We start from the raw sequence: 258,810 nt of genomic DNA, 5'->3' as shown, positions 1-258,810 counted from the left end.
CCATTGCGCCACCTGGGAAGTCCCTCCAATACTGTATTATGAATATGACTGTAATACTGTATGCCATAAAAATTTTATAACAACTCATTCATTATTGTATAGGCTGACTACCATGAAGCAATTGTACTGATTACACTAGGCTACCGTAAAGCAATCATATTGCTACTTCTTCGTTATTGATGCATGAATTGTTATAGCTGTATATAAATACGAATTTCTTTTTCACATTATCTTTTTTTTTTTTTTTTTTTTTTTTTTTTTTGGTACGCGGGCCTCTCACTGTTGTGGCCTCTCCCGTTGCGGAGCACAGGCTCCAGACACGCAGGCCCAGCGGCCATGGCTCACAGGCCCAGCCGCTCCGCGGCATGTGGGATCCTCCCGGAGCGGGGCACGAACCCGTGTCCCCTGCATCAGCAGGCGGACTCTCAACCACTACGCCACCAGGGAAGCCCTCACATTATCTTTTCATTTTTGATGCTTAGTGTTAGTAATTTGTATAACATCCACAATGTTTTGTATCATATAAGACAATGTAGGTACAATGATGTAGGTACTGACGATTCATCTTATAAATAGACAACATAAATTTATGGTACTGATAAACACAGTACAGCACTATAAGTGTATTTTCTCTTCCTTCTGATTTTCTTATTTGTTATTGTTGTCAGTTTTGGGGGTTTTTTTTAATTTAACTTTTTTTGGCCACACCACACAGCATGTGGGACCTTAGTTGCCCAATCAGGGATGGAACCTGTGCTCCCTGCAGTGGAAGTGCAGAATCCTAACCACTGGACCACCAGGGAAGTCCCTAGAGCCTACAGTCTTAATCTTTAATTTATGTTGCCTCAACTGAGTTTTTGTGAAGGCGCAGTTGAAACAACTTTTAACCTCAGTTGAGAAAGTTCCACATCATGTTGCTACATCTAGGCTGACCAAGAAACCAGCTATAATAGTGACCACCACAGTTTGGAGATCATTCTTCTGAACTGTACCATTAATAGAGGGCTAAAAAAATGGCTTCAAGGCTGCTGGGTATATAGAGAAACCAAATGTTGGTGATTATAAAACAGCACCCAACTTTTTGGAAACTCCTCCCATTCATTGGTGAAGTCTGTGTCTTTCTCTCCTTGAAACTGGAGCAATGGATTTAAAGGACAGAACATGAAAATGGAAGGCAATTAACTTTAAGCACTGGATCATTGTACTGCTTGGTTGGTAAATCTCTCCCTTATTTATTCAGTCTCATTACAGCCTTATGCCCAATTCTGTCAAGTTACTGTTAGATCTGTTTCTAAAGTTTGGAGATGTTCATTCATGTTGATTTTCTGGCTGGTGAAAAGGTTTTTTGACTTGGAAGACAAAGTACAATGAAATATGAGATTGGATTAACTTTGTTTTGTTTTTGTTTTGTTTTGTTTTGTTTTGTTTTGTTTTGTGACAGTGTCACACAGCTTGTGGGATCCTAGTTCTCCGACCAGGGATTGAACCCAGGCCTTTGGCAGTGAAATCACGGAGTTCTAACCACTGGACCATCAGGGAATTCCCGATTGACTTCTATTTTTAACTTATTGGTTAGAAAGATACATCACTACTGGTAACTGGGAAGACTTGTACTAATGAAGCCAATAAATATACATAGTAGAGCAGTTTGCAAAGAAAGAAAAATGCTTGCCACAAGAAGGTACTGTCAGCTAACCCCGTCAAAGGAGAATCCAAATGTTAATTTTGACTAGGACCCAAAGGTAATACTTATATAACATGTCACATGGTGTTTAACCCAAGTATCCTAAAATGAATGCTACATGCATGATCTGCATTTGGAATTAGATGATATAATAGGGAGTAACTCTCAGAATTAAAATTTTGGCCAGGGCAGTTAAAGTCAAATCAATCATAAATTCATTTTTATATTACATTAAGAACTGTTTTATAAAATAAGATATAGAATTTTCTTATTAACTAAAATGTCTTGCTTTGTGACTTTACCATACTACCAGGCATAAATGAGCAGGAATGAGCAGGGTACTGAAAGACATGAATTAAGGTCTCAGTCATTTGGCACATGGACATAAAATGGGAGAAAACTTTTCAAGGTAGCAATAGAAAACGAAGTAGTGCAATATATGATGCATAATCTTGTTTCTGGATATGGGCACAGCACTAAGCTACATTTATATTTGAAATTAATGATATTCTATAGGTAGTAATCAAATATTATGGTGTTTGGAGTCTCTTATGCCTAATTGGACAGAGAAGGCAAGTATTCAGAGAGGCTGAAAATTCTGTATGTTTTCACAGCCTGTTTCTAGATTGCAAGACTGAAGTCAGTAAAGTGGATTTGGGAGGGATTTGTTGATAATATTGGCATAGCAAAAGTCCTAAAAGAAATCATGAGTAAATATATTAATAAAATTTGAATGAGAGCAATTCAAGCTGCTTCATTTATGCAGAAATTGACAAGCTTATTCTAAGTTTCATATGGAAATGGAAGGGGCCCAGTAAAGCCAAAACAATCTTGAAGAAGAACAAGGTGGTAAGATTCACACTTCTTGATCTCAAAACTTACTACAAAGTGACAGTGAATCAAGACTGTGTGGTACTGGCATAAGCAGAAACATTAACATCAATGGAATAAAATTGAGAATTCAGAAATAAACCCATACATGTAGGATCAATTAATTTTTTTAAAACAATTTATTTATTTATTTGGCTGCTCCGCTTGTAGGATCTCAGTTCCCCACCCAGGGATGAACCCGCATCCCCTACAGTGGAAGTGAGGAGTCTTTTTTTTTTTTGGTATTTTTCATAGATCCCCATGTCCCCTCCCTCTTGAGCCTGCCTCCCACCCTCCCTATCCCACCCCTCTAGGTGGTCACAGAGCATCGAGCTGATCTCCCTGTGCTATGCGGCTGCTTCCCACTAGCTAGCTATTTTACATTTGGTAGTGTATATATGTCAATGCTACTCTCTCACTTCATCCCAGCTGCCCCGTCCCCCTCTCCGTGTCCTCAAGTCCGTTCTCTACATCTGCGTCTTTATTCCTGCCCTGCCACTAGGTTCATCAGTACTGCTTTTTTAGATTCCATATATGTGCATTAGCATACAGTATTTGTTTTACTCTCTCTGACTTACTTCACTCTGTATGCCAGACTCTAAGTCCATCCACCTCATTAAAAATAACTCAACTGGGACTTCCCTGGTGGTGCAGCGGTTAAGAATCCACCTGCCAATGCAAGGGACACGGGTTCAAGCCCTAGTCCGGGAAGATTCCCACATGCCACAGAGCAAATAACCCCGTGTGCCACAGCTACTGAGCCTGCACTCTAGAGCCCACGAGCCACAACTACTGAGCCTGCATGCCACAGCTACTGAAGCCCACACGCCTAGAGCCTGTGCTCTGCACTAAGAGAAGCCATGCAATGAGAAGCCTGTGCACCACAGCAAAGAGTAGCTCCCGCTCACTGCAAGTGGAGAAAGCCTTGGTGCGGCAGCAAAGACCCAACACAGTCATAAATAAATAAATAAATTTATAAAATTTAAAAAACCCCCTCAATTTTGTTCCTTTTTATGGCTGAGTAATATTCCATTGTATATATGTGCCACATCTTCTTTATCCATTCATCTGTTGATGGACCTTTAAGTTGGGAAGTGAGGAGTCTTAACCACTGGACTGCCAGGGAATTTCTAGGATCAACTAATTTTTTTATAATGATGCCAAAACAGCTCAAAGGGAAAAGAATTGTCTTTTCTGGGGACTTCCCTGGCGGTCCAGTGGTTAAGACTCCATACTTCCACTGCATGGGGCATGGGTTCCATCCCTGGTCGGGGAACTAAGATCCTGCATGCTTCGTGGTCAAAAAATTTTTAAAAAGAATCATCTTTTCAACCAGTGGTGCTAGGACCAATGGATTCTCACATGCAAAAGAATGAAGTTGGACCTCTACCTTACACAATACACAAAAATTAACTCAAAATGGGCCAAAGACTTAAAACTAAGAGCTAAAACTGTACAACTCTTAGGAGAAAACATAGGAATAAATATTTATGATCTTGGATGAGATAATAGTTTCATAGATATGACACCAAAAGCATAAACAAAAAAAAGAAAACATAGATAAATTGGATTTTATCAAAATTCAAAAATATTATACTTCAAACGACACTACCAAGAAAGAAAGACAGCCCACATAACGGGAAAAAAAATACTTGCAAAATTATATATCTAATTAGGCTCTAGTATCCAGGACATATAAAGAACGCAATCCAGCAACAACAACAAATCCAATTAACAAATGAGCAAAGGATCTCACTAGACATTTCTCCAAAGAAACTAAATAAATAAGCAAATGAAAAGATACTCAACATTATTATCCTTACAGAAATGTAAATCATAACCACAATGGGAAACGACTTCACACCTACTAGGATGGCTAAAATACAAATAGCAGATAATAACAAGTATTGACGGGAGTTCCCTGGCAGTTCAGTGGTTAGGACTCATTGCTCTCACTGCCGTGGCCCAGGTTCACCCTCTGGTTGGGGAACTAAGATCCCCCAAGCCACGCGACCAAAAAAAGGAAAAAAAAAAAGTATTGACAAGAATGTGGAGAAATTGGGAACATTACTGGTGGGATCGTTAAATGCTACAGTTGCTTAGGAAGACTGGAAGTTCCTCAAAATGTCAAACAGAGTTACCAGATAACCCAGCAGTTCTACTTCTAGGTATCTACCCAAAATCACTGAAAACAGGTGTTCAAACAAAAATGTGTACACTAATGTTTGGGTTTTTTTGGGCTGCTTTGGGTCTTCGTTGCTGCGCATGGGCTTTCTCTAGTTGCGGCTAGCGGGGGCTACTCTTCCTTGCAGTGCGTGGGCTTCTCACTGCGGTGGCTTCTCTTGTTGCAGAGCATGGGCTCTAGGCACGCAGACTTCAGTAGATGTGACGCATGGACTCAGTAGTTGTGGCTCTGGGGCTCTAGAGCGTAGGCTCAGTAGTTCTGGCCCATAGGGCTTAGTTGCTCCGTGGCATGTGGGATCTTCCCTGACCAGGGTTTGAACCCGTGTCCCCTGCATTGGCAGGCAGGTTCTTAAGCACTGCACCACCAGGGAAGTCCCTACACTAATGTTTATAGCAGATTTTTTTTTTTTGCCGTGGAGTTTATGGAGTCTCAGTTCCCTGACCAGAGATCAAACCTGGGCCCTCCTTAGGGGACTTCCCTGTTGACGCAGTGGTTAAGAATCAGCCTGCCAATGCAGGGAACATGGGTTCAAGCCCTGGTCTGGGAAGACCTAACATGCCACGGAGCAACTAAGCCTGTGCACCACAACTACTGAGCTGGAGTGCTGCAACTACTGAAGCTTGTGTGCCTAGAGCCTGTGCTCTGCAATAAGAGAAGCCACTGCAATAAGCCCAGCGCACCACAATGGAGAGTAGCCCCCACTCACTGCAACTAGAGAAAGCCCTCGCAGAGCAACAAAGACCCAATGCAGCCAAAAATAAATAACAAAACAAAACAAAACAAAACAAAACAAACCTGGGCCCTCCTCAGTGAGAGCATGGAGTCCTAACCACTGGACTGCCAGGGAATTCTCACAGCATTATTCATAATAGCCAAAAAGTGGAAACAACTCAAATGTTCATCAATTGTATATCTGTAAACAATATTATTCAGCCATGTAAAGGAATTAAAAACAGATACAATACATGCCACAATGTGAATGAAACTTGAAAACTTTATGCTAAGTGAAGTAAGCCAAGCACAGAAGGCCACATATTGTATGATTCCGTTTATTTGAAATGTCCAGAAAAGGGCAAACTATAGAAGCAGAACTAGGTTAGTCATTGTTAGAGGATGGAAGGAGCGGGCAATGGGGAGTGATTGCTAAGGGGTATGGGTTTCTTTTTGCAGTAATCAAATGTTCTAAATTAGATAGTGGGAATGGTTGCACAACTCAGGATTATACTAAAAACCACTGAACTGTGTACTTTAACAGGATGAATTTTATGGTATATGAATTATATCTCAAGCTGTTACAAAAATTGTTTTGAATGAGAAAGGGCTCTCTGAACATGTAATGCAACCCAGAAGCCATAAAAGAAAAGACTGATGTGTTGGGCTGCATAAAAATAATAGAACTCCAAAAAAATAAGACAAAACAAACCAAAACAAGAAATGAAATTAAAAAAATAAAAACAATGATTGAGGGCTTCCCTGGTGGCGCAGTGGTTAAGAATCCACCTGCCAATGCAGGAGACATGTGTTCAAGCCCTGGTCCAGGAAGATCCCATGTGCCGCAGAGCAACTAAGCCTGTGCGCCACAACTACTGAAGCCGGCGTGCCTAGAGCGTGCTCTGCAACAAGAGAAGCCACCGCAATGAGAAGCCCGTGCACCGCAACTAGAGAAAGCCTGCACTCAGCAACAAAGACCCAACACAGCCAAAAATAAATAAAATAAATAAATTAAGAAAAAAATAAAAACAATGAACAACATCAAAAGACAAAAATGACACAAGACAATCTGGGGAAAAGTATTTTCAAAATATATTTAGAAAAAAGCCTAAGATCCCTAATACACAAAGATGTCATAAAATTTCAGGAAAAAACAATTTAGGAAAATTGCCAAAGAGCAAGAAGAGGCAATTCTCCAAAGAAGTCATACAGAGGGGTGGGATAGGGAGGATGGGAGGAAGACGCAAGAGGGAGGAGATATGGGGATATATGTATGTGTATAGCTGATTCACTTTGTTATAAAGCAGAAACTAACACACCATTGTAAAGCAGTTATACTCCAATAAACATGTTAAATAATAATAATAAAAAAATAAAACCATAAAAAAGAGAAATCATGCAAATGGTTAATAAAGAGGAAGAAATGCCCAACATCATTTCAAGAAATACAAGATGAAATCAAAGCAAAGTATTACTATTATCTATCCAACAGCCAAAGCTTTAAAAAATTCATAATGTTGGGCTTCCCTGGTGGTGCAGTGGTTGAGAATCTGCCTGCCAATGCAGGGGACACGGGTTCGAGCCCTGGTCTGGGAAGGTCCCACATGCCGCGGAGCAACTAGGCCCGTGAGCCACACTACTGAGCCTGCGCATCTGGAGCTTGTGCACCGCAACAAGAGTGGCCGTGACAGTGAGAGGCTCGCGCACCATGATGAAGAGTGGCCCCCGCTCGCCGCAACTAGAGAAAGCCCTCACACAGAAACGAAGACCCAACACAGCCAAAAATAAATAAGTAAATAAATAAAATTTTTAGAAAAAAGAAAAGAAACTTGAAAAAAAATTCATAATGTCCAGTGTTAGTCAGAGTGTTAGGGAACAGGCATATTTGATAAGAGTGTAAATTAGAAACAAATGTCCTTCAAAAGGTGATTTTATAAATGAGTTACGATCTATTTATAAATGGAAGATTATTCAAGCACTGAAAGGACTTTTTTTTTTTGTATTTATTTGTTTATTTGGTTGCACCAGGTCTTACTTGCAGCTTGCCAGCTCCTTAGTTGTGGCTCACCAGCTCCTTAGTTGTGGCATAAGAACTCTTAGTTGTGGCATGCAGGCTCTAGTTCCCTGACTGAGGATCAAACCTGGGCCCCCTGCATTAGGAGTGCAGAGTCTTATCCACTGCACCACCAAGGAAGTCCCTGAAAGGAGTTCTATGTGGAAAGATATTCAAGATAACATAAGCGTGAAAAATAAAAAGCAAGATGCAGGAGGGACTGCGACTAGTTGAGGCAAGACCTAGGCCTGGGCACAATACCTAAGTAGGCACTCACTGTTAGCACAACAGGAGTGCAGGGTTGGTCCCTGAGTCATGCCTCCTTGAATTCTACATTTAAGTCTCTCTCTCTCTCTCTCTCTCTCTCTCTCCCTCTCCCTCTCCCTCTCCCTCTCGCCTCATTCTAGCCTCAGTCCTGCAGTATAGTACACATAATATAATCCTGTATCTTTAAATAATAATGATATATACATATGTATATGTCTGTGTAAATTGGTACAAACTTTTCCTAGGATACACACACACACACACACACACACACACACACAGTTGACTATCGAACAACTGGGAGGGGGTAATTAGTGGCGCCAACTCCCTGTGCAGTTGAAAATCCAAGTACTGTTATCTTGCCTCAAAAACAAAGGGATTGGGCTTCCCTGGTGGCGCAGTGGTTGAGAATCTGCCTGCCAATGCAGGGGATACGGGTTCGAGCCCTGGTCTGGGAAGATCCCACATGCCGCGGAGCAACTAGCCCCGTGAGCCACAATTACTGAGCCTGCGCGTCTGGAGCCTGTGCTCCGCAACAAGAGAGGCCGCGAAAGTGAGAGGCCCGCGCACCGCGATGAGGAGTGGCCCCCACTTGCCACAACTAGAGAAAGCCCTCGCACAGAAACGAAGAGCCAACACAGCCATAAATAAATAAATTAAAAAAAAAAAAAAAAAAAAAAAAAAAAAAAAAAAAAAAAAAAAAAAAAAAAAAAAAAAAACAAAGGGATTGGTAAATGACTCACTCAAGGGCAGGAAGTTGAAACAGTTTGGATAGAATCAGGACTCAAACCCTAGTTGTTTTCGTTCCACATATTGTGATCTCTAATCAAACACAAACTTTTCCCCCACACTTAAATATCTGTAAAACAAAAACACAGGTACCATACCAAAACAACATCCACATGTAAGTGGGCTTTTGCAGTTCAAACGCGTGTTGTTCAAGGGTTAACTGTATATGCAATATATACACATATACCCATTAGTTATATAATGTATATTAGTTATTATGTTTGTGTGTTTGTGTGTGTGTGTGTGTGTGTGTTAGTTAAAGGAAAAAAAAGGGAGGAATATATACCAAACTACTAGCAGTGGTTTTCTGGGGCATGGGATTATGAGGGATTTTTTCAGTCATATACTTCTTTTTTTTAAATTTATTTATTTTATTGAAGTATAGTTGATTTGCAAAGTTGTGTTAATTTCTACTGTACAGCAAAGTGATTCAGTTATACATATATATACATGTTCTTTTTTCATATTCTTTTCCATTGTGGTTTATCACAGGATATTGAATATAGTTCCCTGTGCTATACAGTAGGACCTTGTTGTTAATCCATTATATATATGTAATAGCTTGCATCTACCAATCCCAAACTCCCAATCCATCCCTCCCCACCCCTCCCCTCCCCTAGGCAACCACAAGTTTGTTCTCTCTCTCTCTCTCTTTTTTTGTTTTTGGACGTGATATGTGGCATGCAGGATCTTAGTTCCCGAACCAGGGATCGAACCCGTGTCCCCTGCAATGGAAGCACAGTGTCTTAACCACCGGACTGCCAGGAAAGTCCCCAGAGGTCTGTTCTCTATGTCTGTCAGTCTGCTTCTTTTTTGTAGATAGGTTCATTTGTGGCATACTTTAGATTCCACATATAAGTGATATCGTATGGTATTTGTCTTTCTCTTTCTGACTTACTTCACTTAGTATGATAATCTCTAGGTCCATCCATGTTGCTGCAAATGACATTATTTCATTCTTTTTTATGGTTGAGCAGTATTCCATTGTATATATGTACCACACTTTCTTTATCCATTCATCTGTCGATGGATATGTAGATGGTTTTCATGTCTTGGCTATTGTAAATAGTGCTGCAATGGACATTGCGGTGCATGTATCTTTTCAAATTATAATTTTCTCTGGATATATGCCCAAGAGTGGGATTGCTGGATCACATGGCAACTCTATTTTTAGTTTTTTGAGGAACCTCCAAACTGTTTTCCATAGTGGCTGCACCAATTTTCATTCCCACCAACCGTGTAGGAGGGTTCCCTTTTCTCCACACCCTCTCCAGCACTTGTTATTTGTAGAGTTTTTAATGATGGCCATTCTGACTGGTATGAGGTGATACCTCATTGTAGTTTTGATTTGCATTTCTCTAATAATTAGTGATGTTGAGCATCTTTTCATGTGCCTGTTGGCCATCTGTATGTCTTCTTTGGAGAAATGTCTGTTTAGTTCTTCTGCCCATTTTTTGATTGGGTTGTTTGTTTTCTTGATATTGAGTTGTATGAGCTATCTGTATTGAACATATTTTGGAAATTAAGCCCTTGTCCGTCTCCTCACTTGCTTAGTAATATACTTCTGAAATCTTGTGTTAGAAAACAACAGTTGCATATTTTTGGTTATAGAAAAGACAAGAAGGATTTTTTAAAATAATAGTATAACCACACAAAAGAGTTCTATGTGCTATATACGTCTGAATTGTGAATTGAGCATTTTGTGTATCTGTGGTTGATTATCATATAGCTACTATGTGAATAATGAAATAATGAAAAATGAATGAGTATTATATACTTTTGAGACAGGCATTTAAAAAATTATATGACAGCATCCCTCTGCTAAACTACATTCTTTTTTTTTAAATTTATTAATTTATTTTTGGCTGCGTTGGATCTTCATTGCTGTGCGTGGGCTTTCTTTAATTGTGGTGAGTGGGGACTACTATTTGTTGCGGTGCACGGGCTTCTCATTGTGGTGGCTTCTCTTGTTGCAGAGCATGGGCTCTAGGCGCACAGTCTTCGGTAATTGTGGGTCGTGGGCTCTAGAGTGCAGGCCCAGTAGTTGGGGCACACAGGCTTAGTCACTCCGTGGCATGTGGGATCTTCCTGGACCAGGGCTCGAACCTGTGTCCCCTGCATTGGGATTCTTAACCACTGTGCCACCAGGGAAGCCCTAAATTACATTCTTGCCAAGTAGAAATTCAAGTTATACAAGCAAGAGCCAATTTTTATCTTCTACGTGAATAGTGTCTTCCCATACAGGTCTTACACATCTCTCTTAGATAAAGATCAGATTAGATGTGTTTCATATGGAAATTTCAAAGCAGTTTAAAGACATTAATTAGTTCTCACGACAACACAACTCTGAAGTGGGTGTATTTTATCCTGTCTATTTTCCATATGAGAAGACTGACAGGCTGAATGATTTCCTAGTATTCCATACCTCATTATTGTTAGTGAAAATAAGAATGCCATTACTTCATTGGCCAATTATTTTTTCTTGAAAAGAGACAAAGCAATTTTGGGTGGATAAGCCAAACTAAAATAAATATTTATGCATCATTTTTTAAAAAACACAGGTATTTTTATTATTTTGTACTTTCCTAACAATCTAGAGTATTGGTGTAGTTTACTCTACACCCCAATAGTTGGTTGGGAAAGTGTTTTCAAAATTAAAATTTCTGTTTTAAGATATATATAGATAGATAGATAGAGGTAAAGCTCTGTCGTAGCTTCATCAGAGATCTGCTTTGGGTATTTTGTCAAGTACAAGAAATGTACTTACAGATGAAGTAATGTAGTTTAGTAACAAGGAGTCCTATTTTTACAGATCCTGGCCTGGCACACTGAAAGGATACAATAAATTCTTAGAAAAGGCAGGGTTAAAATACCCTTTCGTGTGCCACTACTACGCTAACCATTTTATATACATTATTTCATTTAATCCGTAACATGATGAGGTAGTTCCTATCATTGTGCTTCATATTTTACAGATAAAGAGAGAGCCCGATAGTGAGACTTATTTAACATTGCATAGTCATGTTACATAAGGTAAAATATCCCTTTTTGCCCATGTTAGAAGAACTCAATGTAGGTCATTTCTTTTTTTTTTTGTAGTTCCCTAATCATATGATATGGATCATCTTTTCATATGCTTATTGGCCATCTGTATATCTTACATTTTTTCTTTTTTTTATAGTTTTTTTTTAAAGATGTTGGGGGTAGGAGTTTATTAATTAATTAATTTATTTTTGCTGTGTTGGGTCTTCGTTTCTGTGCGAGGGCTTTCTCTAGTTGTGGCAAGTGGGGGCCACTCTTCATCGCACTGCATGGGCCTCTCACTATCGTGGCCTCTCTCGTTGTGGAGCACAGGCTCCAGACGCACAGGCTCAGTAGTTGTGGCTCACGGGCCTAGTTGCTCTGTGGCATATGGGATCCTCCCAGACCAGGGCTCGAACCCGTGTCCCCTGCATTAGCAGGCAGATTCTCAACCACTGCGCCACCAGGGAAGCCCTATAGGTCATTTCTTAATGCTAGTGGATGATGAGACAAGTAATACCTGCTCTAGCTACCTCTCTGGAGAGAGGCTTAAATGCAGAAATAGATGTGAAAGTGCTTTGTAATCTGTAAAAGTTAAGTAAATGTCACTTTACTAATCGTTAAAACAAATCATGTAAATCCATCCTCCTGGAACCATTCTAGAAGGCAAGCACCTTCCTCTTCCTGTTGTGATGTTATTTGCAAAAATGATTACAGACTTCCTCTGATTCTAAGTATTTCTTAGAAAGCTAGTGACTTCACTCGCTGTTCTCCTGTCATTTGTTTTCCATTCTGACCTCACTAATTCTTTTTTTCCTCTGGTGCTAATAGTGAAATCCTCTGTGATGTAGGGACCAGCATTGGCACTGTAATGGATTCATACTATTGGTTATCAGTTTCATCATCTTGGTTGCTGTAATTGTTGCATGGGATTGAATGAGAGTATTACTGGTTGGCTGTTCTTTGAGAAAACTTAAAACAAATCTCACCAAATAGATAATATCTCATCAGGGGTGCAGGCGCACTGTTATTATAAGAAATTCTCCTCTTATCACAGCTCTGTTTCTTAATATAACATTTACTTATATAAGAGTTTTGAAGGAAGTAGAAAGGCCACTGGTAACTTAAACAAAGCTTACAAATTCTGATGTTTACTCTAAGGACTAAAGTTTACAGGTTAAGGATTTCTTTCCCCTTTGTATATCCAAAAACAGCTTAAGATTTCAGGCATTGTTTTCAACAAATCAAATTGTTTCTAAATATGCTGATAATATCAGGTAAAGGCCCATGGGGAAGAAGTGATCCAATTTCGTCACCCTGATTTTATCCTGCTCCTAAGGTTTGTATAAAGAATAAGAGATTTTTCCTTTAAGAATCTGCTGCATTTCTCAAATATCTTCGTGTTATTTTAAAATACCCTGCAAAATAAATGAAAGTTTGAGGATTAGCAATGTAATTGTTACTGGCAAAATGCCTTTCAGTTCCTTTTTTTTTTTTTTTTTTTTGCGGTACGCAGGCCTCTCACTGTTGTGGCCTCTCCCGTTGCGGAGCACAGGCTCCGGACGCGCAGGCTCAGCGGCCATGGCTCACGGCCCCAGCTGCTCCGCGGCATGTGGGATCTTACCAGACCGGGGCACGAACCCGTGTCCCCTGCATCAGCAGGCGGACTCTCAACCACTGCACCACCAGGGAAGCCCCCCCCTTTTTTTTTAAACAGCTTTATTGAGATACAATTCACATAGAATACAATCACCCATTTAAAATGGACAATTCAGCAGTTTTTATTGTATTCATAAAGCTGTGCAACCATCACCGCAATCAATTTTATAACATTTCATCATCCTAAAAAGAAACTCCTTACCCAGTACCAGTCACTCCCCATTTATTCCCAACTCCCCTCTTCTTCTAACCCTGGGCAAGCATTAATCTACTTTCTGTTTCTAGATTTGCCTATTCTGGACATTTCATATAATTGGAATCATATACTTTGTGGTCATTTGTGACTGGCTTCTTCAACATATTGTTGAAGAATGTATCTGTACTTCATTCCTTTTTATAGTTAAATAGCATTCCATTGAATGAGTATAACACATGGACATTTGAGTTATTATATTTCTTCTTTATGGTTACTATGAATAGTGCTGCTATGAACATTTGTGTAGACATGTTCTCATTGGGTATATACCTAGGAATGAAATTGCTGTGTTGTATGGTATCTCTGCTTAATTTTTGAAGAATTGTCAAACTGCTTTCCAAAGCAGCTATACGATTTTACATTCCCACCCGTAATGTGTCAGGATACCATTTTCTCCACATCCTTGTCAATACTTTTATCCGTCTTTTTTATTTTAGCCACCTTAGTGAGTGTGAAGTGGTGTCTCTGGTGTTGATTTGCATTTCCCTAATGCTAATGATGTTGACATCTTTTCATGTTTTTTTTTTTTTGGCGGGGGGGCGTGGAATCTTAGTTCCTGGACCAGGGATCAAACCCAGGGCCCCAGCAGTGGGAGTGTGGAGTCCTAACCACTGGACTGCCAGGGAATTCCTGATCTTTTCATGTTTTTAATGGTCATTTGTATATCTTCTTTGGAGAAATATCTATATAGATCCTTTGCCCATTTAAAAATTGGCTCACTTTTAGTTCAGGAAATTCATTTTATATCTTAAACTAATTTGAAAATTTCTCCTGATGTTTCTCTGCTTCTTAAAATGTATACTTTATGTTTGTTCATTTATTTATTCAAAATAAGTGCTGCATTTTTGAGGACCTAATACATGTGAGATTTATGCTAAATCCTGAGGCTAAAATCCCATTCCTTAAGGAATTCATAATCTCCTGGCTTCCTAAGGAGATAATTTGCAATACAATACTGTAAATGCTATTGTGGACCTCACGGTGGGAAATTAAAATGGCTCTACAGTAAAATCCTTGCAGGGGTGTCGACATGGATGTTTGAAATAATGTTACAGAGAAAATATAATGGAGCCAACGTTTTTGCTCAAGGTGGAAAAAGTCAAAATATACAAATCATACCTCTCCTCAGTCAATACAGTTACAGAAAACACTGATCACATCAAGCATGGAAACAGCTGAGTGAGAGACCCTGGCATAAAGCAGAGTTTGCTGGGCAGAGCACTGGCCTAGCCTCCTGGCCAATACAATTCATAGAGTCCCTATGGTCGGGGAACTAAGGTCCTGCATGCCGCATAGCATGGCCAAAAATAAGAGAGAGTCTGGAGAGAGTCTCTGTTTGAAGTGATCATTCAGCAACTACAGGTTAATTGCAGATAATAAAGTCATTGATCTCAGAAGCCATCTTGCATCCCAGCCAGACCTGCATGGTGCAAAAACAGAACACATAGAAGAAAATCAGCATTGGACTACACAAGAAGACAAATTCAAACAGAAAACACAACTCAGCCATTTGCAATGAAGGGTTTTTACCAGTTCTATAATGAAGAGGAGATGGAAATAACCATCAGAATCATCTACATATCATTTATGGCTTGTTGCATATAGACATGCTTGTGCTGACTGTGTACAGGAGCACTTTTTTTAAAAACTAAATTTATTTATTTTTATTTATTTATTTTTGGCTGTGTTGGGTCTTCGTTCCTGCGTGCGGGCTTTCTCTAGTGGTGGAGAGCGGAGGCTACTCTTCATTGCAGTGTGCAGGCTTCTCATTGCGGTGGCTTCTCTTGTTGGGGAGCACGGGCTCTAGGCACTTGGGCTTCAGTAGTTGTGGCATTCGGGCTCAGTATTTGTGGCTCGTGGGCTCTAGAGCTCAGCCTCTGTAGTTGTGGTGCTCGGGCTTAGTTGCTCCACGGCATGTGGGATCTTCCCGGACCAGGGATTGAACCCGTGTCCCCTGCTTTGGCAGGCAGATTCCTAACCACTGCACCACCAGGGAAGCCTGGGAGCACTTTTAAACTATGGATTTTAGCCACGTGGTTAGCTGTTTTGCTGTCTTCATGATGCCTTGCTCTGAAGAAGCATTCCCATTCCACCTAAATATGTGGATCTGGTGGAACCTGCCAGCAACAGTTAAAATTCTAGGTCCCAAATGACTTATTACACCCTTTCTATTCCACCGCGGACTTGGGGAATGACACAATATAATACATGAACGATATAATACAATGAAATAGAAAAAATAAAAATAAAAAGTCACACCTGTAACAGGTAATAAACCAGAGTACTAAACAGAATGTTAACATATCCAGAAGATTTAAATATATATTAGGACATGGTACCGATGATAAAAGTATCATCTGTGAAGTAATTTGTTTTTTGATAAAATGCAGAGAGTTTGCTTAACTTTTTTGCATTTCCTTACCTTGAGTATAATTTTTGTTCTGGATACCAAAAGTTACTTGCTTTTTATTTTCTTTGTCCTGAACTACTATTTTGAGATAATATTTATATTTTTCTAATTAAAAATATAATATATTGTAGGAAGTCAAAATATATAGAAAAGTATAAAGAAGAAAATAAAATTACCCGTAGTCCCCTCCCTTCCCAAATCAAAATCAGGAGCAATAAAAATAGAATAGGAATGTTACACTGCTCCAGAGGGTGAACAAAGCTTTTTGGGAACATGGAAGACAAGACAGATAATGCTGACCCAGGAGGTAACAGTTAGGGCTGGGTTTTGAAAGAGAATAGAAGATTGCCTGGAGAAGGGGTAGCGAACAGCTTCGCAGGTGAAAGAAATAATCTTTTTTTTTTTTTTTTTTAAATTAAAAAAAATTTTTTTTTGAAAGTTAAAAAGAAAGTAAAATTTGGGAAAGGGCCTGGTTTGTTTAGCAAACTGTAAGAGGTTCTGTGTGTCTAGACTTCTGGACTCTAGGGGATAAAAAAGGGGGATAAAACTGGAAATATTGTGAGGACCTTTGTTCACAAAACTACAGAATTGTCCTTAGTTATACTGAGATAAGTGTAGTAATGGACACCCGGAAATGTAATGTTCATCACTAGCCTTTTAACTAGAAAATTGTTACTTAGCTTAATCACCCCATCAGATTTCCCCCTCCTTTCCCATTTTTCTATTACTGAAGCTTTGTGACCAAGAGAAAAAAAGTCCTTATAGGGAGATGTAGGAAGGCAAGACAGTGGCAAATAGATTTCTTACAGATGTTCTACATAAAAACTTGGCAAACAGAATGCTTATGAGTAATCCTTAGCTTTGAAACCATTCTAGTAATAGTTTGTGTTTAGTGCATTTTCCTAAAGGCGTTTATTCCTGGTATATGGGAAGATAATTGTGTAATATTTAGAAGAGAAAAAAAATCCCCAAGTCTGGTGGTTCCATTTTTTAATTCTGTGCTTTAAGAAGAATAAACGTATAGAGCCCATTTCTGTATGGTAGCAGATATATTCTGAAAAAATTGATTAATTTGAGAACTATACATGGGCAAACAATCACCCCAAGAGCAATGAGTTAGCCAGTAGAAGGCAATGATGGTTTTGAAGCAAAAGTATATTAAAGATGCCAGAGATACTGTAAGCCTCATGCTGAGTGAAATAGGGTTGTGCCCTGAGAGCAGCCCATGATTAGCCTTCTTTTATTTTTATTTTTATTTTTTTGCGGTATGCAGGTCTCTCGTTGTGGCCTCTCCCGTTGCGGAGCACAGGCTCCAGACGCGCAGGTTCAGCGGCCATAGCTCACGGGCCCAGCCGCTCCACGGCATGTGGGATCTTCCTGGACCGGGGCACGAACCCGTGTCCCCTGCATCGGCAGGCGGACTCTCAACCACTGCGCCACCAGGGAAGCCCTAGCCTTCTTTTAAATTGCTATTTTTATAACTGAAAATTGGATTTCTCTCCATAAAAAAGAGTAGGTAGTCCCCTTGCTTTTTGAACATTTTTGAGACCAAATTTAAACAAAGATTTTATCCTAAATTTGCTGTAGGACTTGATTTCCTACTGCAAAGGAGGTTTTAAAAATGATCTTTTATATATCTGTAACTTATATAATATTGTACATCAGCTATACATTAATAAAATAATAAACCCCACTGAATTGTACAGTTAAAAAAATAGTCTTTTAGTTGAAGGGAAAAGGAGGAACACATTCAAGTGGAAGAGGTTCAAATTTTAAAGCGTGATTTGTTTTATGTTTGGAAAATAAAAACATCACATTTTAGCTCTAAATATCTAATCAATTTTAACTAGAGAAATTCAAGATTAAGAAAGGAGAAACTGGGCCTCCCTGGTGGCGCAGTGGTTGAGAGTCCGCCTGCCGATGCAGGGGATACGGGTTCGTGTCCCGGTCTGGGAGGATCCCATATGCCGCGGAGCGGCTGGGCCCGTGAGCCATGGCCGCTGAGCCTGCGCATCCGGAGCCTGTGCTCCGCAACGGGAGAGGCCACAACAGTGAGAGGCCCGCGTACCGCAAAAAAAAAAAAAAAAAAAAAAAAAAAAAAAAAAAAAAAGAAAGGAGAAACTAAGTTTTGATGTGGATATTTCTGTGTTTCAGGGACATCTAAAAAGGATGAATATGTACTTGTTTGGCACAGGGTGAAGGTTGTGAGGATGAGTATTACAGTAGCTTCAGCTGCTTTTGAAATTATTTGCGTAATTTCTGCAAGCAGATAATCCAGTGCAGTTTTTTGGAGGTCATTATGAAAGGCCAGATAAATATTTATCAAAAGCCAGAAAAACTAGATTGTAAGGCCACGAAACAGTCTTGTTTTCTAACTTCAGTGCATTTCAAAAGCTTATGCAACAGCCTCAGCATCTAAGTGAGAAACTGTTGACATGCTTAATAACTGGAAAAAGTATAGAAAAAGTATTAAACATTTGAAAATGTGCATTAAGAAATAAATGTTAATTATGATTTTTTTCTAATCCTCAAGATACAAATAAGCCTATTCAGGATCAAATATTTTTGCCTTGTTTTGTGTCCTCAATTGGCTTTTCACTTCAGTTACTATTTATTGAACATTTTCTGGGTATGTAGTGGCATATGATTTAGCCACTACTCTCCAATATTATGTCTTTCTGGGGAAATAAGATTTTCACACATCAAATAATTGTACATGAAATAATTAGAACTATGCTTTTAATGCTTCTTTGACAACATTAACTGTGTTATGCTCATCATACTGAAATAGAGAGCTTTTAAAATTTAGTTGTTATAGCATTTGTGTAAAGTTATACACCCAAAAGGGATTCAACAAATGCTTACTGATAAATAAATAAATAAATAAATAAATAAATTTATTTATTTATTTTGGCCATGCCGTTTGAGGGGTCTTAGTTCCCCGACCAGGGATTGAACCTGTGCCCACTACAATGGTAGCACAGAGCCCTAACCACTGGACTGCCAGGGAATTCCCTAGTCATAGTATTTCTGAATAAGTTGTAAGGTATGATTCAGACCTTTCTGGGCATCATGAAGGGCAAATTGTATACTCTGATCACATATTAGTATGTAAGTGGGTAAATCTCTTGCTTCTAAATTTTGGCTATGAACAGCAGGAATCACGATTTCTTAAGAAGAAAAATGTGAAAACAATGATTTCTTTTCTGTAAAATCATATAACTCAGGACTCAACATTATACAAATAGCTCTAACTAGTTCATGAAATAATTTAAAAAAAAGAATCACTACATTTTTCACTAATATAAAGTAATTGCTGTAGAAAAGCTTTTGCTCAAATATTTCTGTGTTCAGCTTATGTCATTTTGGGTAAAAATGAAACCTGTCATGTATAATTTTCTTAATATAGGAAAGTCAGTGATGTAAATAAATAATAAGTTTAAAGTTGAAGGGAAACAGGGATAGATATTCCAAACTTATTTTACAGCTGAGGAATTGAAGCCTAGAGAAGTGAAATGATTTGCTCAAGGTCACAGAATCAATAGAGCTGTTCCTAAAGCTTTGGTTTAATGTTTTTTCCCCACTACATCCAATTGTTTCCTTTAATTACAAATGGGAGAGATTTAGATAGTTTACTGACATAAGGAGGTACTCTATGGATGCTGAATTTTGCCATTCTGTTTGGTTAAAAAAAAAAAAAGGTACTGCTTGAATTGATCCAGTAACTTGATAACTTGATATGGTTCTTTAACTATGTGAACAACCAAATCCTAAAACTGCAAAACTAGCCCCAAATTCGGTATTCAAATTCTTCCATTGCCCATTGTGACTCTTTTTACCATTATAGTTTCAGATAATTTCCTTCTAACCATCAGTCTGTAATTTGCCTGTGTCTGATGTACCCTTTGTACCCATGACTAAGGTCAGGTGCTCCAGACCCTTATGTTGATCCTCATGTAATCTTTGTATTTTTTAATGAGAATCCAGTAGTTTGTTTCAGTAATTTAAAAATATATTAGCTAGGGCTTCCCTGGTGGTGCAGTGGTTGAGAGTCCGCCTGCCGATGCAGGGGACACGGGTTCGTGCCCGGGTCCGGGAAGATCCCACATGCCACGGAGCAGCTGGGCCCATGAGCCATGGCCGCTGAGCCTGTGCATCTGGAGCCTGTGCTCCGCAACAGGAGAGGCCACAGCAGTGAGAGGCCCGCATACCGCAAAAAAAAAGAAAAAATATATATATTAGCTATTCTCCTTCATAATTCTCATTTGTGAATCACAGCCCAGTTTTGTAAAAATGTGCTGACTTAATAATAGTCTTACACTGATGTTACCTGTCATTTGGTTACTTTATCTGTCTAAGGTAACATATGTCATACTAGAATATGCTCAATAACTATTCTGTAATCTCTGTATCTTAATATAAAAGTATATTTTTCACTCAAGATAAGTGTCCAGTGTAGGTTAATGTGGGGTTCCACTCAGTTATCAGGGACCCAAGCTAATGGAGTCTACACCATCTTGTAGTTGTACTAGCTGGAGTACTTGGTCTCCTTGATTGTTGCGAGAAGGAAATAGCTGGAGTATAACGCCGGCTCTTCTGTGCTTTGGTCGGAAATGACACACATTACTTCTACTACAGCTTCACGAAGGAGCTGGAAAAATTGGGGAGCAGATGATATGTTTATGGAGTACCAGTGTCTCTGCCACTCATGCCAAAGTAGCCACACTTCCCGTAGGACAGCTGCCTGTTGCCCAGACTCTGCATCTTTCTCCGCACAGTTTACCTGAATTCCAGCTACAAGCCTTGTCTCACCTTTTCCCGTGATCACAGACAGGAAGGGATTCTGCAATGATAGTTCTGGGGCTTAGGATTTTAACCTTTGGGTTAAAACTCACCCCGGTTTTAAGTTTCTGTCTCTTTCTGAAAGTATAGCAGCCCACCTTGTGCCCTGTTTCATCGCTATTTTATTCCTTGTACCTGAGTTCCTATTTTTTCTTTAAAGGAAGTAATTTTTAAAAATTGAAGTATAGTTGATTTACAATGTTCTGTTAGTTTCTGGTGTACAGCAAAGTGATTCAGTTATACATATATATATATTCCTTTTCATATTCTTTTTCATTATACGTTATTACAAGATATTGAATATAGTTCCCTGTGCTATACAGTAGTACCTTGTCATTTATCTATTTTATTTTTTTTATTTTTTTTAAATCAATTTATTTATTTATTTTGGCTGTGCTGGGTCTTAGTTGCGGCACGTGGGATCTTTAGTTGCAGCATGCATGCGGGGTCTAGTTCCCTGACCAGGGATTGAACCCAGGTCCCCTGCATTGGGAGCGTGGAGTCTTACCCACTGGACCACCAGGGAATTCCCCTGAGTTCCTATTTTAACTGGTAATTTTGAGATTTGGTAACTTTGAGATTGATGTAAAGAACTAGTCTAGAGTTGAGTTGAAGTATCTCTGAAAATGTGGCTGGTTTTTAATAATTAGCTACGACCATGAACTATTAGTTCCATTATTAACTTCGGGTTACATAGCCCTTTTGGTGTAAAGGATTCTTAACATAAAGGTCTTCTCTCCTGCTGAGCTAGGCAGCCTCCTAAATGAACTCTTGATCCGCTCATTCTAAACCAGTCTCCATCTAGCAGTCAGAATGATTTGTGCAAGATGCATATTTGATTATTCCACTCCTCTGTTTAACACCCTTCAATGGTTGCCCAGCACTGGTAGTATAAAGACCAAATGCTTAACACAGTCCATCACCTATCTCTTTTGCCAGTGTCCTCTAAGCTCTCGAGAACTGGTCACACAGGTTGTTTAGATCTTCCAAAAAAGCCAGTGTCTTCCCATCTTTGCTCAAATTTTACTTTCTCAACAAATCTTACCCTATCATATTTTATACTATTACCTGATTGATCTCTCTACTCCAAATTCAATCACTCTTAACTTGTCTTCATTTTCTTTTTCCACAGTACTTGGCACCTTCTACATACTAGATACTTTACTTATTTTTCATGTCTTTTATTTACTGCCTGCCTCCCTCTGCTAGAATGAAGTGTCAAGAAGACAGAGATCTTTGTGTTTTATTCACTGATGGGCACATAATAGGTGCTTAATACATATTAGTTGAATAAATGAGTAGATAACACTTTTAGTACAGATTTGCAAGTAACAGACCTGTAATTCTGACAATCAGGAGTTGATTAATATGGGACTTCCTTGGTGGTCCAGTGGTTAAGACTCTGTGCTTCCAATGCAAGGGGCGTGGGTTAGACCCCTGGTCGGGGAACAAAGATCCCACATGCCTCGCACTGCAGCGAAAAAAAAGAGTTGATTAATAATAAAGTTGAATAAAAGGAGATAACAAGATTAAGTGTATGGGGACTTCCATGGTGGTCCTGTGGTTGGGACTCCTCGCTCCCAAGGCAGGGCACCCGGGGTCCATCCCTGGTCAGGGAACTGGATCCTGCATGCATGCTGCAACTAAAGATCCCTCATACCGCAACAAAGATCCCACATGCCGCCACTAAGACCCAGCTCAGCCAAATAAATAAATAAATAAATAAATAAATAAATAAATGATGTTTAAAACTAAAGAAAAAAAACAAGATTAAGGGTATGAACCCTGGACTGAGTTGGGAGATAGGAGTTCAGTGTTTGAAGATATGAAGTCCCCTGCTCCTCTTTTGTATATACATTTGAGTAATTGCTTTTTTGGAAGTGTGTGTGAAAATAAAATAAGGATCATGTATAATACCTTAGCCATAGACATGGCCAACCCAGACAAAATTAACGAAGTCATCGTGTCTCTAAGCTTCCTCCCTCTTTCTTTTCAATATCTGCTTTCCTTTTGGACAACTCCCAAACCCAAACAATTAATATCCTCATATTCTTTTTCCTCCCAAAGATGTTTTCTAGATTAACTGTTAGAAAGTATGTTATCAACTAACTCATACCAAAGGTATACATGATTATGAGATTAATGTGGGATAGGTGGAGGTACCTAAAATTTAATAAAGGAAAATGCCTCTATTGAAAAAAACAAAAATTTTGGAATTCAGGCACCATATAGACATCGTTAATAACTGTATTTTTTAATATTTATTTTTATTTATTTATTTGGCTGCGCCAGGTCTTAGTTTCCTAGTTTCCGCACGTGGGATCTTCATTGCAGAGTGCAGGATCTTCACTGTGGTATGTGGACTCTTAGTTGCAGCATGCATATGGGATCTAGTTCCCTGACCAGGGATTGAACCTGGGCCCGCTGCATTGGGAGCGTGGAGTCTTAACCACTGGACCACCAGCAAAGTCCCCATAACAGTTGTTTTAAATATAGCAAACCATTTTTCTGATTTTAAAGGCCTTGCATGTTTATTATTATTCTTATTATTTTAATATTTATTTTTATTTATTTATTTGGCTGCGCCCGGTCTTAGTTGCAGCACTCGGGATATTTGTTGTGGCATGCATGTGGGATCTAGTTCCCTGACCAGGGATCAAACCTGGGCCCCCTGCATTGGGAGCTCAGAGTCTTAACTACTGGACCACAAGGGAAGTCCCTTGCATGTTTATTATTGAAAATATTTGAAAGTATAAAAAAGGAAAAAAAATATTCATACTTCCACCATACAGAGATAACAATTTTGTTTTGATGTCTATTCTTCAATAGATAGTATGTATTTTTTAATAGCTCTTCTGTGTGTGTGTATTTTTTTAAAATTAATTAATTACATTTTGGCTGTGTTGGGTCTTCGTTGCTGCGTGCGGGGCTTTCTCTAGTTGCAGCAAGCAGGGGCTACTCTTCCTGGCAGTGTGCGGGCTTCTCATTGCGGTGGCTTCTCTTGCTGCGGAGCATGGGCTCTAGGGGTGCGGGCTTCAGTAGTTGTGGCACGCAGGCTCAGTAGTTGTGGCTTGTGGGCTTTAGAGCACAGGCTCAGTAGTTGTGGTGCATGGGCTTAGTTGCTCTGCGGCATGTGGGATCTTCCCGGACCAGGGCTCGAACCCGTGTCCCCTGAATTGGCAGGCAGATTCTTAACCACTGCGCCACCGGGGAAGTCCCAATAGTGTGTATTTATACAGAGAATTATACAGAGAATCTTATATACATACGGTTGAGATAATATATTATTTACATTTAACATTCTGATTTCCCAATTTAACACTGTATCATGGTCATGTCCCCATGACATTAATTATTTTCTGTAAGTACCATTTTAATAGCTCTATAGTATTCCATTCTTTTTATGTCATAATTTACCCAACTGTTCCTTTATTGTTGGATATTTGAATTATTTTCAACTTTTTACTACTATATATAACATGACAGGGAATTCCCTGGCCGTCCAGTAGTTAGGACTCCGTGCTCTCACTGCCGAGGGCCAGCATTCCATCCCTGGTCAGGGAACTAAAATCCCACAAGCCATGCGGTATAGCCAAAAAAAAAACAAAACAAATGTGATAGATGTCTTTTTTTTTTTTTTTTTTTGCAGTACGCGGGCCTCTCACTGTTGTGGCCACTCCCGCTGCAGAGCACAGGCTCCGGACGCGCAGGCCCAGCGGCCATGGCTCACGGGCCCAGCTGCTCCGCGGCATGTGGGATCTTCCCAGACCGGGGCACGAACCCGTATCCCCTGCATCGGCAGGCGGACTCTCAACCACTGCGCCACCAGGGAAGCCCGTGATAGATGTCTTTGTCTGCCTTTCTGACTACATCCTTAGGGAAGAGTCCTAGAATTTCATAGCTGTTCTTTTTTTTTCCCAACGATCTTCTTTTTGTTTGTTTTTTTCAACAATCTTTATTGAGAACTTATTCTGTGCTAGTTACTGTACTTATTGCTGGGGATAGAGTGATAAATAAGAGATCATCCCTCTTTTTAAGCTGCTTACAATCTAGTAGGGGAGAAAATGAAAGCAAGAAATCAGAACACAGCCTGACAAGTGCAACATTAGAAGCTTATAAAAGGTATAGAGGTAACACAAAAAGGGAATAATTATTTCTGTTTGGGATTTGGGGTCAGGGGAATCCTCTTAGAGGTAGCACTGTGTGACCTGGATGTTGTATGGTGGACAAAAATTAATTAGACAATCAGAGGGTGAAAGGGCATTCTTGGCAGATATAAGTTCAAGTGTAAAGGCATAAAGGAGTGTTTGAGGAACTGTAAATTCTTTGGTAGCATAGAGCTCCTGAGAGCAGAGGCTTTGACCGCTTTGCTTAAAGTATCCAAAGTAGCACAGTACAGAGCCTGGAGCACAGTAGACAATAAATACTTGCTGAACAAAGGAATGAATGAGAGGAGCTTGGACTTAGTCTTGTACTTCCCATTGGCTGAACCTAACTGGAAGCCAGTAGGCAAGGGAGTCTTGGAAATTTAGTTTGTAGGAGTCAGTCTCTGAACAAAGAGGAGAAGGGAAGGGAATGGAACTGAGAACAAATAGGCAAATTATCTACACCTTTACTATGGCCTATTAACCTTGTATGATGTGGGGCATGCCTACCTCTATAACTACATCTCCTATGCTCCAATAAACAGTCCTCCTTTTCATTCATCAAACATACCAAGATTGTCTTAACTAGTTCAGGGCTTTTGCTTGTTTCCTAAGCCAAAAAGGCTCTTCTACCAGATCTCTGCCTAGCAGAGATCATTCTGATAGAATCCTTTTCATCATTGAAATCCCAGGTCAAGTGACACTTCCTCAAACAAGCCTTCCCTGGTAAGTCCTTTTAAGGTAGAATAGCTCTCCCTCTCATATTGTCTCTCCTTGCTGAAAGGTAATGTGGTGAACATAATCTAAGGTGAGCCCCCAATCATTCACATCCTTGTAAAATCCCTTCCCTTGGAGAGTGATGGAAACTATGACTTGCTTCTAATCAATAGAATAAGGCAAAGGTGATGGGATGCCACTCCCATGATTATGTTATGTTATATACAACTCAATCTTAGCTGATTGGAGTAAGAGAGACTCTCCCTGTTGGCTCAAATGAATACGCTACTATGTTGTGAGAACAGCTATGGAGAAGGCCACGTGGCAAGAAACTGTAGGGGCCACTAGGAGCTGAAAGCAGCCCCTGGCAGACAGTCAACATCTGAATGAGCTTAAAAGGAGATTCTTCCCCAGAGAAGCCTTTGGATGAGAACACAGCTTGGCTGGCACCTTGATTGCAACCTCGAGAGATTCTGAGCAGAGGACCCAGCTAAGTCGTGCCTGGACTCTTGATCCATGGAAACTGTGAGATAATAAATATGTGTGATTTTGAGTTGCTAGGTTTGTGATAACTTTTTAAACAACAATAGAAAACAAACACAGGTAAGTGCCATGAGAACATGAGAGGAAGGAACTTGGCTCCCTTGTTCCTTTCTATATCATTATATCTAGACTAGTGACTGGCACATAGTTCAATAAACAATAAACATTTATTGATTATATAAATGAAAGAATGAAAGGATGGATGGGGGATGAGTGGATGAACTTCAGCTGGATGCAGGGAGAGGACAGGACTGGATCCTAGAAACATGGCTAATGGCTATAGGCTAAGGAATACTTTCAAAGGGAGAAGTGAATCCACTGGGCAGGTATTGATGTGGTTCAAGAACTACAGGGAGCCAGGAGATCTGATGTCCTGTTTTAAGATTTCTTTTATTATGTTAAACTTCTTTTTTAAAAAAATTCTAAGCCTTGGGCTTCCCTGGTGGTGCAGTGGTTGGGAATCTGCCTGCCAATGCCGGGGATGAGGGTTCGTGCCCTGGTCCAGGAAGATCCCACATGCCGCAGAGCGGCTGGGCCCGTGAGCCATGGCCGCTAGGCCTGTGCATCTGGAGCCTGTGCCCCGCAATGGGAGAGGCCACAGCAGTGAGAGGCCCGCGTACCGCAAAAAAAAAAAAAAAAAAAAAAAAATTCTAAGCCTTAGCAAAAATTATAACCATATTTTAGTGTAGCTTAGAGAATAAATGAAGGATCCTGTTGCTACTCTTTGGAGGAAAGCAGAGCTCAGTGTCTGGCATTTGCAAGGAAAAGCTCTTACAAGGTGTCAGTAGAGAAGTCCAGACCAAATCAGGTAAATCTGTGGAAAACGTAAGTCCTCCTCCTCTGGGATTGGGATCTTTCACATGCTTAGGGAAAGGCTGTGTTCTCCTGCTGTGAGTCATTCAGGATGGGAGGTTCAGATGATTCTATTTTGTTCTTAAAGGGAAGGGTTATCCCAGAAGCTAGGCTAACTAAAATTTCAAAAGTTATATAAAAAGAGAAGGAAAGAGATGGGACAAAGATCTGGGTTCCAAAAGCAAAGTTTTTTGTTTGTTTATTTTGTTTTGTTTTTAAAACTTTGCTTCTTTCAGAAAGAGAGAGACTTAAGTTTGCTTTTAGGTCCAGAGGATGAGGGGGGTGGTGTCAGTCTCCAATTTAACTTTCCTTGTACTTCACATCAGGGTTTTCCCCTCTCCCCACAGCTACAACTTAATCTTACAAAAGGAGACAATGCCACGTCCCATAACGCAGTTAAATCCTAAAGGTTAAATCCTAAATTTTCTAAGCAGCTTTTTTTTTTTTTTTTTTTTTTTTTTTTTTTTTTTTTGCGGTACGCGGACCTCTCACTGTTGTGGCCTCTCCCGTTGCGGAGCACAGGCTCCGGACGCGCAGGCTCAGCGGCCATGGCTCACGGGCCCAGCTGCTCTGCGGCATGTGGGATCTTCCCGGACCGGGGCACGAACCCGTGTCCCCTGCATCGGCAGGCGGACTCTCAACCACGGCGCCACCAGGGAAGCCCCTAAGCAGCTTTAAGTTGCCTTCTGTTACTGGACCCTGAAGGGTGTTCCAGTGCTAACTTCTGGGCATCTGTATTGTTTTTATTCTAGAGTTAAGAATTTTGATTTTTCTTTGACACCACTGCTTTATGATGATAAGCTTTGTTCTTAAAAGTATTCATTATCTCTGAGCCCAGGTAACTCCTATTAGTCCTCAGAGGACATAATAGGGTTTCTGACTTGGTCCTTATTCCAATCCTTGTCCTAATAATCTACTTAGTCCTGCCAGTTCCCTCCCTAAAATCAGGGCCTTACTTTGTTTTTGCAAGTCTTCCACCTCAGAGGAAAGATATAATCCATGAGGAGCCATACCACCTAGTGAAGATCCATCAGTCTTAGAGATGCTCTTGGTCTGTTCACCTGGATTTCTGTATTGCTCCCCTCATTTCCCAGTTTCTTACAACAAAGTTTTTCTCGTATGTTAGAAAACCCTCCTATACTACTTGTTGGGCTTTTGGTGATTAGAGTACTGGGGATTAACTTCCCCTTGGGCACCATGGCAGTTATTAAGGTTGTTCACAAATTTTCATGTCCTCCTACTTCTAGTCATGTGGGATAGAATTACATTTCCCTTTTCTCTTGAGGTTAGGTTTAGCCATGTGACTTCTTTGGCCAATAAAGTGTGAGTGGAAGTGAAGCATATTGCTTCTGTGTGGAGCAAGACACTGTAGACTAGCAATTAAAATTTATGATCCCTATTGTGGCAATCTTGAAAGCATGTATCTCAGTGAAGCCTCCAACAGTCTGGGGACTTCAGTGACTACAATGAGCAGACTCCATGTAGTAGATACTGTACTGAGTTCCAAGATCCACCCTTTAGGACTGAAACACCACGTCTCCCAACTGCTGGAAATATTGGTGGCTGACAGCTCTCAACTGGGTCCCTTTCTGGAGGGGTTGCTCTTGGCTAAAGAGAGCCCTCTCACCCAAGGAGCACCTCCCTTCCCTGGGTGCAGCCCACATTCAATGATGGGTTGACGTAAGCGTATAAAGACCTAGCCCCTGACTCAATTTAGGACAATGTTGAAGGGCCATCCTAGTGCCAGAGCTCCCTGCAGAACTGGTTGAAGCCTCAATTTTGTAACTGTGCTGCAGTTCAACTTCTCCCTCTGCTCAATCTTGTGACCCACAGTCTCCAGAGATTGTTCTTGAGAGCACTACCCCAAAACCTCCTATATGCAAATCTGTTTCAGGGTCTGTTTTCCAGTGAACCCCATTTGTGATGGGCTTCCTAATGACTTGTATCAAACATACAATGTGTGAGAACTAAGCCTTTGTTGCAATAAGCAGCTGAGAAGTTTGTTACAACCTAGTTTATCCTAACTAGTACAGATAACAAACTTGCCTGCCCTGCCAATCCTTTGTTCTCACCAGAGTTTGACTTTTATTGTCTGTCTTGTCTTATTGGACAGATTGATTGCAAGTTCTAGTTTTTCTCTGATGTTCTTTCTCATAGTGAGTGAACAGTCATGTCCCAGATGAGCTATTACAAGTGTCAACTACAAATTGGCACTCGCCATTGGCACTTGCCATCTACCTCTGCAAGGATTAAATCAGGTGCTTCTGCAGCTGCTGATTTTCAACACCCCCTGAAAGGAGTTCAGGGTGGAGAGCAGAAGTGAGGTACTCTGTGCTCTGGGAAAAACTGGCAGAACGGGTCTTCAGATTGTTACTTTCAGAAGACGATTTTATGAGCCCAATTCTTTTATCTCATCATATCTAGAAAAACACTAAAATCCTTCATGGTGACGACTGCTCCTTGTGAGTAGCAGAAACCTTCTGTAAAAAAATATGGGCTTGATTATATGTATGCCCCCTTCACCAAAATCACATATATACTGACCTTCCCCCCGCCTCTTTGGAGCAGTTTCTCAGAGCTATCTGGGATGCTATCTCCCGGGCTGCAGTTCTCATTTTGCCCCAAATAAAACTTAACTGGCAACTCTCACGTTGTGCATTTTTTTAAGTTGACACAAGGAACAACAGAAGAGGGAAGAGGGTTGTATATCTAGTTGTCTACTAATTATTCATACCAAGTTGGTGGCACAATTTTTTTCATATGAATTTCCTAGGACCTTTTCTTCTTTTCTATATAACTTATACATTTATAATATGTCTAAGGGTACTTCTTGTTTCTTAGGAAAATTTTTATGCAAATACAAAAAGAGTAATCAAGTACTTAATCCCAATTTGAGAAAGAAAAACACTATACTACCAATTAATAAACTTTCTACACCTCTAACATACTTAAATCCTATTGCTCTGAGTGCTAGCTCTTATTTCTTGAAAGTCAAATGGTAAAACAATACCAGTTCCTTATTTTGGGCCTTTAGGGCAAATAAATAAATAAATAAATAAATAAATAAATAAATAAATACATATATAGTAATAATGCTAGTGAATCAAAGTATATGCTTTTTTTTTTTCTTTTTAAGGGATTTTACTACAAAGAAAAACTTCTCTCTGCCTGAAGGGTAAACAGTATAAAAATATTTCCACTAAAAAGAGTCCGAGAATTCTGAGCTGGTATTACCACAACCCCTATAAGATATTTAGTATGATAACAGCAACTAGTGCAAGGAATGTGACGATTTATTTACATCAAGTTCAGATAAAGAGATAAAAGGGGACTTGAATAAGCAAGCAAAGAGTATGACTTCAGGAGTGTATATTTGAAGGTATCTTTGAACTGCCCTTAGCCACAATGAAAGACCAGCAAAGCCAGTCTTCAGAATAACCCTTCTGCTTAGAAGGAGAAGGGAAAGCTAGACTTCACCTCTAAGATCGCCCTCCCACGCAGATTTTCCACCTCGCAGCTAAGAATTAAACCCAGACTTCCGATCATGGCGCCAAGCACGTCACCTTCTCCCTCTTCCCCCAGCAAAATCCCACCCAAGTCGACCAGATCCCTCAGGAGTGTGTAAGAGCTTCAGGGCGGGGGTGGGGGAGGTGGAAAGGATTCCCTTCCCCAATCCTGGTTGCTTGGGGTTTTGCAATTCAAAAAAAACCCTACTAAATAGATCCTCTCCAGATTCAAAAGAAGCTTCTGTACCAGCAAGACCTGCTCTTTTCCTCGGATGCGTAGACCCAACCCCACTCTTTACCTTGACGCGGCGACTCCTCACCGCAAATTTCCTTTCAAATGCCCTAAAAAGCCCCTAAGGCCCCCCAGCCTTTGTGAATAAAGGCCCACCCTCTAAGTGGAAACAGCGCTGCAGAGACAGATATGCACAGACAGCGGGACAGCGAATACAATTGTAAAAGAATGAGTTCTTTCTGGCTTTGCATCCTTTCAAATGTTCAGTACTCCTGTTAGCTAAGGAGGGTTACGGTAATGGGTGCTTGAGGGAAGCAGGACACCGATTAGAGCAAAATTATCAATATAGGGGTGGTCTTTCCAAATTCCGGCTTTTGTTTGAGTCAGTGAGGGTAGCCCGAGGAGGCCTAGGTCTCCGGTTCTGCGAAAGGTGGGTCCTTCCCAATTCTTTGGGCTACGGACAGGCAGGCGCGGGCCCCAAGAAACAAAGGGGGTTGTTCTGTCCTTCGAGGCTATACTCGAGTCCCAGAGGAGTCAGAGGCTAAATCATCGAGCTCGGAAGAGTTTGCCAAAGGCTGGACAATACATGCGGCCGCCCTCTCTTAAGCACGCAAATCCCAAGCGTGGACGTCTGGAAGGTGTGTGTGTGTGTGAAGGAGAAAGGCCAGTGCTATCCATTGCGGGCTGCCGGCCGCGCCGTGCTCTGCCCTCAGCGGCTGCGCTAGGGCCGCGGAGTCCGCCTGTTAGCCCTGGAGTGAGGGGCGGGGCCGGGCGGGGCCGGGCGGGGCCGCGAGCGCGCAGGCGCAGTGCGGCCTCGTCGCGCCGCTGCAGCCGCCGCCGCCGCCGCTGCGGCTGCCGCCCGCGCTGCACCACGGGCCCGAGACAGACTGGGCCGGGAAGAGCCGGAGACGGAGGAGGAGGCGGAGGCGGCGGCGGAGGCGGGGCGACTCCGGTGACCGGGAGCGCCGCAGACTGGCAGCTGCGGCGACTCCCCCCTTTGTGTCTGGTCTGCCCGGAGCCGCTGGAAGTGCTTCCCGGAGGGGCGCGGGGTGTCTCGCCGCCTTGCTGCCCACCCCCTCCCCAGCCACCTACATCCGCCCTCCCGCCGCCCCCCACCCTCGGCCCGCGACGCCCGAGCTCCGCCCGGAGCCTAGAGCTGCGGGAAAGCTAGGAGGCGGCGGCGGCGGCGGCTTCCTCGGGAGGGGGGGGTTGTGATTCGCTCAGAGGAGCCATTGACGGGAGAAGACAAGGCTTTCACAGTGGAATTTACCTCAGGCAAGATGGAGCGGCAGCAATAAAAAAGAGAAAGAGAGAGGAGCGCACCCGGGAGAGCTAGAAAGGGCCAGCCTCCCGGCACCTCCCCTCCGCCCGCTGTCTCGGGGAGCTCGGGGCCCAGCCTGAGGACCCGTCCCCTCCCCCGCTTCCCACCGCCCCTCAGCCCTCCCGCCGGGACCTGCCGGACCCTCGTAGGATTGTTCCGCGAAGGCGTGAAGGCCGTGGGTTTGTCCATGGAGGCCAGCACCTTTTATGATCCAGTCGAGGAAGAGGATTTGCTTTGCTCGAAATCGGAGTAAGGGAAGCACCGAAGCGAAACTTAAAAGGAATCTTGCCCTCCCGGAGCACAGGCGATGCGCCTCGGGCCGCCGGGCGCCGCCGCCGCCCGCCCGGTTTCGCCCTTCCCGGCAGTCGGGAACTTGTGCTGATCCTCGGCGCCCCTCGAATCCCCGCTCCCCACCCCTCTGCACCCTGGATATGTTTTCTCCCAGACCTGGATATTTTTTTGATATCGTGAAACTACGAGGGAAATAACTGCGGGGCTTTCTTCTTGTCTCCCTGCTTCTCCCCACAGACATGCCTTCACTTTGGGGGGCCGAGGCACCCTGTCCTGGGCGAACCAACACCCGCAGCCGCAAGGGAGAGAAATGAAGGGAATTTCGGCAGCGGAATGAAAGCTCTGCAGCTCGGTCCTCTCATCTGCCATTTGTCCTTTCAAACTGCATTGTAATACGGGCCGGATAAGTCCGACGAGAGCTAGGACTAGCCTCCCGGCCGCGTTTCTCCGCCCTCGTTCACTTTCCGTATTTCTTTTCTCTGCTCTCCTGCTTCTTGGCTGGCCCAGGGATGACTTCGTCGATGCGGCGGCTCCGGCGGGTGCCCTCGCTGCTGTGGACAGTCCTGCTGGTCAGCGCTGCGGCCGGTGAGTAGTCCCGGGTGGCGCGTCCGGGCTACTTCTCCTGCGGTTGGCGGGGGAGGGAGCCTGCAGAGGCCGAGGCCTGCGCTCGCCTGTCGCGACGCGGCCGCTCTTCGCCCGGTACCTGCGCGCCTTTCCCAGTCCTTCCAGGGAACTAACCTTTCACGTTGACGTGTAGTGTCGAATCCCCGCACCTCGTATTCCCCACCACCTCACCCCACCCGCGCCGGGGGGGGAAAAAAAAGACACATTGGGTGTGGTATCTTAACATTTTTAGCTGTGAGGTAATGCAGGGATTAAAAATAACATTTTAATCACCAGTGAACACTGTCTATTATGAGATCTTTGGAAACAGACCTGTCGATTTTTTTTTTCTAATATAAAGAAGCGGATTTGGCTTACAGTAAAAAGAACATCAACTGTAGAACGTATACTTGAACCTTATTTTTAGATGTAGATCACTCTTTGAGAATCCATGTTACTTTCATTATTCCACAATGTTCCCGAATGAATTGAATAAATAAATGTTGAGGAAGGCAGAACTGTGAGATGCTTAATATGCTGTATAATATTGTTAATTGTTATTATCGTTAGTATTACTTTGTTCCGAAGTATGTTAGTAATAATATTTTCATCTTTTCAATCTGGACAGTCGTATTTTATATGCTTTTGGAATTACTGCTGGGCTTAGAAGTATTTTTGGTAGCTTTTCATTTAGGCATCTGGCATCTACTGACTTTCCTGTCATTGAGACAACTTTGACCTCACATCAGACTTCTAGGAGATTTGAGTCCTGAAAGTTCTTTTGACATTTTACTGAAGCTTAAGGGGAAATGGTAGTCATCCTTTCCTTAGAATATTTTGATTTTAGTTCTCAGACACCTTAGGAAAAACCTCGTTTCATTTGCAGTTACTTTTCAAACAGTCTTTTGGTGATTTGCTTTTAGAAATTTTGGGGAGTGAATCATACATATAATTCTTAAATTTGGTTTAGGATGACCAAATAGATTATACATCTAAAAATGAATAAAGGGCAACGTAACACCTTTCCAGTTATTTTTTCTTAATAAGTGTAATATTCACTTTCAGTAAATTTTTCATTGCAATGTTAGACACGGACAGTGTTTATTTCCATTTAAAAAGTCTGCATTGGGAAGATACTGAAACAGTTTTTGAACTTTCTTTTGTGCTTTTGATATTGTTGATTAATGTCTATTATGTTTGTGATAGTTGTGTTAACATAATTTGAACTTCTGAATTGAATGTATTTTGACACTGATATTTTAATATTCTTAATCATCACAATTCCTTTTGGGGTAAAAGTGAATGATTTTTCTCTAGAGTTCTTTATATTCTGTTAGCTATTTAAGTTCTCTAGTAGTAAGCCATGGGGTCCCTGTAAAATATGAAGAGAGTAAAAGGTGTTAAGTTCAAGCAGTCATTCTAAGAGGAGAAATCTCAGAGCGTAGACTTGTTAGTGTTCTTTGTTATTCTTGACCTTTTTAGAACATAGATTCTCATTTATTGTTGACAGGCTTATCATTTTGTGATCAGAACTGATAAATGTAAGAGAAAGAGCAATTGACTTCAAAATAAACTTGATATCTATTCGGTAAATAAAATATTAGAATAATGGCCCTTAAAAGGGATGGATTAAAGTAATCACTGTTTAAAAGTGATTTTAGTCATCTTTTTCTTTACTATTACATAGCACCAGTTGCCAAAATTTGTAAAATTGGATTTCAGAGCTGTAACAATAATAATAATAGTATTTATTGAGTGCTTGGTCTGCGCCAGCAACTGTCCTATTAGCTTTACATGTCTTTTCTCATTTGATTCTCATGACAGTTCTTTACTCCAGGTTCAGTTATGCTCCTTTTATAGAGTGAGTGAAGTATAGAGAATTTAGATAACTCACCACACAGTCAGTAAATTGTGGAGCTAGAATTACAGTCTGTTCCCTTACCTATCACGTTAATGATGACAACAACTTCTCACTCTAATTGGGAACATGAGAGAGTTAGTGTCTTCACCAGATTAGCCTTTGAAAAGAAGCAAGGACCCTTGACAGGATCTTGGTACAGCACTGGTTGCGCAAATGTCATGGTTCTAAATGTGTAAAACTTTGCCTAGTATTGGAGTGGCTAGAGCAGTTTCATTAAGTGCAAGGAGGCTAGAGAGGGCTTGTGTGAATTTGGATTATATAGATGCAGTGATGTAACTAGACATGTGCAAATGGTACAGCTGAACAGGAAAATAATACTGGAAGACTGATATCACATCTCTCTATGGGGTCATGGATAATCCTCTATTTCTTTTGAGTCCCTCTTTCCCACTTTATTTAGTTCTTGGATTTCTTAATTCTAAGAACAGTTAGTATGCAAAAATTAGAATTTATAAAAAATATGTGCTTGTTTGGTTTATAAGTGATTTCTTTTTTTTTTTATGGTCTGGAACAGGGGCATGAAGCTGAACTTGTTCTTTTTTTAAAAATATTTATTTATTTATTTAGGCTGCACCGGGTCTTAGTTGCAGCACGTGAGATCTTCGTTGTGGCATGCGGGATCTAGTTCCCGGACCAGGCATCAAACCCGGGCCCCCTGCATTGGGAGCAGGGAGTCTTACCCACTGGACCACCAGGGAAGTCCCATGAATTCTTAATTTTAATAAAAAGATACAATATAATGTAAAACTTAATTAAAGGTCAGCTTCTGTTTAAAAAAAAATTTTTTTGGAAAAGAAAACGTTGCCAAGCTTTTTATTTAGGTTGTAGTGGTTACAGATAACATATCTAATCCTATATCCTGCCCCACCATATGCCACCCAATGAGCAGACTCAGCTACTCTTTTCCCTCCAGTCTTAGTTCTTGTGTTCATCCTTCTTGTCCTTCTTGGCATCCTTCTTGGCCTGGGAGGCCAGGGAGCCCATGGTATTTCAGATGGTCTCATTGGGATCCCTACCTGGAAGCTTCTCCAGGACACTGAAGGAATTCAGCGTCCTGCGTCATGTCATAAACCTTTTTCTCCTTGGCTGGCTCACATGTGTCCATGGCTCAGTTGTCACCCTTGTCAGCTGATTCTGCCTAGGCAATGTCAGTTGATTCTTCCTGCATTTGAAATAATTCACTTGACTAGATTTCAGTTTTACATACATCTCTTCAGGAACACACACATTGTCTGCAAAAGCTATCGTGGCATATGGGTTGCTGTAGTGGTGGTATTGGTATTAGTGTGTGTGTGAAATGTGGGGAGAGATGTTTATTCTAGCTTTCCTTCATTAAAGGCCAACTTTCTTTAACAGTGAAAGAGAAGAAGTTGAATATTGGTCTCTGATGGGTAAATTCTAACTATAAAAGGTACAGAGTGAAGTCAGTATAAATCAGTTAATTTTATAACTGGCCATATCACTTTTTTTTTTAACTGAAGTATAGTTGATTTACAATGTTGTGTTAGTTTTTGATGTACAGCAAAGTGATTCAGTTATACATATATGCAGTCTTTTTCATATTCTTTTCCATTATGGTTTATTACAGAATATTGAATATAGTTCCTGTGCTATACAGTAGGACCTTGTTGTTTATCTATTTTATATATAGTAGTTTGTGACTGCTAATCCCAAACTCCTAATTTATCCCTCCCCCACTGCCTTTCCCCTTTGGTAACCATAAGTTTTCTATGAGTCCGTTTCTGTTTTGTAACTAAGTTCATTTGCATCCTATTTAATATTCTACGTGTAAGTGTTATCATATATTTGTCTTTCTGTTTCTGACTTACTTCACTTAGTATGATAACCTGTAGGTCTATCTATGTTGCTGCAAGTGGCGTTATTTCATTCTTTTTTTAAAAAAAATAAATAAATTTATTTATTTTTGGCTTCGTTGGGTCTTTGTTGCTGCCTGTGGGTTTTCTCTAGCTGCGGCGAGTGGGGGCTACTCTTCGTTGCAGTGTGCGGGCTTTTTATTGCGGTGGCTTCTCTTTGTTGCGGAGCACGGGCTCTAGATGCATGGGCTTCAGTAGTTGTGGCACGTTGGCTCAGTAGTTGTGGCTCGCAGGTTCTAGAGCACAGGCTCAGTAGTTGTGGCGCACGGGTTTAGTTGCTCTGCGGCATGTGGGATCTTCCTGGACCAGGGTTCAAACCCGTGTCCTCTGCGTTGGCAGGCGGATCTTAACCACTGCGCCACCAGGGAAGTCCCCTCAGTAAATTCTCTTTAAAGAAATTCTTTGTAAGGAACTGGTAGATGTAAGGTACAAGTTTTCTACTATGGCGTGCCTTTAAGAGTCAGTATGATATGTCAAGTTACATAGCAATAAGATGTTAGGGGAATTATTACCAGAAGAGCTAATGTAAAAGTTTACATACATACCTAGAGTCCCAGTGTCCAACACTGTCCGTCAACCTTGCCTTGAGCATATTAAGTAACACTTAAACTTCATTACACATATTATCAAGCTATAATACAAAATTAGTGTAATCATTCTCACCTTAAATGTGTTGACTGTGGACTTGATGGAAGAATTATGGAACATGATAATTGTGCCAGAGGTATTGGCTATAATAGTTTTAGATGGAGTTGGATGTTTGGGGGAATAGAAGGATCGTATGCACACATATCTCTTTCTGGCAATTCCTCATCTGTATCTGGAAGGCTAGATGCAGGTGGTGTTGAGAAATTTCAGTTTGTTAACACCAGAAGGTCTTCTCGTTTATCTTTTAAGACAGTTTTCCCTTAAAAATTTCAGTGTCAAAAATATACTTAATAATATACCTTCATTCTGTCCCAGCAATTTAAGTGCAAAATAGCGTGATTTAGAGCAAAACATGACTTAACAAATGACATAGTGTGTCATTTACATATATGTATATATGTGTATGTATCCAATAATCCAAACCCCTAGTTCTTTTCTTTCATTTAAATAAGGAAATAGTTGACTTTTCCCAACATTATTGATCTTTCTTCAGTCTTTGCCTTTGTAGACAAGAATAGTCTATGAACCAAGCTATATAATTGTAATAGACACTCCAGGCCAACCTTTTAGGGAAAGCTTTGTTTTTGTATTTTTGTTTTTCTTTGAAAAATAAAGGGAAAATACTGTTAATCCCATAATTCCAACACTGTGTTTTATTTTGGTGTATTTACTTCTAACTTTTAAATAAAGGTGTGTATATTTTGTGTGGGTGTGATTGTATAATTTATTAATTATATTTCAAACTGTTTTTTGGGCCATACCATGTGGCATGTGGGGTCTTAGTTCCCCAACCAGGGATCGAATCCGTGCCCCCTGCATTGGGAGTATGGAGTCTTAACCTTTGGACCACCAGGGAAGTCTCTACATTTCAAACTTTTAAACATGGAATAATATGTCACAAACAGTAACTGTGTAATATTCCATTGAGTGTATTTGTTAGTATTTACTTGATTCCTGTTAGGAGATGTTTAGCTTGTCTTGGTTTTCTTCTCTTGATAAAGAGTACCATATTGAATATTTTGTGCATATGTCCTTCTTGTGTTTTGGTTTATTTCTGTATTCTGATCTTGATCTATCAGCAGCATGACTCAGTTTGATCATTTTTTTTTCCTCCTTGAAACACTTCCTTCATTTGTGTTCTAAGATACCACACTCTTGGTTTTCCTTCTGCCTCTCTATCTCCTTTGATAGTTCTTCCTTATGTCCCTCACTTCTAAATGGTATGTTGTCCCAGGACTCAGTCCTTGGTCCTTTTCTCTGTCTACACTTACTCCTTTGGTGATCTCATCCAGTTTCATAGCTTTAAAAATATCATCTAGAGGCTGAAAAGTTTCAAATTTATTTCCATCCTAAACTTCTTTCCTTGAAATAAAGTTGCGTGTAGCCAGCTGAGTGAGTATTCTGCATCTCTACTTAGATGTCTGATAGTCATCTCAAACTTAGCGTGTCCAAAACGGAACTCCTGAGCTTCTTCTGTAGCCCTGGTCCTCCTGTAGTCTTACCCAACTCAGCAAATGGCAGTTCTGTCATTCTAGTTGTTCAGGCCCCAAATTGAATATATCCTGTCTCTTCATTTTTTTTTTTCCCACACTCACATCCAGTCTGATAGAAAAAATTATTGTCTCTACCTTCAAAATATATCTAGTCTGACTACTTACCACCTCCACTGCTACCATGTTAATCTAAAAGCCATCTTCTCTCACTTGTAGTTTTTGAGTAACTTTTGTTTTCTCTAACACTTTTGCTTTATTACATTAACTTTTCAGTATAGTATCCTTAGTCACCCTTCTCATACTTAAGTCAGATCATCACTTTTTTCTGTTTAAAACTCTCTGGTGCCTCTCCATGTGACTCAGAATCACAATCAGAATCTCAGAATCTCACTCAGTCACAAATCATTTAAAATATCCTACACAATCTGGCCCCTACTACTTATGGCTGTATCTGCTGACCTCTGTCTTGTTCAACTTTTATTGTGCTTTTAACTTTACAAGGAAGTAAAAATTCAGAAAATCAAATGTTTTAAAAGAGGTTAGATTTAAGATACTTTATATAATTTGATAGTGGCTGCAGTTAGTGAGTAAATCTGTATTGGGGGAGTAAGGGAGGAGACATGAATATTTCTTAAGCCTTTACTATATCCACTAAATGCCTTACATATTTACTGTGTTATCTCATTATCCTCTAAATAGACTGATCACTATTATTTTTTCCTTATTTTACAGATGGGTAAATGAAGTCTATTATACCTTCAAAGCAAAGCATTAATGTAATATATATAGTGTTAGCCTGCAGGTATAAAATACTTGGAATATTTCAAGCATCTGAAAATCTTACTGGCATTTTAATCATTCAGGAATAATTTCCTAGACTGAACTACTTCTTAGTTATGATTTCTTATTTTGCTATAAATGACAGCAAATTATTTTCGGTTTTGGTTTGGAGTATAGCATTCATATGTTGGTGGATAATAAAAATTTTCATAGAAGATTCAAAGCTTAAGTTTTGGAAAGGAACACCAGTTAGATCAGAAGAGAGATGATGACATACTTAGTGGAGGATAAATTTTCAGTGTTTCCATCTGTTGTTAGTGATTAGAACCCCTAGGGGCCAGTCTAGTGTGAAGAGTTAACTTTTTATATTTAGTTACTACCCAAAGGGCCATATCATGATGACAAGAAAGGCAAGATTAAGAACAGTCAAATGATGTCAGAGAATGAATTTATTCATGTTACTTATGGAAACAGAGTTTTTTTTGTGGGAGATAACTTTTCTGGGATATTTAATTATTTTTTCCTTTTGCTAAACCAGTGTGTTAGCTTGATGAAATGTTATCAAGAATGTTAAATTCACTTTAGCCTTTATCACCAACTTTTTCCATTTATCCAGCACTTCTCTAGGAATCATTATTTTGTCCATTTACTTAGGTTTATGAGAAATTCAGTTTTACTGATTCTTGCTAAGACCTTTTAAGAGCAAGACAGTACTCTTGGATTTGTACTAAGTCAAATTTGTACACTAAATAGCTAATAGGCTGCTTCTACTTCTACTACTAATAAGTAGTAGAAGTAGAAGACTCACTATTTAGTCTCATGGTCTCTCCCAACCTCTAGGAAATGTGATCTTTCCAAGTATCTACAAAAGAAATTTGGGAAACAGCACCAATAGTTGACTGTAGGAAGTAGTAAGATAAACTTGTATTGACTTTGCTTTGTATTTTAAGACTTGTTTTTGCTTCTAGACTTTATTTCTTTAAAAGAATCTTTGTTTTTTAGAATCCTAAAGTTGTAACACAGAATCACGAAAAAAATTTTTAGGTGATAATGAAGTATAGAAAATAAAAAGACCCATTCCCTCTTTACTTTTTCTCTAATCCCATTCCCTAGATGTAACCACTGTTAGTAGTTTGGTGTATAATCTTTCATACTTTTTTTTTGTATGTACTATAAATAAACATCTGGGTATAACTAGAGTTTGTTTTTTAGACAAAGGTAGAAGAATCATTACGTACTATGTAATACACAGATTTTTGTGATTATTCATGCAGGATAGTTCTGGAAGTAAAATCATTTGTTGAAAGTTTGCACATTTTAAAATTTTGATATGAATTTTCAAATTACCCCACAAAAGATTGTACTAGTTTTCATTTCCACCAATAGTATATCAGAATTTCCATTTTCTTATACCTTTTCCAAATATTGTATAATATCAATGCTTTCAATTTTTGCCAAAGCAAAAGCATTGTATTTTGTTTCGGTTTGCAGTGCTTTAATTATTAGGGAAGCCAAGCTTCTTTTTGTATGCTTACTGTCCACTTGCATTTCTCTCAATTACCTGTTCAGGTATCAGATTAATTTTCCTAATGATTTGTTTCTTTTTTTTTTTTTTCCCCCGGTACGTGGGCCTCTCACTGTTGCGGAGCACAGGCCCCGGACGCGCAGGCTCAGCGGCCATGGCTCACGGGCCTAGCCGCTCCACGGCATGTGGGATCTTCCCGGACTGGGGCACGAACCTGTGTCCCCTGCATCGGCAGGCGGTCTCTCAACCACTGCGCCACCAGGGAAGCCCTGTTTTTGGTTTTTTTTTTTTTTTTTTTTTTTTTAATGTATAGATAATTTAAACCACCTGGAACTATTCTTTGTGTTGTACATATATTAAGTCAATAATAATAAGGTAGATTCTCTTATGTATTATCCCCACTTACAGATGAGGAGTTTTAGACAGAAAAATTAAGAAACTTGCCCATGGCAACATAGCTAATAAGTGATAGAGGGGGAATACAGACACAGGCAGCTCATGCTCTAAACTGCTGCACTCTACTGCTTCTTATATAGGCAAATTGTCTTTTAATCACTGAATTCCAAGTAGAAAAAGTGTCTTGTTTGGGTAGTGAAAAGCATCATTTAAGGGCAGTTAATTTGGAATATATAAGACGTACTTCTGCTAACTTGTCATAATAGATTTTTTGCTTGTTATGGTAAATAGGTGACTAATATCAATTGCTTAAAATGCCTGAGCATTGGGACCCAGACATTTTAGCTCTCATTTAGAGCCTTACCTATTATTTTCATTTAAAAGTTTCTAAGAACCCTGGTTGTTTGGGTTTCTAACTTATAAAAGTTGAGGGAGCATCAAGTAAGCAAACAATATGACTAATATCAATGGCTTAAAATGCCTGAGCATTTATGTTCATTTAATGTATTCAGAACAAGTTTGAGTTAGAACCTGTTCTCTTCTTTGCAGCTGGTGTGTGGAAATACATAGCACTAAGTGAAATACTTTTGTCGTCCTAGTTTTCCATTCTAGTCATATTTCATAGGAGTAGTACCGATGTAGGAAAGAATAGTGGGAGCAAAAGGTAAAGGGACAGAGTTGGGTGTAGTCTGAGGGAGAAGGGAGAAAAAGTAATGTACTTAATTTCCTCTTTTATTGTCTGTCGTTCTCCACCCAAACCGCCGCTTGGTCTGGCCTTATTGCCCTTGCCTTTTATCTCTGTATTGGTGTACGCTAGAAAGCAGCATACCATTCTTTGTGTAAGATCTTCTAGGTTTGTGAATTCAGACATTTTTTAAACAGTAGCTTTGATATTGGAAAGTTTGGGAGCTATTACTTAAAGCAAAGAATTATATGTGAAAAGAAAACTCTGAACAATTAAATGACAGTATCAGAAGGAAGTTAATACAGTCAGAAGTACTAAAATTACTGTGGGTTGCATTTATCATCCTGTCACTTAAGTGAACTGAGTCCTGAAATCTTTTCAGCCCATTTTACTTATTTAGGTCACAAATTATAGAATTTGTTGTTTACCAGATAACATCTAGTTAAGGTGTTTGGAGAGAGATTCCTGTGAGATTCAACTGAGCCACGTCCTCAGTAATTATCTTGAGAATTGTGTTGGAGAAGCAGTGAACTTCTGTAGCTAATGAATATTTCATTATCGTTTAAAGGAACCTGTTGTATAAAAGATTTACCAAAAAAATGTGACATTAATAAAGTAATACTTGGGCCCTCCCTGGCGGTCCAGTGGTTGGGACTCTGTGCTCCCACTGCAGGGGGCGCTGGTTCAAACCCTGTTTGGGGAACTAACATGCCACGAGGCACGGCCAAAAAGGAAAAAAAAACGTAATACTTAAATACAAAGAATTATAGTAGATGCTAATGAGAGTAACAACGTAAAATAGCTATTGTTTAATAACCATATTGTCCCTCTTTATGAGTGCCAGTTGTGTGTCAAGTACAATGCAGAGTGTTTTTAACATGTTTTTCTCTATCAAAATAGCTGAAAGGTAGGTATTTTTCCTATTTTAGGATTAAGGAAGCAGATAAACAGAGATTAAGTGCTTTGTTTGATGGTATATACTTCTAATAATAACATTACTTATTGAGTTATTTACTGAATACCTTCTTACGACAGGCATGCTAAGTTTTTAACTTTATTTCGCAGAATCCTTATCCTTTACTTCATGGAATCCTTGTATCAGCTTTGCTGAAATAGATATTTTTTTCATAGATAAGGAAACAGTTGCACAGAGGTTAAATATATCACCCAAAGCCTTACACTTAGAAAATTGCAGAACTGGAATTCAAGCCAAGGTTTTCATGATTTCTGAAAGTCTCTGCTCTTAACCATATTTCCTCTCAAGACTTTTTCTTTTTTTTTAAATTTATTTATTTATTTATTTTTGGCTATGTTAGGTCTTCGTTGCGGCAAGCGGGGGCCACTCTCGTGGCCTCCCTCTCTTGTTGCGGAGCACAGGCTCCAGATGCGCAGGCTCAGTAGTTGTGGCTCACGGGCCTAGTTGCTCCGCGGCATGTGGGATCCTCCCAGACCAGGGCTCGAACCCGTGTTCCCTACATTGGCAGGCAGATTCTCAACCACTACGCCACCAGGGAAGCCCCAACTTTTTCATTTTTAAGAGAGAATTGATCACATTGAGCCGCCTTTCAACTTTGAAATTCTGTGGATTGTTCTCCGTAAAATAATAAAATTAGGATAGATTATCTTCACACTAGTTGTGTAATAAAAGGTATTCATTGAATATGAATACGCTAACTGTGTTAGGGTATGGAAGAAGTATGGATCACTGTCCCAGTATTGACAGACTTAACCCTATTATAGGACAAGAGCATAAATACAATGGTGTATGCTCAACTACTGGCTGGGTTAAAAAATCCAAATTTGAAGTAAGGTATACAGAATGCATATAGGCAGTAACAAGAAGGATAGTAATAATTTGGGCAGTGGATAAGTCTTTGTGGCTGGAAAGGCATGGCATAGAGCTCACAGTTCCTTTGTGGTTGGGCTAAGGGAATTCGTCTCATAATGGAGGTACTCTTTAGAAGAGCAGCCAGGTGGCCAAGGCACAGTGACCAAATGTGTGGTAAACATAGGTGTGAGCCAACTGTAAGGAGCAGGGACAGAGGCTGAGAGGCCCAGTCAAGTGGGCTACACTGTACAAAAAAGAGGAGGAGGGGAAGATTCAGCAACCTGAGTAGTCCTCTCTCATTCCTGTGGCCACTGAACTTTATATTTGGTTGACGGTCATCCTACTGAGCCCATGGTGGTGGAGTGGTGATGAAGGCTGAGGTTATTTGGGGCATATATATTCTATCTTATTTAAGATTGGCTTAAGTGCTGTACTGAGCTCTGAAGACTTGAGAACTGGCTAATAATGTTTTATAATCCTTTGTGGGGAAAGTGTTGTGAGGGGAGTATAGATGATTAAGCAGGTAGCGATCAAAGTAGCAATCCAGAAGAGAGAGACACATGTAAGAGCTCACTGATACTGTTTAGGGTTGCATTTCCCAGCCACATTACTCCTACTACTTTCATTCTTTTTAAAAATTAATTAATTAATTAATTTTTGGCCGTGTTGGGTCTTTGTTGCTGCGAGTGGGCTTCCTCTAGTTGCGGCTAGTGGGGGCTACCCTTCATTGTGGTGTGTGGGCTTCTCATTGCAGTGGCTCCTCTTGTTGCGGAGCACAGGCTCTAGGTGTGCGGGCTTCGGTAGTTGCGGCACACGGGCTCAGTTGCTCCATGGCATGTGGGATCTTCCCAGGCCAGGGCTCGAACCTGTGTCCCCTGTGTTGGCAGGCAGATTCTTAACCGCTGTGTCACCGGGGAAGCCCTACTTTCATTCTTGACAGTTGGAGTTTTTGGGGTATCTAGCTGCGTTTGCTTTGTTTGACGACAAAATTTAAATCAGGTAAGAGGAAACACTTAAAATGAAAAGTAAGTAGTAAAAGAAAGCAGAAGCTGTCATAAAGAGATATAGGGGGCTTCCCTGGTGGCACAGTGGTTGAGGGTCCGCCTCCCAGTGCAGGGGACATGGGTTTGAGCCCTGGTCCGGGAAGATCCCACCTGCCACAGAGTAACTAAACCCGTGTGCCACAGTTAGTGAGCCTGCGCTCTAGAGCCCACGAGCCAGAACTGCTGAAGCCCGTGCGCCTAGAGCCTGTGCTCCGCAAGAAGAGAAGCCACCGCAATGAGAAGCCCGCGCATTGCAACGAAGAGTAACCCACACTCACTGCAACTAGAGAAAGCCTGTGCGCAGCAACGAAGACCCAACGCAGCCAAAAATAAATTAAATAAATAAATTTATTTAAAAAAAAGAAAGATATAGGAAAAGAAGCCTCATTTTAACCCTTAGGTAATGTATTATATGATATATATTAAATGATTCACCAGAGGTATTATATGCTTGATTTTGTTTTGCTTTTTAATAGATTCAATATATTTCCTTGATAGGAGTGCCTTATAGTTTTCTTGAGCAAGAAAGTTTTATCGATACTTTAAATCTTTAGTATACTAAGGGTGGGAGTGTTAATGAGTAACATGTCCCCTAAAAAATACCATGTTTCACTAAACCTAAGAACTTTTGATCTATAATTTTGTTTAAGCAGGTTACAGTAGTAAAGAGAAAATGATTATCTGGTTTCAATGTTTTATGATGACATTTCTATAGAAAAAAGTATTGATAATTTAAATTCAAAATTCTTCATATTGCATCTTTAGAGATTTTCTTTACAGTGTTTTTGGGGAAATGATTCATTCAGTTCTTTTCTAATCATGTGTGAAAAAAAAACTGGCTACTAAAATAAAAGGGCTATATGTGAAGCAAATTATATGCTGTAATGCCTCTTATGTTGCCAAGTACACTTAACGAATGAGGCAGGGAGGCCATTTAGCCATCCAGGGAGGCAACTCAGCCTAGTGCTTTTCTCTAGGGCAACTGTTAAAATAAGTTTAAAGACATCATAAGTTTAAGGAGAAGGCAAGTTTGTAACACTCCTGAAATGAGCCAAGATAAAATATTCACCAGCTGATTTTTGAATATTCTTATGGTTTTCTCATGTCTTCTGGCATTTGAACACTGTTTAGTAGTGTTGAAAGGAGATGTTGAGCAAAGTATGTAGGAGACCTTACATTCTGTAATCTAGCTTATACATGTTGTATTTATGAAGATTAGGTTAGGTTAAGAGAATATCATAGTATCTTGTAACCATGAACAAGGCATCTGGATTTCTGCCTCTATTGGCACTTACTTGTTGAGAAGACAGGTCATAAATAAGTAGTAAATACATAAATGCACAAGATAGAGATTATGATAAATGTCACGGGGTTAAGGTGTTAGAGGGGTAAGGAGCCTTTCTTACAAGGTGACATCTGAAGAATTAAAATGAGGCAGATTTGTGAATAATTGCAGGAAGAGGAACAGAAAGCACAAAGGCTGGAAGGTGGGAAAGAGCTTGGTATTTTACAGGATCAAAAAGGAGACTGGTGTGGCCTATAGTAACTTAGGGAGAGAGATGCATGACGAGGGGTTAGATAGGCAAGCAGGAGCCAGATCTTGCGGGGCCTTTTAGGCCATGGTAGAAAGATGAAGAGTTTGAATTTTAGTCTAGGAAAATGGGAAATGCTGTTGAAAGATTTTAAACAGAGTAAATTCATTATCTAATTTTCATTTTTCAGCGGTGACTTTGGCTTGTATGTGGAGAAGGATTAGAGAGGAGCCAAGGAGAAATAGGAAGCCTGGTTAGGCAGTTGTGGTAGTCAAGATGGACAATGGAGGTGGCAGGTTGGATTTTTCTCCCTGGTACTGTCAAATAACATTTTGGTATCATTACACACCTCCTTCTGTGATACACTGTTTTTTAAATAGCAATGACTATTTCTTGGGTTTAGAATGTACAGTTGAATTAGTTTTAAAAATCTGTTTCCTTCAAATGTTTATTTTAGAGATCTGTTATTTAATATTTTCAGTAAGTGCTACAAATATGTATTAGTATTATCTGTATTTTTCATTTATTGGAAAAAAATGTAAACATGGGAAGTATTTTGCCTCAAAATAATTCAAAGAATAGGGCTAGAGTTCATCTCCCTGGACTCCCTTTATGATGCAGAGAATACAGACTATAGGAATAATTCCTAGTCATACAGCCCTTGTAGATCAGGACTTTCCTGTTTGTCCTGTTCTTAAAAAGATTATTGCAGTGTTTGAAGACTTGGGTCATATCTCATTTGTATTCTCATTTAAAGTACATGTAATCTTTCTTTTCCCACATAGGCACATATTCAGTTTTTCACTTTGAGATTTTTGTTGTTTTTTGTTGATATTCTTCTTCCCCCCCCCATTATCACAAGGAAGTGCTCATTCATATATCCTGAATAGTTTTTGGCCAGGGTAACTGTTTTTCATTCTTGGTTACTTTCAAATAATATTAAAGGCTGATAGTTTTCATACGTGGACTCTAGAATAAAGTTGGCATGACTGCAGTCTCTAATGTCTCCTCAGTTTTTTTCTAAACTGACCTTAAATTATGAGCAATAACAGAGTTTGACCAATGATTTTTTTTTTTTTGCAGCAGAGTGAAAGTTCCATAAGGCAACATAATAATTGGGGGCAGAATTAGGGTAGAATTTAAATGGGATAAAGATTTTACAGCTAACTGCCAGAAGACCTGACATAGCTGGCAGAGTCTATTTTCCTAACTGATACTTCAGCAGCACAAGTTTTACAGTTAACTATTTTAATTTGTAGGTATTAAAATACAATATCTGGGCAGTATTTCATTGTATATATGTACTATATCTTCTTTATCCATTTATCTGTTGATGGACACTTAGGTTGCGTCTATGTCTTGGCAATTGTAAATAATGCTGCTATGATATTGGGGTTCATGTGTCTTTTTTTTTTTTTTTTTTTTTTTTTTTTTTGCTGTGTGCGGGCCTCTCACTGTTGTGGCCTCTCCCGCTGCGGAGCACAGGCTCCGGACGCGCAGGCCCAGCAGCCATGGCTCACGAGCCCAGCCGCTGCGCGGCACGTGGGATCCTCCCAGACCGGGGCACGAACCCGCGTCCCCTGCATCGGCAGGCGGACTCTCAACCACTGCGCCACCAGGGAAGCCCCCATGTGTCTTTTTGAATTAGTGTTTTTGTTTTTTTCAGATATATACTGAGGAATGGAATTGCTGGATCGTATGACAGTTCTATTTTTAGTGTTTTGAGAAACCTCCATACTGTTTTCCACAGTGGCTGTACCAATTTACATTCCCAACAGCAGTGTACGAGGGTTCCCTTTTCTCCACATCCTCCCTAACATTTGTTATTTGTGTTCATTCTGACAGGTGTGAGGTGATACCTCATTGTAGTCTTGATTTGCATTTCCCCGATGATTAGTGATGTTGAGCATCTTTTCATGTACCTTTTGGCCATCTCTATTTCCTTCTGGGAAACATGTCTGTTCACATTTTCTGCCCTTTTTCTTTTTTTTTTTTTTTTTGGCTGTGTTGGGTCTTTGTTGCTGTGCGTGGGCTTTCTCTAGTTGCGGTGAGCGGGGGCTACTTTTTGTTGCAGTGCATGGACTTTTCATTGTGGTGGCTTCTCTTGTTGTGGAGCACGGGCTCTAGGTATGCGGGCTTCAGTAGTTGTGGCTCGCGGTCTCTAGAGCACAGGCTCAGTAGTTGTGGCACACGGGCTTAGTTGCTTCGCGGCATGTGGGATCTTCCTGGGCCAGGGCTCGAACCCGTGTCCGCGGCATTGGCAGGAGGATTCTCAACCACTGTGCCACCAGGGAAGCCCTCTGCCCATTTTTTAATGGCAGAGGGTCTTTTGTTTTTTTGGTACTGAGTTGTATGAGCTGTTTATATATTTTGGATATTAACCTCTTATTGGCCATATTATTTGCAAATATTTTCTCCCATTCAGTAGGTTCTTTTTGTTTTGTCAGTGGCTTCCTTTGCTGTGAAAAAGCTTTTAAGTTTAATTAGGTACCATTTGTTTAATTTTGCTTTTATTTTCTTTGCTTTAGGAGACAGATCTAAAAAAGTATTGTTATGATTTACATCAGAGTGTTTTGCCAATTTTTTTTCTCAGAGTTTTATGGTTTCCTATCTTACATTTAGGTCTTTAATCCATTTTGAGTTTATTTTTGTAAATGGTGTTAAAGACTGTTCTAATTTCATTCTTTTACATGTAGCTGTCCATTTTTCCCAGCAACACTTATTGAAGAGACTGTCTTTTTTCCATTGTATATTTTTACCTCCTTTGTTGTAGATTATTTGGCCATAAGTGCATGGGTTTATTTCTGGGCTCTCTATCCTGTTCCATTGATCTCTGTGTCTGTTTTTGTGTCAGTACCATACTGTTTTGATTATTGTAGCTTTGTAGTATAGTCTGAAATCAGGGATCATGATTCCTTCAGCTCTGTTCTTCTTTGTCAAGATTGTTTTGGCTTGTCCAGTCTCTTTGAACCTTTCTCTTTTGAACCTGTTTGTATTACAATAATAGTATTTATGTTAAAGATGGGATTTTTATTTTTTATTTACTTTATTTTTTTGGCTGTGCTGTGTCTTCGTTGCTGCGTGTGGGCTTTCTCTAGTTGCGGTGAGCGGGGGCTACTCTTCGTTGCAGTGTGCGGGTTTCTTATTGTGGTGACTTCTCTTGTTGAGGAACACAGGCTCTAGGCACGCAGGCTTCAGTAGTTGTGGCGCGCAGGCTCAGTTGCTCCGCGGCATTTTTTTTTTGGCTGTGTTAGGTCTTTGTTGCTGTGTATGGGATTTCTCTAGCTGTGGTGAGTGGCGGCTACTCTTCGTTGTGATGTGCAGGCATCTCATTGAGGTGGCTTCTCTTATTGTGGAGCACAGGCTTCAGTAGTTGTGGTGTGCGGGCTCAGTAGTTGTGGCTCGTGGGCTCTAGAGCGCAGGCTCAGTAGTTGTGGTGCACTGGCTTAGCTGCTCTGTGGCATGTGGGATTTTCCCGGACCAGGGATCGAACCCGTGTCCCCTGCATTGGCAGGTGGATTCTTAACCACTGCGCCACCGGGGAAGCCCCGGGCAGGCAGATTCTTAACTACTGAGCCACCAGGGAAGTCCCAAAAGATAGGATTTAATTTCAATTATCTGCAAAAGTATATTCTTATACATAACCTTAATAATATTTACAACTAAGACGGGGAAGACAGTTAAAGTGATATAAAGTTAATCTTTATCAGGGTTGATCTTGGATATTTAAAATTTATTTTTACTAGGGTAATATTAGAGGAAATAGCCATCACTTAAAACACTTAAATTTAAAAGAAGATTTTTGATGAGTAGTAGGCGTGTACCATTTAAAATAACACAAACCTATGTATTTGGGAATTTTTTTTTTTTTGGCTCCACCATGCGGCATGTGGTATCTTAGTTCCCTCACCAGGGATCGAACCTGCACCCCCTGCTTTGGAAGCACAGAGTCTTAACCACTGGACCACTAGGGAAGTCCTATGTATCTTTGAATTTTAAGTTATTTTTGTAATAGATGTGGATTTTAAATTCAGTAACCAACTGAATTTGGTAAACCATCTTTGCTGGATTAGCGTAAGAAGTTTGCAGTATTGCGCCATGCATCAATTTTCACTTTCTCCTTTTCTTTTTTAGATTTTTCTACTCGCTTTAACCATCCAAAAGGGAAAAAGCTTTTTTTCTGCTACATATGTTATAAATTAGAATTAAATGTTAGATTCTAGAAAATAACGTATTAGCTATCATTTTTTGAGTACTTAATATGTGTGAGGCATTGTGCCAATTTTATCTTTTTTAATCTTTTCAACCCCTATGAAGTACAGTTTGTTGACCCTGTTTGTTTGTTTGTTTATTTATACATACATACATACATACCACAGGCTTAGAAAAGTTAAGTAAATCTCCATGGTAATTTAGCTAGTGGTAGTGCTGGGATTCGAATTCAGGTAGTCTGTAATTCCTGAGCTCATCCTGTCATTGACAGCATGTAACTCTTCTTGTTTCTTTGGTTGCTGTCATCAAAGGTCTAAGAATCTTTTTTTTTTTTTCAAATTTTTTAAAAGAAGATGTTGGGGGTAGGAGTTTATTAATTTATTTATTTTTGTTGTGTTGGGTCTTCGTTTCTGTGCGAGGGCTTTCTCTAGCTGTGGCAAGCGGGGGCCACTCTTCATCGCAGTGCGTGGGCCTCTCACTATCGCGGCCTCTCTTGTTGCGGAGCACAGGCTCCAGACGCGCAGGCTCAGTAGTTGTGGCTCACGGGCCTAGTTGCTCTGCGGCATGTGGGATCCTCCCAGCCCAGGGCTCGAACCCGTGTCCCCTGCATTAGCAGGCAGATTCTCAACCACTGCGCCATCAGGGAAGCCCCAGGTCTAAGAATCTTAAGTTGAAAGGAACCAGTACTTGGTTCTGATGGCTCAGTAGTACTGTCTTGTGCTCAAGACCTGGCAATAATAATTTTGCCTTTCTTCCAGGAAAATACCTGTCAAAGAAAGGAAATAAATGAATTGGGTCTGTTTTCTGGAGAATAGCAGAGTCATATACAGATTTTTTAAAAAATGCATTTATAATGCCCAGGATAATTTAAAAATGAAAAGTTGGTATCCAAACTACCAAGAATTAATAAAGTATATGAAATAACTCAGAAACACATCTTTGCTTCTTTGAAAGGAAATGTAACTAATTTTTTTAAAAATGTAATTAATTTATTTTATTTTTGGCTGCATTGGGTCTTCATTGCTGCAGGCGAGCTTTCTCTAGTTGTTGCGGTGTGCGGGCTTCTCACTGTGATGGCTTCTCTTGTTGCGGAGCACAGGCTCTAGGTGTGCGGGCTTCAGTAGTTGTGGCTTGCAGGCTCTAGAGCACAGGCTCAGTAGTTGTGGCACACAGGCTTAGTTGCTCCATGGCATGTGGGATCTTCCTGGACCAGGGTTTAAACCCTGGTCCGCTGCACTGGCAGGCGGATTCTTAACCACTGTGCCACCAGGGAAGCCTGTAACTAATTTTTTTACTGAAACATTCACTTCATAAATGAGACTCAGGCTTGGATTGTAGTGGTTTTAAGTTTTTAAGTTTCTTTCTGTTGTTTTGAAAAGGGAGTAAATATTGTTTCATTTTCAGATATTAAAATTGCCTAAATATGGACTTATAAGAAATACTTCAAGGCACTTTCTCTACAGTGACTCTACTTCTGTATGTTTTCAAAATTATACAGTTAAAAATTTAAAAATTTAAAAATTACTGAGGATGATTTATGGGATATGCTTAATTTACATCTTTTTTTCTCATACTGTTTTTCTCTTTGTAGGTTGAGTGTCCCAGTTCTTTGGTTAAAAAGGAAATAAGTGGTTTAGAATGCCTAGGTTTTCCTACAATATCTTTGAAAGTCTATAATGATATTGCTTATCATAGAAAAAATGGAATAGTTGAGTAAAAAACATTTATCACAGCTTGTAAAATTTTTAGATTTTCTAGGCCACAGGCCATATTTTTGTTAGTACACAATATTTTAGCTGCTGAATATGTAGTAAGACTCAGATTTGGGGAGTTTATCTTAATTATTGGCTTCTATAATAGCAAAAATTAAAAGTCGTTACTAGATTTGATATACTCATTTTTAGGATTAGTTGATATTAAGCACTGATATATTAAGAAATGTTGATATTTGAAGGAAAATTACACACACAATTAAAATACAAAACATGTGTTTCGCGGATTTCATGATTTTCTTTGGCATGTCAGATAAATTGGGTATCTAATTTGTTTGTTTCCACAGGAGTGCATCTGAAACTTAAAAGGTATTTTAGTTCAAGTATTATTTTATTTGTTTGTTACAAAGTGAGTCTTATGTAAGAGTTAGTTAACTGTTTCAGAGAATAAATAGAAAGAATAAATAAATAGAATGAGAAAGAATGATTTGTCTATTCTCTTTCGTTTTTATGTGAATAATTTCCTACAAAATTAGTACTATGTCAGATCTTTTTTTTTTTAATTATTATTAATTAATTTATTTATGGCTGCATTGGGTCTTCGTTGCTGTGCATGGGCTTTCTCTAGTTGCGGTGAGCGGGGGCTACTCTTCCCTGCGGTGCGTGGGCTTCTCACTGTAATGGCTGCTCTTGTTGTGGAGCATGGGCTCTAGGCGCGCAGACTCAGTAGTTGTGGCTCGCAGGCTCTACAGCACAGGCTCAGTAGTTGTGGTGCACGGGCTTAGCTGCTCCGCGGCATGTGGGATCTTCCCAGACCAGGGCTTGAACCCATGTCCCCTGCATTGGCAGGCGGATTCTTAACCACTGTGCCACCAGGGAAGTCCCTATGTCAGATCTTTAGTTAGCATTAACTTTCTTCCTTTCTTTTGATACTTTCTAAATGAAACAGTAATCTTTTCTGGAGTTAGGCTATTAGCATTACAGTATTTAAAAAGAAAGTGTTCAGAAAAAAGTACTTAGAAAAAAAAACCTCTTTCTTAGTTTATTTCTGACAGGTATGGATACCCGGATAGACAGCTTCTACAATTAACATGAGGTATTGTTAGGACAGTTTGATTAGACATAAGCTAATTGGTCTCTGAGATAATTTCTTTTTTTAATATTGTTTTGCATATTTAAAAATATTTATTTATTTGGCTGCGTCGGATCTTTGTTGCGGCATGTGGGCTTTTTGTTGCGGCACGCGGGCTTCTCTCTAGTTGTGGCGTGCCGATTTTCTCTTCTCTGGTTGTGGTGTGGGTTCCAGAGCGCGTAGGCTCTGTAGTTTGCACATGCGGGCTCTCTAGTTGAGGTGCGCGAGCTCAGTAGTTGGGGGGCGCGGGCTTAGTTGCCCCGCGACATGTGGGATCTTAGTTCCCCGACCAGGTATCAGACTCGCGTCTCCTGCATTGGAAGATGGATTCTTTATCACTGGAACACCAGAGAAGTCCCTCTGAGATAATTTCTGTCCTTTAGATTTGAAATGGTCTCTCAAAAAAAAAAGCCACACAAATAAACACACACATTTTATTATTATTATTATTATTTTAAACACACATTTTAAAGTCAAAATCAAATTTAAGAGGATCAAAATGAGTTGTTTATTTATTTATATTTTTGGCCATACTGCGCAGCTTTTGGGAATCCCAATTCCCCAACCAGGGATCGAACCCATGTCCCTTGCATTGGCAGGCAGATTCTTAACCACTGTACCACCAGGGAAGCCCACCAATTCTTTTTATTGTGGTAAAATACACATAACATAAAATTTACCATCTTAACCATTTTAAAATGTACAGTTCAGGTGTATTAAATATATTCAGAATGTTGTGCAGCTATCACTACCATTCATCTCCATAACTCCTTTCATCCAGTAAAACTGAAACCAACTGTACTCTATGCCCATTAAACAGTAACTCCCGTCTCCCTAGTCCCTGGCAACCACCATTTCACTCTCTGCCTCTATGATTTTGACTACTCTAAGTCCCGTATACAAGTGGAATCATACAGTCTTTGTCTTTTTGTGACTGGTTTATTTCACTTAGCATAATATTCTCAAGGATTATCCATGTTGTAGCATATATTAGAATTTTCTTCCTTTTTAAGATGTTTAGTAATTTTTTTGATACTGAAAATAATATATAAACCTCAGAATTCTTAGTCTTGTTTGCCATCTGCCTTCCACATATTCCAGAAGAGTAGTAGTTTGTGTCTTCCTTCAGGGGGGCACAGACGCTCCATTTAGGGACTTGGCCTGAGCCTATTTGGTTCAGTAATTACTAGTGGTGAGATGTTCCCACGGTTTGATAACTTTGACTTTTGACTTGACTTCAAGTTTGAAGACAATATCATACACCATGCTCACTGTATGCTTAGTACCTAAATGAAGAGAGCTGCAGAGTTCAATAGAAGATAGCAGACTCCTTCCAAGTTCTAAACAAAAAGGATTTCAGCTATAATCATTTGCCATATCATTGCTATTTTGAACTCTCTTTTGCAACTTGCTGTTTGTCCAGCTAAACTTCTGTGTTCAGTGAAAGCTATTGAATTTTCAGTTGCCACCAAGCCAGTCCTTTTTATTTTGCTCATAGTTCCCATAATCAGTTAACTACTGCAGTTTGAAGTGTTGCTTGAAAGTATCCATAGGTATCCTGCTCTTGTAACAGTAATACTCTCTGATATGCCTTTTTTCTTTAGCCTACTGTGCACTGATTCCTTGGATATTCTGCTGACATGAAGCGTTTCTGGACTAATGAGCCTCACTGCACTAGTGGAGGGGACTGCTCTCTTAGGTCTAGCTATTAGTGACATTGGCAATAACATTTTTTTAAAGCTTTTTATTTTGAAATTATTTAAGACTTATAAAAAGTTGTAGGAATAATACAAAGAATTCCTGTATGTATGGGGAAGAATTCCTAGCTTCCCCAAATGTTAATATTTTACTACATTTGCTTTATCGTTTTCTCTGTATGTTCGTATTTTCTTGTTCTGAAACACTTGAGAGTAAATTGTAGACATGATGATCATTTACCCCAAAATATGTCAGTGTATTTCCTAAAAAATGAAGATATTTTCTTGTATAACCACAATTATCAAAATCAGGAAATTAACATTGGTACAATACCTCTTTCTAATCCAGAGGCCTTCACATATCGTTAATTGTTTTAATAATGTCCATTATTGCCAAAGAGAAAATTTTTCTAGTCCAGGAGACAAATCCAGGATCATGCATTACATTTAGTTGTTTTCTGTATTTATACTCCTTTAATCTCTGACAGTTCCTCAGTCTTTGTCTTTTATGACCTTGACATTTTTGAAGAGTACAGGTCAGTTATTTTGTAGAATATCCCTCATTTTGAATTTATCTGGTGTTTTCTTCATGACTAGAGTCGGTTAATCATCTTTTAGCAGAAATGCTACAGAAGTAATTTGGGCTTCTGCTATCCTAGCCCATCCTGTTGGGACACATGATGTCAATTTGCCTCATAACTGGTTTTTTTTCCTTTTTTAATAAATTTTATTTATTTATGGCTGCATTGGGTCTTAGTTGCTGGGCGTGGGCTTTCTCTAGTTGCAGAGAGCGGGGGCTACTCTTTTTTTTTTTGCCGTACGCGGGCCTCTCACTGTTGTGGCCTCTCCCGTTGCGGAGCACAGGCTCCAGACGCGCAGGCTCAGCTGCCATGGCTCACGGGCCTAGCCGCTCCGCAGCATGTGGGATCTTCCCGGACCAGAGCTCGAACCCGTGTCCCCTGCATTGTCAGGCGGATTCTTAACCACTTCGCCACCAGGGAGCTCCCTGCCTCATTACTGTTAATGTTAACTTTGATCACTTGGTTAAGGTAATATCTGCCAGAGAAAGTTACTATTTTCCCCTTTGTAATTAAAAAGCAACTTGTGAAGAGACATTTGAGACTATGTGAATAGCCTTTTTCCTCAACAGACTAGTTTCAGCGTTTATTGATGATTCTTGAGAAAGTGATTTTTTTCTAAACCTAATATTTCTTCTACATTTATTGTCATTCTAGCATAAGGAAGAACTTTCCTTTCTTCTTATTTATTTTATTCATTTGTTTATGTCAATGTGGACTGGTGGGTTTTCATTTTAGTCAGTGGATTTAGTTATGCATTTCTGGAGTGATGAAGGAGACCTGCTTTTTAGGTTCTTATTAAATGTGTGTTATGTTCACTCAACTGTGTTAAGCCTCAGTTCCTAAGGTGTTATAATTTAATTCAGTTAAAGATGTGAAAATGCTAGTTGAATGTTAGTTATTATAGGTTTACAATCTCGTATGAAATTTTGAAAATAAAAACTGAGTATCAAAACTGTTTTGTTAGTTTGCAGCATACTCATTTGGTGGCAAAACAAATTTGAATAGCTATAAAAATATTTACAATTTTATCGAAGTGTAAATTTTCATACTTTTTGCTGGAGAAATACTGATAGATTTAATAACTGGGAGCTTCCACAGACTGCAGGGAATGTTGTGTAAAACATGGCATAAGGCTTCCCTGGTGGCGCAGTGGTTGAGAATCCGCCTGCCAGTGCAGGGGACACGGGTTCGAGCCCTGGTCTGAGAAGAGCCCACATTCCATGGAGCAACTAAGCCCATGCGCCACAGCTACTGAACCTGCACTCTAGAGCCCGCGAGCTGCAACTACTGAGCCTGCACTCTAGAGCCCGCAAGCCACAACTAGTGATGCCCGCGCACCTAGAGCCCATGCTTCACAACAAGAGAAGCCACCACAATGAGAAGCCCGCGCACCACAACAAAGAGTAGCCTCCGCTCGCCGCAACTAGAGAGAGCCCACGCGCAGCAACGAAGACCCAACGCAGCCAAAAATAAATAAATAAATAAATTTATTAAAAAAACCCCCAAAACATGGCATATGCACATGGTACTTTGTAAAACCTGGAAAAATTCAGAATTTAAAGCACATTTGGCTTTAAGGGTTTCATGCAAAGGCTTGAGGACCTATAGTACTATAGAGGTTCTTTTTATTTGTGAGTATACTTTGAAATTACCAACTAATTTAATTGGAAAAATTGATGCTGATAGTTACAATACTATTTAGTAACCATGACTATCACACAGTTAGAATAGTCCTATCAGCATTTGCATAAAGAGCAAAGAATAAGGAGAAAACCCAGCACTTTCTTTCCTATCAGGTATTTTCTCGTGCTATTTAATATACAGTTAGGGAGATCAGATTCCCTTGTGAGTTTTTTTCATTCTTAACTGCTGAGCTGGCTGCTCTTCCTAAAGTATTCCTAATGTTCTTTCTACTCTCTGCCTACTTAGGCAGGTTGAAAGGATACGTTATGCAGCTATAGAATATAGAATATCCTGCCGTTCCTCAACTGCCCAGTGACTTTAGCTAATGTTTAATGTAGTGTTCTATGACTGCAGAATTAGATTCCTATTAAATGATATAAAGACAGATTTTAACTGTTCCTTGACTGAAAAGTGAGTTCTTTTTAGAGTACTAACAGGAAGTCGTCTTACATTTTAGTAGAATATAATAATAATAACATACTTTGATGTCTTTCCATGGTTTATGAACATAATGGTTATACTGTATATAACAGGAATTTTAAAGTTTGTTTTTATAACAAACGGTGCTTATGTTCAGGTCTCAAAATAAATTAGCTGAATAGTGCATAGTTTTAAAAGTCTTTAGCTTTATCACTAGAAATTCTCTTAATTATTAATTTAGCTACTATTTGTGAAACTTATTTTTGACTAGTTTTTTTGTGTTCTATTATTCATGTAAATCAATTCAAACTTTTAAATTTAAATTAATTCGACTTCTATAATCTCTAATTCTAATACTGAATTTTCAGCTCTCCTAAATTAATGCTTGATTTAGATAAAACAGTTTTAAACTAGTAACTTAAAAAAGTAAAACTAGTTCAAAATAATACTTGCCATAACCAAAAAATTGGAAGTTATATGAAAGGGCATACAATGAAATGAACATTTTATAACATTCTTATTATCTAAGCCAGGCAAAGGTTGGTAGCTTTCTTTCAGTTACATGTCACTCAGCCTGTCGAGTATGCAGATGTCTTTTGTTCGCTTGCCACCCACTCGAAGTAGTGAGTGAAGGGGAACTAGTGAAGATTGCCAGCAGTACCTCACATCTCATCTCCCCCGTTAGGTAATCATAAAGTTGGATGGCATGTGGTGGCATCCAACTTTATGATTGGAACGTGGTTCTAAAAGTGAATTAGAGAGTTTTGTTTTTATCAGTTGTAGATTTTTTTTTTTACTATAGTGGGTACAAATTTTCCTGGTAGCTGATACAGTTACAGTGTACTAAGAATTTTGTAGAAGCATTTCAAGGGAAAGTTATTCTGAAATGAGAGTAGATAGAAGTGATTTTGTTTTGTTAATGAATTTTGGAGATATCTTTCAGTAAGGCCACTTCATGTTTTTACTTCAAGTGTTGCATGCCAGCGAAAATGACTTCATCGTCTATATAGGTTGCTAATCCTTAAAATATATATGTATTTAGTCAGTGTTTTTATTGGTGTAAGTCAATAAGATGATAAATCTTCATTATGTAACATTTTAAGTTGATGAGCAGTATTTTAAGAGTTTTATTTTTAAAGCAAAAAGGTAAGCCAAATGTTAATCTTTAACACATATAGTGGTACAAAAATTTGTTGAAGTGCCAGATTAAGGAATCATGTAGCAGCAACCAACGAGTCTCAACATATTAATTAACCCAGCTTCTTAACGAATAAATATAATTTAGTTTTTGTTGCTGAATGATTTCAAGACTACATTTTCTTTTAGGATTGTTAGTAATTATGATGCAGTAAAATGTTAGAAATTAGAGTGGTTGCTTAAAATGAACATGCAGCAGAAAGGATTCAACAGTGCTTTTTTATAAAGAGCTCTGTTGTTAGCACAATTTTGCCTGTGGTTCCTCTCTTTTAGGGCAAGTCTGTAATGCCTAAAAGTTGCCAGGACTTCATTAAGCTAATGTTGGATTACAGCCAGACATTTAGTTGGTTGAGACCCCAGGCTTCTCTGAGACTCAAGAGGAGCGGGTGGGAAAGGGAATGAGGTGGGAATGGGAGGTAGAAGAGACTTTTACACAGTAATTTATGTATTTATTGTGTCATACGGGTTTAGCAGACTTTTAGAATTAATTTAAGTCTTTAAAGCCTCAAATAAGGACCCCTGGAGAGTCCTTAAGACCCTTTCAGAGTATCTGCAAGGTCAAACATATTTTCTTCGTAATTCTAGGATGTTATTTGCTTTTTTCACTATGTTGATATTTGCACTGATTGTGTAAAAGCAATTGTGGGTGAAAGTGCTGGCTCCTTAGCACAACTCAAGGTGGTGGCATCAAACTGTACTAGTTTTCATTGTAATCTTCACTGAGAACTTGCAGTTAAAAAAAACCAAAACAAACGAAAAAAACCTACTCAGTTTCACGTAATATCTCTTAGTTGAAGCAATAAAAATTAATTTTATTAAATCTAGTCCTTTGAATAAAGGATTTTTTCATTGTTTTTCTAATTGTCTTTTTAATATTTTGTGTGGCAAAATGGGGAGCACAAGTATTTCTGCTGCTAACCAAAGTGTGATGATATGTACTTGGATCCAGTTCTTCTAGAAGGTAATGAATGCTCTTATCTCACCAGTTAAAGATGATGGGAGTTCTAGAACATTATAAACCCTCAATCCAATGATCTTTCGCTTAGGCCAATGATTCTTTCCTTTTCATTGAAAGTCATGTATTCCTGTAAGAATCTGATGAAATCTGTGTACTCTCTCTGAACACACCATGACCCACGTATATGTACTCACACACTCACAGGGTCACATAAGCATACACTCACTCAAAGTTGTAAACAATTTAAGAGTTCTTAATTGGTCTCCTGGAGCATATTCATGGATTTCTAGTTAAAACTCTGTTACGGGTTAAATTTTGTCCCACACAAATTTATACGTTGAAGTCCTAACCTCCTTTACCTAAGAATGTGACCTTTTTTGGAAATACGGTTAATGCAGGTGTAATTAGTTAAGATGAGGTCATATTAGGGTAAGGCCAAGCTGTAATCCAATATGACTAGTGTCCTTATAAAAAGGGGAAACTTGGACACAGACATGCACATGGGGGAGCACCACGTGAAGATGAAGGTAGAGATCTGTAAGTCAAGGAATATTAAAGATTGCCAGGAAATTACCAGAGGCTAAGAGAGGTGTGGAACACATTTTCCCAAATAGTCCACAGAAGGAACCAACCCTGCTGGCATCTTTTTTTTTGTTTTTTGTTTGTTTGTTTGTTTTTGCGGTATGCGGGCCTCTCACCGTTGTGACCTCTCCCGTTGCGGAGCACAGGCTCCGGACGCGCAGGCTCAGCGGCCATGGCTCACGGGCCCAGCCGCTCCGCGGCATGGAGGATCTTCCCGGACCGGGGCACGAAGCCGCACCCCCTGCATTGGCAGGCGGACTCTCAACCACTGCGCCACCAGGGGAGCCCCCTGCTGACATCTTGATTTCAGAATTCTAACTTCCAGAACTGAGAGACAATACATTTCTGTTGCTTAAGCCACCCAGTTTGTGGTACTTTTGTTTCAGTAGACCTAGCAAATTAATACAGACTTCCTGGCCTGGGTTGTAGTTTCATAGCACCTTTTGAATACTGGCCAGAGTAGTTTCCATAGGGAACCATGGATATCTAGCTTTAGGATATCTTATATTGTACTTTATCGATAATTTTTCAATATCAGAAAATTTAAAACTTCTTTCTGCTTATGGAAAATTAAAGGTGGAATATAAACTAGTGATTCAGTTTAGTTTAGCAAACTGTTTTCAGTTAATTCACTATGGTGTATTGGGCAGAGAAGGACACTGGAGCCAAAAGGTCTAGATTTGAATTCTTACTCTATGAACTTTTAAGTCATTTAACTTTTCTAGACCTCAATTTTATTCTTTTAAAATGAGAAGTTGAACTTGAACTTGAGCCCTTTCTAACTCTAAAAGATACTGACTCCTATCTGACTTGATGAATTTGGATAGTATTTTTGTTTTTAATAAATTTATTATTATTTTGTTGGCTGCATTGGGTCTTTGTTGCTGTGCGTGGGCTTTCTCTAGTTGCGGTGAGCGGAGGCTACTCTTCAGTGCGGTGCGTGGGCTTCTCATTGTGGTGGCTTCTTGTTTCAGAGCAAGGGCTCTAGGCGTGTGGGCTTCAGTAGTTTTGGCACATGGGCTCGGTAGTTGTGGCTTGCGGGTTCTAGAGCGCAGGCTCAGTAGTTGTGGCTTGTGGGCTCTAGAGCGCAGGCTCAGTAGTTGTGGCGCACGGGCTTAGTTGCTCTGCAGCATGTGGGATCTTCTCGGACCAGGGCTTCAACCCATGTCCCCTGCATTGGCAAGCGGATTCTTAACCACTGTGCCACCAGGGAAGTCCTGGATAGTATTTTAACTTTAAATTGACCTGATGTGTTTTAATGTTTCTGTTTTTGTATAGTTAGGCATATATTTCATAGAGTTGCTTGTAGGAATATATTTTGTGGAACTTGACTTCTGGTTAAAATTTTTACTTTAAATAGTACTAATAGCATAGAAGAAGACTATTATGATTCAAGCTGTGTCAAAGGCTGTTACCTGCCCTCCCTCTCTACCTTTTATCATGTCAGACTATATCTATCCATTTAGAGCATTGGTTCCCAGCTTTTTCTTATTATACCATAAATTGGACACTACTGAAGTCTTGTGTTCCTGAAGCCTGAAGAGAAAATCAGATACAGTAGTTAGTACTGTTTAACTGTTCTGTCATTTCCTCTACTATCATGTTTTTATTCATTCATTAGAAGTCCAGACATGGAAAGGTTGAGTGTTTGCAGGGTACTACACAATTTGTGGGACCTAGGGCAAAATGAAAATGTGGACCCCTTTGTTCAAAAAGCATGAAAAGATAGTAAAATATATACCTTTTTCTTTTCTTCCATGTCTGTCTGACTTATGGGGTTTTAAAATTTGTCATTTAATGTCATTTTAAGTAAATAAGAATTAAAAACTTAAATCATCATGTATTTTAGCATTCATTTTTAGGTTGTGATGCTCATTTAAAATGCAAATATAAGAATATTTAACTGATTTGTGGGATCACTGAAATTAAAGTTATATTTTATAACTTGTACTTGCATGTGTAGTTTTTACCAGAACAGTAGAAACACTTACGAAACTAACTCAGCTGTTTTTATTTTACTTCTCAATACATGAGTATTCTACCAATATTCTACGTTTGGCTCACTGATGAGTAAGGAAGGCCTGAGAGAAAAAAGGAGTTATGGGTTGCCCTGTCTTTACCTTTCCTTCTATGTCCTCATATTCTGCATAAGTGGTTGCCTAAAACTGGCAAGTAATAGGAGTAAGAAAGGATATGATAGGGTTCCTTGGTTGTTCATGTTTCATAGAACACCATTGCCTTTTGTGTTCTAAGCAAATTGTGGCCTCTTGGGGCTGTGAGCACCCTATTCTCCAGATTAGAGTTGATATAATATTCTTTGTACTCTGTGGCTGGGGAAGAAACTGTTATTTTTCTGAGGATCCTTGCTAGTCCTTTTGCAGATCATCGTCAGAAGGACCCTAGGTTGTAACCAATGAGATAAGGAAATTGATATTAACCATTTGCATGGAATTAAATTGTTTAATAGGAATCCAAGAACCAGAACAGGAGTCTTACTGTTCTGTTTTCTGGGACATGAACATAGTTTCATGAGTGAGGAATATTTTTAGCAAATTAAAATTGCTCTCTAAGGTACAGTTAATTAATCCATTATGGTTTGACCCCAGTTTTAAGGGAAACCATACAAAGTTGAGCATTAATGAGTAAATAAATCTCTGTGCCAGAGATTGGGAGACATTTGGGTCATGGTGTCATACAAGCTTGGAGTTAGGCACATGTTAGAGGTTGTCAGTTGGTAATTCAGCTGTTTTACTTTATCACCAGTGTGCCCTGACTGCTACGCAGGGACAGCAAGAATGTTCTAATAAACTTAAAGCTGTGGTGATGCTGTAATTGATATTAGTAGTGGCTTAGGTCTGGGGTAGTATAGCTGAGCAGTCCTGTTCAGGCATCATCCTCCATGCTTATATTTTTTCTGTCCATCTGTGGCACCTTGTTATTGTAAATATTGGTGTGATCCATCTAGTTCAGGTACTTCTTAATACTGTATTCACATTATATTCTGCATAAATATTATACCCGGGAGTTACACCACTAATGGTTTTTTTTTTTGGAGAGTTGTTTTTGTTTTTGTTTTTGGACACGCTGCATGGCGTGTGGGATCTTACCCGGGCACCCTTCATTGGGAGCGTGGAGTCTTAACCACTGGACCACCAGGTAAATCCAAGAGTTATACATTATTTTTATAAAACAGATTTAGTTTTTCTCAGTGAATCCTCTGTTTTCTTTATGAAATCGCGAGTTTAAAAAATCTCTTCAAGGGCTTCCCTGGTGGCGCAGTGGTTGAGAATCTGCCTCCTAATGCAGGGGACACGGGTTCGAGCCCTGGTCTGGGAGGATCCCACATGCCGTGGAGCAACTAGGCCCGTGAGCCACGACTACTGAGCCTGCGCATCTGGAGCCTGTGCTCCGCAACAAGAGTCCGCGATAGTGAGAGGCCCGCGCACCGCGATGAAGAGTGACCCCCGCTTGCCACAACTAGAGAAAGCCCTCGCACAGAAATGAAGACGCAACACAGCAAAAATAAATAAATTAATTAATAAAAACTCCTACCCCCAACATCTTTAAAAAAAAAAAAAAAAAATCTCTTCAAGGGAGTTCCCTGGTGGCCTACTGGTTAAGATTCAGGCTTTCACTGCCGTGGCCTGGGTTCAGTCCCTCGTCAGGGAACTGAGATCCTGCAAGCTGTGCTGTGCGGCCAAAAAAAAAAAAAAAGTGAAACTCTTGACTATAATTTTCTGGAATGATGAGTAAAGTGCTAAAAGATGTAATGGCCAGGTCTTGGTATCCAAAAGTTTGTGTATTGTCTTATATAAAATACTTTCTATAAAGTGGTTTTTTTGTTTTTTTGTGTGGTACGCGGGCCTCTCACTGTTGTGGCCTCTCCCGTTGCGGAGCACAGGCTCCGGACGCGCAGGCTCAGCGGCCATGACTCACGGCCCCAGCCGCTCCGCGGCATGTGGGATCCTCCCAGACCGGGGCACGAACCCGTGTCCCCTGCATCAGCAGGCGGACTCCCAACCACTGCGCCACCAGGGAAGCCCTATAAAGTGTTTTTTAAAAGCTTTGTAATTTTAGGTGGGAAAATAATTCCATATGTTCATTTTCTCATAGAAACCATATATCTGTGGTTACTTCTTAGGTCTAACTATCAATATCCACCCATCTGCACTGGTAGGTTAAATTGCTTCTCATAAAAGATTGGTCTTCACAAATTTTTGTTGTTAGCTTTTCATTAGCACTAGATGTTAATTGTACTGGCACAATAGTATATGAAATCTAGGGAAGAAACAAATCTATGTGAATCATAGGAGAGTTAATGGGTCTTCCCCAGAGCTCTCATTTAGTTAGATAAATGTATGTAAAGCACTTAGCACTGTGCCTGGCACAGAGGATGTGGGCAACAAGTGTTTTTAAAATAAATAAAAATTTAGATTCTTGTAAGCATTAGTATTAATTATATTAGGGACTCTAATCAGTCTTCTATCTTTGAGATTTGAATGAAGCAGGAAATAGGGCGTAGGACCTACAAGGAAACAGGAAGTCTACCCATGTTTTTATTTCACATTCCACTTGAACTATCTTGGAAACACAGGGTAAAGCATCAAACAATGGTTATATATGGGTTTTTTTTTTCTTTTTAACTATCTCTTTATCTACGTTGTATTATATTCTTATTTTAGGATACTGGGGTTGGAGTGTCCTGTGTCTGGACATTCCTGGAATGTCTTTAATTGATTCATTAATATCAGGAACATTGTGTTTCTTTGTCAAGGAGATAACAAGTTTTCTTTCATTTCCCATTCATTAGTCAAAGAAACAAAGTATTCTTATATGTTCATTAAAACTGGTATGTGACTCAAAAACCAAATCATTCAGATCAAACAGGATGTGGAAAGAACTCAAAAAGATATGTAAATAATAACCTAATTGTATTATAAATGAGGAATATATAATCACACTGAGGGAGGTGGATAGGAAAAGAACTAACCTAAGTTACTTTGAAAAATGATAAAGCTAAAGACAAAAAAATGTTATACCCAAATATTATACTCCAGATGTTTCTTTCTCATAGAGGTATGGATTAGCATTTCTAAATTGCTATTAGCAATTGTACTTTAAATGTATACTTGTATTGAACAAATAAGTAAAAATATTATGGATATTGAGAGTTAGGTTCTTAACTCTCTCCACTGAGAAGACCTAGAAGTTATGACACCACTGTAGCAGTGAAATACACTGCTGCCCAGATCTTGGTTTCTAAATAACATTCTCCAGTAAAAGGAACCCTGGAGAAAAATGATTGATTCCAGGGCTGGGACAGGGAAATCAAGATGAACTGGAACATTTAATGGTACCAGAAAGTAAGGAAGTGCTCAAAAAATGATGAGGGTATGTAGTTTGAAGGTACTTCCACTCGCCAAAGCTGGGACAAAATAAGCAATGATAGCATTGGATCACAATCCCTAGAATAAAATAAATATCTGTGAGTCTATACTAACATTAACAAGGGAGAAGGGACAGCTCTTTATTTTATTTTATTTTTTTAATTAATAAACTTTATATTTTAGAGAAGTTTTAGTTCACAGCAACATTGAGGGACAGCTCTTTTTTACAGAATTCCAGCTAATAAATGGAGCATGAATGATGGAAATAAAAAAATCATCATTAGGCAGATACTGCATAGGTTCTTGTTTCAGGCAAGAATCAGTCAGTGGATACTAACATTAGTGAGGGAAAGCATAGGGAGAAACAGGATATTTGTATAGTCTCAAAGTATCTTTCCAACAAGATATTTTTTAATTACAAAGGGAACCTTATTTACAGTGGAAGAATCCGGGAGGCACCACCTAACCAAGTGACACATGAACATTTCAGGCTTCCTTGATAAGATGCACCGAGGACACAGCATCACCTCTGTGGTGTTCTTGCCAGAGAAGCTTAATCTCAATGCAATCATGAGAAGACAACAAACCCAAATTGAGGAACATTCTATAAAATGACTTATCATTTCTTAAAAAAAGTCTCAGGGTCATGAAAGACAAAAAACTGAGGAACTATCACATATTAGAGGAGACTAAGGAAACATTACAGTTTGTGAGATTCTGGATAAATCCTGGACCAGAAAAAGAATATTAGTGGGAAAATTGATGAAACCTGAAAAAGGTCAGTAGCTTAGTTAATTGTGTTTTATCAGTGTTAATATCCTGGTTTCCATAATTGTACTGTGGTTGTGTAAGATGTTAATATTAGGGAAAGCTAGGATAAGGTTATATAAAGACTGTACTATTTTTTGAAGATTTTCTGTAAATTTAAAATATTTTCTAACTGTTGAAAAGGTAAGTGTGTGCCTTATAATTCTAAAAATATTTAAGGTGGTAAAAGGAGGTCTTGAGGTAATAAAATGATGAAGTCACCAAAACTTGTGACTAAATTTCAGTTAATTCTTTAGGCAGATTCATTCATCCTTGACGATTTTTACTTTAAAATTGTCATGAGGGACTTCCCTGGTGGTCCAGTGGCTAAGACTCTGCACTCCCAATGCAGGGGGCCCGGGTTCAATATCTGGTCAGGGAACTAGATCCCACATGCTGCAACTAAGAGTTCGCATGCTGCAGCTAAAGACCCCACATGCTGCAGCGAAGATCCTGTGTGCCAGAACTAAGACCCGACACAGCCAAATAACTAACTAACTAACTAAATAAATAGTTTGAAAAAGTCACGAAAGGTGTCCTTTCCTCTGCCTAAGTATTTTGTTCATATAATCATGATCTTAAAAATTTCTGCCCCATAAGAATTAGGAAATAAAATCTTTGAATGTAAAACAAGAAACTCCCTGACCTGAGAAAAGTCTCAGACATAAGAAAACAAAGCTAAATCCAGCGTTAGATTGAGCATTTACACGAGTCAAAAACCAAAACAAAAGCCTCTGTCCAAAATCATTGCGGATGAGGGTATTGTCAAGTTGGAGAGGAGTGGTGCTGTATTTGGGTACAGAAAGCAAATGGTTGAGAAGAAAGAATGTCTGGATGTTTGAGCCCTGTAAGTGAAAGGGATGAGATTAGTGAGTGGGCTCTATAGGTATTGGGTTGGCCAAAAAGTTCGTTCGGGGCTTCCGTAACATTACGCAGGAAAACCCAAACGAACTTTTTGCCTAACCCTATAGAATGACTTTGTGGGGAAAAATTGGGAGTCCAACTTATTGGTGTAGAGATTGCAAGATGGTTAGACAGTCAGTGTAAGCTGTTATGAAAGTTTTAAAATAAGAGAAAGAGGAGAGAGCAAGCTAGAGGGAACTTCTGGGGGATGTGTTGATCAAGATAGAAAGGTTCAGCTTAGAGAAGCTGAATATACATTTCTGTATTTTCTGAATATCACAGAGGTTAGTCAAGAAATTTCTAGGGGAATTGTCAGTGTCAGAGTTTTTAAAATGGAAGTTTTGACTTTTAAGCTTGAATAGACTTTGTTCTATGTGAATCCTGAAATCCTTTTTCAGCCCTCAAATTTAATCGGAAAACATAAAAAGAATTAAATCAGTAAATTAGACGTAAAAAACTCTACCTGGGTGACCATGTCATACTTTATAGACGGCTTTTGTATCTGTACTTGAAGATGATTATAGGTGTTTTTCTTTTAAAAATTCTATTTATTTATTTATTTATTTTTGGTTGTGTCGGGTCTTCGTGCAAGGGCTTTCTCTACTTGCAGCGAGCAGGGGCTACTCTTAGTTGCGGTGTGCTGGCTTCTCATTGCGGTGGCTTCTCTTGTTGTGGAGCACAGGCTCTAGGCGTGCAGCCTTCAGCAGTTGTGGCACGCGAGCCAGTCATTGTGGCTCGCAAGCTCTAGAGCGCAGGCTCAGTAGTTGTGGCGCATGGGCTTAGTTGTTCCGTGGCATGTGGGATCTTCCCGGACCAGGGCTTGAACCCTTGTCCCCTGCATTCGCAGGCGGATTCTTAACCACTACAGCACCAAGGAAGCCTGATTATAGGTGGTTCTGTGCTGCTTCTGTATCATTTTAGGATGGCTAAAATTAAAGCTTTAGAAAAACTTTCTGCTTTGGTATGGTATCTGCACAGCAAGAGAGTAATCTTCTCAATATAAAAATATTAAAAGATGTCTTTTTGGTGCTGATTCTCATAAATCTTGGTGTCCCTCCAATATGTTATTGATTTAACAGTTTCTAACACTGGTGCAAGAATCATTATAGATATTGAATTCTCAGTTTACTTCATTTTCCATTTTTATCCTTGTTTACATAGGCTTGTTTTCAGTTTGACTTGAAGTCTTAGATTGAGGCTCAGACTGTCACATGTTGCAAACAGAATAATATTGTAGGGAAGAAAAAGTCTTTTCCTCTACCCTTCTGTGTTCTCAACTGGGGCTCTGTAACAAAAAAAACAGATTACAAACAGAAAAGCATACAAATTTATTTGATATAAGTTTTAAATGATATAAGAACCTTCATAAGGAAATGAAGACCCAAAGAAGCAGATAAGCCTGAACATTTTTATACTAGGTTTGATGAAGAGTGGAAAATTGTGAGAAAATGTGATAGAACAGAAGTATTTGAGCTAAAGGTAGTAAACTGGGGGAAACATAGCAAGACCTGTTCCTTTGGATTCCTCTTGGTGTCCCTTTGTCTTTGAAGATAAGGATGCTTTTTTCCTCCAGGTATAGGGATGGCATCTCTCACATAGAGGTTGTATGATCTGCTTCAGGGGAGATGGAGGAAGTCAGAAAGTCCTTCCTGCACCTGCTCTTTCTCAGATTCCTTCAGCTTGATATATTCAATATGCAAAGGTGCTATACTTTAGAATGGTGGGTTTTTTTGGTAATTCTTTCTTTCTTTCTTTTTTTTAAGAGTGGTGTGTGTTTTGAACCCCACCAATATTACAAATACTATTTGTGGTCAAGAACTTAGAACTCTACTCTTCACATTAGAGTACATGTCCAAAGATAGGTCATTAGAGTATAGCTATTGTTCTGTAATTTATGTATTACTAATTTAATGTTATATGTACTGAAATTGTCCTATGTTGGTACATTTCTGTCTAATATCTTTGGCTTCAGCTTTAAAGAGATGAATTTTGTTGGAGCCTGCCCAGGTATACAAGTGATAGTTTTCTGAATATTCTCCATAGTGGGCCAACATATTTTACTTGCTAAAATGTTATTTAAGTGTCTGTGGAAATGAACTACAGCATACTTCAGGCTCCCCTGTTACTTACTAACCTCATTTTGAAATGGCTAATTTGTAATAGTGCTGCTATCCTATTGGCTTTGTGACAGATGGAATGAGTTTTCTGCCCTTTAGCCTGGAAAGTATGTCTTGAGTTTTTACTATTTTATTTGAAGTCATATAAAGAAAATATCCACTACATCCTGGGGAAGTTTGCTAAGATCAAAGATTATCACTTTGAATTTTAGTAGTATTTTATAGTATTCAAAGTGTTCTCATGTATATTTCCTCATTTGCTAGAGGTAATATCAGTACTTTTTCTATGGTGGGAATAGTAGTCCAATCTGTCATCACTTATTAAGGTATGTTTTGTCATAATTTTGAGATATAACTTATATTTGGCATCAATAATTCTCAATAAAAATACAGGCAAGAAAGAAAAAAAAATACAGGCAAGAAGTGTTAGTTTTGTAAATTTTATAATCAGGAGATAATAAATCTTGTAGGAAAACTAGAGTTTATATAATCACTAACCATACTATTTAAAAAAATTTTTTTTTTCCTCAAACTTATTTTTCTATGTTTATACCTGTGCTGGGTCCAGTGTCTTCAGTAATTACTATTTCATTGGTGGTTCTAAGATTATGTAATTGAAGCAGGAAGAGGAAAACTTTTTTTTTCAGTTTCATTTTATTATTTTATTATTTTTATTTTAAAATATTTATTTATTTATTTATTTATTTATTTATGGCTGCGTTGGGTCTTCGTTGCTGTGTGTGAGCTTTCTCTAGTTGCTGTGAGCAGGGGCTACTCTTCGTTGCACGGGCTTCTCATTGCAGTGGCTTCTCTTGTTGCAGAATATGGGCTCTAGTCGCGCGGGCTTTAGTAGCTGTGGCTCGTGGGCTCAGTAGTTGTGGCATGTAGGCTGTAGAGTGCAGACTCAGTAGTTGTGGCACACGGGCGTGGTTGCTCTGTGGCATGTGGGATCTTCCCAGACCAAGGCTTGAAGCCATGTCCCCTGCATTGGCAGGCAGGTTCTTAACCACTGGGCCACCAGGGAAGCTGGGAAAACTATTTTTTACATGTATATTGTGTACCATTTGCCTATATGTATAAGTATATATACAGTTGATCCTCATTATTTGTAGATGCTTTATTTGCAAATTCACCTACTCACTAAAATTTGTAACCCCAAAATCAATACTTGTGGCACTTTTGTGATCACTTGTGGACATATGCAGAGCTGTGAAAAATTTGAGTCATCTGATATGAATGTTCCCAGTGAGGTCAAACAAGGCAGTGCACTGCCTTCTTGTTTCAGTTCTTATACTATAAACAAGTGTCCTCTCCGTGGTCTATTTAGTGCCACATTTTCTCATTTTTATGCTTTTCTTGGTGATTTCACTGCTTAAAATAGCCCACAAATGTAGTACTGAGGTGTTGTCTGGTGTTCCTGAATACAAGAAGGCTTTTGTGGAGAAAATACTTACATTAGATAAGCTTCATTCAGGCATCAGCTGTAGTGCTGTTGGCCATGAGTTCAGTGTTAACGTATCAACAATATATATTAAATAAGTTTTCTTTAAGCAGAGACACACACATAAAACAATGTTATATATTGTTTGGTTGATGAAAATGTTGTGACCAGAGGCTGTAGGAATCTAACCCTGTCTAGATGTTCATTATTTGTTAATTCAGTGTTTGCAGCAACTTTATAGAACATACAAGAATCAGCTGTGTGTGTGTGTGTGTGTATGTATATATGTAAATATGTATATGATACCTATCTATGTTCTGTATTATATATTAAACATATTATTAATGATACTACATATATTGTATATTATTATTTATGTATGTGTTATATATATATCCCAGTCTCATCTAATCCTACAGAAGCATCCATACTCTTATGAATGAGGAAAATAAGGTAGATGCAATTAATATAGTAGCCAAAATTCATGGTCAGGCTCCAAAGTCTGTATTCTTTTTAGATTACACTATCTGCTTTGCCTAAGAAATATCATATAAAACATGTAAATATATCTTGGCATTCAGTTAAACTGCAGGAATAGTAAGTTTTCCTCTCACATCCATCTTTCTATTTGAAAATTCAATTGCCTTGATTTTAGGGTAAAATTCAGCATCATGTACTTTTTTGCTTGAAAAATTTAAATACCTCTTTCTTCAGTGATTGGTTTATTTAAAATGACATGATGCTAATTAGGTTAACTTTTTCTAGGTAGTTTTTATTGATTCTTTTTTGGGTTTTATGTTTTAAGTACAGCCGTGACTGGGAAATGTGAAACTGCAGAGTTTCAGTTTCCCTAAGTAAGGTCTCATACGTTTAGTATATCTAATGTCTCGAGAGAAGACAGTATCTTGTTGATTCTTAAGCTTTTTACTACTATTTGTCTTCCAAAAAGCACAGTGAGAAATTAGAAAAAGAAATTACTATATAAATAAAAGAAGGGAATGATGTACATTCCCTCCAAAAGGAATCAGAAGATTTCTATTAACAGTGCTTACTTATCCCTTCCATTTTTCTCCTAGAGGTAGAATTGATTAATTAATTGCCTACTGCTGCTTATTGCTTACCATAAACAGAGGAATTAGGATGTATCTAACAAAAAATAAAAATAAGACACTAAGAAAAAATAAAAAACTAACCCTTGACAATAATTGAAAGGTCTAACATCCATTTAAAATACACATATCCAAAGAAATATTGAGCAATTGCAAAATTAAGCTTGAAGGGTGTGTTTTTACTAAATAGTATAGCACAATTAATGAAATTAATTTATACACAGAAACTTAGTGAATTTTATTGATTAGTCTTACATATCCAGGCTCCTTTCAAATACTGCTTCCAATTAAGTCTTCTGGGTTTAAGTTGGAGGATGGGGCCTGCTGGCATTACTGAATATGCATTTGTAACCCTACATCCTGCCTGGAATATGAAAACATTTGTAGAAGGGTGAAGAGTTTTAAAGGCAATGTTTAGCAATTGTCTTTTTGTATATGAGATCCAGTTTAGAAGAAAAAAAATATTACCAAGTTTCATTTAAAAAAAAAAAGAAAGAAAGAAAAGCTGTGTCTTTCTTTTAAAATCAGGCAGTGATATATTTGCAGGTGTAGTTACCGATCACTGAAGGATTTTTCCCCCAGAATCTTAAGTCTGTATAATTATTACTCTTAGCGCTTTCTATAGTATTTGGTAGTAAAGCTATCCCCTTTAAACAAGTTTTTTAATGTTTTTAATACTGAGAGTTGCTTAGAGGAGGGGAATTTTAGAAATTTAGAGGCAAGGAGGTGAGTAGTACTAGAGTTCAGCCACAGATAAGAAACTTCCCCTTTTTGCCACTCTCCGTCCCCAAGAAAAGAGACACTAAGATTCATAGATGTTGGGAAAGCAACAATGGGAGAAACTGTTGATTTTTTGCATGTGGAGTGGGATGAGGAAGGGAACTCAAGAATTTGAAAAGTGAGTGTACAGTAAATAACATGTACTGTCATTTTAAAGTTCATTAAATGTTTCTTTTAAGCTCACTTCAAAAAGCAGAAAATGCTTTCAAAGAAACTTGTGAATGACAGCTGCTTTTTATCTTATCCTGCAGCTCATTTGAAGTATTCTATACAGAGTTCTTCAAGTTGCCATTTCTAGTATCTGATCATCAATGAAGTTTATATATTGTTATGAAGTAATAAATATAAGGAGCTAGATATTAGCAGGAAAGTAGCAACAAAGATATGAAGACCAGATGATGACTCAAGGACTGTTAGTGAAGATGTATCTAACTTCATGGTCTGACACGTGACTTCTTTTCCAAAAACAGCATTGACAGGTATAATATTAAATAAGCTCAAAAACAATTTTAACATCTCCTTGGAGTGGAAGAGCCAAGTGGTGTGCCCAGCCAAGTTCTGGGACTGGAAGTTGGCAATGATGAGTACGAACTAGGTTCCTATAGGGTTAACAGGGTCCAAAAGTGACCATGTGACAAGATCAGAACCAGGCTTCCTGCCTTGAACCCAGGTGTTCTTCCTCCTTGAAACGAGGCCAAAAATGCCCCCAAAAAACAACAACAGCAAAAAACAGCTTCTTCCTTCTTGGTGGTAAAAAAATTAAAAATTTTTTCATTAACTATGGACCTAATGAGTATGAGAATGAAGACGCTTACCCTTATGACCAGAACTTAGCCAAGGTCCCTCCGATCTGTGATGGCATCTGCAGCATCCCCAGCATCTTTGCAGGGTTCGAGTTTCAAAATGATATTATAGGAACCTAGTTTTGGACTACGAGCAGGAGATAGATATCCGGGCAAAATACCTGAAAGTATCCTGGGGAGGAAATGGTGAGTGGGAGTTGGGAGAGAGAGAGAGAGAGAGAACAAACAAAAAGTCTGAGACTGCAAACTCAAATTTCAAAACATATGCAGAAAAAAATCAAATACTGAGGAAGGTCATTAGAAATGATCCAAAGGTGACACGTATATGTGGAAAAAAAATCTATATGTGAAAAACTTGAAGAAAATATATATCTTTTTGACCTTGGTCTAGAAAAGGATTTCTTTAAAAGTACAAAAAACAAGTAATAAAAGGAAATTAATAAATGTAATTACATTAAATTAAAAAATTCTGTACAACAGGAGATATCACAAAGTGAAAAAAGCAGCTCCAGGTTGAGAAAGATATTTGTAACATATGTAATCAAATAAGGATTATTATCTTAAATAGGAAAAGCACCTTAAAAAAAATTCAAAGGGAAAATGAGAAAGGATTTGAATTCACAAAATAGGGAACCTGGATGGTTAATAAGCTTCTGAAAAGATGCATGATTAATCAAGGAAATGCCAGAAAGAAGATAAAAAAAATTCGGGAGAGTCTGACATTAGCAATTCAGTGCTGTGGTTGGAAGTAATATATCACTTAGGCCCTGAGTTAGGATATGGAGCAAGACCAAGAAATGAACCTTTCTTGTTTAAGGCAATGGAGATTTTGGGATTATTACTGCACATAATCTAGTTTATTTTGACTGATAAAAGAGGAAGTAAATGGCTTCAGGACTAGGATGAAGGGGAGACTTTTAAGTATATGTCCCGGTATACCTTTAAATTACTATGTGCAGGTATTATATTAAAAAGTAAAATTACTTTGGTTACCATATAGAGACTAGATTATGAGAGGATGTGGAGGAACCAGTAAGGAGGCTATCAAAGTTGGTTAGGCAAGAGATGATGACAGTCAAAACTAGGACGGTGGGCTTCCCTGGTGGCGCAGTGGTTGAGAGTCTGCCTCCCGATGCAGGGGACACGGGTTCGTGCCCCGGTCCGGGAAGATCCCACATGCCGTGGAGCGGCTGGGCCCGTGAGCCATGGCCGCTGGGCCTGCACGTCCAGAGCCTGTGCTCTGCAACGGGAGAGTCCACAGCAGTGAGAGGCCCCTGTACCGCAAAACAAAACAAAACAAAAAAACTAGGATGGTGCATTGGATACAGATTAATACAGATAGAAGGAGTCTAGAGATATTTTGAGGTAAAGTTCATTGCACTTTGTGATTAATTGGATGTTACGTATTTCTGCAGTGGAAATTTTTTTTTTTTTTTTTTGCGGTACGCGGGCCTCTCACTGTTGTGGCCTCTCCCGTTGCAGAGCACAGGCTCCGGACACGCAGGCTCAGCGGCCATGGCTCACAGGCCCAGCCGCTTCTCGGCATGTGGGACCGGGGCACGAACCTGTGTCCCCTGCATCAGCAGGCGGACTCTCAACCACTGCGCTACCAGGGAAGCCCTGCAGTGGAAATTTTTATAGTGAGCATATAATACATTTGTGGGTCTAAAATAAAGTGATTAAGTAAAAAATAAAGAAGTAGGCCTTTAGCAAGGTTTCATCATCAAAATAAAGTTATTTTGGTGACTAAAATAAAAACACACAACATGAGAGCTGAGAGTTTCAGTTTTATTTGGGGACTTACTGAGGGCTATAGCCTGGAAGACAGCCTCTCAGATAGCTCTGAGGAACTGTTCCAAAGAGGAAGGGAGGAGGTGAGCATATGTGTGATTTTGGAGTAAAGGATACATGCAATCAGGCATACATGTTGGTAGAAGGTTGCTACTAGTGACGAGAAACACATATCTCAGTTAATGATTTTAGTGCTTTTCTAAGTATGGGAAGATGCAACAACCGGGTTCATAAAATTTTCTCCTGAAAATAATCTGGAGGCCTGTTCTGCTACTTTTCCCAGAGCACAGAGTGCCTCATTCCTGATCTCCTTCATAGCTCCTTTTAGGGTGTGTTTGTTGAAGGTCAGTGACTGCAGTGGCTAGTGACTTAATTCCTGTAGAACCAGATGACGAGTGACATTCTTTAGTTGGCAGTTGTTAAGTAAAAAATACGTAGGCCTATAACAAGATTTCATTATCTTCTGAGCCTTAAAACTTTTTCATTTCTATATTATCATTTCTCTGAGGTAGTTTGATTTCTTCACTTACACCCACCCACCTCCCTCCCTCCCCCCTCCCTCCCCTTCCCTCTCTCTCCCCTTTCTCTTTCTTGCATACACTCACTCTCTGTAGTTCACAGTTCATCAGAACTTAACGATTTATAGTTCCTGTTTCTTTGGTTCTGTTCATATTGTTCTTTTTTTAAAAAAATTATTTATTTATTTATTTATTTATTTATGGCTGTGTTGGGTCTTTGTTGCTGTGCGTGGGCTTTTCTCTAGTTGCAGTGAGTGGGGGCTACTCTTCGTTGCAGTGCACGGGCTTCTCATTATGGTGACTTCTCTTGTTGCGGAGCATGGGCTCTAGGCACACGGGCTCAGTAGTTGTGGCACGTGGGCTCAGTAGTTGTGGAACGCAGGCTCAGTAGTTGCGGCTCATGGGCTCTAGAGTGCAGACTCAGTAGTTGTGGCTCACAGGCCTAGTTGCTCTGCGGCATGTGGGATCTTCCCGGACCAGGGCTTGAACCTGTGTCTCCAGCTTGGCATGCAGATTCTTAACACTGTGCCACCAGGGAAGCCCCTCATATTGTTCTTGAATGCCATTGTACCTCTTGATATCTTACTTGACTTTTTTTGGGTCCATCACGAATCCTTCATCTTTCCTCATGCCTCTAGCTAGAAGTTTTCACATGTGCCCATAGCATTCTGTTTACTTCTGTCACAGCATTTTTCCTTCCAAAACTGTTCTTCCTTTATTTCCTGGCTAAGTTATTGACACCACTATTTACCCTATTGCCTAGGCCACAAATACAGGTTTTATCTTTGGTTCTTGATTATTCTCTCAATTTCCAAGCCTGTTTCCACCAGAGCATCCTACTAGACACCAAAGTAATCCTGTCATTTCTAAGGAAATTAACTAAAATCATCTAGAAACGGCTATAGCATATACAGCATACAGAAATTATTTTCTTACCTCTTAAAATAACCCTTGAGGGATTTTTCTCATTTCCATTATACAGGTGAGGGAACTAGGTTCAAAGAGGTTAGGGTTAAATGTTAAAATTTTTATGTGATTTCAAGGCCTATGCTAAGTTTGTTTGGTCCTATAAATATTTCTATAATCTATTCCCTTTATTTCTCTCAGTTCCTGCCTTTATCATGTTTCTCTCTGGATTATTGCAATAGCTTTTAAAAAAAATATTCTTTTCCATTATGGTTTATTATAGGATATTGAATATATGCAATAGCTTTCTAACTGGTACAATGCCTCTCTTCTCTCCCTCCCCCAATCTCTTTTTCATACTCTGCCAGAGTGCTTCTTTAAAATACAAATCTGTTCATTTTATTCCCCTGCTTAAAATTCTTCAGTTGTTCCCTGTGGCCCACAGAATGAAGTTCAAACTCCTTATCATGGCACATCCATCATCTGGTTCCTGCTTACATTTTCAGCATCATTTCCTACTACTCTCCCTTCCCCAGTCTGCATTCCAGCAACACTGAACTGTTTATGGTTACTGGAACTTAACATGTTCTCTTCAAGATTTTGCTTTTGGAATTTTCCCCTTGCATGGAATTTCCTTCTCTCCTGCTCTGCCTTGTGAAACCTTACTTTTCTATCACAGTTCAGTTCAAGCTATAGTTCTGTGATGTGGACATTTAAAAATATTCCTTGACTTTCCCCAGAAGGATGAGTCAGTGTTAGGATTGTCTGCATCCTCTTTTTTTGCTTCCAGTAGAGCATTTTACCTCATCGTTCTCTGTTTCTCTCACCTATTAGTGGCATCCTTGAGGATAGAATTGTTTTCGTGAATTTGAGATTATCTTTTTAACTCTAGTCCCTAGTATATATGAGTCTGGCACAGTAGATATTTGTATTAATCTGCTTGGGCTGCCATAACAAAATACCATAGACTGGGTGGCTTAAACAACAGAAATTTATTTCCTTGCAGTTATGGAGGATATAAGTCCAAGAGCATGCTGGCATGGTTGGATTCTGGTGAGGGCTCTCTCTCTGACTTACAGACAGCCACCTTCTTGCTCTGTGCCCCCAGGGCCTTTCCTTGTATGTGTATGTTGGGGGAGAGAGAGAAATCTCTTTCTCTTCGTCTTCTTATAAGGCTACCAAGGCTATTGGATTAGGACCCCACACTTATGACCTCATTTAACATTTTTTTGTTTTTTGGCTGCGTTGGGTCTTTGTTGCTGTGTGGGCTTTCTCTAATTGTGGCAAGTGGGAGCTACTCTTCATTGCGGTGCGCGGGCTTCTCATTGCGATAGCTTCTCTTGTTGAGGAGCACGGGCTCTAGGCACACGGGCTTCTGTAACTGTGGCACGTGGGCTCAGTGGCTGTGGCTCATGGGCTTAGTTGCTCCGCGGCATGTGGGATCGTCTTGGACCAGGGCTTGAATCCGTGTTCCCTGCATTGGCAGGTGGATTCTTAACCACTGCTCCACCAGGGAAGCCCAACCTCATTTAACATTAATTACCTCCTAAAAGCCCTATCTCCAAATATAGTCACATGGGGGGTTACACTGAATTTGGAGGATACAATGAATTTTGTGGGGGATACACTTAAGTCTATAGCAGGATTCAATGTTTGTTGAAAGAATCATTTAAATTATCTTTATTTTATGATTTACTGTTTACATGATTGTCTTTGCTATTATATTATACATTTCTTGAGACTTGGGGTGGTTTCCTATTTTTTGTATTTCTTGGACTGTGAATATATGGATTTTCAAGAGTTGTTGAATGAACCAATTTAATTGCATTATAGAATGAGATTGATGTGTTATTTAAGTCAGATAGATGCCTAAGTAGGGCTTCTGAACTACTACTACTTTTGACTGACTTTCTTCTACTCTAGATCTCTTATTCTTTGTCTTCATATTTCAAGGCAACCACTGTTACTAGTTTCAGAAGTATTCTATTTATATATAAGTATTATATATATTTATCACTGCAGGGTTTTTGTCATTAGAGATAATAAATTATATAAAATAACCAGTATGATGTAATAAATCTAGTAGATTTATTACTGCTCATGCAGTCAGAAAATTCCTTTAGGATTTGTTTTCATTTTATAGTTTAAAGTACTCTGTTAATTATCAGATCACGAAGGTTCCCCATATTCATGTGTAAGTAGAAAGTAGAAAAGTGATATCTAATATCAGATAATGAATTATATCTTACCAGTTATTTGAGGTTATTCTATATCATGATGTTTCATTCCATTAGCACAGTGGTACTAAACCAGAGGTGATTTTGCATCTGGGATATATGGCAATGTCTGGAGACATTTTGGGTTGTAAAAACTAGGGGATGCTACTAGCATTTACTAGATAGAAGCCAGGGATGCTGCCAAACAGCCTAAAGTGTACCGGACATCCCACACAACAAAGAATCATCTGGCCCAAAATGCTAGTAGTTCTGAAATTGAAAGACCCTGTATTAGCATAAAACGTAATGAATTGAGTATAAGCCATGGCCTCTCTCGTTCTTTCTATAATTATAGTCTATGTTGACTCTTCATTTCATGATTTTATAATTTTAAATGTAAAGCGATCCTAGATTAGGTGTTGTCTGATATGCAGCAGATGTGTACATCTGTCCTATTTCTCAGATTCTGATCTTAAAGTCATTTTATCATATAGTGTTGACATTTGCTTTTGAAAGTTTTCACCTTAATTAAAAACATACCAAAGGCAGCAGAAGATATGTGTTTCTTAAACTAAAATGATAAAGTGATTCTTAACTGTTCAGTACCTTGCTGCTTTTGAGTTTGATCTGACCCTATCTCATAACCTACTGAGGCTAAAATTATGTAGCCATCTGCCAGCTGGTAAAATAGTAGCAGTCTAGGATGTTCAAGAGTGTTGGTTTGCCTCATTGGAGGCAGGTAAGGCCTACGTCTAAATTTCATCTTTATGGGACCTCCAAGGTATTTAGGGCTATTAATAATGTAATTTTCTCTGGAATTTGGCAGTTAGATGGTGGAGGTGATTCCTGGTGGATGTGAAGTCATGAGAAGTAGGTGATGTGAACCGATGTAATAACTGGTGTCCTTTTAAGAAGAGGTGAAGGCAGAGACACTTGGAGGAATGCAGTGTGATGATGGAGACAGTGATTAGAGTAATGCCATCTGCAAGCCAAGGAACACCCAAATATTGCTGGTTAGAAGTTAGAAGAGCCAAGGCAGGCTCCCCCGCTACAGGTTTTAGAAGGAACACAGTCCTGCTGACTTCTAGCCTCCAGAACTGTGAGACAATAAATTTTTGTTGTTTTATGTCACTCAGTTTGCAGTAGTTTGTTACACTAGCCCTAGAAAACTAATACAGTATCCACATTATTATCTTTAATGATGTTGAAGAAATTCAGTAGGATTGAAGGTAACTCTGAATTATTAAAAAATTTGGTCTTTTTTTTTTTTTTTAATTTAGTCTTTTAAATAGAGTTGCCTGAAGGTCTTGCCGAAATCCAGTAGGGTCTCTCGGCTGTCCTGAATTCCTGACAAGGGAGAAACTGGTCTCTTCATAACTGTGGCATCATAAGTCACAAATTGCCAAATTGCCTGTCAGCTGATATATCAAGTAGTAGTTTGGATCACAAACAATATTTTCATATTTAGATTAACTTTCTGTAGCCTGAATTGATGCTGTTTTCTTTGTTTCATAGTGAATTTTGTTGGTATTATATATGCTACCTAATAAATATTCTTTCGGGAAGTTGCAGTGGTTTTAACTGGATTAAAGCCCTAGTTCTTTTCCTTGAAGAAATGATGTAGTTGCTGGACAGTAGACAGCTCTGCTAGATGATCAAGAGATATTCAGGTTTCTTTGTTTATAGTGACTGCCATGCATCCAGTTTTTCTCCTTTAAAATGAAAGCTATGGGCATTTCCCATTAAAAACATGGGAAATTCTTTCACCTCTACAAAATTTCCAAGCCTTTAGATTTAGGACCCCTGGAACAGAGGTTGAGACTAAAGCTCAGTTCATAAGAGGCAGTGTCTAATTATAGTGGCTGTGGTAGAGCAGAGAATGGTAAGCAACTCCTGAAGGGAAGAACAGAGATGCTCTTTGTGATAACATTCTCCTGATTGGGACCATGGCTTAGGTCATAGGTTTTCTATTCTAGGGCCCGGGCCTACCCTAAATAAATGTCTTGACATTTTCAGTTGTTGATGTTTAATTAATATATATATTTTTCCTGTTAGAAATGCATATTGAATTTTTAACAAAGGCTGAAATTTGTTATTTTCTGAGGAGGAGTAGCATGTTACCAGAGATAACATGTTACAAATAGAAAGAAAAAAATATAACTTAAGGGAAATTATTTACAAGTGAATTTATGTTTCCCAAATTGATAACTGGTTTAATTTTTCTCAGGAACATTTGTAAATGTGGTTACACAGTTTATAGCTATGATCATATACAGCAGATACATACAAATTAATTGAAAGAAGTATCAATTCTAGGAAATATCCATTCATCTATCCTCTATGCATGGGCATATGTGTCATTATTGTATGTGTATAGGGAATGGAAGATCACTCACCACACCCTCACCTGCCCTACCAAGTTCTTTAATTTAAAAATGAGCGTAGAGGGCTTCCCTGGTGGCGCAGTGGTTGAGAGTCCGCCTGCCGATGCAGGGGACACGGGTTCATGCCCCGGTCTGGGAAGATCCCACATGCCGCGGAGCGGCTGGGCCCGTGAGCCATGGCCGCTGAGCTTGCGTGTCCGGAGCCTGTGCTCCGCAACGGGAGAGGCCACAACAGTGAGAGGCCCACATACCGCAAAAAAAAAAAAAATAAAAAAAAAAAAAATAAATAAAAAAAAATAAAAATGAGCGTAGGGATGGAAGTCAACTTTAATTTGATAAAAAAATACAGCCACCTGGCAAAAGAGGATAAGTGCAAAATCATTTGCAGTTAACCCAGCCAGTGGGTTGGTAGCAATAAGAATCCATGTTGGGTTTCCCTGGTGGCGCAGTGGTTGAGAGTCCGCCTGCCAATGCAGGGGACACAGGCTCGTGCCCCGGTCTGGGAAGATCCCACATGCCGCGAAGTGGCTGGGCCCCTGAGCCATGGCCGCTGAGCCTGCGCGTCCGGAGCCTATGCTCCACAACGGGAGAGGCCACAACAGTGAGAGGCCCGCGTACCGCAAAAAAAAAAAAAAAAAAGAGAATCCATGTTTTATTAACACGTTTTCATTCAAAAGGATATAGTTTATCCTGAGCTGTACCTCTATTGTGGTTTGGAGAGTTTTGTCTTCTGAGCTTTTGAGTTGATCTGTAGGCTGTGACTAGCATTAAAAGATACTAGTATATCGCCCATAGTAAGGAAAGTATTGTTTCATGAATTTTTTGTTTAACTTATATGTGTATGTACATGTGTACTAGGTCATATGACTAAAAAAAAAAGCGTTGCTTACACTTTTGTAAGTTAACTATAAAATGGCACATCATTTTTAATAGTGTTAATAAATTGTCCATTTTCATGAAAACTTTATCTTGATATAGAATTTTCATTTGGTTCTTGGCTTTGTAATTTGCAACAGTGCATGGCCTATCTTTTGAATTAGCAAACTCTGAAAACATCCAAGTAGATCATCTATCAGAGATCTTACATATAGGATGAAATTCTGCCTTTTTATGGAAAATTTGACTTCTTTGATTCTTTCCAAGTAATATTTTGTGATTCTAACTTATTTATGGTCCTACTCCTAGAAAATGATATATTCTTTTTGTACAGTTTTTCCAGTTGTACTGAAAATAACCTCAGCCCAAATTGGTTTTGCCAAATTTGGCAGTTTTGCAAGAAACATGACTACAGAATTCTTTACTAAGTCTTTGCAAAATATTTTGTCGTGCTGTAGGAATTGTGCTTTACTCAGCTTGCTTTTTCTTATTTTCATGCCTTCCCATGTTACCCAAATGGAAAATTCTTCTTTTTAGTAAATTAACATCTCTCTGGGGGCTTCCCTCAAAATACTTAAATTTACCTCTCTCCGGAACTTCAACTGATTGTTTATATCTTTGCTTCTTCTGTTTTCAGTTGTTGCAAATAAATTTTCACTTGTTGTATTATGTTTTACAGATGTGGTTTTTATTCACATGTAATATTTTCTTTTTTTTTTTTTTTTCATATGGAACGCTTCACGAATTTGTGTGTCATCCTTGCGCGGGGCCATGCTAATCTTCTCTGTATCGTTCCAATTTTTTTTTTTTTTTTTTTAGTATATGTGCTGCCGAAGCGAGCACCACATGTAATATTTTATAACAGCTTTAGGAGAAATAATTTACATATCTATAATTCACTCATTTAAAGGACAAAATTTCAGTGATCTTTAGCATATTCACAGTTGTTCAATGGTCACCTTAATCAGTTTAAGAGCATTTTTATCACCCCCTCCCCCCCCGCCAGAAAAAAAGAAGTCCTGTACCCATTAACCGTAATTCTTCATTCACTCCTTCCCCCAGCCCTTGGCAACCTCTAATCTACATTCTGTCTCTTAAGAATTTGCCTATTCTGGACATTTCATATAAATGGTATGATAAAATATGTGACCTTTTCTGTCTGGTTTCTTTCAGTTAGCATTCTGTTTGCAAGGTACATCCATGTTGTAACATGTATTAGTAATTCATTTGTTTTTGTTGCCTAACATTCCATTATGGATATACCATATTTTGTTTATCCATTTATCAATTGACATTTAGGTTGTTTACATTTTTTGACTATTGTGAATAATGTGTTTATGAATATTTTTGTACAAGTCTGTGTGAACATGTTTTTATATCTCTTGGGTATATGGTTAGGAGTGGAATTGCTGGGTCATATTGGTTGAGTTGTAAGTGTTTCTTTTATGTTCTGGATACCAGACTTTTATGAAATGTATAATTTGCAATTTTTTCTCATTCTGTAATTGTTTTTCCACTTTCTGCATGATGTGCTTTGAAGCATTAAAGGTTTAAATTTTGATGTTCAAATTACCTATTTTTCCCTTTGCTATTGTGCTTTTTTGGTGTCATAGCTAAGAAACTATTGCTTAATCCAAGGTCACAAAGAAATATGCTTATGTTTTCTTCTGAGAGTTTTATAGTTTCAGCTTTTACATTTGGAGTCTGTGATTTGAGTTAATTTTTGTATATGGTGTGTGGGGGGATCCCACTTCATTCTTTTGAACGTAGATATGCAGTTGTGCATGGACATACAGTTCAACTATTTGTTGGAAAAGCTAACTTTACCCCCACTGAGTTGTCTTGGCACCCCTGTTAAAAATCAATTGACGATACATGTAAGGATTTATTTCTGAACTCTCAATTCTATTTCTTTGATATATATGTCTGTCTTTATGCCAGTAACACACTGTCTTGATTAATGTCACTTTGGTAGTGAGTTTTTTTTTTTTTTTTTTTTTTTTTTTTTGCGGTACGCGGGCCTCTCACTGTTGTGGCCTCTCCCGTTGCGGAGCACAGGCTCTGGACGCGCAGGCTCAGCGGCCATGGCTCACGGGCCTAGCCGCTCCGCGGCATGTGGGATCTTCCCAGACTGGGGCACGAACCCGTGTCCCCTGCATCGGCAGGCGGACTCTCAACCACTGCGCCACCAGGGAAGCCCCTGGTAGTGAGTTTTGAAACCAGGAAATGTGAGTCCTCCAACTTTGCTCTTTTTCAAGATTGTTTTGGCTATTCTGAGTACTTTGCATTTCCATATGAATTTTAGAAGCAGCTTGTCAATTCTGCAGAAAGGAAACTGGTATTTGATAGGGATTACATTGAATATGTAGATCAATTTGGGGAGTATTGCTATTTTAACAGTATTAAGCCTTATAATCCATGCGTGGGATATCAGTGACTTTCGATGACTTTTTGTAATAGTTTTCGGTGTACAGATCTTGTACTCTTTTGTTAAATTTATTCTTAATAATTTAATTGTCTTTGATGCTATCGTAAATGGAATCATATTCTTAATTTCACTTTTGGATTGTTCACTGCTAGTATATAGATATACAATTGCTTTTTGTATATTGGTCTCATGTTCTGCAACCTTGCTGCACTTATTTATTAGTTCTGATAGTATTTTGTGATCACTTAGGATTTTCCATATGTATGACTGTGGCATCTACAAGTAGAAATAGCTTTACTTTTTCCTTTCTAATCTGAATGCCTTTTATTATTTTTTTCTTTGTCTTTTTTTCTTTTTTGCCTAGAATCTCCTGTACAGTGTTGAATGGAAGTTGGGGAGCCAACTTCTTTGTCTTATTCCTGATCTTAGAGGAAAACTTAATTTTCAGTTTTTCACCATGAAGTATGACATTAGTTGTGGGTTTTTCATAGATGCCCTTTATCAGGTTAAGACAGTTCCCCTCTATTTCTGGTTTGTTGAGTGTTTTAATCATGAAAGGGTGTCATATATTTCTTAGGATGCTAAATAAGCATTGGGTAATATTTATATATTTTTCCACATGATAAAATAATCATAATACTAGTCTTTCAAAACTTTTCTCTCTTCATTTTTTCTCTTTTGTGTTGAAGGGAAAGCAGAGATGACAGCAGGAGAGTTATTTACAATAAGTATCTTTTTGAATTTAAAAACGCTATTTGATGATTATAGAATAGTCATTAATTTAGTTCATTTAAAAATTACAAAATATAGGGCTTCCCTGGTGGCGCAGTGGTTGAGGGTCCTCCTGCCAATGCAGGGGACACGGGTTCGTGCCCCGGTCCGGGAGGATCCCACATGCTGCGGAGCGGCTGGGCCTGTGAGCCATGGCCGCTGGGCCTGTGCGTCTGGAGCCTGTGCTCCGCAACGGGAGAGGCCACAATGGTGAGAGGCCTGCGTACATTAAAAAAAAAAAAAAAAAAAAATTTACAAAATATATTGAAAGTAGGATAATGGAAATATTTTCTTGAGGAAGTCAAATAACTTATCTGGGTTAACTTCTCATAAATAAAGGGAATTACCCTAAGTGAACCTTAACATTATTATCCTCTTCAAATTTCAATGATTCTGGGACTTCCCTGGTGTCTCAGTGGTTAAGAATCCACCTGCCAATGCAGGGGACACGGATTCAAGCCCTAGTGTGGGAAGATCCCACATGCTGCGGAGCAGCTAAGCCCATGTGCCACAACTACTGAGCCTGCATGCCTAGAGCCCGTGCTCCACAACAAGAGAAGCCACCACAATGAGAAGCCCGCGCGCCACAACGAAGAGTAGCCCCTGCTCGCTGCAACTAGAGAAAGCCTGCGCTGGGCAACAAAGACCCAATGGAGCCAAAAATAAATAAATAAATAAATAAAAATTAAAAAAAAATTCAATGATTCCGTGGTTTTACAGCTCAAATGTATTATAGGTTCCCCTCAACCTGAAACCCTGTACCTGTTAGCAGTTAAATCTCTTTTACCTTCTACACACACCTCCCTATCCCAGCTGTAGGCAACTACCAATTTATTTTCTGTGTCTGTCTTCACCCATTCTGGACATTTTATATAAATGGAACTATATAATTTGTGTTTTCTTGTGGCTGACCTCATGGTTCATTCATCTTATAGCATGTATCAGTACTTCTTTCTTCCTTTCCTTTCCCTTTCTTTCTTCCTTTTCTTTCTCCCTCCCTCCTTCCTTCCCCCTCCTTCCTTCCTTTCCTTTTTATTGTGGCAAAAATCATAACATAAATATCACCCTCCCACCAGTTTTGCAAGTGTGCAACCAAATGCACATTGTTTTGCAACAGGTCCCCAGAACCCCTCTATCCTGCATAACTGAAACTCTAAACCCACAAAACACCTCCCCTTCCCTCCTCCTAACCCCTGACAACCACTATTCTACTTTCCATTTCTGTGAGTTTGACTGCTTTAGATAACTCATTTGAGTGTAATTATACATTTGTCTTTTTGTGTCTGCTCTATTTCTCTTAGCATAATGGCCCAAGGCTCATCCATGTGATAGTATATGACAGTATTTCCTTCTTTTTTTAAAGGATGAATAATATTCCATTGTATTTATATACCACATTTTCTTTATCCATTCATCTATCAATTAACATTAAGGTTGCTTCTACCTCTTGACAATTATGAATTAGGCTGTTATGAACATGCGTGGTATAGGCTGAATTGTCCATCCCCCCCCCATTCATATGTTGAAGCCCTAACTCCCAGTATGACTGTATTTGGAGATAGGGCTGGTGAGGAGGTGATAAAAGTTAGGCCCTAATCTGATAGTCCAACAGCGTGGTGCCCTTATATGAAGAGGAGGAAACACCAGAGCTTGCCCTCCCTATCGCTCCCCCCGCCCCCTCTCCTCCTCCTCCTCCTCCTTATACTCACCCCACTCTCTCTGCCATGTGCAGACATAGTACTGAGAAGATCGCTGTCTCAAGCCAGGAAGAGACCCCTCACTAGAGAACCAAATCACCTGGCACTTTCAGCTTGCACTTCCAGCCTTCAAAACTATAAGAAATAAGTTTTTGTTGTTTAAGCTACCCAGTCTGTAATATTTTGTTACTGCAGCTGTAGCTGATTAATATAATTGGTGTGCAGATATCTCTGAGATTCTGTTTTCAATTCTTTTGGATATATATCCAGATGTGGGGTTGGTGGATCATATGTGGTAGTTCTATTTTTAATTTGTTGATGAATCTCCGTTCCGTTTTCCATAGTGGCTGCATCATTTTACATTACCATTAACTGTACCCAGGAGTTCCAATTTCTCCAAATACTTGGTAACACTTGTTATTTTCTTTGCTTTTAAAAAATATTTATTTATTTGGGGGCTTCCCTGGTGGTGCAGTGGTTGAGAGTCCGCCTGCCGATGCAGGGGACGCGGGTTCGTGTCCTGGTCCGGGAAGATCCCACATGCTGCGGAGCAGCTGGGCCCGTGAGCCATGGCCGCTGAGCCTGTGCGTCCGGAGCCTGTGCTCCGCAACAGGAGAGGCCACAACAGTGAGAGGCCCGCGTACCGCAAAAAAAAAAAAAAAAAAAAAAATTATTTATTTGGCTGTGCTGCGTCCTAGCTGTGGCATGTGGGACCTTCATTGCCGGTGTGGGATCTTTGTTGTGGCATGTGGGACATTTAGTTGCAGCACTTGGGACCTTTAGTTGTGGCATGCAAACTATTAGTTGAGGCATGTGGGATCTAGTTCCCTGACCAGGGGTGGAACCTGGGCCCCCTGCATTGGGAGTGCAGAGTCTTAGCCTCTGGACCACCAGGGAAATACCAACACTTATTATTTTCTTTCTTTTTTCTTAAATTGGGCATTCTAATGGGTATGAGGTGATATCTTGTTGGTTTAATTTGCATTTCCCTGATGATTAGTGATGTTCAGCATCTTTTAAAATTCTTCTTAGTCATTTATGTATCTTCTTTGGAGAAATTTCTATTCAGATTTTTCCCATTTTTAAATTGGGTTATTTGATTTGTTGTTTTTGAGTTGTTGGAGTTCTTCACATATTCTGGATAATAATCCCTTATCAGATATATGATTTGCAAATATCTTCTCCCATTCCATAGGTTGCCTTTTCACTCTTCATGGTTTCCTTTACTGGGCAGAAGTTTTAAAGTTTGACAGAATCCCATTTGTCTATATTTGCTTTTGTTGCCTATTCTTTTTGTGTCATATCCATAAAATCGCTGACAAATTCAATGTCATGAAGTTTTTCCTCCTATGTTTTCTTCTAGGACTTTGATAGTTTCAGGTCTTAGGATTAGGTCTTTAATCCATTTTGAGTTAATTTTTATATATGATGTAAGATAAGGAAGGGTCCAACTTCTTTCTTTTGCATTTGGCAATTCAGTTTTCCAGCACCATTTGTTGAAGAGGCTGTTCTTCTCCCCTTTGTGTAGTCTTGGAAGGGTTTATTTCTGGGTGCTCTCTTCTGTACTATTGGTCTATATGTCTGTCTTTATGCGGTATCCTACTGTTTTGATTACTGTAGCTTTGTGGTGTTTTGTAATCAGGAAGCGTTAGGCTTCCAAGCTTTGTTTTTCTTTCTCAGGATTGTTTTGGGTATTCAGGATACTTTGAGATTCCATATGATTGCTTCATTTTTTAAAAAGTATCCAAAAATCCATTGTATGGCTATATCACATTTTGTTTATCCATTCATCAATTGATAAAGATATGGGTTATTTCCAAGTTTTTTTTCTTATGGCTAATGAATATTTAGCCATATTATATTTAGCTGCTATGAATATTTGTGTACACATTTTTATGTGGATATATGTTTTCTTTTTAAAAATATCTTTAAAATTAATTTATTTTATGTATTCTTTTTTTTTTTTTTTTTTTTGGCTGTGTTGGGTCTTCATTGCTGCGTGCAGGCTTTCTCTAGTTGAGGTGAGCGGGGGCTACTCTTCATTGCGGTGCACGGGCTTCTCACTGCACTGGCTTCTCTTGTTGCAGAGCACGGGCTCTAGGTGCACGGGCTTCAGTAGTTGTGGCATGCGGGCTCAGTAGTTGTGGCTCGCAGGCTCAGTAGTTGTGGCACACGAGCTTAGTTGCTCCGTGGCATGTGGGATCTTCTTGGACCAGGGCTCGAACCTGTGTCCCCTGCATTGGCAGGTGGATTCTTAAGCCCTACGCCACCAGGGAAGCCCCTGGATATATGTTTTTGGTTCTCTTGGGTACATATCTAGGAGAGTAATTCCTTGGTCATAATGGCAACTCTATGATTAACCTTTTGAGGCTCTGCTAGATTGTTTCTCAAAGCAGCTGCATCATTTTATAGTCCCATCAGCAATATATGAGGGTTCCAATTTATATGCATCCTTGCCAACACTTCTTATTGTTTGTTGTTTTCATTATAGCCATCCTAGTGGATGCTGTTGTAATTCCCTGGATGTGTCACATAAAAAGATTTTTTAAGATTGGTGCAAGAAAGAATATGCCTTTGTGTTTACTTGTATTTCCAAATAGGGGATAATTCTACTGTTGATCTATCTCTGCCCACTATCTCAGAAGATATATTGCATTGTAATATCCTTAGAGCAGGGCTTTTCTGCCTTGGCACTATTGACATCTTGTGCTGGATGATTTTTTTTGTGTGGGGAAGTGTATGTGCATTATAAAATTTTTAGCAGGACCCCTGTCCTCTACTGCAGATGTCAGTGGCACCATCACCTGCAGTTGTGACAACTAAAATTGCCTCCTAACATTGCCAAAAGTCCCCTGGGGAGTAAAATTGCCCCTGGTTGAGAACTGTACTGCCTTAAAAAAGAAATAAAATATTCTTCTTTGTTCGTATCCTTTTTTTGTCAGTCTAGATTTTGCTGTTTTTGTCATTCAGAATATTTAACTTTGCTCAGCAAAATTTTAATCTTTCAAATAAGAAAAATGGATTATTACCTAAAATCTTGCTAATTAATTCTCAGGGGAGTTTTTCCTCAGTGAGTTTGAATTGGGATTTGTAGGATAGGGATAAAGTGTCGTCTTTTTTTTTTTTTTCCTTAGAAAGTTTATTTTTGAAATAAAGATTTTAGGCACATATGCTTGTGAAGAAATTTTTAGAATTATATAACCCTAGATGTTGACTTAGATGGGACCTTAAGAAAGGCTTAATTTAACATATTTTTTGATTTTTAGAATGCAGCCTAGAGAAATTATGTAATTTGTTTCAAGTAACATTGTAACCTGACTGGTGACAGAAATAAGATAGAAAGACCTGCGGTGTTGTTTTGGGGTTAGAGGGTGAAGGTTTGCCTGTTTGTTTTTTGGGTTTTGTTTTGTTTTTTATTGGTGAAGATAAATGTATTTAATATATGGGGTTGGAAGGATTAGTTTGCTTTTGGGTAAAAGTTAATTCATAGTCTTACTTCATATCATACGTACAAATAAATGATAGATGGATTGTAGTGATAAACAGTACAAAAATAATTTTGTAAGAAAAGTGAGGCAATGAGAAATAGAATAAAATAGAAGTCAACATTTTAGGGCAGTAGAAACACTCTATATGATACTATAATGATGGATTCATGTCATTATGCATCTGTCCAAACTCATAGAATATATAGCACCAAGAGTGAACCTTAAGGTAACAGGTGGTTATGATGTGTCATTGTAGTTTGATCAGTTGTAACAAATACACCAGTCTGCTTGAGGATGTTGATAATAGGGGGGGCTATGCATGTGTGGGGGCAGAGGGCATATGGGAAATCACTGTACCTTCCTCTCAAATTTGCTGTCAACCTCTAAAGCTGCTCTAAAAATAAAGTCTTTAAAAGCAAAAAAAAAAAAAAGATGAACTTAAGCAAATTTTTTTAAAAAAGAAGTTGAACACTTATCTCTGGAAGGAAAAGGCTTTTTCTGTATTTAGTGTGATGGAAAATTAAAGTGAAAAGAAAATCTTGATAGATTGACAATGTAAAAGTTGTGCCTCTTTGCCTTTTAAAAAATATTTATCTGTTTGTTTATTTATTTAGTTAGTTAGTTGTACTGGGTCTTAGTTGCAGCAGGTGGGCTCGTTAGTTGTGGCATGCATGTGGGATCTAGTTACCTGACCAGGGATCGAACCCGTGCCCCCTGCATTGGGAGCGCAGAGTCTTGTCCACTGCGCCACCAGGGAAGTCCCTCTCTTTGCTTTTTGACAAAATAAAACTTCTGTGTTCCATTATATCATTAGGAAAACCTGTTCTTTTGATTCCCAGTTCAGTGCTTTCTTCATAACACCATGTTTTATAGAACTAATAAACTCTCTCTGCCCTATTTAGTTTGTTCTGTTCTGTCTGGAATAGATCATATTATGAAAAATATATTGAATATATTTCATATATATTGAATATATATGAATGAAGAGCTGGTTGCAGTAAAAGCTTAGTGCTTGCTTTTAAGAATTTATATTCTTAGATACCTGGGAGCATGGATATACGTATACTTATATATCCATGTGGCTATTGTAGATATACTTATTATAATGACATTTGACCCAATAGCATGTATATTTTACTTAAGACTTTGGAGATGTTTTTAGTGGGGTTTGTTTTGGCGAGTAGTGGATAATAAGTTACGGCTGAGTTGTCAGTTTGTGTGTGTGTGTGTGTGTGTGTGTCTGTGTGTGTAGTATTGTTGAAGTATAATTTACATAAAATAAAATTCCTGCTTTTAAGTACCCAGCTTGATAAGTTTTGGAAAGTGAATATGATTGTGTGACCATCACCACAATCAGTAACATCTCAACATCCTCAAAATTTTCCCTCTTAACTGTTTACCATTGCTTCCTGCTCTCAGCTCTTGCTCCAGGTTACTGTTGATGTGTTTTCTGTCTCTTTGATTTTATCTTTAGTATTTAATATATGTGAAATGAATTTATTAATTAGTATAATAAATTAATGTAGAATTAACTGTTCATTTAGAAGTATATCTTACGCGTTTTCATCTTTAAAAATGAATGACTTTAATAGTGATTAGACATTTTTGTATTTGTCTGTAGTATTTCATATATATATGTTTTTTATATTTACTCATGTTGTTACATGTATATGTAGTTCATTCCTTTTTATTGTTGAGTAGTATTCTTTAAGCTGTTGTGAATAATGCTGATATGAATGAACATCTTGAATACTGGTATGTTTTCATTTCATGGAGTACCTAGGAGGGAAATTGCTGTGTAGTACTGTAAACTGCTCAACTTCTCCAAAGTGGCTGTAGTGTTTTGCATTTCACCAGTAATGTATTAGAGTTCCACTTGCTCTACATTCTTTCCTGTGTTGTTTTTTTGTATGTTTATATTTATATATGTCATGATTTTGAAGACCTTGGTTTGTTCATATGTGAAACTCTTTTGCATAGAAATGGTTTTATGGAGGTTGCCAGTGTTTTTGTTTTGTGTGTGTGTGTTTTAAAGAGCACTAGAAATTTGATCAATATAACTTTGGAACAAAGAGTTCTCTTTCATTTACCCATCTTTACCCCTATAATTAACTCTCCATTTAGAAGTGTATCTTAGGCTTTTTAATTTTTAAAAACCAAAAACAAATAACTTTTTTAATGAATTAGACATTTTTTTTTTTTTTTTGCGGTATGCGGGCCTCTCACTGTTGTGGCCTCTCCCGTTGCGGAGCACAGGCTCCGGACGCGCAGGCTCAGCGGCCATGGCTCACGGGCCCAGCCGCTCCGCGGCATGTGGGATCTTCCCGGACCGGGGCACGAACCCGTGTCCCCTGCACCGGCAGGCGGACTCTCAACCACTGCGCCACCAGGGAAGCCCCCATGAATTAGACATTTTTAAAAGAGTAGTAGATAAGTGACATCCTTGGTGCATTCCATCACCATATACTTTAAGGTACTATCTCTGTCCTTTTTTATTTTTCTTTATTTTTTGGCTGCATTGGGTCCTCTTTGCTGTGCGAGGTCTTTCTCTACTTGCGGTGAGTGGGGCTACTCTTCATTGCGGTGTGTGGGCTTCTCATTGCAGTGGCTTCTCTTGTTGCGGAGCACAGTCTCTACATGCACGGGCTTCAGCAGTTGTGGCATGTGGGCTCAGTAGTTGTGGCTTGCAGGCTCTAAAGTGCAGGATCAGTAGTTGTGGCGCACAGGCTTAATTGCTCCATGGCATGTGGGATCTTCCCGGACCAGGGATGGAACCCATGTCCCCTGCATTGGCAGGCAGATTCTTAACCACTGAGACACCAGGGAAGCCCCTCTCTGTCCTTTATTTATTTATTTATTTATTTATTTTTGCGGTACGCCGGCCTCTCACTGCCGTGCCCTCTCCCGTTGCGGCATGTGGGATCCTTCTGGACCGGGGCACAAACCCGCGTCCCCTGCATCGGCAGGCGGACCCTCAGCCGCTGTGCCACCAGGGAAGCCCCCTCTGTCCTTTTTTAATAGGTATTCTTTAAAATATACAAGCATAATTTTTATAAAGAATTTTAAATTTGAAAATTAATATACTGGGAGGAAAATTCATAATTAAATATACACAATAATTTTTAATTTTTACATTAAAATTTTTTTTAACCTGTACATTTGTTTCTATTTTAGCTAATTGATAGTCTCTCTATAAACCATAATAATGGGCCTTTTAGGTCTTCAGTTTTGATATCCTGTCAGTTTAATGTAATAAAGAGTGTGTTACCAATACTAAGTCATAATCCCACCATATTTTGGAATATATCCTTCCAGAAGTTTTTTACATACATGTGCACACACACGCGAACACACCCACAGTCTCTCTTTCTCTCTCTCTCACACACACACACACACACACACACACAAATTTACAAAAATGGAATTATGTTCACTAGTTTTTTTTAAAGGACAGTTTATTTGTAAAATCATAATCCTTGTTTATTTACTTTGAATTTTTATTTTTTATACAGTCACCATGTTTAATATGGTCTTTTCCATTAAAAAATATATCACTGTCCCCCACCACGTAAGCAGATCAAGTCTAAACGATTTTTTATGGCTGTGTAGTATTTTATTTTTGTATATACTCTGATTTTGATAACCTAAATGTTTATCAGTAGAGAACTGATTGTTTCCAATTTTTACTATTATAAACAATGCTCCAGGAAGTTCACTTATACATATTTACATATTGGTTCTTTATTTCCTTAGCATAAAAATTGAAAGGGAATTTGGGGGCTTAAGAGCATCCACATTAAAAATATTTATGTAAAATATCAAGCTGCTGTTGTGGAAAGCTGTGGCAAAGTATGTAGTTGAAGAATATTTTTAGGATACTCTAAAATTTACTCTCAAAGAGTAGCTCCTGAGAATGACCACTGATTGCCCCATAGGAGGAAAAACTGAGTGATTCAAAGCTATCCTATAAAATTCTTATATATTTATTTGTTTTGCAGTTTTATGACTTTTATCTTTCCATCAGTAGAATATACACACCTTGAGGGTAAAGTCACTCTCTATTCCTTTTGTAGTATACTGTATCTTATTCCTACCGTATCTCCAGTGCCTGGCATATAACAGGTGGTTAATAAATATTTGACTGACTCTTTAATGACTGATTGTTAGTCAGTCAGTGGTTTACTGTTGCTGTGAATTCGGGGAGAACAATGTATCTCACTGCTGTTTGGGAGAGCTTGGACTACCTGAGACATTTTGTTCAGCCCAGAGTTGTTGTTGTTGAGTATGTATGTATTTGTATGTGGTGTTTTTTGGGTTTTTTTTTCTTCCCCTGAGTCAATTGGACACCCTTTGTGGATGGAGAAACTTTACTTGGTTTTTTTTTTTTTCCATTGGCCACCACCACCACTACAACATTGAAACATTAATAAATGATGCTAATTAAAGTGGTAATAATTACAATAATGATAAAGTGATTATTTCTTGCATGTTTTTTGATTGGCACACAGAGAGAGAGAGAGAGAGAGAGAGAGAGAGAATCTGAGCTATTCTATGATTTACCTTTGAAGTTATATAATAGTTCACCTCAGCCATGTTTAACCAAGAGATCATTTGAGCTAGTGACCTGACAGCCCAGGCCCAAGTCCAGTTGGACAGCTGGTCGACCTGGCAACACGGTGTCCAAGGCCCATGTCTGTTCACACAGCTGGTCAGCCTTGCAACCCAGTGCTCAAAGTGTTTGTGTGTATTTTAATCAGCCTTTGGTTGTCATTCTCCTTTGTCATCTATGCAGAAAAGGAGTTAACAAAACAATGTTGCTATCCTTAGAAAGATCTGCTTATAAGATTGGCCTTTGGCTGGCATCTGAGAAGAATTGGATTCTGGGAGTGTTCCCACGATTTCATAACTGATAAGAGTGGTTTACTATGCTTAAACTATTTATACAAACAATTTGGTTTATGTCGAGCACCTCCTTTTCTTCTAGGAGTCTGGAATTTTTGTGTGTGCTAGACAGAGGCTACCTACGTGACCCCAACAAAAACTTTTGATACTGAATCTCTAACGAGCTTCCTTGGTTAGGCATTTCACACGTGTTCTCACAATTCAGTGCTGGAGGAATTAAGTGCATCCTCTGACATGGGGAGAAAACTCTTGGAAGCTTGTACTTGGTTCCCTCTGGATATCACCTCATATCGCTTTTCCCTTTGCTGATTTTGGTTCTGTATTATTTTGCTGTAGTAAATTATAGCCATAAGTACGATGATGTGCTGAGTCCTGTGAGTCCTAGGGTAGTTACAGGGACTCCCAACATAGCATCAAATTCAGGAACATCCTAAAGAGGTACTTTATGAAGACTGTAATCTTCTTCCCACTTTGCTCTCTCTTTGACATATGGGAATGCTCCCCAGAATGACAGTTTAATCTGTTGTAATCTGGATAAGGAAATATATAAATTAAGAGATAATTATTTAATTTTTGAAAGAATTGGAAAAATAAGAAACTTTCTTACTTGATTTTTTATAATTGAATTTAGAAATCTGACTTTACACCAAATTTTTTAGGGACATTTCTGTTAGGTTAAGACATTCTCTCTTTGTAGCGATACTCTGAAATCCCAGTTATGTTTGTCCCGAGAAATTTGTGTTCTAAGAACAGGATACTGTTGTTTCAGTTATTCAGTTATTTGCCCCATTACTGCAAGGTTCCTGTGTTGTTTATTTTAGATAGTTCATTTTGACACTTAGATAAACAGAAGCCAAACACACAAGCATACCCAGAACTAGTCCCTGAACTTTGTTCCAGGGTAAAGATAAGACATTTAGACTTTTCCAGTACAGATAAATATATTGCAGCTACTGAAAAATGGATGTTATGTGACTCTTGGATTGTTTAGATAGGCAGTGAAGGTCTTAAAAAAATTCCTGCCGACAAAACTAAGGGAAATTTTATATTCATTCATAGAACCAGCTTTTAAGAGCTTCTGTGGTGCAAGCTTTTTTGTAGGGTCGTATTTCTTCAGAGCCAAACCCTGGGATCCACATGTTCCACTGGCGTTCTAGATGCAGCTGGACATCTTTCACCTCCACGGTGCTGGACTTGCGATGCCGAGATTAGGCATAAGATCCTGTGACTCAGGAAAACATTTGTATATACCATTTCACAACATGCATAAAAAATTGCGCTGAACTATGATGTCCTGTTCCTGCTCAGTTTTATACTGTGTACCTGTCTTTTTGAAAATGGACCTAGTTGAGGTATAAACTGTATGAGTTTAAACTGTATAATTTGATGAATTTTTATAATTGTATATACTTATGAAAGCCCTCCACCACAATCAGCACACAGAACATTTTCATCATCTCCCAAAAATTCCTTGTTCTCTTTTGTAGTCTTTTTTTTCTTCTGCCCCTAGCACCAGGCAACCACTAATCTACTTTAGATTTCTTTTATTTTCTAGGATTTCATATAACTGGAATCATATGGTATGTTCTCATGTGTAGTGTCTATCACTCAACACAAGATATTGAGATTTATCCACATTATTGCATGTGTCAGTAGTTTATTCCTTTACTGCTCATTAATATTTATATGGATATATTACATTTTGTTGATCCATCCATCAATTTATGGACACTTGGATAGTTTCCATTTGGGGACTATTATAAATAAAGCTGTTATTATACTTGCTTTTGCATGGACTTAGGGTTTCATTTTGCTGATGTGCCCTACTTTTATTCAGTTTTTAAAAATTTGTTATAGTAATACTTCTTGTCCTTGGCAAAAAATAGGGGAAGGAAACACATTAATCATTCACATATTCGATAAACATATATATCGAATGCTCGATATAATGCCATGTGCTGAAGACACAGTGGTGAACAAGAACTCAGCCCCTGCTCTTATTTAGAGCTTCTAATTTGATGAATAAGTCGGGCACATACAAGTAATAAGAAGTTGTGGAGATTGTGTAAAGTATAGAATGTTGTGGAGCATATGATAGGAGTTACCCGCCTTACCAGTCTGGGGTGAATAGGGAGAGATTCTCTGAAGAAGAAATGTTAAAATGAATAGAGGTTGAGTAAATGAGGTATTCTGTCTAGGTAAAGGGAATAGAACGCATGAATATTCTAAGGTGAGAAGGAGAATGGTACTCTGTGGTTGCTGTCTGGATGAAGCTGGAAAGATTTGCAATTACTAGATCATACAGGTCCTTATACATCATCTTAAGGATTTTGGAAATGAAAATCAAACAAGGAAGTGATAAGGTCAAATTTTGGATCTCAGCTCAGTATATACTATGGTCAAGTTTTTTGAGTAAGTACTTTATAATCTCCTTATTTCCAGAAATTCTGCCTGCCATCTTTAATTCTGTTGATTACTTTTTTCTTTTTTATTTATTTATTATTTTTTGTTTAATTACTATTTTATTTTATTTATTTATTTTTGGCTGCGTTGGGTCTTCGTTGCTGCGCACAGGCTTTCTCTAGTTGCGGTGCGCAGGCTTCTTATTGCAGTGGCTTCTCTTGTTGCAGAGCATGGGCTCTAGGTGCATGGGCTTCAGTAGTTGCAGCATGCAGGCTCAGTAGTTGTGGCTCCTGGGCTCTAGAGCGCAGGCTCAGTACTTGTGGCACACAGGCTTAGTTGCTCCACCGCATGTGGGATCTTCCCGGACCAGGGCTCGAACCCGTGTCCCCAGCATTGGCAGGCGGATTTTTAACCACTGCGCCACCAGGGAAGCCCTGTTGATTACTTTTTTTTTTTTTTGCGGTACGCAGGCCTCTGACTGTTGTGGCCTCTCCCGTTGCGGAGCACAGGCTCCGGTCGCACAGGCCGAGCGGCCATGGCTCACGGGCCTAGCTGCTCTGCGGCATGTGGGATCTTCCCAGACCGGGGCACGAACCCGTGTCCCCTGCATCAGCAGGCAGACTCTCAACCACTGCGCCACCAGGGAAACCCCCCTGTTGATTACTTTTAACCATAAGTTTTAGTAAGGAATACTGTTAATCAAATGTTTTGGTAAGGAATGCTATTAAGAAGTTGTGCAGAATATTGGAGTAAGATTGAGATAACTACTCATTTAATTTTCTTATTTATTTCTGATTAAGTAGAATTTATCAAGATATGACTGGAATACTAATGTTGAAAACTTTCATATATGTAACAAAAGTTTATTTGCAGGAAAACAGTTTGGCAAGAGGCCTGATATATAATGCTTGGCGACAGTCTGATGACCTTTTGTAACCTAGTACCTTGTTAAGATACTGAACACTCTTTTATAGTACTTGCTCTGAGGCTAGGAAGAGGAAGTCTTTTTTTGGAGGAGCAGGGTTGTCATAACAGTTTACAATTGTGCTTTAAAGAATAAAAGCAAAAAGTGAGCATAATCTCAAACTAGTTTTGTTTATATCTAGTGCCTGGTATATTTATATAAACTACTAGAGCTGCACTATCTAATTATGTCACTATCCACATAGTTGGCTTTATTAGTCAGCTCGAACTGCCATATAAAATACCATAGATTGAGTGGCTTAAATCAAAGGAATTTATTTCTCACAATTCTGGAGGCTAGGAAGTCCAAATTCAAGGTGCTGTTTGGTTTGCACACAGCCACCTTCCTCACATGGCAGGGGTGAGTGGCGGAGAGAGGAAGCAGCCTGTCTGGTTTCTCTTCTTATAAAGGCACTAACCCCATCATGATGGTCCCTCCCTCATGACCTCAACCAAACCTAATTACTTCTCAAAGGCCCCCTCTCTAAATACAACTACTTTGGAGATTAGGGCTTTAACATATGAATTTTGAGGGGACACAATTCAGTCCATAGCAGTGGCTATTTAAATTTACGTTTAATTAAAATTAAAACAAAATAAAAATCAGTTTTTTTTTTTGTCACATTAGCCATATTTCAAGTGCTTAAATAGTGGCTACTGTATTGGACAGTATAGATTATAGAATATTTCCATTATTGCAGAAAATTATATTGGATAGTACAGATACAGGCAGCGTTTGGAAGCCTTTCAAGATCCTATGTATCATATAAACGAGGTTAGTCCTATTTTGAGTAACAGGCAAGGCTGTGATTGCTTCTGACTTGGTTTGCTTTCTTCAATAAATATCCATTATAATGAACGCTTTTAAGTAGAGAGTTTTGTTTGGAAGCAATGGTTAGTTTCATTTTAAATTTGATTTTTTAAACTGCTGTTTGCTATATTATTATCATGGTGTGTTCTTTTGTATAATTTTTACTTTAAAGTAGTATTGCTAATTACTTGTTTCAGATCTCATCAGAAAGGTCATTTCCATATGTATAATACTTTTCAAAGCCCTTTCATATATCTCTGCAAACCATGTTGAACCTGAGTTTGGAGATTGCATGAACTATACAGTATACATAGCTTCACATGTGGGTATCTCTTTAAAGACTCAGAGTAGTGTAAATGCTCCTTTCTAATAACAATAAATCTATAAATTGACCTATATTCTTCCGTCCCTCCCTCACTTCCTTCCTTTTTTTAAAGTGTCAAATATCAATTTGAATTTTTAGAGGGAGAACATACCTTTCCCGTACACTATACACCAGTGTCTGCCAAATTGCTCCTATTGTCAAAACAGATTTATCATCTGTTTATCTATCTATGGACACTAGTATTATTAGCATCTGATCCAAAATAATGAATGAGATTAAGCTTCATGTTGTGAGATTCTGAGCTAGAATAATAGCCTTCATACGTTTGGGTTTTGTATATCATGATGGGCACATCCTGTTTCAGTTATTTATTGCTTCAGATGATGGTTGTTTTTTTTTTTATTGCTTCATCCCCAGTATCTGACACAATTTTTGTTCACAAAGAAGGTGCTCTATAATTATTTGTTGAACAAACGTTCAGCCCATGACAATTGTCTTATACATACTTTAAAATCTCATATGACATCTAGCCTACTGTGTATTAATACATATTGCCCCCAAATCAGTACTTGTTTATTAATGTGTATTCCCTATATGTACTATACTGAGAGATGCACTTCAATATATATCATAAGTGGAGATCTGACTTTATAGTAGCAGATAATATGTGAAAAATTTTAACCATTTCTTATGTAAAACCATCAACATAATAAAATTTTATAATAAAGTCCCTCTTAATAGATCTTGATCTTAGCTCTATTATAGTGAATCTCTATTAGTTTAACTCATTTACAGGCCTATGAGATAACTGTTTCTCATGACAATCATGTTTTTGGTGCTTTCTTCAGCAATGTATATCTTTAATGATTGTTTTAGAAGAAAAGAAAATAATACAAATACAAAGATACATCATTTTATTTTTAGCAAGCTTTGGTTTTATATATTTTTTAAGTTTAGATAAGCCACTGAGATATTTGGATACATATGCTCATTCTTCTTTGTCAAAGTTTCTTTTTTTATCTTTTTCTTTCTAGTGTCAAACAATAAAATGGGGACATTTCTACTCCAAGGACAAAACATAGGTTACAAAATTTCACTTTTTTAAAGTAAATAATTGGACACCTTCTGCTTAAATGGTATGGTAACACATGGCCAATTCTGTGTAACGATACTTTCTGCTGAAAGTGTTAATTTGCCACATCTATAAAATTGATTTTTATAAAAATCTGAATGCTTAATACTCTTATTTTCTGTCTTTGTTAATACCCTCTGTTAGAATTTGGCCTCTGCTCTATTCTTTCAAACTCTTCTTTTTATTCTTTCTGTATCTCTGAGTTTAACAGATATTCAAAGTAGATGCCAACCAAATGGTAAAGATTTCTTTCATGTCACATTTTCCTTCATTTTATTTTTAAAAGTTGCCTTCATTTTGATTGGAGATGTGAATTTTTTACATTCTTTAAACTAATTTTCTTATTTATTTTGTTCTCCAGTGTATATCTGCCTGTAAGTAAGCTATTATTTATAGCTATAATTTTCATGTCTGTCAAATCTCCTCAGGGTATAAATTGGTTATCACTAGGTTCTAAAAAGCTATTGTGGAGTTAATTTGAAAAAAAACTGTTCTCTATATTGGTGTACAATTTCTAGAGTTTTACATTTATAGACCTAGCTTGCATGCTGTATTGTAAAGATAGAAAAAGTGTAGGCTGTTCTCAAAATGTTGGACTGAGAAAGTAAGATGTCCTGATGCCAAATATACTGTTGTTTTCATGTCTCTGCTAGAATTATTTTTTTCTTTAAGCCTTCCCCTTTAAGCAAACTCTTTTCCTTTGCTTTCCTAAAGGTCTGGTTTTTTGGATACTTGTTTATGAAACTTTTGTTGGCTACCACCTGGCTACTCACTTCAGAATCCTCATACTCCTTCTTTTACCCACTTTTAGTTATTTGGTAAACATGATTTATCAGTAGAGCTCTACTTAGTTTTGTTGAAAAAAATGATAAAAACTCGTACTATGAAAAATAGAAGATTATTTAGAATTCTTAGAGGTTGATTCTACTTCTGAAAATTAGATGGAATTAAAACCCCCAAATGTTTAAATTGTTTGGCATTAGAGTAATTCTGTTATTAAGAAAAAGAAAACCATAAGAATATTTGAAAGCAGGGAGGAAGAACATCCTTGTACTTATATTTTAAGGGATGTAACTAAAAATTCAGTAAATTTTGATGAATCTCAAAAGCATAATGTTTTAAATTAAAAAAAGCAAGTTTCATGATCCTATGCACTACCTTTTATGCAAATTTAAAAACACCCTCAAAGATTGCCAAACATTGTGGATCCATATATTCATATATATGTAGTAAAAATATAAAAAGATACATTTAAGGGTTAAACACAAATTTCATGAATGTTGTTACTCCTCAGGAACTAGGATCAGGGAAGAGTCAAATAAGTTTCCAAGAGTAGATATAACATTTAGAATAGATCAAAGCTAATACGGGAAAGTATTAACATTTGTTAAATCTGGATGGTGAGTACTATGGTTTATGTTATACTTTTCTGTGATTTGAAATTTTTTATAATAAAACAATTTAATAGGAAAATTAAATCAGTATTAAAGGAAGTAAAGAATAGATGTGGTACCACAAAACTGAGTAAGAAGCCTGGAAGGATACCATGAGAAGCTCTCACAGAAGCAGAGCAAAAGATGGAAATGCTGAAATAGAATGTAGTGATTTTGGACACCATGGATTCATAATATAACTGTCATTTTCAAAACAAGGAAAAGAAATGAAAACAATTATCAAAGCATAATTAGTATTATTTTTCTGACCTGAAAAAAGACAATTTTTTATATTGAAAGGCTTATCTTAGTATCAATAAATGTATAATAAAAAGAGAACAATACTTTGAACTAAAAAGAAAGAAGAAGCATTTATAATTAGTCCACCAACTTCCTAGTTTGGTGAAAAGGAACTAAAATCAAGCTTCACCTCTGAAAATCTAATGTTCACTATGAGCTGTGTTAACAGTTTTGACATAAAAATGATGATTCCAGGATTCAGGGGAAGCAAGAAAATATGAGAGTTTTAAATCAGAAGCAACAATTCATTTGACTGAGAATAAGAATTGACTGCAGTTGACTACTTAATGGTAAAGAAAAGAAGTCAGATTCCTTTTACATACTCTCAGTTATTTGGCAAACATATTCACATAATTTGGATTAATTATGTGTATTATATTTTCTTATCTTCCTAAATGTCAGGAATCATACCATAAATATCCTTTGAACCTCCCTAGTATGACGGTGGGGTTGCATTTTGGAAGGGATGACTCTTACCCGCAAAGCTGCTTTGCATATTGCAGAATATTTAGCACCCCTGGCCACTGGCATTAAAGCCAGTTAAAACCCCTGAGCCATTTTGACACCCGAAACAAAACAAACAAAAAAATACCTCTTCCACACGTCTGCAAGTCACTACCCTCCCACCACAGGCCATCCTGCCGAATTTAGGAACTGCTGTTCATGTATTGCTTTGTACTCAGAGTGTTAACCAACATCTACCAATCAAAATACATTTAGCAGCTATCTAAAACTTTTAAAAAATGTAGCGATTACAGTAATTCTATCTTTTACCCAATTTTTCATCATTCCTCTCCATTCCCCTGTCGCATACTTTTTAAAAATTAATTAATTAATATTTATTTATTTGGCTGCGTTGGGTCTTTGTTGCTGCACGCAGACTTACTCTAGTTTTGGCGAGCGGGGGCTACTCTTCATTGCGGTGCGCAGGCTTCTCATTGAGGTGCGCAGGCTTCTCATTGAGGTGGCTTCTCTTGTTGCAGAGCACAGGCTCTAGGCACGCAAGCTTCAGTAGTTGCAGGACGCGGGCTCAGTAGTTGCGTCACACAGGCTCTAGAGCGCAGTTTCAGTAGTTGTGGCACACTGGCTTAGTTGCTCCACAGCATGTGGGATCTTCCCAGACCAGGGAAGAGACTTTCTTTTTTTCTTTTCTTTTCTTTTCTTTCTTTATTTATTTATAACATCTTTATTGGAGTATAATTGCTTTACAATGGTGTGTTACTTTCTGCTTTATAACAAAGTGAATCAGTTATACATATACATATGTTCCCATATCTCTTCCCTCTTGCGTCTCCCTCCCTCCCACCCTCCCTATCCCACCCCTCTAGGTGGTCACAAAGCACCAAGCTGATCTCCCTGTGCTATGTGGCTGCTTCCCACTAGCTATCTATTTTCCATTTGGTAGTGTATGTATGTCCATGCCACTCTCTCACTTTGTCACAGCTTACCCTTCCCCCTCCCCATATCCTCAAGTCCATTCTCTAGTAGGTCTGTGTCTTTATTACCGTCTTACCCCTAGGTTCTTCATGACCTTTTTTTTTTCTTTTCTTTTCTTTTCTTAGATTCCATATATATATGTTAGCATACGGTATTTGTTTTTCTCTTTCTGACTTACTTCACTCTGTATGACAGACTCTAGGTCCATCCACCTCACTACAAATAAGTGAATTTCGTTTCTTTTTATGGCTGAGTAATATTCCATTGTATATATGTGCCACATCTTCTTGATCCATTCATCTGTTGATGGATACTTAGGTTGCTTCCATGTCCTGGCTATTGTAAATAGAGCTGCAATGAACATTGTGGTGGTACATGACTCCTTTTGAATTATGGTTTGCTCGGGGTATATGCCCAGTAGTGGGATTGCTGGGTCGTATGGTAGTTCTATTTGTAGTTTTTTAAGAAACCTCCATACTGTTCTCCATAGTGGCTGTATCAATTTACATTCCCACCAACAGTGCAAGAGTGTTCCCTTTTCTCCACACACGCTCCAGCATTTATTGTTTGTAGATTTTTTTGATGATGGCCATTCTGACTGGTGTGAGATGATATCTCATTGTAGTTTTGATTTGCATTTCTCTAATGATTAATGATGTTGAGCATTCTTTCATGTGTTTGTTGGCAGTCTGTATATCTTCTTTGGAGAAGTGTCTATTTAGGTCTTCTGCCCAGTTTTGGATTGGGTTGTTTGATTTTTTGTTATTGAGCTGCATGAGCTGCTTGTAAATTTTGGAGATTAATCCTTTGTCAATTGCTTCATTTGCAAATATTTTCTCCCATTCTAAGGGTTGTCTTTTGGTCTTATTTATGGTTTCCTTTGTTGTGCAAAAGCTTTGAAGTTTCATTAGGTCCCATTTGTTTATTTTTGTTTTTATTTCCATTTCTCTAGGAGGTGGGTCAAAAAGGATCGTGCTGTGATTTATGTCATAGAGTGTTCTGCCTGTGTTTTCCTCTAAGAGTTTGATAGTTTCTGGCCTTACATTTAGGTCTTTAATCCATTTTGAGCTTATTTTTGTGTATGGTGTTAGGGAGTGTTCTAATGTCATACTTTTACATGTAGCTGTCCAGTTTTCCCAGCACCACTTATTGAAGAGGCTGCCCTTTCTCCATTGTATATTCTTGCCTCCTTTATCAAAGATAAGGTGACCATATGTGCGTGGGTATATCTCTGGGCTTTCTATTCTGTTCCATTGATCTATATTTCTGTTTTTGTGCCAGTACCATACTGTCTTGATTACTGTAGCTTTGTAGTATAGTCTGAAGTCAGGGAGCCTGATTCCTCCAGCTCCATTTTTCATTCTCAAGATTGCTTTGGCTATTCGGGGTCTTTTGTGTTTCCACACAAATTGTGAAATTTTTTGTTCTAGTTCTGTGAAAAATGGCAGTGGTAGTTTGATAAGGATTGCATTGAATCTGTAGATTGCTTTGGGTAGTAGAGTCATTTTCACAATGTTGATTCTTCCAATCCAAGAACATGGTATATCTCTCCATCTATTTGTATCATCTTTAATTTCTTTCATCAGTGTCTTATAATTTTCTGCATACAGGTCTTTTGTCTCCTTAGGTAGGTTTATTCCTAGATATTTTATTCTTTTTGTTGCAATGGTAAATGGGAGTGTTTTCTTAATTTCACTTACAGATTTTTCATCATTAGTGTATAGGAATGCCAGAGATTTCTGTGCATTAATTTTGTATCCTGCTACTCTTTACCAAATTCATTGATTAGCTCTAGTAGTTTTCTGGTGGCATCTGTAGGATTCTCTATGTATAGTATCATGTCATCTGCAAACAGTGACAGCTTTACTTCTTTTCCAATTTGGATTCCTTTTATTTCTTTTTCTTCTCTGATTGCTGTGGCTAAAACTTCCAAAACTATGTTGAATAAAAGTGGTGGGAGTGAGCAACCTTGTCTTGTTCCTGATCTTAGTGGGAATGGTTTCAGTTTTTCACCATTGAGGACCATGTTGGCTGTGGGTTTGTCATATATGGCCTTTATTATGTTGAGGAAAGTTCCTTCTATGCCTACTTTCTGCAGGATTTTTATCATAAATAGGTGTTGAATTTTGTCAGAAGCTTTCTCTGCATCTATTGAGATGATCATATGGTTTTTCTCCTTCAGTTTAATATGGTGTATCACGTTGATTGATTTGCGTATATTGAAGAATCCTTGCATTCCTGGGATAAACCCCACTTGATCATGGTTTATGATCCTTTTAATGTGCTGTTGGATTCTGTTTGCTAGTATTTTGTTGAGAATTTTTGCATCTATGTTCATCAGTGATATTGGCCTGTAGTTTTCTTTCTTTGTGACATCTTTGTCTGGTTTTGGTATCAAGGTGATGGTGGCCTCGTAGAATGAGTTTGGGAGTGTTCCTCCCTCTGCTATGTTTTGGAAGAGTTTGAGAAGGATAGGTGTTAGCTCTTCTGTAAATGTTTGATAGAATTCGCCTGTGAAGCCATCTGGTCCTGGGTAGATTTTTTGAGAAGGATAGGTGTTAGCTCGTCTGTAAATGTTTGATAGAATTCGCCTGTGAAGCCATCTGGTCCTGGGTAGATTTTTAATCACAGTTTCAATTTCAGTGCTTGTGATTGGTCTGTGCATATTTTCTATTTCTTCCTGGTTCAGTCTCGGCAGGTTGTGCATTTCTAAGAATTTGTCCATTTTATTGGCATGGATTTGCTTGTAGTAATCTCTCATGATCCTTTGTATTTCTGCAGTGTCAGTTGTTACTTCTCCTTTTTCATTTCAAATTCTATTGATATGAGTCTTCTCCCTTTTTTTTCTTGATGAGTCTGGCTAATGGTTTATCAATTTTGTTTATCTTCTCAAAGAACCAGCTTTTAGTTTTATTGATCTTTGCTATCGACTTAATGGATAATTTATAGGATATTCCATCCAAAAACAACAGAATACACATTTTTCTCAAGTGCTTATGGAACATTCTCCAGGATAGATCATATCTTGGGTCACAAATCAAGCCTTGGTAAATTTAAGAAAATTGAAATTGTATCAAGTGTCTTTTCCGACCACAACGCTATGAGACTAAATATCAATTACAGGAAAAGATCTGTAAAAAATACAAACACATGGAGGCTAAACAATACACTACTTAATAACGAAGTGAGGCTCCCCTGGTGGTGCAGTGGTTGAGAGTCCGCCTGCCAATGCAGGGGACACAGGTTTATGTCCCGGTCCGGGAAGATCCCACGTGCCGCGGAGTGGCTGGGCCCGTGAACCATGGCCGCTGAGGCTGCGCATCCGGAGCCTGTGCTCCACAATGGGAAAGGCCACAACAGTGAGAGGCCCACGTACCACACACACACAAAAAAAAGCATAACGAAGTGATCACTGAAGAAATCAGAGGAAATCAAAAAATACCTAGAAACAAATGACAATGGAGACACGACAACCGAAAACCTATGGGATGCAGCAAAAGCAGTTCTAAGAGGGAAGTTTATAGCAATACAATCCTACCTTAAGAAACAGGAAACATCTCAAATAAACAACCTAATCTTGCACCTAAGCAGTTAGAGAAAGAAGAACAAAAGAACCCCAAAGTTAGCAGAAGGAAAAAAATCATAAAGATCAGATCAGAAATAAATGAAAAAGAAATGAGACTATTTTTTAGAGTGCTTCAGGTTTGCAGCAAAATTGCCTGGAAAGTATAGAGTTCCCATATACCCACCTACTCAGACTCCTCCACTGTCAAAATCAAGATGAAGAAGTTTCCCTGTATTTTTATCATGAATGGGTGTTGATTTTTTTAAAATTTATTTATTTTCGGCTGCACTGGGTCTTCATTGCTGTGCGCAGGTTTTGTTGTTGTGGTGCACGAGTTTAGTTGCTCTGCAGCATGTGGGATCTTCCTGGACCAGGGCTTGAACCTGTGTCCCCTGAATTAGCAGGTGGATCCTTAACCACTGTGCCACCAGGGAAGCCCCTGGGTGTTGATTTTGTTAAACACTTTTCCTTCATCTGTTGATATGGTCATGTGAGTTTTCTTCTTTCATCTGTTGATGTGATAGATTATACCAATTAGCTTTTGAATTTTAAACCAGCCTTGTACACCTGGGATATATTGCCCCCATAAAAATTTTTTCCCCAAATGTTCAACTATAGATAGGCCTTGTGATTTTTTAGTCTTAGCTGTTCTATGTTCAAAACTCTGTCAAGGTATTCTATTTTTTTTTTTTTTTTTTTTTGTGATACACGAGCCTCTCACTGCTGTGGCCTCTCCCGTTGCGGAGCACAGGCTCCGGATGCGCAGGCTCTGGCCATGGCTCACGGGCCCAGCTGCTCCGCGGCATGTGGGATCCTCCCAGACCGGGGCACGAACCCGTGTCCCCTGCATTGGCAGGCGGACCCTCAACCACTGCGCCACCAGGGAAGCCCAAGGTATTCTATTTTTATGCATTGTTGTAACTTACCACAATTTCTTCATTTATAAAATGAAGAGATTGAACTATTAACACTGAAGTGCTTCTCAGTGCTCTAGTCTGTGAATCATGCCTAGAATGTTTAAGCTGTCATTGCCCAAAAGCCCAGCATTTAAAATTAAGAAAAAAAATTTTGTTATGAAATATTTCAAATGCACTAACACCCAGAGACAAATACCGAAGATCAAGATTTAATAAGTGTTACATTTTGTCATTATTTCACTATATTTGTTTTAAAAATGTATGTGTGCATGGATCAGATTAGTTAAAACTCCACTCCCTAATTTCATTCCCTTTCCAACTTTCCAAAACTAATGCTTTCCTGGGTTGCAATGAATCCATGTACCTATAGTTTTTATACGTAAGGTATGCATCCATAAACAACCTAGAGTATTACTTTCGGTTATTTAACGTTTTATACAGGCGAACTTTAGAAACATTGTGAGTTTGGTTCTAGACCACCACAATAAAGCAAATACCACCAAAAAAGTGACTCATGGGAATTTTTTGGTTTCCCAGTGCATATAAAAGTTAGGTCTAAAAAGCAATGTACGTACCTTAATTTAAAAATACTTTATTGCTCAAAATGCTACCCATCATCTGAGCTTCTAGCGATTCCGTCTTTTAGCTGTTGTAGGGTCTTTCTTCCCTGTTGATGATTGCCGACTGATCAGGGTAGTGATTACTGAAGTAGGTGGCTGTGGTAATTTTTAAGACAGTAATGGGGACTTCCCTGGTGGCTCAGTGGTTAAGAATCCGCCGGCCAATGCAGGGGACACGGGTTTGAGCCCTGGTTCGGGAAGATCCCACATGCCACGGAACAACTAAGCCCATGCGCCACAACTACTGAGCCTGTGCTCTAGAGCCTGCGAGCCACAACTACTGAAGCCCACGCACCTAAAGCTCATGCTTCGCAACAAGAGAAGCCACTGCAATGAGAAGCCTGCGCACCATAATGAAGAGTAGCCCCTCCTTGCCGCAACTAGAGAAAGCCCGCGCGCAGCAACAAAGACCTGCCAGTGCAGCCAAAAATAAATTAAAAAAAAGAAAAAAGAAAAGACAGTAATGAAGTTTGCTGCATCAATTGACTCTTCCTTTCATAAACAACTTCTCAGTTGCATGTTGTGCTTTTTGATAGCATTTTACCCACAATAGAACTTCTTTCAAAAGTGGAGCCAATCCCTTGAAACCCTGCTGCTGGTTTATCCACTAAGTTTATGTAATATTCTGAACCCTTTTTTCCACACTCATGTTAATGTTGATATTTTGACCTCTTTCTATGAATCACAAATGTTCTTAATGGCATCCAGAATGGTTTCCAGGAGGTTTTCAACTGACTTTGCCCATATCCATCAGAGGAATCACTGTCTATGCCAGCTATAGCATTACAAACTGTATTTCTTAAATAAGACTTGAAAGTCGAAATGACGCTTTTATCTTTGGGCTGCAGAATGGCAGGCATGAAAACAGCATTAATCTCTTTGTACATCCCCATAAGAGCTCTTGGGTGACCAGGTGCACTGTCACTGAGCACTAATATTTTGAAAGGAATCTTTTTCCTGAGCCGTAGGTCCAAACAGTGGGCTTAAGATATTCAGTAAGCCATACTGTAAACAGATGTACTGTCATTCAGGCTTTGTTGTTCCATTTATAGAGCACAGGCAGAGTAGATTTGGCATAATTCTTAAGAGCCCCAGGATTTTTGGAATGGTAAGTGAGCATCAGCCTCAAGTTCAAGTCACCAGCTGCATTAGCCCCTAACAAGAGAGTCAGCCTGTCCTTCGAAGCTTTGAAGCCAGGCATTGACTTCTCTCTAGCCCTGAGAGTCCTAGATGGCATCTTCCTTCAACACAAGGTTGTTTCATCTACATTGAAAAAATCTGTTATTTAGTGTAGCCACCTTCCTTATTTATCTTAGCTAGATCTCCTGGATAACTTGCTGCAGCTCCTACATCAGTACTTGCGGCTTCACTTTGCACTTCTGTGTTATGACAGTGGCTTCTTTCCTTAAATCTCGTGAACCAACCTCTGCTCGCTTCAGACTCTTCTTCTGCAGGTTCCTCACCTCTCTTGGCCTTCATAGAATTGAATAGAGTTTGGGTTTAATTTACCTTTCTTTTTGTAGTTTCCTAAGGTGGTGACATCCCTTTTTTTTTTTTTTTTTTTTTTTGCGGTATGCGGGCCTCTCACTGTTGTGGCCTCTCCCGTTGTGGAGCACAGGCTCCGGACGCGCAGGCTCAGTGGCCGTGGCTCACGGGCCCAGCCGCTCCACAGCATGCGGGACCCTCCCGGACCAGGGCACGAACCCGGGTCCACTGCATTGGCAGGCGGACTCTCAACCACTGCGCCACCAGGGAAGCCCCGTGACATCCCTTTTTAAAATTCAAATACATATAGAAGGAATTGATATACTAATCTACTAATACATACTCAAAAATTATCTCTACCAAATTATTTTTAAGATAAGTTTTAAATTTACATAAGTGAAATTTTCTCTTTTTGGTATACAGTTCTATGAGTTTTGAGAAATACATAGTCATGTAACTGCCATCCCAGTTAAGGTACAGAACATTTCTACCCCTCAGAAATTCTGTTTTGGTACCACTTTATAATCAACTACTCCGTCCTACCACCCCCCACCCCCCACCCCCGCTGCCCCAAATCAGGTCTCTGGCAACCAGTGATCTATTCTCCATTCCTGTAGTTTTACCTTTTAGAATGTCATGTAATGAATCATATAGTATATAGCTTTTTGAGTCTGGGTTCTTTCATTTAGCATTTCTTATGTCAATAGTCCATTCCTTTTTTTAAAATAATATTTATTTATTTATTTATGGCTGCATTAGGTCTTCATTGCTACACGTGGGTTTTCTCTTGGTGTGTCGAGTGGGGGCTACTCTTTGTTGCAGTGTGCAAGCTTCTCTTGTTGCGGAGCACCGGCTCTAAGCATGCGGGCTTCAGTAGTTGCAGCACATGGGCTCAGTTGTTGTGGCTCACGGGCTCTAGAGCACAGGCTCAGTGGTTGTGGCGCAGGGGCTTAGTTGCTCCGCGGCATATGGGATCTTCCCAGACCAGGGCTCGAACCCGTGTCCCCTGCATTGGCAACGGATTCTTTTTTTTTTTTTTTTTTTTTTAGTTTCTGCTTTATAACAAAGTGAATCAGTCATACATATACATCTGTTCCCACATCCCTTCCCTCTTGTGTCTCCCTGGCAACGGATTCTTACCCACTGCGCCGCCAGGGAAGTCCAGTCTATTCCTTTTTATTGCTGAGTAATACTTATTTATCCATTGTTCAGTTGAGGGACATTTGGGTTATAAACAGTTTTGTGTGACTATAAATAAAGCCACTATAAGCATATAGTGACTATAAGGTTTTTTTGTGAACATAAATTTTCATTACATTTAGGTCAAAACCCGTAAGTATTAGAGAATGGGATTACTAAGTTAAATGGTGTGTATATGTTTAACTTATAAGAGACTACCAAACTATTTCTCACAGTAGTCGTACCAGTTTACATTTTCATCAGCAGTTATATTCCCATCTGTGTCAGCATCCTGATCAGTAGTTGATGTTGTCAAGAATTTTTTGTTTTGTTTTTAAATTTTAATCATTCTAATAGGTGTGTAGTAGTATCTCATTGTAGTTTAAAATTTTTTTCATTCATTTCATTTTTAAAAAAATCGAATTATAATTGACATGCAATATAATATTAGTTTCAGCTGTACAACATAGTGATTCAGTATTTTTATACATTGTAAAATGATCACCATGATAAATCTAGTTACCATCTGTTACCATACAAAGTTATTACAATATTATTAGCTATAATCCCTATACTGTATGTTACAGCACCATGACTTACTTATTTTAAAACTGGAAGTTTGCACCTCTTAATCTCCTTTACCTACTTTTCCCATCCCCTCACCCTCCTTCTTTCTGGAAACTACCAGTTCTCTTTATCCATGAGTCTTTTTCTGCTTTGTTCTGTTTGTTCATCTCTTTTGTTTTTTAGATTCCACATGTGAAAAGTGGAGTCACATGGTATTTGTCTTTCTCTGTCTGACTTATTCCACTTAGTGTGATACCCTCTAAATCCATGCATGTTGTAGCAAATGGCAAGATTTCATTCTTTTTTATGTCTGAGTAATATTCCATGGTGTGTGTGTGTGTGTGTGTGTGTGTGTGTGTGTGTGTGTACATACACACACACCACATCTTATTTATCCATTCATCTATTGATGGGTACTTAGATTGCTTCCATATATTAGCTATTGTGAATAATGACACAATGAACATAAAGGCACATATATCTTTTCAAATTAGTGTTCTCATTTTCTTCAGGTAAATAGAAATGGAAATGGAATTGCTGGGTTGTATGGTAGTTCTGTTTTTAATTTTGAGAAACTTCCATACTGTTTTCTGTAGTGGCTGCACGAATTTACATTCCCACCATCAGTATACATGGGCTTCCTCCCTTTTCTCCACATCTTCACCAACACTTGTTATTTGTTGCTTTTTTGAGAATAGCCATTCTGACAGGTGTGAGGTGGTATCTCATTGTGGTTTTGATTTGCATTTTTCTGATGATTACTGATGTTGAGCATCTTTTCATGTGCCTGTTTGCCATGTGTATGTCTTTGAAAAAATACCTATTCAGGTCTAATGCCCATTTTTTATTTGGGTTGTTTGGGGTTATTTTTTGATATTGAGTTGTATGAGTTCATTATATATTTTGGACATCAACTCCTTATAGGGATTGCAAATATCTTGTCCCATTAAGTAGGTTGGCTTTTTATTTTGTTGATGATTTCCTTCACTATGCAAAAACTTTTTAGTTTGATATCATCTCATTTGATTATTTCTGCTTTTGTTTCCCTTGCCTGAGGAGACATAGCCAAAAAATATTAAGATTGATGTCAAAGAGGTTACTGCCAATGACTTCTTCTGGGAGTTTTATAGTTTCAGTCTTATATTTAAGTCTGTAATCCATTTTGAGTTTATTTTTGTATATGATGTAAGAAAGTGGTCCAGTTTCATTCTTTTGCATCTATTGTCCAGTTTTCCCAGCACCATTTATTGAAGTGACTCTCTTCATGCATTGAATATTCTTGCCTCCTTTGTTGTAGATTAATTGATCATATAAGCATAGGTTCATTTCTGGGCTCACAGAATATTCTGTTCCATTGATCAGTGTGTCTGTTTTTGTGCCAGTATCGTACTATTTAGATTATTATAGCTTTGTAGTATCGTGTGAAATCAGGGCATGTGTCACCTCCAGCTTTGTTCTTTCTCAAGATTGCTTTGGCTGTTGGGGCATTTTGTGTTTCTATAGCGATTTTAGAATTATTTGTTCTAGTTCTGTGAAAAATGCCATTGGTGTTTTGATAGGAATTGCATTGAATCTGTAGGTTGCTTGGTAGTACAGTCATTTTGATAATATTAATTCTTCCAATCCATGAGCACTGATAAGTGGATATCTTTCCATTTATTTGCATCATCTTCAACTTCTTTCTTCAGTGTCTTACAGTTTTCTGAGTACAAGCCTTTCACTTCCTTGGTTAAATTTATTCCTAGGTATTTTATTCTTTTTGATGCAGTTGTAAATGGGATTGTTTTCTTCATTTTTCTTTTTGATTGTTTGTTCTCAGTGTGTAAAAGTGCTGCAGATGTCTACATATTAATTTCGTATTCTGCAACTTTACTGAATTCATTTATTCAAATAGTTTTTTTTGGGGGGGTAGAATCTTCAGGGTTTTCTATATATAATATGTCATCCCCAAATAGTGACAGTTTTACTTCTTTCCTTACATTTTGGATGCCTTCTATTTCATTTTCTTGCCTAATTGGCGTGATTAGGACTGTGAATACTGTGTTGAATAAAAGTGTCAAGTAGGCATCCTTGTCTTAGTTCCTGATCTTAGAGGAAAAGTTTTCAGCTTTTCACCAATGAGTGTGAAGTTAGCTGTGGTTTGTCATACATGGACTTTATTATGTTGAGGTATGTTCCCTCTATATCAACTTTGTTGAGAATTTTTATCATAAATGGATGTTGAATTTTGTCGAATTCATTGTATTTTTAATTTGTATTTTCATGTGAAATTCACACTTTAAAGATTTTTGTTTGTTTGTTTATTTATTTATTTATTTATTTATGCCTGTGTTGGGTCTTTTTTGCTGCACACGGGCCTTCTCTGGTTGTGGCTCGCAGGCTCTAGAGCGCAGGCTCAGCAGCTGTGGCGCATGGGCCTAGTTGCTCCGCGGCATGTGGGATCCTCCTGGACCATGGCTCGAACCCGTGTCCCCTGCATTGGCAGGCAGACTCCCAACCACTGCGCCACCGGGGAAGTCCCTGAAATTCACATTTATAATGTGAAATTTTATTTGCCATGTGTCTATTTTAATGTAGGGAAAGGAAAGATGGATGGATCAATCTTGTTCTTGTTTTGCTTCTAGGAAAAGCCAGCCAACAGAGGTTTCCACATTAAAGGGCTCTGGGTATCCAGGCATCAGAAGGGAAAGAGTGCCGCTTTGCCTGTTGGACCTTGTTACAAAGGACTAGTCTTTGTTTAAACAACAGACATCCCCAAACTGGAATCTCTTATCTCAGATATTTAGTGCCATAATTAGCTTGTATTTTGTCACATTTTACTTTTTTTATATGTAAAGGATACTACATGAATGGTTCTTTAAACCATGATCCCATAGCACAATCCAGTTTCTCCCTATGCTAGAACTACTTGGTTAGAGGAAGTAAGAGAGTTCAAATGCTTTTCAATAAACTTTTAATGGACAAATGTATATGATGGGGCACAATGTATTTTGTTGGTAGAGCACATGGTCTTAGTGTCAGGTTTCTTTTTACTGACATCGTACTTTAGTTTTCTAGGATATTATTCTTATTTTACTTTAAGTAAACAGAATTCCTAATAAAATTGAACATATACACAAATGTTCATAGCAGTTTTATTTCTAATAGCCAAAAACTGAAAACAACCCCAATGAGCTTCAAAAGGTGAAAAGTTAAACAGATTGTGTATTTCATCCATACCATGGAATACTACTCCATAAAAAGTAATGAACTATTGATACATGGAACAAATTGGGTGAACATCAAGGAATTTCTGCTCAGTGAAAAAAGTCAGTCTCTAAAAGATATGTACTACATGATTCCATTTATATAGTAATCGTGAAATATAATCCTTGAGTTGGAGAACAGATAGTGGTTGCTGTTGGTTAGGAATGGCGACAAAGGGATCGTGATTATAAAGGGTTAACATGAGGGTATCTTGTGATAGTACAGTTGAATATTCTGATTGTGATGGTATGTGACTGAATTGCATAAATTCGTACTCACACAGTTGAGTGCATGTATATCTGGTAAAATCTGATTAAGCTCTATGGATTGTGCTGATGTAGATTTCTTGTCTTTGATAATGCACAATGATTGTGTGGGATGTTTGCATTGGGGAGAGAAGTACTGGACTTGTCCCTGTATTCCTTCCTTCCTTCCTCCCTCCTTCCTTCCCTCTTTGAGACTGGGACAGCACAAGCTTTATTCAGTGGCCAAAGAATGGAGAAGTGGGAACCTAGTTCACAAATCACCTTCTTACATTTCTTTCCAACTACCTGTAAATATATAATCATTACAAAATTTTAAAAAATAATGTAAAAATAATTCAAGTACAAAAACCCTTTTATTTTTGAAATATGTAATACATGAATATATTTTCATGAAAATTCAAATAATATAAGAGTATTTGGTAAAAAAGGGAAAAAGGGCAAATAGTTAATATTTTCAGTATAGCCAATTTTTCCTTTCTTTCCTCCCCATAAAAGCAAATAGATAGTATTTTACAGTGTATGCATAATGATGCTTGCTGATTTATGTCTGTAATGACAGTTAACTGATGCAGACATGATAAAACTATGCCATACCTTTATACTCTACATTCTTGATAGTGTTATATTGTAGAGTGGGAAATGTAAGACAGCTGAGTATTCCAGACATGCCACATATGTTCCTGGGAATTAAATGCTGCACATGATTAGCAAATGCTGATCCAGAAAGCATATGTAAACAGAAAATGATTAGTTTATTCTCAGTAAGTTGGAGATATATATATATATATGAAAATAATATAATATTGCATGTATACACATACTATTTTCACAGCTTCGTGTATAGTAGAGTGGTCAGAGGACTAGATGATTATTGCCTAGATTTTGTAACCTTTGAATGGGAATATGCTATTGAGTACAGTACATGTAGATATGAAAGCTGTCTGCCTGTAACACTGTTGGGTATTCGTGGTATACAAAATGAGTTATATACACCTAGTTTTCCTCTAGGAACAAGTGAAGTCAGCTTCCTACTTGGTGGGGGAGATATGCATGTAAACAGATAAAATATAATGCCATGCAATGCTAAAATAGATAGAGTTAAGAGATTTGGGAGTATAGAACATATCATTTAACTGCAGAGCAAACTGAAGAGCACAAAAAATGGCATTCTAGATATTGGGTATGTTATGTATAAAGGTCAGGAAAGACTTTGGCATATTAGTGTGGTGGAAACTGAGGAATGGAGGAGTGGGATGAATGGCAAGAGGTAGCTTGAGTCCCGGGGCTGACCTACCCATTAGGCACAGGGCCCACAGTATTTCTGGAGGTCCAAGAAAATGTTTTAATTTGTTTTAAAAGCAGAAGGAAAAAAGGAACTTTCATGTGGAAGAAAATGTTCTAATATCTAGGGTTAACGTATTATCTTTATCCCAATGCAATTGTAAGGTATAATTTTTTAAAAAAATAAATTTCTTTATTTATTTTATTTTTGGCCGTATTGGGTCTTTGTTGCTGCACAGGGCTTCCTCTAGTTGTGGTGAGTGGGGGCTACTCTTCGTTGCAGTGCACAGGCTTCTCATTGCAGTGGCTTCTCTGGTTGCAGAGCACGGGCTCTAGGCGCACGGGCTTCAGTAGTTGTGGCATGTGGGCTCAGTAGTTGTGGCTCGCAGGCTCTAGAGCGCAGGCTCAGTAGTTGTGGAACATGGGCTGAGTTGCTCCACGGCATGTGGGATCTTCCCAGACCAGGGCTCGAACCCATGTCCCCTGCATTGGTAGGTGGATTCTTAACCACTGCGCCACAAGGGAACTCCAAATTATAATTTTTAATATTTTTTATTGGAGGAAAGGGCCCATGAAATCAAAAGTTCCTAGGGCCCACCAAAGTGATCATGGTCCTGTTGGGTCGGCTTATGAAGGACGTTAAATGCCAACTGAAGAACTTGAATTTAATTCTAGGAACTTCAGGGAGCTAACAGATTTTAAGCATGATCAACTCTTTTATGAAGATACGTCTGTCAGCAGTTTGGATGAGACTATTTGCAGTTTAATGCAGTTATGTTAATCAAAATGGCTTTAGTGCTTATTACAACCAAATATCACCTGTTTAAAATGAGGAGAGAGAGGACACACAGCAGAAGCAAGAAGAACTACAAACCTGCAGCTGGTGGAACAAAAACCACATTCACAGAAAGACAGACAAGATGAAAAGGCAGAGGTCTATGCACCACATGAAGGAACAAGATAAAACCCCAGAAAAACAACTAAATGAAGTGGAGATAGGCAACCTTCCAGAAAAAGAATTCAGAATAATAATAGTGAAGATGATCCAGGACCTTGGAAAAACAATGGAGGCAAAGATCAAGAAGATGCAAGAAATGTTTAACGAACACCTAGAAGAATTAAAGAACAAACAAACAGAGATGAACAATACAATAACTGAAATGAAAACTACACTAGAAAGAATCAATAGCAGAATAACTGAGGCAGAAGGACGGATAAGTGACCTGGAAGACAGAATGGTGGAATTCACTGCTGCAGAACAGAATAAAGAAAAAAGAATGAAAAGTAATGAAGACAGCCTAAGAGACCTCTGGGACAACATTAAATGCAACAACATTAGCATTATAGGGGTCCCAGAAGGAGAAGAGAGAGAGAAAGGACCAGAGAAAATATTTGAAGAGATTATATCGAAAACTTCCCTAACATGGGAAAGGAAACGGCCACCCAAGTCCAGGAAGCGCAGCGAGTCCCATACAGGATAAACCCAAGGAGAAACACGCCAAGACACACTTAAAAGTGAATGGATTAAATGCTCCAACCAAAAGACACAGGCTTGCTGAATGGATACAAAAACAAGACCCATCTATATGCTGTCTCCAAGAGACCCACTTCAGACCTAGGGACATATTCAGACTGAAAGGGGATCAAAAAAGATATTCCATGCAAATGGAAATCAAAAGAAAGCTGGAGTAACAATACTCATATCAGATAAAATAGACTTTAAAGTAAAGAATGTTACAAGAGACAAGGAAAGACACTACATAATGATCAAGGGATCAATCCAAGAAGAAGATATAACAATTATAAATATATATGCACCCAACATAGGAGCACCTCAATACATAAGGAAACTGGTAACAGCAATAAAAGAGGAAATCGACAGTAACACAATAATAGTGGGGGACTTTAACACCTCACTTACAGCAATGGACATATCATTCAAAATTAAAGTAAATAAGGGAACAGAAGCTTTAGATGACACAATAGACCAGATCGATTTAGTTGATAATTATAGGACATTCCATGCAAAAACAGCAGATTACACTTTCTTCTCAAGTGCGCACAGAACATTCTCCAGGATAGATCACATCTTGGGTCACAAATCAAGCCTCAGTAAATTTAAGAAAATTGAAATCATATCAAGCATCTTTTCTGACCACAATGCTGTGAGATTAAAAATGAATTACAGGGAAAAAAACATAGAAAACACAAACCCATGGAGGCTAAACAATACGTTACTAAATAACCAAGAGATCACTGAAGAAATCACAGAGGAAATCAAAAAATACCTAGAGACAAATGACAATGAAAACACGACCATCCAAAACCTATGGGATGCAGCAAAAGCAGTTCTAAGAGGGAAGTTTATAGTTATACAGGCGTACCTCAAGAAACAAGAAAAATCTCAAATAAACAATCTAACCTTACACCTGAAGGAACTAGAGAAAGAAGAACAAACAAAACCCAAAGTTAGCAGAAGGAAAGAAATCATAAAGATCAGAGCAGAAATAAATGAGATAGAAACAAAGAAAACAATAGCAAAGATCAATAAAACTAAGAGCTGGTTCTTTGAGAAGAAAAACAAAGTTTATATATCATTAACCAGACTCATCAAGAAAAAGAGGGAGAGAACTCAAGTCAATAAAATTAGAAATGAAAAAGGAGAAGTTACAACAGACACCGCAGAAACACAAAGCATCCTAAGAGACTACTACAAGCAACTCTATGCCAATAAAATGGAAACCTGGAAGAAATGGACAAATTCTTAGAAAGGTGTAACCTTCTAAGACTCAACCAGGAAGAAATAGAAAATATGAACAGACCAATCACAAGTAATGAAATTGAAAATGTGATTAAAAATCTTCCAACAAACAAAAGTCCAGGACCAGATGGCTTCACAGGAGAATTCTATCAAACATTTAGAGAAGAGTTAACACCCATCCTTCTCAAACTCTTCCAAGTAATTGCAGAGGAAGGAACACTCCCAAACTCATTCTACGAGGCCACCATCACCCTGATAAGAAAACCACACAAAGATACTACAAAAAAAGAAAATTACAGACCAACATCACTGATGAATATAGATGCAAAATTCCTCAACAAAATACTAGCAAACAGAATCCAACAACACATTAAAAGTATCATACAACATGATCAAGTGGGATTTATCCCAGGGATGCAAGGATTCTTCAATATATGCATATCAATCAATGTGATACACCATATTAACAAATTGAAGAAGAAAAACCATATGATCATCTCAATAGATGCAGAAAAAGCTTTTGACAAAATTCAACAACGATTTATGATAAAAACTGTCCAGAAAGTGGGCATAGAGGGAACCTACCTCAACATAATAAAGGCCATATACGACAAACCCACAGCAAACATCATTCTCAATGGTGAAAAACTGAAAGCATTTCCTCTAAGATCAGGAACAAGACAAGAATGTCCACTCTCACTGCTATTATTCAACATAGTTTTGGAAATCCTAGCCACGGCAGTCAGAGAAGAAAAAGAAATAAAAGGAATACAAATCGGAAACGAAGAAGTAATACTGTCACTGTTTGCAGATGACATGAAAGTATACATAGAGAATCCTAAAGATGCCACCAGAAAACTACTAGAGCTAATTAATGAATTCGGTAAAGTTGCAGGATACAAAACTAATGCACAGAAATCTCTTGGATTCCTATACACTAACGATGAAATATCTGAAAGAGAAATTAAGGAAGCACTCCCATTTACCATTGCAACAAAAAGAATAAAATACCTAGGAAGAAACCTACCTAGGGAGACAAAAGACCTGTATGCAGAAAACTGTAAGACACTGATGAAAGAAATTAAAGATGATACCAACAGATGGAGAGATATACCATGTTCTTGGATTGGAAGAATCAGTATTCTGCAAATGACTGTACTACCCAAAGCAATCTACAGATTCAGTGCAATCCCTATTAAATTACCAATGGCATTTTTTACAGAACTAGAACAAAAAATCTTAAAATTTGTATGGAGACACAAAAGACCTTGAATAGCCAAAGCTGTCTTGAGGGTAAAAAACAGAGCTAGAGGAATCAGACTCCCTGACTTCAGACCATACTACAAAGCTACAGTAATCAAGACAATATGGTATGGGCTTTCTTGGTGGCGCAGTGGTTTAGAGTTTGCCTGCCGATGCAGGGGACACAGGTTCGTGCCCCGGTCCTGGAAGATCCCACATGCCGCGGAGCAGCTAGGCCCATGAGCCATGGCCGCTGATACTGTGCATCCGGAGCCTGTGCTCCGCAATGGGAGAGGCCACAACAGTGAGAGGCCCGTGTTCCACAAAAAAAAAAAAAAAAAAAAAGACAATATGGTACTGGCACAAAAACAGAAACATAGATCAATGGAACAAGATACAAAGCCCAGAGGTAAACCCACGCACCTATGGTCAACTAATCTATGACAAAGGCAAGGATATACAATGGCAAAAAGGCAGTCTCTTCAATAAGTGGTGCTGGGAAAACTGAACAGCTACATGTAAAAGAATGAAATTAGAACACTCCCTAACACCATACCGAAAAACAAACTCAAAATGGATTGGACACCTAAATGTAAGAGTGGACAGTATAAAACTCTTAGAGGAAAGCATAGGAAGAACACTCTTTGACATAAATCACAGCAAGATCTTTTTTGATCCACCTCCTAGAGTAATGGAAATAAAAAATAAATAAACAAATGGGACCTAATGAAACTTAAAAGCTTTTGCACAGCAAAGGAAACCATAAACAAGACAAAAAGACAGCCCTCAGAATGGCAGAAAATATTTGCAAATGAATCAACGGACAAAGGATTAATCTCCAAAATATATCAACAGCTCATGCAGCTCGATATTAAAAAAACAAACAACCCAATCCAAAAATGGGCAAAAGACCTAAATAGACATTTCTCCAACGAAGGCATACAGATGGCCAAGAAGCACATGAAAAGCTGCTCAACAGCACTGATTATTAGAGAAATGCAAATCAAAACTACAATGAGGTATCACCTCACACCAGTTAGAATAGGCTTCATCAGAAAATCTATAAAGAACAAATGATGGAGAGGGTGTGGAGAAAAGGGAACCCTTTTGCACTGTTGGTGGGAATGTAAACTGATACAGGCACTATGGGGAACAGTATGGAGGTTCCTTAAAAAACTAAAAATAGAATTACCATATGATCCAGCAATCCCACTACTGGGCCTATACCCAGAGAAAACCACAATTCAAAAAGACACATGCACCCCAATGTTCATTTTAGCGCTATTTACAATAGCCAGGTTGTGGCAGCAACCTAAATGCCCATCGACAGACGAATGGATAAAGAAGAAGTGGTACATATATACAATAGAATGTTACTCTGCCATAAAAAGGAATGGAATTGGGTCATTTGTAGAGACGTGGCTGTATCTAGAAACTGTCATACAGAGTGAAGTAAGTGAGAAAGAGAAAAACAAATATCGTATATCAACACATATGTGGAACCTAGAAAAATGGTACAGATGAACCGGTTTTCAGGGCAGAAATTGAGACAACAGATGTAGAGAACAAATGTATGGACACCAAGGGAGGAAAGCCGTGAGGGCGTGGTGGTGGTGGTGTGATGAATTGGGAGATTGGGATTGACATGTGTACACTGATGTGTATAAAATTGATGACTAATAAGAACCTGCTGTATAAAAAAAAATGTGAGCAAATGTGTTCTATTGGAAAGAGGCAAGAAAAAACAAATACTGCATTATATATTTGAAAGTCTCTAAGAGAATAGATTTAAATATTTTCACCAATACATACACAAAATGGTAATTATGTGAGGTGATGGAGCTGTTAAGTAACCCTATTGTGGTAATCATTTTGCAATATATACATGTATCAAATCACGTTGTACACCTTTAACTTATACAGTAATATATGCCAATTATATCCCAATAAAGCTGGAAAAAAATTAAAAAAAAATAAAATGAGGAGAGCAGTTTTTAAAAGACTCCTATCTAATCACTGTATTTGATTAAGGATGTCCCTTGAAAGAACTAACTGACCATACTTGATTGATCAAGATTTGTTCATTAGCTGTTGACAAATTCAGAAAACCACATGTAAATGATCAGGTCTCTTTTTGTGAGAATATAATACTAGGCTATACTGTTTCTCATAGTACTCTTTGTTTCATGCCTACTTTTCCTGCATTATTTATGAAGAATCCAAAACTTTATACAGAGATATTGCTGAGACATTACAACAAATAACATTTAAAAAGCTGCAAGCACTGTTTTACGAAATGGAGTTTTTCTTTCTTTTGACCAAAGGGCAGTTTAGTTAGAATTCTTGCTCAAACACCCTTATTTTATATAGGAATTTGCTGAATCATAATTTGAAAGAGTTACACTCAAAATAGCAAAGTATAATTTTCCTATACTAATGACACTGTCATAAAATAATTCCTATGAAGTAGGCTGAAGTAATTTTAAGAAAAAAATATTTAGTGAAGACTGAGGGATATTAAAGGTATGATTCAGTGTCCTACAGTTGTACCTTTAGTTCCTTGATCTTGGGATGAGGCGAGAGGGAGACAGAGGAGATTGGATTTGTTTGTTTGTTGTCTTTTTATATAAGGAGAATTTTAGGTTTCAGTCAGCAAATTATTTAATAATGGAACTAAAAATTTTATGCATGTTCATTCCTTTAGGTACTTTTGTTTTTCTTCTTTTTTTGTGTGTGTGGTACTCAGGCCTCTCAGTGTTGTGGCCTCTCCCGTGGCAGAGCACAGGCTCCGGGTGCGCAGGCTCAGCACCCATGGCTCATGGGCCCAGCCGCTCCGCAGCATGTGGGATCTTTCCTGACCGGGGCACGAACCCGTGTCCCCTGCATCGGCAGGCGGACTGTCAACCACTGTGCCACCAGGGAAGCCCCCTTTAGCTACTTTTCAGTTGTAAAAGAAATCCAGATGTATAACTGATTCACTTTGTTATAAAGAAGAAACTAATTTAAAAAAAAATCCAGGCAGAGGAAAAATTTTCATTTTGTATTTATTCTTTCACAAGGATATACTTTTCTTTTTAAATTAAATGAGACACTTATTTATTTATGATCCATCTACCTCCAGGTTTGGTTAGATCCCTATTCATCAACTCAGTATTCAATACAAAATTCTAGTCAAAATGGATAACAACAGAAGAGGAAGGGAAAAATAGAATATCTTGGTTGTGGAAAACTAGAGATAATCAGTTCATAAATTCGTTCTGATCTTTCTAACAATCAAGACAAAAAGGGAAACAGTGGGTTACATAATTTCAGCAAGTGGTAGTAGGTAAGGAGCACTTAACCTGAGTCAAGAAATGGGGATAAGGAATTATGTCTCATAAATAGGCATGCTTTTTTAGATCTACATTACAGAGTTTTGTTTTTAGTTTGAGTCTTTTAAGTATCAATCTTTGTGCTGTGTGCAGTTTATATGTAGAGATATATTTGATTATAATCTTTATAATAATTTTGTAAAGTTTGCAAATTAGGGTATATCTAAGGAAATACTGTTAAATGTGCAAGATAATATAAATGTTTGTCATTAAAGGATTTTGAGTATGTGATTACATGTGGTAAAAATGTGGTATACTTATAATCTGGCTAATGCCCTGGAAGTAGTTTTTAAAAAAGGCTGGGGACTTCCCTGGTGGTACAGTGGTTAAGAATCTGCCTTTCAATGCAGGGGACTTGGGTTCGATCCCTGGTCAGGGAACTAAGATCCCACATGCTGGGGGGCAACTAAGCCTGTGGGCTGCAACTACTGAGCCCGTGTGCTCTGGAGCCTGCGCACTGCAACTAGAGAGAAGCCTGCACACCGCAATGAAAGATCCTGCGTGCCGCAACTAAGACCTGACGCAGCCAAAAATAAATAAGTAAATAAAAAATCTTTTTTATAAAAAGGCTATACTACATTTTCTGGCCATTTATATGATATTAGTAAATATCTTCTAGAAGACTGCCTGAAGTTCTAAATTGTGGAAATGTGGAAGTCACGTTTATTTTTTTGAGTAATTACTGTCTCTCTCCAAGCAGACTATAAGATGCTTGACGGGTAGAACTCTATATTATCTATTTGTGAATCCCCTATTTACTTAGCTCAATACTTTGAAGGTGCTTTCTGTTGTAATAAATATGGCAGGTCTGTGTTTCTAAATAGACTTGGGCACACAGTTGTTGGTGCTTTCATTTCTTCTCTAGAGTTTTGTCCTTAGTTTTGTAGTTTCAGAAACGTTATTTTAATAAATCATTTCCAGTGCTAAGGTGCTAATGAATTAAGCCATACTAAATAAGATACACAGCAAAATCAAGAAATAAATCAGAAGCCCATGAGGAATATAGTGGCGAAGTGTATTAGATTGTTATTCTGGCAAGTCAAACACAGTAGGAAAGTCTGCTTTAAGAAACCAAATAAAGATCAGCTGTTGCTTTCGATAACCATTTACTTCTTCGGTATTCTCAGCAGTGTTGGTAAATGTTTGTTAGCTGATAAATTATGTGGCAAATGTTCTACTGAGGTTAGTTAAATCAGATTATGTATATGGAGAAAGACTGACTGGCATTGAAAATACATTGGGTTGACCTTCGGTATAAGGGATTTTTGAGCATTTCTTATTCTGACTATTATATTGATATTTTTAATGATGGAAAATCATTTTCTTTTTGAGCACTAATAGCCTTAATTTTTAAAAACAGGTTTATTAATGTATAATTTACATAGCATGAAATTCACACATTTTTAGTGAACAGTTATTTTTTTGTACATTTACAAAGCTGTGCAAACATTGCCACAACCTAATTTTGGAACATTTCTATCTCCCCAGATAGAAACCATGTACTATCCATTTGTAGTCTCTCCTCATCCTTAGATTAACATGCCTAATGTTATGTTTAACATTTTACAACTGAGTATAAAATATGGTAGAAGTGAGTACTGTAGAATTTCCAGAAATTATTCAGCCCACTAGGTTTGTTAATTTGTTTTGAATTTTTAATAATTTAGAGCATGGACATTTTTCTGATGATATTTCTTTATTCAGAGACCAGTATTATTTAATAGGAGAAAGAGTGGTGAGAATAATTTATGTATGAGGGTATTGCTTTTGGGAAATGTGTTTTTAAGTTTGCTTCTTGTTTGGAAGTTACAAATTAATTAATGAAAAGAAAGAAGTTATTCAATAAATACAAAATTGCACATTTATTCAAGCCTTGTTAGGGATTTAGTAGGGAAATTTACAGTGCCTTTCAAAAAGGCTCTAAGATTTTATATAATAATGTTTTGCAAAGATTATCATAAAGTAAATTTGTCTTTTTTTCCTTTATTTTAGCTTCTCAGAATCAAGAACGCCTTTGTGCATTTAAAGATCCATATCAACAAGACCTTGGGATAGGTGAGAGTCGAATCTCTCATGAAAACGGAACAATATTATGCTCAAAAGGTAGCACCTGCTACGGCCTTTGGGAGAAATCAAAAGGGGACATAAATCTGGTAAAACAAGGCAAGTAATACTTTTTTTACCTGAAATAACTGTTTCATACAATTGAAGTTTATCTGAAAAGGGCATGGAAGTAGATTGTAAAGCCCTCTGAAGGAGAACAGTAAGTTTAAAAGTGTGTATTCATGTATGTATTCACACACAAGCTCCAAATTTGCAAAGGGTAATTGGTTTTAGCTTATTTTAATAATATCTTATTACAATTTTAATAATATAATGTGCCATTTTATGAAGTTTAGGAAATAAAGAAAACTATAAGAGAAACAAATGTCTACAATTCCATACTTTAAAAAGTTTTTTAAAAAAACTATATTGGTTTATTCCCTTCAGGTGTGTTTTCTTTGTTCTTCTATGTTTATATGTGTGTGTATTATTTTTTTCAAAATTATGGTAATACTATATAAATAATTTCATGTACAGTTTTTCCCATTTAAATTATATCATGGATGTTTTCCTATGTCTTTAAATATACTTTGAAAACACTTTCAAAATCTATACAATTTTTCATTGTATACATGTATCTCAGTTTACTTACACATTACTCTACTGTTGGACATTATATTGTTTTCTGGTTTTCATTGTAATACGTAATGCTTCAGTGAACATCTTTGAACATAATAATTTGATTGTATCTCATAATTTTCCTGGAATAGACTTCTGGAAGTAAAATTTTTAGATTATAAAACATGAAAAGGCTCTTCATAAAAATTGCCATGTGACTTTCTAGAAATGTTATATACATTTACATTCCCTTCAGCACTGTGTGTTACTGAATCCTTGTTATTGTTATATATAATTATTTTAAAAGAGAAGAATTCAATAGATACAGACAAAAATGTAATCTTGTTGATGTTTTAATAATAATTCTTAGATTAACTGTGAAGTGAAACATTTTATTAGTGGCTTTTTCCTTCTATGAAATGCCTGTTTATACTTTGCCATTATCTGTTATTTAAAAAATGTGGTTTCCTATTGGTTTGCAAGATTTATAACTTATTTACATTATAACATATATAAACCTAACTTGTTTACATTAACATCAATTTGTAGGATGTTGGTCTCACATTGGAGACCCCCAGGAGTGTCACTACGAAGAATGTGTAGTAACTACCACTCCACCCTCAATTCAGAATGGAACATACCGTTTCTGCTGTTGTAGCACAGACTTGTGTAATGTCAACTTTACTGAGAATTTTCCACCTCCAGACACAACACCACTCAGTAAGTAGTTAAAGTAACGTACGTTTCCTTGTAATTCCTTTCTCCAAAGATTTTCAGAATTTAAAAATATATGAAAATATTCAGGTTGGGCCAGAGTGAGAGGGAGAGTTCCAGCATCATGAGACTACATCTAGCTAACACCTAAAATCGAAAAGAGATACACCAGGATTTCCAAGGTATTGGTATATTAGCAAATAAGTTTGAATCAAAATATAGTACTTTCCAACTCACATGAAGAGGAGTTTGGCAATATTAAGAACACAACATATGTGCTTACTCTTTCACCCAGCACTCCCATTTGTAGGAGTTTATCTTTGAAGACATACCTCCAACAGTATGAAAATACATATGTGTAAAGTTATCCATTGTAGTATTGTCTGTAACTGCATAGTATTGGAAACTACCTAAATGCCTAAGAATAGGAGATTGATTGAAATCCACTATGGTACATACGTGTGTAATGGAGTACTAAAGATACAGCTATAAGAAAAAAATGGGTAAGATCTCTGTGAACTGATATGGAGTGATTTCTAGAGGTAACGTTAGGTGAATAAAAAGCTTATATAGTATGCTGTCTTTTGTGTAAAACAGAAAACTTATCTTTACAAAAAGAAGCAAAGAAAGGATTAACCAGAAAATAATGAAGTTGGTTACTTACAAAGTTTGGAGGGAATGGAACAGAAAGGATACAGGAAGGAGGAAAAGTCCTCTGAATATAGCTTTATGCATGTAGTTTTGACTTTTGGAATCATGTTACTAATCTGTGTGCAGAAAAAGTATAATTAAATCATTAAGGATGGGAAGGGGGCAAAATCCCAAACTGAAAGCAAATGAGCCCAGTTGTATTTTACATAAACATCATAATCACACTAAGGGAAAAAGAAAGAACTAATCTAAGCATTTTACAAAAACCGTATTTGACTGTATATACTGTTTTAGGCAAGATATGATATAAGAGATGGGGGGAGAATTGCAAACAAATACTGAACTCTTTTTAGAAGGTTTGATTTTTAGTAGTGTGTACAAAGCAATTCTGAAACAATTGTAGATATATTTGTATTATAGGATTAAGAAAATGAGTATTAGTGTTGATATTCTTGGGAACCAGTGTTCTCACTGAAGGAATAGGGAAACACAGTTATAGATGGGGGAAGAAAAGAGAATCCTATGTGAATAGATTGTAGTTCAAGGTATTATTATGAACTTATGACTTAAAAAATATCCATATGTATGTGTTACATTCATGTATATGCAGCCATGTATATATGTATTTGTATGAGTATGTATATGTGTGTGTGTATACATACATGCCTACATATATTTCTTATCTCTGTTTGTTGAAAAAAATAAGAAGCAAAAGCACCCCTGTAGCTATGAGTGTACATAATGCCCGGGTTTAGTTTCTACTACGACTCTGCAGTCAGTGGAACTTGGGCTCCTTGGAAAAATGACTTATTCTAAGACTGGAGCAGGATAGGTGCAAGATAAGCCTGCCACATCTTATAACACTAGAAGATAAGGAAAGAAGTACCCCCCAAAAGGATGGAGACTTGTCACAGTAGCCAGTTTGAAGGAACCTCCTACGAGCTACATTTGAGATTGTTTTAGTGCTAAAGAAGTACAGTAATAAGTTATAAACCATTGGAGGGAAAATGAATTGAGTCTATGCTGATAACAGAGAGGGAGAAGAGAGAGCACTTGTGTACAGTAGAATGCCAAGTGCCAAGTTGTAACTGTAGGTGTTGGAAAATTATCATTATGCAGCCATCATGGCAAGGATTGGATCAGGCAAGAATCATCCTAAGATCCTAAATCTAGGGGGCAGGTTCAATAAGGACTGAGGATATTTGCATTCTTTTAGAGTTTGTCCAACATAATGCAAGGGAAAAATTAGTAATTATAAAGTGAGGAAATCGGACAATAGCTTAACCAGGTAATATCATTAATGAAGGGCAGATGGACGTCCGTGATACTCTGAGGACACAGTGTCACTAATTTAGTACTGTATTTCAATCAAGAATGAATAATCTAATCACAAAGGAACATCAGGCAAATCACAAATTAAGAATGTTCTGTTACAAAAAGGGAGTTTGTTTTCCTCAAAAATGTCAATATCATATAAGAAAAAGAGACTGTGAGAAAGATCTATATTAAAGGAGGCTAAGAAAGTTGACAACTAAGCGGTACCTAACTCTCCTATATTGGGTGTGCAAAATGTGATAAAGGATGTTAATCCAATTGACAAAATAGATGATTAAAGATTTTTTTCAATGTTAAATTTACTGAAGCTGATAAGAATAGTGTGTTTATATAAGAGAATATCCATGTTCTTAGGAAATACTCTAAGAAGTGTTTAGAAGTAAAGGGCCATGGTGTGTGTATCTAACCTTCCTTGAATGATGAAGCAAATGGTGTATAATGGTAAGAAAAGTGAATTTGGATAAAGGCATATGGGTATTCTTTGTACTATTGTTATTCTTGCAACTGTTATGATTATTTCCAAATAAAAAGTTTTAATTTTTTTTTTTTTTTGCGGTACGCGGGCCTCTTACTGTTGTGGCCTCTCCCATTGCGGAGCACAGGTTCCGGACGCGCAGGCTCAGCGGCCATGGCCCACGGGCCCAGCCGCTCCGCGGCATGTGGGATCTTCCCGGACCGGGGCACGAACCCACGTCCCCTGCATCGGCAGGCGGACTCTCAACCACGGCGCCACCAGGGAAGCCCCTTAATTTTTTTTAATAATTTTTTTTTATTGAAATGTAGCCCTTTTCAAGAATTCTTTTCTCTGTCAAGAAATTTTATCAGTCCATACTCTAAGATCTTCAGTTTTGGATTATTTCCTTTGATTATTTATTTATTTATTTCATTTTATTTTTTAAAGTGTTTTTAAAATTTATTATTTTATTTTATTTTATTTTAATTAATTTATTTGGCTGCATTGGGTCTTAGTTGTGGCCCACGGAATCTTTGTTGCGGCACGTGGGATCTTTCGTTGTGGCATGCAGGCTTCTCTAGTTGCAGCACGCGGGCTTCTCTCTAGTTGTGGCGCATAGGCTCCAGAGTATGCGGGCTCAGTAGTTGGGGTTGCGGGCTTAGTTTTCCTGCGGCATATGGGATCATAGTTCCCCAACAGAGATGGAACCCACGTCCCCCGCATTGGAAGGTAGATTCTTAACCACTGGACCACCAGGGAGGTCCCTATTTCCTTTGATTTATTATTGATGAAACACTAAACTGAAAGCAATAAGGAGTTTTTTCATGTAGTTTCTATCCACTCAAGGCAATTAGCTTTTATTGTGAAATTATACTGAATTGGCTATATTTATTTTCCACAAAAAAACAAACAAAGCAAGGTCTCTAATTTTCACATGTAGCTAGATGAAAGAGAAGAAGTGAATTTGTCCATAAATTCAACTCAGAGATCTTTACAGCTACATTTCAGATTGTTACCTAGATCTTGGTCTACTGTAATCTTTTGAATCAAAAGCAGGGAATGATTGCCACTATAAATCAGTAATGTTATCCTGATAAAAAGGGAAAGTGTTTTAAGTGTTCTAATTTGAGAGTGTTAACCCAATTAATGTATTTTGTTCTTCAAACAATCAAGTAAATTCATTGTTAGTAAACAAAATGAATATTTACTTCTATATTAATTTCAAGAAAAATAGGGCTTCCCTGGTGGCGCAGTGGTTGAGAGTCTGCCTGCCCATGCAGGGGACACGGGTTCGTGCCCTGGTCCGTGAAGATCCCACATGCCACGGAGCGGCTGGGCGGGTGAGTCATGGCCACTGAGCCTCCGCGTCCAAAACCTGTGCTCCAGAACGGGAGAGGCCACAGCAGTGAGAGGCCTGCATAGCAAAAAAAAAAAAAAAAAAAAAAAAACAAACCACTACTATACAGAATCTCAGACATTTAGTCTGTAAATGCTTAGGTGCTTGACCAAAATAAAAATCGTTGTAAGTGTTGAAGTTTAAAGGAATTAATTAAAATATAAAATTAAGAAGCAGAACTTTTTGTTCCTTGACAAATATTGAATAATACATCAGTAGAAAATTTGGCGGTAGTGATTTTTTTCTCTAATTTTTCATTATAAAAATGCCATTTATTGACTATTTAACATAGACATTGGCCAAATAAAGACATGTATTTAAAAATTACTAGAAATATGGTACAAACTCATCAAAGGTAGAGAAGGGGGAATAGTTCAGGGTGGCTCTTTATGTGAGGTTGCCTATTATTATTATTATACTTTTGTACTGTTTGAATCTTTAACATGAGAATATATTTGTATATTACTTATTTAAGGAAATATTAAAGGAATACATGCCTATTTATTTCAGAAAAATAGAAAAATGAGATAAATTGAGAGGAGAATAATAATCTTTAAAAATCCCTACACCCATATGCAACCATTGTTAATATTTTGAATATTTCTTTCTAGTCTTTTCTCTTTAATTTTTGTATAGTTGTATTATGATATAAATTTTAGATCCTGCTTTTTAAACATAATATAATATTTTTCAGGTATTACGTGTTTCATAATCATCAGTTTTAATGGTTGTATAATATTTTACCAACTAGATATTTTTCTTATCCATTCCCCTGGTTTTGGACATTTAGGCTGTTTCTAGTTTTTTGCTACAATGCACATCTTTGTATATATAGCATTATATTAAATTATAATTCCCAGAATTGTAATTTCTGTATCCACTAGTAACAGTATTAAAGTTCCTCATACATTGTCAAATTGCTTTTCCAATGGTTGAAACAGTTCACATTCCCATCAGTGATATACTAAAGTGCATATCTCATCATATGTTAGTCAGCACTAGTATTAAAATAAAACTTTGCTGAGGTCATTTTTTTGGGGTTTTTTTTTTTTTTGTGCGGTACGCGGGCCTCTCACTGCTATAGCCTCTCCCGTTGCGAAGCACAGGCTCCAGACGCGCAGGCTCAGCGGCCATGGCTCACGGGCCCAGCCGCTCCGCGGCATATGGGATCTTCCCAGACCGGGGCACGAACGCGTGTCCCCTGCATCGGCAGGCGGACTCTCAACCACTGCGCCACCAGGGAAGCCCTGCTGAGGTCATTTTGAAAATGGATTTACATTGTTTTTACTAATGAGGTTCACTTGTTTTTTGGTTGTTCTCTATTTTGAATATTTTTATATTCATTGTCCATTTGTAATATTATTTCTCAATAATGAAGCTGACTAGTTTTGAGAAAAATGATTTTTCAAAGTCTTTGAACCTTGTCTCTTCCTAAGGAAATACCCTTAATATCTTTCAATAAAAGTTCAGTGCTCATTTTATAGTGTGTAAATTATACCTTAATAAAGGTGTTAAAATGCTTATTACTCATTCTTCTGAGAACAGTGTTCACAGAAACAGTATCTCCATCCCTCACATAATGTTTTCATGATGGCGTTAAATCCTTTTATTTGCATAGTATTTTATACTTTCAAAGTACTCTCACATCTATAAACTCCTTAAAGATGTCTCCTTAATGTGTAGGTAGTTCAGTCAAAAATAAACCCTGTGTTTTAATGAGTAACCATGCTACTCAGGAGGAATGGATTGAAGTGGTTGTCTTTCTCTAGCAGATTTGACTTATAGCTTATCTTCCTTTAACTTTTTGTCTATTGTATTGGTACACAATAAAAGTCAAGTGTTAATATTTTGGGCCCCCAACCAAAAAAATTCTTTTAAACTTTTGAAATTATTTCAAGCTTATAAAAACTGCCATGTACCCTTACTCAGATTCACTAATTGTCAACATTTTGCTGTATTTGCCTTATCATTCTCCCTCTCTCTATATATGTAGATCACTATTTTTTTTTAACCTTTTGCAAATAAGTTGCAGGCATCACACCTAAATTTTTATGTATTTTGCAGTTGTCACTCTGTCTCTTCTAGATTCTAAAGTCTTTGGTGACAGGGACGTTGTTTTAATGCCCCTTTGTCTGCACAGTGACTGGTGCAGTGTCAGGTACATAGTGGGAGTACAGTAAATGTTTGTTGAATGAATAATTTAATAAACGAATATGTGCTAATGTGTAAATTTTGAAATATTGTTATATCCTTGAAAGGAATAGGATTTGCCTTTTTTTAATCTGGCAAAAAATGAATTTAATGGATTCACTAACTAATGGACAGGTGTTTCTTTTAATTAATTAATTAATTAATTAATTAATTAATTAATTAATTAATTTATTTATTTTGCGGTACACGGGCCTCTCACCGTTGTGGCCTCTCCTGCTGCGGAGCACAGGCTCCGGATGCGCGGGCTCACAGGCCATGGCTCATGGGCCCAGCCGCTCCGCGGCACGTGGGATCCTCCCGGACCAGGGCACGAACCCATGTCCCCTGCATCTCCCCTGCATCGGCAGGCAGACTCTCAATCACTGCGCCACCAGGGAAGCCCTTAAATTTATTTTTAAATGTATTTATGTATGGCTGCGTTGGGTCTTTGTTGCTGCGCACGGGCCTTCTTTCTCTAGCTGCGGTGAGCGGAGGCTAGTCTTCATTACAGTGAGTGGGCTTCTCATTGCAGTGGCTTCTCTTGTTGCCGGAGCACGGGCTCTAGGTGCGCACGGGCTTCAGTAGTTGTGGCATGTGGGCTCAGTAGTTGTGGCTCCCGGGCTCTAGAGCGCAGGCTTAGTAGTTGTGGCACATGGGCTTCGTTGCTCTGCGGCATGTGGGATCTTTCTGGACCAGGACTCGAACCCATGTCCCCTGCATTGGCAGGCGGACTCTTAACCACTGCGCCACCAGGGGAGTCCCTGGACTGGTGTTTATTGAAAGCTGGTTGCTACTTTCAGTTAAAAGGACAAATGTAGCAAAATAGTTAAGTGGGACAGCAAACGCAGACAAAACAAATTAACTCTCCTGTTTGAGATTCACCATGGTATAAGTACAAAAAATCCATGATCATTCCCCTCTCCTTTCCCTTTCCAAAAAATGAAACATCAGCCTTTAATTTTTAAGGTAATAGAAGAATATAAAAATGTTTTCCTAAGTAGATTCTGTTATACGATCTCATTTTCAGAGATTACTCTCAACGTACAATTGTAGCGTATTTTAATACTGGGAAAGAAAACAATGCACAAGTATCGATAGATTATGGCTGTTTAAAAAACCACATAGTGAGGTTAAGCTCCAGGGAACAACAGACAGTACTTAATGTTCTCTGTGAATCCTACTCATTTCTTTCTAGATTGTTTTCAACTGAACAGTTTGCTTCTTGACATCAAACCATTTGTTGCTGTTACTGTAATTATATCTTTCTCATGAAGTATCCATCTGTACAACATCCACAACCACATTTACTTGCCTTCTTACTTGCTATCCCTTGTACATTGAGTAGGGTTAGATCCAGCAGCAGTAAAGGAATGTATGGATGATTGAGAATAACAAGGTGTAGCTCTCTTTCAAAACAATCTTGTTTTTTTTCCCCCAACTTTCCTTGAAGCTGAAGACAATGAGGTACTGAGTGATAGAAATTAAAGCATATGATAGTAGTGAATCTTTAAGAATAATGTGGGGGGAGTTGTTAGGGGAAAAGGTGATGGACTAACCGCAGGACCATAAGCGACTATCTGTAATTCTGTGGAGCCACAGTGTCACATTATAATAATTCAAGGATTATTTTGATAGTTATAGGATTGGAGGAAGATACTCTACTTACCTGTACTTCTTAAATTTTTTTTAATTACAGATTTTGTGTAGTCTTATAAAACTGCCCTACATAGTTTTTTAGAGGCAACAAGATAGGGCACAAATAAATGAAACCTTTGCAACCTGTTCACTCAGGTGAATCTGGGTAACATACATATAGGAGTTTTTATAAGTTTGAAATAACCTCAAATTTAAAAGTTAAAAAATTTTTTGTTAGGGGCCCAAAATATTAACATAAGACATTTATTGTCTACCAATATAATTATAGGCAAAAATTTAAAGGAAGATAAGCTATAATTCAAGTGTGACTGGTTCCTGAAAATTTTAGCAGAATGGGAAGTCCACTGATGCTTTTGTTGAGACATAAGTGAAATGTCTGCTTTAAAATAATTAAACACCAGCAGTTAATTATTAATGTTGGAAAAAGTTATGTGAGCATTGTAATGTGCCATAAAAATTAAGGTTCTATTTGGACTGTAGATCAGCAATGATTTCTGGCTAGTTAGGACACTAGCTCTCTGTTCTCAAAACCTTTTTCCTCCAGTCACAGCATCTGAAGTATAGTTTACATGTTGTGTTTCTCCATTAAGAAGAATTATTACCATTAAAAAAGAAAGAAAAAGAAAGGAAAAAGAGCTTCTGATATTTAGAAATGTGTGTCAATTATTTTGCTGTAATCCCTGATCTGAGGTTGTTGGCAACAGAGGCTTATAGCATGTGTTCAAACAGAAACACATTATGAGATAATTCTCCAAAACAAAACTGGCTAGTGGTGAGGAGATATATGGATTGATAACTCATATTCTAGGTCTTCATACCACAATCATTACTTTTTCAAAGATTTTACTGTTCTACTAGTGAGTCTGTTTCAGTTATTTATCTCTTTTTAAGGGGATAGGTACCATATTTGACTGTTTGAACTTTAAAAATGAGAAAATATGAGAACCTTAATAAATACTAGCCAGTAGTTCTGTACCTGTTTAGTACTTAATTATAAGTAGACGTGGCTCTAGACACAGTTATGGAATTAAGGAAGATTAGATACTTTTCTTCCCTTGAGATCTTATTTTCTGAGGCCCTTTCCTTTCTGTTAGGAAACTCTCCCTCTGTTGTGCTCAGTATGATATGTTAACTTTTTAAGGCACTTTCCTTCCATCCCCCATCAGCATATGCTGTTCTTAATCTTGTTTTCCTCTGGCCTTAAGACATTAGTGTTAGATATTTATTTAATGAGTGTTGCTTCTTAAAATACTTGGCAGTAAACTTAAGATTCTTAGAGAATGTTTTTCCAGATGGGATAAATCTTGTAGAGAAATTTCAATTCACTTTATCAGTATTATAGAGTTGTTAGAGCAGTCTCTTTTCAGTAAACATATAAAGGGCATTCAGGCATTTAGTATATAGAGAAATTGAAACTAGCTAAATAACATTTTTGAGTACTCACTAAGGGCTCTATATGCACTAAACCTTTACATTTAACCCTTATAGAAACATATTAAATGGTTACTGTTATATTCTTGTTTTCCATGGAGAACACTGAGACACAGATATGCAATGTACCAAGTCACACAGCCAATGAGTGGTAGAGCCAAAATTCAAACCTAGGTGTTTTGGCTCCAGAGTATGTGTTACTAAACATTACTTTCTATTAGTTTTAACCATTACTCTCTATATTCAATTGTCGTTAACCTTTACTCTACACTCAAACAGGGGGCCTCTTAATATTTGTTTGTTCATTCATTTGGGAGAGAGATTGAAAAGATTTTTTTGAAAATGTTTATCACATTTCCTAAAATTCAAGGACCACTTCTCTTTTTCTTCATATAACCTCATTTTAAAAAAACACAACTTATATGTATTGTAAAGGGAAATTTCCCATCACTGCTATAAATGGAAAGCCAGTATTGTAAGTAGAAGGTAACTTTAAAAATTATTTATTTAATTGTAAATAGGGTGAAAGTAAAATCATTATTAATTAGCTAGATATTGTTGCTTATCAAATTGTCTGAAACTTGAAGCTTGCTTTCTCTGTGTTAAAAGAGGAGACTAGCAAATGTTTGTTAGGAAATAGAATTACAAATTGTCACCAAATTGAGATTTTCTTCTTTAGTAATCAGACGAAAAGAAAACTTTCAGTAATAACATGTCAATGTACTACCTAAAACCAGAAGTCTGACACTTTAGGAAAGTGAACTATATTATTCTGAGTCTCTTCCAACCATGAGAGACTTTGTGGCACTTAATCTGTTTAAAAAGAAAGCCATTCTTGGGACTTCCCTGGTGGTCCAGTGGTTAAGAATCCACCTTCCAATGCAGGGCACGCGGGTTTGATCCCTGGTCAGGGAACTAAGATCCCATGTGCTGCAGGGCAACTAAGCCTTCGCTCTCTGGAGCCCGCACACCACAACTAGAGAGAAGCCCGCACACAGCAATTAGAAAAGCCCGTGCACTGCAACGAAGAGCCCGTGCGCTGCAAAGAAAGATCCCACATGCCTCAATGAAGATCCCACATGCCACAACTAAGACTCAACGCAGCCAAATAATAAAAAAATTAAATTAAAAAAAAAAGCCATTCTTTAATTAAGTGAATTTATACCTACAGTATATTCTTTTACTTTCTTATAACCTTAATTCATCCTTAATGTGCTTGTAAATTCCAGAAGTTTGAAAGAAGTATATAATTATTGCAAGGTTCACAGTTATTTTAGAAAATTTTCTTGATAAGACTTCGGAATTGGTATAATTAACCTCCCTAACTATAAACAAGATAATCAAGTTAGGAGAAAAGCTGGCAAAAATTTGTCATTTAAAAAAAATTAAATAAACCTAACTCATTTTATTTAGTGTTGGAAGTTCTTAGATGAAAGTCAGTATAAAAATGTAGAATCCTTTTCTTTTATGTACATTATTCATTAAGTTGATGGTTGGATCGAGTTGATGAGAAATAAAGATCAAACTGCATCTAAAGCTAGGTATAAGAAATTCTAATTTATGCTGTGCTGTTAAGATTAGAAATTCTAATTTCAGCGTCTGGCAGCAAGTGTCTTTATCTCACACTAAGCTGGAAAAGAAAGCCTACATTCAGAGAAGCTGACATTGGCATAGGGCCACAGGTAGGTTTTTAGCTATTGTGAATCTACAGTGATTTTTTTCAGTTTTTACTGCTTCTGTGACAGCATTAAAATGATTGAGTAGACAGAAAATGGGAAATAAGAATGTTTTAAAAGTCTTTGCTTAATACTTCATGAAGCATTTTAGCAAAAAGCAAAACAAAATATGTCATTCCTTTTTATACTTATTAAAAATATTAGTGGAGAAGGAGTGGCACAAGAGAAATAGAGGAGTGTATCCTTCAGAAAATATTAATTCTTTAATGCGGTAGTAATAAGATTCTATTTACACATGTTATGTGTTGTTGGTCAGACAGTTTTCATTCTGAAGTTTTGTTAGCTCTGTCCTATTGAAAGTCCATCCCATTCCATACCTACCTACTTTGCTCCTATTCTCTCAAAAAAATAATCACTCTTCCTTTTGGTGTTTTTAAAGTTTATATTACTTGATTGTGTTGAAGAACAAAGCAAAACCTGTTGACTAATCTGGCTTTACTGATAAACTCAGTGGAAGTTTTTGGTCTGTAAAATCCAAGTCCCAAGTGTGTATGGTAGAATTGACTGGTATTTAAAAATAAATGTCTCCTGAGATATAAATGTGTATATTGATCAAGAAATAATTTCCATGTCTTTATTTCAGTATATATAATTTTTCTTGTCTTTTATGATTTCCGGTTCCATTTGTGTTCCTCTCTATCTGTCTGCCTGCCTTAACTGTGCTTCATTTCCATGTAGTATCTCTCTGATTACTGAGAATTTTCTGCATCTTCTAATATGGAAAAACTGATTATTCTTAAATCCATAAATATTTAGTGGTTTCAGATGCCAACATATCATAAGAAGTAAAGTCATAGATACATGAAAACACTTCAAATACATTCAAAACCAAGATAAAACTGTTACTAACCAGGGTTCTTGGACTTCTTAATCAATAGAAATTGATAAGAGGCCAGGCAAGAAATTCAGGCAAGGCTTTGTTGGGACTCCTGCTGCAGCAGGAGGGAGTAAAAACAAGTAATAGATTCCCTTGCCCGCTCCCTGGGGTTGGGGGGGTGAGAGCTGGTCCCTTATATGGGGTAGGGTAGGGGCGGGTCCTGACTTTGAGCCAGAGGGGTGACTTGGGTGGTTTGCCCACCCCCTTGGTGGTGCTATGTGCAGGGGGCATGTGTAGTACCCTGCTTTCCCTCCTTACTCCTCGAGAAGTGGCAGTTGGGTTTTTTGTGTTTTTGTGTCTTGTTCATAATTTGCCCCAACTGTGAATGCACGCAATTATTTTTAGTCCCTTATCGTTTCTTTGTATTTTGTTGCTCCAGGAGACACTGGTCCAGGTGCAAGCATTGCAGCAAAAGGTCCCAGGTTCTAGCCTGTCTCAAAACTAGCTGTGGTTTGAATAGCAGCTGTCTTTAAAATAATATGTTGTTTTTTTAAATTGAGGTGTAATTGACATATGAACATATTTAGTTTCAGATGTTCAACATATCTGTATAATAATCTCCACATTCTCTGTATCTATAACCTAAGTTTTTTTTTAATATTCCACATAAAAGTATTTGTATAAATATTCCACATACGGTATTTGTCTTTCTCTGTCTGATTTATTTTACTTAGTACAGTGCCTTCAGGGTTCATCCATGTTGTTGCAAATAGAAAGATTTCCTTCTTTTTATGGCTGAATGATATTCCGTTGTGTGTGTGCACACACACATGCGCATGTGAATGCATGTGTATATGTATATATATGTACTTATATACATATACCATATTTTCTTTATCCATTCATTTATCAATAGACACTTAGGTTGTTTCCATATCATGGCTATTATAAATAATGCTGCAGTGAACGTGGGGTGAATATATCTTTTTGAGTTGGTGTTTTCATTTTCTTCAGATAAGTACCCAGAAGTGGAATTGTTGTATCATATGTTAGTTCTATTTTAATTTTTTGAGGAAACTCCATACTGTTTTCTGCATGGCTGCACCAATTTTCATTCCCACAAACAGTGTGCAAAGGGTTTCTTTTCTCCACACTTCACCAGCACTTGTTATTTCTTGTCTTTTTGATAAATAATGTTTAGTAGTAGGTGAATAGATACATCGTTGGCTGGGAATGCACTGATGGCTTCAAAATACTGTTTTAAGTGCTTCTCAAAGTGTCTCTTTAAAAAAGTACATTTTATTCTAGCCAAATATGAAGTTAGCCTAATCATCTGCTAAAAAAAAATAGGATCATCTGAGGGAAGGAAAATACTAGATTTCCAAAGTAATCAGTTGATTCTTTGGGCAGTTGTATAGCATAATGATGAAGAGCATTGGCTCTCAATCTCAGTGCCTGGGTTAAACCTTGCTGTTTTACTTGCTAAACATAACCTTGAGCAGGTTACTTAGCCTCTCTATGTATCAGTTACCTCATATGCAAAATAATAGTATCTAATTTATATGGTTGTTGTATAGATTAAACAAGATGATGCATGTAAAGTGCCTAGCATGTAGTAAGCATTCAATAAATAATGGCTATGATTAGGAGGGAACTGTCTAAGCCACCTATTACAAACATCCTCCCTTATTTAATTCTTTTTTTTTTTTTTTACTATGAAGGATACTTTTCTGCTAGTTTTACTTTATTATATGAGGCCTATATTCTGTGATCTTTTTTTAAAATTAATTTTTATTGGCATATAGTTGGTTTTCTGTGATCTTTTTTTATTTGCAGGAAAGATTGTTACTGGGTTTCTCATTAAATGTATTCAGGTTCCTATGTCCTTCTAGGTGAGAGATAGAAGATAGTATTTCCTGCATCTTTACACATCCCAAGTGTAAACTTCTCAAGGTTTTGAAAAATGAGTAAAACACAGTTGATCTTCAGGATTCCATATTTGTGACTCCTTACTTGCTAAAATGTATTTTTAATCCCAGAATCAATACTCACAGTGCTTTCTCAGTCATTCACAGACATGAGCAGAATAATAAAAAATTTGAGCCATCTAATGTGCATGTTAGCAGCTAAGGTCAATCAAGGCAATGCGCTGCCTTCTTCCTTAAGCTCTCACACTGTAAACAGGTGTCCTCTTCGTAGTCTATTTTGTGCCATGCTTTTTGCATTTTTGTTGGTGATTTTTTTGGTTTAAAATGACCCTCAGTTGTAGTGCTGAAGTGGTGTCTAGTGTTCCTAAGTGCAAGAAGTCTTGATGTGCCTTACAGAGAAAATACATGTGTTAGGTAAACTTCTTTCAGGCATGTTATAGTTCTGTTGGTCATGAGTTCAATTCTAATGACTCAATAATATACAGTATATTAAATGACTTTTTTTCTTTTTTAAAATTAATTTTTATTTGAGTATATTTGTTTTACAGTGTGGTATTAAAGTTTCTGCTGTACAGCAAAGCGAATCAGCTATGCATATACATATATCCCCTCTTTTTTGTATTTCCTTCCCATTTATTTAGGTCACCACAGAGCACTGAGTAGAATTCCCTGTGCTATACAGTAAATGACTTTGAACAGAAACACATATAAAAGAAGGTTATATATTGGTGGGTTGACAAAAATGTTTTGACTAGAAGCTCACCTGACCCTGTATTTCCCATAGGAACAATGATTCAGTATTTGCTATAAAGTGTTTGCAATAATTTTATAGAACATGACTACCACAGTTAATGAGAATCAAATATACAGATGCTCCTCAACTTACGATGGGGTTACATCCTGATAAATCCATCGTAGGTTGAAAATTGTAAGCAGAAAATTCATGTAATACTCCCAATCTAACAAACATCATAACTTAGCCTAATCTACTTACACATTCTCAAAACACTTAGCCTACAGTTGGGCAGAATCATCTTAACACAAAGCCTACTTTATAATAAAATGTTGACTAGCTCAGATAATTTTTCTAATACTGAAAGTTAAACACAACTGGTGTGGGTACAGAGTGGTTATAAGTGTATTGGTTGTTTACTCTCATTTTCCTGTGGCTTACTGGGAGCTGGAGCTCACTGCTGCTGCCCAGCATCACGAGAGAGTATGGTACCTCATATGGCTAGCCCAGGAAAAGCTCAAAACTCAAAATTTGAAATATGGTTTCTACAGAATGCATATCATTTTCCTACTATCATAAATTTAAAAAATCCTAAGTCAAATCATCATAAAGCAGGGGCCATCTGTTTATATACTGTGGTAAGCAACCTCTGACATGGCTCTCAGTGATCCCTGTCTCCTGGTATTCTCACCTCTGGGTAATCCTGGCTCTCTGAATGTGGGTGGGACCTGGTGACTTGATTCTAACAAATAGAATATGGCAAAAGTGATAGGATGTGACTTTTGTAGTTAGGTTTTACAAAGACTGTGACTTCTGTCTTGCTGGTATACTCTCTCTGGCTCTTCTTCTGTGCCAGTTCTGATGAAGAGGGCTGCCTGGCAAAGAACTGAGGTTAGCCTCCTGCCAACAGCCAGCAAGGAACTGCCAACAGCCCATAAGGAACTGAATCCTACCAACAACCACTTAGTGAGCTCAGAAGCAGTTACTTCACCACTTTAACCTTGAGATAACTATGGCAGTGCCCTAAACCTTAATCGCAGCCTTGTGAAGGGTCCTGAAGCAGAGCGCTCAGTTAAGCAGTACCTGGATTCTGACAAACAGAAAATGAAAAAATAAATGTGTATTGTTTCAAGTCATTGAAGTTTAGAGTAATTTGTTATGCAACAATAAGTAATTAATGCGTGTATAGTTAAATACATATAGTTACACATTAAGACCTCCAAACACAATAGTTGAGATGGAGCAGGAGATAAAAAGCTGTGCTGTGTTTTGACTTTTGGCAGCTTTTATTCTTTCTCCCCAATGTTCAATTATTATTTTCAGTTCTAATTTTTTGATAGTAGTAACCACGATTCCTTCTTTTTTATTCCTTTTTCATATGAAGATTGCTGTATATAGAGGAAAAAGTTTGAGTATTACAATTAATATCTTATATTTCTGTGTAGATTTAATAATTATTAACATTTTCAAAATTTGCTTTCTTCCCCACCTCCTCTCTTTATAGATGAATGGATAGATAGATTACCTGTTTTCTTATTGTTGCTGTTGTTTAACTGTTTGAAAGTAAGCTACAAATATCACATGCATCTCTTAGAAATACAAGACATTATTCTCAAATCCAAGAAAATTAACAATAAATTCCATAATATCATCCAGTGTCTAGTCCAACCACAGACTTCCTCATAATGACTTGTATAACTTTTTTTAAAACAGAATCCAGTAAAGGTTGATGATACATTGCATTTGATTGTTTTGTCTCTTTAGTTTCTGTTAATCTAATACAGTCTTCTCCTACCCCTATATTTTTACTATACATGAAATAGACTTCTAGAGAGTTTAGGCCAGTTGTCCCTACATTCTGGGTTTGTTAAATTGTTATTGTATTTTTAATCCCTTGAAATTTCTAAGTTGGAAGTTAAGTCTAGAAGGTTGATTTCATTGGAGTTAAACATTTTGGCAAGAATACTTCATGGGTGATATTGTATACTTCTTATTGTATCATATCAAGCACAGTATCATTTAAAATGATGACTCTCCATTGGAAACGTACATTTTTTCCTTTGCAATTAGTAGGTAATCTGCGGGTAGTTACTGTGGCACCGTGCAAATAATTTTGTTATTCAACAACCTTTTCACTTCATGCATTGGTAATCCTTTCCCAAACTTGTTATTATTTTAGGGGTTATAAAATGGTGATTTTCTTATTATATTATTTATTCTATTAATAATAGCTGGCATTCTTGTGTTAAAAAAAAGAAATTAACAGGTCGTTTTTGTTTTTGAGTATTACTATGAACTTGTGGATTTTTATTTTAATGCTAAAATAGCCATGAATTTGGCTAGAAGAGTCCTTTTAAGCTGGTTCTCTGTCCTTTTTTAAAAAGTAACAACTTTATTGAGATACAGTTAACATCATATCATTCATCCTTTTTTTTTTTTTTTTTGGCGGTACGTGGGCCTCACACTGTTGTGGCCTCTCCCGTTGCGGAGCACAGGCTCCGGACGTGCAGGCTCAGCGGCCATGGCTCACGGGCCAAGCCACTCTGCGGCAAGTGGGATCTTCCCGGACCGGGGCACGAACCCGTGTCCCCTGCATTGGCAGGCGGACTCTCAACCACTGCGCCACCAGGGAAGACCCACATTCATCCTTTTAATGTATATAGTTAATGTGTAAAAGTTGATGTTTTTTAGTATATTCACAGTACTGTACAACCATCACCACTATCTAATTCCAGAACATTTTCATTGCCTCAACATAGAAACCCTAAACCCATTAGCAGTCACTCTCCATTTACCCCTCTCCCCCCAGGTCCTGGCGCCCCTAATCTACTTACTGTCTCAATGGATTCACCTATTTTGGACATTTCATATAAATGGAATCAAAGAATATGTGGTCTTTTGTGTCTGACTTTTTTCACTTAGGATAATATTTTCAAGGTTCATCCATGTTGTAGCGTATCAGTAATTCATTCCTTTTTAGCAATAAATAACATAGTTGGTCCCCTATTCCATGGATATGGAGGGCCAACTGTACTCTGCCATTTTTATAATTGTCTTAAGGATCTGTGGACTTGGGTATCCATGGGGTTCCTGGAACCAATTCCCCTCAGATACCAAGGGACGACTGTATTCCATTGTATGAATATATCGCTTTTTGTTTATTCATTCATCAGTTGATGGACAGTTGGGCTGTTTCCCATGTTGGCTATCAGTAATACTGCTATGAACATTAATGTACAAGTTTTTTTGTGGACGTATGTTTTCAGTTCTGTGTATACCTAAGAGTGGAATTATTGGGTTTTATTGGTAAATCTATATACTTAACTCTTTTTTTTTTTTTTTTTTTGCGTTACACGGGCTTCTCACTGCTGTGGCCTCTCCCGTTGCAGAGCACAGGCTCTGGATGCGCAGGCCCAGCGGCCATGGCGCACGGACCCAGCCGCTCCGCGGCACGTGGGATCCTCCCAGACCGGGGCACGAACCCGCGTCCCCTGCATCGGCAGGCGGACTCTCAACCACTGCACCACCAGGGAAGCCCTATATACTTAACTCTTAATGAACTGCCAAACTGTTCTCCAAAGTGGATGAACCATTTTACACCCCCACCAACAATGTTGTCAATATCTACAAAAAAACGGAACAGGGATTTTGATAGGTACTGTATTGAATCTGTAGGTAAATTTGAGGAATATTGCCATCTTAATAGTATTAAGTTCTTTAATCCATAAGCATGAGATGTCTTTCCATTCATGTAGGACTTTTTTTGTTTTGTTTTTTGGCCGCACCACGTGGCTTTCAGGATCTCAGTTCCCTGACCAGGGATTGAACCCAGGCCATGGCAATGAAAGCACCGAATCCTAACCACTAGACCACCAGGGAACGCCTCCCATTTAGGACTTCTTTAATTTCTTTCAATGATGTTTTGTAGTTTTAGTGTACAAGTCTTAACACTTCCTTTTGTTAAATTTGTTCCTAATTATTTTTGTCTTTACTGTAGCTTATTGTCTTTAACCAAGATAGCTACACATTGAGTATACACCATTTATAAGAAATACATTTTTTAAATATTTAGTTGTGATAAAATACATATAACAGAATTTGCCATCTTAACTGTTTATAAGTGTACAGTTCAGTAGTGTTAAATGTTGGTGGAAGGAGAAAATCGGAGGCTTTGGTGTTAATAGATGAGGGTAGGAAGTGGGGGCAGAAGGGGGAGGAGAGAACTATTTTCCAGATATTCTTGGTAGCTTTTACAGTTCTACTCCCAATTCATTTCCCTATCCTCAAGTCTACTGTTGCATTTATTAACGTAGCAGGGAGATGTAGCCACCCTAGTATGTCTGTCATTGGACCATTTTTTGGCTGTCGATTTCACTTTCCCTTTATTCCCGCAATCATTTACGAAGTACTATAAAGTCTTAACTACTTTTTTAAAACTAAAAATTTTTTCCATAGTCTTGCCAGTTACTTTGATTACCTTTCAATCCTAGGATACATCCACAAGACCTCAGCCTATTCCATTACATATCCCTATATTTTCTACTCATTTCCTCTGCATTTCCAAGATGTTCAGTAATTTGTTAAATTAATTAATTAAAGATTAATTGATAGAGTGACAGACATAGCTTCGTGAAAATGGCTTACCCAACAAGATCTGTTGGTTTAATGTTATGAGAAAGCAGTGTTTGAAGGGTTATATATTAAGAAGAGAAACTCCCATTGACTTCAACTCTGAAGTGTTTTAAAATGAAAAAAAGAAATGGCATTCTTTTTTTTTCTTTTAATTGAACTAGAGTTGATCTACAATTCTGTGTTAGTTTCAGGTGTACAGCAAAGTTATTCAGTTATATATTTATATTCGGTCATATTTATATACTTTTTCAGATTCTTTTCCATTATAGGTTATTACAAGATATTGAATATAGTTCCCTGTGCCATACAGTCAATCCTTGTTTATCTGTTTTATATATAGCAGTGTGTATCTGTTCATCACACACTCCTAACTTATTACCCCCCTTTCCCTGTGGTAACCATAAATTTGTTTTCTACGTCTGAGTCTGTTTCTGTTTTGTAAATAAGTTCATTTGTATTATTTTTTAGATTCCACATATAAGTGTTATAATATTTGTCTTTGTCTTTCTGACTTAGTTCACTTAGTATTATCATCTCTAGCTCCTTCCATGTTGCTGCAAATGGCAATAAGGAATGGCATTCTTTAATTTCAGTTTCTATTAATATTGGCACAGAGATTAAAAGCCTGATGTTTAATTCAGAATTCAGGCTTTCTATTTTAGAATTTATGGAGTATTTTTTTTTGCCTGCCTTTTTTTTGTTATTGTTATTTGTTTTTTGAGTTTTTATTGTTGTTGTTGCCATGAAACAGAATTTTCCCTACTCATTTTTATATGCGATTTTATTTTTATTTTTTATAAATTTATTTATTTTACTTTTGGCTGCGTTGGATCTTCATTGCTGCGCATGGGCTTTCTTTAGTGGCGGCAAGCGGGGGCTACTCTTTGTTGCGGTACGTGGGCTTTTCATTGCAGTGGCTTCTCTTGTTGCGGAGCACGGGCTGTAGTTGCATGGGCTTCCGTAGTTGTGGCCCGCGAGCTCAGTAGTTGTGACTCACAGGCCCTAGAGCACAGGCTCAGTAGTTGTGGCGCAGGGGCTTATTTGCTCCATGGCATGTGGGATCTTCCCGGACCAGGGCTCGAACCCATGTCCCTTGCATTGGCAGGCAGATTCTTAACTACTGCGCCACCAGGGAAGTCCCTTATATGCGATTTTAAAAGGTTTTTACAGAATGTTTTTCCCAATAGAAATTTATGCTTATATTTAAAACAGTAGTTTACAATTATTTCACTACAGAGACTTCTTTTTTTCTACCTGTCCTGAGTCTCTCCGTGCTAGTTTGGGGATGATTTTGTCTACCACAGTGTATTTTATTTAGTAAAAGATCACTTCTTTTCCCTTTAAAAAATTCAGTCAGACACATCTCAGTGCCAAACCACTGAGCAAGTCAACATGGTATTTCTAGTTGCCAAAGCTGGTGACCAGAGGTCAGTGTTTTGAAGTGAAGGAAAAGGTTATTTCCTTTATCAAAGACTAAAAATACACTGAAATAAGTGCTAATAGTATCTGTAAAGCATTTTATAAATACTGGAAATTGTTACTGAGTTCTGGTCTTTATGTGTATGTATATATCCTTGATATTTTAAAAATAAAAAGTTATCTTTGAAAAAGGTGAGAACCATTCTCTTAGAGTATTTTTTTAATTGTGGTAAAATACACATAACATAAAATTTACCATCTTAACCATTTTTAAATGTACAGTTCAGTAGTGTTAAGTACATTCACATTGTTATGCAACCAGTCTCTAGTCTCCAGTCTCATCTTGCAAATCTGAAGCTCACAAAAGTTAAATAAAATGTTCATCTTTGGGGAGTATTACATTTCTTACCCCACAATACAACCAAAGCGCTTTGTTTTAAATAAACAAATACCATTCCTTTTTCCAATGTTAAAAGTTCACTCTGTAGTTAATAGCGGGGTTATAGGCATTTCTTATATAGACTTTTTTGTTTGGACGTTAATATGTCTACAATTGTGAGAAAAACATGGGTAAAACTAGAAAAAATTTTTATTCTAAACTATTCCTAAATGTCTGATTTTTAGATAACTTGAAAGTTGTATATATTTGCACACATCTCTGTAAGATGTTACGTGAGCAGTAGGAGGTATACTCATTTATTTGTCAGCTGTTGCCAATAATACCTCATCAGTAAGCCACCTCTAAGTTCAGTGGCTTTAACAACAACCATTTATTCTCATAATCAGTGGTCTTGCAGATCTGCTGGAGTTTTCCTGATACAGGCTGGACTGAGCTCCAGTCTGCAGGGTCATTTCAGGTCTTCTATGGGGCTTAGGATAAAGGGGCAGCATTCTACTCAGAATAGTTCTTCTCATAGTGGATTAGTTGATCACAGAGAGTTCGAACAAAACTACCCAAGCATATTTTAGATCTCTGTTAGTTTTATATTTGCCAACTTCCTGTTGGCTGAGTAAGTCACATGGCTAAATTTATTGTCAAGGGTTGGGGAGCTACAGTCCATCTACCTCCATAGGAGGCCATAGCAAGAACGTGGATATATTTCTGTTACAGAAAAGTGAGAATTTTAGGAAGTAAAAAGAGTTGGTTTCTAAACTTAAAAGGCAGATTTCTTTTAGCACCTATATATTTAGTACCAACTCTTTTCTGTATGTTACAAATTCCTCACTCCTTTTAAAATAAAATTTGTTGTATATAAGGTTGGACATCTAAAATGTGCCCACAAATGGTATAAATCAAAATTATTTTTACTCTGCTAGCTTTTAATACAGATGTTTTAGTTAGGTAATTTTCTATGTTCTTTTAAATAGCTTGTCAGTTACTGTAAAGATCAATACTTTTTCTTTTTTATTAGGTTGGTATTTTTTATATGGTAGATATTAATCCAGCTATATCAATAATCACTTTAAACATCGATGTCTTAATTTTTAATTTTTAAAATAAATTTACTTATTTATTTTTGGCTGCGTTGGGTCTTCGTTGCTGCGCGTGGGCTTTCTCTAGTTGCGGCGAGTGGGGGCCACTCTTCGTTATGGTGAACGGGCTTCTCATTGCAGTGGCTTCTCTTGTTGCGGAGCACAGGCTCTAGACGTGCGGGCTTCAGTAGTTGTGGCACACAGGCTCAGTAGTTGTGGCTCGCGAGCTCTAGAGTGCAGGCTCAGTAGTTGTGGTACATGGGCTTAGTTACTCCGCGGCATGTGGGATCTTCCCAGACCAGAGCTCAAACCCGTGTCCCTTGCATTGGCAGGCAGGTTCTTAACGACTGCGCCACCAGGGAAGTCCAGTTGGTATTTTTAGTTGATGATTTTTGAAGTGTTGGATCTATCAAAGGATTGGAGCTACAAAACAATCACTCATTTAAAAAGATTAATGTGTTTTGTTTTGCAATTTGATGTAATACTATGATATTTTTTAAGAACATAAATTGCTTTTATCTCACAGATCATACGATAACTGTTTGTTTGTTTGTTTTTGTTTGAAAACCAAGATGGAGTTGGACTAAAACTGTAACTTCTTACATTGCCTAGCATTTCATTAGTGCTTCTAAGCAGGACATGTAGGTGCCTCTAAGACAAGTTTGTAGAGAAAAATATGTACAAGGAGAAAGAAAGGAACATAAAAGAGAAGGAAAGGGAAAAAGAGGAATTGGAAAAAAGAAGAGGTGAGGAGGTGAGAAAGAGAAGTGTCTGTGTTGGAGAATGATTCAGTACCAGCAACAGTTATTCTAAATTCCCCTTGGCTTCATTAATGCCCTAGATATTGTGTCACTTTACCACCGTTCTCTCACTGTCTGAGGAGTGGGGTTTGTAGGAAATGAGGAAATATTTATGAACAGTTTTGAGTGAGAATAATCAATGATGGATGATCTGATGATCTTTTCATGGAAGACCAGATGTGCATGTTTGAAGGTCTGTTTTAAAGAATTGTCAAGTACAATAAGGTAGGTGCTTTCAGGGTAGGGGATGAGGAAATAGTCTGAGAACTATGGAATAGGTAAGTTAAGGATTTCAGTGGTTTATTAAGGATGGTTTTCTGAATGGTGCTAATTATATAAAGCCCTGTCCAGTAAAGCATGTTTTCCTCTATCCTATCTCTTAATCTCCAAGCTTTTCTTTCTGCTCTGTTCTTCTCTAGTGTATCTTTTATTAACTCTGGCCTTTCTGGTTACTACTACTGCCTCTGCTGCCAAAACATTAGAAACGGTGAGAGAATGTGCAGCCTTTTCATTTGTCTGCTTTGTTTAATATTTTTCTCTTGCCAACAAAATTGGATACTTTAAAAGTACTAGGGGGCTTCCCTGGTGGCGCAGTGGTTGAGAGTCCACCTGCCGATGCAGGGGACACGGGTTCGTGCCCCGGTCTGGGAAGATCCCACATGCCGCGGAGTGGCTGGGCCCGTGAGCCATGGCCGCTGAGCCTGTGCGTCCGGAGCCTGTGCTCCGCAACAGGAGAGGCCACAACAGTGAGAGGCCCGCGTACCACAAAAAAAAAAAAAAAAAAAAAAGTACTAGGGCTTCCCTGGTGGCACAGTGGTTAAGAGTCCACCTGCCAATGCAGGGGACATGGGTTTGAGCCCTGGCCCAGGAGGATCCCACATGCCGCAAAGCAACTAAGCCCGTGCACCGCAACTACTGAGCCTGCGCTCTAGAGCCTGCGAGCCACAACTACTGAACCCACGTGCCACAACTACTGAAGCCCGCGTGCCTAGAACCTGTGCTCCCCAACAAGAGAGGCCACCGCAATGAGAAGCCTGCGCACCTCAACAAAGAGTAGCCCCTGCTCGTTGCAACTAGAGAAAGCCTGCGCGCAGCAACGAAGACCCAACACAGCCAAAAATAAGTAAATGAAATAAATAAATAAATGAAATTCCAAGAAAAAGCCCAGCTCTTTAACAAAAAAAGTACTAAATAAAATTGGAAAACTAAATGTATATAGATGTGAAATGTTTCTTTTCTTTGTTTTTCTTCTTTATTTTTTTGGCTACATCAGGTCTTCGCTGCGGTGCATGGGCTCTCTAGTTGTGGCATGCGGGCTCCAGAGAGAGTGTGTGCTCAGTAGTTGCGGCACGCAGCCTTAGTTGTCCCTTGGCATGTGAGATCTTAGTTCCCCAACAAGGGGTCGAACCCGGCCCCCCTGCATTGGAAGGCGGATTCTTAACCTCTGGACCACCAGGGAAGTCCCAGGACGTGTAATGTTTCTATGATGCTTAATAGGGATTACCTACAGTGGTCTTTTAATTATTATTATAATAAGTTCCAGACTCGTTACAAAGAAAAATAACTTGTTATATAGAAAAGCAACCCTGAATGAATTTTATCTGCTCATAACAGCACGGTTAAATCTTGAAAACATTATTGAATAACAGATCCAAGGCACAAAAATTCTATTTATATAAAATTCAGAAATGGGCAAAACTAATCAGATAGAGAATGTAATACTATTAAGAAAAGCAAGGAAATGATTACCACAAAAGTTAGGATAGTGTCTTTTTTTGATGAAAAGAAAGGCTGTTATGACCCAGAAGGAGCAGGTAGGGTTTTGGGGAACCTAGATGTTCTGTTTCTTGGCCTAGGTGGTAGCTACATGAGTGTTTACTTCATAGTAATTTATGGAACACTGCATTTGTATTATAAACACTTTTGTGTATGTGGGTTATGTTTTGTAATAAAAAGTGGTTTAAAATAAGGAAGACAATTATGGGAAAAACTAGAAAACAGGCAAACAAATTTAATAGAAAAAAGATAATTTTTCTCTACATGTTTATCTTGCTTTCCTTATTCGAGTGGGCACAAGTTACTGTCATAATGAAGAGAACATCAGAGGGGGCGGGATTTATCTGTACAATGCAATTTATATTTTGTTGTCTAGTCGGCAAAGACTGGAAGATGTAACTTCCACTTTTATAGTTAAATTATTTCACGGTCATTTTCTGAGGGGTCCTTAGTATGAATTCTGGATTTAGAAGTATCATTTATATACCAGTTAGAAGAATTGACTAAGTATCTCTTAGTCAGTCTGACTTTTTGATATGATTCTGTATTGTGAGAATTTTTATTTTAATTTGTTTTGTTTTACATAATGAATATTGCAGTGATTAGATTTCTGTTTTCCTAATGTTAACTTAGGCTCAAATTGACTTTTCTTACTGAGTTAGGTTATTGATGATTTTTAAGGAGTATGAAATAATTATTTTCAAAAGCTGTTGCATGCAGTAACACTTTTGTTTTATCATATCTATATATAAAGGTAAAAAATAAAATCTCAGCAAAATAGCGACAATTAAGGCCTGGTAGAATTATACCAAAAATATTTTGAGAACATATCTAATGATGTTTTCTTTATACTTTTATGTTATTTTTTAAAGGTAGCATAGTCTGCAGATTAATCTTTATCTTGTATTTTCTTCTATTTACTAAAAATTCTTAACCTATTTACTTACATTCTATTTTTAAGCTTCTTATTTAATGACTTTATTCCAGTGAAATATAATTAACTTTATTTTTAATGCATTCTTTGATAAGAGAAACAAAATGCTGAAATTCAGTCTTCTTAATCACAAAGCAGCTATTTTAAAGACATTAAAAATTTAAATACATAGTTAGAAGTTAAGATTGATAGGCACTGATTATCTTTCCTGTGTTTTCTTCTCAAACTTATTTTGGGGAAGGGGGATAAACGCAGTTTGTATCTCTTTCTCTCTTTCCCTTTAGTTTTCTGCTATTCCTTTTATAATTCAGTCATAAACGGCCTGGACTCAGCAGAATATGAAATATTTTTGTTTATTGTTGTTATTTGTTGTGTTTGTTTCTTACAGGCTAGGTCTGTTTACAGTGATTAACAAGGAAAGTTAAATTTAAAATAGTCTTAAATGTTCAGTATTAAATACCATCTTGGAGGAAAAAAAACAAGAAATCTGCCTCCTCTCAATTTGTTTTTGGGACATTAAACATAAACATTAATTTGATTATGATTATTGTATAGTTACCATTCCAAACATAATAATTAAAATAAGTCAACATTGTTTACTCTTTGTAAAAATATTTGTTCAAAACACTGTGCTGCATAATATATCATCATTACTGAAATCGTATTTAACAATCTGAATCATTTTGCTATGGAATTCATTTAGCTCCGACTACATTAATTGTTTGATTTAAGTGTTTTTCTCTGCTTTTATGAAAAGCACACTCTTAAAAAAATTTTTTTTAACTTAATCCCTAATTTGCCTTTTCACACAGAGTTTTAAAAGATTAAGGAGCCAACATAACCAGTGTGTGTTATGTTTAAGATTTCCTTTGTTGTTTGCAGCACATGCAACAATGTTGTTCTTTCTCTGACACAGACCCAGACAAAGGCTGAGTGTAGCAAGGAAGCAGACAGCACGCCTCCAGTAGTGGCCCCTGCCTGGCTCCAGGATTTGTAAACAGAAACATCCCAGGCTCCAATGAGGCAGACAGCGGTTCCCTGTCAGTTCTGCATTCAGGAAGTGCTTGCTTGTACAAGCCCAGACATTGCACACAGGCATACATAGCAGTGTTTACATTTGGCTGAGTATTTAACTGAGAAAGCTGATAGGGAGGAAGAAGAGGGTTTATTAGAACTAGCAGAATACAACAATTTCAGGGATAGCTTATATATAGCATATATGCTTTTTAAAAAAAAGATACAAAAAGCAAAAGTTTGGAGTTTTTTGGTTAAAGGCCTCTTTTATTGCACACATATGTGAATATACATACTGAAATATTTTTCTTGGCAGTTTTTCAGGGATTTCATATTTTGAGACCATGTGACACATATACTGAAAACTTTTTCACTTAAAATATTTAACCATTAGCATGATTTTTAATGTTTAAAAATATTTTAACACTTTTTTCTTCCCTATTATATGAATTAATAATTTATATTTCAGATTTTGGGTTAATGTATACTTTTATGTAAAATTTATGTTGAATTTTCTTTTGTGAATTTGAGAATAAAAGCAAAGAGAATGCTGAGCCTTCAGAAAACACTAGAAGACTTAAACAGAATTTTGGAATTAGAAGGACTTTAGAAGTTAACCTAGTATAACCACTTTTTTTTCTAATAGTTTAATTTTAATAGCAAACGTATAGAAACAGCACAGCAAACAGACAACATTAAAAACATGTTACTGCATGTGTGACAACTCCGAAAAGTATAGTGAATGGGTGGAATCTACTGTATAATAAAAATGCTACAAACACCATTTAGTTGCTGTCAATAAGAAATTTACTTGTTTTTGAAAAAATCCAAATGCTGGCATTGTTCAGAAACATTTAACAGGTTTATTTATAGTTGTTATGAAGTTGAACTGCTGAAACTTGTTCACTGAAACATTTTGACTTGCATTTATGCTTTCTGTGTCCTTGTTTATATTAAAAATTGACATACAAATGAAAATAGAAAAACTGCCAATACCTAATTTCTGTCCCTTATTCTTCTACTCCAAATCATACCTTTTGACCCCGTGGTGGGGTGGGGGGAGGAGGTCTAACATTCAGAACTAATAATAACAGGAAGGAAAGAAAAAAATTATTTTTTGAGAATGAAATGTTTCCTGTCATACTGGATTCTTAATTAAGTACATTCTCCACACATGTAGCATGCTAGTTGACTGTCTCTTGGCATAATAGTTACACATTTGGCATGGATAGCACACAGGTTGCTGTCTTCAATAAAGGCCAACCAGGACTCCCCTGGTGGCACAGTGGTTAAGAATCCACCAGCCAATGCAGGGATGCGGGTTCGATCCTGGGTCTGGGAAGATCCCACATGCTGCGGAGCAGCTAAGCCCGTGCGCCACAACTACTGAGCCTGCGCTCTAGAGCCCACGAGCCACAACCACTGAAGCCCATGTGCCTAGAGCACATGCTCCGCAACAAGAGAAGCCACCGCAATGAGAAGCCTGAACACTACAACCAAGAGCAGCCCCCGCTCGCCGCAACTAGAGAAAGCCCGTGTGCAGAAGCGAAGACAGAACGCAGCCAAAAATAAATAAACAAAAAATTAAAATTTAAATTTAAAAAAAAAAGGCCAACCAGACAGGATTCATTCCCCTCCTGCACTATGGAAGTGCAGATTTGTTTTGACTTCCTGAGCAGTTTCTCACACCAAATTCTGAAAGGGAAGTTTGGGAATTAGAATTTTAGTGAACGCGTAATAATGTCTAATTTTATGGACTGCTGTAGTACCAGATCTGTAATGATGAAGTGTCTTCACTATAAGCAGCTGAGATAGATGCTACAAAATTTTTCTATTAAAATTTTTCTATTTTTATAGAAGTCCCTTAGTTTTTTTTACAAGTTTGTTTTCTTAAAACTTACTTTTGTTTTTGTTTTTGTTTTTTTTTTGCGGTACGCGGGGCTCTCACTGTTGTGGCCTCTCCCGTTGCGGAGCACAGGCTCTGGACACACAGGCTCAGCGACCATGGCTCACAGGCCTAGCCGCTCCGCAGCATGTGGGATCTTCCCAGACCGGGGCACGAACCCGTGTCCCCTGCATCAGCAGGCGGACTCTCAACCACTGCGCCACCAGGGAAGCCCTAGGCTGTCTGTTTTTAAAACCCAAACTAGATTATAAAAACGTTAAGGCAAGCACATTGATAACAGAAGAGATTGAAAAGGATGAGATGGAAAAATTGGAAATCAGTTGCAATAATGTAGAAAAACTCAAAGGTCTGAGAATCCTTAATAGCCCCGGAGAATATCACCATAGGCTAATTGATATCCAAAATTATGACCCCAGTCATGTAGATATTTGCTCCAGTATATTTAGGTTAAGAAGGTAGAGAAAATACACATTGTACTTTAAAGAGCATTTTATATAAAACGCTTTAAGTTAAAGTATTTAATTGTGATACTCATTGGCTTTTATCCAGCATTTTTTGCTCTTCTGTACTATCATTTCTCAGTTGAACTAATAGGCAAGGGAAATAGCCCCTTTTTTGCAATAGGTGGTAATAAGGAGCTTAGTTTTGAATATGTTCTTTAGATATTTCTAAAAAATTCAATTAGGAATATAAAGTATATTTAAGAAACTATAGGTACATAAATTTTTTTGCAATCGTATTTATTTATTTTAAATATCTTTGTTGGACTATAATTGCTTTACAATGGTGTATTAGTTTCTGCTGTATAACAAAGTGAATCAGCTATACATATACATACATCTCCATATCTCCTGCCGCTTGTGTCTCCCTCCCACCCTCCCTATCCCACCCCTCTAGGTGGACACAAAGCACCGAGCTGATCTCCCTGTGCTATGCAGCTGCTTCCCACTAACTATCTATTTTGCCTTTGGTAGTATGTATATGTCCATGCCATTCTCTCACTTTGTCCCAGCTTACTCTTCCCCCTGCCCGTGTCCTCAAGTCCATTCTGTATATCTGCATCTTTATTCCTGTCCTGCCCCTAGGTTCTTCAGAACCTTTTTTTTTTTCTTTTTTACATTCCATGTATATGTGTTCTCTTTGTGACTTACTTCACTCTGTATGACAGTCTCTAGGTCCATCCACCTCACTACAAATAACTCAATTTCGTTTCTTTTTATGGCTGAGTAATAGTCCATTGTATATATGTGCCACATCTTCTTTATCCATTCATCTGTCGATGGACACTTAGGTTGCCTCCATGTCCTGGCTATTGTAAATAGAGCTACAATGAACATTGTGGTACATGACGCTTCTTGAATTATGGTTTTCTCAGGGTATATGCCCAGTAGTGGGATTGCTGAGTCATATGGTAGTCCTATTTTGAGTTTTTTGAGGAACCTCCATATTGTTCTCCATGGTGGCTGTATCAATTTACATTCCCACCAACAGTGCAATAGGGTTCCCTTTTCTCCATACCCTCTCCAACAGTTATTGTTTGTAGATTTTTTGATGATGGCAATTATAACCAGTGTGAGGTGCTACCTCGTTGTAGTTTTGATTTGCATTTCTCTAATGATTAGTGATGTTGAGCATCCTTTCATGTGTTTCTTGGCAGTCTGTATATCTTCTTTGGAGAAATGTCTGTTTAGGTCTTCTGCCCATTTTTGGATTGGGTTGTTTGTTTTTCTTATATTGAGCTGCATGAGCTGCTTGTATATTTTGCAGATTAATCCTTTGTTAGTTGCTTCATTTGCAAATATTTTCTCCCCTTCTGAGGGTTGTCTTTTCATCTTGGTTATGGTTCCCTTTGCTGTACAAAAGCTTTTAAGTTTCATTAGGTCCCATTTGTTTATTTTTGTTTTTATTTCCATTCCTCTAGGAGGTGGGTCAAAAAGGATCTTGCTGTGATTTATGTCATGGAGAGTTCTGCCTATGCTTTCCTCTAAGAGTTTTATAGTGTCTCGCCTTACGTTTAGGTCCTTAATCCATTTTGAGTTTATTTTTGTGTATGGTGTTAGGGATTGTTCTAATATCATTCTTATACATGTAGCTGTCCAGTTTTCCCAGCACCACGTATTGAAGAGGCTGTCTTTTCTCCATTGTGTATTCTTGCCTGTTTATCAAACATAAGGTGACCATATGTGCATGCGTTTATCTGTGGGCTTTCTGTCTTGCTCCATTGATCTATATTTCTGTCTCTGTGCCAGTACCATGCTGTCTTGATTACTGTAGCTTTGTAATATAGTCTGAAGTCAGGGAGCCTGATTCCTCCAGCTCCTTTTTCTTTCTCAAGATTGCTTTGGCTATTCAGGGTCTTTTGTGTTTCCATACAAATTGTGAAATTTTTTGTTCTAGTTCTGTGAAAATACCATTGGTAGTTTGATAGGGATTGCATTGAATCTGTAGATTGCTTTGGGTAGTATAATCATTTTCACAATGTTGATTCTTCCAATCCAAGAATGTGGTATATCTCTCCATCTGTTGGTATCAACTTTAATTTCTCTCATAAGTGTCTTATAGTTTTCTGCATACAGGTCTTTTGTCCCCTTAGGTAGGTTTATTCCTAGGTATTTTTTTGTTGTTATTGCAGTGGTAAATGGGAATGTTTCCTTAATATCTCTTTCAGATTTTTCAGCATTAGTGTATAGGAATGCAACAGATTTCTTTGCATTAATTTTGTATCCTGCTACTTTACTAAATTCATTGATTAGCTCTAGTAGTTTTCTGGTAGCATCTTTAGGATTCTCTATGTGTAGTATGATGTCATCTGCAAACAGTGACAGTTTTACTTCTTCTTCTCCGTTTTGGATTCCTTTTATTTCTTTTTCCTCTCTGATTGCTGTGGCTGAAACTTCCAAAATTTTATTGAATAATAGTAGTGAGAGTGGACAACCTTGTCTTGTTCCTGATCTTAGAGAAAATGGTTTCAGTTTTTCACCATTGAGGACGATGTTGGTTGTGGGTTTGTCATATATGGCCTTTATTATGTTGAGGTAAGTTCCCTCTATGCCTACTTCCTGGAGGTTTTGGTTTTTTGGGGTTTTTTTTTGCAGTATATGGGCCTCTCACTGTTGTGGCCTCCCCTGTTGCGGAACACAGGCTCCCGACGCGCAGGCTCAACGGCCATGGCTCACGGGGCTAGCCGCTCCGCAGCCTGTGGGATCTTCCTGGACCGGGGCACAAACCCATGTCCCCTGCATTGGCAGGGGAACTCTCCACCACTGCGCCACCAGGGAAGCCCTGGAGGGTTGTTATCAAAAATGGGTGTTAATTTTGTTGAAAGCTTTTTCTACATCTATTGAAATGATCATATGGTTTTTCTCCTTCAATTTGTTAACATGGTTTATCACATTGATTGATTTGTGTTTCTTGAAGAATCCTTGCATTACTGGGATAAACCCCACTTTATCATGGTGTATGATCCTTTTAATGTGCTGTTGGATTCTACTTGCTAGTATTTTGTTGATGATTTTTGCATCTATGTTCATCAGTGATATTGGCCTGTAGTTTTCTTTCTCTGTGACATCTTTGTCTGGTTTTGGTATCAGCGTGATGGTGTCCTCATAGAATGAGTTGGGGAGTGTTCCTCCCTCTCCTATATTTTGGAAGATTTTGAGAAGGATAGGTGTTAGCTCTTCTCTAAATGTTTGATAGAATTCGCCTGTGAAGCCATCTGGTCCTGGACTTTTGTTTGTTGGAAGATTTTTAATCTCAGTCTCAATTTCAGTGCTTGTGCTTGGTCTGCTTATATTTTTTATTTCTTCCTGGTTCACTCTCAGAAGGTTGTGCTTTTCTAAGAGTTTGTCCATTTCTTCCAGGTTGTCCATTTTATTGGCATAGAGTTGCTTGTAGTAATCTCTCATGATCCTTTGTATTTCTGCAGTGTCAGTTGTTACTTCTCCTTTTTCATTTCTAATTCTATTGATGTGAGTCTTCTCCCTTTTTTTCTTGATGAGTCTGGCTAATGGTTTATCAGTTTTGTTTATCTTCTCAAAAATCCAGCTTTTAGTTTTATTGTTTTAACTGTCATTTCCTTCATTCATTTTGCATTTATTTCTGATCTGGTCTTTATGATTTTTTCCTTCTGCTTCCTTTTGGGGATTTTTTGTTCTTATTTCTCTAATTGCTATAGGTGTAATGTTAGGTTTTTTATTTGAGATACTTCTTGTTTCTTGAGGTAGTGTTGTATTCCTATAAACTTCCCTCTTAAAACTGCTTTTGCTGCATCCCATAGGTTTTGGGTCGTCGTGTTTCATTGTCATTTGTTTCTAGGTATTTTTTAATTTCTTCAGTGATCTCTTGGTTATTGAGTAGTGTGTATTGTTTAGCCTCCATGTGTTGTATTTTTTACAGATTTTTTCCCGTAATTGATATCTAGTCTAATAACGTTGTGGTCGGAAAAGATACTTGATACGATCTCAATTTTCTTAAATTTACCAAGGCTTAATTTGTGACCCAAGATATGATCGATTCTGGAGAATGTTTCATGAGCACTTTAGAAGAAAGTGTAATCTGCTGTTTTTGTATGGAATATCCTATAAAAATCAGTTAAGTCCATGTTCTTTAGTGCATCATTTAAAGCTTTTCTTTCCTTATTTAGTTTCATTTTGGATGATCTGTCCATTGGTGAAAGTGGGGTGTTAAAGTCTCCTACTATGATTGTCAATTTCCCTTTTTATAGCTGTTAGCATTCGCCTTATGTATTGAGCTGCTCCTGTGTTGGGTGCATAAGTATTTCCAATTGTTATATCTTCTTCTTAGATTGATCCCTTGATCATTATAGAGTGTCCTTCTTTGTCTCTTGCAGTAGTCTTTATTTTAACGTCTGTTTTGTCTGATATGAGAATTGCTACTCCAGCTTTATTTTGATTTCCATTTGCATGGAATATCTTTTTTCATCCCCTCACTTTCAGTCTGTGTGTATCCGTAGCTCTGAAGTGGGTCTCTTGTAGACAGCATATAAACGGGTCTTGTTTTTGTATCCATTCAGCCAGTCTGTGTCTTTTGGTTGAAGCATCTAATCCATTTACATTTAAGACAGTTATCGATATGTATGTTCCTATTACCATTTTCTTAATTGTTTTGGGTTTGTTATTGTAGGTCGTTTCCTTCTGCTGTGTTTCCTGCCTAGAAAAGTTTCTTTAGCATTTGTTGTAGAGCTGGATTGGTGGTGCTGAATTCTGTTAGGTTTTGCTTGTCTGTAAATGTTTTAATTTCTCTGTTGAATCGGAATGAGATCCTTTCTGGTGTAGTAATCTTGGTTTTAGGTTTTTCCCTTTCATCACTTTAAATATGTCCTGCCACTCTCTTCTGGCTTGCAGAGTTTCTGCTGAAAGGTCAGCTCTTAACCTTATGGGGATTCCCTTCTATGTTATTTGTTGTTTTTCCCTTGCTCCTTTTAATATTTTTTCCTTGTATTTAATTTTTGATAGTTTGATTAATATGTGTCTTGGCGTGTTTCTCCTTGGGTTTATCCTGCCTGGGACTTTGTGCTTCCTGGACTTGATTGACTATTTCCTTACACATATTAGGGAAGTTTTCAACTATAATCTCTTCAAATATTTTCTCACTCCATTTCTTTTTCTCTTCTTCTTCTGGGACCCCTATAATTCGAATGTTGGTGCATTTAATGTTGTCCCAGAAGTCTCTGGGATTGTCCTAAATTCTTTTCATTCTTTTTTCTTTATTCTGCTCTGCGGTAGTTATTTCCACTATTCTATCTTCCAGGTCAGTTATCCGTTCTTCTGCCTCAGTTATTCTGCTATTGATTCCTTGTAGAGTATTTTTAATTTCATTTATTATGTTGTTCATCATTGTTTGTTTGCTCTTTAGTTCTTCTGGGTCCTTGTTAATCATTTCTGTGTTTTCTCCATCCTATTTCCAAGATTTTGGATCGTCTTTACTATCATTACTCTGAATTCTCATCCAGGCAGACTGCCTATTTCCTCTTCAGTTGTTTGGTCTGGTGGGTTTTTACCTTGATCCTTCATCTGCTGTGTATTTCTCTCTCTTCTCATTTTGCTTAAGTTACTGTGTTTGAGGTCTGCATTTTGCAGGCTGCACTTTCGTAGTTCCCGTTGTTTTTGGTGTCTGCTTCCAGCGGGTAAGGTTGTTTCAGTGGCTTGTGTAGGCTTTCTGGTGGAGGCAACTGGTGTCTGTGTTTTGGTGGATCAGGCTGGATCTTGTCTTTCTGGTGGGCAGGACGACTTCCAGTGGTGTGCTTTGGGTTGTCTGTGAACTTATTATGATTTTAGGCAGCCTCTCTGCTAATGGTGGGGTTTCTGTTCCTGTCTTGATAGTTGTTTGGCATAGGGTGTCCAGCACTGTAGCTTGCTGGTCGTTGAGTGGAGCTGGATCTTGGCGTTGAGATGGAGATCTCTGGGAGAGCTTTTGCCGTTTGATATAATGTGGGGCCGGGAGGTCTCTGTTGGACCAACATCATGAACTCGGCTCACCCACCTCAGAGGCTCAGGCCTGACACCTGGCCAGAGTACCAAGACCCTGTCAGCCACACAGCTCAGAAGAAAAGGGAGAAAAAGGAAGAAAGAAAGAAAGAAAAACAAATAAATAAATAAAATAAAGTTATTGAAATAGAAAAAAATTATTAAAAATAAAAAACTTAAAAAGTAATAAGGGCTTCCCTGGTGGCACAGTGGTTGAGGGTTCCGCCCGCCAATGCAGAGGACATGTGTTCATGGCCCGGTGCGGGAGGATCCCACATGCCACGGAGCAGCTGGTCCCATGAGCCATGGCCACTGAGCCTGCACGTCCGGAGCCTGTGCCCTGTGGTGGCAGTGCCCACAACAGTGAGACACCCGCGTACTGCCAAAAAAAGTAATAAAAAAAAAAAGAAAGAAAGAAAGAAGGGAGCAACCAAACCAAAAACCAAATCCACTAATGATAAGAAGTGCTAAAAACTATACTAAAAAAAAAAAAAAAGGACAGTCAGAACCCTAGGACAAATGGCAAAAGCAAAGCTATACAGACAAAATCACACAAAGCAGCATACACTTACACACTCACAAAATGAGAAAAAGGAAAACATTATATACATCTATAATTTAAAACAAAAGGAAGAGAGAAACGAAATCAATAAACAAATCTACCAATGATAATAATCTCTAAATACTAAACTAAGTTAAACATAAAACCAGAAACAAATTAGATGCAGAAAGCGAACCCCAAGTCTACAGTTGCTCCCAAAGTCCACCCCCTCAGTTTTGGGATGATTCATTGTCTATTCAGGTATTCCGAAGATGCAGGCTACATAAGTTGATTGTTCAGATTTAATCCACTTCTCCTGAGGCTCTGGGAGAGATTTTCCTTTCTTTTCCTTGTTCACACAGCTCCTGGGTTTCAGCTTTGGGTTTGACCTCGCCTCTGTGTGTAGGTCACCTGTGGGCATCTGTTCTTCACTCAGACCAGACAGGGTTAAAGTAGCAGCTGATTAGGGGGCTCTGGCTCACTCAGGTTGTGGGGGATGGAGGGAGGGGTACAGAATGTGGGGTAAGCCTGCGGCGGCAGAGACCAACATGACATTGCAACAGCCTGAGGCATGCCATGTGTTCTCCTGGGGAAGTTGTCCCTGGATCATGGGACCCTGGCAGTCGTTGGCTGCACAGGCTTCCGGGAGGGGAGGTGTGGATAGTGACCTGTGCTTGCACACAGGCTTCTTGCTGGCTGCAGTAGCAGCCTTAGTGTTTCATGCCCGTCTCTGGGGTCCGTGCTGATAGCCGTGGTTCATGCCCATCTCCGGAGTTCATTTAGGCAGTGCTCTGAATCCCCTCTCCTTGCGCACCCAGAAACAATGGTCTCTTGCCTCTTAGGCAGTTCCAGACTTTTTCCCGGAATCCCTCCCAGCTAGCTGTGCCGCACTAGCCCCCTTCAAGCTGTGTTCACGCAGCCAACCGCAGTCCTTCTCTGGGATCCGACCTCCGAAGCCCGAGCCTCACCTCCCAGCCCCCATCCGCCCCGGCAGGTGATCGTCAGTGATCCTCTGTGTGGAAATCTCTCTGCTTTGCCCTCTGCACCCCTGTTGCTGCGCTATCCTCTGTGGCCCTGAAGCTTCCCACCACCAACCCCCCCCACAGCCCCCGGCTCAACCAGTGAAGGGGCTTCCTAGTGTGTGGAAACCTTTCCTCCTTCACACCTCCTTCCCCCAGGTGCAGGTCCTCTTCCTATTCTTTTGTCTCTGTTTTTCCTTTTTTCTTTTGCCCTACCCAGGTACATGGGGAGTTTCTTGCCCTTCAGGAAGTCTGAGGTCTTCTGCCAGCATTCAGTAGGTGTTCTGTAGCAGTTGTTCCACGTGTAGATGTAGTTTTGATGTATTTGTGGAGAGGAAGGTGATCTCCACGTCTTACTCCTCTGCCATCTTGAAGGCGCCCCCCCCCGCATTAGTTGATTGATGCAGTTATTCGACATATTCCAGAAACCAGCTAGCTGCAGTATCTCCTAATCAAGGAGATTTTCCTGGTACATACACATGATTATTCCTACACAGCTAAATAGTTGCGATAGGTCAAGGGCAGAGACCTCTTTCCTTATGTTACATCTTAAAGATTATTCAAAGCTTGTAAGTTCTAGCTCCTCAACATTCGTTTAGAGAATCCAAATTTGACCCTGCCTGCCATGAGTTTCCTATTTAAGAATGTCTTCATTTAGGCCAGATGTGCAACATAGTACCTCACCTTTCTATCCTGGTAGTTTTTCTCATGGTTTTTTACATCTGGCATACACAGAAGGTATCACTTGCCCTTTATTACAGGTAAAACCATGTTCTTTTGAAGCATGTTTAAATTACACCCCCTACAACTTCTGTTAATTGCTCAACTACCTTTTTTTTTTTTAATTTATTTTTGGCTGTGTTGGGTCTTCATTGCTGCCTGCGGGCTTTCTCTAGTTGCGGGGAGCAGGGACTACTCTTCATTGTGGTGCATGGGCTTCTCATTGCAGTGGCTTCTCTTGTTGCAGAGCACAGGCTCTAGGTGCACGGGCTTCAGTAGTTGTGGCATGTAGGCTCAGTAGTTGTGGCCCATGGGCTGTAGAGCGCATGCTCAATAGTGTGGCACACGGGCTTAATTGCTCCGTGGCATGTGGGATCCTCCCGGTTCAGGGCTCGAACTCGTGTCCCCTGCATGGCAGGCGGATACTTAACCAGTGTGCTGCCAGGAAGCCCATCAACTACCATTTTTAAGACTGGGTATAGCTCTTATCATCTTCTCAGCTATTTCAGGTTTTCTTTTGGTAGTAAAAGAACATATAATGACTACAAAATCTGTTGAATTCCACTGCAGAAGAAGGTGGCTTTTTATTTAGCTTGTTGGTTCCTCTGTTTTTATCAGTGCCATCCATAAAGCATTTGATTCCATTATTTATTTTAAAGATACTACCATGTTTATTAATTTTGCTAAATAAAATGTGGATCTTTTGCAGAAGAAAACCTACCTAATTATATGTTTTTGATGCTAACCATTGCTTTGTAATCTGGAAATGTCATTTTCTTATAGATAATGCTGCATAGGATGCTGTTTGAACAGACATACAGTTGTGAGGAACATTCTTTGATTTACAACTGCATTTATTCCTTATAGAATCTGCTTTTTGCAGTATTCTTGTTGGCTTCATAAGGAATGCCAAATTTGTCCTCATGAACACCATCCCAGAACTTTTGGTTTCATATCAGGCTGATCTATCTGCCTCAATGATTTTTCAACAGCTCACAGTTATGCAGAACACTTTAACTGTACTTAAGAATATCTTTTAAATGGCTTTGTTCCCCTCCCCTTATTCTGTAGTTCATTGTATGTTTATATTTTGTAGACAAAGGAAAATAAGTTGAAAACTATCATTTTATTATATAGTTTGGCACTATACAATAGTGGCAGTTAATAGTGGTGGTTAATAGTAGGGGTTAAGGAGAATTTTTGTTTGTGCAGTAAATCTTATGTATCAGATACTAGCATTTCTAAACTCAGACATTCAGAGAAACTGGGATACCAAAAATAAGATGTTAGAGGATAATTCCTTATGATAGTAAAGCAGGAACATTTTGTACGCAGCCAGTAAAGAGGGAAGTTTTCGTACATGAAAACTGGTACTACATTGTGACTCCTAGAGTACAAGCAGTGAGTTCTTTTAAAATGATGGTTGTTGGGTTTTCTGGTGCTTAAAATAAAAAATAATCCATATTTATTGTAGAATATTTAGAAAATACATATATAAAAATTGCTCAAAACCTTTGCTAACATTTCAGTGCATTTCCTTCTAGTCTTTTTATTCTGGGCCTAAGTATTTTATAGTAAAACATATCTTATAGAAAATATACAGTTCAATATAAAGCATCATCAAACCCAAATCCAGAAGAACATCCCAGATGACCCCTGTGTTATGTCTCTTCCTAATCACAACTCATTTTTCCCCCTTTTCAGGATAGCTGTTACTCTGCCTCTTATGATAATCATTTCCTTGATTTCCATAATTTTTTCTGTAATCTTTCTTTAGTTTCTCTATCTTCTGATATATGCCCAAGAGTTTAATATAGTTAAATTTTTCCAGTTTTTAAACTTTATATAAATTAATTCATAGCCTCTTCTTTTGTGTCTTGCTTCCTTCACCCAACAAGATGTTTTCAGATTTGTTTGTGTTACTGAGAAAGCTGTAGTACTTCTGGCATATTTGTTTGTTTGTTTTTAATATAATGAATGCAAGTCATTTCCACACTGCTGCATAGTATTCCATTGTATGTATATACCACAATTTACTTGTCCATTCTCTTGATGATAGACATTTGGGTTGTTTCTAATTTTTGTATATGGAGAATAATTCAACTATGAACATTCATGAATGTATGTCCTGGTACACATGTGCGTGTGTTTCTCCAAAGTCTATACCTAAGAGTAGAATTGCTTAACCATAGGAGATAGAGCTAAACTGTTTGCAAAGAAGTTGTACCAGAGGGCATACAGCAAAAGCAAGAAGAACTACAATCTTGCAGCCTGTGGAAAAAAAAACACGTTCACAGAAAGATAGACAAGATGAAAAGGCAGAGGGCTATGTGCCAGATGAAGGAACAAGATAAAACCCCAGAAAAACAACTAAATGAAGTGGAGATAGGCAACCTTCCAGAAAAAGAATTCAGAATAATGATAGTGAAGATGATCCAGGACCTCAGAAAAAGAATGGAGGCAAAGATCGAAAAGATGCAAGAAATGTATAACAAACACCTAGACGAATTAAAGAACAAACAAACAGAGATGAACAATACAATAACTGAAATGAAAACTACACTAGAAGGAATCAACAGCAGAATAACTGAGGCAGAAGAACGGATAAGTGACCTGGAAGACAGAATGGTGGAATTCCCTGCTGCCGAAGAGAATAAACAAAAAAGAATGAAAAGAAATGAAGACAGCCTAAGAGACCTCTGGGACAAAATTCAACGCAACAACATTCGCCTTATAGGGGTCCCAGAAGGAGAAGAGAGAGAGAAAGGACCATAGAAAATATCTGAAGAGATTATAGTCCAAAACATCCCTAACATGGGAAAGGAAATAGCCACCCAAGTCCAGGAAGTGCACAGAGTCCCATGCAGATTAAACCCAAGGAGAAACATGCCGAGACACATAGTAATCAAATTGGCAAAAACTAAAGACAAAGAAAAATTATTGAAAGCAGCAAGGGAAAAAGGACAAATAACATACAAGGGAACTCTCATAAGGTTAACAGCTGATTTCTCAGCAGAAACTCTACAAGCCAGAAGGGAGTGGCATGATATGAAAGTGATGAAAGGGAAGAACCTACAACCATGATTACTCTACCCGGCAAGGATCTCATTCAGATTTGATGGAGAAATCAAAAGCATTACAGACAAGCAGAAGCTAAGAGAATTCAGCACCACCAAACCAGCTCTACAACAAATGCTAAAGGAATTTCTCTAAGTGGGAAACACAAGAGAAGAAAAGGACCTACAAAAACAAACCCAAAACAATTAAGAAAATGGTCATAGGAACATACATATGGATAATTACCTTAAACGTGAATGGATTAAATGCCCCAACCAAAAGACACAGGCTTGCTGAATGGATACAAAAACAAGACCCATCTATATGCTGTCTCCAAGAGACCGACTTCAGACCTAGGGACACATTCAGACTGAAAGTGAGGGGATCAAAAAAGATATTCCATGCAAATGGAAATCAAAAGAAAGCTGGAGTAGCAATACATATCAGATAAAACAGACTTTAAAGAATGTTACAAGAGACAAGGAAGGACACTACATAATGATCAAGGGATCAATCCAAGAAGAAGAAATAAAAATTACAAATATATATGCACCCAACATACGAGCACGTCAATACATAAGGCAAGTGCTAACAGCTATAAAAGAGGAAAGCAGGGGCCTCCCTGGTGGCGCAGTGGTTTGGAGCCCGCCTGCCGATGCAGGGGACATGGGTTCGTGCCCCAGTCCGGGAGGATCCCACGTGCCGTGGAGCGGCTGGGCCTGTGAGCCATGGCCGCTGAGCCTGCGCGTCCGGAGCCTGTGCTCCGCAACGGGAGAAGCCGCAGCAGTGAGAAACCCGCGTACCACAAAAAAAAAAAAAAAAAGAGGAAAGCAACAGTAACACAGTAATAGTGGAGGACTTTAACACCTCACTTACACCAATGGACAGATCATCCTAAATGAAAATTAAAAAGGGAACAGAAGCTTTAAATGACACAGTAGACCATATAGATTTATTGATATTTATAGGACATTCCGTCCAAAACCAGCAGATTACACTTTCTTCTCGAGTGCTCATGGAACATTCTCCAGGATAGATCACATCTTGGGTCACAAATCAAGCCTCAGTAAATTTAACAAAATTGAAATCATATCAAGCATCTTTTCTGACCATAACGCTATGAGATTAGAAATGAATTACAGGGGAAAAAATGTAGAAAACACTAACACATGGAGGCTAAACAGTATGTTACTAAATAACCAAGAGATCACTGAAGAAATCAAACAGGAAATCAAAAAATGCCTGGAGGCAAATGACAATGAAAACATGACGATCCAAAACCTATGGGATGCAGCAAAAGCAGTTCTAAGAGAGAAGTTTATAGCTATACAAGCCTACCTCAAGAAACAGGAAAAATCTCAAATAAATAATGTAACCTTACACCTAAAGGAACTAGAGAAAGAAGAACAAACAAAACCCAGTGTTAGCAGAAGGAAACAAATCATAAAAATCAGAGCAGAAATAAATGAAATAGAAATAAAGAAAACAACAGAAAAGATCGATAAAACTAAAAGCTGGTTCTTTGATAAGACAAACAAAATTGATAAGCCATTAGCCAGACTCCTGATGAAAAAGAGGGAGAGGACTCAAATCAATAAAATTAGAAATGAAAACGGAGAAGTTACAACAGACACCGCAGAAATACAAAGCATCCCAAGAGACTACTACAAGCAACACTATGCCAATAAAATGGGCAACCTGGAAGAAATGGCCAAATTCTTAGAAAGGTATAACCTTCCAAGACTGAACCAGTAAGAAATAGAAAATATGAACAGACCAATCACAAGCACTGAAATTGAAACTGTCATGAAAAATCTTCCAACAGGCTTCCCTGGTGGCACAGTGGTTGAGAGTCCGCCTGCCGATGCAGGGGACGCGGGTTCGTGCCCTGGTCCGGGAGGATTCCGCATGCCGCGGAGCGGCTGGGCCCGTGATCCATGGCTGCTGAGCCTGTGCGTCCGGAGCCTGTGCTCCGCAACGGTAGAGGCCACAACGGTGAGAGGCCCGTGTACCGCAAAATAAATAAATAAATAAATAAATCTTCCAGCAAACAAAAGTCCAGGACCAGATGGCTTCACAGGTGAATTCTATCAAACATTTAGAGAAGAGCTAACACCCATCCTTCTCAAACTCTTCCAAAAAATTGCAGAGGAAGGAACACTCCCAAACTTATTCTATGAGGCCACCATCACCCTGATACCAAAACCAGACAAAGATACTACAAAAAAGAAAATTACAAACCAATATCACTGATTAATATAGATGCAAAAATCCTCAACAAAATACTAGCAAACAGAATCCAACAACACATTAAAAGGATCATACACCATGATCAAGTGGGATTTATCCCAGGGATGTAAGGATTCTTCAGTATATGCAAATCAATCCATGTGATACACCATATTAACAAATTGAAGAATAATAGCCATATGATCATCTCAATAGATGCAGAAAAAGCTTTTGACAAAATTCAACACCCATTTATGATAAAAACTCTCCAGAAAGTGGGCATAGAGGGAACCTACCTCAACATAATAAAGGCCATATATGACAAACCCACAGTAAATATCATTCTCAATGGTGAAAAACTGAAAGCATTTCCTCTAACATCAGGAAGAAGACAAGGATGTGCACTCTCACCGTTATTATTCAACACAGTTTCGAAAGTCTGAGCCACGGCAATCAGAGAAGAAAAAGAAATGAAAGGAATCCAAATTGGAAAAGAAGTAGAACTGTTACTGTTTGCAGATGACATGATACTATACATAGAGAATCGTAAGAATGCCACCAGAGAACTACTAGAGCTAATCAATGAATTTGGTAAAGTTCCAGGATACAAAATTAAAGCACAGAAATCTCCTGCATTTCTATACACTAATGATGAAAAATCTGAAAGAGAAATTAAGGAAACACTCCCATTTACCATTGCAACAAAAAGAATAAAATACCTAGGAATAAACTTACCTAGGGAGACAAACGACCTGTATGCAGAAAACTATAAGACACTGATGAAAGAAATTAAAGATGATACCAACAGATGGAGAGATATATCATGTTCTTGTATTGAAAGAATCAACATTGTGGAACTGACTGTAGCATCCAAAGCAATCTACAGATGCAATGTACTCCCTGTCAAATTACCATGGTATTTTTTATGGAACTAGAACAAAAAATCTTAAAATTTGTATGGAGACACAAAAGACCCCGAATGGCCAAAGCTGTCTTGAGGGATAAAAATGGAGCTGGAGGAATCAGGCTGCCTGACTTCAGACTATAGTACAAAGCTACAGTTATCAAGACAATATGGTACTGGCACAAAAACAGAGTCATAGATCAATGGAACAAGATAGAAAGCCCAGAGATAAACCCATGCACCTGTGGTCAACTAATCTATGACAAAGGAGGTAAGGATATACAGTGGAGAAAAGACAGTCTCTTCAATAAGTGGTGCTGGGAAAACTGGACAGCTACATGTAAAAAGAATGTAATTGGAACACTCTCTAACACCATACACAAAAATAAACTCAAAACGGATTCGAGACCTAAATGTGAGACTGGACACTATAAAACTCTCAGAGGAAAACATAGGAAGAACAGTCTTTGACATTAATCACAGCAAGATCTTTTTTGATCCACCTCCTAGAGTCATGGAAATAAAAACAAAAATAAACAACTGGGACCTAATGAAACTTCAAAGCTTTTGCACAGCAAAGGAAACCTTAAACAAGACGAAAAGACAACCCTCAGAAGGGCAGAAAGTATTTGCAAACGAATCAGCGGACAAAGGATTAATCTCCAAAATATATAAATAGCTCATGCATCTCAATTTTTAAAAAACAAACAACCAAATCCAAAATGAGCAAAAGACCTAAATACACATATCTCCAAAGAATACATACAGATGGCCAAGAAGCACATGAAAAGCTGCTCAACATCACTAATTATTAGAGAAATGCACATGAAAACTATGAGGTATCACCTCACACCAGTTAGAATGGGCATCATCAGAAAATCTACAAACAACAAATGTTGGAGAGGGTGTGGAGAAAAGGGAACCCTCTTGCACTATTGTTGGGAATGTAACCTGATTCAGCCACTATGGAGAACAGCATGGAGCTTCCTTAAAAAACTAAAAATAGAACTACCATATGACCCAGCATTCCCACTACTGGGCATATACCCAGAGAAAACCATATTTCAAAAAGACACATGCACCCCAATATTCATTGCAGCACTATTTTACAATAGCCAGGCCATGGAAGCAACCTAAATGCCCATCGCCAGACTTATGGATAAAGAAGTTGTGGTACATATATAAAATGGAGTATTACTCAGAGATGAAAAGGAACTAAATTGAGTCATTTGTTGAGACGTGGATGGATCTAGAGACTGTCATACAGAGTTAAGCAAGTCGGAAAGAGAAAAACAAATATCGTATATTAACACATGTATGTGGAACCTAGAAAAATGGTACAGATGAACCGGTTTTCAGGGCAGAAATTGAGACACCGATGTAGAGAACATACGTATGGACACCAAAGGGGGGAAAACTGCGGTGGGGTGGGGATGGTGGTGTGCTGAATTGGGTGATTGGGATTGACATGTATATACTGATGTGTATAAAATTGATGAGTAATGAGAACCTGCTGTATAGAAAAATAAATAAAAATCAAAAATTAAAAAAAATAGTTGTACGTATTTGGACTACAAGCAAGAAGCATATGAAAGTTCTCATTGTAGCACTTTTGCTCATAATTATTTTTCATGGAGTTTAAAAAAAGGGACTAAAATATGACATCAGTAATTAATCATGGAGAGTTAATAATTGTTACCATATTCTAAGGTCTTTCTACTGCCCGGAAAACTAGTTGGCATGGTCCAATAGTCTAAAATAAAATAGTAGATATAAACACAAATGTGTCACTAAGTATCTTAAATGTAAATATATTAAATATTCCAGTTAAGAGACAAAGATTGTTTGGATTGAGTTAAAAACACACTACATCCGTATGCAAAAGAATGAAGTTGACCCCCTACTTCACACCATATACAAAGATTAACTCAAAATGGTTGAACAACCTCAATATAAAAGCTAAATCCATATAACTTTTAGAGGAAAATATAGGAGTACATCTTCATGACCTTGGCTTTAGCAGTGAATTCTTACATATGACACCAAAGCATAGGCAACAAAGGAAAAAGTAGATAAGTTAGACTTCATCAAAATTTAAAACTTTTGTACTTCAGTGGACCTATCAAGAAGGGGAAAAGATAACCTATATACTGCAACATGGATGAACCTTGAAAACATTATGCTAAATGAAATAAGCCACACACAAAAGAACAAATATTGTATGATTCCATTTACATGAAATATCAATAGTAGGCATATTCATAGAGAAAGAAAGTAGACTGGAGTTTACCAGATTGTTGGAGAAGGGGAGAATAAGGAGTTAATGCTTAATGGTTACAGAGTTTATTTTCAGGGTGATAAAGTTGCTTTTTTTTTTTTAATTGAAGTATAGTTGATTTATAGTGTTTCAGGTGTATAGCAAAATATATATGTGTGTATGTGTGTGTGTATATATATATATATTTTTTCAGATTCTTTTTCATTATAGGTCATTACAAGATATTGAATATAGTTACAGTTTCCTGTGCTATACAGTAGGTCCTTGTTGTTTATTTTTTTATGGTAGTGTGTACCTGTTAATCCCAAATTCCTAATTTATTTCTCCTCTCCACCGTTCCCCTTTGGTAACTGTAAGTTTGTTTTCTATGTTTGTGAGTCTATTCCTCTTTGGTAAATAAGTTCATTTGTACCATTTTTTTCTTTAGATTCCACATATAAGTGATATATTATATTTGTCTTTGTCTGTCTGACTTACTTAGTATGATAATCTCTAGGTCCATCCATGTTTATTCAAATGACATTATTTCATTCTTTTTATGGCTGAGTAATATCATATTTTATCTATATATATAGCTATATCTGTATGCCACATCTGCCTTATCCATTCATCTGTCACTGGGCATTTAGGTTACTTCCATGTCTTGGTGTTTTAACATAGTGCTGCTGTGAATATAGGGGAACATGTATCTTTTTAAATTAGAGTTTTTGTCTTTTCCGGATATATGCCCTGGAATGGAATTGCTGGATCATATGGTAACTATATTTTGAAGTTTTTAAGGAACCTCCGTACTGTTTTCCATAGTGGCTGTACCAGTTCACTTTCCTACCAACAGTGTATGAGGGTTCCCTTTTCAAAATGATAGTGAATAGCACTCTTTGAAGAAATGCTATGTTACTTTCTCAGTGATTATTTTAATGGCACATAGGAGAGAAATGTATGTTGAATCATTATGTTTTACACCTGAAAATAATATTGTTGTATGTCAGTTATATCTAGATTTTTTAAAAAAGAGATGTATGAAAAAACAGAACATAGATGTCCGATTCAAAAAATAAAAATCTGGGTGACAAGTCATAGCTTGAGTTATACTTTAAGCAGTGTAATTTTTATCTCATTTTTTCCTCTGAAATAAAGAAGATATGTAAGTACCATATAGTTGGCATTTGTAATGTTTTCAAGACATTACTTTATTAATTCATATGTGTTTGAATTACACAGGGAAATAAATATCCATTTAAATAATTAGCCTTTCTAATTTGGAAATAGCAAACCTTTATTTCACACTAGATTTGTGAATTTTTATTAATGCAGTTAAAGAACAACTTCATTCTATGAAAAATAAATTTTGTCTGTCACATTTGATAGTGAAAATCAGCCTCTGTACACCAGCCCCAGTTTGAATCTCAGAGAAAGAGTTTGGATGAAGTAGAAAAGAATAGCTTTATTGCTTTGCCAGGCAAAGGGGGCCACAGCAGGGTAATGCCCTCAAAACTGTGTCCCAGTGTGTGTGGGGGTGGTTTGTGAGGAGTCTTATAGTCAAGGGGAGGGGTTGCTGATAAGGATCTGGGTGCCTGCAGGACCTGCATTCCTTCAGTCTAGAGATCATCTGGTGTCAGGTGGTCTCATGATGGGATTCTGTGGTTCTCGAAGTTATCTATCAAACTGTGACCTCTCTGGAATGAAGAATGCTTCATCAAGTAGTTAACATCTTCCATTTGGTGGGGGTTTTAGTACTGCAGAGGAGCTCAAAGATACTGATATGTATATCCCTTGAGGAACCAGGACCCTGCTCCAGAGCTGCACTATTGTTTTTTGACTACTCCTCCCTTTCTCTGCATCCCCTCCCTTCCTCTATTAGCAACTGTTTGAACCTGCCCTTTGGAACTCAGGGAAGGTCTTGGAAGCTGAATGAAGCCTATTTCCTACAAACAAGAAACGGGGGACACAGAAAGGGTTTTGTGCCCAGGAGTCCCACAGGGCCTGCTTGGTTTCACAAGGGTGCTAAAATTGGGGCAGATATTTTATTTTAATGTTAACTAGATGAATTGGATTTAATTTTGTATGTTCTTTTTTTTTTCCTTTCATAATAAATTCTAGTGATTTCCTAAGTTTTTACCTTAGGAAACTAGAAAAAGAGGAACAAATTAAATCCAAAGTAAGCAGAAGGAAAGAAGGAGTAAAAGTTAGACCAGAGATCAGTTGAATTAAAAACAGGAAATTAATGGAGAAAAGGCAACAAAACCAAAAGCTGGTTCTTTAAAAAGATCAATAAAATTGATAAACCTCTAGCCAGGCTTCCAAGAAAAAAATGAAAAAAATAAATTTCTAATAATCATAAATGAAAGAAATGTCATGACTACAGATCCCTTGGATTGTAAAGGAATATTATGAACAACTCTGTTAACAGATTTGATAACTTAGATGTATTGGACCAATTCCTTGAAAGACACAATCTACCAAAACTCACACAGGGAGAAATATATAATCTGAACAGGTGTTTATCTATTAAAGAAATTGAATCAATAATTAATACTTTCGGGCTTCCCTGGTGGCGCAGTGGTTGAGAGTCCGCCTGCCAATGCAGGGGACACAGGTTCGTGCCCTGGTCTGGGAAGATCCCACATGCCACGGAGCAGCTGGGCCCGTGAGCCATGGCCACTGAGCCTGCACGTCTGGAGCCTGTGCTCCGCAACGGGAGAGGCCACAGCAGTGAGACGTCCGCGTACCGCAAACAAAACAAAACAAAACAAAAAAACAAAACAAAAAAATAATTAATACTTTCTAATACCAAAAGCACCAAGCTGAGATGGTTTTATTGTTGAATTCTAGAGAACATTTAAAGAAGAAAACAAACAGCCCAATTAAAAAGTAGAGAGGGGCTTCCCTGGTGGCGCAGTGGTTAAGCGTCCGCCTGCCGATGCAGGGGACACGGGTTCATGCCCCGGTCTGGGAAGATCCCACATGCCGCGGAGCGACTGGGCCTGTGAACCATGGCCGCTGAGCCTGCGCGTCCGGAGCCTGTGCTCCGCAATGGGAGAGGCCACAACAGTGGGAGGCCCGCATACTGAAAAACAAACAAACAAACAAAAAAAGTAGAGAGAAAATCTAAATGGACAGCTCACCATAGAAGATAGACAGATGGCAAATAAGCATATGCTCAACATCCTGTGTCATGAGGGGATTGCAAGTTAAGACAACAATGAGATACCAGTTTGAAAAAATCTATTAGAATGGCTAAAATCCAAAACACTGACTACACCTGATGCTGACAAGGGTGTAGAACAGGAACTATTCATTGCTGGTAGGAATGCAAGAGAGGACAGCCACTTTGAAGAGAGTTTGACAGTTTTTTTAGAAAGCTAAACATAGGCTCACCATACCATGTAACAGTCACGCTACTCAATATCCAGATGAGCTGAAAGCTTCTGTCCACACAGAAACCTGTACACAAATGTTTATAGCAACTTTATTAATAGCTGTCAAAAACCAGAAGGATCCAAGATGTCTTTAAATAGGTGAATGGATAAACTGGGGTACCATGGAATATTGTTCACTGTTAAAAATAAACTGTAGCCACAAAAAGACATGGAGGAATCTTGTATGCATATTGCTAAGTGAAAGAAGCCAGTCTGAAAAGGCTACATGCTGTATTCCAACTATAAGACATTATGGAAAAGGTAAAAATCAGTGAGTGCAAGAGTGGGAGTTGGAGTGAAATATGAGTAGGTGGAGCACAGGGAACTTTCAGGATAGCAAAGCTATTCTGTATGATACTGTCATGATGGGTACATGACATTATGTATCTGTTAAAACCTGTAGAACTATACAACACAAATCTTGAAACTTAATGAAACTATGGCCTTTAACTAATAGTAATATATCAGTATTGGTTCATAATTTGTAATAAATGTTTTCATACTGTCTTAGTCTGCTCCAGCAGCTGTAGGGGAGAAAAAATCATTTTCCCTCCACCCTTCTAGGTTCTTGGCCGAGACCAAGACAGAATGACAGGAGAAAAACAAACAAGTTTAATAACATGTATATACCTCCTACATACATGGGAGATACCCAGGAGAAAAATGAGTGACTCTCTAAAATGGCCCAAGCTATCACCTTTTATATACCATCCCCAGCTAAAGACCAAAGAAGATTGGGGTAGAGGTGAGGTGGAGACCACTTATGGGAATTTACCAGGCAAAGCAAAATAAACAAGGGTATAGTTGTTATGCAGATTTAAGTATAAGCTTTCTACAGTAAGTTTTAGTCTTCCTCTTCCTGGTACAGAGAGGGAGATAGCTTTATAAATGGATATTTCCCTTCGAAATGTAAATATCCTTTATAAAAGGATAACTTCTATTAGGTTTTCAGAGCTTCTCCAGTGTCTGCTGTTTCTTAAAAATAACCAGCTCAAGAAAATCCTTATGCCAAAGGGGCATATTTTGGGGTGCCGTATTCTGTTCCCCTTCCCAGCCATAATAAAATAACATAACAAGTGGCTTGACAACACAAATTTATTTTCTCACAGTCCTGAAGGCTAGAAGTTGGAGATTAGGGTTCCAGCATGATTGGGTTCTACTGAGGACTCTTCTGGGATTGCAGATGGTCTCCTTCTCACTGGTTCTTCACAGGGCAGAGAAAGAGAAAGCAAACACTCTCTTGTTTCTTCTTATAAGCACACTAATCCCACCCACTGTGAGCCCATTCTCATGGCCTCATCTAAACCTGTCTCCCAAAGGACCCATGTCCAAAAGTCATCACATTGGTAGTTAATGCTTCATCATATGACTTTTAAAGGAACACAGTTCAGTGCATAGCATACACTAATGGAAGCTATTAATAAGAGAAATTGTGTGTTGGGGGGATGGTATATGAGAACTGTCAGAACTTTCTGCATAGTTTTTCTGTAAACCTAAACATCTCTAAATAATAAAGTCTATTAAAAATAATAACAAGGCTAAAGATTATGAATTTCAATTTCAGAGAGATTTAAAAATAGATGACATTTTCTTTGATATTCACTGCCCAATAGAATGCTAAATATGACAAGAACAAGCCATGTCAAGTCAGCATTCACCATGTCACACCGTTTGGTCTTTCTTTTCCTTTCTTCTGCCTTCCTTGAAACTCTCTACCTTACTTTAAATGTCACTGTTTTCCACTATATCCTTGTTTCTTGTTTTGTCCTCCACTTTTCATCTCTTACCTTTTCTCTCTTTTTGACTTCAGTGGACCGTAAAAATAAAATGTGAGCTTCCATAATAATGAATCTGTAATCTGATTGTCTTATACTATACTTTAAAGCTTCAGTTACCTTAAAAAAATACAAAGTATCTGAAAGTCAGTAATGATCTGACAGTCAATAAAGGGAAGATCAATAAGCACATAAAATAATTTGTGTATATCTTGTAAAAAATCTATAGATTATTATTTAGTTTGTGTGTGCATGTATCTCTGTTTTTTGTGTGTTGAAAATAGTTTTTCTTTTAGGTTGGGCATATTCTAAAGTCAGGGTTTTTTTAAAGGTAAAATTCATATAACGTAGAAATAACCATGTTAAAGTATGCCATTTAGTGTATTTACAGTGTTGTGCAACCTCTATCTCGTTCCAAAACATTTTCATCAGTCCAAAAGGAAATTCTGTACCTGATAAGGAGTCACTGCAGATTTCCCCCTCACCCCAGTCCCTGGAAACTACTAATCTGCATTCTGCCTCTGTGGATTTGTCTATTCTGGGTATTTCATTTAAATGGAATCATAGGGCTTCCCTGGTGGCGCAGTGGTTGAGAGTCCACCTCCTGATGCAGGGGATAAGGGTTCGTGCCCCAGTCCGGGAAGATCCCACATGCCACGGAGCGGCTGGGCCCGTGAGCCATGGCCGCTGAGCCTGCGCGTCCGGAGCCTGTGCTCCGCAACGAGAGAGGCCACAACAGTGAGAAGCCTGCGTACCACACAAAAATAATAATAATAATAATAATAACAAATAATAAATAAATGGAATCAAAGAATATGTGACCTTTTGTGTATATCCATTATATGGATAAACCACATTTTGTTTATTCAATCATTAGTTTATGAACATTTGTGTTGTTTCTACTTTTGGCTACTGTGATTAGTGATGCCATGAATATTTCTGTAGAAGTTTTTGAACAGTTAATTTTAATTCTTTTTGGTATATGACTAGGAGTCGGATTGCTGGATCTTATGGTAATGCTAGGTTTAACTTTTTGAGGAACTTCCAAAGTATTTTCTACTGTAGCTGCACCATTTACATTCCAACAATAATGTACAAGAGTTCTAATTTCTCTCCCCATTCTTGCCAACACTTTTTTCTTTTTTTAAATTATACCATCCTAGTGTATGTATGAAGTGATGTCTCACGGTAAAATGAAGTTTCCTCCTATAACTTATTCTATATGTTAAATTTATGTGCAATTATTAATATGTTAAAGTCTATTAAAATACAATAAATGTCCTTCAGATTAAGAGAGTATTATAGTGCTTCAACAGATCCTTCTATAGAAATATTGTTTTGACATTTTAATATTTAATTGTGCTTAATTTGAGACAGATACATTCATTTAGAACAGGAATGCCCATCAGAGGAACTCTTTGCCATGCTGGCTTTTGAGTTTGCCCTAGAGCCTTCTTTGATAGAATATATAATGTCCAAAGTGAAAAAGATTTAAAACACAATATGCTTGATTTTGACAGAGTGCAAAGAATGATTAAATAAAGATATTAGCAGTCATTAAGCCCAGTATCTGGTCATTATTATCAAATACTGCGTGAATACCTCCAGTTAAATGAATATGAACAGCTATCTCATAAGATAATTCATTCCTTTTTTTTTCTTTTTTAATTTTATTTTTGGCTGCGTTGGGTCTTCGTTGCTGTGCGCAGGCTTTCTTTGGTTGCGGATATGGGGGCTACTCTTTGTTTTGGTCCACGGGCTTCTCATGGCGGTGGTTTCTCTTTGTTGTGGAGCACGGGCTCTAGGCGTGCCAGCTTCAGTAGTTGTGGCTTGCGGGCTGTATAGCACAGGCTCAGTAGTTGTGGCGCACGGGCCTAGTTGCTCCATGGCATGTGGGATCTTCCTGGACCAGGGCTCGAACCTGTGTCCCCTGCATTGGCAGACGCATTCTTAACCATTGCGCTACCAGGGAAGTCCCATTCATTCCATTTTAGACAGCTCTGTTTATAAACTTAAGTTCTTCTGTATGCTAGGTTAATAACTGCTGTCCTTGAACAGATACTAATTGGATCTTGTTATTCTCTCTAGCTACAGGTCCATTTTTCCACATGAAGACAGCTACCATATCCCCTCAAGTTTTCTCTTTTTCTACATCTGACACTTCTAATTCTTTCTACCCATCACATTTCAGAGTTCTTATACCTTCACTGTTCTACTTGCTCTCTTCTGGATGTGCTCTAGTTTGTAGTCATCCATTCTAAAGGGTATTTCTCTAGACATTTTCTGATCCAAAGAATGGAACTAACACATAAGATGGTTTGCATGCTCGTGATAGGCCTGTGATTTAGACATGTGTGTTCCCTTTTTGCAAGTGAATAAGCTTAGGCTCAGACAGGTAAAGGTATATTCCCAAGGTCATAGAATATGTGGAAGAATGGAGTTTAAATCCAGTTCAGGTTTAACTGTCTGTAAAGCTATACTCTTTTCATTAATAATCATAATACCAATATTGATAAACAAAATAACATTTATTGCATAGGTAGAATATACTCAACACTGTACTAAGTACTTAGACTCCCACCTAAGCCTCACAGAAGACTTGTGAGGTAGAGATTACTATTTTTACAAATGAGAGAATTGAAGATCAGAAAATTCTAATAATTTTCTAAAGGCCACTGAGAGACTAGTGTAGTCAAGATTTAAAACCAAATGTGATTGCAAAGCTTGTTCTTTTAAATATTATACTGTTCTGTCTATGCTGTTCCATGATATAGTTGATATTTCAGTAATTAAGAGCACAACTACCAGGTGTTTCAGTGTTCTGGGTCTATATAAAATAATGCATATGATTAAAAATATACAATTTACAGTTATTACAAATTTATTATTAATTTTTCTTTCATTTCATTTGATGCAAAAACACTGCTGATTTGACTATATATTGATACAGCCTTTCTGTCAGTATTTAGCAAAATACCAAAAAGAAAGGGTGACTGTATTTAAAAATTTGTTTTCTTTTAGGTCCACCTCATTCATTTAACCGAGATGAGACAATAATCATTGCTTTGGCATCAGTCTCTGTATTAGCTGTTTTGATAGTTGCCTTATGCTTTGGATACAGGATGCTGACAGGTAAAAATATAATTTTTTGTTTTGTTGTTTTTTAAACATGTCATTTAATCAGAATTGATTTTATTTAAAAAAAAATTCATCATGGTAAAAAAACATCTCTGTGCTGTGGTAACCCCAGAGTCATCCTTCTCTCTTAAACTTTTTGTCCTAGTTTTTATGAAAGGTTTCAAACATATACAAAATACCTATTACCCAGCTTCAATGAGTATCACATCTGTATATTATCTATAGCCCCACTCACCACATGCTTCCATGCCACTGGATTATTTTGAAATAAAGTGAAGGTATAACTTATCTGTAAATATTTTAGTATTATCTCTGAAATATAAAGACTTAAAATATATATAACCACAATACCATTTTCACATCTAAAAATAACAGTAATTCCTAAGTATCATCAACTGTCTAGTTGGTTCTCATAAGTTTTAGATTTGACAACCTTTTTAGGAAATCAGCACCCATTCATTCATTTGAATAACTTTAATAAAACCTTCTTTAATGTTTCTGCATATTTCTTAGGGTTTTATACTGGGTGTGTTACTGGAACACTCTCCCAGAATTCAGCTTTTCTGTTATTCATTTTTCATCTTCATTTATAGATGATTCCTCGTTTAGTAAATAGTTTTATTCCCATTGACGTTAGGCATAAGTCTTGCTGTCTGTCCTCTGTAGGTCTTTTTTCAACTGTAATATATTAAAAAGTGTAATAAAGATTTTCATTTTAAGAGAACCACACATTAGCAGGTTCTTTTTCCTATTCCTCTAGGAGACCGTAAGCAAGGTCTTCACAGTATGAACATGATGGAGGCAGCAGCATCAGAGCCCTCTCTTGACCTAGATAATCTGAAACTGTTGGAGGTAAGATTGCTTTCAGATTACGGACTGTTTTTTCTGCTCTCATAGTATATCTGAGATAGTGATTTCATTAACTCATTCATTTATTCAACAAGTATTTATTATCAATTTTGTGCCAAGGCCTATTCTAGGCACTGAGAATGTTGGTAAACAATACAGATACATGAGGCTTATATTCTAGTGAGAGAGAGGCTACAAGAGGTTAAATAAATGAAAGTACAGTTGACCCTTGAACAACATGGTTTTGAACCTAATGGGTCCACTCATACACAGATTTTTTTCAATAGTAGATACTACAGTACTACACCATCCACAGTTGGTTGAATCTGTGGATGTAGAACCATGGACACAGAGGAACCATGTATATATGAAGGGTCAACTATAAGCTATACGTGGATTTTGGACTATGTGGAGGGGTTGGTGTCCCTAATCCTCACATTGTTCAGAGGTCAACTGTATATTTCAAGTAGTAGTAAGTGCTATGGAGGAAAAAAAAAGCAAATGAGATAAGAAAGTTATAGAAAAGGGGTTATTAAAGAAAATATATTTAGAAAGGAGATGATCTTTGCATACAGACTTGAACAAGAGTATGGGAATAAAGGCATATCACATTCTGAGGAAAATGTGCTAGGCAAGCAATTCACAATAGATGCTGAATAAATATTCCTTGTCTGTGTATATATTGTATATTGTATAGGTACAAACGAATATTATGTTTTGTATAGAATTAAATTTTCATTTGGTAATATCTCAGAACCTGTGTTAAAAGTCTTACCATGATGAATGTTTTTATGATCTTTATTAGGATAAATTAACTAAACCAGAGACTGCTAAATAATAGATCTGGTAGATTTGGTTATATAAAACATTTTAAGAACCTTCCATTTGGGAGAAAAATATAATAAAAGTTAAAAGCAAAATTTTAAAAAGGTATTTCAACACATAAACAATTGATAAAGAGATGGTAGACATCAACATGAAATCAACAGTTCATCAAAAATAGACAAAAGAGATGAATTATCAATTCACAGAAGAAGTAAGTATGCCTAGTAAATGTATAATAAGATGTCCAATTTACTAAACTGGAAAAAATACTGATTAAAACCATTAGGATTTTATCCTGGACTGAGTAAAAGAAACACTCCCAAACATTGCTGATTTAACTTTATATTGATACAGCCTTTCTAAAGGGCAGTCTGTTTGTTAAAATTTAAATTAGAAATAGTGAATGAAATATAACAAATATCCTTAAATGGTAAATCCCTAACCTTTCTTCAGTAAAAAGTCAGAGAAATCCCAGAAGCCAAAAATGAAGAGAACAGTTGCATCTTGCTGGGGTTTTTTTGAGTTATTTTTTATTGTACTGTATTGTACTAGATATTGTGAATGTCATATTGTGGAGACCCTGTGTTCTGTTAGGTTCTTCTAAAGTGTGTTCATTTTGTTGTTTATTTTAGTAGGTGATTAACTTGGTTGGACATATTGCAAACTCATCTCTTGAGCTGAAGTTTAGTTTTTATCTTTAGCTGGAGTCTGTCACATGCATTAATTGGGTTTCCAACTCTCTGACTCTCCTTTTTGGGATTCTCCCTTCATTTTCCATGCTGTGGTTGCCCCAAATTCTGTCCCCTGCTTCCTGAGGCCAGAAAGGTTTTCTATCACAGTTTTTGCTCCACTACGCAGTGCAGATTTCAGCCTGCTCACAGGCTTAAAGCTATAAAAATAAGTAGCTCACCCTATGCCATTCCTTTCTTCCAAGTGTTGACTCCCCTCAGAACCTATCTGCTTTCGTTCATTCTCCAGCATTTTTAGATTTCTTTTTAAAAATATTGTTCAGAGTTTATAGTTGTCATCTGAGGGAGGGCTGGGTCTGGTAGGAGTTTCTGAGCCATATAAGATGCCAAATTTATTATTTTCTTGACAATGGAGTTACTCAAACTAAGCAATAGAGACCTGGTTGCATACATATGGATTTTATACTTTATTATTTAGTAAATTTGATTGTTAAGTTGTGATGAAATAATATCTTGCTTTCTTCAAAACAAATTTACAGCTGATTGGCCGGGGTCGATATGGAGCCGTATATAAAGGTTCCTTAGATGAACGTCCAGTTGCTGTAAAAGTGTTTTCCTTTGCAAACCGTCAGAATTTTATCAATGAGAAGAACATTTACAGAGTGCCTTTGATGGAACATGACAACATTGCTCGCTTTATAGTTGGAGATGAGAGAGTCACTGCAGATGGACGCATGGAGTATTTGCTTGTGATGGAATATTATCCCAATGTAAGTTCTTCATAAAAAATATACTGACATTTATGTCAGTCAGATTTGTAGGAGGACCCCGGTTATGTAGAGTGTTGCTGGTTTGCAAACTGGTTATTAATGGTCTACAATGACATAAGGATTTTACTCCAGAATGTGAATGAAACTGTTTAGTCCCTACGCACTCACGTCACTCTGTCTCTGTCTCTGTCTGTCTCTCTCTCTCAGCAAGACTTTCTTGATGAAGGAAGCAGTGCTTTGATTGACATTTATTCTGATACATGCTTCTTATCCCAGACTGGTAATAAATAGTTTGTAGATGAGCACCTTGAGTAGCACTGACACATATATATTTACAAAAGCCTTCTGTTTTCTACTTGTAAAACATAACAGTATAATTTATATTTGTACTGGTATGAGATACAGTGTAAAGAAAGAGTTGAAAACGCTTTTTTGTGTGGCTTAAGTTGATAAATAAAAGAAGCGTTTAAAATGAAATAACCATTCATAATTTTTAATATTGGAGAAATAAAAATTGATAATGTCTAAATTCTCTTTTCCATCCTCTCCTCCTCTCTTTACCTATAGAAATGTCTTTTCTTACTTCAAGATTCTGAAATGTTATAATTCATTAGATCTCCTTTGAATCCTAACATGCAAATCCTTTTTACAGCTGCTAACTTACCTCCTCGTGTTCAAGTAAAGTAATTCTACTTTTTTCCCCTTTTTACTTTTTCCCCTCCATACAGGGATCTCTATGCAAGTATTTAAGTCTCCATACAAGTGACTGGGTAAGCTCTTGCCGTCTGGCTCATTCTGTGACTAGAGGACTGGCTTATCTTCATACAGAATTACCACGAGGAGGTAAGACAATGAATAGAAGATGCATGACAACCATGTGGGGCCAGATTCACAAAGGGAAATCTTATTCATATCTTTAAAGTAGAAGTATATTTTATATTATAGCAGATGTATTATCAGCCAGTTGTTTACAAGATCTAGCGTGAGGAAATATATTTGAAATTTAACAAGAAGAATAAGAAAAAGAACTTCAATTCTCTAGAGGGGTCATGGATTCCATTGCGATTTTGATTAAAGCTCTGAACATTCCCCCTGTAAAGATAGACGTATGGGCATACTTTAAAAAAATACTGTTTTGATTGTAGGGGTTCTCAGAGCCTTTGAAGTTCATCTATGGACCTAGGTTAAGAACCTCTTAGCTAGACTGTGTTGTATTTTCCTTGTATTTATTTTGCTTATTTAAATGAACTACAAATGCGTTATCACTTCTTTACACATGAATTCCATAGGTTGGTTGGTCTTTAGTGTAAAACCCAAATGTATCTTTTGATAAATCAGTGCTTCTCTTAGCTAGAATTAGGCTTGTTCAAATTTATCAGGGAGAAAAAAGTAACAGGTTTCAATGAAGATGACATTTTTTTTTTCTTTCTCATGTAAGAATCTGAAGAGAGACAGTCTAACGTTTTTTGGCAGCACCATAATATTATCAGGGCCCCAGGCTCCTCTATTTCTCCTCCATTACTCTTTATATGTGGCTTGTTTTCAAGGTCACCTCATTGTCCATCATGCTGTATGCTAATCAGCAGAGAAAAGGAAAGTAGGATTCCCTCCTTTTGCCTCGAGAAGTCCCACTCTTGTGCTTATATTTTGTTTCCCAGAACTTAGTCCATGCTTTCCTACCACACTTAGCTGCAAGGGATGCTTTTGAATATAGCCTGTTTTTGTTTCTGTTTAGCTGGGTGCATTGCTGCCTCAAGTAACACTGGGTTCTGCTACTAAATAGGAAGAGGAGAACGCATGGTGAGGAGTAAGGCTTCGCCAGTGTATCAGTACCGTGTGGTTATATTCCTTGCCATGACTACAGTTTATATTCAGCCTTTATGTACATTTTTGCTAGTTTTTCAAAGCATCTTTTTAATATATTTGCTTTTTCACTTTGTTTCAATATACACCTCACATCACAGGCACCTCTAAATTAGCTTTGCTGTGAAAATCCGTCTTTGCATTTTCATCCCTTACAGCAATTTTCTTGTCATGCATTGTTTTTTCAGTTTCTCTGACCTCTATAATGAAGAGAATATTTAATGTAACAATTTCTTAGATCTTTGTTCCATTGTATGGTAGCATAGATCATCTTTTCTATCTGCTGCTTCATATATAAATAATTTCTCCTGAATAATTTATCAGTTCATTTATCTTGACATCTTGCTTTTCCTGAATACAGAATTGACCAATGTTATTGCCTGTGTCAGCAACTTGATGCACTTACTTTAGTGCTTTAGCTCGTTAACCATTTGTACTGTGTTTCCTTATTCTTAAATATCATAACTCCTTTAAAGAGCTGGCTTAGCACAGAACTTAAAATACCATCCTAATCCCCCTTTTCAAGGCTTGCATGATTCAATAAGGTTTCTAGTCAAACATTGGCTGAAAAGAGTGATTGCCATCAAATATGAGTTTTATTTAAACACAGATATTATTCTAAAACATTACCTAATATTATCACTAAATAGTTAACCATTTTAGAAAATGCGTATCTATATGCTATAAAAAACATAAGTATAATAGCTATTTGAATTTTTGGTTTTACCTAATTATTTAAAAAATATTCCATACCTCACACCAGTCAGAATAGCCCTCATCAAAAAGTCTGCAAGTAATAAATGCTGGAGAGGGTGAGAAGAAAAAGGAACCCTCCTACACTGCTGGTAGGAATGTAAATTGGTATAGCCACTATGGAGAACAGTATGTAGGTTCCTTAAAAAACTAAAAATAGAGGTACCATATGATCCAGCAGTCTCACTCCTGGGCACATACCTGGAGAAAATATAATTTGAAAAGATACATGCACCCCAATGTTCGTTGCAGTACTATTTACAATAGCCAAGCAACAGATGTCCATCGACAGATGAATGGATAAAGATGTGGTATATATATATAAAGGGAATATTACTCAACCATAATATAATGCCATTTACAGCAACATGGATGGACCTAGAGATTATCATACTAAGTGAAGTAAGGCAGAGAAAGACAAATATCATATATCACTTATATGTAGAATTTGCAAAAAAAAAAAAAAAAGATACAAATGAACTTATTTACAAAACAGAAATAGACCCACAGACATAGAAAACAAACGTATAGTTACCAAAGGGGAAGGGGGAGAGGGATAAATCAGGAGGATGGAATTAATATATACACACACTACTATATGGAAAATAGATAACCAACAAGGACCTACTGCATAGCACAGGGAGCTATACTCAATATTTTGTAATAACCTATAAGGAAAAATTATCTGAAAAAGAATATATGTGTGTGTGTGTGTGTATGCATGTATATGTATAACTGAATCACTGCTGTACACCTGAAACTAACATGACATTGTAAATGACTATATTTCAATAATAAATAAATATTCCAACTATACTGTACTATTTCAAAACATTTAAAGTGACATTTCACTTTTTTTCAGAGAACTCTATTCTTCCCGGTATCTTCAGATATAACTTTGCTATTTGGCATACAAATTCTGTAGTAAGGAATAATACTGTTATTATTTATTCAGCTATTTTTTGCTTTAGAAGAAGTAGGAATTGAACCTGTTTATTTGTAATTGGTTCTCCCTATGAATTTTTTTCCTAATGATAATGTCAGTATAACATTATCATGGAAAAAGTCTAGCAAAGAAAGAACATATATAGATCAGTTAAATCTATAACTAGAAAATTACTACTAACTAGTTTATGTACATCTTTCCAGTTCCTTTGCTGTGTGTGTGTGTGTGTGTGTGTGTGTGTGTGTGTTTATGCAAATATCCACAGAGAGACTATTTTGTGTTCAGGTTTTATTTTTTAACATAATTAAAATAATATTGTGTCCCACTTTGCTTTAAGAAATTTGCCAAGTGTGCTACTGCCCAGGGCAAAATCATTACATGCTTGGCCCCCCCTTTCTACAAACCACAACCCCTTCCCCAATAAAAAAAAATTAAAATGAATATTGAGGGGAACTTTAAGGGGAAAAGAAGTCTCAAAAAGGTGGTCTATAGTTCCACCCTCTGCATTGGTGATGAATCCTCTCTTGTCTGTTCCTTTTTCTTTTTTTCTTTTTCCTTATTTCCTCCCTCGCTTCCTTCCTCCTTTGCTTCCTCCCTCTCCTCTTTTCTTTTTTCCTTTTTTTTTTTTTTTTGCGGTACACGGGCCTCTCACTGTTGTGGCCTCTCCCATTGCGGAGCACAGGCTCCGGACGCGCAGGCTCAGCGACCATGGCTCACGGGCCCAGCCGCTCCGCGGCATGTGGGATCTTCCCGGACCGGGGCACGAACCCGCGTCCCCTGCATTGGCGGACTCCCAACCACTGTGCCACCAGGGAAGCCCCCTCTTTTCTTTTCGTTTCTTTTGTTTCCTTTTTTAATAGTAGCAGAAAGTATTACCCTGTTTTCCCCTCTGGCTGGCTGACTGACTGACTCATTTTACAGTCTTCACATTATTAACCTGGTTTCCCTTATGTGTGAGATATTTTAGTCTAAGTATTGCTTTGGTGTTAGTATACAAACATTTTCCAGTGTCTATAAATTTTCTTATATAAATATCAGCTCGAGATTATACCACATATACTTATGTTGTGGTTTTATCCAGAGTAAGAAATGTAGCTCTGTTAGGGGTTGAATGAGCCATGTTAGTACATACTTCGGAAGGCTGGACCGGGAAGAGGAGCAAATGAGAAAGAAGTCAATTTTTAGAAAAAGAAACCTGGTAACTGCTATTTTTCTTCTAGTTGTGCTATTGCCTACCCCACCCCCACCCCCCGCCCCCAATAGGAAAGGAATCATTATCTTCTGTCTTTAGTTTCATTGATGGTGAAATTGAAGTCTAATACATGTTAATGAGAGTAATAAATGTAAATACTGAGTCTTTTTGTGCCTAAATATAAACACTCTCAACTTATCGTTGACTTTGTTCTGATTGCTCTATTTCTTTCTATACCTGAGGAGTTATTTTAAAGTTTGGGAATGGTACTTTAGAATCTTTTTCTTTTCAAGAGCTACGGTTTTATTTCAATATAAGATTTATATAAGGTTTTCTTTTTTAAAAATTTTATTGGAGTATCGTTGATTTACAATGTTGTGTTAACTTTTCCTGTACAACAAAGTGACTCAGCTATACATATATATATTCTTTTTCATATTCTTTTCCATTATGGTTTATCACAGGATATTGAATATAGTTCCCTGTTCTATACAGTAGGATCTTGTTGTTTTTCCATCCTATATATAATAGTTTGCATCTGCTAATCCCAAACTCTCAATCCGTTCCTCCCCCTCCCACCCGCCAAGGTTTTCTTATAAAGAGGAAAAGAATTATGATTTTAGTTAGGGGCTTTGGTTGGATATATTCTTTCACTTAGCAAGCATTTACTGTGTGCCATGCCTTTTGAATTCAGGCAAAACATGTTCTCTCTCTGCCTACATGGATCATTTAGTCTTCTGATTAACAAGTAATAGAATGAGTATAATAGTGTTTTGTTTCTTTGTAAAATCAGAAAACAGCTACCAGCCCATTGCAAAACTGTTTCTAGTTTGATTTGAAGAACTGTGGTGGGCTTAGATACATGGCTAAGCCTCAGGACAAAACTGGGATTTTCTGTCATAGGTTTGATTTGATAAGCTGTAAGAGAATACTGTAAAATACATATACCAATTTTGGAGCCATGTCAATTTTTCAGTGATAATTGTTTTAGATAAGTTGACTTTTTATTGTTTTTTATGCAAGATATTCCTTTCTCTTTTGCCTCCTTTTGCTACTCTAGAAATGAAAAGGAAAAAAAAAAGTACATGTTAAAATTAGAAGCAACAGCCTCTTGGCTATTAATTGCAGCTGAATGTTTATGCAGCTGAATCTTTAGAGCTTAATTAATTATAGTTCCAACAGGAGTTATGTTGTGAAATATACCGAAAATAGTGGGGATTGTGAGTTGAAATTTTGATTTCTTATGTCCTTTTTTGCTGTTGGAAAATTAATGGGCAGAAAAATAACACTATCTTCTATATTTATATAGCCCCTATATTTATATAGAAGGTAATACTTCATGCTCATTTCATGTCCAGTAGTGCTATTTAAGCATTAATAAATATTTGAAAATTATCCAAACAGATCACTATAAACCTGCAATTTCCCATCGAGATTTAAATAGCAGAAATGTTCTGGTGAAAAATGATGGAACCTGTGTTATTAGTGACTTTGGGTTGTCCATGAAGCTGACTGGAAATAGACTGGTGCGCCCAGGGGAGGAAGATAATGCAGCCATAAGTGAGGTGAGTGTATACAAAAGGTATCACACTGACATATTTTTAAAACATAATAAATTGTATTTAAGAATCCACTAACTACTCAGGACAGTTATCCTTATCCAAGCGTAGCATATTAGGAATTACAAAATTAAGATATACAGAAGACATTGCATGAAGTTCATCACTTCATTGTGGAAATCACTGCCATTCCAACTCATTTTTGTCAATATTAGTAGGAATGCTATTGAATAGGATGAATATATCACAGTTTAATTATTTTAAAAGGGTATTTTTTTTGAAAGAAAAAATTGCTAAGGTGAATTTTACTAAAATTTAAAACTTCTGCTCTGCAAAAGGCAGTGTTAAGAGAATGAAAAAAATAAGCCATAGACTGGGAGAAAATATTTGAAAAACACATATCTGATAAAGGACTTGTATCCAGAATGTAAAAGAACTCTTAAAACTCAACAGTAAGAAGACAAACAAGCCAATTAAAAAATAGAAGATCTGAACAGACACCTTACCGGAGAAGTTTTACAGATGGCAAATAAACATATAAAAGTTACTCAACATCATTCCTCATTAGAGAACTGCAAATCCAAACAAGATTCCATTACATTCAGATGTTAAAAAAACCCCAATAATATCAAATGCTGGTGAAGATGTGGAGCAACAGCAACTCATTCATTGTTGGTGGGAATGCAAAAGGGTTATAGCCACTTTGGAAGACATAGTCTTCCAGCAGTTTACCCAATTGAGTTGACAACTTATATTCACACAGAAACCTGTACATAAACATTTTAGCAGCTTTATTCATAATTGCCAAAAACTGAGAGCAACCAAGATGTCCTAAAATGGGTATTTTATTTATTAAAATTTTGGTATAGAAAGGCTCAGTGACATGCTTAGGTTCAAATAACATTGACATATTGTTGACCTGAAATTTATGTATAACTTGTGGTCTAATTAATGTATGCCCTTCAGAATATGCTACATTCTTTTTCTGAAATAAATCACTCTAATTTATCAGGTTGGCACAATCAGATATATGGCACCAGAAGTTCTAGAAGGAGCCGTGAACCTGAGGGACTGTGAATCAGCTTTGAAACAAGTAGATATGTATGCACTTGGACTAATTTATTGGGAGATATTTATGAGATGTACAGACCTCTTTCCAGGTAAGGGAACTGCTGTCAAAAATTGATGTATGTTTTGAAGTGAAGCAGTTATATTTTTTTCTACCTATATTAAATAAGTCAACTTTGATGTGTTTGTACTTTCATTTAAACCTTTAGCTCATTGCCATCTAGTGTTCAGAAACATTACTAGCAGAAGGATGTGAATCAGGAAAAACTTTTTAGAAAGGACTCCAGGTTTGCATCTGAATATAATTTAATTAATTGCTCATAATAGCTTATCTGTGTTCAGGTTGGTCTCTCATTGCTTTAGCAGTCATTGTTTTCCTTACACAACCTTTGAGCATTTGAGAAGCTGCACTTAGCAGTGTTTCCTGAATTGACCCAGTAAGGAATTAGAAGTAATGAATTATCCATTGGAACACTTTTTTCTTCCTGTCTTTTTTTCATTCTCCTTTTCCTCCTTTTTAAAAAACTTCTCCCTTGTCATCATGCCTTCCTGCCTACCTTCCTTCCTTTCATGAAAGAACACTCATTTAATGTGAATGCTTATTTGAGGCTTACTTGAAATAGCCAAATAATTGTATATTTTTTCTCCTTTTGTTAAGATTACATCACTGTCATTGTGATATAAAAATTTAAAGTAATTACCAATATGTGCACTGCACCCTTATAGGTGGTGTACAAAATGATTTGACATAAATGGTCTTTATCTTATAGGAATAACCACATTAAAAGCATAAGAAAAGGATATAAAGTCAGTTAAACCAGCATTGGACAAATGTATGAAATGGAACCATTTAATAAAAACAGATTAGTAGTGGGGTTGAATTTTTTTGCTTTAAAAACAGTAAGCATTTAACAATAGTTTAGTTTTAAAATATAATGAAATAAATTAATAATTATTTAGATTACTTACACATCAATCAGTTATTACTTAGAAGTATATTTTCCAGTTAATTGGAAGTACGGAGTACTCAAAGTGTTTTTCTGGAAATAGCAGTGACTGCAGTAGTATCACATATTATTGGAACCATGGAACTTTTAATTTCTATTATTGGAACTTTGGTCACATAGTTTTTAAAAATCCTAATCCAGAATTTCTGGTTTTTAGAAGCATGTCTGACTAAAATGATTCTTGTATCAGCTTTAGTTAGTACATTGCTATCAGCAACATTTTTTGAACAATTACTGATTCAAAGAATATCTATTGCTTTTGGACTGAAAAATAATAAAATGCAATATCAGATGTTTGAAAAATAAAAGACAATTGAATCTTATTTGAAGAATATTATTATAATAGAAATATAGGATGAATTGAAATAGTACTAGAAAGAGTTTAAAAAGGAAAAAGAAATTGGGGGTTACTTTTAAATGTATACAGAATTTCAGTTTAGGAAGATGGAAAAAGTTCTGGAGATGGATGCACAACATTGTGAATGCCCCTAGTGCCACAGAACTGTACACTCAGAAATGGTTAAAATGGTAAATTTTATGTTATGTACATTTAACCAAAATTTAAAATAAAAATAAAGCAAAAAGAAGAGAGTTGCAATAAGATACCCTGTAATCTTGGGTATGGAAATGGGGAGGAAGAGGCATATGTGAGAGAAAATGTAGAAAAGGAAGCTGTGGTTTTGGTTAGCTATTGGAAGACAGTCTAGGGAGTTGAGAAATATTGAGAGGTCTGAGAAATAGGGTGGCAGCCAGGAGCTTAGGAAAGAGTACTGGTTTACATTGGAAAGATGTGTTAATTGTGGGAACTTTTGGGTGGGGTATTGATAGACAACTCAAAAATTGTTATTGAAGAACTTAAAAGAATGAAGAATTTAAGATTAAAATGATATTTGGGAATTACCTACATAGAGATGGTAATTGAGAATTTATAAGTGGATGCAGTCCCCTAAAAGAATAAATGAAGAGAGAGAAACGTTGGTGAGTAAAGACTGAATATTAGGTGACCTCCCCCTCCCCCATCATAGGAAGACAAATGGACATAGAAGACAAATGGACAGAAAAATAGTGAGGAAACTGAGAAATCTTAGTATCTTGGAAGTCAGTGTTAGAAAGTATTAAGAACCAATATTAGTAGAAACATATGTAATTGAAAGGTCAAAAGGAAGTGGAACTGAGGAATGATCTTGGAATTTGAATAGGAGGAGGTCATTGGTATTCTTGGAGTTTCTGTGGAATAGGGAAGACAGAAATATTACAGGGTGTAGGAGGAAAAGAGTGCTAAAAAAGCACAGGCAGAGGATACAGGGTACTCCTAAAATTTTTAACAGTGAAATGGGGTGTAAATTGAAAAAAAGTTTTCCACAAACATATGAATAAGCCTAAAGAATAGCATATATTAGTGGAAAAATTCTTATATTTTTTTTGTTTTGTTTTGGGTTTTTTTGCGGTACGCGGGCCTCTCACTACTGTGGCCTCTCCCGTTGCGGAGCACAGGCTCCGGACGCGCAGGCTCAGTGGCCATGGCTCACGGGCCCAGCCGCTCTGTGGCATGTGGGATCCTGCTGGACCGGGAGACGAACCCGTGTCCCCTGCATCGGCAGGCGGACTCCCAACCACTGTGCCACCAGGGAAGCCCTAAAATATTTTTTAAACTTCTATGATAGAACTCCAAATGCAAGACATGCTTTTATTATTGTTCCATTTTATTGAATGGAAGCAGTTTGTTATAAAGACTGCCTCTCTCTGTAAAATATTAACAATATAAATGAATTAGGATCTATATTACAAAGGAAGAGCAGGAAGGAAGGAAGAAAAACAGAAGGCAAGAGAAAGAAAAAGGAGGAAGAGAACAAGCATAATTTAAGAAGGGAATTAAAACGTTCCTAACTGCTTAGAGACATAATTAACAAGTAACAGATGAGAACCATGAAGATTTAGTAGAAATTTGATAATTCTTAATGTCATTCCATTTCCAAAACAAGATTGTGCATCAGTTTTATTTAGCAGGTTTTCTAATTATAATTTACACCCGATTAAAACAAATAAGTAAAATTGTGTTAAATATTTATTTATTCTACTGAAGAGCATTTGAAGAAAAAATAACACTTGGAAGGTATGTATGTGTGTTGTGTATATGTCTCAGAAAGACAGAAGAGATATATTAGTAAGTATCTTACAGTTCACAGATGGTATGGGTTGAGGGTTTATCATATGAGATTTCATGAAAGAAAGTGGTACACTAACTGGCAGGATGAAATACTTTAGTTTTGTCTTTCAAGTTCAGTGTTGATGGTTATTGATCAGAAATAAGTATCTGCTTAAACTTTTATAGAATATGTGAAAATACCATTTGTATCTATAGATAGTGCAATATTCCAAAAACTTTGGGCTATGCTACATAAATTATAGAATTACTCTTTGTAAATCTTTTTTAATATTGGTGGAGGGCAAGTGTATAGGTTTTTTGTTTTTGAATATTCAGATTGAAGCATAAAACTTCAATTACATGCTTTGTAATGTACTTTCTATCTGGGTCGTTATAAATTTTGTATTGTCTCCACGTGAGTAAGATAAGGAAAGCAGACATTTCCATTTTGCTGACAGGAAAACTGAAACACAGAATAGTTAAACGGCTTTTCCTAGGTAGAGATGAAGCCAAGATTAGAACCTAAATGCCTTACCTCCTTCCTGGTATTCTTTCTTCTAATTTATCTTGTCATTTTAATGGTATTGGGGGAGGGACAAGGGGACAGGAAGAGTCTATTTCTCTTGAGTTCTTTGCCAAGATTTTGACTAAACGATTGGTTTTCTAAATGTTGGTCCCAGAGGTCTTCTGTGTGGCTCAATATGTTAATTAAGTTTAATCTGACAACATTTTGTAAAAATTGTTAAGTCTTTTATCACAAGCTGCTGATTGTGCATATTGGTGATGAATAGGGTTATTAAACAGTGATAGAATAGTTAATGATATTTTAAAATCCTTGATCTAGGTACTACTTATTAAGGGGGAAAGTCAGTTCATTGACTTGATCAAATGGTCATTATCATAAAAATTTTTGTGACATATGAAAAATCTGGCTAGACTATAATAGAGTCAGTGATGTAATGAGACATGACTATACCACCCACTCACTTATATTTAGTTCTGCAGACATGTTTGTTGTACTAGATCTTGGACTTTCTCCTCATATTCACCACCCTCAATCCCTGTATGGGATAAGAATTCAGTTTTAAGTGTTAAACCTCATGTATATAATAATGTCCACCCCCACCCCCAAATTCACTAATACTAGAAACCATTTAAAAATAGCTGCCCATCATTGTAACTACCATCTAATTTATAGCAAACATTTAATTTATCAAACAAAGACTATTCTAAATAGAGCTTTTACTAATAGTGCATAAAACCCACAACAGGGTCTCTTTATAATTACAAATTTTACTCTTATCTTTTTTTAAAAAAAATACACAGGTGAATCTGTACCAGAATACCAGATGGCTTTTCAGACAGAGGTTGGAAACCATCCCACTTTTGAAGATATGCAGGTTCTGGTGTCTAGGGAAAAACAGAGACCCAAGTTCCCAGAAGCGTGGAAAGAAAATAGCCTGGTAAGGAAAAACTGAATTATTGAAAAAGAGGACTTATGATGAAGATGTTCAAATGTTGCTTGAAGCAAAAATAGTTTGTTAATAATGGTAATAGTTTTTAGAGTTGTCTAATGTCAAAAATACAACTTACTTGATTTGTATGCTATTATATATTTTCAGAGAGGCACTAAACTGTTGTGTCTGAAGTTTGCTACACTGGGTAACAGCTAGAATAATTAACGTGATAATATTTTAAATATTATTGAAATTCCATTCCATTTATCCTCTTGAGATGTTAATTAGTGCAGACTTACATATTCAAGAACTAATAGAAATTTAAACTGCACCAAAAAGAAAGCAAGGTACCGCATATAAATTCTGCTTATTAAAAATGCAGTTCACAACGCTGAAATATTTTCAGAGGCTCCGGCCATTTCAGTAAATTGTTGCTACAACGCTAAAAACATCTTATAAACATTTGCATACAAGACATACATCCACACACTCTCACACTCTTTCTCATTTTTTTTTAACATGAGTAGGATAATCCACTATCATTTCTGAAGCTTATTTTTTCACTTAGTTTTTCATGTCAGTACATATATAGATGTATCACTTTCTGTCCATTTGATCAGCATTCCATTATATGTCATAATTATTGAATTGCCCCCTTATTAATGACAGTACCCTGTATTTCTTATTTTAAGCAACTATTTTTTAAAATTTTATTTATTTTTGTATACAACAGGTTCTTATTACTCATCCATTTTATACATATTAGTGTATACATGTCAATCCCAATCTCCCAATTCATCACACCACCCCACTACCACCACCACCACCACTTTCCCCCCTGATGTCCATACGTTGGTTCTCTACATCCGTGACTCAGTTTCTGCCCCTGCAAACCGGTTCATCTGTACCATTTTTCTAGGTTCCACATACATGCATTAATATACGATATTTGTTTTTCTGACTTCACTCTGTATGACAGTGTCTAGATCCATCCACGTCTCTACAAATGACCCAATTTCTTTCCTTTTTATGGCTGAGTAATATTCCATTGTATATATGTACCACATCTTCTTTATCCATTCGTCTGTCAATGGGCATTTAGGTTGCTTCCATGACCTGGCTATTGTAAATAGTGCTGCAATGAACATTGGGGTGTATGTGTCTTTTTAAATTATGGTTTTCTTTAGGTATATGCCCAGTAGTGGGATTGCTGGGTCATATGGTAATTCTATTTTTAGTTTTTTAAGGAACCTCCATACTGTTCTCCATATTGGCTGTTATCAATTTACATTCCCACCAACAGTGCAAGAGGGTTCCCTTTTCTCCACACCCTCTCCAGCATTTGTTGTTTGTAGATTTTCTGATGATGCCCATTCTAACTGATGTGAGGTGATACATCACTGTAGTTTTGATTTGCATTTCTCTAATAATTAGTGATGTTGAGCAGCTTTTCATGTGCTTCTTGGCCATCTGTATGTCTTCTTTGGAGAAATGTCTGTTTAGGTCTTCTGCCCATTTTTGTATTGGATTGTTTGTTTTTTTAATATCGAGCTGCATGAGCTGTTTATATATTTTGGAGATTAATCCTTTGTCCGTTGATTCGTTTGCAAATATTTTCTCCCATTCTAAGGGTTGTCTTTTCATCTTGTGTATGGTTTCCTTTGCTGTGCAAAAGCTTTTAAGTTTCATTAGGTCCCATTTGTTTAGTTTTGTTTTTATTTCCATTATTCTAGGAGGTGGATCAAGAAAAATCTTGCTGTGATTTATGTCAAAGAGTGTTCTTCCTATGTTTTCCTCTAAAAGTTTTATAGTGTCTGGTCTTACTTTTAGGTCTCTAATCCATTTTGAGTTTATTTTTGTGTATGGTGTTAAGGAGTGTTCTAATTTCCTTCTTTTAAATGCAGCTGTCCAGTTTTCCCAGCACCACTTAATGAAGAGACTGTCCTTTCTCCATTGTATATCCTTGCCTCCTTTGTCATAGATTAGTTGACTGTAGGTGCGTTTCTTTATCTCTGGGCTTTCTATCCTGTTCCATTGATCTATATTTCTGTTTTTAGTTCCAGCTCCATTTTTTTCCCCTCAAGACTGTTTTGGCTATTCGGAGTCTTTTGCGTCTCCAAACAAATTTTAAGATTTTTTGTTCTAGTTCTGTTAAAAATGCCATTGGTAATTTGATGGCTATTGCATTGAATCTGTAGATTGCTTTGGGTAGTACAGTCATTTTCACAATAGAGATTCTTCCAATACAAGAGCATGGTATATCACTCCATCTGTTGGTATCATCTTTAATTTATTTCAACACTGTCTTACAGTTTCTGCATACAGGTCTTTTGTCTCCCTAGGTAGGTTTATTCCTAGGTATTTTATTCTTTTTGTTGCAATGGTAAATGGGAGAGTGTTTCCTTAATTTCCCTTTCAAATTTTTCATCATTAGTGTATAGGAATGCAAGAGATTTCTGTTCATTAATTTTGTATCCTGCAACTTTACAAAATTCATTGATTAGCTCTAGTAGTTCTCTGGTGGCATTCTTACGATTCTCTATGTATAGTATCATGTCATCTGCAAACAGTGACAGTTTTACTTCCTCTTTTCCAATTTGTATTCCTTTCATTTCTTTTTCTTCTCTGACTGCTGTGGCCAGGACTTCCAAAACTATGTTGAATAGTAGTGGTGAGAGGGGACATCCTTGTCTTGTTCCTGATGTTAGAGGAAATGCTTTCAGTTTTTCACCATTGAGAATGATGTTTGCTGTGGGTTTGTCGTATATGGCCTTTATTATGTTGAGGTAGGTTCCCTCTATGCCCACTTTCTGGAGAGTTTTTATCATAAATGGGTGTTGAATTTTGTCAAAAGCTTTTTCTGCATCTATTGAGATGGACATACGGTTTTTATTCTTCAATTTGTTAATATGGTGTATCACAATGACTGATTTGCGTATATTGAAGAATCCTTGCATCCCTGGGATAAATCCCACTTGATCATGGTGTATGATCCTTTTAATGTGTTGTTGGATTCTGTTTCTAGTATTTTGTTGAGGATTTTTGCATCTATATTCATCAGTGATATTGGTCTATAATTTTCTTTTTGTAGTATCTTTGTCTGGTTTTGGTATCAGGGTGATGATGGCCTCATAGATTGAGTTTGGAAGTGTTCCTTCCTCTGCAATTTTTTGGAAGAGTTTGAGAAGGATGTGTGTTAGCTCTTCTCTGAATGTTTGATAGAATTCGCCCGTGAAGCCATCTGGTCCTGGGCTTTTGTTTGTTGGAAGATTTTTTTTTTTTTTTTTTGCAGTACGCGGACCTCTCACTGTTGTGGCCTCTCCCATTGCGGAGCACAGGCTCCGTACGCGCAGGCTCAGCAGCCATGGCTCACGGGCCCAGCTGCTTCGCGGCATGTGGTGTCTTCCCGGACCGGGGCACAAACCCGTGTCCCCTGCATTGGCAGGCGGACTCTCATCCACTGCGCCACCAGGGAAGCCCTGTTGGAAGATTTTTAATCACAGTTTCAATTTCATTACTTGTGATTGGTCTGTTCATATTTTCTATTTCTTCCTGGTTCAGTCTTGGAAGGTTATACCTTTCTAAGAATTTGGCCATTTCTTCCAGGTTGTCCATTTTATTGGCATAGAGTTGCTTGTAGTAGTCTCCTAGGATGCTTTGTATTTCTGCGGTGTCTGTTGTAACTTCTCCTTTTTCATTTCTAGTTTTATTGATTTAAGTCCTCTCGCTCTTTTTCTTGATGAGTCTGGCTAATGGTTTATCAATTTTGTTTATCTTCTCAAAGAACTAGCCTTAGTTTTATTGATCTTTGCTCTTGTTTTCTTTGTTTGTATTTCGTTTATTTCTGCTCTGATCATTATGATTTTTTTCCGTCAGCTAACTTTGGATTTTGTTTCTTCTTTCTCTAGTTCCTTTAGGTGTAAGGTTAGATTGTTTATTTGAGATTTTTCTTGTTTCTTGAGGTAGGCTTGTATAGTTATAAACTTCCCTCTTAGAACTGCTTTTGCTGCATCCCATAGGTTTTGGATCGTCTTGTTTATGTTGTGATTTGTCTCCAGGTATTTTTTAATTCCTCTTTGATTTCTTCAGTGATCTCTTGGTTACTTAGTAACGTATTGTTTAGCCTCCATGTGTTTCTGTTTTTTATGTGTTTCTTCTGTTGAATTCATTTCTAATCTCATAGCATTGTGGTCAGAAAAGATGCTTGATATGATTTCAATTTTCTTAAATTTACTGAGGCTTGATTTGTGACCCAAGATGTGATCTATCCTGGAGAATGTTCCATGCGCACTTGAGAAGAGAGTGTAATCTACTGTTTTTGGATGGAATGTCCTATAAATATCAATTAAATCTATCTGGTCTGTTGTGTCATTTAAAGCTTCTGTTCCCTTATTTATTTTCATTTTGGATGATCTGTCCATTGGTGTAAGTGAGGTGTTAAAGTCCCCCACTATTATTGTGTTACTGTCGATTTCCTCTTTTATAGCTGTTAGCAGTTGCCTTATGTATTGAGGCACTCCTATGTTGGGTGCACATATGTTTATAATTGTTATATCTTCTTCTTGGATTGATCCCTTGATCATTATGTAGTATCCTTCCTTGTATCTTGTAACATTATTTATTTTACCTTAAGCCATTTTTTTGGTTTGTTTTTTTTTGTTTTTTTTTTGTTGGCTGGCTCACGGGCCCAGCCACTCTGTGGCATGTGGGATCTTCCCGGACCAGGGCACGAACCCGTGTCCCCTGCATTGGCAGGCGGACTCTCAACCACCGCGCCACCAGGGAGGCCCCATTATTTATTTTAAAGTCTATTTTATCTGATATGAGTATTGCTACTCCAGCTTTCTTCTGATTTCCGTTTGCACGGAATATCTTTTTTGATCCCCTTTGGGATCAAAAAAGATCCCAAAGATCTTTTTGCTGAGAAATCAGCTCTTAACCTTATGGGCGGTCCCTTGTATATTATTTGTCATTTTTCCCTTGCTGCTTTCAATATTTTTCTTTGTCTTTAATTTTTGCCAGTTTGATTACTATGTGTCTCAGCGTGTTTCTCCTTGGGTTTATCCTGTATGGGACTCTCTGCGCTTCCTGGACTTGGGTGGCTATTTCCTTTCCCATGTTAGGGAAGTTTTCGACTATAATCTCTTTAGATAATTTCTCGGGTGCTTTCTCTCTCGCTTCTCCTTCTGGGACCCCTATAATGTGAATGTTGTTGCATTTAATTTTGTCCCAGAGGTCTCTTAGGCTGTCTTCATTTCTTTTCATTCTTTTTTCTTTATTCTGTTCCGCAGCAGTTTATTCCATCATTCTGTCTTTCAGGTCACTTATCCGTTCTTCTGCCTCAGTTATCCTGCTCTTGATTCCTTCTAGTGTATTTTTCATTTTAGTTATTGTATTGTTCATCTCTATTTGTTTGTTCTTTAATTCGTCTATGGCTTTGTTAAACATTTCTTGCATCTTCTCAATCTTTGCCTCCATTGTTTTTCCGAGGTCCTGGATCATCTTTACTCTCATTATTCTGAATTCTTTTTCTGGAAGGTTGCCTATCTTCACTTCATTTAGGTTTTTTTCTGGGGTTTTATGTTGTTCCTTCCTCTGGCACATAACCCTCTGCCTTTTCATCTTGTCTATCTTTCTGTGAATGTGGTTTTTGTTCCACAGGCTGCAGGATTGTAGTTCTTCTTGCTTCTGCTGTCTGCCCTCTGGTGGATGAGGCTATCTAAGAGGCTTGTGCACGTTTCATGATGGGAGGGACTGGTGGTGGGTAGAGATGGCTGTTGCTCTCGTTGGGCAGAGCTCAGTATAACTTTAATCCGATTGACTGCTGATGGGTGGGGCTGGGTTCCCTCCCTGTTGGTTGTTTGGCCTGAGGAAACCCAACACTGGAGCCTACCCGGGCTCTTTGGTGGGGCTAATGGCGGACTCTGGGAGGGCTTACGCCAAGCAGTACTTCCCACAACTTCTGCTGCCAGTTTCCTCGTCCCCACGGTGAACCACAGCCACCCCCCATCTCTGCAGGAGACCCTCCAACACTAGCAGGTAGGTGTGGTTCAGTCTCCCCCTGGGTCACTGCTCCTTCCCCTGGGTCCCGATACGCACACTACTTTGTGTGTGCCCTCCAAGATTGGAGTCTCTGTTTCCCGCAGTTCTGTCAAAGTCCTGCAATCAAATCCCTGTAGCCTTCAAAGTCTGATTCTCTAGGAATTCCTCCTTCTGTTGCCAGAACCCCAGGTTGGAAAGCCTGACAAGGGGGCTCAGGACCTTCACTCCAGTGGGTGGACTTCTGTGGTATAAGTGTTTTCCTGTCTGTGAGTCAGCCACCCATCAGCTATGGGATTTGATTTTACTGTGATTGCACCCCTTGTACCATTTCATTGTGGCTTCTCCTTTGTCTTTGGCTGTGGGGTATCTTTTGTGGTGAGTTCCAGTGTCTTCCTGTCGATGATTGTCCAGCAGCTAGTTGCGATTCTGGTGTTCTCGCAAGAGGTAGTGAGAGCATGTCCACCTACTCCGCCATCTTGGTTCCAATCTCTACAAGTAATTTCTTGATTATAATTAAAGAGCAAAAATGAGAAAGTTTTCATTAAGCAATATACATCATTTTACTATATATTTTCACATTTTAATTGTAGGTTGTCTTGATAGGATTAGTATATTTTCATTCTGGATCCAGGGGTCGTGGCATTTTGGAAAAAAGCTAGAGAGATTTTATATGTTTCCAGATATATTTAGATTGAGTATTTTTTCCATTGGTCATTTTTGTTAGTAGATTACCTTCAAGGAAGCCTTCTGCTTCAAAGGAGATTGAAATCTTCAGGTATGAGACAGTTGAAGACCTATTCCCTAGCTCATATGCTCAAGATTGCCACCAAACTGTAGTCCCTGCTGTGGGAACTGGGACAGATTTTTAAGAGGTCCCTGACATCAGGTGAGAGGCTGAATCCTTTATCAGGATTCATTAGATGTGCCAGCCTCATAGTAGAGTACACTTGAAAGAAAAGTCTCTTTGTGAAATTTTATCTAGTAAAATACAACTTCATCTTCCTTACATTGTTTTATTTCATCAGAGAAGTTGGACTCCTTGTTCTGAAGTATCTCTTAGCAACCCTACCATTACGGGATATGCATATTTTCTGAAAACTTTTTACTTTCAATTTAGATGAGGTTGCTGAGTAAGAAATAAGTAGTATTTGGTTCACTTCCAATTAATCCATTTAAAATCTAATGTGCTACAGTCAGTAGAACTGCTGCTTCTATGCAATGAGAATCCAGTACTGGAGTTAGATAGCAAATACATAGCTTTATAAAATGAGAAATATCCCTCTCTTTTTTTATGAAGGCATTTTGCTTCATAGTTGCATTGAAATTAAAAAACTTTTTTTTTTTTTTTTTTTTTTTTTTTGGTGGTATGCAGGCCTCTCACTGTTGTGGCCTCTCCCATTGAGGAGCACAGGCTCCAGATGCACAGGCTCAGCGGCCATGGCTCACAGGCCCAGCCGCTCCACGGCATGTGGGATCTTCCCAGACTGGGGCACGAGCCCATGTCCCCTGCATCGGCAGGCGGGCTCTCAACCACTGTGCCACCAGGGAAGCCCTAAAAAACATTTTTATAGTAACAAAACTCAAAATATTCTAAATATTAATGAATGTAAAAACTCATTTTAAAAACTACCTGGGAACCAAACATAGATTAGTTAATAAAGGGGGAAAAATGAGTTTCCTGATAAAATGGAAGTATGGTAAATAGTTTGAGGGAAATACCTGAAAATGCATGCATAGGTCTTCAGTTGCCTATATTGACATTTTGAAAGTACTGAGTCATATTAACATAGATTTATAATTATCGTTCTATGCATTTGTCTGAAATTGTATAGAAAAGATAGGAGTCACATCCTAAAAACACAATGATACTGGCTTTTATGTTTACATATGTAGTTACTTTTTTTTTTTTTTTTTTTTGCGGTACGCGGGCCTCTCACTCTCGCGGCCTCTCCCATTGCGGAGCACAGGCTCCGGACGCGCAGGCTCAGAGGCCATGGCTCACGGGCCCAGCCGCTCCGCGGCATGTGGGATCTTCCTGGACCGGGGCACAAACCCATGTCCCCTGCATTGGCATGCGGCCTCTCAACCACTGTGCCACCAGGGAAGCCCTGTAGTTACTTTAAAAAAAATTTTTTTTAATTGATTGATTAATTAGTTTTATTTATTTATTTATTTATTTTGTTTGGCTGCGCTGCATCTTTGTTGCTGCGCATGGGCTTTTCTCTAGTTGCGGCGAGCGGGGGCTACTGTTCATTGTGGTGCGCGTGCTTCTCATTGTGGTGACTTCTCTTGTTGTGGAGTGTGGGCTTCAATAGTTCTGGCGCGTGGGCTTAAGTAGTTTCGGCTCATGGGCTCTAGAGCGCAAGCTCAGTAGTTGTGGTGCCCGGCCTTCATTGCTCCGTGGCATGTGGGATCTTCCCTGACCAGGGATTGAGCCCGTGTCCCCTCCATTGGCAGGTGGATTCTTAACCACTGCGCCACCAGGGAAGTCCCCTATATAGTTACTTTACCAGTGTTCTTTAGTTCTTTATATGGCTTCAAGTTATTGTCTAGTGTCCTTTCACTTGAGCCTGAATGATTCCCTTTAACATTTCTTTGTCTTTTTTAAAAAATTTATTTATTTTTGGCTGAATTGGGTGTTCATTGCTGCGTGCAGGCTTCCTCTAGTTGCAGCGAGCGCAGGCTACTCTTTGTTGCGGTGCACAGGCTTCTCATCACAGTGGCTTCTCTTGTTGCGGAGCATGGGCTCTAGGTGAGTGGGCTTCAGTAGTTGTAGCATGCAGGCTCAGTAGTTGTGGCACACGGGCTCAGTTGGTCCATGGCATGTGGGATCTTCCCGGACCAGGGCTCAAACCCTTGTCTCCTGCATTGGCAGGCGGATTCTGATTTCTCTTTCACTATTAAAGGATAGCTTTCCCTGATATAGAATTCTTGGGAATTCTACAGAAAACACTTGTTTTCTTTCAGCACTTTAAACAATGTCATACCATTGCCTTCTGACTTCCATGGTTTCTGATGAGAGATTAACTGTTACCTTTATTGAGGATCCCTTATACATTTCGAGTTGCTTCTCTTGCTGCTTCATGAGTCTCTCTTTATCTTTGGCTTTTTATAATTTGATTATAATGTCTCAGTATGGAACTCCGCTTTGAGTTCCTTGAGTTTCTTGGATGTGTAGACTCGTTTCTTTTATTAAATTTGGGAAGTTATTGATGATTATTTCTTCAAATATTCTTTCTCCATTTTCTCTTCTTCTGGGGCTCTCATTATGTGTATTTTGGTGCGATTAATGGTGCCTCACAAGTTTTATAGGCTCTGTTCATTTTCTTCATTCTTTTTCTGTTTCTGCTTCTCAGATTGGATAATTATTATATCCTATCTTCAAGTTTAGTAATTCTTTTTTCTCTCTGCTCAGATCTGCTGTTAACCACTCTGGTTAATTTTTCATTTCAGTTTTTGTACTTTTGAGCTCCCAAGTGTCTTTTTAATTCCTTTTTATAATTTCTCTTTATTGCTCTTCTCCATTTGTTGAGACATTGTTTTCCTGATTTCCTGTAATTCTTTGTCCATGGTTTCCTTAGTTCTTTGAGCATATTTAAAGTCTTTGCTAGTAACTCCAACGTCTGTATTTCCTGAGGACAGTTTCTGTTCATTTCTTCTGTCCTGTGAATGGGGCACACTTTCTTGTTTCTTCCCATGCTTTGTAATTTTTTGTTTAAAATTGTATGTTTTGGATATCATTGTGGGCAAAAAGGAAACAAAAAAATATTCTCCAAGTCTTTGGAGATTGGCTCTGTGTTGGGGCCCTCTGTTAACACTTATCCAGGCCTTTTACAATTCTGCCGTAGCCTTCACTTCCTGCTCGTGCTGAGCCTAAATACTTCCTACTGGCTGAGCCAGCCAGTTATGAAAGCTTATCGTCTTCTCTGAGCATACGTTCTGCCCTGGACCTGTGTGTGGTTTTCTAGATTCCCCAGTATATGTGGAAGCTTTTCAATGCACTTATTCCCCAAAATTTAACCACCCAGCTTTTAATCCCTGACTTCCAGCATTTTTGTTGTGTGCCTCAACTATTATATTTTGCCCCAGGCTATAGTACTTGTTCATTTGGCTTTCAGTGTTTTCAGGGAATGTTCTCCACTTAGTCATAGCTACTTCCCTGTCCTGAGAGAGTTCTGAGTTAGGCAGAACAAAGATAGACCTCTTGAATCAGTCCTTCAGGGAACTCATAGACATGTCAAAGCAGCATAATTCCTTTGAAACAAGATCACTCTTCTCCCTCTGGGACCAGGTACCCACCTTGGGAACATGGGCAGCCATGTTCATATCTGCCAGCACTCCAGGGCAGGGGAGAGTTCTCCTCACCACAGAGTTCTCCTACCCTGTTTCAGTGGCCTTTCTTTTTCCAGTTATATTTTTAGTTGGTTGCTGTAATATTTGCCTAACTTCCAGAGTTTCAGTAAAGTTGATTTTGATAATATTTGCCAAGTTATTGGTGCTTCTTGGGAGGAATGTCCCCCAAAGTTCCTTCCTCTGCCATTTTGACTGAGGTCCTCATAGAATGAACTAGGTAATATCCTCCCCTGTTTGATTTTCTGGAAGACTTGTGTAGACTTGGCATTAATTTTTTCTTAAATGTTTGGTAGAATTCATTCAGAAAGCCATCCAGGCCTGGTGTTTTCTTGGTGGGAAAGTTTTAAAATACAAATTTACCTTCCGTAATAGATATAGGAAATATTCAGGTCATCTATCCCTTCCTGAGTGAGCTTTGGCAATCTTTTTTTTTTTCTTTTAATTTTTTATTGGAGTATAGTTGATGGCAGTTTGTGTCTTGGAAGGAATTTGTCCATTTCATCTAAATTTCATCTAGATTGTCAAGTCCATTCTCAGTATTTGTTTGAAGACCTAACTTCCCATTGGTGACTTAATCCTCCTGTTTAATACTGTTTATGTCATTAATCTTCTCTTAACGACTTTTCCCCTTATTCTGAGGTATTCAGCATTGCTTTACTCTATTTCTGGAAGTTTTCTCCAACCAAATTATTGTTTTCTTAGACCCTCAAAGTCCTCCTTATAGTTACCCTCTTTGAATTCTCAGTTATTTTTCTAATTTTTCCTTTTCCCAATTTCTTATTAGTAATTTCTAAGCCTTTACTTGTGTTAATGACTTACCAACTATGATTTTAACATTGTTTGGAACTTGTAATAGATTTTCTTCAAAAAAAATCAACTTGCAAATTTTGTAGCAGAACCCATTTATCCCCTGGAAACTTTCCTGTACCAGCATAGCTTAGAGTCAGTCAGCATAGGATAATGTATAAATTGTGGAGCTATGCTGCCTGGCCTTTGATCTTAACTTTGCCATGTGTCCTAATTTCTCCTCTGGGCCTCTTTTCTTGCATCTGAAAAATGGAGGTGATAATAGTATTTACTTCATATAAGAATTAAATGAGTTAAAACAATCTAGTACAAAGTTAGAACTCATCAATTATTTACTATTATTATTCATCAACAATGATTCTGTCTTAAAAATGGAAACTTCTTAGAGGTAGGGAGCAGTGCTTCTGTTTACCTGATTTTATTCATCATCCAACACAATGCCTTCATGACTGTCCTTTTTTGGTCTCATTTTTTAAAAAAGAATTTTATCAAATTATTTCCCAACTGTATAATGAAAAATAACAAATTTTGTCCATCTTAAGTGTCTCTGTTTCCTCAAGGTATAGAAAACTCAGTGTTTAATTTCTAACTACTTGGATATTGGTGTTTCTGAGCTTTTCTGGGCCAGCAAGCAGTTGGTGAATGGGACTCTGTTAAATAGATAGTGCTTTATTTTTGAAAAGGAAAGGGTCACTTTTAGTTTTGTGTGTAAAGGTGTCCAGATCTTTGCTTTAGAAAGATTTCCTTGTGTATGCTTCAGTGTTGCACTTCATGTTTAGTAATTAAGAACATGGATGAAGCTATAAATTTGTATGTGGGGGTATGTGATGTATATGTGCTTGAAAAAAAAGTTTCTCTGGAAGAATACTCAAGAAATTGGTGATATTTGTTGCCTGTAGAGAGGGAAAATGGGTGGTTGGTGGATAGGGATGGGAGGAAGATTGTATTCCCTTTCTGACCTTTTGAATTTAGTGACATATTATCAATACATGCATTGCCCATTTTAAAAAAGTCATTTAGGGGCTTCCCTGGTGGCGCAGTGGTTGAGAGTCCGCCTGCCGATGCAGGGGACACGGGTTCGTGCCCCGGTCCGGGAAGATCCCACATGCCGCGGAGCGGCTAGGCCTGTGAGCCATGGCCGCTGGGCCTGCACGTCCGGAGCCTGTGTTCCACAACGGGAGAGGCCACAACAGTGAGAGGCCCACGTACCGCAAAAAAAAAAGTCGTTTAATTAATGTTTTTCATGCATGTGGTAAAAATTCAAAGAGTTCAAACAATAAAGCGTTATTTTTAGGGACTTCCCTGGTGGCCCAGCAGTTAAGACTGTGCTGCCAGTGCAGGGGGCCCAGGTTCAATCCCTGGTCAGGAAACTGATCCCACATGCTGCAACTAAAAGCCCGCATGCCAGAACTAAAGATGCCTCATGCCACAACTGTAAAAGATCCCACATGCTGCAACTAAAGATCCGCACGCCACAACGAAGATCCCGAACGAGGCAACAAAGATGCCATCCCGCGTGCTGCAACTAAGACCAGGCGCGGTCAAATAAATAAATATATATATATATATATATATATATATTTTAAAGTTATTTTTAGCAATACAAAAAATATGCAGTGAAAACTCTTACACTCACCTCAGACATCCAAAAACCCCTCTGGAGAAGCAACCACTGTTAAATTCCTTCTGTAGACTTCCAGAAATGTCTGTATATTACAAGACTATATGTTTTTATATCCTTTTCTAACATACTAATGGAAATTACTACACCCACTTAACCTATTTTACTTAGCAATTGGAAACATATACATCTTCCTAATTCTTTTAATGCTACATAGTATCCATTATACCATAAATTTTTAGCAGATTGCTGTTAGAGGACATGTAGGTAATTTCCAGCTTTTGCAGTTATAAATGACAACTGCAGTGAACATCTTATACATGCATTTTTCTGCAAATGTAAAAGTGTAGTTGAGGAATAAATTCCTGGAAGTAGTATTGCTGGATCAAAGGGTAAATACATTTGAAGTTTGTTATTGCCAGATTACCCTCCAAACTGATGGCACTCCCGATAATAATATATATTGGGAGCCTGTTTTCCCATCACTAACACTTTGTGTTACAAAATTTTATTTATCGTTGTTAATGTGGTAGGTAAAAATGGATCTTGTTTTGATTTGTAACTAGTAAATAATTGAGCCACAATTTGAAGCCAGGATCTTAATTGAGCTGGTACTGACACTACAAAGCTGGAACTAATATTCTTAACTACTACACTGTATGTACTACCTCAACATGGTGAATAAGGTTGAGCATTTTAGCATATATATATATATATATATTTTTTTTTTTTTTTTTTTTGCGGTACGCGGGCCTCTCACTGTTGTGGCCTCTCCTGTTGCGGAGCACAGGCTCCGGACGCGCAGGCTCAGCGGCCATGGCTCACGGGCCCAGCCGCTCCGCGGCATGTGGGATCTTCCCGGACCGGGGCACGAACCCGTGTCCCCTGCATCGGCAGGCGGACTCTCAACCACTGCGCCACCAGGGAAGCCCAGCATATATATATTTTTTAATTAATTAATTTATTTATTTTATTTTTGGCCGTGTTGGGTCTTCGCTGCTGCACGCGGGCCCCCTCTAGTTGCAGCGAGCGGGGGCCACTCTTTGTCGCGGTGTGCAGGCCCCGCACCGCGGCGGCCTCTCCCGCCGTGGAGCACGGGCTCCAGGTACGAGGGCTTCAGGAGTTGTGGCTCCCGGGCTCCAGAGCGCAGGCTCAGTAGCTGCCGGGCATGGGCCCTCCCAGACCAGGGCTTGAACCCACGTCCCCCGCATTGGCAGGCGGACTCTCAACCACTGGGCCACCAGGGAAGCCCTAGCATATTTTTAAGGTATTTGCATTTCTTGTTTATGTGCACTGTGTCTATATTCCTATTATGGATTTACTATCATTTTTTTAAGTGTCTTCTTACTGGCAAGCATCATAGAAATAATTGATTCTGCCAAGAAACATCAAGAGATGCTAAAACTAGTGGGTGAAAAGTTGAATGCAGAGCAGGATATTTACAGGGCTTTGAGTACTTCCCCCCCCAAACGGTGATTGATTATTAAAGGGAAAATGGAACTTTACAGTGAAGAAACCTGGCAGACACCAACTCAGTCATGTGATCAAGCTTAACTTCTCTAGTAATGGGACAAATCAAAAATGTGTACCACATGATAGGATTCAATGGGAAGAACACAGCATCTCTTTTGTGATTTTCTGCCAAAGATGCAAACTTTGATCATGAGGAAACATCAGATAAGTTGAGGAACATTTTAAAAAGTAACTGGCCTATAATCTTCAAAAATGTCAAGATCATGAAGGACAAGAAAAGTAAGTTTGAAATTATTTCAAAATAAAAATTCCTCTTTTCATAACTTTGGACCAGTTCATTTTTTCAAACCAATATTAAAATCCACTAAGATAAATGTATAACTAGTTTTTAGAGGTATATTTGTCACAAAAAGTTAGTTATAATTGATTCTTGAGTTTCTTTTATTATCTTCAAATCCAAGTCCGTTTTAAATCCATTATATACAGTCTTTCCTCGTTTTTCATGAATTTCATATTTGGAATTCAACTACTTGCTAAAGTGTATTTGTAGTCCTGAAATCAACACTCAGAACACTGTCCCAGTCATTTGTAGGTATGTGTAGAGCAGTGAAAAACTTGAGTTCAGATGTAATGTTCCCAGCTGAAGGTCTAACAAGGCCTTCTTGCTTCATCTCTTGTACTGTAAAAAAGTGTCCTTTTTGCTATGTATTTAGTGCCTTATTTTTCCACATTTTTGTGCATTTTATTGGTGATTTCACAGTTTAAAGTGGCCCTTAAGTGTAATGCTGAACTACTGTCTAGTGTTCCTACGCACAAGAAGGCTGTGATATTCCTTATGAAGAAGGAAAAACATGTGCTAGATGAGCTTCATTAGGGCATGAGGTATAGTGCTGTTGACCATGAGTGCGATGTTAATAAAGTGGTAATATATATTTTAAAAGGTATCTTTATGTACATAAAATCTGGTGTGTTTTTTTTGGCTGTGTCGGGTCTTAGTTGCATCATACGGGGTCTTAGTTGTGGTATGCGGGCTTCTCTCTAGCTGTGGCGCGTGGGTTTTCTCTCTCTAGTTGTGGCACACAGGCTCCACAGCGCATGGGTTCTGTAGTTTGTGGCACTTGGGCTCTCTCGTTGAGGGGTGCGAGCTCAGTAGCTGTGGCAGGTGGGCTTAGTTGCCCCGCGCCATATGGGATCTTAGTTCCCTGACCAGGGATTGAACCCGAGTCCCCTGCATTGGAAGGTGGATTCTTTACCACTGGACCACCAGGGAAGTCCCTAAAATCTGTTTTTTAAAAGGGAGCTTATACCAACTTTCCCCAAATGGGACACTATTGTTCATTGCTTATATGTATGAATGCTACAGAATGGGACTGCTTTTTAAATACGAAGAAAATGCCAGGCCTTTAATATTTACGGTTTGAATGAAGCACTCTTACTAGGAGAAAAGGAGAAAAAGTTCACCTAGAGATTGAAGACAGACTAGCGCCAAAATTTCATAAAACTCAGAACTCAGTTTTGAAGTGGAATTAGTGGCTATTGAATGAAATAACAGTGCTGTGGATCAACAATGACATAAATGTGTGGCCTTGAAGAAACATGTAACTTACTATAACTACTTACTATTGTGGATAATTCTTCAATGAGTCCAGTTAAAGTTTGCTTACATACTTGCTCCTCACCTTTTGAGAAATATGCCCCTTTACAAATCTCTGAAGTCTAAGATATTTTATTATAGTTATATAAAATATTGGTTAAATAAAACTGATTTTTCTTTCACTTCATGTTGCTAAAAAACTCAGTATTTTTTGATAAGGTACACTGTTTGACCATGTACTTTATTACAGGCAGTGAGGTCACTCAAGGAGACAATCGAAGACTGTTGGGACCAGGATGCAGAGGCTCGGCTTACCGCCCAGTGTGCTGAGGAGAGGATGGCTGAACTTATGATGATATGGGAAAGAAACAAATCTGTGAGCCCAACAGTCAATCCAATGTCTACTGCTATGCAGAATGAGCGGTAAGACCCTGAAGGTTTGGAATCCCTCTGTCAGTATTTAAAACTGATACCAAACAGAGAACAGGAAATAAATACTATTAAACCAGACTAAAAGTGCAGTGATGAACTTACACAATCTAATGTCATAATTTTTCTTTCAGTATTCCTATTCTTTTACTGAAGTTTTTGTTTGGTATAAGTGCAAGGTGAAATCTGTGTTTTTGTATATCTACCGATGTAGTAAAAGATCAGTCTTTCTCTGTTAATGCTCCAAGTTCCCTACAGTAATGAAGGAAAAACATTTTCATAGTTCCAAAATTTATAAGCACTTCTACATACTATATTGTCTTGATTATACTTTGTTGGTATTATTTCTCTTTCCCCTGCATTTTGTTTGTTTGTTTAAAGGAAATAGAACTATGAACTTGCCTATGTATCTAACCACAGCTTCGCTGGGAACTAAAGTTTCCAGCCTTCCTATCCAATGTTCTTTCTTTATAGAATGCTACTACATTTACAAGAAAGCAATTTGTAAGGTCTTTTCATCCCATCATGAGCATTATTTCATGAGACATTTCTTTATTAGAACTATGATTTTTGGTTTTAAATAAAAGGGCTTAAAAAAAATTCCTAAAACTTGGAACTTTCAGACAGTGTAATCTTTGTTCCATGTTTAGGGGATAAAGTCTTCCCACAAATTTATCATTTTATCTAAAATGTTATGTTAAAAGTTTTTAGAAGGGCATCCAGGAAAGAGTAACCAGAGAAAATTGAGATAAAAACAACTCGATTCTTGAATCATTTTCTTTGCTCTTTTCTGTTGTTCTAATTTCTGAGAATGATTTGTGTTATGAACTATAGGCCCCAAATTGGGTTTACACTACTTACATTTAGACTGAATTACCTTTAGCATATAAACCTTTATTCCCATTATATCAGGAAGTCAAGGAAGATAGAGACTAGCAATTCTAAATATAAATTTTCTCATTTTACACACACCTGAAGATAGTCTTCCTCTTCCATCTCCCTTTATCTCTGTATTTTCTATGTGCTTTAGTATGCTATTTGCATCTCTCTTAAGAGTCAGCTACTTTTACTTTAAGTGTTTTTTAACTTTTCTTGACTGGTAAGAAGAAACTTTGATGCTCCTCCTTTCTTTGGCCATTTTTGCCTCCTGTGTTATTCAGCTCTACCCTTTACATGCTTCTTTTCATGTCTTCTAAATAGTTTCCTCCAAATCATAGTTCATCCCACACTCATTCCACTCTAGGTTTCATTGTATTGAATCCTACCCTACAGCCCTCCTTCACTTCCTTTTCTTGTGCAGTACAAAAGCTTTTTCTTCCTCCCCTTCCTGTCATTCCCCTCATAATAACTTCATCAGTCTTTCTTCATAGCACTTCTTCTCCTTTAGTTGCTGCTTTTCTGCTATAACACTTGTATCTATTAATGTTCCCAATGTTTATACTTGATTGTTTTAGTTAAAACTCTCCCTCACTTTTATTTTATTTTATTTCATTTCATTTCATTTCATTTTTTCTTCCAGTTTTATTGGGGTATAATTGATGTATAGCACCATATAAGTTTAACATACATAGCATAATGATTTCACTTACATACATCATTAAATGATTATCACAATAAGTTTAGTGAATATTCATCATCTCATATAAATACAAAATTAAGGAAATAGGGAAAAAACAATTCTTTCCCCTTGTGATGAGATCTCTTCGGATTTACTCTTTTAACAACTTTCATACATAACATACAGCAGTGCTAATTATATTTATCATGTACATTACATCCCTAGTACTTATTTATCTTATAACTGGAAGTTTGGACCTTTTGACTGCCTTCATCCAGTTCCTCCTACCCCCACCCTCTGCCTCTAGTAGCCACAGGTCTGATCTCTTTTTCTATGAGTTTGTTTTTGAAATATAATCGACCTACAACACTATGTTAATTCCTGTTACACAACATAGTGATTTGGTATTTCTGTACATTTCAAAATGATCACCGAGATACGTCCAGTTACAGTATATCACCATACAAAGTTATTACATAGTTATTTACGATATTCCCCCACAGTGTGCATTTCATACCCATGACTCATTTATAATGCAACTAGAATTTTATACCTCTTCATCTCCCTCACCTATTTCTTTCCTCCCTCCAACCCCCTCTTCTCTGGCAACTACCTGTTTTTTCTCTGTATCTGTACCTCTGTTTCTGTTTAGTTTTGTTTGTTCACTTGTTTTGTTTTTTAGATTTAATGTAAAAGTGAAATCATATAGTGTATCTGTTCACCTATCAATAGGCACTTCGGTTGCTTCCATATCTTGGCCTGGCTTTTATTTTTAAAACATAAATATATTACAGTGTGATGCTCAAGAACCATCACTCCCAAGGTGTGACAGTGACAGTGAAAAACCCTTGGTAACTGGGGAGCAGTTCTGAACCTTTGATTTTTTTTTAATTAATTAATTTATTTATTTATATTTGGGTCTTCATTGCTGCATGCTGGCTTTCTCTAGTTGCGGTCAGCAGGGGCTACTCTTCTTTGTGGTGCGTAGGCTTCTCATTGCAGTGGCTTCTCTTGTTGCGGAGCATGGGCTCTAGGTGCGCAGGCTTCAGTAGCTGTGGCACATGGGCTCAGTTGTGGCTCGTGGGCTCCAGAGCACAGTCTCAGTAGTTGTGACGCACGGGCTTAGTTGCTCCACGGCATGTGGGATCTTTCTGAACCAGGGCTCGAACCCGTGTCCTCTGCATTGGCAGGCAGATTCTTAACCACTGCGCTACCAGGGAAGTCCCTGAATCCTTGTGTTTTTTTTTTTTTTTTTTTTTTAATATGAGTGTCACGTTCTGCCTTGTACTCCAGGCTCTAAGACCCATATCTAAGACCTTCATTGATATGGCCCAATCTACCTAGGAAGGTATGTTTTTTTGCTAGACTGTGCCATTTAGTGGAACACTTTGGAACAACCTAAAAGCTTGTGTTCTTTTTACTATTTGGAACTTAATTGGTAACATATTTGTTGAGTAGCCACTGTGTATCTAGAATGGTGGAAATGCAAAATACACATGCCTTGGTTCCTCCTCTCACGGAACTTCACAGTTCATGCAAATATACAATTTATAAAGATATATTTGCTAATATTACAAAACTATAGGGGAGATCTTTAAAAATAATAACTCTTATAAACCAAAATAATGAACATCTATAAAAATCATATCTAGATCGACATAGGTTTTTTGGTAGGGTTAAATAGTATAAAACTAGCCTTTAGCAAGTTATTAGTTGATACTTGATTAATATTTGATTAGAATTTTTTTCTTAAATAATCTCTAGGATATTGTGGGTTAGAAATAAAATAAAAAGCAGTTCATACTTTAAAATCAGAGGTGTTAAACTTGGAGACTCAGTTTGTCATAAATGTATTCTCAATGTGGCACTTTTTTTCTTTCTTTAAGCAACCTGTCACACAACAGGCGTGTGCCAAAGATTGGCCCTTATCCAGATTATTCTTCTTCCTCATACATTGAAGACTCTATCCATCACACTGACAGCATTGTGAAGAATATTTCCTCTGAGCATTCGATGTCCAGCACTCCTTTGACTATAGGGGAAAAGAACCGAAACTCGATTAACTATGAACGGCAGCAAGCACAAGCTCGAATCCCCAGCCCTGAAACAAGCGTCACCAGCCTGTCTACCAACACTACAACCACAAACACCACTGGCCTCACTCCAAGCACCGGCATGACCACTATATCTGAGATGCCATACCCAGATGAAACAAATCTGCATGCTACAAATGTTTCACAGACAATCGGGCCAACCCCTGTCTGCTTACAGCTGACAGAAGAAGACTTGGAGACCAACAAGCTGGACCCAAAAGAAGTTGATAAAAACCTCAAGGAAAGTTCTGATGAGAATCTCATGGAGCATTCTCTTAAACAGTTCAGTGGGCCAGACCCCCTGAGCAGTACCAGTTCTAGCTTGCTTTACCCCCTCATAAAGCTTGCGGTGGAAGTGACTGGGCAGCAGGATTTCACACAGGCTGCAAATGGCCAAGCATGTTTAATTCCTGATGTCCCACCTGCTCAGATCTATCCTCTCCCCAAGCAACAGAACCTTCCTAAGAGACCTACTAGTTTGCCTTTAAACACCAAAAATTCAACAAAGGAGCCCCGGCTGAAATTTGGCAGCAAGCACAAATCAAACTTGAAACAAGTAGAAACTGGAGTTGCCAAGATGAATACAATCAATGCTGCAGAACCTCATGTGGTGACGGTCACCATGAATGGTGTGGCAGGTAGAAACCACAACGTTAACTCCCATGCAGCCACTACCCAGTATGCCAATGGGGTAGTACCATCTGGCCAGACAGCTAACACAGTGGCACATAGAGCCCAAGAAATGCTGCAGAATCAGTTCATTGGTGAGGACACCCGGCTGAATATTAATTCCAGTCCTGATGAGCATGAACCTTTACTGAGACGAGAGCAACAGGCTGGCCACGATGAAGGTGTTCTGGATCGTCTTGTGGACAGGAGGGAACGGCCACTGGAAGGCGGCCGAACTAATTCCAATAACAACAACAGCAATCCATGTTCAGAGCAAGATGTTCTTACACAGGGTGTTCCAAGCACAATAGCAGACCCTGGACCATCAAAGCCTAGAAGAGCACAGAGGCCTAATTCTCTGGATCTTTCAGCCACAAATGTCCTTGATGACAGCAGTTTGCAGTGTAAGTGGAGGGACTGTATAATCTCTCCTGCTTGTCTTTTGGGACCTTTAAGTAACTACTTAGATAGAAACAGATTGTGTTTCAACAGCAGTATTTACTTTTCCACATTTTATTGGACTTCAAAAGTAATTAGACTGTTGTAAAGAAAAAAGTAATTTTTTTGTTGATAATTAAAAAGTCAGTGTCACGATAATCAGAATAATTACCAATTTAATATGTGCCTTATGTAGCTGCTGGTTTATAATGCAACTCACATACTTTCTGTGAATAGTTGAGATAAAGTACTCACCAGTTTAAAAGATCCAAGTAAAATGATAACAGTATAATTTTTGAAACAGTTTGTTGAGCATATTATATCTATTATAATACACATTTAGATTTTATCTGACTAATCTTAATAAATCTTAAAAGTCTGGAGAAAATTCAGAAAAGTCACTATAAAAAAACTATAAAATTGTTCTTGGTTTTTAATGTCAGTTTTTTCAGGAGTTGTGTGTTGAGTCTCTCACATGCCTGTAGCATTGTGCTATGGGACCTCTAGCAACTTAAACAAATAACTTGATACTTGGTTTATGGTCCTAGAGGGGCTGTAACACAGACAGGAGAGCTCACCAAAATCTTTAAGTCATCATTGTACAAAATGATTTCTCTTTTAGACCGATAGCACTTTTAAAGCACTTATAAAAAAAAAACTGTCATGTTTTATGGTTGTTGTCAAGGACTACGAAATGGGCTAAAGGGATTCAGCTGTCCAAAATCAGTAGAATCTAGCCCCTTGCTTGAGTGGCTTGTATTATAGAAAAGCTGACATACCTTATGGCAAGGTTCCATATCAGTAAAATGTCTTGTCAGGTTTGAGACGGGGAAGTTAGTAGAAAATTTGTACTGTAGTGTTTATGTCATTCTTCTGAAAAGTATTATATTCCAGGTGCCTACTTTGAGCATGAAGTAGAATGATTAAATGCATTTTGCCAAGTTAGGCTTGCTACCAATAACCAAAGGATTTGAGAATACAATTGAGAACTTGGAATTTTCTCCTCTGTTTTTGCTTTTTGTGGTTTTTCTATATTTTCTTCCTTGCCCTATGGAATAATTCAACCAGTTATAAAAACGTTGGGCTTACAGAGTCTCAAAAATAAGTTGGTTAAGTTTTGCCTAGAAAAATATTGCTTGGCATCATAAATTTCAAGAAATGTCCATTAGCTCCTCCTGTAGACATTAGTTTGATCTCTTTTCCAGTTACAACCCTAACTTTTTATTTTTAATAGTTTCTTTACATATAGTTCATTTTTCTGCACTTTTATTTTCAGTAGGTGAGTCAACACAAGATGGCAAATCAGGATCTGGTGAAAAAATCAAGAAACGTGTGAAAACTCCCTATTCTCTTAAACGGTGGCGCCCGTCCACCTGGGTCATCTCCACTGAACCACTGGACTGTGAGGTCAACAACAATGGCAAAGACAGGGCAGTTCATTCCAAATCCAGCACCGCTGTTTACCTTGCAGAAGGAGGCACTGCCACAACCATGGTGTCAAAAGATATAGGAATGAACTGTCTGTGAAATGTTTCCAAGCCTATGGAGTGAAATTATTTTTTGCATCATTTAAACATGCAGAAGACATTTAAAAAAAAAACTGCTTTATTCTCCTGTCAGTACCCCCTCCCACCCCTGCAACAAGGACTTGCTTTAAATAGATTTCAGCTATGCAGAAAAATTTAGCTTATGCTTCCATATTTTTTAATTTTGTTTTTTTTTTAAGTTTTGCACTTTTGTTTAGTCTCGCTAAAGTTATATTGTCTTTTATGACCACAGAATTATATGTGCGTGTATCAAAAGTGGTCTCAAAATATTTTTTTAAGAAAAAAAAGCAAAAACAATGTATTGCTGATAATCAGTTTGGACCAGTTTCTAAAGGTCATTAAATCAGAAACAAATTAAGACAGGTTTGACTGCAGTGGTGTCTGGTATCCATGTTTTATTTCTGGGCACAAGCTAGTTTCTATGTTGATATGTTCCTGAACACATTATCTGTTGGACTTTCTTTTCTCTTGTGTTTTGTTTGAATGTGCAATAGTCTGTAGGCCACAAATAGCTTTCTCATAAGTTCTCTTCCTAACAGAATACGCATTCTTCCATGATATGAACATTTTCCTTCCCCATCCTCCATACTTTCAGCAGGTCAGTTCTTTGACAGTGAATTTTTGCACAAGAGAAAGCAGCTACCTGATTTCTTGCTTTCTCTCTCCTTATGGAGAATGCAAAAACATTGTCTCAAAGGGCTCTAAAGAAAGAACTACCAAAACCTAATTTGAAATGCCATTTCTTTTATCCTTCCAAATCCTAAACATTTCCTTCCAGGCATTTTAATAAACATATTTGATTCTGGTTTTGGAAGTTCGTAAGAGCATAGAACAATGAGCAAGTCAAATATTAGCTGTTTTCCATTTTATTTTATTTTTTTATATGTATGTTCATGTTCCATATTCATTTATTTAAGTAGCACATTTTTATCAGAAAACTTATAGAGCTATACTTATATGGAATTTTTAAGTAGATAGATGGTTAACACAATATAGTATTATAGCCTTCATTCTTGGAATAGGCCATGTTTGACTCAAATAAAATTACATCCTGTTTAAAATAACTCCAAAAGTAATTCATAGTTTTGAACCTGTAGTATCTTTTGTTTTCTTTTCCCAAGCAAAGCCTGGTAACTTTATCTGAAAATGATTCCTCTTCCCATGACCTAAAACACTGTGTGGAAAAATCATTCAACTGGCATGCCAAATCCCTGTGGAAGGAAGGATTGCTGCCAAACCTATCATTTTTGAGCAGCCTGAGACTTAACCTCTCTGTTTTCAAAACTGTTTCTTCATTAATCCATTTTCATAATTTTTCCACTTGCCAGTTTTTCATATCATCTTTGATATGTGAGCATTTATTATTTACGTTATATTAGAATGTACCTTTTAGTGATAATATTTTGTATATTCAAATCATGTTGTTTTTTTAAAGCTTCCTTTGCGTTCATTACTGATAATCGACTCTAAAACAATCTCTGCATGTTTTTTTAAATAAAGCACTTTATGTCAAATAAGGGACTTTTTTTGTGAGCACAAATTGTTTTCTATCAATTTGCAAACAATGAAGATCTCACTTTTTTTTTTCCAGATTCTCAGAGTACTTAATAGACTTTAATTAAGTTCTGAGATTTCTCTGGGAGATAAAAAAGCTGAGAGGAAAACACAAATCTCAAATTCCTGATTGAAGTTTTTATCTCCTGAACAAAATTTTCTCACTCATATTCCTCTATCCACATCATTTAGCTAAAGACAGCCTAAATTTCCCAATTTGCTATCCAAAATATTTATAACTTACTTGTGCATATAAGCCTTCTTTTGTTTGCCATCTACTGTGATCTTATGAAGTGAGATGTTCAGCTAGATTGCTGAACGTGGTTTTGAATTCTTAGAATTAACATTATTTTGCTAGTACCCAGGATTTCCACCCTTTGTATTTTATTGGCCCTTCTCTTGATTCAGATCCTTAACATATTTTTCAGTCATCTAGCATAAAAATTTTTCATTTTCTTATTTTTTAATCTAGGTAATGAATTATTTGTATTTTTTCCAATGAATTTTCACTTGGTTCTCTTGATTTTCAGTGGCTTTCAACTGCATTCCAGGATATTACTTTTAAGTATTTCTAGAACATCTTTGAGTCCAAATAAATTATATTCCTTCTCCAATTGGAAGCATCGAAGGTAAATGACCATTTGAGGTCTAACTCATTTTTCCTGACAGAAGAGTTGTCTTACATTCTACTACACTGTGTTTTGGCCAGTTAATTGTAAGGTTTTCAGCATTTTTCAATGTTTAATAGTAAAATGCTTTCAAAAATTGGTATACCAATTTAAAAGAACTCCTTATAGTTTCCCATTTTTATGTGAGCATATTTAAAACAGATAATTTCCTTTCCCCATGTTTTTATTAGTAGACTCTTGGAAAAGTAGGAGAAATAGTGTAGATCATTTTAATAAATTTTAAATTAAATTGTACATCAGACTCATTTACTTTTAGAATCTGTTTGCTGTTACAAGCAAGCAAGATTACTTAAAATACTCATTTGCAAACTTTATTCATGTAATAATGTATCTTAAATCTAATATTTAACTTCCATCATAAAATTTTTCATGTAGAAAAGCATTTGGGTCCCTTTGAATTAAAGGCTATTCATTTAATGAAAAAATATTAAAATTCAACCTTAGAAGTATTATAACCCTAAAAGCATCATAATAGGTAATCAAAGTCTAATATTAATTCCCTTAACTATCCTAATTGTATACCAGAACTAAGTCATTGAAAGAACTTGATTTGAATTGAGTTTAGACAAAATGATTTAATTATAATTCCTAAAACGTTCCCTCTTTTTAAATGCATAATTGGAAAAAAATATTGGTGTAAAAACTTATTGGAAGGCAAAGGAGTAGATACTAATACTAATTGGCCATTTATTATATACTGAATGCTGGGATATATATATATATATACACACACATTATCTCTTTTACTCCTCATAGCAACCGTATGAGGATTATAGTTAATATTCCCATTTTACAGATGGGGAAACTGAAGCTAAGAGAAGCTAAGTAATTTGCCCGAGGTCCACATCTAGTATTTGACAAATCTGTGACTTTTAACCTAGGCTTGCTCTCTTCACATCTCTTTCATCGACACCACACTGCCTATACACTGTATGACAGTATGCATAATGGACAGACATTTTGTAAGAAATTTAGTCATTATACCCCAGCACAATTGTGGCTTGTATATAAGCCAAACCAGATACCTTAATGACTTTAGAAATTAGACAAACAAAAGGAGATGTACAGACATGTCTGTGGTGATTGTTGCTTGAGAAAAAATTACTAATTCAAGACAAAATTCAATCCCACATCTGCCATCATGAATCTTAAAATCATTTCATTTCTCTTCACTCCTGACATTCTTATACTGCAGAACTAAAGGTAAAGTAAATTTTAAGGGAAAAGCGAAGGCTTATGGGAACAGAGACCTTTTCCTAAATTGATTCTATATTTGATTTCATGGAATTAATTTAATGTTCACTTTGTCTCATCAATCCTTTCACTTCATTTTGAAAATTTCTGCTTTTAAAAGTGACTTTAGAAAATTTTACTAATCCAGAGAACTAATTGAAGAGGATGTAGGAAGGATAGAAGGATAATGTCCTTTTTATATAGCAACTTGTATAGCTTCCTTTCAGGTATCCACTTGTTCCAGAAAATGTGTGTTGGTTCTGAATGTGAAAATAATTAAAGAAAGGAACACTCAAGTAAGTATGTGTTTCAGTGGGAGTTATCATAAAATTTGGCAAGTATTTTTATTTAAAATATTTTCTAATTTGGCTTCTAAAGCCAAATGAAACACCTGATAGGCTGCAGCTATTTACTGAATTTTCCATTCTCTAAACCTCTCTCTTCAAAGTCATATAAAGTGGAAAAAAATTTCAACAAACTTTTTGGGGTTTTTTTTCTTATAAAAATGAAGATTTCATTGGAGGTAATTAGTTCCTAGAATGTGAGATTACATTCTATTTCTATACAACCTTTTATATATTTATGTTAAACTTACTACCAGTTATATGCAGGTTATTACATAACTATTCACAGATTGCTTTATATATTACTCTATCTTCCAAGCTAACTTATTAAACTTAAAATCTGGACACACATGTTAGTTGATTATCTAGACCAGTTATCCTAGAAATTGTATAACACTCCCACAGACACCCCAGGAGTCTTTTTCAGACTAGGAAGTTTCTAAATATTCATACCTTTTGCTGTCAGTTTGCTCTTCAGCAAATAAGAGTGCATTTTAACTTTTAGATTCTGAACTATGTAAACTTAGGCCAAAACTACCTTGCATGATCCATTCCTAAATATAATCCTTGATTAAGTAAATCTGGCAAATCACTGTTTAAACTAGTTTACACAAATAATATCAAAAGAAGGATTTTCTACAGGTTCCCAGATTAAACTAACATACAAGAAAAGAAAAAAATCCCAGGGCACTCTGATGCACATCCGCATTACTTTCCTTCATTCACCTCTTAGTTTCTGTCTTCACTTACTCTGTCCCTTGATTATCTGACTTGCAATCTTCTGTGTCAGGAAAGTTTTCTTCATATCTATTCTACTTCCCTCCTGATTCATTTTATATCCGTTACTCTTCAGTATACTTCAGGCTTCTCAACACCTAAGTCTCAGTTCTTCAGACAGAATTACTTTGGTTCCTTTAGTATTTTCTCCTCAGTTTTATTTTAATACCTACTTATATTTAAGAACACCTAAAATTATATTTTGTTATATTCAAATTCATTACTCCAGTTAAGTAATAGTTAAATAGGATAGAATTGAGAATTAAGATGTTACCATTTGACAGTGGATCCAACCATCAAATTGTCAGCAAATCAGCACTTCAGTTTATATTATCTAACATTTTCTATTGTGGAGTTTTATGATTTTATACTCTCCTTAGTTTATAAGTAAAATCCATGCATACAGAATTGTATATCATTTTGCTATTCTTTTTTAACCTATATTGCAGCACGCTTAGCATTCATTATGATTGAGCCACAACATTTTACATATTTCTTTGTATCAAATATTAAACACAAAATACAATATTAACTTACAAAAGCAAACCCTACAATAATCAGGTATTATCTACGAACATTTTTGCAGACCACTTTTGAAATACTCATCATAGTTTTGCAACATAGACTGGACTCTTAACAACTTTCATTTAACTTTTAAGTGACTGGTTAACATTGAGTATTTGTGCATATAAGGAAAAATTTAGGATTTTATCTCATGGCTGATAACATTTGAAAAGTAAATACTTCAGAAGAATTTATGCTGTTTACTAAAATCATGCCTAAAATAAATATTATATCTTGAAAATTCTAATTCCTTTACTACTGTGATGTTCATAGTGTTACTATTAAATGTTGTAACATTCATTTTTTAAACTTGATTTGAGACCCAGATTTTAAAATCTGGGTAAGAGACAAGGAATCTTATCACATCATTAGGGCATCCAGTTAATGATTGAATTTTTAAGCAAATTACTGTATTTTAAACTGCAACTTGTTTTTGTTTTTAATGTTTTAAAAGGCAACGTGGGTTTTTTATATTTTATTTGTACCTTTAGATTTCAGAACCATCTTGTTTTAGACTTGCTCTATAGACATAATATTACTTAAAAACTCAGGGCCCTTTTCATCCCTTTGCACACTCAAAAACTTCAATTGATAGCAAACAAGCAGTTAGATACAGTTGAATTTGTTGCACACACAGTTCATTTAATGTTTCATCTTATGATTTGACTTCATTTATATAAATATAATATCAGCTTTCATTAATCATAAAAACTTGCCCAGTTTTATAATTACTGGATAGAGGGAAATGACTCAACTAATTAGCTAGCTGTTGCAGCATATTTAGGCCTTAGAGTTGAAGCACAGTCTTCAAACGATTTCTGTTCTTTGGTTAAATGGTTATACATGATGGGACAAACCGTTTCATTTTGTTTTTGTGTTTTTAATTGGAGAACTTGGTAAAGTTCCTCTGAGATAGAATTTTTCAAGAGGTAATTTAACATTATTAAACTGTCTTCTAAAAGTGAACTAGTGAGTTTATAGCTTTCGTAGTAGCTTGGACGGTTTCGAGAAGGTAATATATGGTAACCTATTTATCACATTGTCAGATCCAAATAGAATGTTTCTTTCAGACAAGTTTAAGCTCCAAATTGGTAAGCTGTATATGTATACTTAAAATCCTTGCAGTGAAGTTATTTGTAATCAGTCTGTTGTCTCAGGCTCTCCACCTTATTACCAATCCTCTTAAGTGTGATAGGGAAAACATTTTTAAAGAAGCTTAACAGTAAGAACACTGAATTAATAAAAGATGAACTTCAAAGATAGGTCCTGGTTTAATATTGAATTGCTTGGCTTCTGTGGCTTTTCTTTTTCTGGTCACATTTATTTATTTAAACAGTTTTTGTATGCCTTGTCATGTTTCCATGGAGATTATATTGTATAAGTGTTTGTATAAGCTGGAATCATCCTTAATTTTCTGTTGATAATTTTTCAAATGAAGATAAATGGATAATTGTAAAATACACTAACTCTTAGGATGTTGTAGTAGCTGAAATATGGAAATGTGTAGCTGCCATGCTTTTTCTGAATGGACAGGAGAAACATAAGCTACAGAGTATTCATTTCTGAGGATGCTTTTCTGGAATAAGAAAGGCTGAAAAATATTGGCAATTCCTCAGAACCCTCTTTCTTGTTAACGGGTATCTTTTGTTGGTGTGTCTTGCTCTTACATTACCAATAGAATATCATATATGAATTTTATAAATAATTGCTTTCAGTTATTTTGCTTTTGTATAAGCCGTCTGAGACCTTGCTATGCTGTATAAGTTGTGTTTGATGGATCGGTGTGAGTATGAAATAAAGCAAATCACTTTTCTTTTGTATTATCTATTGATGCCACTATGAAAGCTGACATTAAGCCACTAAAGAGTTTTCTATGAATAACTGTAAGTAAATGCTTTGATATATATAAACCTAAATAAAAAGATTGTATTGATACAGAGACATTGGAGAAGAAGATTTTAAGAAAGTTCTTTAGGTTTAAAAATGGCTTGCTGTAAAATGGTGCATTATTCCATTTATTAAAGATCATATTAATGACAACAGTGATTGTATCTTTTGATTTTATGAGGTCATCAGAAATTGATTGTTAGTGTGTTATTTTAGGTATTTTGCACCAGAATAGTAAACGTTCCATCTAATATGACTTTCATTACTCAGCATGATACATCCAAAAAAAAAATCAACTAACATTAGAATAATAGTTGCACACTCACTATATGCCAGGTATGGTGTTAGTTATTTTACATATGTTGATAATTCTGACAGCAGTTCTACAAAATGCATATTATTATTCCTGTTTTATAGATTAAAAGACTGGGCTCAGAGAAGTCAAACACCTTGCCCAAAACCACAGAACTGGTAAAGATGAGATTCTAATGTATTTTCCATTTTGCTTTGAACTACAGTTTTCAGTTTCTAATTGTAGGAAGAGAAACTCAAAAATAAAAATGGAAATGACCCAGTGGCTAAATAGAGTAGCCAGGAACATACATGAAGCAATTTGAGATTACTGAAAAGTTACCAGGTACCAAAACAACTATCTCTGTTGGCTTGACACTGCATTTGTGCTTCACATCATCAAATAATCTTTTCAGTTAGACCTTTGTATTTTTTTTTAATTTTTTAATTTAATTTTATTTGTTTTTTTATACAGCAGGTTCTTACTAGTGATCAATTTTATACACATCAGTGTATACATGTCAATCCCAATTGCCCAATTCATCAAGACTTTTGAACTTTTAGAAGACCTTGTTAAAATGAAATACGAGTTTGTGAAGGCAACATATTGTTTTTGACTCTAGATTAATTCAGTGTATTAATTAAGTGTCATGGAGCAGGATCCACAGGACAACCATGTATGCCAAGGGAACTTTTGCTTGAGGAAAAGCATGGTCTACTCCCATAGGCTCTGTTGTCACCTTACATAATATTGTAGGGATAATAGATTTGGAGTACCTTTTTCCTTTTGACTCACATGCCCAACCTTACTATATATATGATGTTACAGAGTAACATTGCAGTCCTCTACAGAACCCACTGTGTAATGTTCAAGATGACAACTAAATGTCCTTAGAGAAAATATGATGACCTGGAGGAAATGTATAGTAATGACCTGCTGAACCTTTTAATAATGACTTACCACAGGTAAAATTATTTTCATTTACACCTACACCTATGTGATCCATCTTCCCAGTTTATATACCTCTCAGCAAAGGACAAACTTAGATAGTGACTAATCTTCCTCTTTATTCTTGGTGTTTTTCAAATTAAAGTCCAAATTCCATATTTGGGCAGCTTTCATTTTATTGGTATAATGTGTTTTTTTTTTTTTTTTGGCGGTACGCGGGCCTCTCACTGTTGTGGCCTCTCCCGTTGCGGAGCACAGGCTCCGGATGCGCAGGCTCAGCGGCCATGGCTCACGGGCCCAGCTGCTCCGCGGCATGTGGGATCTTCCCGGACCGGGGCACGAACCCGTGTCCCCTGCATCGGCAGGCGGACTCTCAACCACTGCGCCACCAGGGAAGCCCGGTATAATGTGTTATTATTCACTTTCTTGAAATTGAATCATTACTGCTGTACTGATTATGATACGATTCCTGCCCCCCAGGAACTTAAGCCATCTTGTGGAGGAGAGAAGGCCCACCCAGGAAGAGGTTACATCCAATCAAGATGACGTGTAAGTGCCCAAATAACTGGTAAGCTATATATTCAGTATGTGTTTAAAGAGCCAGGGAAGACTTCAATGAGGAAATGATTATTGAGCTGGGTCTTGAAAGGACAGCTGGGATTTCAGTAGGAAAAGTGAAGGCAGAATATCTGAAGTGACCAGAAATAAAGGAGAATAGAGACTGGAAATAAAGCAGAACATGTAGAACCAAACAGACATTAAGGCTCTTGAAAACCAAGTTTAGGACTTGCTGTCATAGACAATAAGGAGGCCAAAGTTTCTTAGGAAGGAAAGACCTTGATAGAAGTAATTTGAAGAAGTTTGGACTGACAGATGGGCAGGATAGATTACAAAGGAGAGTGACTCTACTGGGGGCAGGAGAGGAACTGCAAACAAAATGCAATTTCAGTTGTGACCAGTAAGTTCCTTTTTTGAAGGGGCATCAGAAAACTTTTTTGAACACCTATTGTGTAGCAAACACTGTAGTGGGAGACAAAAGACACAGCCCACCCTCAAGGTGCTCACAGTAGATTTGGAGAAAATTTTAATTGGAGAAAATTAGAGTACAGATTATAAGTATTGTGATCAAGTGAAAACTAGGGGTATTATAGATGTACATGGCAAGGATACCTAATCCAGTCTTACTGAGTCAGAGGCAATTTCTCCTTTTGAGATAACTTTCCTGACTGTCTTAAAATATAAGTAGGAATTAGTTAAGAAATGAGCAATGGCCTTCTAAGCAGAAGTTGCAGCACCCACAAAGCCCTAGAGGCCGGAGAGGGTGGAGCTTTTACCGGGGGGTGGGAGGATGTTAGATGGGAGTAGAGTTTGGGGTTCTAAGTGATAGTATGGAGAGAGATGATCCAGAAGAACCCAGATGACCCAGACAGGACTATAACACAGAAGGGCTAGCATACTATGCTAGGAGTTTGGACCTGTCTGGAAGCCACTGGAAGAATTCAAGCAGGGAAGGTTCAAATTAGAGAACTGTTTCGATAGGCTTTTAGTCTTCCTTTTTTGTTGTTTTCTCCCTACTCCAGGCAATTTTATACTCTGCTGCCAATCATCTTGTCAATACCCTTATCAGGTTGCCAATGGTTCATGCTCCTCGACCTGAAATTCTAAGTTTTCTACCGTGCATCAGCCACTTCCTTTCTAGCATTACCTTCTGCCACTCGACTCTATAGTTTACAGCTACTTGCTGTTTATCTCCTTACTGGATTGTCAGCTTTTTGCTTCAGGGAGGGAGTCTTATCAGTGTTTTCTGTCTCTGAAATACCAAACTTGATTGATATGCTGATACCAAAATAGTTTTTTAAATATTTTAGATTCTCACCTAACTTCTCTTAATCAGGCTTCTTAGTCCATCTGAGTTCTCTGCGTGCTTGAAAGTAATTTAACTTAAGGTCATTCAGTAAGTTATTCTGTGAGATTCGTGGCACGTCTTTAGGGTTAAAATTGACCAAAATGATAAGCACTGAAAGAATGTGTGGGTGTGCTTTATATATATAAATGCAGAGAACTTTAAATAAATGAATACCAGTACTACCTATAAACTACATTCATCAGGCATGGTTTTAGAAAAAGTGAGCTAGAGTAAGTGGGTTTGGGAAATAGGTCCTTCAGTTAAATGCTTTTATCTTTTTTTGTTTTTTACTATAGTGTCTTTTTCTCTTTACTTTTTTGGTCATGTTAAAAAAAACAGTAAAATCACTGTTCCTCAGGTACCCAGCAGCAAGTCTGTGTACCACTTTGACCACCAGGAGGCTCTCTTATTTCATGTTCTAAAAACTGGAGGCCTCTCCATTCTTTTCAAAGACTAGATGTCTCAAATTTGGTTCATAATGTTTTCTTATTGATTATGAATAATAAGCAGGACAGGCTCTGTGAACACTATTTACATTAGAAGAGTCCAGTGCATTTCGTTGACTAAGAACGTTTGGGCTATTAGGCAGAATAGGTTCCCTTCTCTCCAGAAGAAACAAATACCAGAGCCAGGACTTGACAAACATGACCTTCTTATGACTTCACTGTAGTCCTGCAGTGAAACATAGTGTACAATTCCTGAAACATTGGAAGAGGTGACTAATCCTTAGTTGTTCGAACGTTTTCATGGAACAATGGCATTTGCCAGAATTCGATCAAAGTTTAGCAGAGTTCTATAAAGGCATTTTATAAGCAAAGTTAGGTTTTAGGTTTTTTAAACCATTTTTACTTAGGCTTTCTTGATATTTTTTTCAAGGACACAATTTCTGATTATTTTTCCTCCTTATATTTTCTCTTCTCTGATTATTATCTACCTTAAAATTTCAGCCGTATCAATATTCAGAATTGTTGAGCAGCCTTCAGTATTACTCTGTATGGTATCATAAGAAGGGAAAACAGGTCCAGTTTTTTTTTTTACTTAAGATGCCTTCAGATGTATAAACTGACAGGAAGTTCCCCAATTATAAGAACTTATTTGGGGGCTTCCCTGGTAGTGCAGTGGTTAAGAATCCACCTGCCCATGCAGGGGGCGCAGGTTTGAGCCCTGGTCTGGGAAGATCCCACATGCTGTGGAGCAACAAAGCCCATGCACCACAGCTACTGAGCTTGCGCTCTAGAGCCCACGATCCACAACTCCTGAGCCCACGAGCCACAACTACTGAAGCCCGTGTGCCTAGAACCCGTGCTCCGCACCAAGAGAAGCCACTGCAATGAGAAGCCTGTGTGCCGCAACGAAGAGTAGTCCCCGCTCACCGCAACTAGAGAAAGCCCGCGTGCAGCAATGAAGATCCAATGCAGCCAAAAATAAATATAAATAAAATAAACAAATTTTTTAAAAACTAACTTATTTTGAAATTTTAGGTGGTAAATGAAGCTACTGGTATCTCCTTTACTAAATATGAAAATGAAATAAGGAAGAATGAGACATTACTACCTCTATCCTTATGAACGATAATACCCCAAATGATCGGGGGTGTTGAGCTAGATCATACCTGACTCAAATGTGAGTTCAGGTTACCTATTTCAGAAATGTTGGATAAATTTTAATATTATTGTGTCCTTTATCTAAATCTGAGCCACTAGTTTCTCATGTTCTCAAAAGAGAAATTATTTTCCCAGTCTTCCAAATCTTTTTGGATTTGAGGGCTGTTTCTGTTGTGACACATTTCAATACTTCATGTGTTTTCAAACAGGACACCTTTCAACACGAAAATTTTTAGCAACATCAAGATTGATAGACTCACAATGTAAGTTGGTGCAACCACTATGGAAAACAGTATAGAGGTTCCTCAAAAAACTAAAAATAGCAATGCCAATCCTGGGCATATATCTGGATAAGACTATAATTCAAAAAGATACATGCAACCCTATGTTCATAGCAACACTATTCACAATAGCCAAGACATGGAAACAACCTAAATGTCCATTGACAAATGAATAGACAAAGAAGATGTGGTATATATATACAATGCAATATAACGCAACAGTAAAAAAGAATGAAATAATGCCATTTGCAGCAACATGGATGGACTTGGAGATTATCATACTAAGTGAAGTAAGTCAGAAATAGAAAGACAAATACCATATGATATCACTTATATGTGGATTCTAAAATTTGATACAAATGAACCTATCTACAAAACAGGCTCACAAACATAGAGAACAGACTTGTGGTTACCAAAGGAGAGAAGGGGTTGCGTAGGGATGGATTGGGAGTTCGGGGTTAGCAGATGCAAACTACTGTATATAGAATGGATAAACAACAAGGTCCAACTGTATAGCACACGGAACTATGTTCCATATCCTGCAATAAACCATAATGGACAAGAATATAAAATAGAATGTTACATATGTATAACTGAATCACTTTGCTATACACCAGAAACTAACACAACATTGTAACTCAACTATACTTCAGTTAAAAAATAAATTTAGGGCTTCCCTGGTGGCGCAGTGGTTGAGAGTCCACTTACCGATGCAGGGGACACTGGTTCGTGCCCCGGTCCGGGAGGATCTCACATGCCGCGGAGCGGCTGGGCCCGTGAGCCATGGCCGCTGAGCCTGCACGTCCGGAGCCTGTGCTCCGCAACAGGAGAGGCCACAACGGTGAGAGGCCCGCATACCGCAAAAAAATAATAATAAGTAAATAAAATTTAAAAAGTAAAAAATAAATAAAAGAATGATATCCTCACGTAGACTGTGTAGGCAAGTACCAAAAAGGGCAGTAATTGACTTTTGAGCAATTTGGGGAGAGGAGGGGAAGTTCCATCCTTTCAAAGAGATTTGCACAAAAATATTTTATATTGCCCAGCCCGAAGCTGATTTGAAGAATTAGAAGATTTGAAAAAACCAGAACTAGGATTGCTTTAAATTCAGTGTGACTAAAATTCTAGAAATAACCTCTCCTAGGGTATGCAGAAGTTCAATAAATTATGCTCTATCTAGACCTTCCTCTTAATTAGTTTTGATTTTCTGTATCATTTCCATATCTGACATACAAGAGGAAAATACCTTAACCCCTATTCTCTAAGAAAGGAGTAAAAGCAGGATGAGCGAAGCGCTGAACTCAGCCAGCCAGCCAGCTCTGTTTGTTTGGCCTGCATAATATTCAAAATGTGTTTTCATTTAAATGCCTTTTAGGTGGGACCTGGACTCTTCCCCAAACCAGTAATTCCTAATTGCCTTCTACCTAAGATTTACCCATTTATGTCCCCTTCCTAATCTTTGTAACCTTGATTCCTGCTCCCTGTTCCAGGAATTTCCATCCCAGGCATAACATGGAAATAAGGACCTAGAGGAAATGCTTGGCATACTGGGATAAACTTGAGAGGAGAGGCAGCCCCAGCTAAAACTGTGAAGCAAGGCAGCTTGTGTTCTCTCTCCACTGGTGAGCACTCTTCTTCCATAGGAGGTCCACCGTGAATCTTATTTCTCCATTTTTCCTTCATCTCCCATTGAAACCTGAACAAGGATCTAATCCTCACTCATGGGATAGAGGACTACTTTAAAAAAATATATTTTTTAAAGCTGCGTTATCCTAACCCAGTATATCTTCCTTTAAACCCAAAACAAACATTCATCTCCGAGCAAAATGGGATAATCAGAAATCACCCCATACTTGAACCCTGCTTGGTTGTTTTTATAATGGCTTCTCTTTCTTAATGCTTTTCTTTATTTTTTTGACTTGGTAGGAGAGATGGTCAGGAAAAGTAGACAAGAAAGGCCTCTCTTGAGAAAGGAAAGGTAAGACAAGTTTCACTTCAACCTTTTAGAATGAGAGGACCAGAGGGAAGAGGCGTTTAGAAATCATTTTCTCCAAGTCATCCCCTGCTTCACAGCAAACTGAACCAGAGAAGTACAGAGTGGTGTTACTGACCTCAGAAACTTGCCTCCATGTCCTTCACCTTCATAAGTCAAGACCTATTGGTACTGATTCTCACCTAAAGTTCTTCTGGTTTTAACTCTGGGATATTTATTCTTTCAGTTGTTCATGTCAAAGAAAACAATTGGTGTTGTGCTTTTAAACAGATTTCAAAGTTAACATAAAATCTCCCCCATAGTTTTTTCTTCTAAAATCCCCTTCCACTTTCCTGTAAGTCTCTCTCTCATGTGTCTTATTTTGAAATGCTCTCCTCATTTATTGATAACCTTTCTCTGATTTGTTTTCACCTAAATTGTGTGGCCCAAATCAGACCTTTAGTACCTTCAACTTTCACATTCAATGGATAACTTAAAATTTCATCTTGGGGAAGGTTATTGATGCTACTAATCCTGCTGAACTGGCTTTTCTAGACCAAAAGTTGAGTGAAGTTTAGGCTAGAATTCCAAAGGAGTATGTTTTATTATACAGCATACAGGTGTGCCTCTCTTTAAAAAGCAAATCTGCTACCTGAAAACCTGCCTTTGTAGAATAGGAAGTGATTCTTCAATTAAAAGGATTCAAGGATTCACCAATACATTTTTTTTTTAAATAGGCTCTCCTCTGGTACAAACAGTCTTTTCAATAACACATTTATCGTGTGAATTAACATGCACTTGTATAATTTGAGAGGGTGAGAAGAAAACTATCTGCAAACTGAAGCAATATAAGAGCTGTTAATTTTATAGAAAGTAACAATATGACTTTGTGTCATGTTATTCTATGCTGCTCTTTCCTACATCTTTCTTTGTTTTTTTGTTTTTTGTTCTGTTTGTTTTTGTTTTTTTTTTTTTGCAGTACGCGGGCCTCTCACTGCTATGGCCTCTCCCGTTGCGGAGCACAGGCTCCGGACGCGGAGGCTCAGCGGCCATGGCTCACGGGCCCAGCCGCTCCGCGGCATGTGGGATCCTCTTGGACCGGGACACGAACCCGTGTCCCCTGCATCGGTAGGAGGACTCTCAACCACTGCGCCACCAGGGAAGCCCCCTACATCTTTCTTAATAAGTCTCTACCCGAAGCAAAACTTTTTTTTTTTTTTTAATATTTATTTAGGCTGTGCTGGGTCTTAGTTGCAGCACGTGGGATCTTGGTTGTCACACGCGGACCCTTAGTTGCAGAATTCGGGATCTAGTTCCCCAATCAGCGATCAAACCCGGGCCTCCTGTATTGGGAGCATGGAGTCTTACCCACTGGACCACCAGGAAAGTTCCCCAAAAGCGAAATTTAAAGGACTTCATTTCTGCTATCCTCTAGTCTAAGTAAATAAGCTCCTCCCCAAATAGTGGGCAAATAGAAAGGAAATTAATTCCTCAATTAAAAAAAGGAAGAAGTAAATATACTTTTTAATCTCTCTACCTTTATAAGTTTCAAAATAATTAAATTGGTTTCAACTCTTACTCTTTATTTTTTTAAGATTATATTTTAACTAAAACAAAGCAAGAACTTCCCTTTAATTCAACTAGTTCCTTGAAGTTTTCAGATAAGCTCTACCCTTGGCAGCACTGACATCTCAAAGGTGAGAGCCAACACCCAAAGCTCCTTTGTAGCTGGGATTAGAGAACGTTATTTTCTAATAACGCGCGCGCACACGCGCACACACGTGTGTGTGTGTGTATGTGTGTGTGTGTGTGTGTGTGTGTTTCAGAGACACAGAGAGACAGACAAATTAAAACTGAGAAAACAGGATCAGTGACTGGAATTAATGAAGCTCAAAGCCCAGAACCCCTTTGATCCCTAGAGCAATGGAAAATCCATTTCCCTTCCGTTGTTACCCAGAAGTTAGAAGTGGCAAAACATAGGGAACTTACTGTCCTAGAAACACAGCAGGGTACAAAAGGTAAAGGAAGTGGTGGTTTGAGTAGGCTGCCAACTCTTTTCCCCTGGGGGAAGTGGAGGGGACCCTCTTCCTACCTTTTCCCAGGGAACTTAACTGCAGGAGATTCAGTTCTCCTCTCTATACTCACCAATTATACATCTTTGTCAGGTGAACTCAGGAGTCTGCATTTCCAAAATGGGTGGCTTACTTCACAGAATTTATGGGTCATTTAAAAATTGTTGCTTTGTGACTATGGTCTAGGTCAAACCTCGACTTCATTGTCATATTCTAGGTAGGTATGTTTTGACTTGTCTGATCTTGTATCTTCTGTAAGTAAATAGTTTTTACCAGGTGGAAATAAAATTGTCAGTGTCTTTAGTAAAGTTAGGCTGGTTATTTTGGAAAGAGATTAAATCTTTTTACATATTAGTGACTTTTCAAATTGACTAGTTCACACATTCTACAAATATTTTTTGATACCTACCATCATCATATCCAATATATTTGAAACGTGGAGCAGATCACTTTTTAGCTCCCCTCCTCTATACAACTAATTTATTTTAAATAAGAATGATGAAGTGAAATGAACAACAACAGTGGCCAGAAAAGAAATCTGAGGGCAAAAGTTTTGTTTCATTGAACTTTCTATCTACCTATCTATCTATCTATCTATCCACTCATGACATGAAGAAATAAGTGATGAAAAACAGTACAAAAAAGGAAAGAAGTGATTGATACTTTTTATTTACATTAATGTATTTATTGAAAAAGTTGAAAAAAGCTTATGCCTATAATTAGTCTATTGATGAATAATGATATTTTAGCTTATTAAATAACAAAAATAACAATTTTAAAGAATTTCAATTTCAAAGGTATTATTCAAATTCAGTAGGTTATTTCATATATGAATTAAAATATGCACTAACCAGATAAAAGTGTTACATCTTGCAATGTGCACTCTGTTTCACCGTTTTAAATTTTAAACAGAAACAAAACTTTAAATGATCACATAGAGTGAGAGAATAGAAATCATTCTGTATCTTAACCTCTACAATCACGTGCTATCATTTATTTTGAATCTACTGTTTAAATTCAAGAATATGTAGTACTATAGGGGTCTGAGATATGAACTGCTCCCAAAATGAGTACAATCATTCTAAACCATTGTAAACTTACTCTTGAAATGCCTGTGTGTAGCTGAGTCAGCATGTCTAACTGGGATTTCTTCAAATTAACTTTTTTTTAAATTTAATTTTATTTATTTTCTTATACAGCAGGTTCTTATTAGTCATCACTTTTATACACATCAGTGTATATATGTCAATCCCGATCTCCCAATTCATCCTACCACCACCCCCACCCGCTGCTGCTTTCCCCCCTTGGGGTCCATACGTTTGTTCTCTACATCTGTGTCTCAGTTTCTACCCTGCAAACGGGTTCATCTGTACCATTTTTCTAGGTTCCACATATATGCGTTAATATACGATATTTGTTTTTCTCTTTCTGACTTACTTCACTCTGTATGACAGTCTCTAGATTCATCCATGTCTCTACATATGACCCCATTTCGTTCCTTTCTATGGCTGAGTAATATTCCATTGTATATATGTACCACATCTTCTTTATCCATTCGTCTGTCGATGGGCATTTAGGTTGTTCCATGTCCTGACTATTATAAATAGCGTTGCAATGAACATTGGGGTGCACGTGTCTTTATGAATTATGGTTTTCTCTGGGTATATGCCCAGGAGTGGGATTGCTGGGTCATATGGTATTTCTATTTTTAGTTTTTTAAGGAACCTCCATACTGTTCTCCATAGTGACTATATCAATTTACATTCCCACCAACAGTGCAAGAGGGTTCGCTTTTCTCCACACCCTCTCCAGCATTTGTTGTTTGTAGATTTTCTGATGATGCCCATTCTAACCGGTGTGAGGTGATACCTCGTAGTTTTAATTTGCATTTCTCTAATAATTAGTGATGTTAAGCAGCTTTTCATGTGCTTTTTGGCCATCTGTATATCCTCTTTGGAGAAATGTCTATTTAGGTCTTCTGCCCATTTATTGTTTGGGTTGTTTGTTGTTTTAATATTGAGCTGCATGAGCTGTTTATATATTTGGGAGATTAATCCTTTGTCCGCTGATTCATTTGCAAATATTTTCTCCCATTCTGAGGGTGGTCTTTTCGTCTTGTTTGTAGTTTCCTTTGCTTTCAAAAGCTTTTAAGTTTCATTAGGTCCCATTTGTTTATTTTTGTTTTTATTTCCATTACTCTAAGAGGTGGATCAAAAAAGATCTTGCTGTGATTTATGTCAGAGTGTTCTTCCTAGGTTTTCCTCTAAGAGTTTCAGTTTCCAGTCTTACATTTAGGTCTCTAATCCATTTTGAGTTTATTTTTGTGTATGGTGTTAGGAAGTGTTCTAATTTCATTCCTTTACATGTAGCTGTCCAGTTTTCCCAGCACCACTTACTGAAGAGACTCTCTTTTCTCCATTGCGTATCCAGGCCTCCTTTGTCATACATTAGCTGACCATAGGTGCGTGGGTTTATCTCTGGGCTTTCTATCCTGTTCCATTGATCTACATTTCTGTTTTTGTGCCAGTACCATATTGTCTTGATTACTGTAGATTTGTAGTGTAGTCTGAAGTCAGGGAGTCTGATTCCTCCAGCTCTGTTTTTTTCCCTCAAGACTGCTTTGGGTATTTGGGGTCTATTGCGTCTCCATACAAATTTTAAGATTTTTTGGTTCTAGTTCTGTAAAAAATGCCATTGGTAATTTGATAGGGATTGCATTGAATCTGTGGATTGCTTTGGGTAGTTTAGTCATTTGCACAATATTGATTCTTCCAATCCAAGAACATGGTATATCTCTCCATCTGTTGGTATCATCTTTAATTCCTTTCAAGAGTGTCTTACAGTTTTCTGCATACAAGTCTCTTGTCTCCCTAGGTAGTTTTATTCCTAGGTATTTTATTCTTTCTGTTGCAATGGTAAATGGGAGTGTTTCCTTAATTTCCTTTTCAGATTTTTCATCATTAGTGTATAGGAATGCAAGAGATTTCTGTGCATTAATTTTGTATCCTGCAACTTTACCAAATTCATTGATTAGCTCTAGTAGTTTTCTAGTGGCATCTTTAGGATTCTCTATGTATAGTATGTCATCTACAAACAGTGACAGCTTTATGTCTTCTTTTCCAATTTGTATTCCTTTTATTTCTTTTTCTTCTCTGATTTCCGTGGCTAGGACTTCCAAAAGTATGCTGAATAACAGTGGCGAGAGTGGACATCCTCGTCTTGTTCCTGATCTTAGAGGAAATGTTTTCAGTTTTTCACCATTGAGAATGATGTTTGCTGTGGGTTTGTCATATATGGCCTTTATTATGTTGAGGTAGGTTCCCTCTATGCCTACTTTCTAGAGAGTTTTTTTCATAAACGAGTGTTGTATGTTGTTGGAAGCTTTTTCTGCATCTATTGATGTGATCATATGGTTTTTACTCTTCAATTTGTTAATATGGTTTATCACATTGATTAATTTGCATATATTGAAGAATCCTTGCATCCCTGGGATAAATCCCACTTGATCATGGTGTATGATCCTTTGAATGCGTTGTTGGTTTCTGTTTGCTAGTATTTTGTTGAGAATTTTTGCATCTATATTCATCAGTGATATTGGTCTGTAATTTTCTTTTCTCTTGTAGTATCTTTGTCTGGTTTTGGTGTCAGGGTGATGGTGGCCTCATAGAATGAGTTTGGGAGTGTTCCTTCCTCTGCAATTTTTTGGAAGAGTTTGAGAAGGATGGGTGTTAGCTCGTCTCTAAATGTTTGACAGAATTCACCTGTGAAGCCATCTGTCCTGGACTTTTGTTTGTTGGAATATTTTTAATCACAGTTTCAATTTCATTACTTGTGATTGGTCTGCTCATATTTTCTATTTCTTCCTGGTTCAGTCTTGGAAGGTTACACCTTTCTAAGAATTTGTCCATTTCTTCCAGGCTGTCCATTTTATTGGCATAGAGTTGCTTGTAGTAGTCTCTTAGGATGCTTTGTATTTCTGCGGTGTCTGTTGTAACTTCTTTTTCATTTCTAATTTTATTGATTTGAGTCATCTCCCTCTTTTTCTTGATATATATCAATTTTGTTTACCTTCTCAAAGAACCAGCTTTTAGTTTTACTGATCTTTGCTATCGTTTTCTTTGTTTCTATATCATTTATTTCTTCTCTGATCTTTACGATTTCTTTCCTTCTGCTAACTTTGGGTTTTGTTTGTTCTTCTTTCTCTAGTTCCTTTAGCTATAACGTTATATTGTTTATTTGTGCTTTTTCTTGTTTCTTGAGGTAGGCTTGTATAGCTATAAACTTCCCTCTTAGAACTACTTTTGCTGCATCCCATAGGTTTTGGATCATCGTGTTTTCATCGTCATTTGTCTCTAGGTATTTTTTTATTTCCTCTTTGATTTCTTCAGTGATCTCTTGGTTACTTAGTAACGTATTGTTTAGCCCTCATGTGTTTGTGGTTTTTACGTTTTTTCCCCTGTAATTCATTTCTAATCTCATAGCGTTATGGTTAGAAAAGATGCTTGATATGATTTCAGTTTTCTTAAGTTTACTGAGGCTTGATTTGTGACCCAAGATGTGATCTATCCTGGAGAATATTCCGTGTGCACTTGAGAAGAAAGTATAATCTGCTGTTTTGGGATGGAATGTCCTATAAATATCAATTAAATCTATCTGGTCTATTGTGTCATTTAAAGCTTGTGTTTCCTTATTAATGTTCTGTCTGGATGATCTGTCCATTGGTTTAATTGAGATGTTAAAGTCCCCCACTATTATTTTGTTACTTTCGATTTCCTCTTTTATAACTGTTAGCAGTTGCCTTATGTATTGAGGTGCTCCTATGTTGGGTGCATATATATTTATATTTGTTATATCTTCTTCTTGGATTGATCCCTTGATCATTATATAGTGTTCTTCCTTGTCTCTTGTTACATTCTTTCTTTTAAAGTCTAGTTTATCTGATATGAGTATTGCTACTCCAGCTTTCTTTTGATTTCCATTTGCATGGAATATCTTTTTCCATCCCCTTGCTTTCAGTCTGTATGTGTCCCTAGTGTGAAGTGGGTCTCTTGGAGGCAGCATATAGATGGGTCTTGTTTTTGTATCCATTCAGCAAGCCTGTGTCTTTTGGTTGGAGCATTTAATCCATTCACGTTTAAGGTAATTATCGATATGTATGTTCCTATGACCATTTTCTTAATTTTTGGGGTTTGTTTTTGTAGGTCCTTTTCTTCTCTTGTGTTTCCCACTTAGAGAAGTTCCTTTAGCATTTGTCATAGAGCTGGTGTGGTGGTGCTGAATTCTCTTTGCTTTTGCTTATCTGTAAAGCTTTTGATTTCTCCATCGAATCTGAATGGGATCCTTGCTGGGTAGAGTAATCTTGGTTGTAGTTTCTTCCCTTTCATCATTTTAAGTATATCATGCCACTCCCTTCCAGCTTGTAGAATTTCTGCTGAGAAATTAGCTGTTAACCTTATGGGAGCTCCCTTGTATATTATTTGTCATTTTTCCCTTGCTGCTTTCAATAATTTTTCTTTGTCTTTAATTTTTGCCAGTTTGATTACTATGTGTCTCAGTGAGTTTCTCCTTGGGTTTCTCCTGTATGGGACGCTCTGCACTTCCTGGACTTGGGTGACTATTTCCTTTCCCATGTTAGGGATGTTTTCGACTATAATCTCTTCAGATACTTTCTCGGGTGGTTTCTCTCTCTCTTCTCCTTCTGGGACCCCTATAATGCAACTGTTGTTGTGTTTAATGTTGTCCCAGAGGCCTCTTAGGCTGTCTTCATTTCTTTTCATTCTTTTTTCTTTATTCTGTTCCACAGCAGTGAATTCCACCATTCTGTCTTCCAGGTCACTTATCCATTCTTGTGCCTGTTATTCTGCTCTTGATTTCTTCTACTGTATTTTTTATTTCAGTTATTATATTGTTCACCTCTGTTTGTTTGTTCTTTAATTCTTCTAGATCTTTGTTAAACATTTCTTGCATCTTCTTTTTTTTTTTGTGGTACACAGGCCTCTCACTGTTGTGGCCTCTCCCGTTGTGGAGCACAGGCTCCAGACGCGCAGGCTCAGTGGCCATGGCTCACGGGCCCAGCCGCTCTGCGGCATGTGGGATCTTCCTGGACTGGGGCACGAACCCGTGTCCCCTGCATTGGCAGGCGGACTCTCAACCACTGTGCCACCAGGGAATCCCCCTCTTGCATCTTCTTGTTCTTTGCCTCCATTCGTTTTCCAAGGTCCTGGATCATCTTCACTATCATTATTCTGAATTCTTTTTCTGGAAGATTGCCTATCTCTACTTCATTTTGTTGTTGTTCTGGGGTTTTATCTTGTTCCTTCATCTCGTACATAGCCCTCTGCCTTTTCATCTTGTCTATCTTTCTGTGAATGTGGTTTTTGTTCCACAGGCTGCAGGATTGTAGTTCTTCTTGCTTCTGCTGTCTGCTCTCTGGTGGATGAGGCTATCTATGAGGCTTGTGCAAGTTTCATGATTAGAGGGACTAGTGGTGGGTAGAGCTGGCTGTGTCTTTGGTGGGCAGAGCTCAGTAAAACTTTAATCCGCTTGTCTGCTGATGGGTGTGGCTGGGTTCCCTCCCTGTTGGTTGTTTGGCCTGAGGCAACCCAACACTGGAGCCTACCCGGGCTCTTTGGTGGGGCTAATGGCAGACTCTGGGAAGGCTCATGCCAAAGAGTGCTTCCCAGACTTCTGCCGCCAGTGTCCTTGTCCTCAGGGTGAGACACAGCCACCCCCTGCCTCTGCAGGAGACCCTCCAAAACTAGCAGGTAGATCTGGTTCAGTTTCCTATGTGGTCACTGTTGCTTCCCCTGTGTCCTGATGTGCACGCCAGTTTGTGTGTGCCCTCTAAAAGTGGAGTCTCTGTTTGCCCCAGTCTTGTCAAAGTCCTGCCATCAAATCCTGCTAGCCCTCAAAGTCTGATTCTCTAGGAATTCCTCCTCCCATTGCTGGACCCCCAGATTGGGAAGCCTGATGTGGGGCTCAGAACCTTCAGTCCAGTGGGTGGACTTCTGTGGTATAAGTGTTCTCCAGTTTGTGAGTCACCCACCCAGCAGTTATGGGATTTGATTTTACTGTGATTGCGCCCCCTCCTACCATCTCTTTGTGGCTTATCCTTTGTCTTTGGATGTGGGGTATCTTTTTTGTGAGTTCCGGTGTCTTCCTGTCCATGATTGTTCAGCAGTTAGTTGTGATTCTGGTGTTCTTGAAAGAGGCAGTGAGAGCATGTCCTTCTGCTCCGCCATCTTGAACCAATTACCTCTCAAAAGCATCTTTTTTTGAGCAAATATTTGGTGGATTCCCACATGTCTACTGTCATGAATTCCCTTGGAGTGCCCATTTTCAAGCCCTCTTGATGTGTCTCTCTGGAAATGCAGTTCCTTTAGTGCCCAAATTAACTTTTATGTAAAATAAAATGTTTACTAACGCATAAGTGATACAAATATGCTAATTTGAAGCTTTCAGTAGTGAAACTCAACAATAGCAACAATTGTTACAGAATTTATACCAACAGAAGGATTTGGGGGGTGTAAATCAACTCTACACCAATAAAAATTAATTAAAAAAATGAATTTGAGTGGGGGAGTAGTCTATCACTGACATTGTTTAGAATTAAAGACTCATGTTGATAATAAAAAGCAAAGCAACTCCTAGTTGGTTTCAGTTATTGTTTTTAAACCCATCCCCGTATTGTTTGAACCAGGCAGGTACTATTCCCCCTACCCATCCCTGGTACACAGCTGCCTACTAGGCTTAAGGCATGGTGTCAGGTGTCAAGCATGCCACAGTAGGCAGAACCAATGAACTCTGGTTCTCATGGAACTTCCAGGTTAGTGAGGGAGGTCAAGAGAGAATAAGTAAATAAGCAAGAATTTACAAAATTCCTAGAGCTGTGAAGGAAATAAACCATATCCAGAGACAGAGAGTAACAAGAAGTCTGTTAGGTAACATGGTAAAAGAAGTCTTATGTTCTTGGTGCTTGATGATCAAGAGCAGCAGGGAAGTGACTTGAGGTTGGAAGATAAGCAGACACCTGACCAGCTTTGTAGAGCATGGCTTTTATTCAAAGTGCAGAAAAGAAATCCATTCAAACATTAAACAGTGAAATGACATAAGTTTATTTTTCCAAATGATTACTCTGGCTGCGGTTTAGAAGCTAGAGGAACAGTTAGAGTATCTCTAGTCTGGAGAAAGAATGGTGGCTTGGCCTGGAAAGGTGGCAACAGTGTTGGGAAGAATATTAAGGTATGTTTTCAGCAGGAGGGAATGAAAGTGGAGAGTGAGGCAAGGGAAGCCATCAAGAATGACGCCCAGGTTTCTGGTTTGTGTAACTAGGAGAAAGGTGGTGACTTTTACTTAAATGGGAAGTTTGGTGGCAGCCAGTTTTCCTAATAGTGGCTTGACTCAGCATGCATCTCTCAGTGAGCTTTTAGTTATTTGTTTTTTTAATAGACTTTATTTTTTATAACAGTTTTAGGTTCTCAGCAAAATTGAGTGGAAAATACAGAGAATTCTCCTTGCTGCCACACACAGCCTCTCCCACTACCAACATCCTGCACCAGAGTGGTACATTTGTTGAAATCAATGAATCTACATTCACACATCATCACCTCAAATCCATAGTTTACATTAGGGTTCACTCTTTTTTTTAAATTGAAGTATAGATGATTTACAATGTTGTGTTAGTTTCAGGTGAATCAGCAAAGCAATTCAGTAATACATATACATATTCTTTTTCAGATTCTTTTCCGTTATTACAAGATATTGAATATAGTTCCCTGTGCTATATACAGGGACCTGTGCTAGGTCCTTTTTGTTTTTCTGTTTTATATATATATTAGTGTGTATCTGTTAATCCCAAACTCCTAACTTATCCCTCCCCTACCTCTCCTCTTTGGTAACCGTAAGTTTGTTTTCTATGTCTGTGAGTCTGTTTCTGTTTTGTAAATAAGTTCATTTGTATCATTTTTTCAGATTCCACATATAAGTGATATCATATGATATTTGTCTTTGTCTGGCATACCTTACTTAGTATGATAATCTCTAGGTCCATCCATGTTGCTGCAAATGGCAATATTTATTCTTTTTATGGCTGAATAATATTCCATTGTACATATATACTACATATCTTCTTTATCCATTCATCTGTTGATGGACACTTATGTTGCTTCCATGTCTTGGCTCTTGGGGTTCGTGTATCTTGTTTTCTTTTTCGTGTATCTTTTTGAATTAGAGTTTTCATCTTTTCTGGTTATATGCCCAGTAGTGGGATTGCTGGATCATATGGTAACTCTATTTTCAGTTTTTTAAGGAACCTCCATACTGTTCTCCATAGTGGCTGCATCAGTTTACATTCCCACCAACATAAGGTTCACTCTTCTTGTTGTACATCCCTTGTTTTTTGTGTTTTTTTTAATTTTTAAAAAATTTTCTTTATTTTTTTGGCTGCATCGTGTCTTAGTTGCAGCATGCAGGATCTTTCGTTGCCGTGCACGGGCTTCTCTCTTGTTGTGGCATGTGGGGTTTCTCTCTGTAGTTGTGGCATGCAGACTCCAGAGCACACAGGCTCTGTAGTTTGCAGCACGCCATCTCTCTCGTTGAGGCGTGCGAGCTGAGTAGTTTTGGCCAGCAGGCTTAGTTGCCCCCTGGCATGTGGGATCTTAGTTCCCCGACCAGGGATGGAACCTGCATCCCTTGCATTGGAGGGTGGATTCTTTACCACTGTACCACCAGGGAAGTCCCCATTCCTTGGGTTTTGACTAATATATAATGACATGTATCCAGCATTATAGTATTAAACAGAAGAGTTTCACTGCCCTAAAAATCCTCTGGGCTCTGCCTAGTCATCTCTCCCTTTTCCTTCTCCTTGGTAATCACCTTTTTTTTTTTTTTTTTTAACTGTCTTCCATGGTTTTGCTTTTTCTAGAATGTCTTATAGATAGAACTATATAGTATATAGCCTTTTCAGATTGGCTTCATTTACTTAGTAATATGCATTTAAGCTTCCTCTATGTCTTTTCAGACTTTAAAGCTCATTTCTTTTTAACACTGAATAATATTCCATTATATGAATGTATCACAGTTTATTTATCCTCAGTTGACTTCTTGGTTGCTTCCAAGCCTTGTCAATTATGAACAAAGTTGCTATAAACATCCAAATGCTGGTTTTTAGGTAGACATAAGTTTCCAATTCCTTTGGGTAAATACAAAGGAGTACAATCTCTGGGTCATATTCTAAGAGTATGTTTAGTTTTTTAAGAACTGACAAATTGTCTTCCAAAATGGCCACACCATTTTGCATTCCCATCCTTGCCAGCATTTGGTGTTGTCAGTGTTTTGGATTTTCACCATTCTAATAGGTGTCATGTGGTATGTCATTGCCTTTTTAATTTGCAATTCCCTAATGACATATGATGTTGAGCATCATTCATACGCTTATTTATCATCTGTATATTTTCTCTGGTGATGTATCTGTTCAGGTCTTTTGCTCATTTTTTAATCAGGTTGTTCATTTTCTTATTGTTGAGTTTTATGAGTTCTTTGTATATGTTTTTTAAATCAATTAATTAATTTATTTATTTTTGGCTGCGTTGGGTCTTAGTTGCTGCATGTGGGCTTTCTCTTGTTGCAGTGAGTGGGAGCTACTCTTCATTGCAGTGCGTGGGCTTCTCACTGCGGTGGCTTCTCTTGTTGCGGAGCACAGGCTCTAGGCGCATGGGCTTCAGTAGTTGTGGTGCACGGGCTTAGTTGCTCTGCAGCATGTGGGATCTTTCCAGGGACCAGGGATAAAACCCATGTCCCCTGCATTGGCAGGCGGATTCTTAACTGCTGTGCCACCATGGAAGTCCCTCTTTGTATATTTTTGATAATGGTTATCTGATATGTGTTTTGAAAATATTTCTTCCCAGTCTGTGGTTTATCTTCTCATTATCTTGGCTAGCTTTCAGTTTTGTCTGTTCAAACCACATTTTCATTGTAAGTTTTATTTTAATTCAGTCAAATGTTGAAATCTTTTATACTATGTAAGGCTGTCTTTTCTCTTTTTCAAAACAAATGTATTTTATTATTACAAAAGCAATATGTATTCCTAATGGAAAATTTGAAAAACACATAATTAGAAAAAAGAGGGAAACCTATGAAAAACACTGGTACCTTGACTAATGTCCTTAGCAGTACCTGGAAGCTCTGCCCTTGGCCTGGGCAATTTGACAATCCATGTCGGAAGCCTAAAATTGCTACTCGCACTTTGACCCAGCAATTCTTGTTTAGAAATATATTCCAAGAAAATAATTGGACATGTGCCCAGGGAGTAAAATACAAGGATGTTCCTAGTTGGAAAAAAATAGAAACAACCTATATTAGTTTGCTAGGGTTGCCATAACAAAGCACCACAGACTGGGTGACTCAACAGAAATTTTTTTCTCACAATTTTGGAGGCTAGAAATCCAAGATCAAGGCACCAGCAGGATTGATTTCTTCTGCAGCTTCTCTACTTAGCTTGTAGATGGCCATCCTCTCCCTGTATCTTTATACAGTCTTCCCTCTGCATATGTCTGTGTCCAAATTTCCTCCTCTTATAAGACACCAGTCATAGTGGATTAAGGCCCATGCTAAAATCGTCATTTTAACTTAATTACCTCTTTAAAATCCAAACTCTAAGTACACTCACATTCTGAGATATTAGGGTTAGGACTTCAACATATAAATTTTAGGGGGACATGATTCTGCCCATAACACAACCTAATCCAAGAATTGGGAGTTAGTTAAATAAATTATGACTCATTCACCCAATAGTATATACATTCTAGTTCATGTACAAATTTTTAATACTGCCATTAAAAATAGCCCTAGAAATATATATGACATGGAAAGAATTTCATGATATATGTTGCTCAGTGAAAAGAATAGGCTACAAAATAATATGTATAGTATGATTCTTGTTCTATGTGTGAAATACGTAACACAAGCACACAGACAAATGGCTAGAAATTATATTGGGGGGATGATATGGGTGATTTTCCTTTGTTTTATTTCTGTTTACTTATTTATTGCTTAACTGCACATTTTAATTTTTTCCACAATAAATTTTTGCAATATTTTAAAAGAACTCCCCTCCTGCCACCCCCCCCCTGCCATGTCATGACACAAACACTCCAAAAAAAAAAGAAAAGAAAGAACAGGAGGAAATCTACCATGTATATAAAGCAGGTTTCAGAGAACAGTTCTCTACTTAGGTAGTTTTCCTTTAGCCATTTCTTCTCTCCTGCTGCTAAGGTGAGTTTCAGTGAGTTATGAAAGCTTACTCCGTGCTCTTGACTGGTTCTCTTTGCCTCTACAGTGTAATGGCCTACTCATTTAAAGTGCAATGAAGTGCTCAGTGTATTCTTATTCTTTTTTGGAGGCTGTTTGGAAAGGTTTTTGTTTAATCATAAGACATTGCTGAAGCCAGTGACATTATGACTGAATGATTCATCTTGGCTTAGGGCTTATGATCAGACAGGCTCTGAAATCTATTTTCAAACTTGCAGAGAAAAAAAATTTTAATGGGGTGGGTTCCCAAGAAGAGAGCAGGGTGGATATGTTCAAAGTCCTGATCATATGATTTCTAGCTTAGGAAGCAGTAGCTGCCTATTCATGTCTCATTTATGGGATAATTGACTACAGGCATTTTTCTTCTAAAGTCTGTTATTTCTTAGAGGCTGGGCCTACAACTCTAATCATTTTCTTCTAGGCCTGTCTCTCTTCCCCTTTCCCCCACTTCTGTAGCTTGGATAATTTATGCACAAAATAGATATTATTTAAATAAAAGGACAACACCTAAGTTAAGACATCACAGAGTGATTCGAGGGTACTGGTGCATACAACTCCACATGTTAATCTTTCACTTTGTAAAATATACCTACATGGCCATTGAAATGCAGCTACTCCCCTGGTTGTTACATGGAGTAGTGACGGATTTAGCATCACTATACCTGTATAAGTAGGCCATGTACAACAATGGCAGAACTTAAAAATTTAGTCTTGCAATAAAGAGGGCATCTTGTACTAAGCACCTTGCTTACACTTCTGACAAATCTTGAGAATACCTCTAGAATTAAGAATCCTCTGCAGAGGCACATGTTTCATAGACCCCTTCTTGACCTCATTTCTCAAACAGAGATGCTTATACCAATTTGTTCATTTTCAGAGCAAAGTAATGGGCATGCACTCCAGGTTCCTAGCATTTTTCTTTGACCCATGTAAAAATTTGAGTTAATGGCTATTTACATCTATTATGTACAGTACTCTCAGTGAACAGCTTTGATATTATAGCATCTGACCTACCATGCTCCTGGCCAGTAAGTGTGAATTAGGAATGCTCATCAAGTGTGTTCTTGCAATGATCAGGCAGCCCCTTCTGCTTGCAGTACTTGGAAGTCAGTGGAGATGTAAGAAGAGTAAAGAAACCTGGAAGTTGCCTACCAAGGTGGCTCTGGAAAAACCTTCCTGAACAGACTGGGTTTTGTTTGATCTTTCATCAGACCTGGATAGTATTTAGATAAAAGATTATCTGTGAATACAGTGTCTTATAGGTATTTCCTCTAGGCTGACAACTCCTCAAGAGTGTAGGCCACATCTTCTTTGTCCTGAGAGTGCAGGCCTGGCACAGAGCAGGCAGGTAAGAGATTAAAGAAAGAATAATTATCTCATTGGTTGAAGTCACAATCAACTACCACCTTCATTACTATATATTTTTCTGTTACTATTCTGAGATATGATAAAATTCTATTAGTGTCATGAGGCTTGAATACTGTCCTAATATTATTTTAAAATATTAGAGATGAAATAGACCTTAGAAATAATTTACTATAGAGTACCTTCATTTTGCAGATGGGAAACTGACACCCAGAGAAGTTAAATGACTTTTCAAAGCTACTTAGTGACAGACATAGAAGCAGGAGAATCCAGGTCCTCCTGGCTCCCAGTTTGCTACTAAACACCCCAAAGTGACTAAGAAGACTGCTTCCACTTTAGGTTATATTTTGTTTTGGTCTTTTTCTTTTTCTTCTTTCTTTCTCTCTTCACATGCTTTTATCTCCCCACTTGGACATGAGATCAACAGGCAAATCAGAGAACTTAGAACTTTTTAGAAAAGCCAGGGCTGTTGTGTTGTGACCCAGTATGGTGGGGGTGGAACTTTATCTTTCTGGAAAGGTTTTACGTTTACTCATGTTCTCTGGGCCATAGTTGAATGTGAGAGCCTTGCCCAGGTGCAGGCATCTTTACTGCTGATTGGATGTGCCTTGCTCTGGAATGTCAGGAGACCTGAGCTCTCATCTTGGCTCTGTCACACTCCTGTGACCTTGGGAAAGTTAATTTTCCTCTCTAGGCCTCAGTTCCTCCTTTATAAAACATGAAACTTGGACTACATAAGCTCTAAAATCCTATGAGTCTACCTGTTTCCACTTCTGAATTATGAGGAATTAAAACTTTTTTCTTTCTTTAAAGTAAAAACCGCACCTAATCCCCATGCATTTTGATCACCCTTGCATTTTTGTGTGAGTGTTGACAGGCCTTCTCTGCTCTACTTGGTAATAACTGGAATGATTTAGTTTTCATTTCAATGGTTTCAACTATTAGCTTCCATTTGTCATTCTACCAAAGAAGTAATTGGCACAATGGTTAAAGGTGATATATGACTCAGTTCTTTTGGGTCCTGTTTCAAGTGTCACTTTGAAAGTCTCTAGACTTCCTCCCCTCTATCTGTCACTCATCCGGAGTTGGATGGTATCCATGGATCCTATCTTTTTTTGCTTCTTGTGGAATTGGTAAAGAGGGCATAGGGTCTCCTCAAGATCAGGGACCCAGGGAGGTGCCTGGAAGGGGGAACATTTTCTCTAAGTAGAGGGGGGGAAAGCTGCCAGGTTGCTGACTCTTGTTGTAGCAGGTGATAAGGAGTTAGTTGCAACCTGACTCCTCTCCCCACTGTGGGGTTACTGGCTTTGTGTTGTCTCGGCAAAGTCCCCTAGACATGTCATAGCAGCCTATGCCTTGCCTTCCTCTGCTTACATGCCTACATGCCCAGGAATGGAGAATCAAGAGATCAGCTTTCTGGCTGCTCTTGAAAGGATGCCCTGTTTGTTAGAGGCAAGTGACCTGCCTTACACTGAAAATCACCCTGATGTGCAGAGCTGCAGAATGCATAGTTATGTTACCTGCACTTAAAGGAACATAAGACCCAGTGTCGCATTACTTTGTTTGCTTCTAACAGACCCTTCTCTTTTGCATCGACTGTTTCACACCATTAATCACTCAACAGCATTTATGAAACACTTGCCTTAAGCCTGAAGGAAAGGTTGAAAAGGAAGAAAAACCATGATCTCTGGCCTTGGGGGCTAAAAAGTTGCTGAGAGGAGACTTGAGAATGCATAAAAACACAAAGTACTACACAAACAAGTCCAAATTAACATAATGCAGAGTATTTCCAGACATGTTTAGGGGTTAATTGGCAAGATCAAGCTTGGGTGGAGTTAATCAGAGAAGGCTTCTTAGAAGAATTGTCACTGCTAATTTGACTATATTAACATACTTACCTAGAGAACCCAGGGACAAATTTACAAAAGGTTTAAATGATTAAAGAAAGCGTCACTGAGTCATATTCCAGAAAACACAAAAGATGCAAACTAAAAAATGACATGGCAAGCTGTGTGAAAAGGCTTGAGTAGAGAGAGAATGAGGAAACTAAGCAGGGAATTTGTAGAAATTTACGTGAAGGCTGAGTTGAAGAATTTGGATCTGATAAAATTTGTGATAGGGAGCCTCTGGAGATTCTTGAGCATGGGAATGGTATGTGAAATTGTCTGAGAAAGATTACTCTTCCTGCTATGTATAAACTAATATGGAAAAGTTAGTGGCGGGGCTCAGGTTAGAGCTGCAGCTATGGAAATGAAGTGGAGGAACACTGGAGGGATAAGATGGAACCAGTGAGCAGAGCTTGACCAACGCTTACAATCATCATGACCACCCTTCACTGAGTGCTTTCTATGTGCCAGTCACAGAGCTAAGAGCTTGTCACATGAATTAATGCATTCAAACCTCAACAGGACTGTATGAGAAGAAATTAAATAACTTGCTCCAGATCATGCAACTATAAATGAGGAACTAGAATTTGTACCCAGGCACTCTGGCTCCGAAGCCACTTAACTACCATCCTAGACTGCATCTCTGAAGTCAAAAAGTAAAGAAGAAAATTACCCTACTGCTGTGGTTGAGAGTATGACCTCTAGATTCAGACTCTGTGGGATGTCTGCCTATGGCACTGACTAGCTATACACTCCTAAACAAACCACTTAAAATTCTACCCCTCCTTTTCCTTATCCATAAAAATAGGGATAATTGTACCTGTGTATAGGGTTGCTATAAAGTATAAATGTGTTATAGTGTGTACTGTACTCAGCCCAGCACCTGACACACAGTAACTGTTCAATAAAAGTTAACTATCAATGAAATTGTTATTATCATCCTATGTTTTAGAACCTGGCAGGATAGCACTGTAATTGCCAGAAAAAGAAAAGGGGGACATTTGGTTTAAGGTTATTTACCACTCACAAGTCCTTTGCTCTTGAGTTACAGAATATTTAGGGATCAGTAGAAATCATACTGAGGGAAGTGAAGAGAAATTGAGGGATGTTCCAAAGAGAAGAGTTAACTGAAAATGCCAGTCATTCAGAGCACTGGAGAAAAATGTTAGAAGTGGAAGAAAGGGAGGGAGGCTAAGGCTTTGGTTAGTGTGCAACCTGCTTTGTGGGTAGGAAGGACTGGGATTGCCACTTTATTAACTTATATATTGAGCATGAATTTAACTTCCCTTTTGGTTTCTGCTTTTTCATCCTCACTATTAATAGACTATGCACATATTAAGAAGTAATCTATGCTGCAACTTTTCCTCAGAACTGTGTCTACTTAAAGAGGAGTTAGGAGAGATTTTTAAAGGACACTGTTTAAAAAAATGTATACAAAAACAACGAGGAGAACATGATAGGTGATTGTCATTGTTCATAGTTCAGAGTGGCTAGTTCTCTGAAGTCCTTTTCTCCCTAGAGAGATCTTCAAGGAGAGATCTTTGTGCCCCATGGAATGACTACTTAGGAGCTGAGTCAAACAAGCAGTCTTATTTTAGTTTTCTAAAGACCAAGTCTGGGCAGGCCTATGCTTTCACTACACAGGAGGGGTAAGTGGTTAAGTTTATTCACATGTGAACTGCCTAAGTCATCTCACAGGTTACCATGGCTCAGTTAGCTCTCCCAACTGACAGAAGACACATACATGGGGGGATAATCTACTCCCCACTGAATGTAACAGGAAGCAGTGTTTTGGCACTCTGCCATTTGAATTTACTCTGTATTCTAGCATGGCTAAATGACACTGAGAAAAGATAGCAGTAATCATTGGTGAAATTATTAGTGCCTTTAAAATTACTCATCCACAAGTATTTATTGACAATGGTGAATATCTGTATAGAACACAGTACAGGTACCGAGTAAAAGCTCACATTTTGTTGATTCTGGCTTGGACTGTACATTTGCCAATATACAGCATTTAATTGCATTTCTTTCAGGAAAATTCAACTATATCTATAGAGTAAAAGAATAAGAAAGAATTGCCAGGGTCCCGTGATCCAGGAACAACTTCCCTGGGAGAACACATGGCGCGCCTCAGGCTGTTGCAGCATCATGCTGGCCTCTGCCGCTGCAGGCTTGCCCCGCATTCCACACCCCTCCCTCCCTTCCCCCGACCTGAGTGAGCCAGAGCCCCTAATCAGCTGCTACTTTAACCCTGTACTGTCTGAGCGAAGAACAGACACCCTCAGGCGACCTACACACAGAGGCGGGGCCAAATCCAAAGCTGAACCCCGGGAGCTGTGCAAACAAAGAAGAGAAAGGGAAACTTCTCCCAGCAGCCTCAGGAGCAGCGGATTAAATCTCCACAATCACCTTGATGTACCCTGCATCTCTGGAATACCTGAATAGACAATGAATCATCCCAAATTAAGGCGGTGCACTTTGGGAGCAACTGAAGACTTGGGGTTTGCTGTCTGCATCTAATTTGTTTCTGGTTTTATGTTTATCTTAGTTTAGTATTTAGAATTTATTATCATTGGTAGATTTGCTTATTGATTTGGTTGCTCTCTTTTTTTTTAAATATAGATTATTTTTCCTTTTTCTCTTTTTGTGAGTGTGTATGTGTATGCTTCTTTGTGTGATTTTGTCTGTATAGCTTTGCTTTTACCATTTGTCCTAGGGTTCTGTCTGTCTGTTTTTATTTATTTACTTATTTTGGATAGTTTTTAGCACTTGCTATCATTGGTGGATTTGTTTATTGGTTTGGTTGCTCTCTTCTTTCTTTCTTACTTTTTTAATGACTTTTAAATTTTTTTATTTAAAAAATTTTAATAACTATATTTTATTTTATTTATTTCTTTTTTTTCTCCCTTTTCTTCTGAGCCAAGTGGCTGACAGGGTCTTGGTGCTCTGGCCGGGTGTCAGGCCTGTGCCTCTGAGGTGGGAGAGCTGAGTTCAGGTCATTGGTCCACCAGAGACCTGGCTCCATGTAATATCAAATGGTGAAAGCTCTCCCGGAGGTCTCCATCTCAACACTAAGACCCTGCATGACTCAATGACCAGAAAGATACAGTGCTGGACACCCTATGCCAAACAACTAGCAAGACAGGAACACAACCCTACCCATTAGCAGAGAGTCTGCCTAAAATCATAATAAGGTCACAGACACCCCAAAACAGACCACCGGATGCGGTCCTGCCCATCAGGAAGACAATTCCAGCCTCATCCACCAGAGCACAGGCACCAGTCCCCTCCACCATGAAGCCTAGACAACCCACTGAGCCTTATCCACTGGGGGCAGACACCATCAACAAACAGAACTGTGAACCTGCAGCCTGCGAAAAGGAGACGCCAAACACAGTAAGTTAAGCAAAATGAGAAGACAGAGAAATACACAGCAGATGAAGGAGAATGGTAAAAACCCATGAGACCAAACGAATGATAGAGGAAATAGACAATCTACCTGAAAAAGTATTCAGAGTAATGATAGTAAAGATGATCCAAAATCTTGGAAAAAGAATGGAGAAAATACAAGAAACATTTAACAAGTATCTAGAAGTACTAAAGAGCAAACAAACAGTGATGAACAACACAATAAATGAAATTAAAAATTCTCTAGAAGGAATCAATAGCAGAATAACTGAGGCAGAAGAATGGATAAGTGATCTGAAAGATAAAGTAGTGGAAATAACTACCACAGAGCAGAATAAAGAAAAAAAAATGAAAAGAATTGACGACAATCTCAGAGACCTCTGGGACAACATTAAACTCATCAACATCCAAATTATAGGGTTCCCAGAAGAAGAAGAGAAAAAGAAAAGGACTGAGAAAATATTTGAAGAGATTATAGTTGAAAATTTCCCCAATACGGGAAAGGACATAGTCAAGTCCAAGAAGCACAGAGGGTCCTATATAGGATAAATCCAAGGAGAAATATGCCAAGACACATAATAATCAAACTATCAAAAATTAAATACAAAGAAAAAATATTAAAAGCAGAAAGGGAAAAACAAATAACATAGAAGGGAATCCCCATAAGGTTAACAGCTGATCTTTCAGCAGAAGCTCTGCAAGCCGGAAGGGAGTGGCAGGACATATTTAAAGTGATGAAAGGGAAAAATCTACAACCAAGACTACTCTACCCAGCAAGATTCTCATTCAGATTCGACAGAGAAATTAAAACCTTTACAGACAAGCAAAAACTAAGAGAATTCAGCACTACTAATCCAGCTTTACAACAAATGCTAAAGGAACTTCTCTAGGCAGGAAACACAAGAGAAGGAAAAGACCTACAATAACAAACCCAAAACAATTAAGAAAATGGTAATAGGAACATACGTATCGATAACTACCTTAAATGTAAATGGATTAAATGCTCCAACCAAAAGACATAGACTGGCTGAATGGATACAAAATCAAGACCCGTATATATGCTGTCTACAAGAGACCCACTTCAGACCTAGGGACACATACAGACTGAAAGTGAGGGGATGGAAAAAGATATTCCATGCAAATGGAAATCAAAAGAAAGCTGGAATAGCAATTCTCATATCAGACAAAATAGACTTTAAAATAAAGACTACTATAAGAGACAAAGAAGGACACTACATAATGATCAAGGGCTCAATCCAAGAAGAAGATATAACAATTGTAAATATTTATGCACCCAACATGGGAGCACCTCAATACATAAGGCAAATGCTAACAGCCATAAAAGGGGAAATCGACAGTAACACAATCATAGTAGGGAACTTTAACACCCCACTTTCACCAATGGACAAATCATCCAAAATGGAAATAAATACGGAAACACAAGCTTTAAATGATACATTAAACAAGATGGACTTAATTGATATTTATAGGACATTCCATCCAAAAACAACAGAATACACTTTCTTCTCAAGTGTTCATGGAACATTCTCCAGGATCAAGCATATCTTGGGTCACAAATTAAGCCTTGGTAAATTTAAGAAAATTGAAATCGTATCAAGTACCTTTTCCAACCACAACACTATGAGACTAGAAATCAGTTACAGGAAAAAAATCTGTAAAAATTACAAACACATGGAGGTTAAACAATACACTACTAAATAGCCAAGAGGTCACTGAAGAAATCAAAGAGGAAATCAAAAAATACCTAGAAACAAATGACAATGAAAACATGACAACCCAAAACCTATGGGATGTAGCAAAAGCAGTTCTAAGAGGGAAGTTTATAGCAATACAATCCTACCTCAAGAAACAAGAAACATCTCAAATAAACAACCTAACCTTACACCTAAAGCAATTAGAGAAAGAAGAACAAAAAACCCCAAAGTTAGCAGAAGGAAAGAAATCATAAAGATCAGATCAGAAATAAATGAAAAGAAATGAAGGAAACGATAGCAAAGATCAATAAAACTAAAAGCTGGTTCTTTGAGAAGACAAATAAAATTGATAAACCATAAGCCAGACTCATCAAGAAAAAAAGGGAGAAGACTCAAATCAATAGAATTAGAAATGAAAAAGGAGAAGTAACAACTGACACTGCAGAAATACAAAGGATCATGAGAGATTACTACAAGCAACTGTATGCCAATAAAATGAACAACCTAGAAGAAATGGACACATTCTTAGAAAAGCACAACCTTCCGAGACTGAACCAGGAAGAAATAGAAAATATAAACAGACCAATCACAAGCACTGAAATTGAGACTGTGATTTAAAATGTTCCAACAAACAAAAGCCCAGGACCAGATGGCTTCACAGGCAAATTCTATGAAACATTTAGAGAAGAACTAACACCTACATTTCTCAAACTCTTCTAAAATATAGCAGAGGGAGGAACACTACCAAACTCATTCTACAAGGCCACCATCACCCTGATACCAAAACCAGACAAACATGTCACAAAGAAAAAAAACTACAGGTCAATATCACTGATGAACATAGATGCAAAAATCCTCAACAAAATACTAGCAAACAGAATCCAACAGCACAATAAAAGGATCATGTACCATGATCAAGTGCGGTTTATCCCAAGAATTCAAGGATTCTTCAATATACACAAATCAATCAATGTGATAAACCATATTAACAAATCGATGGAGGAAAACCATATGATCATCTCAATAGATGCAGAAAAAGCTTTTGACAAAATTCAACACCCATTTATGATAAAAACCCTCCAGAAAGTAGGCATAGAGGGAACTCACCTCAACATAATAAAGGCCATATATGACAAACCCACAGCCAACATCGTCCTCAATGGTGAAAAACTGAAACCATTTCCTCTAAGATCAGGAACAAGACAAGGTTGTCCACTCTCACCACTATTATTCAACATAGTTTTGGAAGTTTTAGCCACAGCAATCAAAGAAGAAAAAGAAATAAAAGGAATCCAAATCGGAAAAGAAGAAGTAAAGCTGTCACTGTTTGCAGATGACATGATACTATACACAGAGAATCCTAAATATGCTACCAGAAAACTACTGGAGCTAATCAATGAATTTGGTAAAGTAGCAGGATACAAAATTAATGCACAGAAATCTCTTGCATTCCTATACACTAATGATGAAAAATCTGAAAGAGAAATTAAGGAAACACTCCCATTTACCACTGTAACAAAAAGAATAAAATACCTAGGCATAAACCCACCT

General features: G+C 37.8%; 1 protein-coding gene across 1 annotated transcript; it reads left to right on the top strand.

Moving 5' to 3' along the window:
• The first annotated feature begins 32,762 nt into the window (after positions 1-32,762).
• On the top strand, positions 32,763-220,677 carry BMPR2 (bone morphogenetic protein receptor type 2). The gene is made up of 13 exons (XM_079709606.1): positions 32,763-32,939; positions 127,477-127,647; positions 128,695-128,865; positions 182,589-182,699; positions 183,466-183,557; positions 185,608-185,838; positions 186,567-186,681; positions 191,997-192,157; positions 193,164-193,311; positions 197,699-197,835; positions 213,970-214,142; positions 217,593-218,872; positions 220,183-220,677. The coding sequence occupies exons 1-13, from the start codon at positions 32,864-32,866 to the stop codon at positions 220,431-220,433; spliced, it is 3,117 nt and encodes a 1,038-aa protein (XP_079565732.1). The 5' UTR covers positions 32,763-32,863; the 3' UTR covers positions 220,434-220,677.
• The last annotated feature ends 38,133 nt before the right edge of the window (positions 220,678-258,810 follow it).

This window comes from Hyperoodon ampullatus (genome assembly GCF_949752795.1).
Source record: "Hyperoodon ampullatus genome assembly, chromosome: 8".
NCBI lineage: Eukaryota > Metazoa > Chordata > Mammalia > Artiodactyla > Ziphiidae > Hyperoodon > Hyperoodon ampullatus.
This window is presented reverse-complemented; position numbering and strand designations above follow the sequence as displayed.

Bases quoted from the DNA above. Each gene is read 5' to 3' on its own strand.
- BMPR2 (XM_079709606.1), top strand. From the start codon at position 32,864: ATGACTTCGTCGATGCGGCGGCTCCGGCGGGTGCCCTCGCTGCTGTGG. The intron at 185,839-186,566 runs GTAAGTTCTTCA...CCCTCCATACAG, and splicing joins TGATGGAATATTATCCCAAT to GGATCTCTATGCAAGTATTT. The intron at 214,143-217,592 runs GTAAGACCCTGA...TCTTTCTTTAAG, and splicing joins ACTGCTATGCAGAATGAGCG to CAACCTGTCACACAACAGGC.